Genomic DNA, 288358 nt, shown 5'->3' with positions numbered 1-288358 from the left:
ACATTTGTGAATAAAAAAAATATCCACACATATGTTTTTATGTCACAAACACAATTCTGCCTTGCATTCATTTGTGAATCTCTTCCTGTGCATTTGTGAATCGCTTCCTCTGCATTTGTGGATCGCTTCTTGCACATTTGTAAATCGCAGCACAGCGCGTGGATTTTGAAACATTTCTAGCGTCTACACTCAAACAAATCCACAAATAGGTAGACTCCACCCACCGTCTACTTGAGCCAATCAGATAACGGCCATATTGTGCTGACTAGAGCCATAGAGCTCTCACTAGTTCTAAACATCTCCGCGCAGTCAGTCTGTTTTAATAGGATTTAGCAGGATAGACAGCATTTTCACTGTATTTGCAGCGATTTCTGTCGAATATTAACACAATATGTGCATTGACTTCGATTAGGCTTTACAGTAGCATTTTATTCTGGGGAGAGATAAAGAAAAGACAACGTTAATCTTTTTTTGAGTGATCTGGTCATTTTATTTGGGTCATGACAGTACAACATGATATTACATCGTTGAGTATTGTAGTCAATCACGGGCATTTCTGTTGAAAATAATAACCAATCACAGTGTTTCCCACACATAGACTAACTTTTTTTTAACGCTATTTAAAACGTTCAGCTGCATTTCCTTTCCCTGCTCTCCCTCCGTCTCTCTGTCACTCACGCACGTCTCTCGCTCTCAAATTGCCAAATCTGCTTTTGATATGAAACAAAGTCTAAGCGTTTACATTTTTTTAAGTTTTAAAACGCAATTCAAACAATAAAAAGTGGTGTGGCACTAACGAGTAAAGTCAGAGGCGTTGAAAAACTACCTGCTCTCATCTCCCAGCGGCACGCGCGGTCACGTGGTTCATGGAGCTCTCAGACGCTTTTGACTGAAAGATCTCAGAGAATCTAAAAACTGTTGAAATGACAGATAGCATCTGGATATAGTAGCTGTTGCAGTGGTGCTCACGTTATCTAACTGAAGTCTAACGATATATTATATAACACTAAACATTACCTCTAACGTGCTTCACAAAATACATCATCAAAATTCAACTAATGTCATAAAATCTCAAAATATGCAGTAATTTCATCAGTTTGCCAGGAGTGTGCTTGAGATAACCTACACTGAAATGAATGGGGTTCAGGGTTCAATGCTGGAACTATTATTGGTCACTCCATGACACTCTTTAAGTCTATGGGAGTGGTAACTAACGGCTCTGGACAAAACGTGATTGGTTGGAGCGAGAATGTGCTACGATTGGTCAGCACAATATGGCCGTTATCTGATTGGCTCAAGTAGACGGTGGGTGGAGTCTACCTATTTGTGGATTTGTTTGAGTGTAGACGCTAGAAATGTTTCAAAATCCACGCGCTGTGCTGCGATTTACAAATGTGCAAGAAGCGATCCACAAATGCAGAGGAAGCGATTCACAAATGCACAGGAAGAGATTCACAAATGAATGCAAGGCAGAATTGTGTTTGTGACATAAAAACATATGTGTGGATATTTTTTTTATTCACAAATGTCATTGTATTTATTTGTGAATCTAATTCATTTTTGTGAAACTCCTGCATATATTTGTGGATCTCATTCTATTTATTTGTGAATTTATTTCATTTTTGTGAATCTCTTTACATTTATTTGTGGATAACAATCTATTTGTTTGGAATAATGCAACAAATCTACCCCCATAAGAAACCCCTCTGTGGAAGCCAAGAAACAACGAGACACACTTTGTCAATACTTTGTTTCTCCTGCAGGGAGTGTTTCATGGCAAGAGGATATGGTGTAGTAATTGTATTGCTCATTACAATGTACATTTCTTGTTTGCAGTAAAAAAATTAAATAAAATTCTCACTATATTGGATGGCAGACATGCCTTGTTGAAAAAAATTTAATATATTTTCTTTGAAATCACTGAAATAGTCTTCAGAACATTTATTTCACTGAATAGATACGTTCATCTAATTAATAATTCCCTGAATTAAAAACAAAACAATTCCATTACTTTTTTTTTTTTCAAAAATATATATTTTCTTCAAAAAAAGGAATGTTTTCTTAAGGCACAAGTGCAAACAGCCCTTCAACCTTTATAACAACATTAGAGGTCGATTACAAAGTCTCAAAGTTGAATGGTATTTTTTCTTCCATCACAAAAACAACCACTTGCTAGGAATTACACACCAAGTACTATGTAACTGCACTAGAAAGAACATAAAGTGCTCATTTGAGTAGTGAAGATAAACTCACAGTTTAAACTCAACAAACAGAACAAAAATACTAGTGCTGACATATACTGTCAAATAAAATATTAAGTTTTCACAAATAATTTTCGGGTACTTCCTTACAATTACATTACAGAGGTTTTTTGGTGTTAAACTATTCATGCTCCAAATTAAGCATCCTTACAAAAGAGAGTGGTGGAGGCTGACTTTGTGACTGAGCCTGGTGGTCCACTTGACTTTGAGGGCTCTGCTTTGGCGCCTTGTATGCCTGATATTGCACTGGCACAGGTGTGTAAGGCCTTGTCTGAGATGGTGGCCCCACAAATAGTGGTTGGTACTGACTTACCTGCTCTGCCTCTTGAGCATCATACAACATATTCATTATATTTCTCCTAAGTCTGAGCTGCAGTGCTTTATCTTTAACATTTCTCAGCTCATTTGCTACTTGCTGGCCAAACACTTCCAGACAGTCATTATTTGTAGCAGACAGTGTGGAATGAACCTGTTTTAACAAAGTGAGTTTTGCCATCTCAATATTACTCTCCGATGGCTTTGCCTTGGTTCTGGCCAACCGAGGCCTTTTAGCAGTGTCACCATGCACAGATGCTGAAGTTTCCCCTTCCAATGCTGGGCTGCTTGGAGGCTGGCTGCAAGAGGCGGAAGACAACATTTCAGACCATTGGACATTATCAATGGTGCACACGTCAAGCGTGTGATCATCTGCTTGGCTGTCCTCTGTTGCTCCAATGTCCTCTGAATCAGACTCAAGCTATAGTAAAAAGAACCAGTAGAGACAAAGGGTAAAAAGTGAAGACCTTGCAATTTTGTTTAGTTGAGAAACTTTCGCATTTTAATTCATTTAGATTATGCATTTGTCTAAAGGAAATTACAATGAATTTCACAGAATGATGGATAAAAATGAAGTTACAATGTAATAAGTGCCCTCAGTGTAACAATAAGTATACTGTAAAACCTAACAGTTGTATGTACTAAATAAAAATGAGTTCACTGCACTCAAACATTACCGAATGTTGTGTGGACACAATGACTGAAACAGAACTCAAAATGAATGAGTTATAGAACATTTCTAGTTCCCAGTATGATAATTGGATAATAATTGTATTGTTAAGAGATTAAATAAGTGATAATTGCAAATTGGTGGTGACACCTGATGATGGTAATGAGCAGAATCACTGAAGGAAATAGAAACACAAGAACTACAACTGGCTTCAGCCACAGCTTTAGATGAAATCAACTGAAGGATAAAAGAAGACATTAAATCTCTGAAGATCTCAGCAGAGGAGGATTAAACAACTCCACAAACAGCATTACCAGCTTCACACATTACTAACCAAACTAACTTTATTTCTGTAATTTCTGATATATTGAAAATAATAGTTTTGTTTGAATTCACCATGATGGTGTTCAGTGTTTGCGTTTGTTGGGATCTTGACCCTTGAAAAAACATGTCTTGATATTATCTTTATGTAATGACTGAATCTCTTATCTCATTCAGAGTCTAATGCTCTGGTTATAGAAGTTTTATGTTTTTTTTTTCTGTATTATTCATAAAAGAATCTATGTGATTCTACAGCACAAGAGCCAGGATGGTTGCGGAAATCGAACAAAATGCAAGATATAAATGAATAAAATTAATGCACAGAAGGTTTAAGTCTACAATAGTACTTGGACACACACAGACATCAAGAATCAGCGTATGAATCTCAACAATGGTGACAATCAAAAAATATATTTAGATAAACAGATCAACTTTGAACATCACAACAAACACAGCAAAAGTAAAAGCAAATAGTAAGAATCAAAGAAAATTAGTCACAATTCAGATGCATAATTTATTCATGCCGCAATGCATGCTGGGACCCATGAGGGAGTTTTGATTGGTGGTATCCAGCATGCACTGCAGCATGAAGCTTTTCATTGATTGTCACCATTGTTGAGATTCATACGCAGATTCTTGATATCTGTCTGTGTATGAATAATGCCATAGATTAAAACTGTATTACAACTTTTGAGCACTACATGATTTTAAAGGGGTGGTAAACCACGATTTCACTATTCTAACTTTAGCTAGCGTGTAATGTTGCTGCTTGAGCATAAACAACATCTGCAAAGTTACAACGTTCAAAGTTTAAAGCAAAGGGAGATATTTGCTTTTAAAGAAATCAGTTTCTAAGGACTACAGCAAACGGCCGCTAGGGACTACTACACATTCACCCGGGTTTTGCTGACATCACCAGGCCCAATATTTACATAAACCCCTCCTCCGGGGAATATGAAATAAGGGGGGGTGAGGCCATTTTGTATCGCGGCGCTGTTGTGGTATAGTTAGGCTGGAGTGTTGTTGCCGCGATGCCAAGGAAACGCTGTTATTTTCATCCGGATTGCAGGTCTGGGGTACTTGCTCTGTTCAGCCTTCATTGGGACAGGGGTGCGTTGCAGAGCGTTTAACACACAGCATGTTATATGCACGTGTGTTTGAGTCAGCGGGGAATCAGGCGCGCGCAGGGCTCCCTGCAGAGGAGATCTAACATCTAAGCACATCCACGGAGGAGAACATCCACCGTCTTCGCGATTTCAATGCCAGATTTGCACAACGTCAGCTGCGTGAAAAAAACACTGCCGGTGTGTGGATGCATGACGCGCGTGCTGCACATTTCACGGAGGACAACACAAACTTCCACAAACTTCGCGAGTTCAATACAGGATATGCACAACGGCTTGTCCTGAAAGCTGGATTTACAAACAGAAGCTGTTCACGGGCCACAACCTGTAAGTCTGATTTATTTTTCATCGATGTGTTTTCCTGTAATAGGTTATAGCAAGGAAGTAAACAGATGACAACACTGTTCTACAAACCAGTCTGTTAAATGCTCATTCATACTTAACGTTATCCGACGAACACCTAACTTAAAAACACTAACGTTAAAATCTCAACAGCGAACCTGGCATTAGTGTAAATGATTCTTTGATTAGAGCTTTTATGTATTGTTTATCTACAGGCATGCTAAACATGGTTCTGTGTGTGATTTGGCTAACTTACTAGTTAAAGCCAGTGCTTAGTGTTTGTTTTGGGTTAGTTCTTGTGACAGATATTTGGCTATAATCGTTCTAAAAATACAAAAGTAACAGTGCCATTCAGTAGCAATCATTATAGACCCGCAGTCTTTACTCTTGAGGACTGAACAGGTTCTGCTCGATCATCTTCACTCAAATGTTCTGGGTCTGATTCGGGCTCAGATTGGTGTGGTTTTATTGACGCCGTTGTTTCTAACACTGACCAAAGCACAGCCTCCGATAAAGGTAAGGGGCGTGACGTTTCCGACATACGTGCACTAGGCGGTTAGCGAATCACAACACACTGGGCCAGCTAACCAATCAGAGCCCACTGCGTATTTTTGAGGGACTGGCTTCATACAACCCGGAAAGCATCAGACCGTTTTACAAGGAGGGACAGAGCAGTGTAGAATAAAGGTCAAATATATGAAAAATAAGGCAATTTTTTTTAAAACGAAGCATGAACACATGTTACAGTGCACCCCACAAACACAGTCAAGCCTTCAAAAGAATGTGTTTTACCACCCCTTTAAAATTTTGCATATTCAATTACCACAACAGTGCTGGATCTTGTGCTGCTGAATCACGTAGGCACCATTATGAATAATACAAATATTAATAACACAATACTGCTATAACCAGAGCATAAGACTAAGTGAGATCAGTGACTTAAGCCACCACATGATGATTGTACCAAAATCACGAAACCACATTTTCTCTATGCATTTCTTACCATAACAAATGTTCTTTCTAAACACAAAGTTAAAGCAGCCAGAGGAAAAAGAAATTAAAGTTAAATGTTTAAGGGTCAAGAGCCCAACTAAAGAAAAGACTAATCTCCATCATGGTGACATTAGATTAGATTAGATTCAACTTTATTGTCATTACACAAGTACAAGTACAAGGCAACGAAATGCAGTTTAGGTCTAACCAGAAGTGCAATAGCAGCAAGTGCAGGATATACAATGGATGCGTAAGTGCAGGACATGGATATGTACTGAATATGTATAAATATGTATAAATAGAGAGACGTTATTACTATAAACAGAACTGAATTTACAGGTGAATATGTACAGTGAATAAATATACAGATGGCTATTACTATAAACAGAATTTACAGGTGAATATGTACTATGAATACAATATACAGATGGCTATTACTATAAAAAGAATTTTACAGATAGAGGTATACAATAATATGCTAGGCTAATATGAGGAATAGCAGTGGATTAGGGTAGTGCAATAAATTATGGACAGAGCTATCCGGAAAAAAAAGTGTAAAGTGCAGTGGAAAGTGGTTGCATATTACAGTTAGAAGTACAGTGCAAAATGCAAATGTAAACATTGGTACTATAAATACAGTCGGCAGTGCAAATGAGCATAATCCAGTTAAGATATGGCAGTGCAAGATGCATATGTAAACAGTTGTTACTGTGATAAACAGTCGGTAGTGCAAATAACAAAGTGAAGGAAGATGTGAGGTAGGAGAGTTATCAGTTTATGAGGGAAGTGGATCAACGGGGGTTTGAGTTCAATAAAGAGACAGCTCTGGGGAAAAAACTGTTCTTTAGTCTGCTGGTCCTGGTCCGGTGGATCCTGAAACGCCTGCCGGAGGGCAGGAGAGAAAACAGTCTGTGGGCTGGGTGAGAGGAGTCCTTGAGGATGCTGCGAGCTCGATGCAGACAGCGTTTCCTCTGGATGTGTTCGATGGCAGGCAGTGGAGTCCCTGTGATGCGCTGGGCAGTTTTCACCACCCGCTGCAGTGCCTTGCGCTCCGCAACAGAGCAGCTCCCATACCATACTGCCACACAGTTGGTCAGGATGCTTTCTATTGTGCAGCGATTGAAGTTCACCAGGATAGCCGAGGAGAGCTGATTCTTCCTCAGTGTCCTCAGGAAGAAGAGGCGCTGGTGAGCCTTCTTGACCAGGCTGGAGGTGTTAGTCGTCCACGACATGTCCGCCGAGATGTGGATCCCCAGGAACTTGAAACTGGAGACACGTTCAACAGCCATTCCATTGATGTGGATGGTGTCGTGTGTGCCTCTTGACTCCTTCCTGAAGTCCACGATGAGCTCCTTCGTTTTGGTGGTGTTGAGGAGCAGGTTATTATCAGCGCACCATGTGGCCAGGTGCTGGATCTCCTCCCTATAGGCAGTCTCATCGTTGTTGCTGATGAGCCCAATCACCGTAGTGTCGTCCGCAAACTTGACGATGGAATTAGATCCATACACAGGCTTGCAGTCGGCGGTGAAGAGGGAGTAGAGAAACGGACTTAGCACACAGCCCTGTGGTACACCAGTGTTGAGTGTGATGGATGTGGAGCAGGTGAATCCTGAACGAACATTCTGGGGTCTGTCAGTTAGGAAGTCCAAAATCCAGTTACACATTGAAGTGTTGATGCCCAGGTCTCCAAGTTTGGCTATTAACTTGGATGGGATGACAGTGTTGAATGCTGAGCTGAAGTCAACAAACAGCATGCGTGCATACGTGTTCTTATGGTCCAGATGGGTGAGCACAGAGTGCAGTGCCATGGAAACGGCATCCTCTGTGCTCCTATTGCTGCGGTAGGCAAACTGGTGTGAGTCCAATGTGGATGGTATAGAGTCTTTTAGGTGTTCCAGGACCAGCCGCTCAAAGCACTTCATGACGATGGGTGTGAGTGCTACAGGGCGGTAGTCATTAGGGCACCTCGGGTTAGAGTGTTTCGGCACTGGCACAATGGAAGTGCGTTTAAAGCATGTCGGTACAGCTGCTTGGGCAAGAGACAGGTTGAAAATGTCTGTAAAAACCCCAGCGAGCTGCTCCGCACATGCCCTGAGCACACGTCCAGGGATGTTGTCTGGTCCAGCAGCCTTGTGTGCGCTGATCCGGCTCAGTGCCTTGCAGACATCTGTGGAGGAGAGTGTGATTGGTGGGTGGTCAGCTGAGGGTTTGAGCTTGGTGGCAGTTTCTCTGTTGTCTCTTTCAAAACGAGCATAAAAGTAATTTAGCTCGTTCAGGAAGTTGACATCAGTGGCTGCGGGGGTGGAGTGGGGGGGTTTGTAGTCACTGATGGCCTGGATGCCCTGCCACATGCGTCGAGGGTCAGAGTTGGAAAAGTGACCCTCTATCTTTAGCTTGAAGCAGTGCTTGGCCTTTTTGATGCCCCTCTTCAGGTTAGCTCTGGATGTACTGTAGGCTTGTGCATCACCTGATCTGAAGGCAGTATTGCGTGACTTCAGCAGGAGTCGAACTTCCCTGTTCATCCAAGGCTTCTGATTAGGGTATGTGGTGATCTGTTTCTGGGTTGTAACACTGTCGATGGTGGTATTGATATGATCCAATACAGAGGAAGTGAATGAGTCAATGTCCGTGTGAGCGCCACTGGTGGCTTGAGAAGCAAACATACTCCAGTCTGTGTTTAGAAACCTTTCCTGGAGTGTGGAATCAACCCCCGCAGGCCACACCTTGATGGTCTTTACTGATGGCTTCACACGGTTGATGAGGGGTGAATATTTGGGTGATAGGAACAAAGAGAGGTGGTCTGACTGTCCCAGGTGGGGGAGGGGTGTCGCAACGTAAGCGCCAGCCATGTTTGTGTAAACATGGTCTAAGGTTTTGTTTCCTCTGGTGTGGCAGGAAACATGCTGGTGAAACTTGGGTAGCACTGACTTTAGGTTTGAATGATTAAAGTCACCTGCAACAATAAACGCAGCTTCCGGGTGATCAGTCTGTTGTTTACTGATGGCTGCGTGAAGTTCTTTCATAGCAAGCTTGGCATCAGCATCCGGGGGAATATAGGCTGCAGTGATAATAGTGGAGGTGAACTCCCGCGGTAGATAAAACGGTCTACATTTAACCATGAGAAACTCCAGGTTAGCTGAACAATGACTCCCAACAATAGCAGAGTTTGTGCACCAAGCTTTGTTAATATAAATGCACAATCCACCCCCTCTGCTCTTCCCGGAGCCATCTAGTGCTCTATCCGCCCGGAGTGTGTGGCGTCCCGCTAGCTCAATAGCGGTGTCCGGTATTCCGCTGTTTAACCAGGTTTCAGTGAAGATTAGGACGTTACAGTTCAAAAGTTTCTTACTGTGTGTAATGCTGAGTCGAATCTCCTCCATTTTGTTCACTAGCGATCGTACATTGGCAAGGAAAATGCTGGGTAAAGAGAGCCGGTAAGGAGTTAGCCTTAGCTTAGCTCTTAGACCTCCACGCTTACCCCGCCTTTGTTTACGATCACAGCGCCGCCTTCTAGCACTTCCGCCTGGCCGGGCAGAGCGCATCGCCTCGGGCGTCCTAGCGATCTCAGGAAGGAGTTGAAGATTGTCCATAAAACTGTCGGAAATTCGCAAACCAATATCCAAAAGCTCACAACGGGTGTACGATGTAAAAGCACAACTGTTCTGTACGAACAGACCCGAGATGAACAAGAAAAATACCGCAAAATTGCAGAATCTGGAGAGACGCTGAGCCTCGCGATCTACTCGCGCCGCCATCTTGGTCGACCTTTGAATGAATGAATTAATATGAATTAATTTGAATGAATGAATTACATGATGAATGAATGATCAATTAAACTATTATTTTCATTAAAACAGAAATGACAGAAATAAAGTCAGTCTGGTTAGTAATGTGTGAAGCTGGTAGTGCTGTTTATGGAGTTGTTTAATCCTCCTCTGCTGAGAAATCAGAGATTTAATGTCTTCTTTTATCTTCTGTTATTTCATCTAAAGCTTTGGCTTAAATCAATTGTAGTTCTTGTGTTTCTCTTTCCTTCTGTGATTCTGCTCATTATCATCAGGTGTTCATAATTAATGCTCAATCATCACTTAATGAATCACTTAATTACTCAACTGCAACATATATTAAGAATCATTTAAAAAAAGTCTATTAGTGTACTCAACTGAAATGAGCTTAGAGTACTCATAACTGTTGGTTTTTAAACTCAAATTATTTGAGGTAATAAGTTTCCTCAAATGTAATGAGTTTGCTTAACTCATTGGGTTTGACTTTGTGTGTGCCATTGTGAGCTAGCAGTAACTAGCAAGCTCTCTGAGTTAATTTAAAGTTTGTTATTTCTGTTGTTTTACTCATTATAGTGAAGTTTTAGCTGTAAAAATTATTTGAATGCAGTGTAAAGTTTAATTGGATATTAAGAAATATCCTTGGTTTAGTGGACTCAATTAAAATAAGTTCAGAGTACTCATAACTACAGTTTTTCTTTACTTCAATTAAGTTTGGTAAACTCAATTTAATTGAGGTAATCAGTTTCCTCAAATTAAATGAGTTAGCTTAACTTGTTGGGTTTTACAGTGTACTATTTTGTATGCAATACAAAATCAGAGGATAACAGTGCAGAGTGTACGGCAAGGGATGTATTAGAGATACAAGAGAACAGAACATAACTTAGGCCTGCAGACATTTCATATCACTTACTCTCAGAGTTGATTTGGTGGGTCTGTGCATCACATGGGCCTTTAAAAAATCCAGATGTTGGAGGATCCAGTTTTGCTTGGACTTAAGGGGTTTCTGTCCACTGCCACAAGGTTTAGGCTTTATAAGTTTGCCATATTGGGTTCTTAGCGATGCTACTCTTGTTTGTACCTCATTCACTGCAAAAAAGATGTCACAATAATTACAAGAACATGTACATTTTCACACACACACACAATGATACGCTTTAACTAATCACCTTGTAATGACACAAGGACACAAATATTTTACCATTTATCAGGTAGGTCTATCTATCCAGAATGCAAGTATATGCATATTACAGTCGGCTAACTAAAAAATGAAATAAAAAAATAAAAATAAAAAAAACTTAATGAATTATAATTATAGCCCCAAATCAGAAAAAGTTGGGACAGTATGGAAAACGCAAAAACAGTTATTTCTAAATTTACTTTGACTTGTATTTCATTGCAGACAATATGAACACAAAATATTTCATGTTTTGTCTGGTCAACTTCATGTCATTTGTAAATATGCATCCTTTCCTGTCATTCAGACCTGCAACACATTTAAAAAAAAGTTGGGACAGTAAAGCATTTACCACTTTGTAATGTTGCCATTCCTTTTCACAACACTTAAAAGACATTTAGGGACTGAAGACACCAAGTGATGAAGTGTTTCAGGTGTAATTTTGTCCCATTCTTCCTGCAAACAAGTCTTAAGGTGGGCAACTGTACGGGGTCTTCTTCAAGTACCCGTACCCTCTTCCTCCGCAGCCAGGACTTTGTAATGTGTGCAGAATGTGGTTTTGCATTGTCTTGTTGAAATATGCATGGACGTCCCTGGAAAAGATGTCTTCTTGAAGGCAGCATATTATGCTCCAAAATCTCTATGTACTTTTCAGCATTAATGGTGCCTTCACAGAAGTGCAAGTTACCTTTCCCAAGGGCACTGACACAACCCCATACCATGACAGACCCTGGCTTTTGGACTTGTTGCTGGTAACAGTCTGGATGATCCTTTTCTTCTTTGGTCCGGAGCACACGGCGTCCATTCCTCCCAAAAAATACCTGAAATACTGATTCATCTGACCACAGTACATCACAGTACTTGTGATGGTCCATCCCAGATGCCTCCGAGCCAAGAGAAGTCGACGGCGCTTCTGGACACTGTTAACATAGGGCTTCCTTTTGGCACAGTACAGTTTTAACTGGCATTTGTGGATGTAACTACGTATTGTGGTACTTGACAAAGGTTTGCCAAAGTAGTCCTGAGCCCATGTGGTGATATCGCTTATAGATGAATGACGATTCTTGATGCAGTGCCGCCTGAGGGATCGGAGATCACGGTTGTTCAGCTTAGGCTTGCGCCCTTGTCCTTTACGCACTGAAATTCCTCCATATTCCTTGAATCTTTTAATTATTTTATGCACTGTTGAATGTGAAATATCGAAATCTCTTCCTATCTTTCTTTGAGGAACATTTTTTTTAAACATTTCAATAATTTTCTCATGTATTTGTTGGAAAACTGGCGATCCTCGGCCCATCTTTGCTCCTAAAGGATTAGACCTTTCTTGGATGCTGCTTTTGTACCAAATCATAATTACAATCACCTGTTGACATCACCTGTTTCAAATCGCATCATTATTTAACCATTTTACCTCATTACTAGCCCTAAATTGCTCCTGTCCCAACTTTTTTTGAAATGTGTTGCAGGTCTGAATGACAGGAAAGGATGCATATTTACAAATGACATGAAGTTGACCGGACAAAACATGAAATATTTTGTGTTCATATTGTCTGCAATGAAATACAAGTCAAAGTAAATTTAGAAATCACTTCTTTTTTTTATTTGCGTTTTCCATACTGTCCCAACTTTTTCTGATTTGGGGTTGTAATTAATTTGTATGAATTAAAAATAAATCAACCCAACGCATAATAAATATAGCCTATATTGAAGCTACATTTCAGTTATTTATTCAAAAGCTGTAATTCTTCTATCTATCTTTTGTTCTTTGATTTACACAGACAGCCTGTCACTTTCACGGACACATGCCATTTCTCTTGGACCTGACTGAGTTTATAGCCTATTTTAGGTACATTTGAGTAATTTGGTCATATATGTAATGTTAAATCAAATGTAAACATGTTGGTCTCTGTCTCTGTCTCTCTCTGTCTCTCTCTCTCTGTCTCTCTCTCTCTCTCTCTCTCTCTCTCTCTCTCTCTGAGCGGAAGTTGAGTTAGTGGATGCGAGCGTGGGAGCGTGTTTGTGGCGTGAGTGTTTTTTCTTCTCTTTTTATTCCAACTGTTTTTTTATGTTTAGGAGATTTGTTTATTTTAGTGGTTTAGTTTAAGTGTGGGGCTGGAGACGCTCACACGTCGGCATGCGTTTAAGCTTTGTCAGAGTGTTCTGTGGAGGATTGCGCGTTGGCATTCGGCGGGGTTGTTGGATACGATGGCGTTAAATCCGCGTCTAGAAAGAACAATGGAGTTGTGATATTTGTGGATAGTTTTGATAAAGTTGCAACAATTGTTGAGCAAGGTGTAATGATTCGAGATGTTTTGATTAATGCGGTGCCAGTCGTTAATCCGGCAAAAAAGATAATTTTGTCGCAAGTTCCTCCGTTCATTAGTAATGAAATGTTAGAGCGAGAGCTCTCAAGACACGGACAGCTGATGTCACAGATCAGAACGATCTCTCTCGGCTGTAAATCTCCGCATATGAGACATGTTGTTTCATTTAGAAGGCAAGTTTTTATGATTCTAAAGAACAACAATGAAGAGTTAAATTTAGTTTTCAAGTTCAGAGTGGATGATTATGATTATAACGTTTATGTAACCTCTGAAAAGATGAAATGTTTCGGATGTGGAGTGGAGGGTCACATCATACGAGCCTGTCCAGAAAAATTCAATGCTGAGATTAATAATAAGAATGTAGAGCAGGGTGAGTCAAGTAAAGCTCAGAGACAAAAGCAAAAAGAATCTAATGAATTTCAGGGGCAAAAAACAGACAAAACAAACAGACAAAATGAGATAAATGAAACTCAGGGGCAAAAACAGAGTGAAAATGAATCTCAGGGGCAAAATCTGAGTGAATCAAATGAAACTCAAGAAAAAAGGTTGGATGATTTAAATACATTCCAAATACAAAAACAGAATGGACAAAACGAATTTCAGTTACAAAAACAGAATGAACTGAATGAGTTTCAGGGGAAAAAAACGAACAAATCAAATGGAAAAGAATCGAAACAATCACACAAAGTTCAGAGGCTTGAACAAAAAAAAAAGCTCAATACAGGAAAATAGAGAGTTCTTTCAGGTTCCCTCTCCAGTTGTTCGAAATGATTTTGTTGAGAACAGTCAACAGCTTGTTGTTGAGATTGAGCAGGAGGCCAGTACTAGCACACAGAAGGAATTAGAGGAGGATTGCTCTGTAGATGAAGAAAGCGAGATGCTTGTAGATGACAAATCTGTCAAAGATAATGTTAAGAAAAGGAAAAATAGAGATGTTTTTCAATCCTCTGAAAAAATGAAAAGGTTTCCCCTTCATGATTGTTCTCAGTCTCTTGATAGGGATGTTGATTGATGTTGGTTGACTGATGTAGATTCTTTAGCTTCCTCGCAGTCGCAGTCCTTGCCCCTGGAAGGAAGTGGATACTCTATGTTGAGCATTAAGAAGTTTCTTAGGAGTACTAAAGGAGCTAGGAATGTGAAGATTGAGAGTGTGTTTCCTGATCTGCAACTTTTCATTGATTCGGTTAAGAATTTTCAAAAAAGTTCTGAAAGTGAAGGGGAGAAAGTTTTTACTGACCAAGAGATTTATTGTTTAAAGAAACTTGTTTTGAAGGTTAAAAGGCAGTTAGAAGATGGTGATTATGTTTAGTAATTTTTTTCATTTGTTTTTCTTTGTTTTTTCTTTTGTTTTTCTTTTTTCTTTTGTTTGATGAGTGAGTTAAAAATAGGCAGTTTGAATTTAAATGGAGCTAGAGACGAAAGAAAAAGAGCTTCATGTTTCAAACTATGCTCCCTTAAAAAACTGGACGTTATCTTTGTACAAGAGACACACAGTACAATTGATAATGAAGTTGACTGGAAGAGAGAATGGGAGGGTGACGTTTTCCTAAGTCATAAAATAAGTAATATTCTCTTTTCCAAAAGTTTTAATCCTCAATCTATTGAATGTGAAGAAATTATTAAAGGTTGTTTGTTAAAAGTCAGAGTAATATATGAAAATGTACAAATTGTGTTTATTACTGCATATGCTCCTGCTGTTGGAAAAGAGAGATTGATTTTTTTGGAGAATGTAAATTATGTTATTAGAGATTGTAATGATAAAGAGTTTTTATTTATAGGTGGGGACTGGAATTGCACAGAGAATAGGCTTGATCGAAATCATGTAGAGCCTCATTCTGCCTCTCGTACCCGTCTCATTCAATTGTTAGAGACTCATGAATTGAATGATGTGTGGAGAGAGTTGCATGGCAATCAAAGTCAGTATACCTGGACTCATTGTAAAGATAATTTATTGTCCATGACCAGACTTGATCGTTTTTATTGTTTTAAATATCATGTTAACGTTGTTAAAAACTGTTTTATTAGCCCTGTTGGGTTTTCTGATCACTCACTTGTTGTGATTTGTGTCTTTTTGACATGTGTAAAGCCAAGTAGTGCCTATTGGCACTTTAATACAGCTTTACTAGAAGATAAACATTTTAAAGATATTTTTGTATCTTTTTGGAAAAATCATCAAAGTACAAAAAATGATTTTATATCTTTACAACAGTGGTGTGACTTCGGAAAAGTCCAAACAAAACAGTTGTGTCAGCAATATCATTGTAATGTCACTAAAGTCTTGATGAAGTCAGTGAAAGCTCTGGAGTCTGAAGTGGAAGAACTCCAGATTTTAGCTGAGGCCACAAAGGAACAATGTTATTTTGAAGCTCTTGAGTTTAAAAAGTCTGTGTTAACTAACCTGCTTGGGGTATCCGCACAAGGGGCTCTGATTAGGTCCCGTTTTAAGAATGTGGTAGAAATGGATGTTCCATCACACTTTTTCTTTGGTTTGGAGCGTAAAAATGGTCAAAAGAGACTTATTCATAGTTTAAAGTCTGATTCTGGACATGTGATGTCTGATCATGCTGCTATTCGTAGGCATGCAGTGAGTTTTTACAGTGATTTGTACAAATGTGAGCACCAAGAAGAAGAGGTGATGGTTCAGAGTTTTTATACTGGTCTTCCCCAGGTTAAACAAGAGAGCAATACAGTTTTGGAAACAGATATTTCCCTGGATGAGCTTCATGAAGCTTTGCAGTGTATGCAGAGCAGAAAATCTCCTGGGTTCGATGGCCTCCCTGTTGATTTTTATAATTTTTTTTGGTTTTTAATTGGAGAAGATCTTTTGGCAGTATTGAACGATAGTCTAGCCAATGAACGTCTGCCTTTAAGTTGCTTAAGGGCAGTTCTTACCCTGCTGCCAAAAAAAAGGTGACCTTCAGCTCATAGAAAACTGGAGACCTGTGTCCGTGCTTTGCACGGATTATAAGATACTCTCCAAAGTGTTGGCAAGTAGAGTAAAGTGATGGAACAAGTTGTTTATCCTGATCAGACGTACTGTATCCCTGGAAGGTTGATTTCTGACAATATTGTTCTCACTCGAGACTTGTTAGAAATCTCTAAGCTTTTTTGCCTTGAAATGGGAATAATTTCTATTGATCAGGAAAAAGCTTTCGATCGCGTGGAACACGAATATTTATGGCAAACATTGACTGCTTTTGGTTTTACTATTGGTTTTATCAATAAAATCAAGACTTTGTATTGTGATGTTCAGAGTGTTTTAAAGATTATTGGTGTTTTTAGCGCTCCTTTTCAGGTCCAGCGGGCACAACCCTGTCTGGCATGTTATATTCTCTGGCTTTTGAACCGTTATTACACAAACTTAGATCTGTTTTAAAAGGTGTGATGTTACCAGGGTGTGATATGCCTCTAAAGTTATCTGCGTATGCAGATGATTTAGTCATTATGGTGGATAATCAGAAGCATATTGAAATGCTAACAAAGGTGTTAACTCAATTTGGCATAATGTCCTCAGCCAGAGTAAACTGGGGCAAAAGCGAAGCTCTCAATATAGGGGGAGTAATGAAAAGAAAGTTGCAATTGCCTGTGGGATTGAATTGGAAGACAGAGGGGGGTTTAAAATACCTAGGTGTGTTTCTGGGTGATGAAACCTTTGTCCTTAAGAACTAGGATAATGTTCTTGAGAAGGTTAAAGGTCGTTTTGCAAGATGGAAGTGGATTTTACCAAAAATGTCTTACAGAGGTTGAGTTCTTGTTATTAATAATCTGATTTTATCCACTTTATGGCATCGCAGTTCCAGTTTCCATTCGGTTCCAGTTTGTGCAGAGGTTTCTGTATGGTCCCACAGATCTGGTATGGAGACCGCTGACATGTACTATTTTGAATCAACTTGGTGGACTTGGACTAAATAGAGCGTTGTTTCTGATGGATCTAGCAACTCAACACCAGTAGATTACCAAGTTTTTACCGTGGACTGTTCAAAGCTTGGAATCTGTTTAAGACTGAGAGAGCAGAACATCACAGTTCACTGTATTGGCTTCTCCAAGAGCCAGTTGTGTATGGAACTCGTTTGAGTGCAACCTGTCAAATAGGTCCCAGTTTACTCAGACAGTTTTGTATGTCTAATGTAGTGACTTTGGGACATGTTATTCAGTTTACAGGTGCAAACATGGACAATGCTCCTATCCTTGCCTCTCATCTAAAGGTGCATTCTGTTCGAATCATTGCCTTGTTGCTCAAAAAGTGGAAAGAAACTTTAACAGACTCTGAACTCACACTGTTGCATTTTTATTGTGATGGCTCTGTTCAACCTAGTGTTGATGACATTTTTCCTTTGGTGAAGGTTCTCCCAGATTTTAAGGACTGTTCAGTAGGGGTGCTCCGATTGATCGGCAACCGATCTCGATCGGTCGATAATCGTTTTGGGATGATTGATCGGCGGTCTCCAAAAAGGCAGATCTCATGAACCGATCGCAGCTGACGACACATAAACCCCGCACCTGCCGTGAGAGCTAAAGCATGACATGCAGCGACACCGTCTCATTCTCTTTCCAGCGCGGGTAAAATAATTATAATGCTGAAGGTGAGGTACAATTCATATTTCTATATTAAATAACTTACGCAGTCATTTGAAAACTTTCTGTGGGACATAAGTTCACAAACAGCGCGCGTGAATCACCGCGTGCGCGCGCTCTCTCTTTCCCTTTCAAAATGCTCAAATGGCTTCACATCAGCGCATCGCATGTGCACTAAAATCGCTGCTCAGTTGACAAAGGATTTGCCACTTTGCACAATCCAGGCAGTGTCGCATCGTGATAAAAGTTTATCATTTGCATTTATTTTTAAGTCTTGCCAGTGTTCAAACCGCTCAGCACTCGCGCGCACGGTCTGGAGAGACACACACACACACATACACACACAGGCCATCTCACAAAAAGCTTGCGAGTACAAATTGCGCTGAAATGGTCAGATACACACAAATGTATGTACTAAATTACCGTCTTGACGAGTATGCACGTAAACCCCGTCGTGACTCGCGAGTGAACGTTTGTGCAACTGCATGTAACCTATCCGTGTTCGCTCTTAAAGTGACAGCTGTCGAATAAACGGATGCTGTCTCTGAATTTCTCTTTGTCTTGTTTTGTTTGATGAACCTTTATGACACTCACTGCTCTTGAATGACTAACTTTTGCAACCTTAAGTGTAAGGATTAAACTAATTTAATTTATTCAGGGAAGACCAATATTAATTTACATTTGATTTCTTATTAAGTTTCTTACCTCAATACTAATGTTAGACCTACCTGATTTTTTTTTTTTTAAAAAACAGAAATGCACTGCAAGATCAAATATTTAGGTGAGATAATTATATACATTTATTATATACATTTATTTGGGAAAGATGGCCTACAGTAGCCTTACGTTATCTCATTTTCTAAAATAAACACTTGGTGGTTCTTCAAGATCTTGACTCAGTTAATTTAGAGTTAGTTTCATTTCTACAAATGGTGCAAACTCTGCAAGATTATAGATAAAAGATTGCCATTCCCCTGCCATTCTGTGATCGGCAGTGATCGGCAATCGGCAGATCATGATCTTGGTGATCGGTAATCGGTGATCGGCCCCAAAAATGCTGATCGGAGCATCTCTACTCAGGTTTTCTTTTAGAAACCAATAATTCCATTATGTCGGTACAGGATGTTGACAAGAAATTGTTATACAGATTGATTGTTAAAATTCTGAACAAAGATAAATTAAATGGTAGAATTGACACCCCATGGAGAGCTCGCTTAGGTTTGATTGATAGTGTTGGACCTGAATGGAGAGCGCTGTATAAACATCCATTGGTGAAGAAGGTTTCTGATTTGCAATGGAGGGTTTTACATACAGCCGTGGCTGTTAATGCTTTTATCTCTGTTTTAAACGCTGATGTTAATCATGACAGCCCTTTTTGTACTCTTCGTGAGACAGTTTTTCACTGTTATACGGACTGTTGTCGTCTTTTGCCACTGTTCTCTATGTTGGAAGATCTTTTTAAATTGTTTGATGTAGTTTTTTCCAAACAGTTGTTTATTTTGGGTTACAGGTATTCCCAAAAAAAGAGGGAGCAGTGTCAACTCTTTAATTTCATATTGGGAAGAGCAAAGATGGCTGTGTATATGAGTAGACGAAATAAGGTTGAAGGTTCTGCAGATGATGATGCTGTTTTTGTATTTGTCAAAATGTTGAAAGCACGTTTGAGAATAGATTTTAATTCCAAAAAATCCAAATCCAAATCCAATAAATCCAAAAAAATATTTTGGTCTAAATATAAGTTTTATGTATTTGAATTACATTACAATTTTCCATCCATTTGGACTACATAGTTTTAACATAAACAAACAAATAAACTTAATGTGATTCATATTTGTCAGTCAAACGTAAATGAAATAGGTAAGTTTTATGTAATGGTACACAGAAAAATGCCCATGATAAATTAACACAGCCTAGTGCACACTACTAAGATAAAGTACCATTGAAGCAGTGTTCAAGTTAATGAGATAATTGAGTGATGATTGAGAATTAATGATGAACATCTGATGATAATGAGCAGACTCACTGACGGAAAGAGAAACACAAGAACTACAACTGACTTCAGCCACAGCCTTAGATGAAATCAACTGAAGATAAAATAAGACATTAAATCTCTGAAGATATCAGTAGATGAGGATTAAACAACTTCACAAACAGCATTATCAGCTTCACGCATTACTAACCAGACTGACTTTATTTCTGTAATTTCTGTTTTAATGAAAATAATAGTTTCATAGTATGGAAGTCACCATACTGGAGATCAGTGTCTGCTTTAGTTGGGCTCTTGACCCTTAATTTTTTTTAGCTTTAGTTTTTCTCTGGCTCCTTTAACTGTGTGTTTATAAAGCACATTTGTTATTTCAAGAGAATCCAAGAGAAAATATTATCAGGTGATGTTGGCTATTTGTTTTGGCCTGAATCACTGCTCTAATTTAGAGGCTAATTTGCTGGTTATAGACATAATGTTTTAATAATTGTGTTGTATTCATAGTATTAGCCATGTGATTATGCAGCACAAGATACAGGACGGTTGTGTTAATTGAATAATATCCAGATAAAAAAAAAAAAAAAGTGCACAAAAGGTTTTAATCTACGGCATTACTTAGACACACACAGACATCATGAATCAGCATTTGAATCTCTACAATGGTGACAATCAAAAAAAATTAAGATAAACAGATCAACTATCAAAGAAAATTTGTCAATTCAGATGCATAATTTATTCATGCCGCAATGCATTCTGGGACTCATGGGGGGGGGGGGGGTGATTGGTGGTAACATGCACTGCAGCTTGAAGATTTTAATGGATTGTCACCATTGTTGAGATTCATACATTGATTCTTGATGTCTGTGTATATCTAAGCAATGCCATAGATTTAAATCCTGCATATTATTCGAATACCACAACGGTGCTGTAGAATCAAATGGCAACTATTATGAATAAAACAAAACTATTAACACAGTACCACAATAACCAGAGTATTAGACTCCGAATGAGATCAGTGATTTAGCCACACGATGTCATTAACAATATATAAATAGCCAACATCACCAGATATTCTCTTGGATTCCCTTTCCATAACAAATGTGCTATATAAACACACAGTTAAAGGAGCTAGAGAAAAAAGTTAAAGAGTTAAGAGCCCAACTAAAGCAGACACTGATCTCCAGCATGGTGACTTCAAACAAAACTATAAACAGAAAATTACAGAAATAAAGTCAGTCTGGTTAATAATGCGTGAAGCTGGTAATGCTGTTTGTGGAGTTGTTTAATCCTCTTCTGCCAAGATCTTCAGATTTAATGTCTTCTTTTATCTTCAGTTGATTTCATCTAAGGCTGTGGCTGAAGTCAGTTGTAGTTCTTGTGTTTCTCTTTCCGTCAGTGATTCTGCTCATTATTATCAGGTGTTCATCATTAATTCTCAATCATCACTCAATTATCTCATTAACTTGAACACTGCTTCAATGGTACTTTATCTCAGTAGTGTGCACTAGGCTGTGTTAATTTATCATGGGCATTTTTCTGTGTACCATTACATAAAACTTACCTATTTCATTTACGTTTGACTGACAAATATGAATCACATTAAGTTTATTTGTTTGTTTATGTTAAAACTATGTAGTCCAAATGGATGGAAAATTGTAATGTAATTCAAATACATAAAACTTATATTTAGACCAAAATATTTTTTTGAGTGCACACGCCGTGTCGCCATGGTTTTGTTTCTGTTTTCACGCAGGCGCAGTGAGGGAAAAACGGGCAATCGGTTCGTACCCCTGCTTCAGCTGTGCGATACTCTCACGAGAGGCGACCAAAATTTCTGACATGTCAGAAATTCATCAGACCATCCGATTGCCGATCGGGAGAGGTTTATCGCGTCTCGTTTCCCCCTGTACACTGCATGAACACTTCACGACAAACGACGCACAATAAAGCTGAAAATCGTCCCGACCCAAAAAAGAGTCGCACGAGTCAGAATTCGGCTCGAAATCGGACGAAAATCGCACAGTGTATGCCCAGCTTAAAGCTGTGGCTTAAAGGAACACTTTTTGGGACTTATCTTATTCCCCATATCCCCCAGAGTTAGATAAGTCCATACATACCATTCTCATCTCCGTGTGTGCCATAATTCTGTCTGACGCACCCACCACTAGACTAGCTTTGCACAAAGACTGGAGGTAAATGGCTCCAGCTAGCCTACTGCTCAATAATTGTCAAAATAACTCTAACATTTTCCTATTTACTTGTTGTGATGTTTATAGTTACATTGTGTACTAAGACTGACGGAAAATTAAAAGTTGTGATTTTCTAGACAGATATGACTAGGAACTATACTCCGTACCATGAGTGCAGCGGCGCAATGATATTATGCAGCACCTGAAAATAGGCTAACTTCCATCAACATAACCAACAGGTAACAGACTTCATTGTGATTTATCTTATAATTAGTTTTTTGTGTACATTTTTGACATTTCTGTGTGTTTAAATAGGTTTAAGGTCTGCATTATCAGTCTTAATAAGTAGGGACTTTCATTTTGACGGATGTTGTAGTCTACGGAAAGATAGTGAGAGCTCGCGGTTCATCGGAGTGGTTAGGCAGATTTAAAGTTTGCAATTTGTTAAGCACCCCCGAAAAGGCACAAGGTGTGTATGTTCTTGTTTACTGTCATCTGTAATGAGTATTTTTGTGTATTTCGCTGCAGGGCTGGACTGGGGCTAAAATTCGGCCCTGGCAAATCCAGCCCATCCGGCCCATGAGTTCCTCTTGAATGTTTTAACTGGTGTTAGGGCCTTAAATTCGAGTAAATAAATAAATCTAGGACAGGGACAACTAATGATGGATATTATCGAATTTACTGCAAATGCACTTTTATTGCACTTTTGTCACACAGAAATGCACTTGACAGTAAACCACTGATTTTGAGCTAGGATACATTAGATACAAGTGAATTTACTGCTTTTAAAATCTGTCATCATTTACTCACTCTCATGTCGTTCCAAACCTGTATGACTTTCTCTCTTCCGTGAAACATAAAAGAAGATATTTTGAAGAATGTTGGCAACCAAACCATAGGCTATACCATTGAATAGCCTATTGTATGGACAAAAAAAAGACTCAAATGATTTTCTTTTATGTTACACAGACAGAAATTCATTGAGGTTTGGAATGACATTAGGGTCAATAAATGTTCACATGTTTTGGTTGAACTACACCTTTAAAAACAATAAAAAATGTTAGAGAGTTAACACCTAATTTATGTAACACACTGATATGATATCTATCTTTCATGAGGTTCTCATTGAAATAACATTTTGTTAAATTTCATTAGATCTATTAAAAAGTTCATAAAACATTTACAGAGAAAAAAGCTTTGTCCTTAAAGGGATAGTTCACCCAAAAATGAAAATTGTCATCATTTACTCACCCTCAAGTTGTTCCAAACCTGTATGAGTTTCTTTGTTCTGCTGAACACAAAAGAAGATATTTTGAAGAATGTTTGTAACAAAGCAGATAGCGCAACTATTGACTTCCATAGTATTTTCCTACTATGATAGTCAATAGTTGCTCTATCTGCTTGGTTACAAACACTCTTCAAAATATCTTCTTTTGTGTTCAGCAGAACAAAGAAACTCATACAGGTTTGGAACAACTTGAGGGTGAGTAAATGATGACATCATTTTCATTTTTGGGTGAACTATCCCTTTAATGCATGGGATCCAGGCTTTAAATCTGTTTTGTTGAATTATAATTTAATTACCCTACACTCTAAAAAAAAAAAAAAGGTTCTATATGGCACCAAAAATGGTTCTTGGCTCATAATGATATATATGCTATATAGCACCAATTTTGGTGCTTCAGTGGTTCTTCAGCGGTTCTTCGGAGGTGCTATATAGCACCTTAGTCAAAGAACCGGTGAAGAACTTCTGAAGAACCGCTGAAGAACCACTGAAGCACCAAAATTGGTGCTATATAGCACTAAAAAAGGTTCCCTATGATTACGAGTCAAGAACCATTTTTGGTGCCATATAGAACCTTTTTTTTTAGAGTGTAATGACATTTTAACTGAGTTTAACTGTAGGCAGGGTTTTTCCTGGGTCAAAAATTGTCTTCGGTGGTGGCTGACAGACATGGTCACCCATACACACACACACACACACACACACACGCACAGTAAAAAAGTACCCTACCCACGTGATCTGCAAGCGCAATACTGACAATACATTTTAAATAAATTCAAAGAAAGTTTGTAACTTTTGCTTATCTTATTTTGATCCCACATGAAAAAATACTATAGTATATTATAGTAAAATTACTCTAGTAAATACTATAGTGTTTTTGAACTGTACTATAGTAAATATACTACAGTAAATAAACAAAGTGTAGTAAATACTATAATATACTACAATATACTACAATTTACTGTTGTATCTTTACTATAGTATGGTTCAAAAACACTATAGTAATTTTACTATAATATACTATAATATACTATTGTATTTTTTCATGTGGGATACCTTGATGTTTGTTTTTGTTCCTCATTTTTACACTATTTACTGATAATTGTTTTGGTAAATAATCATATCAATATTAAAAAGTAGTATTTAAAAAATGAACAAATAGCCTAATTTTCTGCCATATACAATTTCATAAAATTATCAGCTAGCTAACAACAACTTTGTTCTGGGTTCACCTTACTCCAGTCTAAACTAAGTGATTTATAGGCTATTTATTTTACTACACATTATGAACATAAATAAGCTGAAAGACTGTGGATAATTAAAACTAACTCTTACACCCACTCTTGCTAAATTGTGTAAGCACACTTGTGTTCTCATTTCAGGTGTTCTGAGTAAATTTAAACTGATTGGTGAGTTCAGTGTTGGACAGATGAGTTGTTCTAACCAGTCGTTAAAATGATTTGGTTAAAAGGAGTCATTAGGTGGCGAATCGGACATTAGCAGACGCGTTGTGTGTGAATCCCGTCTGTTAGAACATCGCGATAGATTTGTCAACACACAGAAAACACTTCATAACTGGACACGATTTGTTTCCCGTTTATTGAAAGAATGGTTTATGTCAGCTGGTCAGAGAATCAGTCAATGTTTTTTGAGCGCATTTCACACCCAGTGGTAATTCAAGGAAAACATCGTCTGATAGCGCCACGTGCAACATGGATTCGGTCTTCCGACCTTTTGATTTTTATTAACGTAATATGTGAAATATTAGAAAGCTAAAAATGCTTATTTTGAAGATAGAGAGTGTGCGAGCGGGGGAGGAGCTCTGATCGTTCTCTCTGTCACTCAGTCACAAGTGCAGCATCTGTTCTACATCATTCATAAATCACAATAACTCATCAAATAAAGCTTTGGTGGGACAAAAATTTGTTTTGGCGGCCGCCAAAAAATGTTCAATGTAGGAAAAACCCTGTGTAGGTCAGTTTCATTTAACTGTATGGGCATGGTAGTCACAGGTAAAATCATGCTCCTCATTACCATAGGTATATGGTTTCGAAAATAAATAAATAAATAACAATAAACTATTGAATTTGGTTGTGCTAGAGTGACAAGTTTGTAGTTGTGTGTATTGCTGTTTTCCAATTTACCTCGTGATGTAACATGGTCGCGGCGGTTTTCAGCTGATTCACCACAGAACCTTTAATGTTCCCATATCACACGATTGTATAAAACAACATTCGGAGTCAAAGTGCCGGTTCATCATTTCATAGAGCAGCAGAAACGCAGCGCACGTTCGTCGGCGACAGCGCTGTTGCGCGGATATTCGCTTTTTGCAGTTTCATGCGCCCACATTTTTAAACAGCGCCTAATATGGACACTGTCTATGGAGGAGGGAAGGTCTCTCTCACTTTGGCCTGTCAATTCAGAAGACAAACCAATGGGACGCTGTCCCTGCATGATGGGCCAGTCCGTGGCACAAAATTAAATAAATAAATAACCTTGTATCGGCCCCAAAGTGCGTCGGCCCACCGGGAAAATGCCCGGTATGCCAGATTACCAGTCCAGCCCTGTTTCTCTGTATGTTAATGATAATGCTATGAAGAGAGAGAGTTTGTGTACGAGGTGTTAATGCGCACTTCTTTGCTTTATTTGTTCAGCTCTTACAGTGATTTTTTGGAGATCAAACGGTTTCAATAAACTCCATGAAAGATCACTAAAGTCTGGCCATCATTCGGACAGGGTCCGCTACACAACGTGACAATTTGCTTGCAGAGAGAGCGCTGGGGACTATTATCAGGTGCTGCATAATATAATTGCGCCGCTGCACTCATGGTACGGCTCAAAGTTTCTTGATCATTACACAGGAATGAGAGTATAGTTCCTAGCCATATCTGCTAGAAAATCGCAACTTTTCATTTTCCATCGGTCTTAGTACAAGATGTAACTATACACATCACAACATGTAAATAGGAAAATGTTGGCGTTATTTTGTCACTTATTGAGCAGTAGGCTAGCTGGAGCCATTTACCTCCAGTCTTTGTGCTAAGCTAGGCTAGCAGTGAGTGTGTCAGACAGAGTTATGTGTTCTGTGATTCTGCTCATTATTATCAGGTGTTCATCACTAATGCTCAATCATCACTTAATTAATCACTTAATTTCTTGATTGCAATGAGGGTCTTATTTTAGTTAACTCAATTGAAATAAGTTCAAAGTACTCATAAACTATTGTTTTGTAAAATTAAAAGAATTAAGGTAATCAGTGTCCTCAAAGTTAATGAGTTAGCTTAACTTACTAGATTTGTCTTTGTGTGCGCTATTGTGAGCTAGCAGTTACTGCAAGCATTCTGAGTTTATTAAAAGTTTGTAATTTCAGCTGTTTTACTCAATATAGGGAAGGTTCAGCTAAATCAAGTATTTGAATGCAGTGTAAAGTTCAATTGTGTATTAAGAAAAATCCTTTTTTAGTGGGCTTGATTCAAATAAGTGCAGAGTACTCATAACTATTGTTTTTTTATAAACCTAATTGGTTTGAGGTAATCGGTGTCCTCAAATGAAATGAGTTAGCTGAACTTGTTGGGTTTTACAGTGTAGGCACAACCCTTTTTGGACCATGCACCTTGCACACAGACAGTTTTTTTCCGTCGTTAAACTAGCAAAATGGGATTCGGACTTGCACCTGCGCCATGGGCTTCAGACCATGTGTTAAGATTAGGGATGCACTGAGTCCAGGATTCGGCCGAATATTGGGCTTTTTGACGGGGTTCGGTTTCTATTGAACCTTAGATTTTTTTTCCACCAAACCGAACCCTAGATTTGCACTACATGTGCTCCGCTGGTCGAACGTAATGATGCCGCCGTTGATTATGGGAACGTGTTTACTAGCTGGACCGTTCGAATGCAGGCTGTGAGAAGGTGAAAATAGAACTCGTGAACAGAAAACGTGTTGTTTTGCAGTACTTTCATTAAAAAGAAGGCAATTCAAGTCGAGCTACATGTTCAATTTGCTATGCCGATTTGTCTCGTGGGGGCAAGGACCCTAAACAATAGCTGCTGTTAAAACATTAGCGTATTAAACATCCGAAAGAATACGAGTTGTGCATGATAAAATCTACAGACAGCAGCCAAAATGCAGCAACTTCAGGTACGGCAAAGGAAGGACAGTCATCCTAGCATAATGTTGCCTATTCTTAATTAAAATTAAATTAAATTAAAAATACACTGCTGTAGGGATGCTCATATCTGTTAATTTTCCCAACGACAACCGCCGCTCATTATCCGATTATTAACAGTTAACTGATAAGATTATAATATTGAATTGGCATTAAATAAAAATATGATTGACGAGTGTCTGTGACCTGTTAAAAAGATTTTTTTTGCGGGTTTATTTTACCATGCAAACAGCAGCATACAGTTCAGATAAAATATAAATAAAAATAATAAAATAAATAGGCCTACACTAAATATTTTTCACTTAAATAATTACAAAATGAAAGGGATAGTTCACCCAAAAATGAAAATTAGCCCATGATTTACACACCCTCAAGTCATCCTAGGTGTATATGACATTCTTCTTTCAGACAAACACAATCAGAGTTATATTACAAAAGTCCAGGCTAATCCAAGCATTAGAATTGCAATAATAGTTGCTCTGTTTTTGAAGTCCATAAAAAATGCACCTGTCCATCGAATAACGTGCTCCACGCGGCTCCGGGGTGTTAATAAAGGCCTTCTGAAGCGAATTGATGCGTTTGTGAATAAAAAATACCCATATTTAAAACTTTAAAATAGGTTCCCTGATGTTTTCCTGAAATAATGCTGGATGGGCTTGACTTGATCAGATTTGGATAAATCTCTTTATATCACACAATTTGAGGAATCATCATTTCTGTGGCACAAACTGATGGAATGAGTAACCCTTTCTGAACATTGAGAAATGTAATAATGATTCTAACTAGTGTTATGAAAATTAAAATTTTGAATGACCAATAACTGTATTATAGCAACATTTAAAGTTGGCAGTGATAAGAAAAACACACTATTGCATTCAGGTGCATTATTTGTTTTCATTTACAAGCCTATTGTAGGTGGAAAAAAATGGAAGCTAGACAGTTTTATTGGTTGAAAATATCAGTGATGGAAGGCATTCACTATAGGAAGCTACAGCCATATTACATATTGATCTCTCTTGTGCAGCGCAGTGGGAGTGCTTAATTAGATTTATATTGTAAACAGAGACTCACAATACATAATTTTACTCAGCAGATAATGTTATCAATCAAAGTAAATAATAATAATATTTTGTTGTGGGAGTGGCTGGTCTGTCACAAGAGAGATTTACTTGTGCTGTTAACAGGGGACTGGCAGAGCGATCTTGTTTTCACAGTGACCAAGCATATACATGAAAATATGGTCCTGAAAGGTTAACTAGAGTTGTAATTTCGACCTAATTAATAGTCAATTAAGCAGAATGCTGCATCACAGTTGACTGTCATCCCATCATTTTGGGAAATTGTTCTATCTTGCTCAATTGATACAAATTATTGAGTTAAATTGATATCTTGTGAGCTTGAGACTAATTTCTTTTAAAGGAATTGTTTAGAAGGAATCAAAGGAATTATGTATGAATCAGACTACTATGCTTTTTGTTGCTGCATGCAACCAGCAAGGACAACACCACAATAATGTGTTGCCTTCTGTTAATCTGCTTTTTATAGCTGAATCAAATTCCTTTTACAATTGATTATATTTGCAACATCAACACTTATTAAATTAAACTGAACAATCATTGAACTGACTTCAACTGAAAATGACACTATTGCTGTGTGTAGAACTAAATAGCTAAATTAAACTTGTTTCATAATTAATGTAATTTTCAGTTTTTATACTGTGTAGTAGAATTACGTTTGTTTCATAACTGATGAACTTTGCCAACACGTTCTCATCATATATAGTCACATATTGACGTCAGGACCCTTTGGTGCCACTATTTAATTATTTTAGCATAAATTTGGTACTCCGTTGATTTCAATGAGAAACCTTTGCCGTCATACACAGAGAATGTTATCGTCATGATGAAATTATGTATTTGGTTATGATTTTGCCATTATGACACGTTGGAGTGTGATTCTCAATTTAATCAGCCATCAAATTTTATTTACATTTATTTTATTTTTCATTTACGCTATTTAGAAACTTTTGAACACATAACCAACCCCACACCTAAACCTACCCATTCATGTATTATATGCTAAAAAACACAGGATACACTAAAACATTTTTTTATGTCTAAACATAAGATTTATGTATTTTAATTGCATATAAATTTTCCATGCATTTGGATTACATAACTTTAACATAAACAAATTAATAAACTTAATGTGATTCATATATGTAAGTCATACATAAATGTAACAGGTAAGATTTATGTAATTGTATTGATAAACTGATGTAATTCATATATACCAGTTATATGTGAATGAAACAGGTAAGATTTATGTAAAAGTGCACAGAAAAATGCCCATGTTAAATTAACAATTCCTAGTGTTCATATGTGTGCTCATTACTGGGTTAAAGTACCATTGAAGCAGTGTTAAAGTTAATGAGAGAATTGAGTGATGATTGAGAATTAATGATGAACACCTGATGATAATGAGCAGAATCACTGAAGGAAAGAGAAACTCAAGAACTACAACTGACTTCAGCCACAGCCTTAGATGAAATCAACTGAAGATAAAAGAAGACATTAAATCTCTGAAGATATCAGTAGATGAGGATTAAACAACTTCACAAACAGCATTATCAGCTTCACGCATTACTAACCAGACTGACTTTATTTCTGTAATTTCTGTTTTAATGAAAATAATAGTTTCGTTGGAAGTCACCGTACTGGAGATCAGTGTCTGCTTTAGTTGGGCTCTTGACCCTTAGTTTTTCTCTGCCTTCTTTAACTGTGTGTTCATAAAGCACATTTGTTATTTCAAAGGAATCCAAGAGAAAATATTATCAGGTGATGTTGGCCATTTGTTTTGGCCGGAATCACCGCTGTAATTTTGAGGCTAATTCGCTGGTTATAGAGGTAATATGTTATTAATTGTGTTGTATTCATAGTATTAGCCATGTGATTCTACAGCACAAGATACAGGACCGTTGTGTTACTTGAATAATATCCAGATAAAAAATAAATGAAAGAGCACAAGAGGTTTTAATCTACGGTGTTACATAGACACACACAGACATCATGGAGCAGCGTATCAATCTCTACAATGGCGACAATCAAAAAAATTCAGATAAACAGATAAACTTTGAACATAAAAAAGCAACTAAAATGCCACAACAAAAACAGCAAAAGTAAAAGCAATTGGTAAGTATCAAAGAAAATTTTTCACAATTCAGATGCATCATTTATTCATGCCGCAATGCATGCTGGGACACGTGGGGGGGGGGGGTGATTGGTGGTACCCAACATGCACTGCAGCTTGAAGCTTTTCATTGATTGTCACCATTGTTGAAATTCATAAATTGATTCTTGATGTCTGTGTATATCTAAACACAGCCATAGATGTAAATCCTGCATATTATTCAATTACCACAACGGTACTGTAACTCGTGCTGTGGAGACACATGGCAACTATTTTGAATAAAACAAAACTATTATCACAGTACCACAATAACCAGAGGATTAGACTCCGAATGAGATCAGTGATTTAGCCACACAATGTCATTAACAATATATATAAAAGCCAACATCATCAGATAAAATATTCTCTTGGATTCCTATGCCATAACAAATGTGCTTTATACACACACAGTTAAAGGAGCCAGAGAAAAACTTAAGTTAAAGAGTTGAGGATCAAGAACCCAACTAAAGCAGACACTGATCTCCAGCATGGTGACTTCAAACAAAACTATAAACAGAAATGACAGAAATAAAGTCAGTCTGGTTAGTAATGCGTGAAGCTGGTAATGCTGTTTGTGGAGTTGTTTAATCCTCATCTGCTGAGATCTTCAGATTTAATGTCTTCTTTTATCTTCAGTTCATTTTATCTAAGGCTGTGGCTGAAGTCAGTTGTAGTTCTTAGGCTTGTTTGAGATGAGCAAAATCTGCGCAGAACCGATCACCAGTGATCAGCGCGAGATGCATGCCGGTTAGAAAAGTGTCCGAGGGCGGTCCACCTTGCTCTGATGTCATGCTGACGTATGTCAAAAAACTCTCGCTAGCGAAAGGCGGATGTGTCGGATTCTGCAGTCGAGCACAGTTGCTCTCCACCGAATGCGCTGATCAAAAGCATGATGGGAAACGACTTGTTGACGACACAGCTTAATGCTTATTGATTTAAACAACCGTGATGTATGGTTCTTTTTTAAAACGTTTGATTTAAAAACTCTGATATCATGTTTTTATGTGTGAATATTCCCAAACTCTCTAACAAAGGTGATCTCTCTGTGGGTTATGTGATTGTTGTCATATTTATACAAAATACATATATAAAAACATGTATGTATGCCTAATTAAAGTAAAAATGATTGATAAACAAGTCTTTCGAATGGAAATAAATAACAAAAACGTTGGGTGTCTTGTTCATAATATTTATTTTCATATAAAAGTAACAGAACTTAAATTACATCCAGTTTATCAGCAACAAAGCGCACGAGTGTGAATCCCGCGATATCCGCCTTTGATCTCGCAGGTGTCTGATCCACTACAAGAAGAGAGAACTGTCCGTCTTGCCTGCACTTTTTTCACTCCTCCCCTCACTACAGCTGCCTAGTCTCGGCTGAATTTCAGGCTAGACGCATCTCTAACAAGCCTATTGTGTTTCTCTTTCCGTCAGTGATTCTGCTCATTATTATCAGGTGTTCATCATTAATGCTCAATCATCACTCAATTATCTCATTAACTTTAACACTGCTTCAATTGTACTTTAACCCCGTAGTGAGTACAAACATGAACACTACGAAGGGTTAATTTAACGGCCGTTTTACTGTGCACTTTTACATAAATCTTACCTGTTTCATTTACGTAAAACTGGCATATATGAATCACATTCAGTTTATCAATACAATTACATAAATCTTACCTGTTACATTTATGTATGACTTACATAAAAGAATCACATTAAATGTATTAATTTGTTTATGTTAAAATTATGTAATCTAAATGCATGGAAAATTTATATGCAATTAAAATACATAAATCTTATGTTTAGACAAGATTCTGCAGGCACAATTTATTAAAACAAGTACAAATATTCCAAGTGTTCCGAGACCAAACGGTTGATTTGTGTGTTAAAATACCCAAAAGCATTCAGCGTCTTCATCTGCTGTAGATCACATTCAAAAATGGCCACCCAAAGAAACATTACTTTAACTTTGATAACGAAATTGCATAGGCTCTCATGACCAATTGCGTCAGTACGTCAGCTTTTATTGTAACGTCATTGGCTCTTGTGTGTCTTGTGAACAATTGCATCTATTGAATGAGATATGACTGCGTGCATTCACGGAGCGGCAGGATCATTTCAGCGAATAAAACATTAAGATCCACTCTGTTCTTCAGATAAAAATATGATATGGCTTCAGAAGACTTGGAATGCAACATGAGTTAATCCTTTTACACTATTTTTTTAATACTGTTTTTTTCTTCTTCTTTCTGTTAAGTGTTTTAGTGGGTAGGTTTAGGGTAGGTTTGGGGTTAGTTGCTCCAAAATATAAAAGTAGCCTATAAATATGTATAAAATCATTTACAAATGCAAATAATTAAATGCGTCTTTACCTGAGTATCCTGCACGTCAAAAAAATTATGCTAAGGAGTTCCCTGTGCGTTAAAAATTGATGCACACTCTCAAAAAAAAAGAGTACAAAATTGTACCTTTTAAGGTACAAGTGGCCGTCACTGGGGTGGTACCCTTTAAGGGTACATTTTTGTACCTCTAAGTCAGGGGTAGGCAAGTTCGGTCCTAGAGAGCTGATGTCCTGCAGAGTTTAGCTCCAACCCTAAGCCACCACAGTATAAAATTAATTGCTCCCAGCATGCATTGCTGCATTATGTATGTTACCCTTGTTGAGATTCATATGCTGATTCTTGATATCTGTGTGCGTCTAAACTTATTTTCTCTCTACCATGTATTTAAAAATCAAAATTCAGAATGCCTGATCTGTGGCAAGAAAGTATTGTTGGTGAATATTATTCATTAATATTTTTGGTCAGTGATGAGTTTAGTCAAACATTTTACTTCATAAAATTTTTTTTTAATGGCTTTTTTAGATTTGAACAGATTATTTGTTTCGTTGACACTGTAAAAAAAAACCACAAACTCACCTAAAAAGCCAAGAGTTAAACTACCGAACTAAAGGACACACTAATCACCATAATGGTGAACAAATATTTTCAATAAAACATCAACATCTAAACCTCTGTTAATTCTCAATAAGAGCTTCTACACTGTTATCCCTGAAATTGTTTTAATTCAAATTATTTAGGTACAATAAAGATAAACTCCAACAGATTTGTTCAATTACTCCATGTTTTTCGTTTGTTTGTACGATTTGCATATTTTTTTTTCATTTTATTTAATTGTTTAAATTAAATGTACTTAACAGAGCCTATTTTAGTCGGTTGTCAATGCAACGCAATACAAGGAAGATGCTGATTGGCTCTTTGAACTGAAGTCAGGCATGGATGAAGCTGCGCACATTTTTATCAACGTTTGCTGGTGAGTAGCATGAAGAATTATTTTCACACATGAATTGGCAGACCTTAAATTCATTGAAAGTCTTTGAGATGTGCTGGAGTAGACTTTACAGAGTACTGGACTCTTGCATTGTCTTGAACTTGACCAAAAATGAATGCACCTCTTGATGGACATTTCCCCCCTTAATTTCTCCATAAGGATTTAAAAACAAGCCAACCAGCTCATATTACTCAGCATTACAAAGACTGATTTGACGCAACAAAGAGAAATAAAGATGTCTATGTAGGCTATATAGATACACTTGCTGTCCCAATTTGCATACTTATGCACCATTTGTTGTTTTTTGTAGTATAAATAGTGTTTGTTAGGGTGACCAAACGTCCTGTTTTCCCAGGACATCTTTGAGTAAACTTCGAGTATCATTTGAGTATCTCATTGCCGGGCCGAGTGTCCTGGTTTTCGGTAATCAAAATATGGTCACCCTAGTGTTTGTAGTATAAATAATTGTGTTCACACTGAAAAATCCACTTATTTAAAAAAAAGAAAGAAAAAAAGTGGAATTTTGGAAACTTCGATGCTTAACTGTTGTAGCTTTCCCAGAAGGGTAGGGACTATCAGACTAAAAATTAGAGGTGTGCGATACCGCTAGATTTGGTATCGATCCGATACCAAGTAAATACAGGGCCAGTATCGCCGATACCGATACCAATATCGATACTTTTTAATAATTAAGGTGGATGCGTCCTCAACCTAAATCTAAATGAATTTTCATGACTTTTAATTTGTTTTTGTGATTTGCATTTTGGGTTATTAATCAGTACTACAAAAGCTTTTGTTCAGAAACAACTTTTGGTTACTTCTGTTTTATTTAAATAAACAAAGTTACAAAATGATTACTTCACAAATATAAAAAATGTAAAAACAAAATCTCTTTTCAAGTAGCATGTGAACAAAAAATGTTTCTCCTCTTTAGTGCACTTCTTTTCAGGATTTTTTTCTTAAATAAACAAAGTCACAAAGTTTTACATACAACGCTCCTCTTTCTCTCTGCTGCCATTCTCCGCCTCTGACTGACTGCTGAAATGCGCGGCTGAGCGGCGCGCGCGCCTGACTGCTGGTGGTAGCGCTAGTGGTGAGTCACGTGACGGTACAACACAGGAGAGGGGGAGGAGAGCAGCGTCGAGCACGAGCAGCACTCTTGAGAGCTTGCTCTGCTCTGCGACAGCAGCAGCATTTTGACAAACACGGCCAGGTCGCAAAACGAGAGAAACTGAAACTTAAGTATCGATATTTTCACGTTGGTATCGATCAATACCGATACCAACGTTGGTATCGATATTATCGATATTCGTATCGATCTGCCCACCTCTACTAAAAATTAATGGGATTTTTACTTCCGGAACCAAACTGTTGCACTCTATAAAGGTTAAGCAAACACTCCCTCAGGGTGACTATAGAGAAACTGTTTTTAAAGAATGTATATATATCTTTGTCTTATTTGTCAATGAAAATCAATGAAAAAAACAAACAAACAAAAAAACACTGTTATTTGATTTGTCTGATCTCACAAATATATGGTAAAGAACATAATTAGAAGTGTGCAGAACACATTCACACCTACCCACACAACATAATTAAAATATGACCTACTTTGCCTCCCTTTGGAGCATGTTGCCTTTTTGGGGAGTGATGTCTTTATTCTTGAATGTAGCATTGCTCTTAGGAAATGATTTATTGATTTTTTTCTGATGGAAATAAATTCAGTGGTTTGAAGTCTAGTATCCTCAAAGATATAGAGTATATTACCAGAATTCAGTCAGCTGATAATTAAATATTCCAGTTATCTACTGGAGATTATCAGACTAATACAAAGTAGCCCCTGCATGCTTCCAAGATCTCATTTCCATCTCCACAACTCCACAGTCAACATAAGTTTATTAATATCCAGTTTGGCAAGGAGCAGGAGAGTGCAAGGGGCACGTCTGAAGTTAATTTAATTGTAGGAAGGGGTATGGAGGACATCAGAGGGACAACAGTGAGGGTCAGGATATTACTTCAATTTTGTTCAACATAAATTGTACACAGTCATACAAGAAACATGAATTTTGAAGCTGCTGTGTTTTGGTTTCAAATGCAATTTGACATGCTTGATTAATCATCCTTACAAAAGTTTAAACTCATAGAAAAACACAGTAGCTTCTAAATTAAAAAAAATATTAATCTCCGTGTTCACAAGGGCATGTGTGTTGTGTTGACGCAAGAGAAGACATTGTTGCGTTAATGCACATTGGAGATTAATATTTTGTAAATATAAAGTGGTATTAGGTTTTTTTACTTCATAAAATTGAAGTTAAAACAATGGAGTCACATGGATTACTTACTTATTATGTCTTTATTACCTTTCTGTGGGCTTGAAAGTGGTAGTTGCAAAGCTCTCAGATTTCATTAAAAAGATCTTCATTTGTGAAGATGAGCGAACGTCTTATGGGTTTGGAATGACATGTGAGTAATTAATGACAGAATTTTCATTTTTGGGTGAACTAACCCTTTAACTTCTTAAATTCATTAAGGTACGTAATTGTGTAATTTATGTTGTAAAACAAAATGTCATAGTCTCACCAAGTGATAACCACAGACATTCTTTTTTAAACCATAAACCAAAAATCTATAAATCAATAGAAAAAATTAAAAGGGAACTCATGAGATGTATAGATGTTTGTGCTTCCATCTTTTCCTGGAGAATGAGGTAATTAAGGACCTGTTTTTGTTGGTTAAAGGGATTTTGCAAAAGACTGACATGAAAGTGAAGTGAACCTGAGCACACAGGAAAAAACTATATAATAATTGCCAATAAAGCCTATATTTCAAAGAAAGCATTTGTAGCTTAGATGAGGAAATTAAGAAACACTTGGAAGTTTTCCTAATAAATTGTCACTTTTTTGTTACCATAGTATATAATTAATTTCACACGTTTCTTGTTCTGTTGATTGTCATCTCAGTGTATATGTTTCCAGCAATGTGTGAAATCCGGCATTGTATAGAATGCCTAGGGAATATATAGAATGGCTGAAGTTTGTAGGCAAAGTATGAAATGGTTTATATTTCACACATTTCCTAGGCATTCTATACAAAGGCCTATGCCAAAGGGCCAGCCGGGAGAGTATAAAATGCTCTCGCTACTCACACTTGGTTCTTTTTTCGGCAGTGGCGTGCTGATAGCGAAACAAGTGAGCTTCCACAAAGGCTGATGGTTGCTGTGTCACGATGTCGGAACAGGAAAGTGTAGTGCCATTAAAAATGCCATTTCCAGCCTTCCTTGCTGCAACCACTGTTATCCCTGAAATTGTTTTAATTCAAATTATTTAGGTACAATAAACATAAACTCCAACAGATTTGTTCAATTACTCCATGTTTTTCGTTTGTTGTACGATTTGCATGATTTTTTTCATTCTATTTAATTGTTTAAATTAAATGTACTTAAAGGGTTAGTTCACCCAAAAATGAAAATTCTGTCATTAATTACTTACCCTCATGTCGTTCGACACCCGTCAGACCTCCATTCATCTTCGGAACAGAAATTAAGATATTTTAGTTGAAATCTGATTGCTCTGAAAGTCCTCCATTGGCACAATAGTACTCTACACTCTCAAGACCCTTAAAAGGTACTAAAGATGTTGTTACAAAGTCCATTTCACTACAGTGGTTCTAAAATAACTTTATCAATAGTTTTTGTGCGCAAAAAAAACCTAAATAATGTCTTACATAGTGATGACGATTTCAAAACAAAGCATCATAAAGCTTCGAGGCGTTATGAATCACTGAGCCGAATGATGATTCGGATCGCGTGTCAAACCGCCAAACTGGTGAAATTTGGCGATTCAAACCGCTGAATCGACTCAGTGATTCATAACGCTTCGAAGCTTCATGATGCTTTGTTTTGAAATCGTCATCACTATGTAAGTCGTTATTTAGGGTTTTTTTGCGCACAAAAACTATTGTCACCGATTCATAAAGTTATTTTAGAACCACTGTTCGACATAAGCATTTGTGGCGTTTGAATGAATGAATAAAGTATTTAAACACTGCTGGTGCTTTAAAAAGGGGGAGGAGAACGAAAGAAACTCTGGGTTTACCAAAGAAAACCTGCTCCTGACCAAGTTAGGTTCACAGAGTAAGTTACCCTGGTAACTGACTCTGAGTATAAGTTACCTCTCTTTCAGAAATGGGCTTGGCTTACCCTGCTTTCTTGGGTTTGACATACCTCCCATTCTGAAACAGAAAACCCAGAGTTTCCCTTATTTCAGGGTTAACCTACTCAGAGTTTTCACTTAACCTCCTTTCTGAAACGGGCCCCTGGTTAAAGAGATAATGTGTAATCAATTTTGTATTTATGTTATGTTATTCAACAGCATGAGATCCAGCACTGTTATGGTAATTAAAAAATATTCAAGATTATAAATCATGTAGTGCTCAAAATTGTGATTAATTCTCTTTTATTCTTACAATTTGCTTTTCCGTGCCATAACAAATGTGCTTTATAAATACACAGTTAAAGCAGTCAGCGAAAAACTATAGTTAAAGAGTCAAAGGGCCAAGAGCCCAACTAAAACGAACACTTATCTACATCATGGTGACCTAAAATTTCAATACCACTGAATTAAAAACTGTAAGTTCAATTAACTAAAAGTTTTTAATTAAATGCTGTTGAAATCTTAAGTACATTAAACTGGAAATGTTTTGTTTTTTCAACAAAACAAAATTAACTTTTTTAGGGCAACGAGTTTCCATACATTTTTTAAGTTCAATCAACCTGTATAGGCTTACAACGCCACTTCTGCTTTTGTGTTTTTCTGGTAAGAATGTCCTTTACTTTATGTCGTAGCTCTTCGTTAACTTTCAAAAACATGTTCAATGCCAATAATGGTGTGTTTTGATACTTTGCCTGGAGTGTACTTGTAATTCTGTATAAGGTAATGTATAGAATGGCTAGGAAAAGTATGCAACATAATCACAAAAACCAGACATTTTATATACGTTGCCTACAAAGTTCAGGCATTTCCTATAGGCATTCTATGCAATACCTGCTTTTCACACATTGCCGGTAACATATACAAGCCCTCAGTTTTCTCAGTTCTTTGTTAATCATTTTTAATGGTAGTTGCGTTGTGTACTTTAAATCACTCCATGTTCTTTAAAATCTCCTCGTTTCTGTCCCTCTGCATCACACATTTTGTTTGGATTTATGCTACTCAACCTTGTGACATTAACTGTGCTAATTGGCTTCTTTTTTAAAGAACAAAAAAAAGCTAAAATATGATTTCTATCAAAATTATTGACCTTTAAAATATGTACATTTAATATTTTATCCAGTATATTAAGACACACATGATGGGGACATTAAATTGTACAGCATAATAGGAATGACCCAGAAAATATCGCAGTAAATAGCATTACTCAAATCCTCCATACACTCAAGCTCTGAAGGATGTTATTACCCAAAATAATATTATATTTCTCATTGTATACTCGGAAATCGGCTCGGGTTATGTCTATAACCCTTGTTCCCTGAGAAAGGGAACGAGCACTGCGTCGGAACGACGAATTTGGGGATGCTCCCTTAGCAACAGTGTGCCCGAAGTATGAATGAAACTATTCCAATCCTGATTGGTGTTGCGTCGTGACGTAGTATGTGACGGCATACCCGGAAGCTACATATGTGGGGCCGTCGCATAGTAATATCAGTTATCGCGATGAAGCATGCGCTCCAGGCGTGACAAGGTGTGGCGACGAGACGCAGTGCTTGTTTCCTTTCTCAGGGAACAAGACATAACCCGAGCCGTTCCCTTTCGAGGGAACTCGCACTGCGTCGGAACGACGAATTTGGGGAACGAGTACCCACTAGGCCACACCGAGGGTCGCACCGGGCATCGTAGTGAGGTGCAAGCTGTAAAATCTAATTAAAGTGTGCCTCGGCGGATGCGGGACCCGATCCACAGGGATCACGAGGCTGGCCGGCCTCATCGAACACGGCCAGCCGCGAGCGAAGCACCCTGAGCGGCAGCTTATCACAATCGCCGCAGGCGGCTCCCTCGAAAGCCGCCCAAGCATGCTGCACGCCCAGGCACTGTACACAAAGCATATGTGTGTCCGTGCCCGACATATAACAGGGACACGGATGCACACAACGCTAGTATTGCTCTCCCTCCTTTTCACTTTTATATATATATATATATATAACATACTACGTCATGACGCAACACTAATCAGGATTGGAATAGTTTCATTCATACTTCAGACATGCTGTTGCTAAGGGAGCAACCCCAAATTCGTCATTCCGACGCAGTGCGAGTTCCCTCGAAAGGGAACACCAGATTATTGAAAGAAAAGTTATGGGTTCGACAGCAGGAGGGACGAATCCGCTTGTATTTCATAATCAGAGATCTTTACCAGGATGTGTTTGTATATCATGTATTTGTGAGAACTTTGAACAATGTACTGTATGCACTGATTGTAGACTCTTTTACATTAAATGTGTCAGTCAATGGAATGTCAAATGAAAACAAATATTGTATATATGAATGCAGCTGTCTCTTGTTTCTGTTGTATTAGCCAGCAGAAATGCTAGAATGGTAAGAGCATGTTTATGCATGCGTGTCTCAGATATAATGGCATGTCCATTCATTTTGAAATCTCTCCTACAAAAAAACGTGGTGGTACCATGGCAAAGTCAAGGTATTGTATGGTAATACCATTTTCCTTTTATATTATGGTATTTACATGTGCTACCTATAAAGGAATAGGAGTGCCACTGAAATAAATACAATTAATGAATCACTGATCAACTTAAAATTGTAAAATTGAAAATTGAACATTGTAATCTTTAAAATAAGGTTATGTTGATTAACAGTAATGCATTAGGTCTCATGAACTAACAATCAACAATACTTTTACAGCATTTATTAATTTAGTTTAATATTAATTTATATACATCCTAATATATTTTAATGCTTCAAATTTTAGAAATTAACATTAGCTTAAAAGGTTAGTTCACCCAAAAATTAAAATTCTGTCATTAAAGGTCCCCTTCTTCGCGATTCCATTGTTCAAACTTTAGTTAGTGTGTAATGTTGCTGTTAGAGCATAAATAATACCTGTAAAATTATAAAGCTCAAAGTTCAATGCCAAGCGAGATATTTTATTTAACAGAAGTTCCCTTTCAAAGCCTACAGCGAACGGCTGGCTTGGACTACATCCTGGTACTTCCTTCTTTAATTACGTCAGTAGAGCAGTAGAACAGACTAACCTCCGCCCACAAAGAAACGCGAAAAAGGGGGCGCGGTCTTGTTGCTGTCCCACGTGGAGAAGCGGACGGTCGCGTGGAGAAAAGGAACTGTTGCGTTGAGTGTGTTTATCGCCATGTCATCGAGACGCTGTTATTTTCATCCAGGAGTCAAATCACCTTTGTTTGGCTTTCCCAGGGACGCTGTAGAGATTATTGAACGCATACATCTCCCCGTTAAGAGGCGTGACCTTTCCAACGTGCGCTAAGCTGCTGTATAATTACAACACAGGAACCGCTTTCACGTGCGCTAAGCTGTGGTCGAATCACAGCACAGGAACCGCTTGCACAATCAGAACTCGTTACGTATTTCTGAAGGAGGGACTTCATAGCACAAGGAAATCACCAGCCGTTTTTAGGACGGTGAGAACAGCGGTATACAGATAAGTAAATTGTGTGAAAAATACTGTGTTTTTTTACACGCGAAACATGAACACGTTATATTTCACACTGTAAACACAATCAAAGCTTCAAAAAAACACGAAGAACGGGACCTTTAATTACTTACCCTCATGTCGTTCGACACCCGTAAGACCTCCGTTCGTCTTCGGAACACAAATGAAGATATTTTAGTTGAAATCTGATGGCTCTGAAAGGCCTCCATTGGCACAATGTACGGTTCAGCGTTATGAATCAGTGAGTCGAATGAGCAGTTTGGATCGCCAAATTTCAGCAGTTTGGCGGTTTGACACGCGATCCGAATCATGATTCGACTTGCTGATTCATAACGCTTCGAAGCTTCATGAGGCCGTGTTTTGAAATCGTCATCACTATATAAGTCGTTATTTAGGGTTTTTTTGCGCACAAAAACTATTCTCGCCGATTCATAAAGTTATTGTAGAACCACTGTAGTGATATGGACTTTGTAACGACGTCTTTAGTACCTTTTAAGGGTCTTGAGAGTGAACCGTGCATTGTGCAATGGAGGCCTTTCAGAGCCATCAGATTTCAACTAAAACATCTTTATTTGTGTTCCGAAGACGAACGGAGGTCTTACGGGTGTCGAACGACATGAGGGTAAGTAATTAATGACAGAATTTTCATTTTTGGGTGAACTAACCCTTTAACAAGAATTAACAATGCATGGGATGTTATAGTGTAAACCTTAAAACCTCAAACTTTTAAAACTACTAACTTTCTATTCAGGATTTCTCAAGCCAGCATTAAAGTTAATATTAACCTAGATTAATAAATTCTGTAAGATAAAAGTTGACTTGATTTAAAGATTGTGTTTGTCAATGTAGTTGAAAATGTAACAATGAAGTAATACATATATAAAGAAACTTTAAAAAGAAACTTTAAATGCAAATACATTTGAATGAAACTAATTTTTTATGAACTAATAATTTTCATTTTGAAAATGTAGTTAAATGAAAAAAATATATAAACGCATGATTTGAAATACACTATATTGCACATGAACATTATTTTTAAATAATGACATCCCATTCTTAATCCGTAGGGTTTAATATGGAGTTGGCCCACCCTTGCAGCTATAACAGCTTCAACTCTTCTGGGAAGGCTTTCCATAAGGTTTAGGAGTGTGTTTTTACATTACCAACTAAGAACAATTATCACAACACTTTCTATGCTGATGCTTCACTGGCAGAGGAACTTAACCATTTCTTTGCCCGCTTTGAGGTTAAGAAACTCATCATATTTCCAGCACTTCCGCCAATCTCACAGCAAAATCCTCAGTGTTAAATGAACACTGCTGGTGTTTATATGAGTCCACACTCACAGTGTTAAAAGGTAACATTGAATCAGTGTTGAAGTTAATGAGATAATTAAGTGATGATTGGGCTTTAGTGATGAACACCTGATGATCATGAGCAGAATCACTGAAGGACAGAGAAACACAAGAACTACAAGTGACTTCAGCCACAGCCTTAGATGAAATCAACAGAAAATAAAAGAAGACTTTACATCTCTGGGGCCCGTTTCAGAAAGGAGGTTGAGTGAAAACTCTGAGTATGTTAACCCTGAAATAAGGGAAACTCTGGGTTTTCAGTTTCAGAATGGGAGGTATGTCAAACCCAAGAAAGCAGGGTAAGTCAAGCCCGTTTCTAAAAGAGAGGTAACTTATACTCAGAGTCAGTTACCAGGGTAACTTACTCTGTGAACCTAACCTGGTCAGGAGCAGGTTTTCTTTGGTAAACCCAGAGTTTCTTTCAGTCACCACCCCTTTTTTAAAGTGCCAGCTGTGTTTAAATAGTTTATTCATTCATTCAAACTGCACAAATGCTTTTTTACTAACTATTTTGGTCGTATTTCACGTACAAATATCAACAAATTATAAATGTAATCTAAATCTAAAGTAAGCAAACTTTACTTAAAATAAATTAAATTATCTGCCACTTGACAAAAATACATAGTGAGAAAAGCATTCTTTGCAGTGGAGGTACATTCATTCATTGCTCATATTTTCATCATGGGGACACTGTCAAACTGACAAAAATGGCATGTCCTTTTATACAGGAAGGATCCTGACGTTCACTTGATTAACCTCTAGAAATAACCTGATAATTAGAATTTCCTTTAGGATTTCCAGTGGTTGGACGCATTGATGACACTCATATTCCCATCATCACACTTTCTGAAAATGGATTACTGTATGGAATGGAAGGATGCTGCCAGATGGTAGTACGAGATATATGGCATAACCACCACAGCTGTTAAATACATTTATTTACAATTTTTATGGTCATCTTTATTTCCTACAAATACTTTATTCTTTTTCCTGTTGGATGTTAATATTCTTCCTCCATCTCCTCTTCATCTGTCAGTGGTGCTGGTGTTTGGCTGGCCTGAGTAGAAGTAAACTGTTTAATGTCATTACCCTAATTAATGAATGTAACAGATGGGATCAAAGAACATTTCATTATGTGAAAAGAGCATAGACCCTTTTCACATTTCTGGGTTTCTCAGAACGGAAGTCGTCATAGGGTTAACTTTTATAGTGGTGAATGAAAGAATAAATTAAATATATATTTTTGTGTCCCCATTTGCTCAAATAGCAAAAGAAAAACTCCACAATAGTGATTTAACAACTTTCAAAACGAGGGAAAAAATAGAGTGAGTTTGATAACGGAGGTGGAAAGAGAAAAATATGTAATTTTTCACAATCACTCCCATAGACACTGTATTAGAAACATTCTCACAGCAGCGGTAACTTGTTTTTTGTAATTTGATACAAAAGTAATATAATACAAAGTATTAGTGTTATAAATGTACAAACACTTAAAAAAAAATACAAAAAACGTTGCAGGATTTACGATATTGATGACCATTAAAACACGTCATCACAGTCTGTGAAAAGGGTCTATGTGGGAAAAGCTGCTGCACATTGGACACTGAATGATATTTAATTAATATGTCAAATGTTTGTAAAGTCATTAAACCAACACCCATGAACATTTTATGCTTAAAGCTTTACCTGATTGAATTATGTTTTTATTTTTCATTTTTAGCTGCTGCCACATTCTTTTTTTGCCTTTTGGATACCATGAAAATGAAACTTAATTAAAATGATTAAGGATTAAACTTACATATTGACCTGGAAGTATGCAAACGTCTTTTTGTTGGGTGCTGTTGCCATGGTGAATCGTAATTTCATAGCTCCATTGATCGTGGCTTTTCATAGTTGGAGTGCATGTGCTTAACTCAGAGTCAGTCTACTCAGAGTTGATTGAACTACCTCAATTCAGCTGTTCTGAAACCCAAAACTCAGAGTTTCCCATCTCAGAGTAAGTCAACTCAGAGTTCAGGTTTAAACTCAGAGTTGGTTGAACCTCCTTATTGAAACGGGCCCCTGAAGATTTCAGCAGAGGAGGATTAAACAACTAGACAAACAGCATTACCAGCTTCACACATTACTAACCAGATTGACTGTTTGTCTGTCAGATGACTGCAGAAGCTCTTATTGAGAATTAATAGTTTGTTTTTGATCAGTGCCCATTTATTTGGGCAGTTTGACGACTTTTTAATGTTAGTGTTTCTCAGACTGTTGTATACGGCAAGAAAAGGAAGAGAAAAAACAGTCAAATACTGTCAGCTGCTAAATGATAAGTATATGATCATTGTGTAGTGGCTGAATTCACAGCTTTTATGATTGAGTATAAGCAATATACTATTAACTTTGTTTCATTGTGATTCTAGAAGAAATCCAGCACAGCTTTAATCAGAAAAGCTGTATACGTTTGAATAAAAATTGTGCACCAAGCACTTTGACCTCCTGAAAGCTTTACTCACACACAGACATAAAGAATAAGCCTATGAATCTCAACAATGGTGGCATGCTTCATGCCGCAAGGCATTCTGGGAGCCATGGATGAGTTTTGCATAATGCACCCAGAATGCATTGCGGCATGAAGCTTGTCACCATTGTTGAGATTCATAGACTGATTCTTGATCTCTGTGTGTGAGTAAAGATAGTGAAAATCACAAATTCTTATTGTTTGATTTGTTATGAAACCAGAGAACCAAACTTAAGAACACATTCTACTAATTATTCAGTTTATCTGATGAAAACACTTTTGGATCTCTGCTGGTTAAGAGTCAATGAGTCTCTGGAAATCAGCAAATAAGGACATTATACGATGATAACAAATATATTATCAAATTGACATCATTAACTTTCTCTTGCTGTTCTCATCATAACAAATAATTACAGCAGCCAGAGAAAATCTAATGTTGAAAAGTCAAGAGCCCAACTAAATCAAACACTTATCACCATAATGGTGACTTCAAACAAATCCATTATTTTCAATAAAACATCAACATCTAAATCTCTGTTGATTCTCAATAAGAGCTTCTGTAGACATCTGACAGAAATAAATTCAATCTGGTTAGTAATGTGGGAAGCTAGTAATGCTGTTTGTGGAGTTGTTTCTATTTCCATCAGTGTTTCTGCTCATTATCATCAGGTGTTCATCACTAATACTCAATCATCACTTAATTATCTCATTAACTTCAACAATGATTCAGTGTTACCTTTTAACACTCTGAGTGTGGACTCATAGTGGACTCATATAAACACCAGCAGTGTTAATTTAACACTGAGGATTTTGCTGTGTGGCTACTGTCATCTTACCGGAACATGAGGTGAGACAGGAACACAGGCCTGTGCCAACCAGCTTGGTGGGGTCTTTACAAAGATATTTAACCTTTCACTGACATTAGCCATCATCCCACCTTGTTTAAAATCTGCTACCATCATCCCTGTTCCTCACGGCACATCAGATCCAGCCTTTCTTCCACCCTGGACCCACACCAGTTTGCATATAGACCAAACCAGTCTACAGATAATGCGATCAACATAGCCCTTCACACTGAACTTAACCATCTTGAGCAGCACGGGACCTGGGCACCTGGATAAAGGACTTCCTCACGAACCACCCACAAACTGTTAAGATTGGCCCTCACCTCTCATTCACGCTCAGTATCGGCTCCCCACAAGGCTGTGTACTGAGCCCTCTACTCTACTCTTTGTTCACATATGACTGTACTTCCATCCATCCTACCAACAAAAGCATCACGTTTGCCTGATGACACTACAGTGATTGGACTCAACTCAGGAGATAATGAAGCCTACAGAGATGAAGTCCAGAAATTAGGGGTGTGGTGCTCAGATAATAACTTGTCTCTGAACACTTCAAAGACAAAAGAGCTAATTTCTGACTTCAGGAGGCGCAGTATTAAACTAGCCCCACTCTATATCAATGGAGGCTGTGTGGAGATGGTCCACACCTTTAAGTTCCTGGGAGTCCAAATATCAAAATATTCCAATTAAATTCTTGGTCTGCTAACACCTCAGAAATATTTAAAAAGGCACAGCAAAGGCTGTATTTCCTTAGAGTGCCCAGGAAACATAATTTAGACTCCAAATTGCTGGTGTCCTGTACTGTATTACAGTGTGGTACTCCAGTTGTACTGCAGCAGACAAGGCAGCCCTCCAAAGTTAATACAGCCCAAAACACTGGCTGTTCACTACTTTCCCTGGAAAGCACTGCTTGCTCCCACTATCTCTCAAAGGCCAACAACATTACCAAGGACATATCACATCCAGGGCACCACCTGTTAAATCTTTTGCCCTCATGCAGATTGTACAGATCCTTAAGATCAAGACCACAAGACTAAAGGACTTCTTTCCAGTGGCAATCCGAACTCTAATCTAAAAAATGCAAGGCAAATGCCAGGGTTAAAATACTATTCCATTCACGTTATTCAACTTTGTCTGGTTATATAGCAGCACTCCTAATTGTGTTGTATGCAAATACAATGACAAAAAATGCTTTCGATTCAATTCAATTTATAAGAATTTTTTACCATTCTTCTATAAGCATATTTGTGAGGTCAGGCACTAAAGTTGAACAAGAAGGCCTGGCTCCCAGTCGCAGCTCTAACTTATCCTAAAGTTGTTCTATTGGGTTGAGGTCAGGGCGATAACTATAAAGATATAGTTCTAAAAATCATTCTCAATATTAAAGAATAGCAGAGTTCACACCAGAGCTATAACGATAATGGCACAGAGAAACAATATCGTTGGAATCACTTTCAGAATGATTTTATCCAGCTGATGAACAATAAAAACATTGAATGCCAACCAGAATCCATCCTGCTGTAACAAGCTTGAGCATTTAAAGTGAAGAACAAACACGAGCTTAGTATAAACAGAACTAAATGGATCGCCCACTGGTGTGGACACTAATAAAGATATCTTAATAATTATCTTTATAGTTATCGTTCTTGGTGTGAATCTTACATAGCTGCCACGGTATAAATCCAAGAAGCATGGTAATACCATGGTACTTTTTGTTATTGCTGTAGAGAGCAACATCTGCACTGAAAATCATGTGTCACTTTACTCTGCTTAACTGAGCTTTTTCCCTTTTACAAGCAAAATATAAAATCAATAAAAAATTGAATTCAAGTATTGCTGTGTTAATGAAACATTCAAGGGGGAATTCACTAAGAATTAATTGTGCCTTTCATAGCGTTGTTTATGTGCACACTCTGTCTGCGTTGTTTTAGCAAGCAATTATGCAAAACATGTAACGCCGCAAAATTTGTGCTGAATTAAATTTGCATGCCGATTCCCCATCTTGCAGGCCAGGTTGTGGAATTTGCAAATGACTACCAGGAAACAATTCTGGGCCTCTACAGAATCACTCCATTGCTGCAATCCAGAAACCGAACTTGTCTCTAATAAATGCATAATGTGTGCTTGTCTACACAGCATTTCTTGATATATGCTTGGTTAACTCTCTTCTACATAAATTACTGCTGCCAGGATCAACATAACAATTACACAGGCATTTCATTTTCAAAATGAAAGAAACAAAAATCATAGGGTACCCTTCATGCTATTTATGCTATAAAAATAACACTGTCTTTTCCGAATTATGTGGAATTTAAAAGAAGCCTAATTTACATAGAAAAATTGTGTTTGTGCTAAAAAGAATGTGAATTAAATTATTATTATTATTATTATTATTATTATTATTATTATTATCACTATTTAATTTAGCTTCTGGTTAAACTGGATTGCAGGTGCTTAGTGAATAAAAAATTAAATAAAATATGTGCTTAAATAAATAAAGATTATGCGCTTTTTAGTGAATTCACCCCTCAGTCTCATTTCCTCCCAAATATAAATCAATTCACATTACGTGCCTCGAAATGTACATATCTCGGTCAAACCTGGTATAGTTCATTTTAAAAAGAGAAAGAAACTGCCAAAAAAAACATCATGATATTACAATTTTGTTTTAGCAACTTGATATTTTCACTTATTTAATTTATTCTTAAAATAGTTCATAATAAAAAAGTATTTCATGTAAATGAATCTAAGACTTTCTGAACTGTCTCTGGAGGTGTCAAGACTTGGAGGTGAGCACTGTGCAAACAAACACTAGCACAAAAATCAATCTCAGAAAAGCCAAATACAAGAGCTTTTCTCCGACTCTTTACAATACAAAAGCTAAAAGTAGTTTCCATGTTTTCTGCAATTAGTCATTTCTTTCCTGTGTGTTTTGTCCGTTTTCTTCCTTAGCAGTGCTGTTTTGGAACCTGTAAAAGTAAAATTGCTACTTGAGTTTGAACTTTATTCAAACTCAACTTTGAACTTTATAAGCCTGCGTTATGGAGCAGAGCATTACCCACATTCTACATCTGTCATTTCCACAATGTTATTCATGTTAAATAAGATTCTCTACAAAGGTACAACATATAAAACTGTTAAATATATAACTCGTAGGCCTTTCAAAATACATATAATGACATATCTCACTCCTGGTAATCAGAAATGACAGTTTTTATGTTCTTTTTTAATATTTTCTGACGATAAGCAATGGGGCACTCTTCCATTTAACCTTCTATGCTCAATGCAAACTGTCCAAAATGTTGCTACTGAAAAATGCTAATTAAATTTGTTGATGTGTTTATGTGTACAGTATCTATATCCTTGTTGTCCTTGGAATACAGTGCTTGGTTCAGTTCAAGGAAATGTCTGTAATGTATTAAAGGTTCTCCTCAGATTGTGATAAATGGGAATGTTCGACTCAGTCGTTTCAATGTTCAACGTCAGTGTTTCCATTTGTAGACCACTGCCACTGCCAAGTCTTTTTATATCTATATCTATCTCTCTCTCTACATTTAGGTTTATATATTTTTGTCTTTGCCGAAATTGTTCCTTTCAAGTCTTTCCCTCAGTCAGCGCTTACATAGTTAATGTTTTACATTTTTTTGTTTGTGTATAATTTTCCTCTTTGGTCTGTAAAAAATGAGCGCCAAAAAACGTACTCCAGCAGAAAGCTGATTCACAGAGCCGTTCACAGTCTCGGATTGGGTCGGAACCGCTGGTGGAGTCCCATAAAGCCTGGTGTCTGGTTCAGTCTCAGACAGGGTAGGTGCCTCATTGTCCATAAGGATCCTAATGTACCACCGTCTGTGAGGCGCTTTGTGAACGTACAGTATGTTCTCCGTGGCACAAAGGGGTGCTGCTCATTTACAAAGCAGAGACGCAGACAGGTAGGCAGAGGCAAGTGTTAAGCCGATGAGACATAGCATGTATCTACAGCAGGTGGGCGAAGCTGCAATAGGCCTCGTCTCGTAGCACTCCAGGAACCCCTCCCACTGTTAGGACACCTAGATCAACCAGAAACACACAGGAAATCAAAATTAATAATGCAATTCCAGGGAAGATATGAAAGGTGGCACATCCAGACATAATCCGATACTTTTAGCGTACTGGCTATGCTACGATGTGGCAGAGCTTCTGCTTGTTCTTAAAATTGTTGTTTTATGCAAGCACTTTTTCTTTGTGCTTTTCAGATGTAAATATTATTTACTTACCCCATGCTGTCTCAGTTGTATATGACTTTCTTTATTCTGTGGAACACAAACAGAATTTTTTAGAAAAAAATAATCCATCTCTGTGAGTCCATATAATGTAAGTTGATAGAACCCTCAAAGTTGACGCTTCATAACCATATATACAAAACAAGCATGACGGCAATCCATATGACCCCAGTTTATGAACCAATGTCTTCTGAAGCAAAACGATAACTGTGTGAGAAAAACACTAATATTTTAAACTTTTTAAACTGTAAACCATAGCTTCGAACAACTGTCATATGCATGTTAATGAGTTCACGCTTGACGTAAACATCAGTACGGTGTGAAGCCTGATGTAAGTGTGTTGTAAAACACAGTGAGAAGTGATACCTTCTGTGCTTCCATATCACTTCTCACATGAGCTTCAGAAAGCGCTCATGCTTCACAATTTGCTGACATAGCATTTCACGACACTCATGCAGTTCATGACAGTTGGTGTGTATATTTTTATCACACACATTATATTGTTTTGCTTCAAAAGACATTGATTCATCGACGAGGGTTGTATGGTTAACTCTGTGTGTTTTTTGAAGCATCAGCTTTGAGGGTTTTATCCACTTGCGTTATATGGACTCACAAAGATAGATTTTTTTTTTTTTATCTTTGTTTGTTCTCCACAGAAGGAAGAAACTCATATATACTTTGTACGTTGTGAGGTTGAGTAAATTAATTAAAACATTTTGAGTGGAGTATCCCTTAAAAATATAATTATTTTTGGAATGTTTGTTAAAAATTAAAAAAAGCTTAATCCAGGTGGTTTAGTTGGTTTCCCAGCCTAACCAAACTAGTGTTTATACTGGCCATCTGGCTGGTCTCTGATCCAGTCTGATCAGATAACAAGTGCCCAACAGAGACCCTTTAACCACGGCTGCGTTCAGCCCCGACAAAACATTGCAAAACGTTTTTTAAACGGAAACAGTGCTGCGTTGAACACCCTGTTCTGTTGACGCAAGAGTTGTAACTATGGCAGCCGAGAAGGCCATTCTTTGTGTTCTTTTTGAGGAATATTCGGAGCCTGATAAAATCGATATAAATACGTGTTTAATACTGCAAAATACATGCAATCACTTCCCTTGCCATCCAAAATAAATGACAACACCCCAATCACATTTATTTACCTTTTTTATCTCCTGGTAATCAATTCTAATTTAAATCATTTTATTTCTAGTTCTTACTTTTTTAATAGCTTGTATTTTCTTTCTCACTTTATGTCAAGCAATTACCATATATGAAATTTGGTATATAAATAAACTTGCCTTGCAATGAAGCTAAATATATAAATAAATACATCATCATCCCAGCCAGCAGAGTCATGTGGGGCCCATATGGGCGTCACCTGGGCTGTCTAACTGGGGCCCAGCCAGTTTTGTCCTCAGTTTCCATGTAGGCCCCACATGGGCTAGCCCAGATGAACTGAACACTGCTCAGTGTGCACACTACAGGCTGTTAAATGTAACTGAATCAGTGTTGGAGTTAATGAGATAATTAAGTGATTAATAGAGTAAAGACTGAATATTACTGAAGACTCCTACAAGCAGAATCACTGAAGGACAGAGAAACACAACAGACTTCAGACACAACTTCACAAAAGCATTATCAGCTTCCCTTTTTACCTATTAGATTGACTTTCTGTTATCTTAGTTTTTATTGATAATTCCCACTGAGCAAAGGTGTACGTTGAAAAGACGTCCACTGAGGAGCCAGAATGAAAGTTTTTATGACGTCTGTTTTTGACGTGTTCTGCACGTCCGATATAGACGTTCATGGAACCTCAAGGTTAAAAACTAGTTCAAATCTGCTCATTGTGGACATATTTTCCATTTGTAATTGCAAAGCAACTCACAGACAGTGTGTGTTTGTCCAGAAATCATGAAAATAAAAGAAACTTAGCTCACACCTTTAGACATTTTAGACAACTTAGCATCTGTAAATCACACATCTTTGGATCGTGAGAGAATCGTGGGATTCAATCCAGGATCTTCTTGCTGTGAGGAGACAGTGTTTCCCATTGAGACACTGGTGCTGCCCTTAATCACAGACATAAGACACACTTTGACTATTTCTGTCAGACGTCTACAGAAGCTCTAACTGAGAATTAACAGAGCTTTAGATGTTGATGTTTATGGTGAATTTGAAGCCACCATTGTGGTGGGAAGCGTTTGCTTTAGTTGGGCTCTTGGTTCCTGTACTTGAGTTAGCTTTTCTTTGGCTGCTGTAACTGTGTGTGTGAAACACAATAGTTATGGCTGAGAAAGCAAAGATAAAGTGACTTAAGGTGTTGTCAGCTTCTTGTTGATGACCAAATCATCAGAAGTCTAGAATCTGATGTTGTGCTTTTGAGTTTTAGGTTCTTGTTCGGCAAATAATAATTTGTTTATATAGCCTACTATAACCTTGTGAATCCACTGTATTGACACCAATAGCAATACACAAATCACTCATTCTGAAAGATGATTAAACAGCAGCTGCACATTGTTTTGAGAAAATATGTCACATAGTCACACGCAGACATCAAGATTTTGCATATGATTCACAACAATGGTGACTATCAAGCATGAGTTTTGTACTTTGAAGCTACCCATCATGGATTGCAGCATGAAGTTTTTTTTTATGATTGTCACCGTTGTTGTGAATCATATGCAAAATCTTGATGTCTACGTGTGACTATGTGAAATATTTTCTCAAAACAATGTGCACATGCAGTTTTATCATCTTTCAGGATAAGTGATTATTTTATTGCTATTAGTCCCGATACAGTGGATTCACAAGTTATAGTATATAAACAAATTATTATTTGCCAAACATGAACACAAAACTCAAAAGCATAACATAAGATTCTAGACTTCTGATGATTTAGTCATCAACAAGGAGCTGACAACACCTGAAGTTACTTTATCTTTGCTTTCTCAGCCATAACTATTGTGTTTCTCACACACAGTTACAGCAGCCAAAGAAAAGCTAACACAAATACGGGGACCAAGAGCCCAACTAAAGCAAACGCTTCCCACCACAATGGTGACTTCAAATGAAACATAAATATCAACATCTAAAGCTCTGTTAATTCTCAGTAAGAGCTTCTGTAGACGTCTGACAGAAATAGTCAAAGTGTGTCTTATGTCTGTGATTAAGGGCAGCACCAGTGTCTCAGTGGGAAACACTGTCTCCTCACAGCAAGAAGATCCTGGATTGAATCCCACGATTCTCTCACGATCCAAAGATGTGTGAATTACAGATTATAAGTTTTCTAAAGTGTCTAAAGGTGTGAGCTAGTTTCTTTTATTTTCATGATTTCTGGACAAACACACACTGTCTGTGAGTTGCTTTGCAATTACAAATGGAAAATATTTCCACAATTTGAACTAGTTTTTAACCCTGAGGTTCCATGAATGTCTATATTGGACGTGCAGAACACGTCAAAAACAGACGTCATAAAAACTTTCATTCTGGCTCCTCAGTGGACGTCTTTTCAACGTACGCCTTTGCTCAGTGGGAATTATCAATAAAAACTAAGATAACAGAAAGTCAATCTAATAGGTAAAAAGGGAATCTGATAATGCTTTTGTGAAGTTGTGTCTGAAGTCTGTTGTGTTTCTCTGTCCTTCAGTGATTCTGCTTGTTATCATCAGGAGTCTTCAGTAATATTCAGTCATTACTCTATTAATCACTTAATTATCTCATTAACTCCAACACTGATTCAGTTACATTTAACAGCCTGTAGTGTGCACACTGAGCAGTGTTAAGTTCATCTGGGCTAGCCCATGTGGGGCCTACATGGAAACTGAGGACAAAACTGACTGGGCCCCAGTTAGACAGCCCAGGTGACACCCATATGGGCCCCACATGACTCTGCTGGCTGGGATGTTGATTATATATATATATATATAGAGAGATTTATATATATATATATATATATAAATCTCTTACGACAATCATGTCTTCTAATATCTTCAATTGTTGTGTATACCGAGCTGCAGCGGACACATTTGTAAACATTACTTGGACCCATTGTGCGAACTGTCTCTTTAATACCGCGTGGTTTATATACATGTTGCTGCTGATTGGACTGACATATTTGACACACCCACCAAACGAGAAAAAACGCATCTCAAACCCGTTGCACACCGTGACACACCGTTTCCAGGAAACATGCCGTTCAACCGGAAACCGTAGCAAAACGTTGCGTACTGGTTTGAGCTTTGAACGTGCCCCAGGTAACCAGCTGGTGTTTTTTCCAAAAAAGAGGGAGGTGACTCTTAAACATTTTAGACAAGACAAGTGTCAATTAATAAAGTTCAATTAATTATAGTCTATGACGAAAGTCAAATATATTACAATCCTGTTGTAATCAAGCTACATTTGAAAACTGTTGCTTTCTTCAGCACGTCATAGAAAATGCTCAGAAATCTCAGCACCATCTGCTAAATGGTCTACTGCCAAGCCGAAAAAAGGCACCAAATGCTGCCAACATGGGCTGCTGCTTAAATTATAATAATGAACTCTTGACGCTTGCATGGGGAGCAGATATTCATGGATTTAGCAGGTGCTGGATAAAACATTACCATGTCTGAATACGGAATAACAGGGATAATCAGGATGAAAATGAACTAAGTGAAGAGATAAAGTGACACAAGAGTGTGGAGGCTAAAGACAAGAGCATGCTATTGCTAATACACTGCAGCAATTAAGACTGAGGCCGCCAATTTCTACTTTACAATCCCATTATGTGCCAGCAAAGCAATTGGCTTAGATGTGAATGTTAGATGTTAAAACGTTAACTAGTGACTTTGCTCTGCAAGGCTTTAGAGCAGGGATGGGCAAACTCGGCCGTGGAGGGCCAGGCCAGTAGTTGGCGATGTGACTTTGTAAAGAAACACAGCGTGCCTATGACTTAACAAGTAATATGCATGCGCATGATGTCACCGTTTTCACAAATTAGCATTTTTGTAGTTTACACAAAGTATCGGTTTCGTTCGATTAACGGTATAATTTTCAAAAACGTGCACTTTTGAAATCCTTGAATTTTCAGGCCGCCAAAACTCAGTTGTCGTGTAAATGAATGGCCAAATCACATAAAAAGCGTTCAATTTTTGTTGTAAGCGGTGTCGTGTAAACGGCCCCTCCGATTTAAAAAAGGAAACAGGAATGGTTTCCCTTTGCATGACAATCAACGGTTCAGATTTAGCTGCTTAGCATAGTCCAAAACTAGCAAATTACAAGAAAATACACTGCATGAAAACACTGAAATCCGGCAATATCCGGGCATGGTATACTCATGTGTAATTTGATGTTTACTGGAAGTATGTGGGAAAAAGCGGATCAGAGTAACACGGAACAGTATATTTCCAGAAAAACCCGGAAACCTCACGTATGCGGATGTATACAGGAATCCGTGAAATTTCACGGACATATACAGCTAAAACACTGCTGGGTGTGCTAGGACTGAAGACTGTTAGGTGTGAAGAAGACCTTTCATATGTTAATGACTGACAAGCTGGCTAGTTCTCAGAGGGAGGGTTGGCAGGGGAGGACTTCAGGATTGAAAATTATCTCTGGTCTACTGTAGGCTACAGCAAACAAGCTTTTTGTACAGAAAAAAGAATTCTTAAGGCCCTGAAACACTAAAGCGAACTAGCAATGACTAAAGCCGACTGTGGGGTTGGTTCACGTTGCCTGGGTCTGGGCCAAACCATCAGAATGGTGTGTCAGGGGCCTTAAAACCACTGCATGAAAAGAGTCTCTTAATCAAATTTTTTTTATAAAAGCAGTACAAAATAAAAACCCTGTCTGAACATATACGTTCACAAAAAAATCTGAATATGTAATGAAATAAACAAAGAAATGTAATGGAATTAACAAAGGATAATTAACCAAACATTTTAGACTATCCCCAAACAATTTTTGCAAAGTTTTACAAATTGTAGGCAATAATAGCATTAAATAAAAAGGAGATGAAATGTGGAATATAAAAAAGTTTGTTTTAAAAACACCAAAAACTGATATGCTCAAAATAAAAATATGAAATACAAAAGAGCAGGGATTCACTTGCTCCAGAAACACAGAAACACAAGCAGATCTTTCAGCTCTGCAACTGTTCACAAGTGTCACTCCAAGATTCTTAACTTTAACACGCTGCAAAAAAGGGGCGTTTTGAGGTTTGAAATCCACCACTCACAATAGATGTAGGTGCAACCAATAAGGTTACCAATAAAAATAAGGCAACCAATAAAAATAATCCTAATTTTACAGAAAAAAACTTCAGTTTTTTACAGTATTTTCTTGTAATTTTTAATTATGTTTAAAATGATGTAAAATTACAAACAATATCTAAATAAACAACTTGACTGTTATTTTAAGGATTATATCATTAATGACAAATTCAGTAATTCTCATTTTTTTATACAGGAACATCACTGTATTATTTTTCTGTTTTCATAAATAACAAATTCATGCAAAATTACAAACAATATCTGTAAATTAACAACTGTAATAAAATATTTAGCTCATTATATTAAAGGTTTAGGTTTATGTCCATACTAACAATTTAACATTATTCTTTGTCATTTTAAAGTAAATCTTATTAGTTTTATATTTACACTGTAAAAATAAAAACCTAAAAAAACGGTCAAATGACTGGCAGCTACAGCTGCAAAACAAAAAACGTAAAATTAAAGTCAAATATCTTAAGTCAAATAAAGTCAAAAAACTTCACAGAAATTTACATTAAACGTTTTAGAGAAAACACTATTAGTTTACAGACTTTTCCTTATTTAAATTAAGATATTTTACTTTCTGTTTTACAGTGAAGGTGTATTTTTACATTCAAACTGGTTTTACATTCAATTCTGGATACAAATATAACAAACTATATAGCAAACTAAATATCAAACAATAATTGTTTTTAAAGAGTACAAATCTGCACTGCTCTCCAGGTTGAAACTTCCAGGCCTCTGCCCACACCACAAAACACCATTTGACCAATTAATTAAATATAACAGCAAATAAAAATAAATATACACATTTTCTAACTGTTGTTTAAAACAAGTTTTTTTTCTATATTTGCAATATTTGCTGTCTTTCTGTGTTCTTTTGAGCGTGATTGGTCAATCTGAACTTCATCCAGAAATCTGGCCAATGACAGTGCGCGCCTTCAGTTTGAATTATACACCCGTTGTCGTTGGAGTGGCTCGCGGGGACGCGGTCGCGGCTTCTAATCTGCAAAAGGACTGCTTCGTCGGTCCATTAATGGCATTGCATAGATAATTTTAAATCTGTTAAAATCTTATTTTGGATGAATTTTGATTGTGGGATGTCGACTGAGAACGAAAAAACATGACTACGAACAGACTAAGTTACCAATGGCGGACAGCAGATGGCAGAAGGTAATGTAAATCACTTTATATTTTTTCTACTGCTCATCAAGATATAACGTTAGTGCATTAAAGTCATATGCTAATCGTGATTAACTTACATATTCTGTTTCTGTGTTTTGTTGTGTTGTAATATTGTTAAGATAGGGCTGGGTGTTATGACGATCTGATACTGACTATTGTTAGCGATTTTGCAGTAAACGTTAACATTACCTTTTTATATCGCGGAATGTGAATATAGCGTATATAACGCAGCACTGACTGTACTAAACGTTTTTGACATTTTGACAAGGAAACATGAATGAATGTAGAATAATGAATGGGACATGCATGTGTTAAAATAAGCCTCTCTCAGCAGCAGGTGATCCCGAAATCAATTATCTTTCTGTAAAATGTACACAATTATCTCAGAAACCTTGTCATGGGAGGTATTCACTTGATTTAAACAGTCAGTTATGTCTACAGTAAAGTCAAACAGTTCAAGTTAACGTGGGGAAACCCGGATGCGTGTCATTCTGTGCATCCGTTCTTAAAGGGGCTGCAGCTTTGTCATAATTTTAATAAAACAAAAGAATAGAGAAGACCTTCTGCTTCTTTAAGAATCAAGTGATATTAATTAATTGAATATCATACAGTGAAGACTTTTAAAGCAGTATTATTCTGTAGCATTTTAATAAAATATCAATCAAAATAAATATATTGTGATATCGTTATTGTAAAATAAAATTTCTCATGTATGTAGAATAATATGGTCATAATGCCCATCCCTACTGTCAGCTAGTTTTAAGATCAAGCTTGTCATAAATGTAAAGGAGCTTTGGAATGAGTAATCTGAGATCATGTTCACTCATTCAGCAGAGAGGACAGGAAAGCACCATCCTTGGACTCTGAAGAATTATAGGCAAACCAGGATTTTGGCTCTACTGTGAAGTTTTTGTATGGGCCTGGTGAGTATGTTTTGCAAGTCCATGTCCATAAGTTGATAATTAATATTAATGTTTTATCAAACAAATTAATATTCATTTGTGTGTGTGCATGTTTCTTCCCCCCCTCATGATCCAGAAGTTTTGGATCCATGATCCTGAAGAACTTTTACAGATGTTGACCCTGAATGTGTAAAAGGTAATCTTAAAAATGTTGTCATTATTTTAAATGGTAAATGGTAAATGGACTGCATTTATATAGCGCTTTTAACAGACCAATGGCCATCCAAAGCGCTTTACACATTGCCTCACATTCACCCATTCACACACCGACGGCGGTGTCAGCCATGCAAGGCGCCATCCAGCTCGTCGGGAGCAGCTGGGGTTAGGTGTCTTGCTCATGGACACCTCGACACTTGGTCAGGTGGAACCGGGGATCGAACCACCAACCTTCCGGTTTGTAGACAACCTACATGAACCACTGAGCCACTGCTGCCCCAGTTAATGTTCTCTGTTTTTTTCTGTAATGTAGACGCATGCATTTTCTGTGAAGTTGCTTTGAAACAATATGTATTGTGAAAAGCGCTATACAAATACATTTTAATTTAATTGTTTTACTTACTTTTATTGGCATTAACTATATATTATTCATGATTTATTTGGCAGGTTGCAAGATGTATTTTATTTTGTGAGACTTTGCTGAGGAAGTATTCTTTGGCTCAGTCTGAAAAGGCCCAGAAAAGAAACGCTATGAAGAACATCACAGAACAGTCAGAGAAAGAGACGAGTAAGTTAAGAAAGTGGTTAAGCAGTTTTCCCCCCAGAATGTTACTATACCACTCTCTGAGTTTTAGTGGTTAATTTACTGTCATGTTTTGCAGTTGCTGGAGACCAGGTCCAGGGTTGCACAAATCAACACAGAACCTGTGGAAGACCGCAACTATAGACCTGATGATGAAGATGATGCTGTTGTTAATGGATGGCCAGTGTGGATGGTTAGGCTAGCTACTACAAACCAGACACGGCTGACCCACGCTACGCATCACATCACCAGCCCATCACGGCAGTTTGAAAAAATTTTCAAAACTGAAACAACATTGTGTTAGAGTTGGTCACAATTCTTTTATAATTATAATTTTAATATTCAATTGTTCCATTTTATATTTTCTTTATTCCTATGTTTATATACTTATACTTTTATTGGTTCCCATATATAGAATATTTACATATGTTTTATATACACTTTTTAATTTATAGATTTCTTTGTCTCGTTTTATATTGTATACTTTGTATGTTTGTTCCTTTTTAGATGTCCATGTTGCTTTTGATCTCCACGTTTTGTATTGTTGTTCCTCTTACGTCGCCTTCCTTTAGATACATTTTGTTCACTTATCTTTTCCCCCATTCATTTTAATGTATGTTTATAATGCTCTTTGTTCTTTTTACTTGGTTATATTGTTTACTTGGAATATTTATGTGTATTTTATATACACTTTTTTTTTGTCTTATAAATTTATTGTTCTCATTTTATATTGTTTAATTTGTATATTTATTCTTTTCCTTTTTATGTACATGTGTATTTTATTCCTTTACATCTCTGTCCTTTAAATGCATTTTGTTCACTTTTTTTCCCTTTTTGTTTCTTTACCCATTCATTTTAACGTATGTTTATGTTCTTTGGACTGTTTATATTTTTACATTTGTTCCTTTACATTTTCATCCCTTTTAAATACATTTAGTTCGACGAGGTAGTCGTTTATGAACAGGTAATTGAATCTTTGATTCAATCTTTTCATTCAAACGCTGAATCATTCGGTAACACACTGTTGCTGTGAGATGCGTTATGGTTCTACTGTGATCTTTGTTTGGAACCATTTTCCCTGCTGAAATAGACTTTTTATAGAAATAGACACTGAAAGTGATTTTTTGTTAATGAATTGTTTATGGAACTGTCAGTGTCATTTGAAATCAGTGACACATTTTCAGTCATGATGGTTTTCAGGAAAACAACACTCTTGGTTGTGTGATGTTTTTAACTGTATTATATGTTATAAATATAAAAATTCCACATTTTGAATCGTTACTGCAGTATGTGACTGAGTTTCTCTGTGTGAGCGGCACTTATTTGTTTCCATTTCTCCTCATGAGGCTGCACGAACGTCAACAGCGCAACCTTACCATCAGTTCATTACAAGTGGACACGTGTTAATGTCGAGCCCTGAAACTGATCAGAAAATGTAACGAAAATGTAACAGAACGTTGTAAAAATGTAGTAGAGTAGAAAGTATAATAATTGCTGCAAAATGTAACAAAGTGAAAATAAAAGTGTGCACTATTGATTCTACTTAAGTAAAGTACAGATACGTGAAACATGTACTTAAAGGGTTAGTTCACCCAAAAATGAAAATTCTGTCATCATTTACTCACCCTCAAGTTGTTCCAAACCTGTATACATTTCTTTGTTCTGCTGAACACAAAGGAAGATATTTGGAAGAATGTTTGTAACCAAGCAGATAGAGCAACCATTAACTACCATACATTGTAAGCCTACAGGTTGATTGAACCTAAAAAAAATATGGAAACTCGTTGCCCTAAAAAAGATAATTTTGTCTTGTTGAAAAAACAACACATTTCCAGTTTAATGTACTTAAGATTTCAACAGCATTTAATTAAAAACTTTTAGTTAATTGAACTAACAGTTTTTAATTCAGTGGTATTGAAATTTTAGGTTACCATGATGGAGATAAGTGTTCGTTTTAGTTGGGCTCTTGGCCCTTAACTCTTTAAGTTAGATTTTCGCTGTCTGCTTTAATTGTGTGTTCATAAAGCCCATTTGTTATGGCAAGGAAAAGCAAATTGTAAGAATAAAAGAGAATTAGTCACAATTCAGATGCATAATTTATTCATGCCGCAATGCATGCTGGGACCCATGGGGGAGTTTTGATTGGTGATACCCAGCATGCACTGCAGCATGAAGCTTTTCATTGTCACCATTGTTGAGATTAATACATTGATTCTTGATTTCTGCATGTGTATAAGTATTGCCGTAGATTTAAACCTTTTGAGCACTACATGATTTTAAAATCTTGAATATGATTCAATTACCATAACAGTGCTGGATCACATGCTGTAGAATAACATAAATAACATCACATAAATACAAAATTGATAACACATTACCTCTATAGCCAGAACATTTGAATCTGAATGAGAGTAGTGATTCATCCACTACATGATGATGACATCATCATCAATAAGCCAAAGTCACCATATCACATTTTCTCTTTGGCTTGTCTTGGCCTAACTAAACTGTATTTCTTAAACACACAGTTAAAGCAGCCAAAGAAAATAAAAACTAATGTTCCCGAGCCAAGGGTCAAGAGTCCAACTAAAACAAACACTTATCTCCATCATGGTGAAACAGAAATGAAGTCAATTTGATTAGTAATGCATGAGTTGTTTAATCCTCCTCTGCTGAGATCTTCAGATATTTAATGTCTTATTTTATCTTCAGTTGATTTATTTAGTTATTTCAAAATGAAAACCTAAAACAAAATAAATTGTTTAAATAAAGTCAACAGTATCGTAAAATAATTTTTTGAGTGTAAACACAGCCTAAACTTACATTTTGTTTTACTGGCTAACTGTTATACATCTAATTTATTAGGGATTAATAATGTATTAGCTGTTTAAGACCAAAATGTAAAGTTACAAGACCTATACTCACCAGCAAACGTTGATAAAAATGCGCACAGCTGCAGCCTGACTTCAGTTCAAAGAGCCAATCAGCATCTTCCTTGTATTGCGTTGCATTGACAACCGACTAAAATAGGCTCTGTTAAGTACATTTAATTTAAACAATTAAATAGAATGAAAAAAATCATGCAAATCGTACAACAAACGAAAAACATGGAGTAATTGAACAAATCTTTTGGAGTTTATGTTTATTGTACCTAAACAATTTGAATTAAAACAATTTCAGGGATAACAGTGTAGTAGGGGGGGGGGGGCACTATGGTAGTCAATGGTTGCTATATCTGCTTTGTTACAAACATTCTTCAAAATATCTTCTTTTGTGTTTTGCAGAGCAAAGAAACTCATACAGGTTTGGAACATCATGAGGGTGAGTAAATGATGACAGAATTTTCATTTTTGGGTGAACTATCCCTTTAAGTAAAGTAACAGAGTTTTTGTACTTCGTTACATTCCACCACTGCAGCTGTTAAATTTAAGTACACAATTAGATAATACCAATTTAGGTCAACCAATTACCAAGCAATGCTTAATTTTGTTCAGCCTGTGGTGTAAAAGGTCACATTAGAAATTAAAGAAAAAATACTTAAGCAAAACATATTTGGGTATAGGAATATGTCAGAGTTTACTTTATTTTGCTATCCTCACTTACATAAATTAACTACAGTATAGTGTCCTGCACCCACTAGTAAAAACAATATCTGGTGTCTGAATAGTTATATATATAAGAATATATATAGAATAGATATATATATATAAACAATACTGAATGTCAATTTTTTTTTTTTTACCCAGCCCTATTTAGAAGCAGTGCCACCTTTATTTAGAGCATCTATTGAGGATTCCACTTGGGTGTCCATATGGTAAACAAGCTCTGAGCTGCATCTGGACCTTATAACTGACATTTACCATCTCTGCATTTGCAAAACTCATACCATTCAAATTTTAGTTTGGTTAAAGTCAGAACAAACAAAACTGCTAAATATTATTCAGACAGATAGTTTAGATGATTGTAAAATGGTAAATATTTGCTGAACCCAGCAGTATCTATCAGAAGTAATAATGTTGATGTAGTGTGAAGGGGTTGAGCTTGCTAAACTCCCTCTGCCAGAATATGTAGCTTTACCCCTTGAGGGGAATTCATGCAGCCACTCAAAACTATAACTGGATTTATCTTAATCATGCTTTTCATGTTGTATTTTCCCAATAAACATCTAGGGAATTGCAGTATCACAGCTCCATATGAAGAAATTAATCACGTAAAATAGCTGAGGGACTGTGTAATAATAATTTCAGCCTGATGCAGTTATCATTTTCACATCCAGTGCCACATTGTTAAAATAGCAAATGCACTCGCGCCCATCTATTTGCCCATGGGTGTGTTCGTCTGAAAGAGAGGTGTGTTCAGGCGCATTATTGACGTATTGTTATTTTGAGGCAACTGAAAACTGTGCCATTGACCAACAAAAATCTGGTCTAAATTCAATAGCACAGTATTTTTGTGTCATTTAAAGGGCGCGTTAGTAATATGTGCCAATAGGCGGGTGCACAACTTGTGTACACTCTGCTTATTACACACACACAGGGACGTGCAGCAGCATACAACATTTTTTAAATATTAAAATAAAAGGAATTCCAAGCGTATCTGGCTTCTAAAGGGAATGAGACTCTGATTGCGTTATGCCCAAAACACACCCATGACTCATTAAGAGACTTTTGAACCATGCGCCTGGCGCGCCGACTGTTTTTTTTCCCATCGCAAAACTAGCAAAAGTGGATTCGGAATTGGAAGTGCACCTGCACCATGTGCTTCAGACCATGTGCTCAGATCGTTAAAATAGGGCCCTTAATCATATTATTAAATTAAAGTCTTAATTTTCTCAGATATCTCTCCTGAGAAAACCCATTTTAATGCCTTATGGTCTATGCTTTTTGGTTTCAGAAGAGATCTCAACAACGTCAAACAAATACTAGGTCAAAAGTCAAAAGTCTCAAACATTTCTCATCAACATACAGAATCTGAACTATTCGCACCATACAAGTTTTAAATCTCCACTCTTACAATATAGCAACAGTACATGTGTAAAACATTTTTTTATATATATTTTTATTTATCTAGATACATTTGAACAAAAATAAAACTTTTCTCTGGAAATATATACTGGCCATGTGATCATTAGGCCCCATGAGGTGACCAGCATCATAAAAAACAAAAAACAAAAACTAAGAGGTAACCTTAATTCTGTATAAATATGATGTTTTCTGTGGTGAAGGCTCAAAATAAGAATAGTAGCATGTAACAAATTACTCAGACTGGTACTTGGAAAAGACTATTTTGGCAGCTGGAAATGGGAGGTTGGCAAAGTAACAAAGAAACCTTGTAAAGGCTGACTGGATTGTCTGGGTGAAATAGCCAGCTTGGGCAGTGATAGATACAGAAGAGTGGCACCAGCACAATACTGAAACTGACTTTTCAGTTAAGTCATTTGACAAAATGCAAAACATTTTTGAAAATTATTTTCCAATTTTGTTGTGCTCTTAACCCTCTGGAGTCTGAGCTCTTTTGGGGCCCTTTAGAAGTTTTGACATGCTCTTACATTTGTGTTTTCTTCAGTTGCTTATAAACACATTAATGGCAAACATGTAATTTCACTGTATTCAGCACAAACTGGGTTACCATAATATATGAGCAACATGTGTGTACATGCTTGTATTTTTGAGAGAAAAATGTTTATGCACGTTTTTTGAAAAAACTAAAAACTTTGTTTTAAAATTAAGGTCTCAAAACACACAATAGATATGTGTTCACAAGACTTTTGACTCCATCTTATATTTCCATAGAATTTTTTCTTTATACTGATGTGAGAATCATTGAGCCTACTTATTCACATAAAACAATACACTGATTTAAAATGTGTAAGTTTCTCTTCACAAAGCCAATATGTGAGGAGGCGTGATATCTAATGAATAATAATGAGATAGCACCTGAGATAACAAAGGACATAATAGCCCGCATTAATGAGCTGCATAATGAATGAGCTTCAGGTAGGCCTATGTGACAGAGAGCAACAGAGCAAAGGAAATATATTTCTTTGTAGTTTATTTTATTTGGAATGTAGTCAACAAATGCCTAGTATATTTTAAATCATCAAAAGATTTGACTACACTGCAAAAAATGCTTAAAAAAATGCTTAATTGTCCTCAAGGGGAAATTCTGCTTGGGCACAGTGCAGAGTTGCTTCATAAAGGTAGACCAGATAACTTAAAACATTATCTGTATTATCTGCCACAACAATTTATTAAACCATAATTTATGATTACACCAATTTATTAAAACACAACAATTAATGAGGTTAAAACCATGTTTTTACGCCAAACTTACTTTATATCACAAGTCAAATGTTATAAATAGCCAAGCCAACATGGTATACATAACACAGATAAGCCATATATTGTCGCGATTGTGTGTTTATTATCTTCAAACATGTCTATCTGCATGTTATAGCGATTTCTGGAAGCTGTTTATGTCAGAGAGAATGTCACATGGTATCTTCTTCATGCGTGCTATATATGGACTACATGTGCACGGAGCGCCCTCCTGCTGCCAGTATGAACTGAAAGCACCACAGATTGAAATAACACTTCTCTGTATAGAAATTTGACACAGACATATGAGAATCTATCAATATTTCTCCTCATCTGCACACTTTTGAACTTAAAGCCCTGAGGGATGTTGTTTTGTCGCAAGACTTCATGACGAACATAGAGGAGGTTTTTATGAATGACATCAGCTGACGCTCATATTACAATCAAAGGTACCGACGTGTTTTTCATATTCATAACTCCTGACACATATTAATCATGAATAAAACAGAGGTCAAAAATGGAAGCTTGATGTATAGTTTGTCAAGTTAATTACTTACATCTGACAGTAATTTTGAGTTAATTTAAACAAAGAAAGCTTCAGTGCGTCCTTGTGCAGGTTTTTGCATTTAATATTCACAGATGCTTAGGTGCTTAAGTAAACTTAGCCTACTTCCCAGCCAGCAGAGTCATGTGGGGCCCATATGGGTGTCACCTGGGCTGTCTAACTGGGGCCCAGCCAGTTTTGTCCTCAGTTTCCATGTAGGCCCCACATGGGCTAGCCCAGATGAACTGAACACTGCTCAGTGTGCACACTACAGGCTGTTAAATGTAACTGAATCAGTGTTGGAGTTAATGAGATAATTAAGTGATTAATAGAGTAAAGACTGAATATTACTGAAGACTCCTGATGATAACAAGCAGAATCACTGAAGGACAGAGAAACACAACAGACTTCAGACACAACTTCACAAAAGCATTATCAGCTTCCCTTTTTACCTATTAGATTGACTTTCTGTTATCTTAGTTTTTATTGATAATTCCCACTGAGCAAAGGTGTACGTTGAAAAGACGTCCACTGAGGAGCCAGAATGAAAGTTTTTATGACGTCTGTTTTTGACGTGTTCTGCACGTCCGATATAGACGTTCATGGAACCTCAAGGTTAAAAACTAGTTCAAATCTGCTCATTGTGGACATATTTTCCATTTGTAATTGCAAAGCAACTCACAGACAGTGTGTGTTTGTCCAGAAATCATGAAAATAAAAGAAACTTAGCTCACACCTTTAGACATTTTAGACAACTTAGCATCTGTAAATCACACATCTTTGGATCGTGAGAGAATCGTGGGATTCAATCCAGGATCTTCTTGCTGTGAGGAGACAGTGTTTCCCATTGAGACACTGGTGCTGCCCTTAATCACAGACATAAGACACACTTTGACTATTTCTGTCAGACGTCTACAGAAGCTCTAACTGAGAATTAACAGAGCTTTAGATGTTGATGTTTATGGTGAATTTGAAGCCACCATTGTGGTGGGAAGCGTTTGCTTTAGTTGGGCTCTTGGTTCCTGTACTTGAGTTAGCTTTTCTTTGGCTGCTGTAACTGTGTGTGTGAAACACAATAGTTATGGCTGAGAAAGCAAAGATAAAGTGACTTAAGGTGTTGTCAGCTTCTTGTTGATGACTAAATCATCAGAAGTCTAGAATCTGATGTTGTGCTTTTGAGTTTTAGGTTCTTGTTCGGCAAATAATAATTTGTTTATATAGCCTACTATAACCTTGTGAATCCACTGTATTGACACCAATAGCAATAAACAAATCACTCATTCTGAAAGATGATTAAACAGCAGCTGCACATTGTTTTGAGAAAATATGTCACATAGTCACACGCAGACATCAAGATTTTGCATATGATTCACAACAATGGTGACTATCAAGCATGAGTTTTGTACTTTGAAGCTACCCATCATGCATTGCAGCATGAAGTTTTTTTTATGATTGTCACCGTTGTTGTGAATCATATGCAAAATCTTGATGTCTACGTGTGACTATGTGAAATATTTTCTCAAAACAATGTGCACATGCAGTTTTATCATCTTTCAGGATAAGTGATTATTTTATTGCTATTAGTCCCGATACAGTGGATTCACAAGTTATAGTATATAAACAAATTATTATTTGCCAAACATGAACACAAAACTCAAAAGCATAACATAAGATTCTAGACTTCTGATGATTTAGTCATCAACAAGGAGCTGACAACACCTGAAGTTAATTTATCTTTGCTTTCTCAGCCATAACTATTGTGTTTCTCACACACAGTTACAGCAGCCAAAGAAAAGCTAACACAAATACGGGGACCAAGAGCCCAACTAAAGCAAACGCTTCCCACCACAATGGTGACTTCAAATGAAACATAAATATCAACATCTAAAGCTCTGTTAATTCTCAGTAAGAGCTTCTGTAGACGTCTGACAGAAATAGTCAAAGTGTGTCTTATGTCTGTGATTAAGGGCAGCACCAGTGTCTCAGTGGGAAACACTGTCTCCTCACAGCAAGAAGATCCTGGATTGAATCCCACGATTCTCTCACGATCCAAAGATGTGTGAATTACAGATTATAAGTTTTCTAAAGTGTCTAAAGGTGTGAGCTAAGTTTCTTTTATTTTCATGATTTCTGGACAAACACACACTGTCTGTGAGTTGCTTTGCAATTACAAATGGAAAATATTTCCACAATTTGAACTAGTTTTTAACCCTGAGGTTCCATGAATGTCTATATTGGACGTGCAGAACACGTCAAAAACAGACGTCATAAAAACTTTCATTCTGGCTCCTCAGTGGACGTCTTTTCAACGTACGCCTTTGCTCAGTGGGAATTATAAAAACTAAGATAACAGAAAGTCAATCTAATAGGTAAAAAGGGAATCTGATAATGCTTTTGTGAAGTTGTGTCTGAAGTCTGTTGTGTTTCTCTGTCCTTCAGTGATTCTGCTTGTTATCATCAGGAGTCTTCAGTAATATTCAGTCATTACTCTATTAATCACTTAATTATCTCATTAACTCCAACACTGATTCAGTTACATTTAACAGCCTGTAGTGTGCACACTGAGCAGTGTTAAGTTCATCTGGGCTAGCCCATGTGGGGCCTACATGGAAACTGAGGACAAAACTGACTGGGCCCCAGTTAGACAGCCCAGGTGACACCCATATGGGCCCCACATGACTCTGCTGGCTGGGTTACACACAGCGGTGGATCGTTTTTTTTCAGAAATGAACAGCTTATCATGGAGAATTATTCCAGGATTATTAAACGCGTCTCAAAACGATGTAGTTGAAGTAGGAATGCAGTACTTGATGTGTTAGTTTGAGATGATGTGTGATGTGATGTGTGGGTGTCGTCTCCGGAGCCTCAGTATTTGAATCTCAATAGAGCGCGCGCTTCATGGGCGTGGTCGCATTAGTGTATAATGAGCCGATCAGGAACGACTAACATCTCTCTGCTTTCAACCAGATTACATAAACACAGAATATTTGTTTTTGATTTGGTTTACAGTGTTTAAAACCTGACATTTCAGCATTTCTTTAGACATATGTCTCATGTTTGTGAGACAAGTATTCACTAAGCTAGAGGTCATTTTCTGAAGACTATCTGAATGAACGTCTTTGACAGAGAGGCTGCAGATCGCACATCATGTTTGATTTCTTTATTTTGCAAAAAGCACAACAATTTGTTTTTATTGTGACTGTACAAAAAAAAATTATTTGTTATTTGAGTCCCTTTGGCACTGATAAGAAGAAAAGCAAGCCAATCACGCTGGCGTGACGGCCGACTCGAGAGGGTTAATGTGGTGTTGAAACATGCCCCAGTCATGAGTAAACAGCGGTCAATGTTTCTCTCTTTGGGAAGGATTCAAAATGGAGGTTCTTGGTCTCCAGTGCTGACTTGGTTCCTTCAGACAAGAGCTGGCAGTGGGCGCTAATAGTTTGCAGAGGTGCTTGCTTGGACGAGCAGCTGTCATCTACATTGTGATGTTGCCCAAGCCTGGGCAAGGATGTGTCCTGTGGTGCCCCGCTGGCGCATTGGGATCAATTACGCAGACCCCAACACCCACAGCAGCAATGCCTTGGCATGTGTCTTCCGTGACCTCCTCATGTTCTCAGCGTATTCACTCTTCTTTTTCGCTTTATAAAAAAAGGTTGAAAATGTAGACAAACACACTTCAACATTTATGGAATAGTTCATCTAAAAATTAGTTGTTAAAAAAGTACTCATCCTCATTTTTTCCTTGCTAAAATTATGAAGAATATTTATGTATCTCTTAGAACAAAAGTTCATGGTGACCAAGTAACAACAGCTCATGGTAACCAAGTCTGTAAAGCTCCAAAAAGGAAATAAAATCAACATAGAAGTATCATGAAAGTAGTCCAACAACATCTTCTCCCACCAAAGCTCTTAAATCAATTGTCATTGGTGTCCTATATAACATCATACAGGGTTTTGAAAGACATGAGGGTGAGTAAAGGATAGAATTTCATTTTTGGTTGAATAATTCTTTTCACTCCCCGTTAACCAACAAATTGACCAATTGGCAGCACTTCAAACCAAGGGACGCCCCTACATTTTGAAAGCCAGGCATCACTGATGAGCAAGCGTTTTCTCTGTTTGCATGTGAAAGATTGGTGATTACTGCAATCAGCAGTTCACTCTCATCTCAAACTCCACTGAAACTAAAGATTTAAGGACCCTTTTCTCTGGTTAAATACTACACAATCAACCTAATAGCTAACAGAATAGTTGATTAAGAGCCCTCTCGTTCTGATGGTATAATCAGAGAATTAAGGAGTAGTGTGGTGTAACCTTACAAAAGAGGAAACATAATGAGTCCAATTAACAGAATCCAGAAAACCTTCCACATTTCAGAGGATAACATTTCATTGTTATGTTGGTTGGAACCATTTTTTTCATAATTTAGTTTCAAGATATGTACATGTCCCCAAGACCAGGATAAATGCAGACACAACTGTTCAGAAATTGCATGAATAAATTGCAATAATTGCATGCCATGTGGGGGCTGAGTACTTTACTACTCAGGAGCGTTAAAGGTAACAGTTGAATCCAATGTTTAACCGTGATTCTTGCAGATTAAACGTTTTTCATTTAGTTTCATTTACTACATTTAATTTGAGTTCTAAAATGTTTTTAAATCAGTACTTTTGAGTTTTAGTTTTTTCAACCCTGGCGTACCTACATTCATCCCCTTTAGAATCTCATGTTGTAAAACTAGTCTACCATCCTGACCCATCTTATTCTTTTCACATATGTCCTCTAATTTAGTAAAGCACAGCTGCATATATTGCTCAGATTAAAAAATGACTGGAAATGACTGAAACAAACTTCATACTAATGTGGGGGCATTTTCTTACTGTCTTTTTGTAACCTTCATTATTCTATAATACTTCCGTTCACTCGTCGCCCTCCTTTGACTAATTTAAATTGTTCCTCTAACTAAACAGTGTGAAATGTCATCAGATAAGGTAAAGCTTGATCAGTGCCTGCATAATGGTGTGGAGTCGCCCGCCGGAGATGACCGACAATGCACAAGAGATGACTACTGCTCGTTAAATCTGTTGTTGAAACTGAGGTGGTGACAATCATATGAATCACTCAGGAGGGAAAGAAAAGAATAAGCAAATCACAAACATGATAGCGGTAATTTATTCTAACAGGATAGGCCTACAGGGACTCTTCGGTTGATTAGTGATCATTCTCATATTGAATTGCAGAAACTCATTTTAGCTCAGCCTACTGGAAAGTATTTGATGAGTTCCTTTGTCTCTTGACAATGGCTGGTCAATTAAAATGGTCAATCAAACACAAAATACATAACAGACTGCCACACCACAGTTTAAGCATGTGACTCGCCAGACCACCTATCCAACACGTTATGTGATGTAAACATATCTGTCCATTTACACAGATGAATTTCTTTTGTTCTATGTATATGTGCAGACTCAATGATTTTACAGCATCTCGCCCATTGAGCACCACAAGAAACTGTATCAAATTTAACAATAGTTAATCTATGAGAAATGTGCCTCAAGACCCCTGTCTTCTGTTCCATTCTTGCTCTCACTTTTTGAATGCAAGAATATGTTTACAAGACCTTACCGAAAGACATCCATGCAGGGGCGTAAATCACGCGGGGGACGGGGGGGACAGGACCCCCCCAATCTGAGGGCTGCCCCCCCCCTAAAAACCATGCTGAGTATTGTAAATAATATAATGATATATACTTAAAATAAATGTGTAAGTAGTAAAACAATACAAAAGCAAACGGGACAAAAAATGCGTTTAAGTTTAGAAACATTTTGAGTCCCCCCTCCCCCTTGCCCCACAGTGGTTTGATCCACCGCGCACCTCAACTAACGTTACCCATTGAACGTAAAAAAAACTACCACCACAAGTTTGGGGAGAGAACAAAGCTCTTCAGACAGCAGTTGTGAAACTCCAGTAAGCTGTCAATACTATTTTATTCACTTTAAACATCAGATGAAGTGACTCTTTTCTCTTTAATACAGATTAGGCAAAACACTGTTAGCGTCACTTGCCCACCGCGGCACCACCCCGGGCCACCGTTGTTTTCATTTTTATAGTAATAAAATAATTTTGTTTAGTTAGAGAACAGACACAACAATTAAAAACTGAACGTGTCTGCTCAATACAGCACGAGCCGAACGAGAGTCAGATTTCATTCATCATTAGAGCAAACAGCTGACAGACAAGATGATCGCGGAAGTTTTGGTTTCAAAGCGAAATGTAAAAGTGCCTATTTAAGGGAGTGTGTCATTGTACTGTTTTCTTGCTGTGTTTTTCATTAAGAATAATAGGCTAATGAACCCATAATTCAAGCAACCCACCCTCAAATTGGCGCTAATTCTAAATCTAAAGTATATGCGCGCGGCGCTCTGTCAGATCTGTGTTGGGTTTTGCTCAATATGATAATAAGTGGCAGATCAGAGGGCTTGCTGCAGTTGAATATCTAAAGATCTGAATATCATAGTATAAAATACTATGTGGAGGATGCAAGATAATTTTAAATAATATGACTGTGTGGTGAACCTACTCATATTCAAACAACTATTGCTTTGTGTTGTTGGTCAGATAAAATGACAGAGAAAAGAAAAACGGACATTAGATAATTATTCAGTGCACCAAAACGCCAAATAAGCACAAATTTTTTTTTTTTTTGTTTTTTTTTTTTTTGTTGTACACATATCCTTACAAGTACGATTTTGGCTATATTATTTGTGTCCCCTTCAAAAATTGCTCTTGAGAAATTTCATGTTTATCGTCCCCCCCTACTGTTAGATAAAATTTACGCCCCTGCATCCATGTGATGTAAAAGAAAATGTTCTCAGGTTACATATGTAACCTATGTTCCCTGAGAACAGGGAACGAGACACTGCGTCCTAAGACGTTTTGGGGAAACGCCTCAGCATGACAGGTGTCTGAAACTACTATCGAATCACGGCAATTCTATTGACCGGTGACAGCCCATGATGTCATCAATGTGCGACCAGGAAGTATATAAGGGCGCCTTGCAACATGACATTCACCTTATCGTCTGAAGGGACTGTTAGGCAGGCAGGCCCCGAGGCATGGCAAAGAGACGCAGTGTCTCGTTCCCTATTCTCAGGAAACATTGGTTACATATGTAACCTGAGAAGATTCCCTTTCGAAGGGAACTTGCATTGCGTCCTAAGACGTTTTGGGGAACGATATACTCACGCCGCCATGCTGAGGGGAGTGCATGCCCACTGGCAGTGACAACTGTCAGAACAAACAAATACAAATGAAATGCCTGAATCACTCTCCCTCAGATCACACTGGCTGTCAGTGACAGCATTCCCTACGGTCATAGCCCAAGCTATAAGCCTCAAGAGGAACCTTTATGCACTTCACATGAGGTCCTACCCAGGCCGCTCAAAGGCCTGGGACCAGCCACTTCAACCGAAGGGGTCCCTTTAAGGAAATGTGGCTAGGGGACCCGAGGGAGCCCCAGCCAAATCACTACCCGGGGAACATATTCACCCGAATGCCACCAGGGAGGCCTGACCTGGTGCCACTTATATTGGACACTTCGGTTTGGCCAACCCTGTCTGTTCCGCAACAGAGCCTCTGAAAACTGGCAGGACCCCTTAGACCGGATATCAGAGACGGGTATCCTGGAGAGCAATACTCAGCGTAGCGCTTTGCAACCCTTGCTAGCGAGGGGAGTCTAACTGCTCGATTCAAGGATCAAAGCAATTTTGTTCAAAGCGCTAAGGAGGCCGGACAGGCCAACGGGGGAGGCCTCACGAGAGGCCTGCGACTGTCTGATCAGACTCAGGTGGCTGCGTGCTCACAAGCGACCCTCAGTGAAGGGAGCACCGAGCCTTACCTTACCTGGCTTACCTGTTGGCTAAATACAATAGGTTCCCTTCTGCAGGGAACCAGTAGCAGAAAGTGCCCAATTTTGGGAACTCGCCTTCAAGGAGGCCTGGTGAGGCCTACTACCTGCTAGCAATACATGCTAACTGTCAAAGTGACTGAGACCCGGAACTCACCTCTAGAGAGGCCTGGTAAGGCCTACTATCTGATAGCAATTCATGCAAACTGTCAGAGTAACCAAAAACCTGGGGACTCACCTTCAGGGAGTGGGACCCCCGCCACCAGTCCCAGATGCCGAACCCTCTTCCCTCAAGAAGAGTGCAGATAAGAGCGGAGCGATCTCAGACTGAAAAACGCTCACAATTCACACAAACAGATCCCTCGAGAACTGACTGTGCATGCTCTTGATACCAGGCAGTAAACAGACAGCTCATGTGCATTAAATAATGAATTTGTATTACCTTAATTCGAAGCACTTCAGACAGAACAGTCCCTGAAGACTAAAAGATGAATGTCATGTTGCAAGGCACCCTTATATACTTCCTGGTCGCACATTGATTACATCATGGGCTGTCACCGGTCAATAGTATAGGTGGGCAGATCGATACTAATATCGATAATATCGATACCAATGTTGGTATCGGTATTGATCGATACCAACGTGAAAATATCGATACTTAAGTTTCAGTTTCTCTCGTTTTGCGACCTGGCCGTGTTTGTCAAAATGCTGCTGCTGTCACAGAGCAGAGGAAGCTCTCAAGAGTGCTGCTCGACACTGCTCTCCTCCCCCTCTCCTGTGTTGTACCATCACGTGACTCACCACTAGCGCTACCACCAGCAGTCAGGCGCGCGCATTTCTAACAGCAGTCAGTCAGAGGCGGAGAATGGCAGCAGAGAGAAAGAGGAGCGTTGTATGTCAAACTTTGTGACTTTGTTTATTTAAGAAAAAAATCCTGAAAAGAAGTGCACTAAAGAGGAGAAACATTTTTTGTTAACATGCTACTTGAAAAGAGATTTTGTTTTTACATTTTTTTATATTTGTGAAGTAATCATTTTGTAACTTTGTTTATTTAAATAAAACAGAAGTAACCAAAAGTTGTTTCTGAACAAAAGCTTTTGTAGTACTGATTAATAACCCAAAATGCAAATCACAAAAACAAATTAAAAGTCATGAAAATTCATTTAGATTTAGGTTGAAGACGCATCCACCTTAATTATTAAAAAGTATCGATATTGGTATCGGTATCGGCGATACTGGCCCTGTATTTACTTGGTATCGGATCGATACCAAATCTAGCGGTATCGCACACCTCTAGTCAATAGGATTGCTGTGATTCTATAGTAGTTTCAGACACCTGTCACACTGAGGCGTTCCCCAAAGGAATAGAGTATAAGGGAGTGGAAATAGTCAATGACGGTGTAACATCAGACTGATCAGAAATCAGAAAAGGGAGACAGATGGTATCAAATATAGCATTTTACATTACAGCCATGTGATACTGAAAACAGATTACCATGGTAGAGACACATTACTTTATGTCATTATGTCACATTACTGTAACTCACCCTTATAAAGCTCAACTACAGTAGATTCAGTCATATGGCACTAAAAGTGGTTCTTTGTCGTAATCATACACAGTAAAACCTAACAGTTGTACGTACTAAATAAAAATATGTTCACTGCACTCAAATATTACAGAATGTTGTGTGGACACAATGACTGAAAACTCAAACTGAATGAGTTATAGAACATTTCTAGTTCCCAGCATGATAATTGGATAATAATTGTATTGTTAAGTGATTAAATAAGTGATAATTGCACATTGGTGGTGACACCTGATGATGGTAATGAGCAGAATCACTGAAGGAAAGAGAAACACAAGAACTACAACTGACTTAAGCCACAGCTTTAGATTAAATAACAGAAGAGAAAATAAGACATTAAATCTCTGAAGATCTCAGCAGAGGAGGATTAAACAACTCCACGAACAGCATTACCAGCCTTTACATTATAAAGACACATTATTAACCAGACTGACTTTATTTCTGTCATTTCTGTTATATTGAAAATAATAGTTTTGTTTGAATATACCATGATGGTGTTCAGTGTTTGCTTTTGTTGGGATCTTGACCCTATGACAAAACATGGGTTGGTCTGGCTGCTTTAACTGTGTTTGCAAAGCAATTTATTCATATTATAGTGATGGAAATTTCGATTCTTTCAAGAGATTTGTTCATTTTCAGTTTGTTCATCAAAATGATTTGTTCAGATTCATTCACTGATTTGTTCAGTGACCATTTTTTTTATATTCCATAAATATCCCAGCAGGTGGCAAAAAGAGTGTCTCATGCGTTATTTCTTAAGTCAATGCATGTATTTACTTACAAAAAAAATTATTTGGCATTATTAAAATGTGTGCATAATCTATCATTAAATAAAATAAGTCTAAATAAGTGGTTCAGAAGACCAAAGCAAAGGTTTTCTCGCATGATTAAAGCTACACTATGTAACTTTTCCATCCACTAGAGGTCGCCTGTTCAAAACAAAGGCGTAGTTTGATGACGGTACGTTTAAGCGCAGAATCTCGGGACATGTGGTCTTCACCTCACAGCCGGTGGGAAACAGGACTCGGGCAGAAATCATGTTCATGGATGCGATTATTAACATTACTGTAGTCTGAAGCAGAGCAGGAGCGAGTGTTGTGGAGCTGAGCAAGGCCGCAGGAGCGATTGAAGAGCGGGACTGTTATTATGGCATAGTCGCTGGCGGGACTTTTATTATGACACGGTTGCCGGAGCCACTTCCAGTTATGAGTTTGAGGTAACGCAACTCTGTTTATCGTATTAGATATATCTGAGTGTGTTGAAAAGGAAGTTATGACGTTCGCTCGGCGGCTGCTGTGACACTTGTTCACACTGCAGTGAAAGTAAAGTGTTTCACTGAATAAAACCGGAGACCGAGGGTGACGCAGATATGACGCAATCGACAGGCGACTCCCTCACACGCATAGCTCACACGTCCCGGTTCCGTGGTTAAAATAGCAAATTTCTCACGATTTACAAATAGTTGAAAACATTTGGGATATTCTAAGTACTCAACTGAACAAAATATATAACACTGGCCTAGTGGTTTCTGGATATTTTACTGCAAAAATCCTACATAGTTCACCTTTAACATTTAATTGTTTGGTCAGACATTTACACATTCATATATCTGGGATTATGGTAAACGAACGTGGAGTTATAAACAATTGTAGCCTAAAACTGCGCTTTGCAGCCATCCGCTCTCTGCTTATTGCTGAACGAGACTGATTCACATGCTAAATGACCGACATCCATTTCCACGAATGAGATGTACCACCAGTTCGTTCACGAACGAGATGTAGCAGCAGTTCGTTCAATTCATTCACGAACGAGATCTCTCTCTCGTTCAGTGATGGGCGTGTTCGTTCAGTATCGTTGGTGGTTCAATTCGTTCATGAACCAGATGTACCAGTTCGTTCGATTCGTGCACGAACGAGATCTCTCGTTCAGACTCAAAAAAGCAACTCGGTCAATGATGGAGGTGTTTGTTACCTCCAATAATATCGCATTTTTTATTTGTTTTACAGTTTTTGGAGAATTGCATGACATGACTCAAACGTAATGAAGTCATTTGTATTAATTTTATAAAACAACAACAATGAAAATAAATTATACAAACACAATACATCAGTCCTTAAGTAATCATTTAACCATCAGCCTGCATTATTACACTGTTTTCATTAAAATGGTAAAGTGTACGTCTTTCTTTGCTGCATACCGTATATGCCTAACTACACAAGCCGAGCTCTACATGTTCGCTATCAGTATCGTTCAATAGCTGGTTCATTTCGTTCACGAACGAAATACAGTTCGTTCACGAACAAGTCAAGAAGGAGATCAGTCTTTGGTTCAGAGTCAGAGGCGGACTCAAAAGCATCTCGGTCAGTAAAAGGCGTATTAGTTCACTGAATTCAACAAATCACATGCTCCGTCACATCTTATACTCGAACGCTATTGACTCGAAGTATTGTCATCGACAGGATGAAACAGCCCACAGAGCTGCGCATGCGCTCGCTCCTCGCTGCTAATAGCGCCATGCTGCTGTGGAGGGAGTAATTTCAGTGGACGAGAAATATGAGTTAATGGACTACTTGAACGAGAATGATTCGTTCACCTAAAATATTTGTTCAAAAAGAATGATTTGGTCATGAACGTAATATCACTATCATATTAGAAACCATGTGATTCTAGAGCACAAAATCAAAGATGGTTGTAGTTAACAATATACAAATTATAAAAGAAAAAAATGAATAATCTACAGCAGTATTTTGACACACACAGGAATCAAGGAATCAGAGTATGAATCTCAACAATGGTGACAATCAAAAAAAAAATCAACTTTAAACATAAAACACGCTACAAAAACATCATAACAAACACAGCAAAAGTAAAAGCAAATAGTAAGAATCAAAGAAAATAAGACAAAACAAATCAGATGCATAATTTATTCATGCCGCAATGCATGCTGGGACCCATGAGGGAGTTTTGATCGGTGGTACCCAGCATGCACTGCAGCATGAAGCTTTTCATTAATTGTCACCATTGTTGAGATTCATACGCAGATTCTTGATTTCTGTGTGTGTCTCAGTAAAGCCATAGAATAAAACAAATGAGCTCTACGTGATTTTAAAATTGAACATGTTATTCATTTACCACAACAGTGCTAGATCTTATGCTGTTGAATCATACAACAGTTAACAATACCGCTATAACCAGAGTGAGAGAGACTCTGAGTGAGAACAGTGATTTAAGCACTACATGATGATTATACCAACATCATTGTATAGCCAACTTCACCTAATCATATTTTCCTGTGTCATTCTTCACCATAACAAATGTACTTACTAACCACACAATTAGAGCAGCCAGAGATAAAACTAAAGTTAAAGTTTAAAGGGTCAAGAGCCCAACTAAAGCAAACACTCATCTCCATCATGGTGACTTCAATTAAACTATTATTTTCATTAAAACAGAAATGACAGAAATAAAGTCAGTCTGGTTAGTATTGTGTGAAGCTGGTAGTACTGTTTGTGGAGTTGTTTAATCCTCCTCTGCTGAGATCTTCAGGGATTTATTGTCTTCTTTTATCTTCTGTTATTTCATCTGAAGCTGTGGCTTGTAGTTCTTGTGTTTCTCTTTCCTTCTGTGATTCTGCTCGTTATCATCAGGTGTTCATTACTAATGCTCAATCATCACTTAATTAATCACTTAATTTATTGCTTGTAATGAGTGTCTTATTTTAGTGAACTCAATTGAAATAAGTTCAAAGTACTCATAAATATTGTTTTCTAAAATTAAAAGAATTAAGGTAATCAGTGTCCTCAAATTTAACGAGTTAGCTTAAATTACTAGAATTGACTTTGTGTGTGCTACACTGTAAAACCTAACAGTTGTATGTACTAAATAAAAATGAGTTCACTGCACTCAAATATTACCGAATGTTGTGTGGACACAATTATTAAACAGAATTCAAAATGAATGAGTTATAGAACATTTCTAGTTCCCAGCATGATAATTGGATAATAATTGTATTGTTAAGTGATTAAATAAGTGATAATTGCAAATTGATGGTGACACCTGATGATGGTTATGAGCAGAATCACTGAAGGAAATAGAAACACAAGAACTACAACAGACTTCAGCCACAGCTTTAGATGAAATCAACTGAAGGATAAAAGAAGACATTAAATCTCTGAAGATCTCAGCAGAGGAGGATTAAACATCTCCACAAACAGCACTACCAGCTTCACACATTACTAACCAGACTAACTTTATTTCTGTCATTTCTGATATATTGAAAATAATAGTTTTGTTTGAATTCACCATGATGGTGTTCAGTGTTTGCGTTTGTTGGGATCTTGACCCTTGACAAAACATGTCTTGTTCTGGCTGCTTTAACGAAGCACATTTGTTATGATAAGAAAAGCCAAGAGGAAATGTGATCAACTGGAGTTGGTTGATTTTGCTGATGATATTATTGTTATGTAATGAATAAATCACTTATCTCATTCAGAGTCTAATGCTCTGGGTTTAGAAGTTTTATGTTTTTTTTTGTTTGTATTATTCATAAAAGAACCTATGTGATTCTACAGCACAAGATCCAGGATGGTTGCATAAATTGAACAATATGCAGGATATAAATGAATAAAATTAATGCACAGAAGGTTTTAATCTACAACAGTACTTGGACACACACAGACATCAAGAATCAGCGTATGAATCTCAACAATGGTGACAATCAAAAAGGGCAAAGAGAAGTTTAATAACTTTATATTTTAAGGATATTTAAATATACATGTACTGAAGATGATGTAGGAGTTGCCTGGACCACATTTGTGTGGCTATTAATGCTTAATATATATGTTTAATGAAAATGAAAAGAGGCAGAGTGGTGTTTTATGACATATTTCTCCTGGAGTGCCTTGAACGCGCGTCAATTTCGCTTCAAACGCTCGATTTCTACGCACGTCCAATTCTCTGCAGACGCGCGAATGCATTCAAAATGTTCACGCGTGAAACTAGACGCGGTAGACGCGATTTTGACGCTCAATTCGCGTTTGGTGTGAACGCAGCATTATAATGACAGTAATTTGTTAATATGTGTCAGGAGCTATGAATATGAAAACCGCGTCGGTACTGTTTGATTGTAATATGAGCCTCAGCTGATCTCATTCATAAAAAAACTCCTCACGAAGACTCGCGACAAATTCACTATTATTAATAATACAAAAATTAATAACACAATACCGCTATAACCAGAGCATAATATTCTGAGTGAGATCAGTGACTTAAGTCACCACATGATTATTGGACCAATATCACCTAATCACATTTTCTCTTGGCATTCCTTACCATAACAAATGTGCGTTCTAAACACACAGTTAAAGCAGTCTGAGAAAAAAAACTAATGTTAAAGATTTAAGGGTCAAGAGCCCAAATAAAGCAAACACTCATCACCATCATGGTGACTTTAATTAAACTATTATTTTCATTAAAACAGAAATGACAGAAATAAAGTCAGTCTGGTTAGTAATGTGTGAAGCTGGTAGTGCTGTTTGTGGCGTTGTTTAATCCTCCTCTGCTGAGATCTTCATATATTTAATGTCTTCTTTTATCTTCTGTTATTTCATCTAAAGCTGTGGCTTAAGTCAGTTGTAGTTCTTGTGTTTCTCTTTCCTTCTATTATTCTGCTCATTATCATCAGGTGTTCATAATTAATGCCCAATCATCACTTAATTACTCATCACTTAATTACTCAACTGCAACATATATTAAGAATAATTTAAAAAAATGTATATTAGTGAACTCAACTGAAATGAGCGTAGAGTACTCATAACTGTTAGTTTTTAAACTCCAATTATTTGAGGTAATAAGTTTCCTCAAATGTAATGAGTTTGCTTAACTCATTAGGTTTGACTTTGTGTGTGCTATTGTGAGCTAGCAGTAACTAGCAAGCTCTCTGAGTTCATTTAAAGTTTGTAATTTCTGTTGTTTTACTCATTATAATGAAGTTTTAGCTGTAAAAATTATTTGAATGCAGTGTAAAGTTTAATTGGATATTAAGAAATATCCTTGGTTTAGTGGACTCAATTAAAATAAGTTCAGAGTACTCATAACTACAGTTTTTCTTTACTTCAATTAAGTTTGTTAAACTCAATTTAATTGAGGTAATCAGTTTCCTCAAATTAAATGAGTTAGCTTAACTTGTTGGGTTTTACAGTGTAGGGGAAAAAACATGTAGATTTAACAGTAAGCCTAATTTGTATATATGCATAATGCCTTAATATATGCATAATGTCATATATATATATATATATATATATATATATATATATATATATATATATATATATATATATATATACACTGTAAAACCTAACAATTGTATGTACTAAATAAAAAGAGTTCACTGCACTCAAATATTACCGAATGTTGTGTGAACACAATGACTGAAACAGGACTCAAACTGAAAGACTTATTGAACATTTCTAGTTCCCAGCATGATAATTGGATAATAATTGTATTGTTAAGTGATTAAATAAGTGATAATTACATATTGGTGGTGACATCTGATGATTGTAATGAGCAGAATCACTGAAGGAAAGAGGAACACAAGAACTACAACTGACTTCAGCCACAGCTTTAGATGAAATAACAGAAGATAAAAGAAGACATTAAAACTCTGAAGATCTCAGCAGAGGAGGATTAAAGAACTCCACAAACAGTATTACCAGCCTCACACATTACAATCCAGACTAACTTTATTTCTGTCATTTCTGTTATATTGAAAATAATAGTTTCGTTTGAATTCACCATGATGGTGTTCAGTGTTTGCTTTTGTTGGGATCTTGACCCTTGACAAAACATGGCTTGCCCTGGCTGCGTTAACTTTGCTTGCAAACCATATTTGCTATAGTGAGAAAAGTCAAGAAAAAATGTGATCAGCCGGTGTTGAATTTTTTTTTGCTGATGATATTATTCAGAGTCTAATGCTCTGGTTATGGAGTTTTAGTGATATAGCTTTTTGTGCATAATTATTAACAGAAACTATGTGATTCTACAGCACAAAATCCAAGATGTTTGAGGTAATCGAATAATAAGCAGGTTTAAATTAATAAAATTAATGCACCAAACTTTATCTGCAAAAGCCATTGGACACACACAGATATTAAGAATCAGAGTATGAATCTCAACAATGGTGACAATAAAAAATACTATTCAGATAAACAGATCAACTTTGAACATAAACACGCTACAAAAACATCATAACAAACACAGCAAAAGTAAAAGCAAATAGTAAGAATCAAAGAAAATAAGTCACAATTCAGATGCATAATTTATTCATGCCGCAATGCATGCTGGGACCCATGAGGGAGTTTTGATCGGTGCTACCCAGCATACACTGCAGCAATGACGCTTTTCATTGATTGTCACCATTGTTGAGATTCATACACAGATTCTTGATCTCAGTAATGCTATAGATTAAAACATTTGAGCACATAATTTTAAAATTTAGCATAACATGATTTTACTATAACAGTGCTGGATCTTGTGCTATTGAATCATGTAGCTACAATTATGAATAATACAACAATTACCAATACAATACCTTTATAACCAGAGCATAAAACTCTGAGTAAGATCAATGATTTAAGCCACTACATGATGTTAATACCAACATCATTATTAGCGGCATCCAATAGCCACATAGAGGTTAGGTAGAGGGCTCGTGACTCATTTGCACTCTGTCATCTTCACATTAAAGAGCACCTATCATGGAATTTTGAAATTTACCTTTCATGTAGTGTGTAACATAGATCTAAGTGAACAAAAACATCCTGTGATAGCTTGAAATATGACAGTGCACCGTATATATAGTTATTTTCTTTCAAAAGTAAGAGTCGACTCGGAGTCATTTTTAAGAATCGTTAGAAGACCGAAGCTTTTTCTCTGACTAGATGACGTCAACTTGTCAAGTTATTTGAATACGATACGCCCACTTATTGCGCTCCAAGACGCCAGTGAAAACTAGAAAACATCATGGCCACGAGACGCTGTGTTCTGAAGTGCGACTCAAAAGCAAACTATTTTCATCTGCCCAAGGATGAGCATTTGAAGACTAAGTGGCTTGAAGACAAACCATACATCGTCGCGATTGAGTGTTTATTATTAGTCGTCAAATGTATGTTTCGCGATCTCAGGAAGCTTTTATTATGGACTTTTATTATGGCACATGGTATCTTCTTCGTCTGTCTGTACCATATATGGATTACATGTGCACAGAGCGCCCTCCGGCTGCCAGTATGAATTGAAAACAACACATAAGAGACTCAATCGCTCATGATTAGGCTATTTCTGCCCATTTTGAGGAAGTATTGAATAAAAAATACTCCTCTGTTTAGAAATTTGACACAGACATATGAGAATCTATGAATATGTCTCCTCATCTGCACACTTTTGAACTAAAAGCCCTGAGGGATGTTGATTTGTCGCGAGTCTTCGTGAGGAGTTTTTTTATGAATGAGATCAGCTGAGGCTCATATTACAATCAAACAGTACCGACGCGGTTTTCATATTCATAGCTCCTGACACATATTAACAAATTACTGTCATTATAATGCTGCGTTCACACCAAACGCGAATTGAGCGTCAAAATCGCGTCTACCGCGTCTAGTTTCACGCGCGAACATTTTGAATGCATTCGCGCGTCTGCAGAGAATTGGACGCGCGTAGAAATCGAGCGTTTGAAGCGAAATTGACGCGCGTTCAAGGCACTCCAGGAGAAATATGTCATAAAACACCACTCTGCCTCTTTTCATTTTCATTAAACATATATATTAAGCATTAATAGCCACACAAATGTGGTCCAGGCAACTCCTACATCATCTTCAGTACATGTATATTTAAATATCCTTAAAATATAAAGTTATTAAACTTCTCTTTGCCCTCAGTCAAAACGATTTGGCAGACAACAAATTATAGATTCATGAGAGCAAAGCTCGGCCGTTAGATCTACACAAAACGAACCACTACAGGACATCAGAGCCAGCGGCAGACGCCAGAAGGACTGGCCGAGGAAAGGCTGCCTTCGCCGGGGTTATGAGCAGTGATTGCCCGGTGATCGCCTGGATCTCACAACTCCAAAAACACAAGATTATTTTTTTTAAATAGGCGCTCTCTTTATAAATAAATCACAGATTTGAGCTTTAAACAACTACATTCCCACCTGAAAACGTTTTAAAACTACATTTTGTGACACAATAGTACTGTTTTTAATTTATGCAGGGTTTCTCATACACGTCACTTTACCACGTGACAGCAGCGAGCAGGCTCCTGATTGGTTAACGCGGCGCGAATTGACGCCAAAGTTCAAATTTTTCAACTCGGGCGTCAGACGCGAATTCGCTTCAAACGCGTGAATGCACAAAAGCACCATTCGCGTGTAACGCGCGTATCGCGCAAGACGCTCAATTCGCGTCCAATTCGCGCCATTCGCGCGAACTGGACGCGCGAATGAAGCGGATTCGCGTCCTTCGCGCCGCGCGTAACGCGCCTTCCGCGCCGCGGGACCTCCAGACGCGCGTCAACGCGCCTTTCCATTGACTTAACATTGAAATCACTCGCGCCTGACGCTCAATTCGCGTTTGGTGTGAACGCAGCATAAGACTTTGATGGGCGTTCCGTTTCCGAGAATATCTGCACAGATTATACCAATCACAACTGACTGGGTCATCTGACCAATCACCGCAGATTAGCGTCACGTAAAGGCGGGGTTTTGAAAAGTGAATCACTAAAGGAATCATTTGAGAATCGCTGTCAAAACAGGTAAAAATAAATGCATATTATAAGAAAACTAAAGTCTTTTTTGTCATTGCATGCATGCAAAACTGTTGTTCTAAAACAATATTTGGAACATTTTAAATGCCATGATAGGTGCTCTTTAAAAGAAGATGATTTAGTTTGCCTTTTGTGGTTTTGTTTTAAGCACATAAAAACATGAGTAGACCAGTACAGATACGGTCAACAGAAAGTTGGCCCTGCTACTAGCCCTTACCAACCATAACAAACAATTCTAAAAAAGGAAATAATAAAAGGAAAACGGAAGTGATCACCTGTGCCCACGTGACTGTGAATAACCAATGAGAAATAACAAAGAATCAACGCACTTACATTCCGGCCCCATGATTATTACAAAAAAAGATAATAATCATCAATTAACAACAACAATAAATACATACGAAAATTGTACAACATATAAATTATTTACAAATATACTTATTATACTTATATATGTATGTGTGTGTATGCAATTTGTCCATGTAAAAGGAATGTCTGCATTTCTTTCTTAGTCAAATTCTTAAGTCATGTCAGTCAAAAAAAAAGTCCAAAAAAGTCTGTCTATAAGTCAATCATCATGTCAGTATGTCAGTATGTCCGTATGTCGTTGAGCGCTCAAAAAAAATCAGTTACAGTCTTCTTCAGATTCAAGAAGCAGACACATCTTGGTGACTGGTCTGTCTAAGCAGTTATACTTTGTTGTAATCCTTACTTGGTGAATCAATCCCCTTTTATCTAATGTAGTCTGAATAATTTTACCCATAATCCATGAGTTTCGAGAGGCAGCATCATTGACAACAAGGACAACATCTCCTACTTGGAAATTTCTTCTCTTTACAAGCCATTTCTGCCGTTCCTGTAGCTGAGGTAGGTATTCCTTAAGCATGTCCTCCAAAACAGGTCGGCCATATACTGTACTTGTCGCCATCTATGACGAACATATATGTCTTCCTTCAGAAATAAACCAGGGGGTAAAGATGGTTGGGTTCTCAGGAGTAGCAGATGATTGGGGGTTAGAGCCTCTAGATCGTTGGGATCCATAGATGATCTGGTTATAGGACGGCCATTGATAATTGACTCCACTTCACACAAAAGCGTATGAAGACCCTCTTCATCTATACTCTGCCCTCTTAAGATAGAATTCATAATCTTCCTCACTGATCGAATCATCCTCTCCCAGACACCTCCATGATGAGATCCTATAGGAGGATTAAATATAAATTTTATACTCTTCTGGATTAGAACGTCATTGATCTTATCATGGTTCCAGTTTTTTATGGCTTCTCTCAATTCTCGTTCGGCTCCAACAAAGATGGTTCCATTATCTGAACGCAACTCTGATACTTGACCACGTTGTGCTATCAACCTTCGCAAAGCGTGAATAAAAGAATCGGTATCTAATGATGCAACCACTTCGATGTGTATGGCTCTTATAGACTAACAGGTAAAAATGACACCATATCGCTTCACAGTACTTTGTCCACGTTTGATCTCAAATGGACCGAAACAATCAACTCCAACTCGAGTAAATGGTGGTTCATCTGGTGAGACTCTACTTGAAGGTAAATTTGCCATCTGCTGGCAACCTGTTGTTCCTTGAAGTCTTTTGCAGATTACACATCTGGAGAGAATTCTCCATATAGCTGAACTTGCTCCTGGTATCCAGTTTCGTTGACGTAGCCTAGCCAACATGTAATTTCATCCACTGTGTCCAACCTCATGGTGAATATGCCTTAAAAGTAACTCAGAAATATGCAGATCCTTTGACAGAATTATTGAATGCTTCGATTCTTCAGGCATGACTGCATTATCCAGATGTCCATACATTCTTATTACACCTGCCTCAAGTACTGGATTGAGACTATACAAAGGACTACTCCGCTTGACTTCTTCACCTCTCTGTAAAGATATCAATTCCTCTGGGAACCTCATCTTTTGAGAAAAGCAGACAATCTCCATTTCACTTTTGTCTAGCTCCTCTACTGATAGATAGGGGCGGCAGTGGCTCAGTGGTTCATGTAGGTTGTCTACAAACCGGAAGGTTGGTGGTTCGATCCCCGGTTCCACCTGACCAAGTGTCGAGGTGTCCATGAGCAAGACACCTAACCCCAGCTGCTCCCGACGAGCTGGATGGCGCCTTGCATGGCTGACACCGCCGTCGGTGTGTGAATGGGTGAATGTGAGGCAAAATGTAAAGCGCTTTGGATGGCCGTAGGTCTGTTAAAAGCGCTATATAAATGCAGTCCATTTACCATAGATGGCCTTCACACATACTGGACCGTAGTTTACGCATGGTTTCATCAATGGTAACCTTCAGTGGTTGATTAGATTCAGTATGATCGAAAGATTCCTTCAGTTGTTTTCTCTTCTTACTTAGAGCTAGAAGGATTCTCTTCAGCCTAAAAATCCAGGCCACACCCTTCTTCAAACGTATCCATGATGAGTAATGATTGATAAGCCGTGCAACAGCATCATCTTTCTCCTCAGTTTGAAGCAGTAGTGTGTTAACCCCAACTTCTCGCTTGATTTCTGGATCTTGTACCAAACTCCTTTCCAAATCAATTGGGTTGTTTGCCCACTCTTCCTGTGATCTAGTAAGAAAGGGAGGGCCAAATGTCCACATCTGCTCCTCCAGTAAAAGGTCCACTTTTAGCCCCCTTGAGGCAAAGTCAGCAGGATTGTTGTCAGAATCTATATATCTCCACTGAGCTGTGCTGGATGCTCTCAGGATCTCTGACACTCTGTTGGCAACAAAACACTTAAATCTGGAAGATTCATTTTGAATATATTTTAAGACAGCAGTGCTGTCAGACCAAAACACTGATTCTTGTAGCTTCATCCTTAAATCCCTTTTTCATAGCCTGTCCATTCGGCTGGCAAGAGCGGCAGCTGTAAGTTCCATGCAGGGAATGGTGGTAGATTTCACTGGTGCTACTCGAGCCTTACCCATCAAAAAAGCAGAATGTACAATGCTTTTACTGTTCTGTAGAAGCAGGTAGGACACAACACCATAGCCTTCTTCACTGGCATCAGAAAAGTGATGCAGCTGAGGCAACGTGACCACTCCAAACTCTACAGGTTTCAAACATCTTTTCGTCTCGAATTTCTCCAAGCCATGAAGATCTTCAAGCCAGTTTCTCCATCTCTGTACATATTTAATGGGTATAACACTATCCCATCCAATCCTTTGGAGGTTCAAAGCCCGTTGTTCTGCAACAATTCTGTTGTTTGGAAAGACCACATCCTTATTCTTAAGCGGCAAACCAATGCTGTAATGACCATCTATTAGTTTTATAGACTGAGACACAAGATCCATGAACTGATTATCTTCTTTAGACATCCTTACCATCTCATCCAGGGCATTTTCCGGGAAATTAGTCTTAAACTGTTGTTTCCAAAGCTCATCCAATTTTGAGACAGAGATCCTGTTTACAGTCACATGAGGTTGATCATTACAGGACGTTTAATTCTTTTCCATTCCTTTAAGCGGTCCATTTACAGTCCATCCAAGTATGGTTTTTACCGCATATGGTCCATTCCTTTGGCTACGAACAACCTGCCATGGCTCCATTGCCTCTGGTACATTTGCTCCAATCAAGAGTTCCACTCCTGATTCAATTGAAGGTAAGTGTAGGTGATTCAAGCAAGGCCATCAAACAAGATCACTCTGCATGGGAATATTAGAATTGGATACTGGCATACTTTTCTGAGTATATACTTCAGAAAGTGAACAATAATGTATCTGGTCCAATCCCACCACTTCTTGTTCCTTAAGAACATAACTGGAAACCAATTTATCCTGATTCATTGTTTTAAGCAGAATATTCACTTTTTTACCGGAAAGGTTAAGTTTATTCATGAGACTTTCCGTACAGAAGGTCGCTGAGCTGCCTGGATCTAAAAAGGCATAAGTTTCCACAATCTTGTTTCCATTTTTAGATTAAACACACACCGGAAGAATGGACAAGGCACAAGCATCTTCACTGGCCCCGGTAAGACTACTAGACTGAACTGAGATCAGAGCACTACCTACAGCTTGCTTTGGTTCCTCTGATTTATCTCGCTGGAGGACATGAAGGATGCTGGGGTGTTTAAAGCCACACAACTTACATGTAATCCGCTTCTTACAATCTCTGCTAATGTGGCCCACACTGTAAAACCCAACAAGTTAAGCTAACTCATTTAATTTGAGGAAACTGATTACCTCAATTAAATTGAGTTTAACAAACTTAATTGAAGTAAAGAAAAACTGTAGTTATGAGTACTCTGAACTTATTTTAATTGAGTCCACAAACCAAGTATATTTCTTAATATCCAATTAAACTTTACACTGCATTCAAATAATTTTTACAGCTAAAACTTCACTATAATGAGTAAAACAACAGAAATAACAAACTTTAAATTAACTCAGAGAGCTTGCTAGTTACTGCTAGCTCACAATAGCACACACAAAGTCAAACCCAATGAGTTAAGCAAACTCATTACATTTGAGGAAACTTATTACCTCAAATAATTTGAGTTTAAAAACCATCAGTTATGAGTACTCTAAGCTCATTTAAGTTGAGTACACTAATAGACATTTTTTAAATGATTCTTAATATATGTTGCAGTTGAGTAATTAAGTGATTAATTAAGTGATGATTGAGCATTAATTATGAACACCTGATGATAATAAGCAGAATCACAGAAGGAAAGAGAAACACAAGAACTACAATTGATTTAAGCCACAGCTTTAGATGAAATAACATAAGATAAAAGAATACATTAAATCTCTGAATATCTCAGCAGAGGAGGATTAAACAACTCCACAAACAGCACTACCAGCTTCACACATTACTAACCAGACTGACTTAATTTCTGTCATTTCTGTTTTAATGAAAATAATAGTTTAATTGATCATTCATTCATCATGTCACCATGATGGAGATGAGTCTTTTCTTTGGTTGGGCTCTTGACCTTTAAACATTTAACTTTGTGTTTAGAAAGCACATTTGTTATGGTAAGAAATGCCTAGAGAAAATGTGATGTTGGCTATACAGTGATGTTGGTACAATCATCATGTGATGGCTTAAGTCACTGATTTCACTCAGATTCTTATGCTCTGGTTATAGTAGTATTGAGTTCTTAATATTTGTATTTTTTCATAATAGTGCCTATATAATTCAGCAGCACAAGATCCACCACTGTCGTGGTAATTGAATAATATGCAAAATTTTTAAATAATGTAGTGCTCAAAAGTTGTAATGCAGTTTTATTCTATTGCATTACTTAAAGACACACACAGATATCAAGAATCTGCGTATGAATCTCAACAATGGTGACAATCAATGAAAAGCTTCATGCTGCAGTGCATGCTGGATACCACCAATCAAAACTCCCTCATGGGTCCCAGCATGCATTGCGGCATGAATAAATTATGCATCTGAATTGTGACAAATTTTCTTTGATTCTTACTATTTGCTTTTACTTTTGCTGTGTTTGTTGTGATGTTTTTGTAGCTTGTTTTATGTTCAAAGTTGATCTGTTTATCTGAATATATTTTTTGATTGTCACCATTGTTGAGATTCATACGCTGATTCTTGATGTCTGTGTGTGTCCAAGTACTGTTGTAGACTAAAACTTTCTTTGCATTAATTTTATTCATTTATATCCTGCATATTGATTGATTTATGCAACCATTCTGCATCTTGTGCTGTAGAATCACATAGGTTCTTATATGAATAATACAAAAAAACAACATAAAACTTCTAAACCCAGAGCATTAGACTCTGAATGAGACAAGTGATTTAGTCATTCGAATTGGACGTGAATTGAGCATCTTGCATGATACGCGTGTTACACGCGAATGGTGCTTTTGTGCATTCACGCGTTTGAAGCGAATTCGCGTCTGACGCCCGAGTTGAAAAATTTGAACTTTGGCGTCAATTCGCGCCGCGTTAACCAATCAGGAGCCTGCTTGCTGCTGTCACGTGGTAAAGTGACGTGTATGAGAAACCCTGCATAAATTAAAAATAGTACTATTGTGTCACAAAATGTAGTTTTAAGACTTTTTCAGGTGGGAATGTAGTTGTTTAAAGCTCAATCTGTGGTTTATTTATAAAGAGAGTGCCTATTGAAAAAAAAAAATCTTGTGTTTTTGGAGTTGTGAGATCCAGGCGATCACCGGGCAATCACCGCTCATAACCCTGGCGAAGGCAGCCTTTCCTCGGCCAGTCCTTCTGCCGTCTGCCGCTGGCTCTGATGTCCTGTAGTGGTTCGTTTTGTGTAGATCTAACGGCCGATCTTTGCTCTCATGAATCTATAATTGGTTGTCTGCCCAATCGTTTTGACTGAGGGCAAAGAGAAGTTTCATAACTTTATATTTTAAGGATATTTAAACATACATGCAGTGAAGATGATGTAGGAGTTGCCTGGACCACATTTGTGTGGCTATTAATGCTTAATATATATTTTTAATGAAAATGAAAAGAGGCAGAGTGGTGTTTTATGACATATTTCTCCTGGAGTGCCTTGAACGCGCGTCAATTTCGCTTCAAACGCTCGATTTCTACGCGCGCGAATGCATTCAAAATGTTCGCGCGTGAAACTAGACGCGGTAGGCGCGATTTTGACGCTCAATTCGCGTTTGGTGTGAACGCAGCATTAGGCTTAGAACGAATCAAGCTTCAAACTCCATCAGGAGGAGCCTCAACAATGTTTCCAAATATGGGATCAGTTGCAATTTTGACTTGCTTTTTAACGAAATTCACAATGTCTTTGAATGTTGCTTGTTCATTATGGCTTTCCTGCAAATCACACGCCACAGGTCTCCATTTGTCTCTGAGCTTAAATGGCAACTTGGAAAGAAAAATTTGCATGTTAGTGACCAAGTTTAACTCTTTCATGTAACGAACGTCCTCCATGGCATTACAGCAAGCTCTAAGACAAAAATGATAATCCTGTAAGGCCTTTGTGTCCTCAGGTCTTATGAACTTCCAAGAGAGCACTTTATCCATATAGGCTGAAGATATTTTAACTTCATTTCCAAAGTGTTCCTTAAGTAAGGCTTTGGCCTTCAAATAACCCTGTGTAGAAGCCATATGTTGACAGCTTCTTACAAGTTCTCTTGGTTGACCTCGAGTATACTGCTCAAGAAAATAGAAACAGTCACCATAATTATTTACCCTTCTTTCCACAATCTCCTCAAACGATCGTATGAAGCTTTGGTATTGCAAAGGATCTCCATCAAATGATACAACATCTCTGTGAGGAAGTAATGAAATATTGCGTTGCTGAACCAACATGGCAGTGATGTAATGTTGTTTTTCCATAAGATGCAATATACTTTGTTGTTCTCCATCAATTAATAATGGTCTTGAAACAGATGCATCACTACTACGGTTACAGGGTAACTGCCCATTCATTGCTGTAGCTGACTGTACTGGTGTTATGTAACTTGTTTGTAGCACATGAGGCTGAGAGCTGCCTTGTAACACAGGAGGCTGAGAGCTGCTTTGTAACACAGGAGGCTGAGAGCTGCCTTGTAACACAGGAGGCTGAGAGCTGCCTTGTAACACAGGATACTGAGAGCTGCTTTGTAGCACAGGAGGCTTAGAGCTGCTTTGTAGCGCAGGAGGCTGAGAGCTGCTTTGTAACACAGGATACTGAGAGCTGCTTTGTAGCGCAGGAGGCTGAGAGCTGCTTTGTAACACAGGATACTGAGAGCTGTTTTGTAACACAGGAGGCTGAGAGCTGCTTTGTAACTGAGAGCTGCTTTGTAACACAGGAGGCTGAGAGCTGCTTTGTAACTGAGAGCTGCTTTGTAACACAGGAGGCTGAGAGCTGCTTTGTAACACAGGATACTGAGAGCTGCTTTGTAGCGCAGGAGGCTGAGAGCTGATTTGTAACACAGGATACTGAGAGCTGCTTTGTAGCGCAGGAGGCTGAGAGCTGCTTTGTAACACAGGATACTGAGAGCTGCTTTGTAGCGCAGGAGGCTGAGAGCTGCTTTGTAACACAGGATACTGAGAGCTGCCTTGTAATACAGGATACTGAGAGCTGCTTTGTAACACTGGATACTGAGAGCTGCTTTGTAGCGCAGGAGGCTGAGAGCTGATTTGTAACACAGGATACTGAGAGCTGCTTTGTAGCGCTGGAGGCTGAGAGCTGCTTTGTAACACAGGATACTGAGAGCTGCTTTGTAACACAGGAGGCTGAGAGCCACCTTGTAATACAGGAGGCTGAGAGCTGCCTTGTAACACAGGATACTGAGAGCTGCTTTGTAACACTGGATACTGAGAGCTGTCTTGTAACACAGGAGGCTGAGAGCTGCTTTGTAGCGCAGGAGGCTGAGAGCTGCTTTGTAACACAGGATACTGAGAGCTGCTTTGTAGCACAGGAGGCTGAGAGCTGCTTTGTAGCGCAGGAGGCTGAGAGCTGCTTTGTAACACAGGATACTGAGAGCTGCTTTGTAACACAGGAGGCTGAGAGCTGCCTTGTAACACAGGAGGCTGAGAGCTGCTTTGTAACACAGGAGGCTGAGAGCTGCCTTGTAACACAGGAGGCTGAGAGCTGCCTTGTAACACAGGATACTGAGAGCTGCTTTGTAGCACAGGAGGCTGAGAGCTGCTTTGTAGCGCAGGAGGCTGAGAGCTGCTTTGTAACACAGGATACTGAGAGCTGCTTTGTAGCGCAGGAGGCTGAGAGCTGCTTTGTAACACAGGATACTGAGAGTTGTTTTGTAACACAGGAGGCTGAGAGCTGCTTTGTAACTGAGAGCTGCTTTGTAACACAGGAGGCTGAGAGCTGCTTTGTAACTGAGAGCTGCTTTGTAACACAGGAGGCTGAGAGCTGCTTTGTAACACAGGATACTGAGAGCTGCTTTGTAGCGCAGGAGGCTGAGAGCTGCCTTGTAACACAGGATACTGAGAGCTGCTTTGTAGCGCAGGAGGCTGAGAGCTGCTTTGTAACACAGGATACTGAGAGCTGCCTTGTAATACAGGAGGCTGAGAGCTGCCTTGTAACACAGGATACTGAGAGCTGCTTTGTAACACTGGATACTGAGAGCTGCTTTGTAGCGCAGGAGGCTGAGAGCTGATTTGTAACACAGGATACTGAGAGCTGCTTTGTAGCGCTGGAGGCTGAGAGCTGCTTTGTAACACAGGATACTGAGAGCTGCTTTGTAACACAGGAGGCTGAGAGCTGCCTTGTAATACAGGAGGCTGAGAGCTGCCTTGTAACACAGGATACTGAGAGCTGCTTTGTAACACTGGATACTGAGAGCTGCTTTGTAGCACAGGAGGCTGAGAGCTGCTTTGTAGCGCAGGAGGCTGAGAGCTGCTTTGTAACACAGGATACTGAGAGCTGCTTTGTAGCGCAGGAGGCTGAGAGCTGCTTTGTAACACAGGAGGCTGAGAGCTGCCTTGTAATACAGGAGGCTGAGAGCTGCCTTGAAACACAGGATACTGAGAGCTGCTTTGTAACACTGGATACTGAGAGCTGCTTTGTAGCACAGGAGGCTGAGAGCTGCTTTGTAGCGCAGGAGGCTGAGAGCTGCTTTGTAACACAGGATACTGAGAGCTGCTTTGTAGCGCAGGAGGCTGAGAGCTGCTTTGTAACACAGGAGGCTGAGAGCTGCCTTGTAATACAGGAGGCTGAGAGCTGCATGCTTTGCTTATTTTTTGCACCTCTTGTCGAATTGTTAACAGGCAGAGACTGTGATTCAACATGTTTGTCAACTTGAACTGATGCAACTGCCATCGAAATTGAAGAAATAATTTCATAATTTTCCTTTCTTTCTTTTCTTGCTTCCAAATGAATACTTTGTTCTGATGCGGCAGACCTGTACACATTAGCTTTAGCCATAGACACAGCTATTTTTGTTTGAAGATCAATTTTTTCCTTCTTTTTCCTTAAACGCTCTTCTTCCTCTTCCACAGCATGCTTCTGTTGCAGCATTTGCTGACTGGCTAATAAAGCCGCCACTTCAGCTTCAGCTTGAAGACGAGCAGATGATGTAGATGATCTACTAGATCGTGAACCAGAAGAGGAGCTGCCTTTATGTGTTTTTTTGCTCTATATCTTTTTTTCAGATGCTATCAGTTGGTTTGATCTCATCCATGAAATGCTCACAGGTCAATGCATTACATTCCTCACCTTGCTCACATTGATTCTGATGGCTTGAATTTGTGGAAATAAGTGGAACTTATTTACACCGGTAGCCCGCTAGCATTGCACGCGTGGTAACTTATTTACACCGGTCACCACTGAAACCGACAATTCGTCATCGCAGCACATCTGCTACAATGACGAATAACTCGGATGTGTGTCTAATGTTACCTTTGAGTGCAGGCGAGGACACGTTCGAGCTGCATTCGGTGCAGTTGGAGTTGGAGTCGTTGGAGAAGCAGATTAGCGATCTACTAGAGAGACGAGCCGTGCTGAGAGAGCGATGATCAGCGCTTGAAACATCACGCGCCGATGCGGTTAGTAACCTCTTGACTCCGACCTCGTCTACTCCGTGTGTTTCTCTGCACAGGACCAAAGCACCCAGGACGCGATCATCATCCCTGGTTTCGTTCACTCCGGCGCCGACACGACCCTGGGTGCTTCCACAGCGGAAGACGCGAGCCAGGACCAGAGCTAGGACCTCTCCGCCCCTCCCGGTCTTCGAGATCTCCACCCGGAACCGCTTCTCCCCTCTTCGCGAGACGGAACGCGACGCTGTGGTTATCGGTACTTCCATCGTCCGACATGTCCACGCTACCTCAGGTAAAGGCAAGGTAATCACTCACTGCTTTCCTGGTGCTCGTGTTCTCGATGTCGCTGCGCAGGTTCCCGAGATCCTGAACGGTGACGAGCGCATCGGAGCTGTCGTGCTGCACGCGGGAACGAACGACACCAGGCTGCGGCAGACGGAGGTTCTGAAGAGGGACTACAGGAGCCTGTTCGAGACGGTGCGCAGAACATCGCCTGAAGCATCGATCATCGTGTCTGGACCTCTTCCCACGTACCGACTAGGACATGAAAAGTTCAGTAGATTATTTTCTCTAAATGAATGGTTAATGTCATGGTGTAATGAACAGAAGCTGCTCTTTGTAAATAATTGGAATCTGTTTTGGGAGCGACCTAGGCTCTTCCGTCCTGATGGCCTTCACCCCAGCAGAATCGGAGCGGCTCTTCTGTCGGACAACATCTCCAGAGCGCTGCACACCACCATATGACTAGTAAGTCAAAGTCCAAATCACAGTCTTTGCTGTCCTAACTTAACTGACATAAGTACCAATGTAGAACATTATATAGAAACTGTGTCTGAACATAACTGTGTAGAACATTATATAGAAACTGTGTCTATTCCTCGTTTAGTGAGGTCAAACATTAAATCTACTGTAAGATCTAGGAAAAATCTAATTGTGATTAAACCAGAAAATCTCAATATTAGTGAACAAAAACAATGCTGTCCAAACTTAATTGACATAAGTACCAATGTAGAACATTATATAGAAACTGTGTCTGAACATAACTGTGTAGAACATTATATAGAAACTGTGTCTGAACATAACTGTGTAGAACATTATATAGAAACTGTGTCTGAACATAACTGTGTAGAACATTATATAGAAACTGTGTCTGAACATAACTGTGTAGAACATTATATAGAAACTGTGTCTATTCCTCGTTTAGTGAGGTCAAACATTAAATCTACTGTAGGATCCAGGAAAAATCTAATTGTGATTAAACCAGAAAATCTCAATATTAGTGAACAAAAACAATTTCTAAAACTAGGTCTTCTAAACATTAGATCGCTCACACCTAAGGCGGTTATTGTAAATGAAATGGTCACAGATAATAGTTTCGATATACTTTGCCTTACTGAAACCTGGCTTAAGCCAAATGATTATTTCGGTCTAAATGAGTCTACTCCGCCAGGATACTGTTATAAGCATGAGCCCCGTCTGATTGGTCGTGGCGGGGGTGTTGCAACAATCTATAGAGATATTCTTAATGTTACTCATAAAACAGGTCACAGGTTTAATTCGTTTGAAGTACTAGTGCTAAATGTTACGCTCTTAAATGTAAGAAAGAAATCCGTATTATCTCTAGCCTTGGCTACTGTGTATAGACCTCCAGGGCCCTATGCTGATTTCTTAAAAGAGTTTGCAGACTTTCTCTCAGATCTATTGGTCAACGTCGATAAAGCATTAATTGTTGGAGATTTTAACATACACGTAGATAACACAAATGATGCATTAGGGGCTGCATTTACAGATCTATTAAACTCCTTTGGGGTCAAGCAAAACGTCACTGGTCCCACTCATCGTCTTAATCACACACTAGATTTAATTATATCACATGGAACCAACCCAACCGACATAGATATTATACCGCAAAGTGATGATGTCACTGACCATTACATGGTAACTTGCATACTGCGTACTGCTGAAATCTGTCATGTTGCGCCACGTTATCGACCAGGCAGAACAATCCTTCCAACCACTATAGATAGATTCTCAAATAGCTTACCGGATCTGGCTCAGCTGCTCAGTGAACCCAAACAAACAGATGAACTAGAGGAAATGGCTAGCAGTATGAGCACGATTTTATCTAGCACATTAGAAATTGTTGCACCAATTAGATTAAAAAAGGTTAGAGAGAAACCTAAAGCACCATGGTACAACAGTGCTACACATGTTATCAAGAGAGAAACTCGTAACTTAGAGCGTAAATGGAAACAAACAAATTTAGAGGTCTTTAGAATCGCGTGGAAAGATAGTATGTCACGTTATAAAAAGGCCCTAAAAGCAGCCAGGGCTGAGCATCTCCGCAAAATAATAGAAAATAATCAAAATAACCCAAGGTTTTTATTTAACACCGTGGCTAGCCTAACAAATAAACAAACATCGCCTGAGCAAAATATTCCGTTACAGTTTAGTAGTAATGATTTTATGAATTTCTTCACTGAGAAAATAGAAAGCATCAGAAACAAAATTGTAAATGTACAATCTTTAATGATGTCTTATGATTCAACCGCAACTATCGCCCGTCAAGAACTACTACACCGCTTTACAACTATAGGACAGGAAGAGCTAAATAAACTTATCATTGCATCTAAACCAACAACATGTTAATTAGATCCAATACCCACTAAACTACTGAAAGAGTTGTTACCTGTAGTGGAAGAGCATCTTCTCAATATTATTAACTCATCTTTATCTTTAGGTCATGTTCCAAGAATATTCAAGTTGGCAGTCATAAAACCTCTCATTAAGAAGCCACAATTAGATCATAATAACCTAGCAAATTACAGACCAATTTCAAATCTTCCATTTATGTCTAAAATACTAGAAAAAGTTGTGTCCGCTCAATTGTGCGCTTTCTTGCAAGAAAATGATATCTATGAAAAATTTCAATCAGGATTCAGGCCGCATCATAGCACAGAAACTGCACTCGTTAAAATCACAAATGATTTACTTCTAGCTTCTGACCAAGGCTGTATCTCAATACTAGTTCTACTCGATCTTAGTGCTGCGTTTGATACCATAGATCATAAACTACTCTTAGATCGACTTCAAAATTATACTGGTGTTCAGGGACAGGCATTAAACTGGTTTAGATCGTACTTATCAGACCGCTACCATTTTGTCTGTCTAAATGGGGAAAAATCAAAGATGACGTCAGTAGACTATGGGGTGCCGCAAGGATCCGTGTTAGGCCCTCTGCTATTCTCTATATATATGCTGCCACTTGGTAATATTATAAGAAAACATGGAATTAATTTCCACTGTTATGCTGATGACACTCAATTATATATTTCATCACGACCGGATGAAAACGCTAAATTATCTAAACTGACAGCGTGTGTTGAAGATATTAAATACTGGATGACGTGTAATTTTCTGCTATTAAATTCAGATAAAACGGAGGTGTTACTTATTGGTCCAAAAAACTGCCCACAAAACCTCTCGGAATACAATTTTACCTTGGAAGGATGTCCTGTCACTTTATCCACTACAGTAAAAGACCTGGGTGTTATATTAGACCGCAACCTGACATTCGAAAATCATATTTCATATGTTACAAGAACGGCATTTTTCCATCTTAGAAACATTGCTAAGCTACGTAACATGCTATCTATTTCTGATGCAGAAAAGTTAGTTCATGCATTCATGACCTCGAGATTAGATTACTGTAATGCTTTATTAGCTGGTTGTCCTGCATCCTCAATAAACAAACTACAGTTAGTCCAAAACGCGGCTGCTAGAGTTCTTACTAGGTCAAGAAAATATGATCATATAACACCAATTTTATCATCTCTACACTGGTTACCTGTGAAGTTCCGTATCAATTACAAACTATTGCTACTAACCTATAAAGCCCTAAATGGTTTAGCTCCAGTGTATCTAACGGATCTTCTATCGCCCTACAATCCATCGCGCTCTTTAAGATCACTAAACTCTAGGCTTCTGGTCATTCCTAGGATATCTAAGTCCACTAAAGGAGGGAGGGCTTTTTCACATTTAGCTCCTAAACTCTGGAATAGTCTTCCTGATATTGTTCGAGGTTCAGACTCGCTGTCCCAGTTTAAAACTAGATTAAAGACGCATCTCTTTAGCCAAGCATTCACATTATAATTATCTTTTTATACTACAGTTAAATCGGATCAAAAGCATTAATATAATATTCTGAACAGCAGCTACGCTAATCATTTCCCATCTGCTTTTCTGTTGTTATCTCGGGACACTAGTAAATAGTTCATCAGCTCCAGTTTGTATCCAGCCTCTCATGGAGACTTCGGATGCCCCGACACCTGTGATGAGACGACTCCACGCCTGTGAAGAGACGACTCAACGCCAGCGTTGTTATGGTCTAAATTAATACACGATTGATTAACTTTTTCGAACATTATTCTTTAACATTGTCTTTCTAACATTTTTACTGTACATCTATGAAATGCACTTTCTGTAAAGCTGCTTTGAAACAATGTGTATTGTGAAAAGCGCTATACAAATAAATTTGAGTTGAATTGAATTGAATTCCTCACCTTGCTCACATTGATTCTGATGGCTTGAATTTGCGTTTGCATTAGAGGTTGCAACAGGCAATGGATCATTTAAAGCAGTTTGCACTTGAGCAGCCATTTTCCTTCATCAAAGAACTCAACGGCACATACGACTTCCAAAGCAATCCGTTCAATCATACGCGAGAATGCACAAATCCCAACACTGCATGTCACGCAAGACATAAACTACGCGCTTTCAGTCCACCGTAGTTTATCCAAACAACAACAGATGCTCCACGTCAAGTACAACCAGCTATAACTCCTCCAACCGACCGGCAGCAACAGCTTAATAATAAACTGATTCACATACCGGTTCAAGTGCAGTGCATCTCGTGTCCGTTCCACTTGCAATCCACAACTGCTTCCCTGTACAGCGCGTGAATGGAATCTCTTTGAAACGAAGCGCCTTTTCTGTTGACTAATATTAGCGGCATCCAATAGCCACATAGAGGTTAGGTAGCGGGCTCGTGACTCGTTCGCACTCAGTCATCTTCACATTAAAGGTGAACTATGTAGGATTTTTGCAGTAAAACATCCAGAAACCACTAGGCCAGTGTTATACATTTTGTTCAGTTGAGTACTTAGAATATCCCAAATGTTTTCAACTATTTGTAAATCGTGAGAAAATTGCTATTTTAACCAAGGAGCCGGGACGTGTGAGCTATGCGTGTGAGGGAGTCGCCTGTCGATTGCGTCATATCTGCGTCACCCTCGGTCTCCGGTTTTATTCAGTGAAACACTTTACTCTCACTGCATTGTGAACAAGTGTCATAGCAGCCGCCGAGCGAACGTCATAACTTCCTTTTCAACACACTCAGATATATCTAATACGATAAACAGAGCTGCGTTACCTCACACTCAGCACTGGAGAAGAGGAAGTGCCGCCGGCAACCGTGTCATAATAAAAGTCCCGCCAGCGACTATGCCATAATAACAGTCCCGCTCTTCAATCGCTCCTGCGGCCTTGCTCAGCTCCACAACACTCGCTCCTGCTCTGCTTCAGACTACAGTAATGTTAATAATCGCATCCATGAACATGATTTCTGCCCGAGTCCTATCCTGACTGTTTCCCACCGGCTGTGAGGTGAAGACCACATGTCCCGAGATTCTGCGCTCAAACGTGGCGTCATCAAACTACGCCTTTGTTTTGAACAGGCGACCTCTAGTGGACGGAAAAGTTACATAGTGTAGCTTTAAAGGAAGACAATTTAGTTTGTCTTTTGTGGTTTTATTTTAAGCACATAAAAACATGAGTAGACCAGTACAGATACGGTCAACAGAAAGTTGGCCCTGCTACTCGCCCCTTCCAACCATAACAAATAATTCCAAAAAAGGAAATAGTAAAAGGAAAACGGAAGTGATCACCTGTGACTGTGAATAACCAACGAGAAATAACTAAGAATCAATGCACTTACAATCATTGTATAACCAACATCATCTAATCTCATTTTCCTTTGCCATTCCTTACCATAACAAATGTGCTAACTAACCACACAGTTAGAGCAGCCAGAGAAAAAAACTAATATTAAAGATTTAAGGGTCAAGAGCCCAACTAAAGCAAACACTCATCTCCATCATGGTGACTTCAATTAAGCTATTATTTCCAATATAACAGAAATGACAGAAATAAAGTCAGGCTGGTTAGTAATGTGTGAGGCTGGTAATGCTGTTTGTGGAGTTGTTTAATCCTCCTCTGCTGAGATCTTCAGAGATTTAATGTCTTCTTGTATCTTCTGTTATTTCATCTAAAGCTGTGTCTTAAGTCAATTGTAGTTCTTGTGTTTCTCTTTCCTTCTGTGATTTTGCTCATTAGCATCAGGTGTTCATCACTAATGCTCAATCATCACTTAATTAATCACTTAATTTCTTGATAGCAATGAGTGTCTTATTTTAGTGAACTAAATTGAAATAAGTTCAAAGTACTCATAACTATTGTTTTGTAAAATTAAAATAATTAAGGTAATCGGTGTCCTCAAATTTAATGAGTTAGCTTAACTTACTAGATTTGACTTTGTGTGTGCTATTGTGAGCTAGCAGTAACTGCAAGCACTCTGATTTCATTTAAAGTTTGTAATTTCAGCTGTTTTACTCAATATAGGGAAGGTTCAGCTATATCAAGTATTTGAATGCAGTGTAAAGTTTAATTGTATATTAAGAAATATCCTTTTTTTAGTGGACTTGATTAAAATAAGTGCAGAGTACTCATAACTATTGCTTTTTATAAACTTAAATGGTTTGAGGTAATCGGTGTCCTCAAATGAAATGAGTTAGCTGAACTTGTTGGGTTTTACAGTGCAGTGTTAAAATATTATATAAAATAATTAAATGCTTATGAATTTTTGGGCTATTTTTAATGTAGTTGAATGCTCTAGGTCTGAAAGTATACCTCTCATTCACATGAAATCTGAGCTGACCCTACACATTTTTCTATAACACAAATATATGTGACCCTGGACCACAAAACCAGTCATATGTCGCACGGTTATATTTGATCATGTTCCATGAAGATATTTTGTAAATTTCCTACCGTAAATATATTTAAAAAAATATTATTATTAGTAATATGCATTGTTAAGGACTTCATTTGGACAACTTTAAAGTCAATTTCCTCAGTATTTTTATGCACCCTCAGATTCCAGATTTTCAAATAGTTGTATATTGGCCAAATATTGTCCTATCCTAACAAACCACACATCAATGTAAAGCTTATTTCATTTTTTATTTAAATTTTAATTGACCCTTATGACTGGTTTTGTGGTCCAGGGTCACATATATTATATATCTAACACAAATATATAGGGTGCTATGTATAATTCCTCTGTACACATTATACAGAAAACAAAATATTATAATGTTTATATTTTACAATTTAGTCTTTATTATGACATTTATATGTATGGCTTTATAATCTTTCATTACAATATAACATGTACCACCTCTCAAGCCACTTGAGAGTTCCACTCTGGAATGAAAGCTAATTTTTCACACCCTATTCCATTCCCAATGGATAACATCAAGTCTTGCTTCATTTTTTCTCTCTCTCATTGAACATCCCATTTCACTCTAAAATATTGTATGCAGTTGCAAACAAAGTTTAATGTCACTTTAAGAACAGTGATGAGAACAATCAAGTCTCACCGTTGTAGTTTTCACTCTGCCGCTGGGCTGTGTACAAGTCCAGCCAGATTTATTTACTAACAGGTCACAGCCTTCATCCTCTAGACAGGGCACCATGTCACACCACTGCTTGGTCTTCACGATACGAGCTGTGGATCAAGACCAGAGAAAAGGTTAAGATGATATGATCAGGAAGTCAAGCACAAACACAACAATAATACGCACCCTCAAACGCTTCTAGACAATGTATGAATGACAAAATATGAAACCTAGTGTAATTTATTTGAAATAAAGACATCACAAGCACATGTTGCATGAAAACATATTTCACAAAACACTGTTTGTTAGGTTGGCAATTATAATAATGAACTATATATACTGTACACTTTCTGCTTGATAAACGATAGTGGAGCATGTCCATCGTTAATGTCAAGTCAAACCAAGGGCTATATCCAATAAAAATCACACAACACCACATACTATAGTACACTATCTGAACATTTTCAGACTGAATGCATCACTTTTGATTCAATTTCTAGTGATTTAGCCACAAGCATGTGTCAAACGATTTCACTTTTCAACCCATCAGAGCTGTCCCTGCCTGTCAAGTATAAAAGAGGTTACTGTAACACTAAACTAGTGTTGGGTATGACATAAAATGAGACATCGCCCTATGGAAGCATCTTATTTATGCTACAGGGACAAATTGTTTAATCCAAAAGGATGGCCATCCGTTTAAAAGAAAGGTTCGTCACAGATTTCGCAAGTAGATGTATTTGAGGTTCGTTATGGATGATCGCTTTTTTTAAAAAGTAGGTCACTTTAACATACCTGCATTAGCATTAGTCACAGTTCCCGTTTCACAGGACAATATAATACAGAGCTGTCTCTTATTTATTTATTTAGACATTACAATCATATCCATTGCTTTAGAAATTTATATTTCAAACTTTACATGCCCTTCAAAATGTATGTTATGTATGCAAATAGGCTTACATAACATAACTGTAACAAAGTAACATATAATTTATATCCAAAAGTAAGCGAAACGTAAGGTTACAGTTTCAGGAAACACATTAATAAAAAGTATATTTATGTAATATGAATAGTCATGCCTGATACTTTTTACATCCTGAAATAATTAATACAAATTCAGTATAATAATTATATCATAATCATATACTGTAATTTCCTTTTTTTGAGTATGGACAAAATATAAGTGTAAATGTGGAAATCTTCACCTTTCGTACACATACTCATTTCTTCCCGTGTATAATACTATATATACACTTCTTTCTTTTCTTTTTCTTTCTTTCTGCAGTGTTAAAAATGTAAGATAATTAGTTTAGTCAAGTTGTTGTCCTCTATACCATTTGATTGACAGTACATCATAAAATTACATCACGTGCTGACAAAAATTTAATTGTTCTCCACTACAGATATCAACATCACTTAAGCTGGGCATACACTGTGCGATTTTCATCCGATTCGAGCCGAATTCTGACTCGTGCGACTCTTTTTTGGGTCGGGCCGATTTTCAGCTTTATCGTGCGTCGTTTGTCGTGAGGTGTTCGTGCAGTGTACAGGGGGAAACGAGAGGTGACAAACCTCTCCCGATCGGCAATCGGATGGTCGGATGAATTTCTGGCATGTCAGAAATTCTGGTCACTCCTCATGAGGTTATTAAACAACTGAAGCAGAGCTACGAACTGATTGCCCTATTTCTCATCACTGCGCCTGCGCGAAAGCAGAAGTTGAACCATTTCATCTTTAATGCAGCAAGAAAGAAAACGAAAAGAGGGAGATCTTTAAGTTCTGAAGGCAGTTATCAAATAGCAGAAATTTAGCAAACTGTTGGTTGCCTCCAGTCCATGTTGTAAAATGGATAATCAAAGATCTTCAAACCACCGTGTTTAGCCTATCAGTAGCCTACCTCTTTTATTCATTTAACTTTGAATATTAATTTACTTGTTTTACTTTCACAAATTATTTTATTTACTATTATTTAATATTTACTTAATTTTATTATCATGGGAAAAATGTGAACCGTTGTTCATTTGACAAAAGAAAAGAATGACAAAATGTCACGGCGCAATATAGATTTTTTTTCTTTTCGTTTTTTATCATGAAGGCGAGTCCGTGGATATCACGCAAAAACGCAATGTGTGCGAAAGTCGGTGAAAGTGAAAGTAAGATCTGACGAGCTTTCGGCGCATATTCTCACAGAGACAAGATTCAACTTCTTTCAAATATGCTGATATGCCTATAACTGTCTTAATTTATATTCTTAATATTTCTCTTGTGGCCCATATTGTGAAACAAATTAGAAGAGATGTAGGCCCATTTCATGTTAAACAAGTTGTTTTTGAAATAAAGCTGCTCTTATTTCTGATAATATTATTGCAGTGTTATGACATATTATAGACTGATAATCATTTTTAATTATAGGCCTATAACTACTTGTTTAATTGGGCAAAATGTATTTAAATAATGAGGAGTAATTAAGCTAATCTATCTATTATTTTATTATGCAGAGTATCGGTTATGCATTGATGCGTTATAAAATTAGTGCGGGGGCAATAAATGTAATATCCATTTAATAATAAAGGCCTACCCTAATAATAATGTTCATTTATATACATAAATTGTAAATGATAAATGCTCTTGATATCAATAGCTGACGCATTTGATAGGCTATCTCTCTATTATAGTTTTTTTCACGCATATTTCACTCGTACAGTGTGAGCAGACAAGTCGCGCTCTCAACGATCGGACTGCACAGTGTGAGCACATAAACCGTGAGCTTTGGCTTTACATCGCATGCGATCTACTCGTACAGTGTGAGTCGGTAACCTTGCTGAAATCGCACAGAAATCGCAGTGTATGCCCAGCTTTATCTTCATACAACTCAAAATGTCGGATCCATTTCCTAATATAAAAAAATCACATTTGTCAAGTCTGAATAAACTGCTACTTTTCTACTGTGTTTTACAATATTTATTCTTATATGGCTCTTGCTTTAATGCATCTCTGAGTGCAATATTTAGAGGCAGGAAGATAATTAGTGTAATCAGAGCACAGGATAATTACCTGCTGATTTGCATGTTTGCCACTGAAGACTCTTTAGCAAATTTCAGATGCCACGAGGAGACAAAAGGGGGCGCAATCAGGCCTAATTGTAGGTTTAATGGAGGAATTCAATGCGGCAGTAATCAAGACAGCTGAGCAGCTAAAAACGTTTACTTCAATGATGCTCAAATCTTGCTACGGATAGCAGAATTATCCTTTTACACATCTGCATTAGCATACATTACGCCAATAGCAACCACACAGTACATTAGACTATAAACCAAAAACAAAAGTATTTTGCATGAGTCATGGTCAATAAACATACAATGATAAAGAAATGCAGCATTAAGCAAAGCGTCCAAAAAAAATTACATTCTGGTATCACACTGTCCCTCATGCCATTTAAAGCATGACTTTCTTTTTCTGAATTTTCATGGGTAACAAAAGAAACTCTGAATAATGTACTGGCCACTCTTTTCCATACAATTACAATACATGGAGACTGGAGCTTTTGGAGTTTACCTGGTGCAATGTGCTCAAGCCTCCATGCCCTGTATGATGAATGAACTGAAACAATCAGCTCTAGGTTTTAATCTTTCTCTTGAGGCATTATTTGATTTGACTATCAAAAGTTGAAAGGTACTAATGTCCCTACAACCAGAGAGTTATCATTGGAATCGATTTTTTTGTGAATTCATAGCTGTATCTTTTATAGCCCTGGGCTATTCAACCATACAATAACAATCAAGAGCTGGATGCTATTTTTCAGCCAATCAGAAGAATTTGAGGTGCTCTTTGCCTGACATTTTGACCGTTTAGAGGGGCTGAGATTTTAGGTATCACTTTGTTTTAACATAACATAATAACAGTAAATTATGCACAATTACAAGCAAACTAACCCTAAACCAAGCCCTAACTCTATAGTAAGTACAAGTTAATTAATATCACATAGTATTTGTGTAGTTACACTGGTGACAACGTCATTCTAAAATAAATAAATAAATAAACAAACTGTATGGTTTTCAGTGGGGGCAAAATACAGATGCAAGAATAAGTTTGTGGCCCCTTTAAAAAATATATAGACTTCTGCACTGATTACTCATAAAATGTAGTCTAATATAAGTCACAATTATAGACCATTTTCTTTCTCCAAACTCCCAACTCACAAATTGTGGTCATCCAAAAGCTAATTGGAGTCAGTCAAGGAGATGAGATGGGAAGTGTGGGCTGCACAGATGCCCTGCCCTTAAGATCAAGGCACACACTAAAAGAAATCTGTTCTTCTTCAAGAAAGACTGGTTAGTGTGAACCATGCCTCAAATCCAAAAGCATTCACAGGACCTTAAAAATATTTCACAAAGCTGACAAAGGCTAAGAATTGCTAAAGACCTGTTAATCAATCCACTGTAAAGCATCTACAAATGTAGACAATTCAGGACTTTTGCTACTCTCCCTAGGAGAAGGCATCCTGCAAAATTTCACTCTAAAAACCTGGATGTTCTGCAACACTCCTGCAAATCTTGTTTGGACCGTTGGGCACTGCATGCACAACAACACCAAAACCTCTTCTCAACTGTGAAGCATGGAAGTATCATCATGATTTAGAACTGCTTTGCTGCTTCAAATATGGCAGGACTATCACTGCCGGCACTAAAAATTGCTTTGTAAATAAACTTCCTCATCAGTTTCTTCTCCTCAGCATCCCAGATAGTTTAGAAGAACTCGATGTTGCAACAGAAACTATTGACTCTCTTTTCCAGCACTTTAGACACAGTTGCTCCCCTGCGCTTAAAGAAGATTAAATAAAATAGTCCAACGCCATGGTACAACGAGCACACTCAGGCCCTTAAAACAGCAGCCAGAAAAATAGAGCGCAGCTGGAAGAAAACAAAACTAGAGGTCTTTCGTAATTTGTGGAAAGAGAGCATGATCGCATACAGAAAGGCCTTATAAACTGCTAGATCTGCTTATTTCTCGACTCTCTTAGAAGACAACAAACACAACCCTAGGTATTTATTCGATACAGTATCTAAATTAACCAAAAATAAAGCTGACCTTATGAACTTCTTTACATGTAAGATTGATACTGAGACTTTTAAAAAAGGACTAAAAATATTTTTTTTAGGAGAACTTATGACTTTTAACTATTCAATCTATTAGTATTTTATCCTTCTTAAATGATCTTAACTGTAGCAGTTATGAGATTTGTTCCAAATGTAAAGTGCAGTACAAATAAAATGTATTATTATTATCATTATGATAATATTAGGAATACAATTTTAACCATGCAGCCGTCTACTACAGTATCACATCAGACAGAGCATTGTAGTGTCACTGAGGAAAAATTACACTCATTCACTGCTATAGGAGAAGAACAATTGGCTAAACTCGTTAAATCATCAAAATCAACAACATGTATGCTCGACCCTATACCGACTAGGCTATTAAAAGAGATGCTACCAGAGGTCATAGATCCTCTTCTTAATATCATTAATTCGTCTTTGTCATTAGGATATGTACCGAAAACTTTCAAGTTGGCTATTATTAAACCACTTATTTAAAAAACGCTACACTGTAAAACCTAACAGTTGTATGTACTAAATAAAAATGAGTTCACTGCACTAAAATATTACAGAATGTTGTGTGGACACAATGACTGAAACAGAACTCAAACTGAATGAGTTCTAGCACATTTCTAGTTCCCAGCATGATAATTGGATAATAATTGTATTTTTAAGTGATTAAATAACTGATAATTGCGTATTGGTGGTGACACCTGATGATGGTAATGAGCAGAATCACTGAAGAAAAGAGAAACACAAGAACTACAACTGACTTCAGCCACAGCTTTAGATGAAATCAACTGAAGGATAAAAGAAGACATTAAATCTCTGTAGATCTCAGCAGAGTCAAGTCAACCTTGTTTATATAGCGCTTTTAACAATGCAGATTGTTTCAAAGCTGCTTTACAGTGTTAAACAGGAAAACAATGCAACATAATTTTATTCAGCCGTATAGCCATTCTGGAGAAAACGGTTATGTCATCAGTTCATTTCAATTATCATACAGTGACAGTGTGGGCTTTAGATCAGTAATTAGATCAGTAATTTAATTTATATGGTTAATTTAGTTTAATAATTAGATTTATTTGGATATTTAGTTGAAAAATTTAGAACAATTTAGTGTCCGCAACTGAGCACGCCAAGCCAGAGGCAACAGTGGCAAGGAAACCAAAACCCCATCAGGTGACCTAATGAAGAAAAATAAACCTTGTGAGAAACCAGGCTCAATCGGGGTGCCAGTTCTCCTCTGGCCAATTAACAAGCAGTGTATGATTATTATTCTGGTAACTTTACAGGTCAGAGGTCATAATAGATCGGAATATTCGAAGGATCGGAGGCAACAAGCCGGGGACGGGTTTATTGAGGATGATGTGTTGATTAAATAATTATTAAAGTGCAATATTCGAAAGATCGGAGGCAACACACTGGAGACGGGTTTATTGAGGATGACATATCGATTTATGAATTATTAAATTGTAATGTTCGAACAATCGGAGTCATCACTCCGGAGACGGGTTTATTGAGGATGCCGTGTCGACGATGCAATTTCAGGGGAGTCTAATTGACACGGTCTCTGCAGACACTTCAGGGTCATGCGTTGGTCTTCTCTGGGCGCAGGTCCACCATCTGATCTGGATATGGCCCGGATCCGGCTGACTGCAGTAAACCTCGGGATAAAACAGAGAAACTATCATTAGCGTAGATGCCATTCTTCTGATGATGTAACGAGTACATCAGGTGTTATTTCCGGTTCCGGCCGACCTAGTTAATGCAGCCTAACAATCATTTAATTGAAAAAGTTTTTTATGTGTAAAAGAGATGCGTTTTTAGTCTAGATTTAAACTGACAGAGTGTGTCTGCTTCCCGTACAATGTTAGGAAGACTGTTCCAGAGGAGGATTAAACAACTCCACAAACAGCATTACCAGCCTCACACATTACTAACCAGACTAACTTTATTTCTGTAATTTCTGTTATATTGAAAATAATAGTTTCGTTTGAATTCACCATGATGGTGTTCAGAGATTGCTTTTGTTGGGATCTTGACCCTTGACAAACCATGTCTTGCTCTGGCTGCTTAAATTGTGTTTACGAAGCACATTTGTTAAGGTAAGACAAGCCAAGAGAAAATCTGATCAGCTGGTTTTGGTTGCTTTTTGCTGATGATATTATTGTCGTGTAGTGGCTGAAGCATGCTCTGATGAGTATAATGCTCTGGTTATAGAGGTTTTGTGTTAATATTTTTTTTTATTTTTCATAATAGAATCTATGTGATCCTACAGCACACAATCAAAGATGGTTGTGTTAATCAAAAAATATGCAGAATTTAAATGAATAAAATTAATGCACTACAGATTTTAAACTACAACAGTACTCGGACCCACACACAAATCAAGAATCAGAGTATGAATCTCAACAATGGTGACAATCAAAAAAATATTCAGATAAAGATCAACTTTGAACATAAAACAAGCTACAAAAACATCAAAACAAACACAGCAAAAGTAAAAGCAAATAGTAAGAATCTTTGTCACAATTAGTCACAATTCAGATGCATAAATTATTCATGCCGCAATGCATGCTGGGACGCATGAGGAAGTTTTGATCGGTGGTACCCAGCATGCACTGCAGCAATGAAGCTTTTCATTGATTGTCACCATTGTTGAGATTCATACACAGCTTCTTGATGTCTGTGTGTGTCTTAGTAATGCCATTGACTGAAACCTTTTGAACACTACATGCACTCTGAAGGTGTAGAAATCGAATATTCAAACTGTTTATTCATTTTTCTACCTCTGAACGAAAAACGATAAATCAAGTCAAAATTTTGTTTTTCTAAAAAAAACAAAAAACACGCGGTTTTCTCATTTTTCAACTTTCAATATTAAATCAAATTCAACTGAACGAATGATACACAGATTCTAATGAATAACGTATTATTTTACATCACTTGGATGGCCGGGTGCGTATGCGTTGCTTACCTGGGGAACACATGAAGCTCAAGAAAGCACATCCATCCATAATAAACCTAGTCCACATGGCTCCGGTGGTTAATAAAGCCCTTCTGAAGCAAAGCGATGGGGTTTTAAAAGAAATATATCATATTTATAACGTTATAAAGTAAAATATCTTGCAAACTCAATGGACCCCGTCACCACCATTATAAAGCTTGGAAGCATCAGGATATTTATTAATATAATTTTCATTTTAAAGTGAACTACTCCTTTTAAGGATCTGCTGCTAACATCTTTGTGCCAGATACCACAGCACACCTTCAGGGGTCTAGTGGAGTCCATGCCTCCACGGTTCAGGGCTGTTTTGCCGGAAAAGGGGGGACACAAAACACAATATTAGGAAGGTGGTCATAATGCTATACCTGATCAGTGTATTACAAACTATGCACTCTGTAGTAAGTATATAGTAGATTGGATCCATGTATGTCAATGCTTTACTAACAACATTGCTTGGGTGGAAACTCCTGCAGAATTGATCATGGAGAACAGTGCAATCAATTTAATTCTGTAATATGCCCTCCTAGGAATTTAGGTGCTGGCAATTTGATTGAGATTACCTGATAGCACCAATTATTAATCCAAATGAACATAAAAGGAAAGGATGCCTGCTCAAACCCAGCCAGACCGCACAGCATTTAAGAAACACTGCATTGCACGGTGAATGTAATCACAGTGCCTATAATCTGATGTCATACATCACTGACATGCTACTGTTACCGGTTAATTTGAGCTATTGCAACATTTTAATCAATTTTTATGCAGGGTCACAACTTCCACAAGGGGCCGTTCAAACTTCCAGACACTTTTCGCCAATGTGTTACCACTCTCCAGGTGTGAGTAGAAGGATTCAAGGACAACTCAACGTTATAAAATAAAAACAACCTGGATGTAATCTGCCTCTGGGATGGGGCTAGACGCACAGTTCATCTGGAGGCGATAAGAGAAGGTATAACATCATTACACCCACACTGGGACACTCATCTTGTTGAAATGCTTTATCACACTCACGTCAACAGCCAGGAACCCTGGGTAATAAATCTTATCTAATTCTGTAGAGAAGCAAGGTCTGGCAGGAGAGAGTAGATAAACAAGAGGGCAAGAGCTCAGCTAGATCTTTGCATTTTAAAATGTGTGGAATCTAGATATAGCCATCTGATCTAAGAGTAGTCAGTAAGAATAATTTGTATTTGTCAGTAGTCCGTTTGTAAATGGATGAGTTTGGAATAGCTGTAATCAGAAAGGACTGATGTTTAGGAAGTTGATTGGCATGATGCTTCAATGCATAGGAAAGAACAATCACACACTGTAAAACCTAACAGTTGTATGTACTAAATAAAAATGAGTTCACTGCACTCAAACATTACAGAATGTTGTGTGGACACAATGACTGAAACAGAACTCAAAATGAATGAGTTATAGAACATTTCTAGTTCCCAGCATGATAATTGGATAATAATTGTATTGTTAAGTGATTAAATAAGTGATAATTGCTAATTGGTGGTGACACCTGATTATGGTAATGAGCAGAAGGAAATAGAAACACAAGAACTACAACTGACTTCAGCCACAGCTTTAGATGAAATCAACTGAAGGATAAAAGAAGACATTAAATCTCTGAAGATCTCAGCAGAGGAGGATTAAACAACTCCACAAACAGCATTACCAGCTTCACACATTACTAACCTAACTAACTTTATTTCTGTCATTTCTGTTATATTGAAAATAATAGTTTTGTTTGAATTCACCATGATGGTGTTCAGTGTTTGCGTTTGTTGGGATCTTGACCCTTGACAAAACATGTCTTGCTCTGGCTGCTTTAACGAAGCACATTTGTTATGATAAGAAAAGCCAAGAGAAAATGTGATCAGCTGGTGTTGGTTGTTTTTTACTGATGATATTATTATACTGACGTATTATTCATAAAAGAACCTATGTGATTCTACTGCACAATAGCCAGGACGGTTGTGGAAATCGAACTATATGCAGGATATATATGTATAAAATTAATGCACAGAGTGCTTTAGTCTATGACAGTTTTTGGACACACACAGAGATGAAGAATCAGCGTATGAATCTCAACAATGGTGACAATCAAAAAATATATTTAGATAAACAGATCAACTTTGAACATAAAACAAGCTACAAAAACATCACAACAAACACAGCAAAAGTAAAAGCAAATAGTAAGAATCAAAGAAAATTAGTCACAATTCAGATGCATAATTTATTCATGCCGCAATGCATGCTGGGACACATGAGGGAGTTTTGATTGGTGGTATCCAGCATGCACTGCAGCGTGAAGCTTTTCATTGATTGTCACCATTGTTGAGATTCATACGCAGATTCTTGATATCTGTGTGTGTCTAAGTAAAAACAAAGATTAAAACTGCATTACAACTTTTGAGCACTACATGATTTTAAAATTTAGCATATTCAATTACCAGACATGGGGACTTGTGACTTGGACTCCAGTCAACTCAAGTCTCTTAGTAGTGGAAAGTTTGGATCATTTTACTGTCTCGGATCTTTGAGTCTCGTTCAGCAAAATGAACGAATCTATTTTCGAGTCATTTTGTTCATTTCAGAAAAATATAATTAAAATGACATGTTAAATAGCCCAACCCATCTAGTAAGCCTACTTATGAAAATGTTGAATACATTTGTACAACTAAATAAAAATAAACTAAAGGGTACTGCAACCAAAGCAAAATGATAAGAAACGTTTAATTAATTGATTAGCTGTTGGGTCAGGCTATTGCAGTCTAACTCTGTTAGTTCACCTCACATCCTGATCCGAGACATTCTTTCTTTTGCAACTTCATATTTATCACGTTTGTTCTCCGCCTCTCGTGTCTTCGAACTCCTCGAGACGTTAGTTGTCGACTCGTCTGTGTCTGACTCTGATCTGGGGCTGGGCCATGTGACACAGGTCCGGGAACAGAATGATTAGTTCATCTTTTGAGTCTCGAGTTCGGGTTTGAGTCTTTCGTTCTTCCTGTCAGTCCCATAGAGTCTATGCTGTCAGTAGCGGAAACAGAAAAGATTCGTTCTTTCGAGTTCGGGTTTGAGTCTTTCGTTCTTCCTGTCAGTCCCATAGAGTCTATGCTGTCAGTAACGGAAACAGAAAAGATTAGTTCTTTCGAGTCTCGAGTTCGGGTTTGAGTCTTTCGTTCTTCCTGTCATATATATATAATTCTCAGTTAATATCAGACATAAACAAATATGGGAAATATATTGACTATTCAAGTCTAACATCACAAATTCAAGTCAATTAGACTATTACTCGTTTTGAATCAACTGTATTTTATTCTTCTCTATTGAGTTATATATATATTTTTTTTGTCCTTGTGTTATTAATGAATAAAAATCAGTTTAAAAATGTTACCTAAACCTTGTAACATAGCTTATAGGCCTATAGCACCTATACAAAAACATATTACACACACACACATATATATCTCTATCTATCTATCTATCTATCTATCTATCTATCTATCTATCTATCTATCTATCTATCTATCTATCTATCTATCTATCTATCTATCTATCTATCTATCTATCTATCTATCTATCTATCTATCTATCTATCTATCTATCTATCTATCTATCTATCTATCTATATGTGTGTGTGTGTGTGTGTGTGTGTGTATGCGTGTGTGTTTGTGCTATATGATTCAAAATGAGTAATAGTCTAATTGACTTGAATTTGTGATGTTAGACTTGAATAGTCAATATATTTCCCATATTTGTTTATGTCTGATATTAACTGAGAATTATATATAAAAAAATAAATAAAAAAAATAACTACGTGCTTGTTAGTAAAAAGGTTGTGAACTAGTGTTCAATACGGTGAGAAGTCACACGTGACTAAAGAACGAATGACTCAAACGTCAAACCCGAAAGACTCGAAAGAACTTATCTTTTCTGTTTCCGTTACTGACAGCATAGACTCTATGGGACTGACAGGAAGAACGAAAGACTCAAACCCGAACTCGAAAGAACGAATCTTTTCTGTTTCCGCTACTGACAGCATAGACTCTATGGGACTGACAGGAAGAACGAAAGACTCAAACCCGAACTCGAGACTTGAGACTCGAAAGATGAACTAATCATTTTTGTTCTTTCCAGTACAGATTCAGCGTAATGCGCATGCGCGGTCAACACAAAATGAACGAATCACTCTCTGAGACAACTCGGTAGTCCCGAGTCATATTAAAGATTCGTTCAAAATGAACGAATCGTTCATGAACGACACATCACTAGAGTCTCTATTTTTATGACTTGTGACTTGACAAAAAATTAAATACTTGAGACTTGACTCGGACTTGGAAGTTAAAGACTCGGGACTTGATTTGACTTGAGACACGATGACTTGAATGACTTGAGTGTTAATCACATCATGTTTTCAGTTTGAATATAAAATATATAAATTATTTTTTAAAATAAAGTTGCCCCAGCTGGAGTGCAGGCTGAGAATAGCGTTGTCATGACTGGATCATGACACTATCATCAGTCAAGCCCTCTCGTACGCACACCACGCCCATTTAGATCAGATATCACATCAACATGTCAGCCGGAGGGGAACCGAGGGTCATCGCTTTCGGCTTCAACAATTATTCGCAAGATGGCAAAAGACGAACAGCGTTGCAAGACATGCAACATAAAAATCACAGACAGCCAGACGACAACCTCCAATTTCGTCCGACATTTGAAGAGCCATTCTGCCCAGTAAGTGCTTGTCAATTTGTTAATGTTATCTGGTTAGTTGGTAGTTAGCTAATGTAATAATAGCTAAAGTAGCCACTATCCCAGGGGTCACCAACATGGTGCCCGCTGGCACCAGGTTGCCCGCAAGGACCACATGAGTTGACCGCGGGTCTGTTCTAAAAATAGCTCACCGTAGCAGCTGCGTTCAGTCGCTTCCGTGTTTATTTAAACGCAGGGCTCCAGACTGAAGCCGAATATATACTAGTGTCTGTAAATATTCAACTGCAAAATGCTCCTGCATGTTCTGCGTCTGTGTGGATGACGGGCGCGCGCACTCGCTCTTGTAGTCTCTGCCGACACGAACGCATAAACCGTCACTTCATGAGAATTTACCGTTTCATTTGAGAAAACTGGGTGCGTCTCATTCAGCTCCTGGTCCAGTAGTCAGGGCACTGATCAGGACACAAGTCAATGGGACTGAACTAGGGAGCTGATTGAGACGTGCACCCACTGTCATATCATGAACACAGACACTCAAAGGTATTCAATTCACGGCAACACGTCAAAATAAAAGTTCGGTTTAACGTGAAGAAATTGACTACAGATTGTAGCCTACAGTAAATTTAGCTACGTCTCTATGTAATAATAATACATATCTACTAATAATAATAATTATGAAATAAATAATACTAATTATATAATTATTAATGGTTGCTTATTTTTCACTTGATCTTTCATTTATAAACAATGTTTACTTTTAAACAGCATACAGCCTTTACATGTTTATGTATTATTTACTTATGATTATCATCATAAATAATAAACATTGATTTAAAAAAAATAGTTAAATAAAATAATTTGCTGTGGTACCAAAATTGGTACAGAGTACCGTCAAATTTTTATGGTATTGGTACCGACTACTGGAACTACTACTACACTCTTTCAGGTGTAAAACAGTTCGGATAGTTGTTAATGTGGGAATTATGATGCATTATTTAAGAGTTTTAAGTATTATATAACATGAGTAGCTCTCTGTGACTAAAAAGTAGCTCTCAAATGAAAAAAGGTTGGAGACCCTTGCTGTTATTTGTTTTATGGACTTAATGTTGAAAATTTTAAACATTTTACATTTAAATTTAAAACACTGTTGGCAGAAGTGAAAAATAAATATTTTTATGAAGTTACAATTTAGTTTGATTCCATGATGTATTTTACTGAATATGAGTATTTACAATGCAAATCCAAATTATTGTAATTTACTGACAGTTACTTATATCTTGTCTTTTCACTTTATTAAGATCAGATTCTGCAGGTAAAATTACAATAAGCTGACTTGACTTGGACTTGACTTGACCTACTACAGGACTTGACTTGACTTGACTTGCCCAAGAAAAAAATACTTGGGACTTGCTTGAGACTTGAAGGTTCAGACTTGAGACTTACTTGAGACTTGCACATGTGTGACCTGGTCCCATCTCTGTCAATTACCACAACAGTGCTGGATCTTGTGCTGCTGAATCACGTAGGCACCATTATGAATAATACAAATATTAAGAACACAATACTGCTATAACCAGAGCATAAGACTGAGTGAGATCAGTGACAGTGACTTAAGCCACCACATGATGATTGTACCAACATCACCTAACCACATTTTCTCTAGGCATTTCTTACCATAACAAATGTGCTTTCTAAACACAAAGTTAAAGCAGCCAGAGGAGAAAAAAAAATGAAATGTTTAAGGGTCAAGAGCCCAACTAAAGAAAAGACTCATCTCCATTATGGTGACATGATGAATGATTGATCAATTAAACTATTTTTTTCATTAAAACAGAAATGACAGAAATAAAGTCAGTCTGGTTAGTAATGTGTGAAGCTGGTTGTGCTGTTTGTGGAGTTGTTTAATCCTCCTCTGCTGAGATATTCAGAGATGTAATGCCTTCTTTTATCTTCTGTTATTTCATCTAAAGCTGTGGCTTAAATCAATTGTAGTTCTTGTGTTTCTCTTTCCTTCTGTGATTCTGCTCATTATCATCAGGTGTTCATAAGTAATGCTCAATCATCACTTAATGAATCACTTAATTACTCAACTGCAACATATATTAAGAATCATTTAAAAAAAAGTCTATTAGTGTACTCAACTGAAATGAGCGTAGAGTACTCATAACTGTTGGTTTTTAAACTCAAATTATTTGAGGTAATAAGTTTCCTCAAATGTAATGAGTTTGCTTAACTCATTGGGTTTGACTTTGTGTGTGCTATTGTGAGCTAGCAGTAACTAGCAAGCTCTCTGAGTTAATTTAAAGTTTGTTATTTCTGTTGTTTTACTCATTATAGTGAAGTTTTAGCTGTAAAAATTATTTGAATGCAGTGTAAAGTTTAATTGGATATTAAGAAATATCCTTGGTTTAGTGGACTCAATTAAAATAAGTTCAGAGTACTCATAACTACAGTTTTTCTTTACTTCAATTAAGTTTGGTAAACTCAATTTAATTGAGGTAATCAGTTTCCTCAAATTAAATGAGTTAGCTTAACTTGTTGGGTTTTACAGTGCACATGCCATTTTATTAATAGCTCAATTGTTCTGATTGAGCAATAACAGCACTGAGAATAAATTAAGACATTTAAGCCCTGTTTACACTTGGTATTAAGATGTGTTTTGCACAAGTAGACGAGGGAGACACATTCCCATTTACAGCTGGTGATTTAATCCATCTCTTTTGTCCACTTTTTCTTACTTCTGTCCAGATTTCTTCAAGGGGAGGGTCAAAGAAGATGTGTGGGTAAATGTATGGGCTTTTTCAGATCTTTCAATCTAATGGACAACATAAGTGCACGCAATTTACATATGACTCATGGAGATGACGGAAAAACATACAGAGAGCAGCAGCTTTTGTTTCTGCTCTGATAGACGCAAGACTGTGCCGAACGCTGAGAGTGTGTGTTAGAAATTAGGAATGAGGAAATAACATTGTGCTTTCTTTTTCATCTTCAAACCAAACTTGGGTCTTCAGCCGACAAAGTTTAAATCCCGTCAGGCTACCACGCTTCCCATAATGAATAATTTATATAGACAATATAGGGCTTTTTTATGTAATTTATGCTAAATGAATTCAAATGTAATTATGACTTTTCTTTTAGTAATGACACTTCAGAGCTCTTTTCTAATTCATAACAAATTTCTGGTTAATAATTAATAACAGTGCGTTAGTCCCTGTATTAGGTTTGTAGTTTTATTCAAAGACACAGTGCCTCCATGCTCCAGTGGTCTGGTCCAGTCTCGAGCCTCTCAGCCTTGCGCATGTTCTCCATGTCCCTGGCCAGTTGCCCATCCTGTCTGCTTTCATGCATTAAGATTCACAGCAGCACCGCTGCGCAGTAATGACAGCTCAAAGACCCTTTTAAGCAAATTTAGTGTGTCTTCATTTTTTGCACAGGCGTTCCAACATGGCGTGCCATTGTCAGTTCACTCTATCCTCTCGTTGTGGGTCATTGCTTTTTTCTTTCCTTTTCTCTTAATCTCTCTTTTCCTTGTCCAAATCTTAGGGTCAACTTTTACTGTTAGCATAGCACAGTTATGGCTAGTATAATATTATACAACACTATTTAGCTGCAAATTGCTTCTTTCTCCATTTTCCCATGGCTCTAGAGTCATTAGTCATATGGCATTTAGGCTCAGGTGACTGGCTTAAAACAACTTGGCAGCAGCCAACACCCATGAGCCGCCATAAGCAAAGACTGTAGATTTCATACATTAGATTAGATTAGATTAGATTCAACTTTATTGTCATTACACAAGTACAAGTACAAGGCAACGAAATGCAGTTTAGGTCTAACCAGAAGTGCAATAGCAGCAAGTGCAGGATATACAATGGATGCGTAAGTGCAGGACATAAAAATGTTCTGAATATATATAAATATGTATAAGTAGAGAGATGGTTATTACTATAAGTAGAACTGAATTTACAGATGAATATATACAGTGAATAAATATACAGATGGCTATTTCTATAAACAGAATTTACAGGTGAATATGTACTAGAATATAATATACAGATGGCTATTACTATAAACCGAATTTACAGGTGAATATGTACTATGAATATAATATACAGATGGCTATTACTATAAACAGAATTTACAGGTGAATATGTACTATGAATATAATATACAGATGGCTATTACTATAAACCGAATTTACAGGTGAATATGTACTATGAATATAATATACAGATGGCTATTACTATAAACAGAATTTACAGGTGACTATGTACTATGAATAAATATACAGACGGTTATTACTTGAACAGAATTTTACAGTTAGAGGTATACAATAATATGTTAGGCTAATATGAGGAATATAGCAGTGGATTAAGTTAGTACAATAAATTATGGACAGAGCTATCCGAAGAAAGTGTAAAAGTGCAGTGAAAAGTGGTTGCATATTCCAGTTAGAAGTACGGTGCAAAATGCAAATGTAAACATTGTTACTGTAAATACAGTCGGCAGTGCAAATGAGCATAATCCAGTTACGGTATGGTGGTGCAGAATGCATAAGTAAACAGTTGTTACTGTAATAAACAGTCGGTAGTGCAAATAACAAAGTGAATGTAGGTGTGAGGTAGGAGAGTTCGCAGTTTATGAGGGAAGTGGATCAACGGGGGTTTGAGTTCAGCAAAGAGACAGCTCTGGGGAAAAAACTGTTCTTTAGTCTGCTGGTCCTGGTCCGGTGAATCCTGAAACGCCTGCCGGAGGGCAGGAGAGAAAACAGTCTGTGGGCTGGGTGAGAGGAGTCCTTGAGGATGCTGCGAGCTCGATGCAGGCAGCGTTTCCTCTGGATGTGTTCGATGGCAGGCAGTGGAGTCCCTGTGATGCGCTGGGCAGTTTTCACCACCCGCTGCAGTGCCTTGCGCTCCGCAACAGAGCAGCTCCCATACCACACTGCCACACAGTTGGTCAGGATGCTCTCTATTGCGCAGCGGTAGAAGTTCACCAGGATAGCCGAGGAGAGCTGATTCTTCCTCAGTGTCCTCAGGAAGAAGAGGCGCTGGTGAGCCTTCTTGACCAGGCTGGAGGTGTTGGTCGTCCACGACATGTCCGCCGAGATGTGGGTCCCCAGGAACTTGAAACTGGAGACACGCTCAACAGCCATTCCATTGATGTGGATGGTGTCGTGTGTGCCTCTTGACTCCTTCCTGAAGTCCACGATGAGCTCCTTCGTTTTGGTGGTGTTGAGGAGCAAGTTATTATCAGCGCACCATGTGGCCAGGTGCTGGATCTCCTCCCTGTAGGCAGTCTCATCGTTGTTGCTGATGAGACCAATCACCGTAGTGTCGTCCGCAAACTTGACGATGGAATTAGTTCCATACACAGGCTTGCAGTCGTAGGTGAAGAGGGAGTAGAGAAACGGACTTAGCACACAGCCCTGTGGTACACCAGTGTTAAGAGTGATGGATGTGGAGCAGGTGGATCCTGAACGAACATTCTGGGGTCTGTCAGTTAGGAAGTCCAAAATCCAGTTGCACATTGAAGTGTTGATGCCCAGGTCTCCAAGTTTGGCAATTAACTTGGATGGGATGACAGTGTTGAATGCTGAGCTGAAGTCAACAAACAGCATGCGTGCATACGTGTTCTTATGGTCCAGATGGGTGAGCACAGAGTGCAGTGCCATGGAAACGGCATCCTCTGTGCTCCTATTGCTGCGGTAGGCAAACTGGTGTGAGTCCAATGTGGATGGTATAGAGTCTTTTAGGTGTTCCAGGACCAGCCGCTCAAAGCACTTCATGACGATGGGTGTGAGTGCTACAGGGCGGTAGTCATTAGGGCACCTCGGGCTGGAGTGTTTCGGCACTGGCACAATGGAAGTGCGTTTAAAGCATGATGGTACAGCTGCTTGGGCGAGAGACAGGTTGAAAATGTCTGTAAAAACCCCAGCGAGCTGCTCCGCACATGCCCTGAGCACACGTCCAGGGATGTTGTCTGGTCCAGCAGCCTTGTGTGCGCTGATCCGGCTCAGTGCCTTGCAGACATCTGTGGAGGAGAGTGTGATTGGTGGGTGGTCAGCTGAGGGTTTGAGCTTGGTGGCAGTTTCTCTGTTGTCTCTTTCAAAACGAGCATAAAAGTAATTTAGCTCATTCAGGAAGTTGACATCAGTGGCTGCGGGGGTGGAGTGGGGGGGTTTGTAGTCACTGATGGCCTGGATGCCCTGCCACATGCGTCGAGGGTCAGAGTTGGAAAAGTGACCCTCTATCTTTAGCTTGTAGCAGTGCTTGGCCTTTTTGATGCCCCTCTTCAGGTTTGCCCTGGATGCGCTGTAGGCTTGTGCATCTCCTGATCTGAAGGCAGTGTTGCGTGACTTCAACAGGAGTCGTACTTCCCTGTTCATCCAAGGCTTCTGATTAGGGTATGTGGTGATCTGTTTCTGGGTTGTAACACTGTCGATGGTGGTATTGATATGATCCAATACTGAGGAAGTGAATGAGTCAATGTCCGTGTGAGCGCCACTGGTGGCTTGAGAAGCAAACATACTCCAGTCTGTGTTAAGAAACCTTTCCTGGAGTGTGGAGTCTGCCCCCGCAGGCCACACCTTGATGGTTTTCATTGATGGCTTCACGCGGTTGATGAGGGGTGAATATTTGGGTCTGAGAAACAAAGAGAGGTGATCTGACTGTCCCAGGTGGGGGAGGGGTGTCGCAACGTAAGCTCCGGCCATGTTTGTATATACATGGTCTAAGGTTTTGTTTCCTCTGGTGTGGCAGGAAACATGCTGGTGAAACTTGGGTAGCACTGACTTTAAGTTTGAGTGATTAAAGTCACCTGCAACAATAAACGCAGCTTCCGGGTGATCAGTCTGTTGTTTACTGATGGCTGCGTGAAGTTCTTTCATAGCAAGCTTGGCATCAGCATCGGGTGGAATATAGGCTGCTGTGATAATGGTGGAGGTGAACTCCCGGGGTAGATAAAACGGTCTACATTTAACCATGAGAAACTCCAGGTTAGCTGAACAATGACTCCCAACAATAGCAGAGTTTGTGCACCAAGCTTTGTTAATATAAATGCACAATCCGCCCCCTCTGCTCTTCCCGGAGCCATCTAATGTTCTGTCCGCCCGGAGTGTGTGGCGTCCCGCTAGCTCGATAGCGGTGTCCGGTATTCCGCTGTTTAACCAGGTTTCCGTGAATATTAGGACGTTACAGTTCAAAAGTTTCTTACTGTGTGTGATGCTGAGTCGAATCTCCTCCATTTTGTTCACTAGCGACCGTACATTGGCAAGGAAAATGCTGGGTAAAGAGAGCCGATGAGGAGTAAGCGTTAGCTTAGCACGCGTTCCTCCACGTCTCCCCCGCCTTTGTTTACGATCACGCCGCCGTCTGCGTGCACTTCCGCCCGGCCGGGTAGAGTGCAGAGTCACCGGTGTCTTAGCGATCTCAGGAAGGAGTTGTAGATTGTCCATAAAACTGTCGGAAATTCGCAAACCAATATCCAAAAGCTCAGCGCGGGTGTACGATGTAAAGGCACAACTGTTCTGTGCGAACAGACCCGAGAAGAACAGGAAAAATACCGCAAAATTGCAGAATCTGGAGAGAACCAGAGCCTCGCGATCTACTCGCGCCGCCATCTTGGATCAAGAGGCATCATTTCCTTGTATATAAAACTCCCTTCCTACATTTTCTCAGTGAATATTCTGTTCACTCGCACAAAGAAAATGTTACATAAAAAAAGAAAAATGGGTTATAAATAATGATCTGATTCATGGTATCACTGTAAACCATAACGCTCAAAATAATTAATTGGTTTGAGTAGGGCAAAATCAAATTAAACAAATTAGTTCAATCAAGTCAACTTTTATTCTAACTTTCTATTTCTGTTGAGTTCACGAAACATATTTTAAGTAATATGAATTGCTTCATTGTTTTGAGTTCTATGAAACTGTTTCTTTTAATTAAGACAAACTTTTATTGTCCGTAAGACCTTCGTTCATCTTGAGAACACAAATGAAGATATTTTTGATGAAATTGGAGAGCTCTCTGACCTCTCCATAGACAGCTATTTAATTAACACTTTCAAGGTCCAGAAAGGTATTAAAAATATTGTTAAAATAGTCCATGTGACTCCAGTGGTTCAACCTTAATTTTATGAAGCATCGAGAAAATTTTTTGTGCTAAAAAACAAACAAACAAAAATAACGACTTTATTCAACAATTTATTCACGTCTGTGTCAGTCTCCTGCGCTAAATACAGTGCTCCGCTTCTGAGTTACGTCAGAGCTACACTGTAAAATCTAAAGTTGTATGCACCAAATAAACATGAGTTCACTGCACTCAAATATTACAGAATGTTATCTGGACAAAATGACTGAAACAGAACTCAAACTGAATGAGTTATAAAACATTTCTAGTTCCCAGCATGATAATTGGATAATAATTGTATTTTTAATTGATTAAATAAGTGATAAGTGTGCATTAGTGATGAACACCTGATGATAACGAGAAGAATAACAAAAGGAAAGAGAAACACAAGAACTACAACTGACTTCAACTACAGCCTTAGATGAAATCAACTGAAGATAAAATAAGACATTATATCTCTAAAGATCTCATCAGAGGAGGATTAAACAACTCCACAAACAGGATTACCAGCTTAATGCATTACTAACCAGACTGACTTTATTTCTGTCATTTCTGTTATATTGAAAATAATAGTTTCGTTTGAAGTCACCATGATGGTGTTCAGTGTTTGCTTTATTTGGGCTCTTGACCCTTGACTCTTTAACACTTGTTTTTCTCTGGCTACTTTAACTGTGTGTTTATGAAGGATATTAGTTATGGTAAGAAAAGTCAAGAGTGATTGTAATTGTTTTTGCTGATTTACTGATCTCATTCAGAATCTAATGCTCTGGTTATAGTGATATTATTTTTTGTATTCATAATAGAAGCCATGTGATTCTATAGCACACGATCCAGGACGGTTGTGGTAATTGAACAATATGCAGGATTTAAATAAATAATATTGGTGAACAAAAGATTTTGATCTGCGGCATTACTTAGACAAACACAGACATCAAGAATCAGCGTTTTTTGAATCTCTACAATGGTGACAATCAAAAAAATATTCAGATAAACAGATCAACTCTGAACATAAAACAAGCTACAAAACATCACAACAAAAACTGCAAAAGTAAAAGCAAATAGTAAGAATCAAAGAAAATTAGTCACAATTCAGATGCAAAATTTATTCATGCTGCAATGCATGCTGGGACCCATGGGGAAGTTTTGATTGGTGGTACCCAGCATGCAGTGCAGCATGAAGCTTTTCATTGATTGTCACCATTGTTGAGATTCATACAAGGATTCTTGATGTCTCTGAGTGTCTAAGTAATGCCATTGATTAAAACCTTTTGACCATTACATGATCTTACATATTAGTCTATTACCACAACAGTGCTGGATCTTGTTAGCCTGACGTCGTCATACTCAATTCTAGTCAGAATATGAGTCTGATACTGCTCCGTTGGGCTGTGATTATGGGGCGTGTTTCAACCGAACCAGGAAAGATCTCAATTGGATAGACCTACAACCAATCAGAGCAACGGAGCGACGCATAACGTTAGTTGTCAAATGTCAACAGAACTCAACTGCACTGTGTTGCCATGTCCGCGGGTTGAAGCGACCCCAATTATGTGATATACAAACCCATGAATGCGATTTTTAGCTGCCAGCCCTGCCAAAATAACACATATTTTACCCCTCAAATGCCTTTTTTTCCCGAAGCCCCCCCTGGAAAGCTATTGGGCTTGTTTTTGGCTAGTTTTGAGGAACGTTAGCAATTGGGTTTTGTTGTAAAAACTTGGCAACCCTGTCTGCACGCACGCTGGAATAAGTAGCCTAACGTTAGAAGAAAAACATGTAAACGATCTTTGCCGGTGTTGTAAAAAAAAAGAATTTAAGGATACACAGAGTACTTACCAACACGATCATCATTTTTGAGAGAAATAGTAAAGGTGAATGCATATACGAACAAGTTCTCCGTTTAGGATTAGAACAAATTCAACCCAAGCGGCTTTTGATGACGTGGATGATTACGTTAATGTTGATAATTTGTCCATCATCGTCTAAAGCCCGCCCTGACAATTTCATTGGTCCGAACAGTTTCTGTTCGGGGATAATTACTTCTCTACCGATCAATTCCAGACCGAACTGCCCGAGTAAAAATGTTGTGGCCTTGCTTGGCAGTTGTCCCCCCATGACCCCCCCTCCCCTTAATTCTAGGGGAGGCTTTATCATGTAAATGAACATGCTGTGAGCTACACAAATGCAAATCAGAGTAGCAGCAGGGGGAGTTTTATCTAGGTTCTGAATTTTTTTAACTAAAACATGTTTAAAGTTTAAGTTAAAATGTTAACTTAAATTTAAGCTAAATGTACTCGTTTTAGTTCACATTACTAAATTTTTAGGGCAACCAGTTTGCTCAAATTTTTTAAGTAGATTCAACTTGTCCGGGCTCACAGTGTAGATTAATTACTCTGTATGTCATTAAAAAAATACAGGACAGCAGTTCATGTCTTCAACCTTTAGAGAGGTTATGTGATGCAACAAGACAATGAACCAAAGCACACAAATAAATCAAGTAAAGCATACAGTTTACATACCAAAATTAATTTTTCCACCCTGCACTGTGAATGATTTTTTAAATGGCTATTAATCATAAATGTGAAAAGTACAAGTTTGTGTGTTTATAGTTAAGTCAGATTGTGTTTTTCTGTAATTGTCATTTAAATTGAGCTCACACCACATTTTATGAATTATCAATGCAGATTTTCAAGAGGTGGTTTCCTGGACAGGGTTTAAATTATGCCAAGAGTAGGCCTAATCTAGTAAATCGCGAGTTAAAAAATTGTTGCCTGGAACAAAGATTAAGCACAGATTACTAACACCTGGACTATGAGTCCTGAACTAAAATAAACTGGATTCATTTACAGTTTTATCTAATTGCTTACACACAATTTCTGAAAATATGGCTCCATTTCTTGTAACTCTACACACAAAACACACAACATGCAAAACATCAGACATCGCTTGCAAAAGCAACACTTTGTGCAAAACTATTTTAACTCTTCCAAAAATGTTGTTTTTGCATATATCTAGCTACACACAAATATGCACAACTGAGGAATTTACAGTTGAACTGAAATCAGCTGAACTGAATCAACACTGAAGTCACTTGAGCTGAATATTGACACTATATTGGCTTGTTAGAGCCGGTTTACAGCAGAATTTGTTTTGAACTTGTTACTGAAGCTGCTATGAAACAATATATTTTGTTGTATGCATATTCTTTCTTTCTCAAACCTTAGTTTTGATTTCTAAGTGATCAATTTATGTATAAGTGTTTTCACACATTATCATTGGCTGTATGGGTCCTCAGTAAATTAATGGCATTTAAATGGCAAAAGTTATTCTTGTCTCTATAACTTATGGCTTCCTAAAGACACGTTTATGGGTAAATAAAATATTAATAATATAAATAAAATGAATATCAAAACATATTTTAAATATAATGAAGTCATTTTATTATAGTACTCATCAGATGTTCCTGGAAACAAAACAGAGACAGAACAGTATAAACAAACTATACAACAAACTAAACACCAAATTACAAAAACATTATTATGTGAAAGTGAATAAAGTTGTGTGTGTGTTTTCAGTTATAAATATGTGCTGTGTAAATTAGCCTATATATACTTTTAGAAAGTATATATAGCCTAACTTTAAAAAACAAACAATAACCCATATAGATAAATTATAATAATTGTATAATATTAAGCATTTACTTAATATACATTGTAACATTAGGCTACTTTACTCTAGCACAGTAGTCAGTTAAGCAATTAATTAATATATTATATTAATATGTATGTAGCCTAGGCTACATCTAAAGGTAAGTCTGCTTTAAAAAAATATATATATTACACTTCGACATGTACAGAATGTGCGCATTAAAGCTACACTGTGTGATATTTTCCCCCATCTAGTGGTGAACTGGTATATGACCATCCAGTGAATTTTAGTTTCTGTTCTGTTCAATTCCGATTTCGTTTTAACTCCTACGGTGGCCGATTTAGTCCAAGATTAATATGGCTTCCAGTTCGACCTCGTCCACATTCGACACGGTGCCTGTGGGATATTCTGTGCGCAGTGGGATGGTTGGAACTCAACTGGCCTAATTATTCGGCTAGAAAGAACTGCAGCTAATCCAGAGTGAACTTTGATGATAGTAATGTTTATTCAGTCATCCAATTGCAAGGCATAAACAGGTTTGCATGGATATGTACATAAATGTGGTTTCTGTGAGAGAACAAATTAGGATGGTAAATATACATGATAATGACATGACAGAATATACACAGTTAAGAACTGTATAACTACACTTATAAGTTACATTTGTATAATGTAACCGTAAACCAGAGCTTATTGTACCATATATTAGGCGCTAAATGCAGCTGCATTAAAAGGAGCGGAGCTGCCGCTGCTAACAAGCGGTGTCCGGTTACAAAAGTGTGTGCGCAGGTTTAGCTCTGTATAACAAGTGTTAATATGCTGATCAGACCTGATACATATTTCCATCAACATACATTACAAGCAAATATTTTCTATAAACGAATAAACATTGTTAATAACTGAATGATTATTCAAATAGGTGAGCATTACGCTATTGTATGTCGACACAAAAATACTTCTGAGGTGACATCAACTGAATTACGCGATGACACACTCTGAAACACGTCTACAATGACAATAACTATTATTACTTACGGAGTTATTAACGCACAGAAATACCACACAAGGAAAAACAGACTTTTGAGGAATAAACAAGCCAGGAAAACTCTGTATAACTCTGTTACTGGAGCTGCTGAGATGAAAACTCTCTGTGCATGCACCAGACAAGTCTGAACAAGTTGACGCGCACAGTGTTAAAACCGGTTAAAACGCGGAAGGCGAAGCTTGAATTTACGGGTATGTCCCTCGTTGGCTAATGTACTTTCAAGATGGAGGAGCAACATGGCGACCACCGTTAGATCCCATTACCTTATGTATTTTCAATGGCATATTATAAACTTACGAGAATACTTTATTACTTGAAAGAAGTAAATATACATTAATGAGCACATATATTTTTGAAAGAACTAAGTGTTTTTAGCTAAGAATAGACTAAAAAAGTTACACAGTGTAGCTTTAAGAAACACGTTCAAATGTGTCTTCTTAACATGTTAAAACTGTGCGTCGACCGTGTGTGTATGCCTGTTACACGACCAGAATGTGCGTGTCTACACATACAAAAGAAACACGTAAAAAATTGCTGCGTTGACACGGAAAACAGTGCGTGTTGAAACAGTCATAAGTCACGCGTTTCGTATAAAGAGATTTGGCCCCGGGCACGTTCCATAGTAGAGCCCTAGTCCAATGACGTGCGAGGTCGAGGTCATGGCCATGACGCGTAGAAGACGAGCTTTAAACTTTTTTTTACATTTCCTATGTTTTTTGCTGCTTTCCTTTTTCGTGATCAACTATGACAGGACGCCGTCTTTAGCTCAATCTCTGCATGGACGCGACCAACTTTTTCGACTAATTTTCAGGAGGCTGTCTTCGTCTTCACAACTCTGAGGCAAACTGCAGGCGCTATGAACCAGAGCACGGGTAATGTAACGTTACGATTTAAAGAATATGCTTTTATTCAGCTGTATAAGGAAATGGATGCGTTAATAGATCCGAGCTTAAAACTGCACATTTTGTTTACACAGACTATCCTCGCCTCATAACGAAGCCGTGACCTCTTATCTGCTTGGAGCGATTTCCGCGAGTCCAGATTTAACCGCTGATCACGACGAAATTGTGTGTAAGTAACTTCTAATGTGTTTCTCATTCCTTGTTTAATTTTACAATACTTGTTTCTGTTTTTATTAATACCAGTCTCATGTAATTGTTTTCCAGCTGCCTGTAAGACGTATTATGAATCGACACGCCGCAGCTTCAGATACAAACAACCTGAACTTACATGGCAGGCGGAAACTGCGAAGTTTAGCTCGGAGTCGATCAAGAAGAAAAAGGGTAAGATTTATTATATTAGATCCGTTTTTTGTCAATGTGAGTATTTTTCAGGTTGCTTATTGTCTTTATGGCTTGTATTACAGTTGCTGGAAGCGAGAGTGTGCTGGATGAGGTGGACATTTGGAAGTCCGCGACCATTGAACTCATATCTGACGAGGAAGACGGCTTTGTTGACGGGGTGTCTGGATGGATTGTGCGGCCACCGCGCTCTCGCAGCCTGGAGCACGCCGAACTTTACATTACATTACGAGACATTACTGCAGGGTTTTTCCTACATTGAAATTATTTTGGCGGCCGCCAAAACAAATTTTTGTCCCGCCAAAGCTTTATTTGATGAGTTATTGTGATTTATGAATGATGTAGAATAGATGCTGCGCTTGTAACCGAGTGACAGAGAGACGATCAGAGCTCCTCCCTCGCTCGCACGCTCTCTGTCTTCAAAATAAGCATTCTTAGTTTCTAATATTTCACATATTACGTTAATCAAACGTTAATCAAAATCAAAAGGTCGGAAGACCGAATCCATGTTGCACGTGGCGCAGACGATGTTTTCCTTTCATTACCGCTGGGTGTGAAATGCGCTCAAAAAACATTGACTGATTCTCTGACCAGTTGACATAAACCATACTTTCAATAAACGGGAAACAAATCGTGTCCAGTTATGAAGTGTTTTCTGTGTGTTGACAAATCTTTCGCGATGTTCTAACAGACGGGATTCACACACAACGCGTCTGCTAATGTCCGATTCGCAACCTAATGACTCCTTTGAACCGAATCATTTTAACGACTGGTTAGAACATCTCATCTGTCCAACACTGAACTCACGAATCAGTTTAATCATTTACTCTGAACACATCTGAAATGAGAACACAAGTGTGCTTACCCACTTTAGCAAGAGTGGGTGTAAGAGTTAGTTTTAATTATCCACAGTCTTTCAGCTTATTTATGTTCATAATGTGTAGTAAAATAAATAGCCTATAAATCACTTAGTTTAGACTGGAGTGAGGTGAACCCAGAACAAAGTTGTTGTTAGCTAGCTGATAATTTTATGAAATTGTATATGACAGAAAATTAGGCTATTTGTTCATTTTTTTAATACTACTTTTTAATATTGATATGATTATAACAACTATCACTAAATAGTGTAAAAATGAGGAACATTTACATTTACATTTTACATTTATGCATTTAGCAGACGCTTTTATCCAAAGCGACTTACAACTTGGGGGTACAATAAGCGATTGGTCGTGAAGAGTCGAGTGAGCGCAACAAGTGCCTGAAATACTTGGTCCGTGTACATTTCTCAGCACAGGCTAGAGTAGGGAGGGAAAGAGGAGGAAAAGAGGAAAGGAAAGTTTTTTTTTTTTTTTTTTTTAGGAGGTTAAGTGCTCACGGAAGAGATGAGTTTTTAGTTGACTTTTGAATGTTGTCAAACAAAATCAAACATCAAGGAACAAAAACAAACATCAAGGTATCCCACATGAAAAAATACAATAGTATATTATAGTATATTATAGTAAAATTTGTGTTTTTGAACCATACTATAGTAAAGATACAACAGTAAATTGTAGTATATTGTAGTATATTATAGTATTTACTACACTTTGTTTATTTACTGTTTAAAAACACTATAGTATTTACTAGAGTAATTTTACTATAATATACTATAGTATTTTTTCATGTGGGATCAAAATAAGATAAGCAAAAGTTACAAACTTTCTTTGAATTTATTTAAGATGTATTGTCAGTATTGCGCTTGCAGATCACGTGGGTAGGGTACTTTTTTACCGTGCGTGTGTGTGTATGGGTGACCATGTCTGTCAGCCACCACCGAAGACCATTTTTGACCCAGGAAAAACCCTGTACTGCTGCACTGTACATAGTTGTGTGTTTAACAATAAAGCTCTTTCTTTGAATAAACAGCTGTGTTTTATAAATGAAGCCCTTTCTTTGAATGAACAGCATATATGCTTATAAATGAAGCTCTTTCTTTGAATAAACGGCACGGTCCGTATAATTTTCCCATATATTCCTTGATGGTATGAATACTTCATAGCACAATAACATTAATATAAAACAAATTATTACAACATAAATTATATATTTATTATTATTATTGTCTCTCAGCGGTCTCTCAGCGGGGGCTCTCCACCTACGTCATGGTTCGTTTACGACAATTTGTGGCACAAACTAACGCGACGTTCGCTGCCTCTAAATTGTCGAAAACTGCCGAAAATTAGGGAGATTTCCGGGAGTGTACAGGCGTTTACGGGGTCGAAAATCCCACTTTTCATGCAGTGTGCTGTTCAATAGTAGTGGGAAGTTCGGATCATTTTACTGACTCGGATCTTTGAGTCTCGTTCAGCAAAATGAACAAATCTTTTTTCGAGTCATTTCGTTAATTTCAGAAAAATATAATTAAAATGACATGTTAAATAGCCCAACCCATCTAGTACTTATGAAAATGTTGAATACATTTGTAAAACTAAATAAAAAAAAACTAAAGGGTACTGCAACCAAAGCCAAATGATAAGAAACTGAAACGTTTAATTAATTGATTAGTTGTTGGGTCAGGCTATTGCAGTCTAACTCTGTTAGTTCACCTCACATCCTGATCCGAGACATTCTTTCTTTTGCAACTTCATATTTATCACGTTTTTTCTCCGCCTCTCGTGTCTTCGAACTCCTCGAGACGTTAGTTGTCGACTCGTCTGTGTCTGACTCTGATCTGGGGCCGGGCCATGTGACACAGGTCCGGGAACAGAATGATTAGTTCATCTTTCGAGTCTCGAGTCTCGAGTTCGGGTTTTAGTCTTTCGTTCTTCCTGTCAGTCCCATAGAGTCTATGCTGTCAGTAGCGGAAACAGAAAAGATTTGTTTTTTCGAGTTCGGGTTTGAGTCTTTCGTTCTTCCTGTCAGTCCCATAGAGTCTAAGCTGTCAGTAGCGGAAACAGAAAAGATTTGTTTTTTCAAGTTCGGGTTTGAGTCTTTCGTTCTTCCTGTCAGTCCCATAGAGTCTATGCTGTCAGAAGCGGAAACAGAAAAGATTAGTTCTTTCGAGTCTCGAGTTCGGGTTTGAGTCTTTCGTCCTTCCTGTCATATATATATAATTCTCAGTTAATATCAGACATAAACAAATATAGGAAATATATTGACTATTCAAGTCTAACATCACAAATTCAAGTCAATTAGACTATTACTCGTTTTGAATCAACTGTATTTTATTTTTCTCTATGGAGTTATATTATTTTTTTTTGTCCTTGTGTTATTAAAGAATAAAAATCAGTTTAAAAATGTTACCTAAACCTTTGTAACATAGCTTATAGGCCTATAGCACCTATACAAAAACATATTACACACACACACACATATATATCTATATCTATCTATCTATCTATCTATCTATCTATCTATCTATCTATCTATCTATCTATCTATCTATCTATCTATCTATCTATCTATCTATCTATCTATCTATCTATCTATCTATCTATCTATCTATCTATCTATCTATCTATCTATCTATCTATCTATATATATATATGCTTGTGCTATATGATTCAAAATGAGTAACAGTCTAATTGACTTGAATTTGTGATGTTAGACTTGAATAGTCAATATGTCAATTTATGTCTGATATTAACTGAGAATTATATATAAAAAAAATAAAAAATAAAATAAAAAAATAACTACGTGCTTGTTAGTAAAAAGGTTGTGACCTAGTGTTCAATACGGTGAGAAGTCACACGTGACTAAAGAACGAATGACTCAAACGTCAAACCCGAAAGACTCGAAAGAACTAATCTTTTCTGTTTCCGTTACTGACAGCATAGACTCTATGGGACTGACAGGAAGAACGAAAGACTCAAACCCGAACTCGAAAGAACAAATCTTTTCTGTTTCCGCTACTGACAGCATAGACTCTATGGGACTGACAGGAAGAACGAAAGACTCAAACCCGAACTCGAGACTCGAGACTCGAAAGATGAACTAATCATTTTTGTTCTTTCCAGTACAGATTCAGCGTAATGCGCATGCGCGGTCAACACAAAATGAACGAATCACTCTCTGAGACAACTCGGTAGTCCCGAGTCATATTAAAGATTCGTTCAAAATGAACGAATCGTTCATGAACGACACATCACTACTGTTCAATCATGTAGCCACCATTATGAATAATACAATATTAGCAACACAATACCGCTATAAGCACACTATAAAAAAATTCCAGGATTTCATAATATGTAACTGTAATATTTCACAGTAAATTACATTTTTACCACTTCACAGACTTTAATTGTGATAATCACAATATAATGCTGTAATCAGAATTTTACTGTGAAAATAAGGCAGACGGGGCCATTACAGAAAACTACTGTGAATTTCAAATAGGCTTTTTCGCGCTGGTCATCTGAGCTTTCTCGTCTCCTCCGTGGTCTCATACGGATTCAGCGGTAAGTGTTTAAATGTCAAACTTTGTCAATTTTTGAATTGAGCTAGTTCAATCAACTCTGAGTAGGCTCACTAGTTATGCACATTCACCCCAACTATGAAAAGCCACGATCAATGGAGCTCCGATATTATGATTCACCATGGCAACAGCACCCAACAAAAAGACGTTCGCATACTTCCTGGTCAATATGTAGGTTTCATTCTTAATTAGTTTAATTAAGTTTAATTTTCATGGTGTCCAAAAGGCAAAAAAAGAATGTGGCAGCAGCTAAAAATGTAAAATAAAAACATAATTAAATCAGGTAAAGCTTTAAGCATAAAAGGTTCATGGGACAAAACATTTGACATATTAAATAAATATCATTCAGTGTCCAATGTGCAGCAGCTTTTCCCACATAGACCCTTTTCACAGACTTTGACCATTTTAACGGTCATCAATATAGTAAATCCTGCAACGTTTTTTATATTAATTTTTTTTTTTATGTATGTACATTTATAACACTAATACTTTGTATTATATTACTTTTGCATCATATTACATAAAACAAGTTACCGCTGCTGTGAGGGTGTTTCTAATACAGCGTCTATGTGAGTAATGGTAAAAATTAACATCTTTCTCTCTTTTCACTTCCGTTATCAATCTCACTCTATTTTTCCCTCTTTTTGAAAGTTGTGAAATTACTATTGTGGAGTTTTTCTTTTGCTATTTGAGCAAATGGGGACACATATTTTTAATGTATACTCTCATTCACTGCTATAAAAGTTAACCCAACTATGACGACTTCCGCTCTGAGAAACCCGGAAATGTGAAAAGGGTCTATGTTCTCTGATCCCACCTGTTACATTTATTAATTAGGGTAATGACATTAACATTTTACTTCTTCTCAGGCCAGCAAAACACCAGCACCACTGACACATGAAGAGGAGATTGGAGGAAGAATATTAAAATCCAGCATGACAAAGAATAAAGCATTTGTAGGAAATAAAGATGACCATTAAAATTGTAAATAAATGTATTTAACAGCTGTGGTAGTGGTTATGGCATTTATCTCGGACTACCATCTGGCATTCTGGCATTCTGCCATTCCACACAATAATCCATTTTCATAAAGTGTGATGATGGGAATATGAGTGTCATCAATGCCTCCAACCACTGGAAATCCTAAAGGAAATTCGAATTATTAGGTTACTTCTAGAGGTTTATCAAGTGAACGTCAGGATCCTGTATAAAAGGACATGCCATTTTTGTCACTTTGACGGTATCCTTATGATGAAATATGAGCAATGAATGAATGTACCTGCACTGCAAAGAATGCCTTTCTTACTTTGTATTTTTGTCAAGTGGCAGATAATTTAACTTTTGTTAAATAAACTTTGCTTACTTTAGATTTAATTTATAATTTGTTGATATTTGTACTTGAAATACGACAAAATACTACAAAAAAAGCATTTGTGCAGTTTGAATGAATGAATAAAGTATTTAAACACTGCTGGTGTTTTAAAAAGGGGGAGGAGACCGAAAGAAACTCTGGGTTTACCAAAGAGAACCTGCTCCAGACCAGGTTAGGTTCAAGTTACCCTGGTAACTGACTCTGAGTATAAGTTACCTGTCTTTTAGAAATGGGCTTGACTTAATCTGCTTTCTCAGGTTTGACATACCTCCCATTCTGAAACATAAAACTCAGATTTTCCCTCATTTCAGGGTTAACATACTCAGAGTTTTCACTTAACCTCCTTTCTGAAACGGGCCCCTGTTGTCATGTGTATGTTTTTGTAGCTGGAGCGAACTCTATTTGGAGCGCACTAATTTGAATGAACAGATGTTGGTTGTAACGTTACGTTAGTGTTAATTGTACCGTTTTAAGTTAGTAACTTTGAGACATTAAGCCCCGGGTATACTTCGGCCGTCCGCGTTCGTGCGCAGCCCAAATTTCGAGACCGCGCGGATGGTCCGCGTGCAACAGCGCATGCGCCAGCAGTACAGGAGAGTCCACTAGGTGGCAATACGCACAGTATTGAGCACAGTGTTCGGCCATCGAAGAAGAGTGTGCAAAGACCGGTTTAAAAACAACACGCTTGGAAAAAAAGAGAGAATTTTTGATTCTTCAGTGTTTCTTCCAAACTATGTTGCAATGGTGGATGCACTACAGTTCTTCTCCGATCATGCCCAGCGAATGTCCCATTGATGACAGGACTCAGTGCTGCCCTCCGATGTCTGGTGGAGCATAGACACTTTTTTACTGCGCATGTGTCGAACGCGATCATCCGCGCGCATCAGTGGTGTAGTATACTTTGAAAGACGCGCGGACAGGGCTGCGCGCGTGACGAGTCCGGGCGCGGAAAGTGAAGTATACCCGGGGCTTTAGCCACCGTCAAAAATTTTACTTTAGCTTTGCTTTATGCTTTTCTTAGTTTAACATTGTTCTCTCTTTCCCCACAGCATTTTTCTGTGGTGACCACTGGGGAATAAAGTTGCAAGGTAAGCTGTGGCCTTAACGTAGGCATTATTTATGCTTTATTATCAACCAGATAAATTATAGTGTTGTGTATTAGGACAAAGGTAGAGTAAATTCATCTGAAATGAGTAACGTTTGCTGGGCTTCTTCGTAATTTTCTCCCCTGCTGTGTCAGTGTACGGTACGGAGCAGCTGCTGCAGGGCTCAGCTGTCAATCAAGACGTGAAACTCCGTTTTTGACTTCCTTTGATGCATGTGTATTGATGAACGCAGAATCACAGAGGATAGAGCAAAACTAAACAAGAACAAGAATTTTTCAAGAGAAATGGTGGAAGATTTCGATATAAGAGAAGAGGGGCTTGAGTTTGTTGCCCAGAACTATCCACGAGAGGCGTCAAAGCTTGCGATTCTCCAAAACATCGCGTCAGGGGTTACTCTTTTAGCGCAAGTTGACTTGCTACTGCTGACCGCCGGAAACTATTTATTTTAGTCTATAAAGTTTAAAAAAAAATAAAAAATTCTTACACTAACGCGCCACTTCCCTTCAGAAGGCTTTTATTAACCCCCCAGAGCCGTGTGGAGTAGTTATATGATGGATAGATGGATAGAATATTAATTCACCGGCATTATAAAGCTTTGAAGAGCCAGGACTTTTGAAATATAACTGATTTTATTAATGAAAGTAATGCAATTAGTAGCCAGTAATTTGCTGTAAAATCACAGCAGAATTTTTACAGCGCAGAGCATTCAACTCTGAAAGAGATCTGGGATTTAGGACTTACATGAGTGGGGGTGTCTGTACTTTTATCTACTTTTGTTTTATAATAAATATTCAATCAACCATCACAAACTATGAATCATTTTAAAGCTAAAACACTCAAGATTCATGTTCTGAACTTGTTTTTGCAATAAATACACCAGAGAGGAAAGGGTTAAATTAAATGCTAAAGGACAGGAAATTTAAACATTAGCATAATAAACGCAGTACTCATCTTTCATCTCCTATCATTCAGATCACATCGGACGAAACCAATAAACAGCAGCATAAATGTCCGTGTAAGGGTCCACTCTTCAAAATGCATCCCACTTTTTAATCCAAAACAAAGAAAAAATAGGGGAAAAAACTAAAAATCATCCTTTGTTTGCATGAGCTTTTTGAGTTAGAGTAATCAATCATGTCCATTTTCAATGAAATATTGATTCTAATCTGTTTCTGGTGATATCCCCTGCAAGCTTAGAATCTTCCAGTATCATTAAGCCCTCCCTTGTCTCTCTCCTTCAATCACAGGCTTTCTGATGAGTCATCATATACAGGAAGCGCATTAATGGCTCGCGAGCTGTCAATCATTTCACCCATGTTTTAGTTGGATAAAGGCAGTCAATGCCTAGCCATAGTGATGGATAGACATAGTAACCAATCAAAAGTCGTCATCTTGCGCAATTTTTTGTCAACAGAAACTGCTGCACAGGCAGATGCCTTCATTCACATTCACAAACTGGCAGGCACTTCTCAGTTTACGCAGACACCGGATAGGAGCACACAGACACCGGATAGGAGCGTGCAGACTCTATGACAGACTGTATTCTATAAATAGTTGCTTTAGTTTTTCAGTAACTGTATATCCATTATAATTAGCAGTTTACTGCACATTTATTTGAATGAAAAACTACTCTTTACAATTACAAATGTTCTGAAATAAATGGCCTTTTTGAAAGGACGCCTAGACTTTTCTTGACTTAAAAGAAAATTAAAATTAAATTCTCATGCATTTTCCCCTAAGTGAATTACAATTTAAAAAAACGTGAGTCACTTACATGTATATTTGACCTTGTTTTATACTCTGTTCCTATACTACTTTGAGTTATTATGACTCTTGGGTAAAAACATTTCAAGTGTCTAGTTTAAAATAAGACCAGATCTATGAATATAGAGCATAGGGTTTAAGAGCTGTAGAGATTTTTATTTGGGTATGTCATTTTCCGAAAATTCTCAAAAATAGGGGCGCCGATTAAGAGGTTATGAAATTAAATTAAAAATTAATTAAATAGCTGTCTATGGAGGGGCCTGAGAGCTCTCGGATTTCATAATTTTTTTTATTTGTGTTCTGGAGATTCTTATGGGTTGGGAACGACATAAGGGTGAGTAATTAATGACATAATTTTCACTTTTTGGTGAACTAACCCTTTAATAAACCTTTCTATTCATATCACAGTCAATTTTGTTTTTGTTGGATAAAATTAGTTATTGTTTACAGACCCTTGTTCTGGACAGAGGAGACAGTGTATTTATCCTCACTGCTGTTTGGTAAATGCCAGGCTGAACCCTAATTGGCAGGTGCATTTGGCACGATGCTATTTGCCGAGACGGTCTGTCTGTTTGGTTCCGCCGTGGGTCCGTGCGGACCGTTGCATGCAGCCCGGCATCTGCAAACCTCACCCTGAGTGATATCATGGACTCACAGATGCGTGCTGACATTTCCCCCCTGCAGCAGGAGTAGCTCCGAGCCAACGGTGGAAATGTCAACCCCTACATGGGCCACGCGGAATTAAATCATTTAAAAGTCTGTCAGTGCAAAGCATAGTATCTGCAAGGAAAGTGACTCCAGAGTGAAGCCACACTGCAAAAAGTTATGTCCTTAATTAGTATTTTTAGTTTGTTTTACAAAAATATCTTAACATCTTCAAAGTCAACATGAAACTGAAGTCACAATAGTCTTTTCTTCCCTATTGTGATGTACTAGCCGAGTGAAATGGCTAGGAATTGAATTCAATTAGGAATTGATTAGATCATTGTTGTTTGTTGAGTGACAAATTGTCCCGCCCATCCACCAGTAAAAACATCATCAGAGAAGAGATGTCAATTTGCACGGATAAAAATTCCATTAAAAATACATTTTGATTTCATGGTGATTTTAAAACAAGATATATTTATTTGAAGAAAAAAAATATTGTTAGATAATAAAGGGATAGTTCACCCAAAAATTTAAATTAGCCCATGATTTACTCAGCCTCAAGATTGGTTTATATGACATTCTTCTTTCAGACGCTTATTCAAGCTTTATAATGGTAGTGAATGGAAGCCTAAAATTTTAAAACCAAAAAAGTGCATCTATCCATTATAAAAGTAATCCACACGGCACCAGAGGGATAATAAAGGCCTTCTGAAGTGAATTGGTGGGTATATATATATATATATATATATATATATATATATATATATATATATATATATATATATATATATATATATATATATATATATATATATATATATATATATATATATATATATATATATATATAATTTTTAAGTAATTTCATGAAGGTTGTAAAATCTTTTAAACAAGAAAAAAATATATATAGGCTACTATTTCTAAAACAAGTCTTAATTTCTTACACAGTTCTTTAGTTTTTAATTTATTTGGTTTTAAGAATGTTTAGGGGAAAAAGTAAAAATATATATATTATTAAATGATTCTTGGTGATTATTTTTTTCTGCAGTGCAGTCTAATGCTTAAAGTCCTCATGAAATCAAAATCGATCTTATTTACTTTGTTAGCCCACATTACAGGCCTTAGGGTGAACAATTAATCTGTGCAAGTTAATACACATAAAAAAATTGTTTGCCGTGGTAATCTTTAATCAAAAATCTGACAAGTAACTTCCGGTCTTGAATGGCGTTCCCTTTCCGATGACGACTATGTGACGGCTTGGGTTTGAATATCCTTGAATAACCATGAGCGTGATATGGAGAGGAGGAGCGCTGAAGTGAAACCCTGCCCTCTATTCAATATTCTGTTTCGCTTGGAAATACGTCACAGCACTGAAATAAAATCAGTTGCAACTTCCGGTTCACTGGGACTTTAAGATGCTGACTACTTTACAGCTATATCCTGGATCAATTTACATGTAGTAATTCAATAGCAGCACCCTGCGGTAATGTTAGAGGAGCTATATGATCCCTGTTATAGGCTTGGTAGAACTGAAATTGTTTTAAAGCAGTCTGTTATTATTAAAGGAAAGTAATAATGTCTAGTTTGCAGAAGTTCCCTGTGGCATAAACAGTTTTTGTGTTATTAAAGTCAGAAAAACAACATATGCACCATTCATTCACCTATGTAGACCGAAATTTTTATACACATCCTATTCATAAGATTGAATTTACTTTTTAACCCTGGTCCAATATTTTTTTTTCCATATAGTTATTTTAAAAATTTTAAAAACAGCATTCAAATTAGGGCTGTCACGATATTAGTTTTTTCACATCACGGTTATTGTGGCCAAAAAAAATCACGATTAGATTAGATTAGATTAGATTAGATTAGATTCAACTTTATTGTCATTACACAAGTACAAGTACAAGGCAACGAAATGCAGTCGATATCGATATATCGCGATATCTATAGAAACCTTGGGGGGAAAAGTTATCAAATTGTTTTTTACTTCGTTTATTTAGTTTTTCTTTTTTACCCAACAAACATAATTGGGTACTAATACTCTGTTACTAATAAATCTTCTTTGAAGCTCCCTATGAAATAACAAGAGAGAACATATTGTCAAGATCAACAGTATGATGAATAAATATTAACATAAATGTTATTGGCCATGACTTGCAAATACAAATACAAGAATAGACATTATGTAAATAGACATTAATTAATTAAAAAAACTGAGATGTGCTGCACTGATGGAAACAACACAAGCCCATGCTACCACGACCGTCAAGACCATCAGACGCAGAGGTGTAGTACTCAAAAATGTTACTCAAGTGAAAGTACAAGTACTGAATTAAATTTTTACTCAATTAAAAGTAAAAGTATCTGGCCAGAATCATACTTGAGTAAAAGTAAAAAAGTACCACATTAAAATTGTACTTGAGTATTAAAAAAGTAAAAGTAGCAGCAAGAATGAAAACTAGAGATTCTTCTTTAAGCTTTTAATCTCTAAAAACATGATGTGAATGTACCACATACAAGGTTTTATCCTGCTTTAGAACTGTTTGAATTTAATGGTATTTAATTATCAAACTACTACCTAATGCCAGTATGCAACATGCTGCTCAAAGTTGTAAAACCCCGGACTTAACTTAAAGGGATAGTTCCCCCAAAAATGGAAATTTGATGTTTATCTGCTTATCTCCAGGGCATCCAAGATGTAGGTGTCTTTGTTTCTTCAATAGAACACAAATGAAGATTTTTAACTCCAACAGTTGCAGTCTGTCAGTCGTATAATGCATGTGAATGGAAACAAAATCTATGAGCTGGTGTGTGGTGGGCATTCTGGCGCAATATGGCTGCTGTCGCATCATCCAGGGGGATGCTGCACATTGGTGTTGGTTGAGGAGATTTCCCCCTTCTATATGTAAAGCGATTTGAGTACCCAAAAAAGCGCTATATAAATGTAACAAATTACTATCATTATTATTATGTACATTGACCACACTCACCGGAAGTGATGGCGCGCTGAACGGGTGTCGGACAGAGATTGTTTTTGAGGTAAAAATATTATACAAATACTGTTCGGCTTCTCGCACAAACCGATCATTTCATGTCTTAGGACATCAATGTGTTGTCACGAGCTGCAGAGTTTAATATGGATTTGTCTGTGCAGGTTTTTTTTCTCTCATAGATGATGCTAGTAGTCATGTACCATTGCATGCATTATATGACTGACTGCAACGGTTGGAGTTAAAAATCTTAATTTGTGTTCTACTGAAGAAACAAAGACACCTACATGTAAGCAGATAAACATCACATTTTCATTTTTGGGTGAACTATCCCTTTAAGCAGAAGCTGATTTTCAAAATTGTGAGTGTCAAGCGTCTTTTGGGGCTGAAAAGCTATTTTGCAGTGCTGAAAAGCCTCTCACTCTAATTTCCAGGGCTGCATTTCCCAAAACCATCGTAATGGTTGAACCAACAATGGCAAAACCAACATTTGCCACCAATGGTCTTTACGATCAACTTAGGCTTACGATGGTTTTGGGAAACGCAGCCCAGGTCAAGGTGCTGCATTGTGGTAATTGATGCGACATGACGTCACTTCCAAAGGACCAATTAACATGTCTGACCAATTTCATGGAATGTGGCAGAATAAATACATTTAAATTAAACTGGGCATCAGCGCAATTCAATTGGTTTGGTAATAGCAAAGGAAAATAGAATGATCTCCAAAAAAGAAGTACTTTTTGACTGTAAATAAAATTGTAAGGAGTAAAAAGCACTTTTTTTTCTTAAAAAAATGTAATTAAGTAAAAGTTAAAGTATTGATTTTTAATTGTACTCAAGTAAAGTAAAAATCCCCAAAAATAATACTTAAGTACAGTAATCAAGTAAAATTACTCAAGTACTTGGCACCTCTGGTCAGACGTGCTCTGCCTGGTGTTTAGAGTCCGCGCCAGCAGCAGCAGCAGCAGCAGCAGCGAGCGTTCCTTCAGCGCAGCTGCAAGAGTTAAGGCCTTTTTACACCTGTTCACTTCATTCACATAACATTGTGAAGGGATCAGGAGTAAATGTCTTCCGAGATTCTTTGGAGGCAGATTTAAATCCGATCACTCAGATCCACCGCTCCGACCACGCGCATCACGCGCTGCGCGTAGGGCACCACAAGAAAATGCATGAAAAACACGCAAACGGCTGCCAGTGAAACTGAAAGTAGCCTAAGTCTGAGATGCTCTTGCAGTGCTTAGGTCGCTCTTTCGCATATTGCGGCATTTGATCTTGAAATGAGCTGATGACAAATAAAATACAGCTCGAATATTTTGCTTTTGTTGACGTGAACTGAATTTGTATTGCCGGCGTGGGCACTGAATATCGGATTTATATTCATTTTGCGGAGAGGTGTAAGCTAAGACACCCTGCATGTTTTTTTATTTTTATTTTGTTTATTAGTTAAGATTGTATAGGCCGTTTCGTTCACAAGTGCCAATGCAAGCTGTGAGCTGCATCTGCCTCAGCTTGTCAAAAATGCGTTTTTACTGTGGTGGTGATAGTAAACATTTAAACTAACATTGTGATATGCTTGAAGTGTTTTATATCTATGGATTTTATTATAGGAAAGACAAGTCAAGAGTTGATTTGAGAGAATAAATTGATCAAAGTGGTTAACTCACTGTCGGCCATTGGCCGCTTGGTCAGCCTACTTTAAAAAACAAAAACTTTAATTTAACAAACAAATATTGCTCCAAACATTTTTTCTAAATTAACTTACTAAATAAACGAAAAAATATATAACTACTTTGACATTAAAAACAAAGCTGAACAATTTGTATGGCTGCAACATGTGTAGTAGGGAGGGAGAAAAAAATCACGGGCTCCAGTCGGACTTAGGACACCGGAGTATTTACGTGTCATGTTATCATATGACTCCTATTCATTTTCAATATTGTGGTTATCGCCAATACCGGTATATTGTGACACCCCTAATTCAAATCAAGCAATGATTAGAGAAAATGAATAAGGTATATATATATATATATATATATATATATATATATATATATATATATATATATATATATATATATATATATATATATATATATATATATATATATATATATAAATACACACACATTCATGTATATATTTAAGAAATATTTGCATCTATATACTGTATATACATTTATATAATATATAATATATATAAATACAGTATAAATGTTTTATATATAAAAATAATATTTTTTTCTTAAATATATACATGCTTGTGTGTGTATTTATATATAAATAATACTTATCAGAGTACACACACATATATTATGTTAACACAAACTTTTATTTTGGATGCGATTAATCAGCCCTAATATATATAATATATATATATATATATATATATATATATATATATATATATATATATATATATATATATATATATAATTGATCAAAGTGGTTAACTCACAGTCACATTAAGTCCGACTGGAGCCCGTGTTTTTTTTCTCCCTCCCTACTACACATGTTGCAGCCATACAAATTGTTCAGCTTTGTTTTTAATGTCAAAGTAGTTATATATTTTTTCGTTTATTTAGTAAGTTAATTTAGAAAAAAATGTTTGGAGCAATATTTGTTTGTTAAATTAAAGTTTTTGTTTTTTAAAGTAGGCTGACCAAGCGGCCAATGGCCGACAGTGAGTTAACCACTCACCGACTCTATACACAATGTGATTGGCCTGACCAGAGTTTATTTTTTCCAGCTCGCAAGCCAACGGAGAGTTGCTAGACTACCCTGGCTGCAAATTAGATTTTCTGCCACTAGGGTGTGTCTAGATTTCTAGGCTATTTATATATATATATATATATATATATATATATATATATATATATATATATATATATATATATATATATATATATATATATATATATATATATATATATATTATTTATATATATATATAGTGATACTCTATGTAAACAGGTATATGATTCCACAAATACAACATGATCCATCAATAAAAAATTGTATGGAGTAAGATTCTTTTTCTAGTCTACATTTTGACTTCCTTTGTTCTCTTTTCTTGCCCCTTGGGCAGACCATTTCTACCCCATGACCCCATGTCCATGCACATTTCACAGCTCAATTCACACATTACTGAGGTGTGAACAGCACACATTCACACGTCTCCTGTATTGCAGGGTGCAGACCTAAAGAACACATTTCCTGTGATTTATTATTACTTCCTGATATGTTTGGAATGAAGGCGCTAAGAGATGAGTTATGTGATTTAAAATTACCTTTACAAAAACATTTAGATCCAATAATTACACATTACCTCTATGTTCATTAACACTTATCTGTGACAAAACCATGTTTAGCAAACTCCCACTGTAACCTATTCTTAAAGAAACTAACTAACCAACCCAATTCTTGTTGTCAACATTATTTAAATGACATTGGGTGTTTTCCCTATAGGAATGTTTACCAGCTTATATTATTCCTACTGTATTTAATAGAAAAAAAATCTCACAGATCTTAGAATAGTTAATAAAATAAATAGGAATTTGAAAATAACCAGTAGTAATCAGATAATTCCATTTCTAAAAAAAACACTGGACTGCAAAAAAAAAAACTGCAAAAGTATGTACATAATGAAACAGTACAGTACAGTACAGTACAGTACAGTGCAGTACAGAACAGTAGAGTATATATGAAGAAATGTTATATTTTTGATTGGGGACCCTAGAAACATCAAAATATGAGCAAACACCAGGGGCCAGTTAACTTGTCAAGGGACAATCATTCTTAGCATCAAATTATACCAAACTACATTTTCATGTATGTGACTTAAAACAGTTATGAAACTTATAAGACTGGTCCCAGGCTAGACTCCCACTGAAAAAAAAAAAGATCTTTATAAATGTCTTTCATTTTGAATAATGCAGTATCTTATTCATATACAGTACATATTAATAAATGGTCCATCAATGTAGCTAATCAACTAAAAACACATTTTCTTATAATATTTTGTACACTGAAAAATTATATTTTGAACCAAAACAAAAAACCCTAATTTGTTACAGCCAAATATCAGTCTTTTTCAAATTATATTAATGGGTTGGTGTAATGATACAGAAGCAGGAACTATTGAATGTTGTTTTTAACAGGATTAGAACCCCGGTCTCCTGGACTCAGAGCTGATGTTCTTCCTGAGTGAGCTAACTCAAGGTTGAGGATTTTGAGACCCAAGTGCAGAGGAATAACAAAAATATCAAGGAGACGAGCGGTATAAACTCAAAGTAGCTTTTACTTTGTAGAATGATAAAGAAACAAAGTACAAACAAAAAAACTAGCATCAAAGCTTTCAATGGTCACAAAAAGGAAAACAAAACAAGCACAATGGCTCACAAAAGACTCACGGAATGCACTGGGATACACAGGTAGGTAGGCTCAAGACTGAACAAAAAACAATGACTGAAGGCAAACTTAAATAGGGCCCAACACAGGTGAGTATCATCAACACTGATCGTTAGGTACAACTGAGAGTCCTTGCCAATGGTTTCCCCCTGGCAACTGGGAGGAGGATTGCAGGCAAAAGACCTCCTGCGCCCCCTTGTGACTGGGAGCCATACCGCTGATCATGGCAGGAGTGTGACCCCTAGCGGTTGGAGGTAGTATTGCTGGGTAAAGTCTTACAGGAGCCCCCTCTTGATGAACGGCTCCTGACGTTCCTCTTAGTGCTGTTTGACTGTTGTCTGTGGAAGTCCCTGATGAGGTCCGGGTCCAGTATGTCTCTAGCTGGTACCCACGAGCGCTCTTCTGGACCATAGCCCTGCCAGTCGACCAAATACTGGACCCCTCCCCGTACTTTGCGCATGTTCAATAATCTTTGCACGGAGTAAACACGTTGCCCCTCCACCATCCGAGGAACTGGAGGTAGTCTACCTACAGGAGACAAAGGAGAGTAGATGACAGGTTTGAGGCATGAGACATGGAATGTGGGGTGTATGCGCATGGACCTGGGCAATAGGAGTCGGTAAGAAACCGGGTTTATTTTCTTGAGAACTTTGAAAGGTCCAATGTATTTAGGACCAAGTTTCCGTGACTCGAGGCGCAATGGCAGATTCCTAGTTGAAAGCCACACCCTCTGTCCAGGACGGAACGATGGACCTATCCGTCTACGTCGATTGGCCTGTTTCTGTTGTTCCTGGGACGACTTTAACAGGGCTGCCCGAGCTCTCCGCCAGATCCCCCGGCACCTCTGGACTAACTGGGCCGCTGCTGGAACCGGTGCTTGTACGTCCTGTTCAGAAAATAGAGAGGGAGGGAACCCAAACTGGCATTCAAATGGGGACATACCCAATGATGAGTGATGGAGAGTGTTATGGGCAAATTCCGCCCAGACCAGCTGGGAACTCCATGTGCTCGGGTTGTGCGAAACAAGACACCTGAGGGTCTTCTCAATCTCCTGGTTCACTCTCTCTGTCTGACCATTGGATTGGGGATGAAACCCTGAGGACAAGCTGATGGTGGAACCGATTAGACGTCCAAAAGCCTTCCAGAATCTTGAAGTAAACTGGGAACCCCGATCAGAGACCATATCCTGAGGAAAACCATGAATTCTAAAGACATGTTGCATGAGAAGTTCTGCTGTCTGGCCTGCTGTAGGAATTTTAGAGGTGGGAATGAGATGACATGCCTTAGAAAATCTGTCGACTACTACAAGAATCACTGTGTTACCTTGAGAGTTGGGTAGGCCATTAACAAAATCCATGGATATGTGGGACCAAGGTCGTCTCGGGATAGGGAGGGGATGTAGTTTACCTTGAGGGAGGGCTCTAGGTTCCTTATTCTGGGCGCAAGTGGAACATGCAGCAACAAATCTCCGGATATCAGTCCCCATGTTGGGCCACCAGAACTTAGATTGGATCCGCTTCAGGGTTCGAAGGACTCCGGGATGTCCAGATGAAGGTGCGGCATGACCCCACTGCAGTACTTTGGACCTGATGGTGTTTGGCACAAAGAGGAGACCCGATGGGCCATTACCTGGGTCAGGTTGGCGATGTTGAGCCTTTCGTACTGCCGTCTCCAAGTCCCACTGGATGCCTGCCAGCACTCTGGACCTTGGTATGATGGGTTCCGACCGGTCCTTTTCTCCCTGTGACTCGAACTGCCTTGACAGAGCATCGGGCTTTATATTCTTGGAACCGGGTCTGTAAGAGAGGACAAAGTCGAAACGGTTAAAGAAAAGGGCCCACCGAGCTTGGCGAGGATTCAACCTTTTGGCTCCCTGGATGTAGGTGAGGTTCTTGTGGTCTGTCCATATCAGAAATGGGTGTTTTGCCCCCTCCAACCAGTGCCTCCATTCCTCCAATGCCATCTTAACAGCCAGCAGCTCCCGATTCCCAATATCATAATTCTTCTCCGCTGCTGTCAGCCGACGTGAAAAGAAGGCACAAGGATGGAGTTTATTATCCCTAGTCACTCTCTGGGATAGAACGGCTCCCACACCAACATCTGATGCGTCCACCTCAACAATAAATGGTAACTCAGGATCTGGTAGAGTCAATGTGGGAGTTGAAGTAAATAGCCGTTTGAGTTGTTCAAATGACTGGTTAGCCTTCTCGGTCCACTGGAAGGGTGTGCCAGACTTCCTGGTGAGAGCTGTGAGAGGTTCTGCAATGGAACTGAAGCCTCGAATAAATCTCCTATAAAAGTTGGCAAAACCCAGGAAGCGTTGGACTTGTTTCAATGAATCAGGGCGAGGCCACTCCAGGACTGCACGAACCTTGCTGGGATCCATCTGCACACTGCCACATGAAAGGATGAAACCCAAGAAAGAGACAGTAGTGACATGAAACTCACTTTTCTCCAGCTTGACAAAGAGGTTGTTCATGAGCAGACGAGATAGAACTTGCCGAACGTGTTGAATGTGGTCTTCGTAACTCTGGGAAAATATTAAGATATCATCGAGATAAACAAACACACATTGGTTCAACATCTCTCTCAGGACATCATTAATAAGGGCTTGGAAGACGGCTGGGGCATTAGCTAGCCCGAAGGGCATTACCTGATACTCGTAATGCCCAGTAGGGGTGTTGAAAGCCGTCTTCCATTCATCCCCCTCCCGGATTCTCACCAGGTGGTACGCATTCCGGAGGTCCAACTTAGTGAAGATGGTAGCGCCCTGGAGGAGTTCGAAAGCTGTGGCCATCAGTGGCAGTGGATATCGATTCTTTACGGTGATGTTGTTTAGGCCACGATAGTCAATGCATGGCCGAAGACCTCCATCCTTTTTACCCACGAAAAAGAAGCCAGCCCCTGCAGGTGACGTGGAAGGCCGAATAAATCCATTCTCTAGTGCCTTCTGAATGTACTCATCCATTGCCGACCTCTCTGGAGCTGACAACGAGAAAAGTCTACCTCTTGGAGGGCAAGTTCCTGGCAGCAACTCAATGGCGCAATCATAGGGTCGGTGAGGAGGAAGAGTATCGGCCCGCGACTTACTAAACACATCCTGGAGATCAACATATTCCTGAGGAACTCGAGATAGGTCAGGAGAAGGAACAACCAGAGCAGGGGGTGTAAGTTTGACCTGAGGAACGGCTAGTACCTTAGTTCTTGGCATATTAGACTCATGCTGGATCCCGAGTTGTCGTTTAGGCCCCAAAATAGAATCAGGAGATGAACGAATTCCAGCCGTTGGACATGCACACCTCCATCTGGTGAAACGGCTAGTTGGCCAGTCAATCTGAGGATTGTGGGAAATTAGCCAAGGGTAACCAAGAATAACTGGGAACTCGGGTGTGTCAATGATAAAAAAAAACAGTGATTCTTGATGAGAGTCTACTTCAACTGAAATGGGAATGGTACGGTGTGTTACCTGGCCGGACCCCAGAGGTCTGTTGTCTAAGGAGGTTATCGTGAGCCGATCCTGGAGAGTTATGAGTGGTACCTTCCAGCTCTTGGCCAGAGTACTGTCCATGAAATTGCCAGCAGCACCTGAGTCGATGAATGCAGAACTCTTGTGCCAACCATTACCCCAGGAGAAGTGCATCACCGTCGAAAAGCCAGCTGAAGATCGGGGGTCAGTTATTTCTCTCGTCTCAGCCCCCCTCTCTCTGGACGAGAAATCTCTTTTCCCACAAGCTCAGGGCAATTTGTTCGAAAATGCCCCAGTTCTCCACAATACAGGCAGCGCCGCTCCCGCATACGTTTGTCCCGTTCAGATTGTGATAAGCGGTTTTTGCCAAGCTGCATGGGTTCCTCTGTGCAAAGAGTTTGGAATGCAGGTTGAACTGGACTGAAGTTGCTTTGGGCTGTGAGTCGGTCTTGTTGTCTTTCAGACCTCCTATCCCTAATTCGGTTATCCACTCGGATGGCAACATCAATGAGAGAATCTAAGTTAGATGCAGGATCTCGGAAGGCCAATTCATCTTTTAACTCCGGTGCAAGGGCCTGATGAAATGCTGCTTGAAGAGCCTGCTCATTCCAGCCACTCTCCGCTGCCAGGGTACGGAACTCAATAGCCATTTCTGCTACACTGCGCGTTCCTTGAGTGAGTTGAAGTAATCGTTGGTCATTTCCGACTCCTCCTCCTGGATGATGGAATACCCTCCTCATCTCTGCTAGGAATTGCTCAGAGTTAGAAGTAAATGGTGAACAACGTTCCAAGAGAGCTGTAGCCCATTCCAACGCTCTTCCAGTCAGTAAGGTGATGATATAAGCCACTCGACTGCTGTCAGTAGGAAAACTACTGGGTTGAAGTTGGAAGGCTAGGGCACACTGAGTGATAAAGCCCCGACAGCCCCTGGTATTTTCATCGTATCTCTCAGGAGGTGGAAGCCTGGGCTCGAGAAGAGGAACTGCCGGAATAGGTTGAGGTTGGGGAAAAATTGGAGGTACCAGAGGTGGCGTGGGTAACTCAGAGACCTCCTGGGATGGAGGATTTTGAGGCAAAGCTAGAAGGTTCAACCGCTGAAGAATCTCTGCGAGCATCTGTTCATGATGCTGAATAGCGGTTGCTTGATTGGTGAGCTCAGATAGTATTCTCTCCACATTTGATGAAGGGCCTTGACTCTCTGCTGGGTCCATCGTTTGGTTCAGTCTTGCTGTAATGATACAGAAGCAGGAACTATTGAATGTTGTTTTTAACAGGATTAGAACCCCGGTCTCCTGGACTCAGAGCTGATGTTCTTCCTGAGTGAGCTAACTCAAGGTTGAGGATTTTGAGACCCAAGTGCAGAGGAATAACAAAAATATCAAGGAGACGAGCGGTATAAACTCAAAGTAGCTTTTACTTTGTAGAATGATAAAGAAACAAAGTACAAACAAAAAAACTAGCATCAAAGCTTTCAATGGTCACAAAAAGGAAAACAAAACAAGCACAATGGCTCACAAAAGACTCACGGAATGCACTGGGATACACAGGTAGGTAGGCTCAAGACTGAACAAAAAACAATGACTGAAGGCAAACTTAAATAGGGCCCAACACAGGTGAGTATCATCAACACTGATTGTTAGGTACAACTGAGAGTCCTTGCCAATGGTTTCCCCCTGGCAACTGGGAGGAGGATTGCAGGCAAAAGACCTCCTGCGCCCCCTTGTGACTGGGAGCCATACCGCTGATCATGGCAGGAGTGTGACCCCTAGCGGTTGGAGGTAGTATTGCTGGGTAAAGTCTTACAGTTGGTTCAAACTCTAAATTTTGATTTAACATTAATAACATTCATTCAAAGTAAAAACTATTATTTATTATGCATATTATACTTGATCAATATTTTCTTAAGACATAAGCCAAAATGTTATAATGTAGATCAATATAATATTTTTTAACCTATGTTTTCTAGCTATAATATGAAATTTGAAATTTCACTCTCAAAGAATTTTTTTAGCCAATATTTAATTTAGATTACTAAATTACAACTTCAAATTACCTTTTTAAAATATGCACCATATAATTTTTGTTATAAACACCAGAACATTTAATAAAACGTCTTGGTTACGTATGTAACACTCGTTCCCTGAAGGAGGGAACGGAGACGTACGTCGGAACTGACTGACAAATTGGGATCTGTTTTCAGAGACCAATCTACTTTGAGTGATTAAAAACGAGCCAATGGACATTGGCATGTGGTTCACGCATTCCACGCACCGCCCCGCAGCGCGGGTATAAATACGGAAGTGGAATACCGCATCATTGCTTTTCAACTGAGGAGCCGAGACAAGTGACTCGGGCCTTCAGCTGAAGCACAGCACCTGGCGACGGGACGTACGTCTCTGTTTCCTCCTTCAGGGAATGAGGGTTACATACGTTCCCTTTCACAAGAAAATGCAAGAAAAACACGCAAACGGCTGCCAGTGAAACGGAAAGTAGCCTAATGCTGCGTTCACACCAAACGCGAATCGAGCGTCTGGCGCGAGTGATTTCAATGTTAAGTCAATGGAAAGGTGCGTTGACGCGCGTCTGGAGGTCCCGCGGCGCGGAAGGCGCGTTTCGCGCGGCGGGAAGGACGCGAATCCGCCTCATTCGTGCGTCCAGTTCGCGCGAATGACGCGAATTGAGCGCCTTGCGCGATATGCACGTTACACGCGAGTGGTGCTTTTGTGCATTCAAGCGTTTGAAGCGAATTCGCGTCTGACGCCCAAGTTAAAAAATGTGAACTTTGGCGTCAATTCGCGCCACGTTAACCAATCAGGAGCCTGCTTGCTGCGGTCACGTGGTAAAGTGACGTGATGAGAAACCCTGCATAAATTAAAAATAGTAATATTGTGTCATAAAATGTAGTTTTAAGACTTTTTCAGGTGAGAATGTGGTTGTTTAAAGCTCAAATCTGTGGTTTATTTTTAAAGAGAGCGCATATTTAAAACAAATAATCTTGTGTTTTTGGAGTTGTGAGATCCAGGCAATCACCGGGCAATCACCGCTCATAACCCCGGCGAGAGCAGCCCTTCCTCGGCTAGTCCTTCTGCCGTTTGCCGCTGGCTATGATGTCTCTGTAGTGGTGCATCTTGTGTAGATCTAACGGGCGATCTTTGGTGTCATGAATCTATACTTTGTCTGCCAAATCGTTTTGACTGAGGGCAAAGAGAAGTTTCATAACTTTATTTTTAAAGGATATTTAAATATACATGCAGTGAAGATAATGTAGGAGTTGACTGGACCACATTTGTGTGGCTATTAATGCTTAATATATATTTTTTATAAAAATGAAAAGACGGACGTGCGAATGCATTCAAAATGTTTGCGCGTTAAACTAGACACAGTAGACGCAATTTTGACGCTCTATTCGCATTTGGTGTGAACGCAGCATTAGTCTTAGATGCTCTTGCAGTGCTTAGGTCGCTCTTTTGCATATTGCAGCATTTGATCTTGAAATGAGCTGATGACAAATAAAATACAGCTTGAATATTTTGCTTTCCTTGGCATGAACTGAATTTGTATAGCCGGCGCGGGCATTGAAGATCGGATTTATATTCATTTTGCAGAGAGGTGTAAGCTAAGACACCCTGCATGTTTTTTTTTATTTTATTTTGTTTATTAGTTTAGATTGTATAGGCCGTTTGAAGCTGTGAGCTGCATCTGCCTCAGCTTGTCAAAAATGCGTTTTTACTGTGGTGGTGATATTAAACATTTAAACTAACATTGTGATATGCTTGACGTGTTTTATATCTCTGGATTGTATTATAGGAAAGACAAGTCAAGAGTTGATTTGAGAGGATAAATTGATCAAAGTGGTTAACTCACTGTCGGCCACTGGCCGCTTGGTCAGCCTACTAAACAAAAACTTTAATTTTACAAACAAATATTGCTCCAAACATTTTTTCTAAATGAACTTAATAAATAAACTAAACGAAATAGAACTTTGACATTAAAAACAAAGCTGAACAATTTTTATGGCTGCAACATGTGTAGTAGGGAGGGAGAAAAAAAACATGGGCTCCAGTCGGACTCAGGACACCGGAGTATTTACGTGTCATGTTATCATATGAGTCCTATTCATTTTCAATATTTGGTTATCGTCAATACCGGTATATTGCCACACCCTAAATTAACACAATGTCGATATTTGGTGCTTTGAATATCACGGTTATCGCCAATACCGGTATATTGCGACACCCCTAATTCAAATCAAGCAATGATTAGAGAAAATGAATAAGGTATATATATATATATATATATATATATATATATATATATATATATATATATATATATATATATATATATATATATATATATATATACATATATATATATACATATATTATATATATTGAATTAGCCTGACCCACATCAAGATGTTGGGTCTGGGAACTCACCATTGACAGGGCTCAATCCGAGGGGCGGGATAAACGGTTGTCTTTCAAATTTCCTCTGCACGCAATAAGATAGCGCTACAACCAACCAGAGCAACGAAGAAGGTGAAGCGGAGCTAGTTGATAGATTAAACTTTTGCTGTATCTGGTCGGCAAAACACATCTTCCTTTCTTAAGAATGACTTCAGTGCCGTTCTTTGTTCTTATCTCAAAGAAAAGCGTAACAACAAGTCTTCCAGAGTTGCAGCCAAAACTGATTTGAAAGACCGCTGTTCGCCAGCTTCTTTGTTTACAAGTAGCATGCGGAACCACGGCAACTCTGCCGTCATTATGTTAAGCCCGACCACCGAATCTATACACGATGTGATTGGCCTGACCAGAGTTTGTTTTTACCAGCTCGCAAGCCAACGGAGAGTTGCTAGACTACCCTGGCTGCAAATTAGATTTTCTGCCACTAGGGTGTGTCTAGATTTTTAGGCTATATAGATATGTCTCGGGCCTTCAGCTGAAGCACAGCACCTGGCGACGGGACGTATGTCTCCATTCCCTCCTTCAGGGAATGAGGGTTACATACATAACCGAGACGTTCCCTTTCAGTCGGTCACGTTCGACGTACGTTGGAACTGACAGACGAATTGTTGGAATCCCTACCAACGAGGATGCGGGAAGATACTGGCTCTACACGGAGACTATGAAATCAAGCGAACATGTTAGGTGTCGCCGCAGCTCTACATATGTCTGTCAGTGAGGCGCCTTGAGCCAGCACCCAGGAGGAAGCTACACTCCTTGTGGAGTGCGCTCGTACCCCGAACGGGGAAGGCATGTCTTGCGACTGGTAAGCCAAGACGATAGCATCCACTATCCAGTGGGTAACCTCTGCTTGGAGACAGCTTTTCCCTTCTGCTGGCCTCCATAACAGACGAAGAGCTGCTGTGAGGTTCTAAAGCTTTGAGTCCGGTCAATGTAAGCGCGAAGAGCGCGGACAGATAGTAGTAGAAGTAGATTGGTCTCTGAAAACAGATCCCAATTCGTCGGTCAGTTCCGACGTACGTCGAACGAGACCGACTGAAAGGGAACCTACAATAACTTTTGCATCCAGTAAAGCTACTCTGCACATTAACACTTTGGTGTCAAGTTAACTATTTAAACACAATTGTTTATTTTAATTTGTTCAATGTTGAATGTAATTTGCTTTAAGTCAAACAAAAAACCCCTCTAATTTTCAATTAGACTGACATAAAAATTCACTTTAAATAAATTTCATTTTTTTTGTTGAAAGAATAATCCTTTAGGTGTCTTGGAATCTTACTGATGTTGCTGCTCAACTTAATTCAAAGATACTAAATTGCATAAATGTGCTGCGGCACAAACAGTCCTCTAAAGATCTCTATTAGACATCATGTGCTGCCTCTGTCCCACCTGCCCTTGAAGTTCTGAAGATGGAGAATGGACTGAATCAGTCTCATAGGCCCCTTTGGTCTTGACCCAGTTAAGATGTTCTGAGACTGATGACCTGGGCTCAGACTCACAGACAAGCTTTATTGAGACAATAAATGAGCAAGGCATGCAGCTGCAGGGGAAGAGAGCATTATTTATGTATTTAGAGTAATGCTTCGCTAAGCCTCTCTGTTGGATCTCAGTTCTATGATATGCCTGCATTTCTGCATCAGGCCACAATCCTTCTTCGTGAAAATGTGCTGAGCTTCTAGATCAGAATATACTCCTTAACTCTGACCCTATTCCCCTGGCTTCCTTTTATCTCCCCATAGGGTTTGGAGGATGTTTCCCTTCTGAAAAGATCAGCCCAAACAACCTAAGGTGGTTTACTAGTCTTGTTTAGCTGTCATCTTGTCAGGCCAGGCTGGTCTCTAGTTGGTCTTTTTGGTCTCCGAGTATGACCAGTTTAAAAAATGCCCAGAATCGTTCTAAAACCATCAAACTAGATCCTCATGTCCAGTGTAAACCATTCTGAGTTGCGATTCCCCAACTACCATTTTACGATGCATCGTGGAAGAAATCAACTAGCTAGTCACGACTGTTTCCCGAAACCATGTTGTTGAAAATATGTCTTTCAACCACATTGGTTAATGTTGTCACAAAGGTGGTGGAGTAATAACTTCAAATATTGAATTAATGCCAGATATTTGCTAACAATTACAGACTTGGCATCTAAAGAATAATCCTATTTTTTTCAGCTATTTGGCTTTAATTTCAGATTCAATCATAGGATACTTCTTACGTACTAGGGCTTGTACACACTCTTTAAATCTCGACAAACTAAAAAAAGCCAATCAGCAGAAAGGGGCATGTCCACTCATGATGGAGGAGGAGAAAGAGCTCAGTGCACAAGACAGACATTAGCAGACTATAGAACTGTAAAACCTAACAGTTGTATGTACTAAATAAAAATGAGTTCACTGCACTCAAATATTACAGAATGATGTGTGGACACAACGACTGAAACAGAACTCAAACTGAATGAGTTCTAGAACATTTCTAGTTCCCAGCATGATAATTGGATAATAATTGTATTGTTAAGTGATTAAAGAAGTGATAATTGCGTATTGGTGGTGGATAAAAGAAGACATTAAATCTCTGTAGATCTCAGCAGAGGAGGATTAAACAACTCCACAAACAGCATTACCAGCCTCACACATTACTAACCAGACTGACTTTATTTCTGTCATTTCTGTTATATTGAAAATAATAGTTTTGTTTGAATTCACCATGATGGTGTTCAGTGTTTGCTTTTGTTGGGATCTTGACCCTTGACAAAACATGTCTTGCTCTGGCTGCTTTAACTGTGTTTATGAAGCATATTTGTTATGGTAAACAAAGCCAAGAGAAAATGTGATCAGCTGGTTTTGGTTGTTTTTTGGCGATGATATTATCATAATGTAGTGATTGAATCACTGATTCACTAAATTACTAGATTTGACTTTGTGTGTGCTATTGTGAGCTAGCAGTAACTACAAGCACTCTGAGTTCATTTAAAGTTTGTAATTTCAGCAGTTTTATTCAATATAGGGAACGCTCAGCTATATCAAGTATTTAAATGCAGTGTAAAGTTCAATTGTATATTAAGAAATATCCTTTTTTAGGGGACTTGATTAAAATAAGTGCAGAGTACTCATAACTATTGTTTTTTATAAACTTAAATGATTTGAGGTAATCTGTGTCCTCAAATAAAATGAGTTAGCTGAACTTGTTGGGTTTTACAGTGATACACTGTAAAAAATTTAACTCACAAACATTTTGACTAATGATAATGTTTTAGTTAACTGGACAATTAAATGCAAAACAAGTTGGCTTAACTGGTCAAAATAAGTTGGTTCAACAATTGTTGGAACAACCTTAATTGTAAATTCGATTTAATGCAAGTTAACACGCATACAAGTTGCAACAAGTTAACAATACATTCTGGGTACATCATGCAAAACTCATCCATGGCTCCCAGAAAGCATTGCGGTATGAAGTATAACAATGTCACCATTGTTGAGATTTATAGGCTGATTCTTGATGTCTGTATGAGAAAATCTCATTGGAGGTCAAAGTGCTTAATGTACAATTGGTTTAAACCTTATTAAAACCCTATTTGATCTTTTCTAGAATCACAATTAAAAAAAGCTAACAGTATATTGCTCATATTAAACTCATTCATAATATTGGTGAATTAAGCCACAACACAATGATTATATTCTTATCATCGAGCAACTGACAGCATTTCATTATCTTTTCCTGCCAAACATTAAAAAGTCATCAAACTATAAAAAATTTAAAATAAATAAAAAACTTAATCAGCTGAAAAAAAGATCTTAAATTGGGAGACATGTGACCTTACTCAGTTAATTGAGTTAAGTGAACTACTTTGTTTAAAATTTGAGTAAACTCAAAAAAGCAGTGCAGCAAGTTGCCTTACAATTTTAAGTTATGTCAACTTTTCTTGTTTTACAGTGATAGAAAGAGAGAGAAGACAGATAAAATACAAAAGAAAAAAGGCCAGGGGAATATACACTGTAAAAAATGTAAGGCCTCTCCAATTCAAAATATTCTAGTGACTGATCACATCTAAATTTTTCAATTGGCCAAATTTAATTTCTGTGAATTGAATTTTATCCATTGTGGCAACAGTCTGTTAACATAGACTCAATTAGATATAATATGCTGAGCCAATGGAAAATTTTAATTTACCAACACTGTAAAAAAATTCAGGCCTCTCCAATTTAAAATGTTCTAGTGACCGGCCACATCAACATTTTTCAGTTGGCCAAATTTAATTTCTGTGAATTGATACAATTTAAATCACATAAATTCAATTTGGCCAACTAAAAAATTTAGATGTGACTAGTCACTTGAAAATTTTAAATTGGAGAAATGTTTTACAGTGAAACTGTGAGGTTGGTCCAATTAAATATTTTAAATTGTGGTAACAATTGTTTATTTCTCACTGTCCCAAAAGACAAAAATGACTAAAAACATAAATATATTAAGCAAAATACAGAACACAGACAACAGGGTTGACATTTTATCACATTACTTTATTAACAAGTCAACTCCAACACAGGATATTTGGTGAAAATACATTATTTTCAATAATGAAAAACTCTGAATACATTCAAGAAGTCTTTTGCATAACAGGATGTCTTAATGTGGTGAAGAAAACGCGGCACTGCATAGGCTAAAAACCTGCACAAAAAAAAAAGAAAACTAACATTAATGACAAAGTTCCCCTGCATCAAATCTAGCAAGTGACAGTACAGAAGTTCTTCATTATATAATGACGATGAAACGAATGAATGGACAAATAAGAAAATCACGAGCTTGACGTGTTTGATATTAAAAGGCAATAACTTAAGCCCTGAGAGAGGCCGATGCATGCAATCTAACAGCACCGTGTTCAAAGGTCACATGGCGCACTCACACAAATGACTTTATTTACTTATTACCTATTATTTTAGACATATAAGACATGAGGAAAATAAAACTATTGGCTACCAATAGATAATTATGTGGTAAACGAGAACACACTCGTGATTATACAAAATGTCTTTTAAACTTCATACCGGGTCATAAAGCAAAACTCTGGTGAATAATTTCAGTGCTCAATACTCACCAACGTCTTGTGACGATGAATATCTCTATTCTCTTGGGAATGTTTGTTTCGGTCTTCAGCACCAGCTGGATGGCTCTGCAGTTTGCTTGCGGTCCCGCGCTCCGCATTTGAAATCTCCACATGAACGTTTTCCTTAAGGGCATTTTGCGCATGCGTATACAGTTTTTCGGACGTAGGACTTGTTCATCCAACATGGATTTTTCACTTTAACTTCATAGATTGACTGAGCACAATTAAATATGTTCGGTGAATATACAATTTTAATTTTGAGTGAAGACCTTAAGCTATGATTAGTACAATGCATCTTTTTGCATGGGGATAATTATTTGTAAGTCATTTATTGGGCCAATATGTAATGATCAATTTTCAAATTTTTTCCCAAATTTTTTTTTTTTTTACAGTGTAACTTTAAAAAGAAGGGTTACGATCAGGCAAGAGGTAAGACCCGTGTTAATATCGGGGAAGCTTTCCAGCGCTGGAAATTCTTGTATTTATATTGCTTTATTTCTTCTTGATATGTTGGTTTTGCTTTGAAACTTTCACAGAACTAAGATTTGCTGTCTTTTGCTTGCTTATACATGTGTGTCATCTTCGCTTGTTTGTTCATTATTATTATTATTATAAGCCTGGAACATCTAAACCACCTCCACCCGTTTCAAGAATTGGCTCCCAAAGTGTGTCCGAAAAAGTGAGATAACATACTCTTATATGTTTTGTCTTTTGGTTCCCCTTTTAGAATTATTAGAATATGCTAGATTCACAAACATCAGCACTGTTTGCCTGACACAATTATCATTGTGCTAATACTGGCCATGGAAAGCTAGTGTTAAACCCACAATGTATTTTTTTTAATTTATTAATAAATAAATACAAATCACTGTTTGAAAAATGTGCCTTCTTTCTGACACTGATATGTCACTTTTTTTTGTACATAGGGCACAACTGCTTCTGGTTCTGTGGCACTAAAACTTTTGCTCTTTTTGGTTGGGCGTCTTGACTGGACCAAAACAGAAAAATTGGATCAACCAATGGTGTGAGTTTGGGACATGTTTATCTGTTATTGGGTGGGCCATCATGAGCTCTGTCATGCACCATCTTGGCATCTTGCTTTCTAAATTGCAAACAACTAATCAATAGCTCATTTGTCAATGGAGTCTAAGGGAAAAGTTTTTCAGAGATTCACTTTTCCAACCAGATGAGGCAATCAATTTGCCTTCCACTGAGACCCCGCTCAGAGAGATGGAAGTTAGATGTGTTTTTCTTTTTCTGTGTTCTGTCTCTCTCTCATTCTGTTGCGCTCTCTGTCTAAGCTTTTGTAATGCTCTCTCCATATGCCAGAGCTATCTCTTTCTCTCTGGAGAGGTATTCTGAAATACTCTGAGGAGAATGGAAGCATTTTCCGGCTCTGTTCCACTCTGATGGCACTTTGTGTTTAAATGGAGAACAGAATGTTCCTGTCAGAGGCCCAACCCTTACCGGGACTGGCAGGTGTATTATACCTCTCGCTACAATGTCCCTGGACAAATTTAAAGGCAACTCAGCCACTTGCACAGCAGGAGCTCCCTAGGTCAACTACCTGCATGTTTATCTTTTCATTCTTTAACGTCGTCCATCCCAAACCCCCTTACACACATGCACTAAAACAAGCTCAGAGATTCAGGACTGATGCTGTTTTTCAAATCTCACAAGCTTTCAATCTCTCAAGTCAAGGTCATAGCGCTCTTCACTGAAAAGTAAAGCCTAAATTACTGAATTTGCAGGGGTTGACATCTTAGTGTTCGAGTAGCTATTTTAAATTTGTAGCCTGCCAAGCTACAAGCAACTCATAATTTAAAGTAGTTTGTAATCAGTTGCTGCAGCATCCACATGTAAATTTTGCACTATTATAATGGATTACATTTGCAATACACACAAGCACCAATAGGGGCACCATAACCCAGTGAACTGTATGTCTGCACTGCAGTGACACAACTCTTATGGAGAAGAAGTTAGATACACTACAAGTTATTCAATGTAATTTCGGGAGGAGTACGCCCATCTAATCTTTCAATTAATAACAAGGTATAAAAACCAGCCTCTTACCACTTCCTGTTGTTAGTTTTTCGGCATCCCTCCTCCTCCCCTTGTCCTCCTTTTGTACAATTTTGCTTGTGTTATAAGGGGGCAATCGGAAATCCTCTCTGAGCCCCTCTATAGCAGACAGCAAGCCAAATCAGATTATATGGGCACATGAACTCATGAAACAAAAATATTAACTACATTAAAGTTCTTTAAGAGGGAAATACATTTTTAAAATATATAAATAATTATAAAAATTATATCAATTAGTATGACTTTGTTTGCTAAAGGCTATTTTCTCAATAACTCCACTATTGCTCAGATATTTGATATTTTTTACAAATAGAATAATACTTATATTATTCTATATTATTATATATATATACAGACGACTCGACGCCTGTGAAGAGACGACTCAACGCCAGCGTTGTTATGGCCTAAAATAATACATGATTGATTAACTTATCCTAACATTTTTTCTTTAACATTCTCTTTTCTAACATTTTTCAATGTACATTTATGAAATGCACTTTCTGTGAAGCTGCTTTGAAACAATGTGTATTGTGAAAAGCGCTATACAAATAAATTTGAATTGAATTGAATTGAATTATATTTCTTCTCGATTCTGTGTGAACAGCATCTGTCATTATTTACACTTATTATCAATAAGATGCTATTTGTTGCTATACTTGGTGCAAATTAAATGTATCACTATTTACACATATTTTAATTTAAAAAATATATATAAAAAAGGTAATTGCAACTTTTTATCTCGCAATTCGGACAATTTTTTCTCAAAATTGCGAGTTCAAATCTCATATTCTGGCTTTATAACATGCAATTGGGAGTTTATATCTCACATTTCTGAGAAAAGAATACAGAACTGCACCAAAAAAGTCAAAATTGTGAGATATAAACACACAATTGTCAGAAAAAAAAGGGTCAGAATAGCGAGTTTATATGCCACAATTCTGACTTTATAACTCTCAATTGTAAGGAAAGAATTAGGAGACAAAAAGTAGCAATTATCCTTTCTTTCTTTTTATCTCATTCTGTGACGGAAACAAGCTTCCATAGTACAGTAAATAACATTTACCCAAAAATAAAAATATATATAAAATAAATCAGAGCACAGAAATTTTGAGCATCTTCCCAGCAGGCACAGTACGTCAATGTGACGTCAGAAAGACAACTAATCCAACGTCAGTCAGATGTCATATTTTGGTTGAAAATGAAAATCGGGTTGATGTCTAAACTCAACGTTTGTTTGACGTCAAGCTCCAACGTCAGACAGATGTTTAATTTTGGTTGGAATAAGCACCACAAAGTAAAAAATAAATAAATTATTTTTTTTTTAAAAAGGGTCAAATGTGTGGCAGCACATTAAATCTCTGAAGATCTCAGCAGAGGAGGATTAAACAACTCCACAAACAGCATTACCAGCTTCACACATTACTAACCAGACTGACTTTTTCTCTGTCAGACGACTACAGAAGCTCTTATTGAGAATTAACAGAGGTTTAGATGTTGATGATTTATTGAAAAGAATAGTTCAGTTTGACATCACCATTATGGTGATCCAATTTTACTTTAGTTGGGTAGTTTGACTTGACTTTTTAATATTAGTTTTTCTCTGGCAGTTAAAGGGTTAGTTCACCCAAAAATGAAAATTCTGTCATTAATTACTCACCCTCATGTCGTTCGACACCCGTAAGACCTCCGTTCATATTCGGAACACAAATGAAGATATTTTAGTTGAAAGCTGATGGCTGAGAAAGGCCTCCATTGGCATTCAGTACATTTATACTCCCAAGACCCATAAAAGGCACTTAAAACGTCGTTACAAAGTCCATCTCACCACAGTGGCTCTACAATAATTTTACGATGCGACGACAATAGTTTTTGTGCGAAAAAAAAAATCAAAATAACACCTTTATCCAGCTTGTTATTGTCTTCCGTGTGTGCCTCCACGACGCATGCGCGAGAATATGACGTAGCGCCAGCGTTCGGGAATCCATGAAATGCACACTTAAGCCCCATTTTGAGAACTACGCTGAGACCTAAAGCACGATCAATGTAGAATCCAAAAGCTTAGACACGCGCGTCTTCCTCTGCTTGTAAACAAATCCCTTCTGGGTCATGTGTCCGAGCGACGGATCTGCATCATATTCTCGCGCATGCGTCATGGAGGCACACACGGAAGACAATAACAAGTTGGATAAAGGTGTTATTTTGATTTTTGACCCTTTAACTGTGTTTTTTTACGGCAAGGAACGCAAGAGAAAATGTGATCAGATTATATTGTCTTATTTGATGATAAAGATATTGTCATCATATAGTGATCTATTTCACTGATGTCATCCAGAATGTAATCATTTTGTATTGTTAATTATAGCACGCCTGTAATTCTACATTGTCCACTAAACATTAAGATCTCCATCATTGAGTTGATTCACTCAGACATCAATAATCTGTATATGAATCTCGACAATGGTGATATGCTTCATGCCACAATGCATTCTGGGAACCATTGACTAGTTTTGTATGAAGCACCCAGAATGCATTGCGGCATGAAGCATGTCACCATTATTGGGATTCATATGCTGATTCTTTAATGTCTGTGTGCATCTCGAAAATGTTTGATGCACAATCCCTCAGATTAGAACACTAATGAACAATCACAGGACTTTTACAATCAATAATGAGAAATTAATAACATGATATCTAAACTAATAATAGACTCTTAATATGATCAGTGAAGCAAACACTATATGATGATCATATCTTTATCATCATCAAATAGCTGACATGATCTGAACACAATTTCTCTGTGTTTGTCTGATTTATGTTGGATTAGTTGGAGTCCAACGTCTTCCTGACGTCACATTGACATACTGTGCCTGCTGGGTTGGTTGCAGCTTCAAACTTGAAATAACGTTATACTGGATGAAATACAACTGCATCGGGAAATTAAAAACATTGATAAACAGCAGTCTCATGGACATCTGGGAACACTGAAAAGTGATGACTGAAATTGGTGAATTGCTGAATGTTATTTTAAACAAACTGACTTGCTGAAACAAATCTAATGTTCTCTCAATTCGATTTGATTATTGTCTTAACTGACTTGGTACAGCTATGAGTGCAATATAAAGAGATAAATATGATAACAGTTAGACGTATACAACATTTTGTCAAGCTACTCTGTTACTGCTAAATGGCTCATTGCTGTGAAAACGACACTGTTCCTGAGCTTTTAAACAATTGTAAAAATGGAAGAAAGTTAAGAATCACTACCTTCAGTTACCTCCAAATGCTGCTGCTGACACAAATATTGCGTGGAATTAGTGTATAGCATCTGGCAAAAATAAGTGGTTTATTAGGAACTGCTGACCTTTTTATTGTAACTTGTACAATCTGAAGTGAAAAAGATCATTAGTGTGGAAATCACTTCAAAATTTCTTCACTAAAGCTGCAGTGACAACTGGCTGCACTCCCCAAAGTCCAATCACCAGACTTACTGTAGCTCTGGGTTGCCTCGGCAACAGAACCATATTTTCTGCAGAGCTGACATGAGCTCTTCTACTAAAAGGACTGCAAACCAAACGCATGCAACAGTCGCTGTATCATGCTCCCCATACATTACAGCGGATTATAAAATAACCTTCAGTAGACCACACAGAGACTGTGTTCACAATGGAGGTGCGTTCCCTCAGGTCCTGCCTTTATGCCTCTATCATATTCACTCTAGCTTGTTATACACTCTTCTGAGTAATATGAAATAGTTTTAGTTTGCTCAGCAGGTTAGTTTGGAATGATATTAAGAGGCTGTGCATTGCCAATGTATTTGCTTTGAAAAAAAAATAAGAGCAATTTACATTATATTCATAAACTCAATTAATCAAACACCTTTGGTGTAATAAACATATTCAACTGTTTATGTCAACTGTGGTTCTGAACTATTTTTGCTTCAGGAATTTGCATTGGATATTAAAGCCCCTATCATTCACCTGGCGCAATCTGGGGCGTGTTTTTTGCTAGTTACAGCCCGATGCATTTATCATTTTTACATCCTGCGCAACATTGTTTAAATAACAAATTTGTGCGCCCATAGGCGTGCTGGTCTGAAAACAAGGTGTGTTCAGACGCATTGTTCCTATTTTAAGGCAACTGAAAATGACTGCACCATTGACCAACTGAAACCTGGTCTAAAGTCAATAGTGCAATCATTTTTGTGTTATTCAAAGAGCATGTTAGTAATCTGCTTATTACACACAGCGAGCAGAAGCACACAAACATTTTTAAATATTACAAATAAAAGGATTCCTCTCTGGGGAAGCGTCCAGTCTTTCCGCTCGCAAATTCCACCATGTAAATAGCGAATCTGCCATGGTGCAAGCACAACTGGCTTTTAACGGGAATGGGAAATGACCTATGACACACACATGACTCATTAAGAGAATAGAGACAACCCTTAGATCGTTAAAATAGGGCCTTAAGTACAAAACCAACACATTATCAAACCTGTGTATGTCTGGTAATTTTTTCTTTTACTTTTCATAGGTTGTAGTTTTCAAGGATGACTTCCATGCGACATGACGTCCATGTTTCCATCTGCCAAATATGGCTAACTTGTATCAAGTCAGAGATTAATTTGTGTCAAAATATTGTACAGTTTGACTAGAAACACAGCCGTCACACTGTAAAAAGTGATCAGTTGACTTAAAAAATTGAGGAAACCCATTGCTTAAAATTATTAAGTACTGTAAATAAACTTTAAAATGTTAAGTTATGTGGAATTGTCAAGTTCACATAACTTAATTTTTTCAATTACGCATTAAGTTTATTACTTAATAATTTTAAGGCAACTGGATTTACTAATTTTTTTAAGTTAAGTCAACTGATACATTTTTACAGTGCAACAACAGCAACAAAATAAAAAAAACAATAAAAATATATATAAACATACATAAAACTTGCATTTTGCATTAGTTTCATCAAAACAGATCTTCGACCCCATGATCTTTGTCCAATAGCTGGCATTCCTGTAAATTATAACTGTAATGCTTACTTGCAAATTTGCAATAATTTTAGAATGAAATGCTTCATAAATTATTTAAGTACTGTGTGCTTAGTTTCCCCCCCCCCCCGCCATTATGCATTAAATAGCTAGAGAAAATTACCAGTAAAATGGGCCGCACTGTACAATTTTTTGGGGGGAAAATATGACTTTCACGGCTGTGACCACGATGCACATTATTATTATCCTGCGACCCTGAAAACAAGCTCATTAATATTAATGATGGTAGTAATTGTTACAGACGACTGGGGATGTTCACTGGCTCCAGACAGCTGGAGCCTTCGGCAGCACGTCACACCATGGCACCGCGGTTCTTGATCTCCGGCAGAGGGACATCTCAGCGTTTATTTTTAGGAGCAGGGAATATCTTGGCTGGATAGAGGCAGAGAGGTATTAAACTAGGGCTAATTACTTGATGCTCGGTCAGCGTGCGGTTTACCGTGACGTGACATTGTGGTGTGACCATGTGTGAGTCTCCATCACTGAAGCAGAAAAAGCGGTCACTTCCTCTTTCACAAAGATTGCCGCAATTTAAAACCGACAAAAAGCTTTGACTGACTATGCGTCTATGGAACCTCGTTCTGGAACGATATGTGGCCGAATAAACCTTATGCTGTGGTTAATTTATTTAGAGAAAAACTTCCTGAGTGGATGTTTTCAGACTAAGTGCTCCATATACGGGTGGATATAGAGGTGGATTACAAGGGCGTTCATCGTCTCTTCCTCAACCCTGTCCACCTCCTCAAGTTCACCTCAAACCTGACACTGACGGAGCACACTATTAAGTTAGCACACTAAGCACTGAGTTTGTTATTATAATGGTCCCCACTTTGAGCATCTAACTTAATGTAAAAAATGGGAGTCTGCCTTCAATATTAATCCAAACCTGATTTATGCCTCCTGCTTGCAGCGAGAGATGTCATTTGTATTCATTTGTGTCTCCTTTTGGAGCATAGATTTGTTTCTTTTGCGCCTCTCATATGCTTGTCACCTTATTGTTGATATCGCCCAGCAATGCTGCACAGCAGAATGTGCTTTTAAATAATTGTCTGGTTAGTTCAAACAATGTATGTTATTCTCAGCTATTGAATGAAGGAATGCCAGTATAGCGATATTTGTTACTCTGGTGCATGGATGCATTTTAATATGCACATGATAACTGATAATTTGCCTTTTATGATTTCTTTGCACTTACTTTTGTCCTGTTTTTCTAGTATCACTTTCAGATGGCACACCCACACTCCATGACCCTGTAAACCATACTTCGTTGCAATTCCAGGTCCAATTTGATACATTTTTCTGATATATTCATATCCCCCTCCATTTTTGAGTTATGTCTATGAAATAATCTGTATTTATTGCTCTAGGACAGAGGGCTATACGCATTTATACTCATTTTTGTTTCCTGTGTAGTTAGTCATGGACTGACACTGCTGTACTTAAAAAGCAGCCCTTAAAAATTAAACAAGCTGTGGTAGATAATTTCACTTTTTGATCAGACAGTCTCTTCCTCAGCAGTCCTTTGTCAGAATAAGTAAACTTGACCAAACTTTAAGCAGATCAAAAAGGTAAATCATTAAACCACTACATAAAGAAAGACACAAATGACTGAAGAAACTCATTATGTCTTGACTTTATTGCACTGTAAAATCCAACAGTTGTTCTTACTAAGACTTTTTTAGTAAACTTTACTTAATGTCCAATCATTTGTTGAACAATTATGTAATCTGAACTATTTGCATGCTATGCCTTCATTACTTAGAAAACTCAAGTAAACATTACTTGACTGGTTTGAGTACCATTTTGCCAAAGCAAAAAAACAAGCAGGCGGGCTGGCGGGAGGGCAAAGTGTTCTTGAGGTGGGGCAATTTTTTATATACTCATCACTCATTTCCTCTACTTCCTCTCATCATAATTGTGATTAGTGTTCCCTTTGGTTGGACACTTGGAACTTCATTCATATTATAGCAATTAACTTCCTAATAATGCAGCAATGCAACAAGAAATCATAGTTGTATGATTTCAAAAGAAGAGAAGTAATATATATATATATATATATATATATATATATATATATATATATATATATATATATATATATATATATATATATATATATATATATATATATATATATATATATATATATATACACACAGGTGCTGGTCATATAATTAGAATATCATCAAAAAGTTGATTTATTTCACTAATTCCATTCAAAAAGTGAAACTTATATATTATATTCATTCATTACACACAGACTGATATATTTCAAATGTTTATTTCTTTAAATTTTGATGATTAAAACTGACAACTAAGGAAAATCCCAAATTCAGTATCTCAGAAAATTTGAATATTGTGAAAAGGTTCAATATTGAAGACACCTGGTGCCACACTCTAATCAGCTAATTAACTCAAAACACCTGCAAAGGCCTTTAAATGGTTTCTCAGTCTAGTTCTGTAGGCTACACAATCATGGGGAAGACTGCTGACTTGACAGTTGTCCAAAAGACGACCATTGGCACCTTGCACAAGGAGGGCAAGACACAAAAGGTCATTGCAAAAGAGGCTGGCTGTTCACAGAGCTCTGTGTCCAAGCACATTAATAGAGAGGTGAAGGGAAGGAAAAGATGTGGTAGAAAAAAGTGTATAAGCAATAGGGATAACCGCACCCTGGAGAGGATTGTGAAACAAAACCCATTCAAAAATGTGGGGGAGATTCACAAAGAGTGGACTGCAGCTGGAGTCAGTGCTTCAAGAACCACTACGCACAGACGTTTGCAAGACATGGGTTTCAGCTGTCGCATTCCTTGTGTCAAGCCACTCTTGAACAACAGACAGCATCAGAAGCGTCTCGCCTGGGCTAAAGACAAAAAGGACTGGACTGCTGCTGAGTGGTCCAAAGTTATGTTCTCTGAAAGTAAATTTTGCATTTCCTTTGGAAATCAGGGTCCCAGAGTCTGGAGGAAGAGAGGAGAGGCACACAATCCACGTTGCTTGAGGTCCAGTGTAAAGTTTCCACAGTCAGTATAACTGCCATACATATTATTTCTGTTATTTAACATGTTTTTGTTATATTTGTTTAATCTATTCATGCATATTGAGTGTTGAGGTTAACAAGGAACTAAAGTACATTTGCGTTGCACACGGACATTTTTTAAGGTGCAACAGGAAAAGTTTACATTTTGTTGATTATAAGAGTTACTTGTGTTTGTAAAGAAGATGTTTTTCATTTTTGTCCTTTGAACCGGGTATTTTCAAGTGATCTCATTCCCTCTTGGTTATATGCAACCAGTGAGGTATGTGTATTACGTTTGTATTTTCCGAGTGTATTTGTATTTACCTCTTTATAGTGTATGTGAACGTGTTTATCTTTTACATTGTCATACTGTAGTTTGACAGTGGATTTCATTGACGGTGAATAAAACGACGGAGAAAGGGATGACAAATGCAATAAATCCATCAGTAGCCAGAACCATGGTGTAGTTTATTTCCTGGAGGGAGTGATAGTCAGTGATGGTTTGGGGTGCCATGTCATCTACTGGTGTTGGTCCACTGTGTTTTCTGAGGTCCAAGGTCAACGCAGCCGTATACCAGGAAGTTTTAGAGCATTTCATGCTTCCTGCTGCTGACCAACATTATGGAGATGCAGATTTCATTTTCCAACAGAACTTGGCACCTGCACACAGTGCCAAAGCAACCAGTACCTGGTTTAAGGACCATGGTATCCCTGTTCATAATTGGCCAGCAAACTCGCCTGACCATAACCGTTTTCTCCAGAATGGCTAGATGGCTGGATAAAATTATGCTGCATTATTTTCCAGTTTAACACTGTAAAGCTGCTTTGAAACAATCTGCATTGTTAAAAGCGCTATATAAATAAATTTGACTTGACTTGACTTGACTTGACTTGACCTTAACCACATAGAAAATCTATGGGGTTTTGTGAAGAGGAAGATGCGATATGCCAGACCCAACAATGCAGAAGAGCTGAAGGCCACTATCAGAGCAACCTGGGCTCTCATAACACCTGAGCAGTGCCACAGACTGATTGACTCCATGCCACGCCGCATTGCTGCAGTAATTCAGGCAAAAGGAGCCCCAACTAAGTATTGAGTGCTGTACATGCTCAAACTTTTAATGTTCATACTTTTCAGTTGACCAAGATTTCTAAAAATCCTTTCTTTGTTTTGGTCTTAAGTAATATTCAAATTTTCTGAGATACTGAATTTGGGATTTTCCTTAGTTGTCAGTTATAATCATCAAAATTAAAAGAAACAAACATTTGAAATATATCAGTCTGTAATGAATGAATATAAAACACAAGTTTCACTTTTTGAATGGAATTAATGAAATAAAACAACTTTTTGATGATATTCTAATTATATGACCAGCACCTGTATATATATAAAGATAATGATAAATAATACAGCTATATTTCGTGTCAAATAATGATCTTTTAAAATTATTTATATTACAATTTATGGCATAACCTTTTAATTGAGTAGATATAATCCCTCTATATTTGTCACAACATCATTTGACCATTCTTGTATGTGTCACACACAGACTTCAACACTCAGCATGCAAAACACAACAATGGTAACAAGGATTTTTTTTATTTTTTTTTATTATTAATACAACCTTTACTATTTTACTTGCTGTCATTATTGGAGTTATACTGACAAAAGACAAATAGTAAAATAAAGCCAAAAATAGAAAAATGAAGCAATTAATTTATTAATGCCACAATGCACTCTGGGAGTACACTTCCTCAGATCCCAGATAGAAGTTGACAAAACTTAAACGGTTTAAGTAAGAACAACTTAATGCAATTAAGTAATGCTTACTTATTTGAATTAAGGTAACGAGTTTGCACAATTGAATTAAGTAAACTGAACTAATTCTTTTTTTCAGTGTGGTCTATACTAAACATTTATAGAAATGTATTGTTCCTGCAGTTAAAGTGTTCACCATCTTTGCCTCATTTATATGAATGACCTCTATTTTTACATAGCAAAGAACAATTATAGTTTTTGGTAACACTTCATAATAACTCAATTAAATTATAACTTTATAGTTAATTCATAATTTACAAAGCGTTGTCCCTACATTAATAAAAATTAGTAAGCAGTTTATAAATACAGCTGTAAATGCTTTATTCTTGATTTATAAGCATATCTATAATGTGTTTAACAAATATATTTTCATACTTTATTAATGATTTATCATTTCTAAATTAAGTATTACATTATTTAAACAACAGTTATTTTGGAGTTGTCAGTGGTTCATAAGATCATTTAGAAAGTGTAGTTTAGTAAAATTAAGTAAATTATTCAGTAAATTAATAAGTAAATTATAAATAAGTAAATACATTAAGAAAATTATTAATAAACTTTTTAAATATACATTTATTCATCTTATTATTTAGTTGTAATAGTTACTCAGTGTGTTAATAAATGCTTTAATAACATGTATTCCTACTGTAATTCATGATTATTTCAGGTAATTATAAAACATTTAGTAGCTGTCAGTTAATTTTTGTGAGCTCATCTAAAGTGAGAAGATTAACTGGTTTGTGTAATACTTAATTTAGAAATTATAAATTGATCATTAATAAAGTATGAAAATACAATTATTAAAAATATTATAGATATGCTTACAAATCAAGAACAAAGCATTAGCTGTATTGATAAACTGCTTACTGATGTCTATTAATGCTTTATAAATGACAAATTGACTATTTACCGTTTAACTAATGATTCATAGCGTGCAGTTATTATAGAGTCTTTTTAAAAGCTCTGTGAAAAGTGTTTAGTAGCACGCCTCTTCAACTTTTTTTTTCTTGTCACATTGAAGCATACTTCTCAGGGCATAATGGTCAGGGCATTACACCACGGAGCATCTCCGCCCATAACATTATTTTTCCTTTTCACATCCATGCCAGTCAAGTCTGCCCATTGCTGGTGACATATGAGATATGAAATGTTTAATACCACCTTGCCAGTGCATCAGAAGCTATACCATTCTCAGGATCATCTTCAACCTCAGACTTCAACCTCAGACTTCAACCTCAGACAACCTGGCTGACATTATTGTAAATTATAACTGTAATTTGTATTTGCAAATTTGCAATAATTTCAGAATGAAATGCTTCATAAATTCTTACTGTGTAGATTTCCCCCCAAGATACATTAAATAGCTAGAGAAAATTTAAAACAGGCTGCCTTGTAAAAAAAAAAGGAAAATACGCGGCTTTCACGGCTGTGACCACGTTGCACATTGTTATTATCTTACGACCCTGAAAACAAGCTCATTGATATTAATGATGGTAGTAATTGTTACAGACGACATGCATAGCATGCAATTAAGTATCTGAAAACATGACATTCAGTTCCCACTTATCTTTTTGCAATTGAGTATCTGAAAACATTACATTCAGTTCGCACTTATCTTACTCTTTTTAAAAGTATATTATAGTGTATTTCTTTTTTTATAAGGGATCTTAAAGCACCAAATGGATAACCATTCTGCTTTTGAAAGACTTGATGTAAGAGTCTCTTTCGGCCGAATGGGCTTCAGATGATTGCATCGTGCACAAGCATTGCTTTCAAATCCACGCTCAGTAGTAAATAACGCACGAGAAGCTGGAGGTACAGAAAATTGCAGATTACATCAAAGGAAAGGACAATTAGAGGCTGTCAGCCAGAAGAAAAACACTGTTGCTGCTTTCACAGCACCAAGTGCAATGAGAAGTCCACTTTTGCCATACTGTAGCTCCACTACCTTCCGCTCTATTAGGACCAGAGTAGTTCCAAACAACCCATGGCCCTTTACTGTAAAGGTTTGCCAGAGACAGGAACTCTCCAGTCCAATTACAGACTCAGTCTTCACATGCACAAATATCAACAGAAGCACGTCAGCAGGACCATCAGCCAAGTGTTTATAGGTGTACATTGGAGGTAGAACAAGTCCCTGCGGGCCAGTGGACTGTCATCATCACTTATCAAAAAGGAGGAAAGTGCAGTGGAAGTACTCTAGAACTCTACGAGAAGATGAAGACCTCTGTAATTCAGTACTTGGACAGAATAAATTCAAAACAGACAGATACAATAGAGGCTCTAAATGGAGTTGAAGAGCAGAACTGCCAGAGGTAATGTACAAAATGTACAAAACATTTTGAGGCAAACATTGGACACAAGGTAAAATAATAATAATAATAATAATAATAATAATAATAATAATAATAATAATAATAATAATAATAATAATAATAATAATAATTAAAGCTGCAAGCAGCATTTATCGGGGTTCAAGCATTTAAGGCCTTTAAGGCACACATGCATACAAAAGTTCAGTTTGATTTAGCAAGCTTATAAACATCTGATCATATATGGAAAATACCATTTACCAGTAATTGCATGGTTTTTAAATCTTTTTAACCGCCACCTATGGTCCGATCTCTATAACAATTTGCATGCTTCTTCAGAGTCATGTGTTGCATGTGCTCACCTATTTTCGTGAAGTTTTGAGTTTTCCTTCAGGATTAATAGGCTTTTGAGTATATCATGCCACACCCATTATTTAAATTACCCTGTTTTTGTGACCCAAAGTTCAAAGTACAACTTTTTAAATAACTATTATGAGGAGAGTCCAGAGAATCATACTGCATTGGTTTTATTCAGATTGACCAAAAATCCTAGGACTAGTGTGCAAAAGTATCTTTTTAACATAATCGGAAATATCTAATGAAGGATTGGATTGACAGCAGTAGTTCTTGAGGCAAAGTTGTTTAGCATGAGGAGATCTATCAAATGATATGCATATTGTGTGGATATGTCAAATACCATGTGATTACAGAGCCGTAAAATTCGTTAGCGCCTTTTTAACTGTTATAGAGGCAAATATTGTCCGATCTGTCTGAAATTTTTCATGCTTGTTTAGAGGCATAGTACACATGTTCTGACTTGTTTTTAAGAATATCTGAGCATTCATTGAATAGATATAGGCATTTGGGTTCACTTGGTCAAGGCCACATCTTGAAATAACACTGTTATAGCCATTCAGATGTAAAAGTTTAACTTTTTTTTAAAATAATTATTGCTCTAAAGAGTCCAGAGAATTGTACTGCACTGGTTTGGTTCTGATCAGGTCGAAAAATCTATGACTAGTTTGCAAAAGTAGGTTTTTAACATAATCTTGAATATTTAATGAACAAATTGATTGACAGTAGTGGTTCTTGAGGCAAAGTTGTTCAGTATGAGGATATCTATCATAATTTATGCATATCACCTGATTACAGAGATGGAAAATACCATTTATAGCCAATACAGGCAATTCACCATAGGGAATACATGGTTTTCAAAGCTTTTTTTAACAGTTATAGCGCCACCTATGGTCCAATCTCCATGAAACTTTGCATGCTTCTTCAACATGTTATGTCACATATACATAAAAATTTTCGTGAAGTTCTGAGTTTTCTTTTAGGATTTATAGGCTTTTGAGTGTATTTTGCTATGCCCCTCTTTTAAATGACCCTGTTATAGCCATCCAAATGCAAAAGTTAAACTTTTTTTCAATAATTATTGATCTAGCCAGTCCAGAGAATTGTCCTAGACTGGTTTGGTTCCGATCGGGCAAAAATCCAGGGACTAGTTTGCAAAAGTAGGTTTAGAATATAATCGTGAATATTTAATGAACGATTTGATTGACAGCAATGCTTCTAGAGGCAAAGTAGTTCAGCATGAGGAGACCTATCATATGATATGTATATTTTGTTTATGTGTGCAACACCACGTGATTACCATAAAACTCATTAGCGCCAACTAGTGGCCGATATCTTTCAAAATTCTTACAGACCTCTAGGGCCATGAGACTTGTCTAATAGGTGCTCAAATTTAATTGGCTGTGGCAGCCATGTTTTTTGAGATACGCCAATGTCCTCATAGACATACTTGGTACCTTGGACCAAGACACTGCATACAAATTTTCAAGTCAATCGGACTAGTGGTCGGGTGGTTAAAGCCATTTTCATGTTTTTTCACGTAATTGCGCCACCAAGTGTTAAATCGTCGCAATTTTTTTATCGTGACCAAAAACTCAGCCTATACACATGTCTACCAAGTTTGGTAAAGATATCTCATTTTGTTCTTGAGTTATAGCTTTTTTAGTAAATAGGCTCCGCCCTGAATGACTATTTTTATGCTCTTTAACAACCGTGAATATAAATTTCAACGTTTTTTTGATAATTATTGATAATCAGACTCCAGAGAACATTTTGACACTGGTTTGGTTCCGATCGGGCAAAAAACCTAGGACTTGTTTGCAAAAGTAGTTTTTTGCCAAAATTCAAAATGGTGGAAGATCTATCATGGCGGAAATGAAATCGGAGATATACGTTTTGTTCGTCATGGACTCACCGTTCCAATGATATAAGACACTTGAGACTACGACATACGGTTTAGGAGTTATGAGCCATTTCGTGCTTTTGATTGCTGTAGCGCCACCTATTGGCCAATCGGGCTCATACTCTGACAACATTAGCCTCGATTTGTGTACTATCATCTGATAAAGTTTCAAGTCTCTAGCATTTACGCTTTGGTCTGCACGATCACAGTTTAAAAATGATTGAACAATATTAGTTTAGAGGATAAGCCAACGAGTGGTCTTCTGCTGCCATCTGGTGGCAATTTTAGTAATACGCCATAATATATTTGAAATAAATAAATTTGACAAAATGTGATTGTAAATATTGTAATAGTGACTTTATAATGTCTAAATAGGAATTATAGAACATGCTAAGTAAATAGTATGACAAAATGACTATTTAAGCCCAGCAGGTGGCAGCAGAGAACCACTCATTGGCTCATTTTAATTTTAAATGTCTGTTTTTCATTTAATGGGCACATTTTCCAAGTTAATGTCTTCAAACGTGCTTAACTCGCATGCACATTTTGTTGGAGATATAGATATTTGAAATAAATGATGGGTAACAAATAGCTTATTCCAGGTTTTCCCCTTTAAAACATATTTTCAGGCATTATTTTAATTGTAATTTAATAATTATTGTAAAAACATCAATCAAATGAACAAATTAATTGATAAACATTGACAAAATGTTGACAACGTGCTTTTGTGCTTTTGATTGCTGTAGCGCCACTTATTGGCCAATCGGGCTCATACTCTGACAACATTAGCCTCGATTTTTGTACTATCATCTGATAAAGTTTCAAGCGTCTAGCATTTACGCTTTGGTCTGCACGATCACAGTTTAAATATGATTGAACAATATTAGTTTAGAGGATAAGCAAATGAGTGGTCTTCTGCTGCTATCTGGTGGCAATTTTAGGTAATACGCCATAATATATTTAAAATAAATTAATTTGACAAAAAGCACTTCGTGCTTGAACCCCTAATAAAAACCCTTACAATTACAATAGGGTTTCAGCACTTCGTGCTTGAACCCCTAATAATAATAATACAAAATAGATGCAGTGGATTCCTAAGTGTATTGGATGGTGGCTCAAATACACAGTATTCTTGAGGGCCAAATTGGAACAAGCTGGCATTTCAATTGCAATTGCCATTATCTTAATTGATTTATTTTGGCAAATTTTAACATACCTCATTCAAATTAAGTACATTTATGATACTTTGTTGTCATATTTGGAGCCTGTCAGTGACTTTTTATGGGGAAAAATAGCTTTGTTATTAAGATCCCATTGTGTTCCACAGAAGAATGAATGTCAGGGGTTTTGGAGCGATATGAGGGTAGATAAATGATGACAATTTTTTAGATTAAACAGATAAATAACAGATAAATCCTGAAATCATACTATATTGTTTCGTGTCTTTATATGAGTAGCTGTAAACATGAAGCACAAGCAAATCCAGACTTGCCTTGACTCATTTTCTCAGAGAATAGCAGAAGAACAAACACTTTCCAGCTCTGACTCTCCTCGTCTATTTCTCTATTAGATTTATGACGCATAATCCCATTTTGAAAACACTCAATTTTTCAACTTCATCATTCAACAGTTCGTGTCTGACAAACTTCAATATTAATGATGTTCATATCCAGATCGCGGAGTTAAATCCTTCTACTAAAAAAAAAAACGTTTATTTTCCTCTCCTCTGCACTTTGCACTTTCAGTGAAATTTTGGCAACCGTAAACTGACACCCCTAATAAAAAATTAAGTCCCTTTTATGATATAAAAATGTATCACTGCTAACTATACATACATCATTTGCAAGACTCCCAACATCCATAGGGAGTTTTATGGACTTTCAAAATAAAAGTTCCTTAGAAGTACAGGTACATAGCTGTGTTAGTTTTATCACTTAAGACATATTTTAACTACTTAATTTTGCTTTAATTTTGGCCAACCCTAGCATGCATACAGAATGAAGGCACTGACAGAATGCAACATACTTAATCAAGAAACCTTTAACCGAAATTTAAGTATAACTGTATCTTATGAAAACATTTTCAACAGTTTCTGATGTGGCTTACACCAAGCATTGTTGAATTAAATGTGGAATAATTCACAATGGACCATTGAATTATTAAAGATTAAGACACCCTGAAATGGCCAATCAACCCAATGCAAAGCGAATCAATTATTCTGATACCACGTGTGTGTGTGTGTGTGTGTGTGTGTGTGTGTGAGAGAGAGTGAAAGAGAGAAAGAGAGAGAGGGAAAGAGAGAATATATGAATATGATATAAATTGTCATTTACCCCCATCTCATCCAAGATGTTCATGTCTTTATTTCTTCAGTCGAAAATAAATTAAGTTTTTTGAGGATAACATTCCATAATTTTTCTCCATATAATGGACTTCAATGGTAACCAAAGGGTTGAAGGTCAAAAACAATGCAGTTTCAAAGCACTTCAAAAGGCTTTTTAACCTCAAATACACAACTTCTGTGTTGTTCTTCTTCATGACGTATGACGTCATCACGTCGGAAAGGTCACGTCCATGACGTACGTGGAAGTACCGACCCAGTGCCGAAAAACTCCATCTCATGTTCTCCTCCAACTTTAAAATTGTCTGACACCGTTGTTTTACCTTTATTTTTGTAAAGGGCGTTTGATTAGTCTTTGCACATTCATTTTAACACTGGGACGGTACTTCCATGTACGTCACGTGTGTGACCTTTCCAACGTGATGATGTCATACATTGTGAAGAAGAACAACACAGAAGTTGCGCATTTAAGGTTAAAAAGTATATACATTTTTATTTTTTTAGAAAATGACAGATGGTTTTGCTAGATTAGACCCACTTCCTTGGCTGGGATCGTGCAGAGCTTCTGAAGCCCTTTGAAACTGCATTGATTTGGACCTTCATCCCGCTGGTTGCCATTGAAATACATTATGTGGAGAAACATCCTGGAATGTTTTCCTCAAAAAATGTAATTTCTTTTCGACTGAAAAAAGAAAGACATGAACATCTTGGATGAGATGGGGATGAGTAAATTTTCAGGAAATGTTGATAATTTAATCATTTAAGTGAGATGCTTATACAGTAGAATTGTAATTACTTCATAGCCATGCCAGTCAACATTAAATTATTTAATAACTTAATTTCTTAACCGGTTAGAATCTAGCATTTTACAATTCCATTAAATAAATGAAACAGATCTATTTCATTTTGGGTGTGGGCTATATAACTATCTTAATTATACTTGATTGGAAAAACAGTATTAAGTCCCTTAGCTCTTTTTATCACATATCACACAATTTCCAACAAATTATTTAATTGTCTTTATAGTTTTTTGCTTCAGTCATCAAAGAACAGGTAAGGTCTAAGCACCATGCTGGCGGTACACTAAAACTACAAGTTGGAAAAAACAGCAGTTAATGATTAATTACAAGAAAGAAACAAAAGAAACGGTACTTAATGGAACATCAATAACAATTGATGTAATCAACAGCTTGGTAGCCTCTGTACACCTGGTAGTACTTTATCATGGGAATGGCCTGGTTTGCTATAATGTGAAGATGAGGGGTTTAGATACTGTGGGGGTAACAGCATTTATTAAAGAGGAAATAATTTGGCCAGTGCTGCCATACATCTATAAGTACCTTCCTTTTTCACACTCATTTGCTAGAAACTGCCCACAACCCCACAGCTCCAGCACATTCAGCTAATTTCTCTACAACACAAGGTGGATTTATTTGCACAAATCTACAAAATACAAAGACAGATTTGAATGTGCTTTTGTAAAATATACATGAATTCCCTAATACAGCAACAAACCTTTAATATTAAAGGTTGGACAGGACTGGGCTGGTATAGTAAAGAGATAATAATGCACTTATAACAAAATAATTCAGAATAATTCTACCTAATTGTACTGTGATATTTTCATCAAAGTTATTGTAATACATAAATTGGGAAAAAAGATCATAGCCCTTGAAATAACTTTTAATAATTAATTTGTGGCAATGCATTCTCTTGTCTCTTGATTTCATGGGGTGCCGAAAAACGTTTTTTTCTCCCACCTTTCAACCACACCACATCTTTTATGTGATATCCACTGCTAATTTTTCATACTTTCGTTAGTCTTTAGAAAATTCCTCACAGGACCATTACAATGTAAAACATTTCCATTATTCAACTACTCACCTTGTCTTAGTTCATAGCCCTGTTAGCCTTTTTTATACAAATATGCATCCATTCGCATCCATCACTCAACACAATCTGACTGCTGAAATTGTATATATTCATGCTAATAAAACCTACTTTTAACAGAAGTGTAAGTGAATGGTAGTGGGTGGCAGGAGTCTTTTAAAATTAATACTTCCATGCAAATCTTGTAATTTGTATGCTAATGTTTGTGCTGCACGTCTGTTTGGAGAGCTGTTCACTGTTCAGTGCATAGTTTCTAAAAAGCCATCCAAAACCACATTACTTACTGATAAGCAATCCTTAAAAAAATAATAGAAAAATAACACTAAAATTAACATTAACAACACTACATTAACATATTCACTCTCCAGAAGAGTTTGTAGAGTTTGAATGCTTAGTGACTAGCGAGGTTTGACAGTTTATTTCCAATTTTCCTATTAAAGATTACAGTCAATGCGGTGCATTCACAATGCAGTGGATTTTATAAATATCCCAGGGCTCTATGCTTTAAAATCTTCAGTAGAACATTAAAAGAAAAAAAGAAAAGAAAAAAAAAAGCTATACTTTTGTTGTGAAACAAAGCTGACAGACAAAATTATACAAACTCAACCCCTTATAAACATCTGGTAACCATCTTTGGCATTAATAAGTGCTTTACTAGGTGACAGTGCATGCACAGGTGTGAGACTAAGGGCCAGATTTACTGAGGCTCATACTGTCAGTCCAAATCCAATGTTTTGTGTATCCGATTGGAATCTTCTGACCTAAAATTATTGACGTTCACACTGTGTATCGCAAATGTTCATATTTGCGATACATGCAGCTCTTCCGTTTTCCGGAATATCTGTATTGGTCTCTATGGCAATAACGTTGCATTAGTAGGCATAAGGCAAAAACAGCAACAACAACCGTAACATAGAGGGGTTTGCAATAAAGATGTTGTCTTGTTTACAACATGACATTGTGCAGCCACCGCGCATTGGACTACTGCGTCTTCTGAGGCAGCGGCAGAACCATAGGGGTCTAGTATGAGTGGTTTTATTCTGTGCTGTCCTTTCTGCCGGTTTCAAAAAATGTATTCGTTAAATTGTCTTTTTCTGCTCGACCCTCACTTTGCAACCACACAACCTTGTTTCTGCAATTGCATTTCATATGATTTTTGGCTGTTTAGACTTGACAAATCTTATCGGATTTCAATCGGAAATGCACAAAAATCGAATTCGGACTGATAGTCTGAACGTAGCCTAACATCTTGCGCCAACTGAAACTCTATTTTGGTATTAAAAAAACTATTGTCAAGATTTATTAAAGACACGCAGTGAGAAATTAGCGGTGAAATGCTGTTATTTTTGCGTCTGACCTTATTGCATATGCATTTGTGAGTTTCCCTTTCAGATGCAAAATTTATGGGAGGAGAGTATTTAAATGAATCTCGCAAATGGGATTTACTAAGGTTTGTGATTGTCAATTTACAGGTTTTTTTGCATCATTAATTACCGCCCAAAAAAAGCATGTCTTAAGCCAGACGCTAATTTGCTTTGCTCTTGGTAGATTGCATTGGTCAGTATGTAAATGCTTCGGCTATGTGTGTGTTCTTTAATTTGCACGTCATCAGTAGATCCTGCACAGAACTTACCCCTCCCATCGGCTCTTTTGTGGAATTGCGCCCTCACGCTAATTTGCCCTGTTTAGTAAATCTGGACCATAGTGAGACAGAGCAAGCGTGGGTTTATGCAGATGTATATGAGGTTATGTTTTACTATTAGCCGTTAACAAATATATATTTTTGACTGATCAGCTTAAGTTCAAAATCACTTCCAGTGCTTACTGCTTATTGTTTTGCACGCAGTGAGGAGCGGAAAGTTTGGCGAGAGTGTATATAGGCCTACATGAGACATTATTCTATTAAAATTGAAGTGCCCAACTAAAGCAAACACTCATCTCCATCATGGTGACTTCAATTAAACTATTATTTTCAATATAACAGAAATGACAGAAATAAAGTCAGGCTGGTTAGTAATGTGTGAGGCTGGTAATGCTGTTTGTGGAGTTGTTTAATCCTCCTCTGTTGAGATCTTCAGAGATTTAATGTCTTCTTTTATCTTCCGTTATTTCATCTAAAGCTGTGTCTTAAGTCAGTTGTTGTTCTTGTGTTTCTCTTTCCTTCTGTGATTCTGCTCATTGTCATCAGGTATTCATCACTAATGCTCAATCATCACTTAATGAATCACTTAATTTCTTGATTGCAATGAGGGTCTTATTTTAGTGAACTCAATTGAAATAAGTTCAAAGTACTCATAACTATTGTTTTCTAAAATTAAAATAATTAAGGTAATCGGTGTCCTCAAATTTAATGAGTTAGCTTAACTTACTAGATTTGACTTTGTGTGTGCTAGTGTGAGCTAGCAGTAACCGCAAGCACTCTGAGTTCATTTAAAGTTTGTAATTTCAGCTGTTTTACTCAATATAGGGAAGGTTCAGCTATATCAAGTATTTGAATGCAGTGTAAAGTTTAATTGTATATTAAGAAATATCCTTTTTTAGTGGACTTGATTAAAATAAGTGCAGAGCACCCATAACTATTGATTTTTATAAACTTAAATGGTTTGAGGTAATCTGTGTCCTCAAATGAAATGAGTTAGCTGAACGTGTTGGGTTTTACAGTGCACAATAATGAAACTATGGGAAATTTCTGAAAAGCGAACCCTTGAGGTATGCACTTTGGATTTACAAATTGGAATTTATGTTTTATGTTCAAAGATGTTGAATTGGACTTTATTTTATTTATAATTTTTAATAAAAATGTTTTGTTGTGCTTGCTGCTGTTCAGTAAGATTTGTGTTATTTACAGCATGTGCCATTTTTGTCAACAGCAAAAAATCTCAGAATGCATTTCTGTTCACCTCCATTCATCAGATGTCTCTGGTTAATTATGTCATCAGCTTTCTAATTGCATGCAATGCATTCAGTGTTTCAGCTTTTATGCGCTCAATCTAGAGAAAGCAACTGTATAATATAGCATTAGCTTCCATTAGTGTTATTGTGATTTCAGAAGCAAATTACTTCATGTCTCCATTCCAACAAACCACAATCAAACAATTCGTATTCCTAGAATCCTCTAGCCTAGAAATCTAGATGCACCCCAGCGGCAGAAAATGTATTTTGCTGCGAGTGTAGTCTAGCAACTTTCGGTAGACCAAACTGGAAAAACCAAACTCTGGTCAGGCCAATCACAGTGTGTGTAGAGTCGGTGGGCGGGCTTAAATTAATGACGGCACGTCATGGCAGAGTTGCGGAGGTTCTGCTTGTTACTCGTAAATAAAGAAGCTGACGAACAGCGGTCTTTTGAATCGGCTTTGGCCGCGACTCTGGAAGACTTGGGGCCCTATCTTGCACCCAGCGCAATTGACTTTGTACACCGACGCATGTGTCATTCCTATTTTGCACCCGCGCAAAGCGCGCTTTTCCCTCCACAGAAGCACGTCGCTAAACTAGTGAATGAACTTGCGCTACCTGGGCGGTTCAGCGCAAAAAAGGAGGCGTGTTCCGGCGCAAACAATCCCTGGTGCTATTTTGCTGTTCCATTAAACATTTGCGCCACTGACCAGAAAAAACCTAGTCTAAAGTCAGTGGCGCGTTGCGCGTTGTTCATTATGCTATTTTAAGGGCGCATGCTTGACTATAATGTATAGCGTGCACAACGCGCATACACTTTGCTCATGTAATCTACACAGATGCAACAGTTATTTTTGCAAATCATAAATTGTTACACTAAAAAATATTAACACATGAGATGACGGAAATCATTGTGGTGTGCCACGAAGATGTGAAAAAATAGGCATAAATCTAGCTTACAAATTATTCAGGCTTATTGTAGTCTAATAATTAAGGAGACCTGTTTGCCCAATAGTGGCAACTTCTGGCAAGACATGTATATAAGGACATCTAACAAATTGGTTTGTCCGTCAAGAACCAGGAAAAAAAATCGGTGAGGGTGGACGCAGCGATGTCCTCTGCTGGCGTCAGGTCCTGAGTAGAGGCAGATCCACCTCCCGTTACACGGCGTGCTTGCGGCACTGGTGCGACGTCCTGGGGATGCCAGCTGATGAAACAATTGTGGCTATTTCCTCCCACGCCTGTTTAACTGACGCTATTTTGGGTGGGTTTCTCCCATCCCCATACAACACAACTTCTCTGTCTTTCACTGCTCTTACAAGAACATCAGTCTCCTCGGCTGTGAACCGCTCCTGGCGGTATAATACGCCATAATAATAGCAATCCATAATGGAACTTGCGCACCTGCTTTTACAGGGAATGTTGGATGACGCTCTGATTGGTTTATTCACGTTACGCCCAAACCACACCTATGAATAATGAAGCTACTTCAGACCAACCCATTTTAGATTTGTGCCGGGCGCAAGAGCCATTTATCCCGCCGGGAAAATAGCAACAGCGCCGAGACCCACCCACAAAGTTACTTGCGCTTCGCGCTTTGACACTTGCGTTTCAGATCGTTAAAATAGGGCCCTTGGAGTTAAGCTTTTCTTTGAGAAAAGAACAAAGAACGGCACTGAAGTCATTCTTAAGAAAAGAAGATATGTTCGAAGTTTTGCCGACCGGATACGGCGAAAGTCTATCAACTAACGTTAGCTCGGCTTCACCTTCTTCTTTGCTCTGGTTGGTTGTGGCGCTCATGGCGCTCATGGCGCTATCCAATTGGGTGCAGAGGGAATTTGAAAGACAAATATTTATCCCGCCCCTCGGATTGAGCCCTGTCAATGGTGAGTTTCCAGACCAAACATCTTGATGTGGGTCTGGCTTGTCAGGCTAAGAATCCTCCACACTAACACAATTCTTGTCTGCACAAATATCTGACACTTCTTTGACAAAAGTTGAATGAGTGATGTTTGATGGAAATATAATTTCATACTGTTCAGGATGACAAAAGCATTTTTCTTTTTCCTTTTCTCCCCATATTAATACAGGTCAATATTTCCAGAATGACACATTGTTCCACATGAAGACGAAGCAGAAGGCGTGAAATTACTGATAACGGTGTCCACATTAATGCAACACGAAAGTCAACAACGGCGACGATGTCCTCTAAATGTATAACCGTCAATTACAAAAAATTGACATGTAATTTGACATGTTTCTTTTTTTTTTTTTTGGATTGCTCACAATGCAACACAAAACAGGGAACAAGGAAACAGCTGTTTAAGCAATATATTACAGTTTTTCTCAGTCGCTTTGGTACATTTCATAACTATCTGTTCAATCTTCACATCCTTGTGTCACTTGTGCACATCAAAAAAGCAGTTTCTCATTTATTTGAACAAGTTGCATCCATGCAAATGATTATGTACAATTCTCTGCTGTTTCCTATATTATCAATTGCATATGTTGATCAAAATGTATTATAATGGGTCTCTGTTGAATAGTCTCACCTCCCACAACATTTAGGCATTAGTTCATAGCATAAGCCTTTACAATATATTCGTTGTGATGTGGATGAGAATGTGTGGCCCAACAGACAAGAAAGCCAGGAGGTGGAGGTGTAGGTGTAGGGGCAGGGGCGGCAGTGGCTCAGTGGTTCATGTAGGTTGTCTACAAACCGGAAGGTTGGTGGTTAAATCCCCGAATCCACCTGACTAAGTGTCGAGGTGTCCATGAGCAAGACACCTAACCCCAGCTGCTCCTGACGAGCTGGATGGTGCCTTGCATGGCTGACACCGCCGCCGTGTATGAATGGGTGAATGTGAGGCAACATGTAAAGCGCTTTGGATGGCCATGGGTCTGTTGAAAGCACTATATAAATGCAGCCCATTTTACCATTTAGGAAGACTGCACTGTAATTCCTATAGCACTACATGTACAGTTTTCCCTAATGAGATTGTCCTATGTTCACGTTTCTACTTTTGTTTTTTTTTGTTTTTTTTCCTTGTGCTATGCAGTGCTGTCCTTTCTGTACCGCTGAAGGAATTGAAAATAATCAAAGATATTCAACAAAGAAATTTGCTTTACTGTTGTCAACCCACATTCCTTATCAGGAGGGCCATCTGGAAGACAATAGAGAGGCCTGTATGCCAAATGGGTGCCACATCTTTACAGTGGGGGAAGTTTGGTATGATTGGTCAGTTTTGGATATCTCACATTTGGTTTGGTCACATGGTCAGGGAAAGGGATAAAAGAAGATTGGAACTGTTGCTCTTTCTCTTTTTCTCTGGCTCTTTGCTCTTTTATTCTCTGGATCTCGAGGTCTTTGGGGCTTCTCTTCCTTGCTCTCTCTCTCTCCCCCACTCTCTCTGTTTCTCCCCCTCTCTCTCTCTCTCTCTCTCTCTCTCTCTCTCTCTCTCTCTCAGGTAACATTCTATTCATGTTGTGTACTATTAATGGTATAAGTTTATCATCTCATACTTCCATTTTGAAACTATTTTAAGAGTAACCATAACCAGATTTTGTCATTAAATCCTTTCTATTACAAATACTGTGCTGACTAGTTTTGATTTGGTATTGACTTTGAAGTGCTCCCTATTGCAATACAATATAGTCACATTATAGCAATGCTCTCCCACATATTTTGCTATTGTAACTGCACTTATTTCCGTCATTGGTATAAGTTGCAGTGGGTGGAAATAAACGAGAAATGCAAAGTTTTTTTCCATCTTTCTGATAACGTTTCTTTAGTCGTTCGGTAACCCTCCAGCCTGAACACCTGGAGGAGTCCACTCTTACATCGCAATGATATGGTCTGTCAACAATTACAGTACAAACAGTTAAAGCGTAAATGTGAATCTTGTCCAGTCTCTTGCAAACAAACTCCAACATACAATAAGGTGTAACTTACAATTTACAATAATTGTCATCAAAACTTTAGCCATAGTTTACATCAGATCATCCCTCCAAAGTACACTGTTATATTGACAACATGACTAAGCAATTTGACTGTCTATTGACATGTAATTCTGATGGCACTGACATGTTAATTGACACAGATATTTACTTTTGAGAGATGAACTAAGGATTTTGAGCAAGAGACTGACTTTAGCAGGTAATCCATGGTGTTTTGCTATTTGTATGAATTGTTTTGAGAAATGCACTTACTGTTTTGCAAATGTTGAGGATGATTCGAGAAATCTACCAAAGCGACTGAGAAAAACTGTAACATGTTTTAAATAGGAGAGAAGGCTAGTAAAATCAATTAAATATAGAAACATGTATTTTTTATGAGATAAATATACATAACTGTTCTGTTTTCATGTTTTATAGGAAATTCGATAGTCAACATGATTTTTATACTGTAAAAACTGTATATTCTATCCCCTTACAATAACCCTACTCCTAAACCTACCCATCACAGAAAACATATCGGTAACGTATGTAACCCTCGTTCCCTTAAGGAGGGAACAGAGACGTTACGTCGACATCACTGATGTACTGGGGGCTCCCTGAAGTGATTCCAATACGTTGGTGACGTCGACGTAACGTCAAACGTGACCGACTGAAAGGGAACTGTATGCATTTTTATTACATAAACATCATAACATCATTTAGTATGATTTATAAGCTGTTTTCCTCATGGGGACCAAAAATGTCCTCATTACCATCTTTGTAGAGACATTTTGTCTCCCTAATGTAGAGTTTACCAGGACTATCCCCTTACACTAACCCTGCCCCTAAACCTACCAATCACAGAAAATGGCTCGGGTTATGTCTATAACCCTTGTTTGGGGATGCTCCCTTAGCAACAGCGTGTCTGAAGTATGAATGAAACTATTCCAATCCTGATTGGTTTTGCGTCATGACGTAGATGTGACGGCATACCCGGAAGATACATAAGGGGGGCCGGCGCATAGTAACGGCAGTTATCGCGAAGAAGCATGCGCTCCAGGCGTGACGAGGTGTGGCAACGAGACGCAGTGCTCGTTCCCTTTCTCAGGGAACAAGTTATAGACATAACCAGAGCCGTTCCCTTTCGAGGGAACTCGCACTGCGTCGGAAGGACGAATTTGGGTAAACGACTACCCACTAGGCCACACCGAGGGTCACGCCTGCCCTAGTGTGAAGCTGGAGACCAGGCACAACTAGGACTGGAGCACCCTAGCGCCGGGCGTCGTAGGGAGGTGTAAGCTGTAAAATCTTATAAAAGTGCGTGGGGTAGCCCACCCAGCCGCCTCGCAGATATCCTGCATCGGGACTCCAAAAAGGCCATGCCCCTTGTGGAATGAGCCCTCACGGCCATCAGTGAAGGCAAATTGCGCCGTGGCTATAGCCTGGACAATCCAGTTGCTGATTGTCTGAGTAGGAGCAGGCAGCCCTTTCTTGGGTGAACCAAAAAACACTAGCAGCTGTTCTGATTTCCTCCACTGCACAGACCTCTCCAAATATATTTTTAGGGCTCTGACCGGGCAGAGCAGGTGAAGTCTCCCTTCTTCCGCCGTCACGTGAGGCGGAGGATGGAAAGCCTGAAGAACCAATGACCTGGCCACACTAGATGGCACCTTGGGCATGTAGCCCAGCTTAGGATGTAAGATGGCCTTAACTCCGCCAGGGGCAAACTCCAGGCGGAGGATGGGAAGCCTGAAGAACCAATGACCTGGCCACACTAGATGGCACCTTGGGCACGTAGCCCAGCTTAGGATGTAAGATGGCCTTAACTCCGCCAGGGGCAAACTCCAGGCAAGTCAGCGTCACCGCCAAGGCCTGAAGGTCCCCCACGCTCCCCAGAGAAGTGATAGCAAGGAGAAAGGCCACCTTAAGGGTCAGGTTCTTTGCCTCAGTCGACTTCAGTGGATCAAAGGGGGCCTCAGCCAACCCTTCATGTACCACCGCCAGATCCCAGGTTGGAACTCTGGAACGAGCCGTAGGCCTCATCCTCCAAGCCCCACGGAGGAACTGTACAACCAGATGGTGCCTACCCAAAGGCCCATCACTCACAGGAGCGTGGAAAGCCCCAATGGCAGCCATGTACACCTTGAATGTGGACGTGGTAAGACCTGTAGTGAAGCGATTTTGGAGGAACTCCAGCCACTGGGCAGTTAACTGGGTCCAGCTCACGCTCCCTGCACCAAGTGGAAAACACATTCCACTTAAGGCTGTACAGTCTCCTGGTGGAAGGAGCCCTGGAGCTGAGCAAGGTCTCGACCACATCTGCTGACAGTCCAGCCTCTAGGTACCGGGCCCCCTCAGGGGCCAGACCCAGAGGTCCCTAAACTCTGGGCAGTGGTGAAATATTGTGCCCCATGCCTCAGACAGCAGATCCCTCCTCAGAGGGACCTGCCACGGGAGACTGTCTAGCAGTGCTACATTGTTTGAGAACCATACCCGGGTCGGCCAGCCGGGTGCTACTAAGAGTAGGCTGATCCCTTCTCAGCTGACCCGCTCCAAGACTCCCGGGAGCAGAGTGATCGGGGAATATGCATACAGGCGCAGCCTCGGCCATGTCTGCATCACTGAGAGAAAAACCACAGTGGACAGCGAACAGATCCATTCCCACTGGGCCGAATCTCTTGCACATGGCCTCCACCACCTCTGGGGGGAGTCGCCAGTCCCCGGGACTCTGCCCTTGCCTCGACAGGACATCTGCTCCCTGGTTTTGATCCCTGGGGACACACAGCACTGGCCCCCGGGACAGGAACCAAGGTCTCTTCCATATGATGAGGGAACGAAGGCATCTGCGCGTTACCCAGATCATACAGAATGGTTTTCCCCTCGAGGGAAACCCCCCTGATTCCCAGCCACCACTGTAGGGGTCTCGTGCAGCAGGCCAAGAGATATTCTGTTGGACGGAGCTGCAATGGGCCCCAACAGTCCTTAAAACTGCTTCACAGTGATGCTGTGGCCTAGCTTCATTTTAGAGACCCGTATGGACTTGATACACACGGGAGACACTTGTGCCCACAACGTATAAAATACCATACGACTCCCAGGAACATGGTTCTCTGAGAAGGCGTCAACACGCTAATGCGTGAAGAGTCTCAACCCCAAGCACTGAGAGCAACCAAGGACGACACCTCAATGCCGAACTGCTGCTACTCGCGACTGGGCCAATATGACCTCAGTTGATGTAGTTCAGCACACGGATGCCCCAGGGACTCAGCTGGAGCCAAAGCTGCATCCATGCACCCGAGAACTTGCGAGGGGAAAGCCAGGCCATATGGCATTGCATCACGCTTGCATTAAGACCCGATTTTGGTACGCTTCGCCCCCGAAAGGAAACCTCAGGAACTTCCTGTGACACAGAAGGATGGATACATGGAAGTATGCGTCCTCTTCAGATCCATCGTGACAGACCAGTCCTCAGACTGGATCTGAATCATGACGGAGGAATTGTAAGCATCTTGAATCTGAATCTCCTCAGAGAATGATCCAAGTACCTCAGATCTAAAGTTGGACACAACTCGCCATCCTTCTTAGGAACTATGAAGAACCGGCTATAGAACCCGGACTCCCTGTCTGGTGGAGGAGCACGTTTTGTGGCTGGCTTCCTCTCGAGGCTGGCTTCGGGTGTCCACTGAGCCTCACTCACGACCCCCTGAAGCGACTGACCGGCAGGGAGCAGTCGAGAATGATTCTCAGTGTGTGGACGCGTTCGCTGCCAGCCGTAGGTCTCTCTAGAGGTCTCTCTATAAAAATATCTAACTCCTCAAAAACTCCTCAATATTCCATTTGAATTCCTCAGAATTAAATGCAGCCATAATCACCAGACGATACTGATTTAATAAGTATTTATACGGTCTCGTAATCTACACGTTGATACAATTGGCTTTTCTCCCTCGAGATGAAAGTCATCAAGTATCACATGCACACCGATCGCGTGTGTGACTTTAATTGCAGACCTGTAACCTGCGCGTTGCCTCAGCAACGTGAGATTGAATCCTGCATTAAGAAGTGGCGAGCTCTCGTTATAATTTCAACTGCCTCAATGCTGAGCACGTCTGATTCCTCAGAATCCAGATACGGGACCCGATCCACGTGCTCACGAGGCTGGCCGGCCTCCTTGAACACGGCCAGCCGCGAGCAAAGCACCCTGGGCCGCAGCTTATCACAATCGCCGCAGGCGGCTTCCTCGCAAGCTGCGTTAGCGTGCTGCACGCCCAGGCACTGTACACAAAGCATATTAGTCCGTGCCCAACATATAACAGGGACACGGGTGCACACAACGCTGGTATTGAGTCGCCATACTTTTCACTTTTATATATATATATATTATTTTTTGTGAAAAACAACACCAAATAGACAGACATTTTTGTACACAGAGCGCTATGCTGAAGAGTGATAACTGCCATTACTATGCGCCGGCCCCCCTTATGTATCTTCCGGGTATGCCGTCACATCTACGTCATGACGCAACACCAATCAGGATTGGAATAGTTTCATTCATACTTCAGGCACGCTGTTGCTAAGGGAGCATCCCCAAATTCGTCGTTCCGACGCAGTGCGAGTTCCCTCGAAAGGGAATTTTCAGCATTTTTACATTTTACAAAAAAACAAAACTCATTCTGTATGATTGATGAGCTTGTTTCCTCATGGGGACCTTAATTTAAGAGCCACGGTGACACGAGTCCCCATGAGTCTGTGTGCATTCAGGTTGAAGACCCCACCGGGATATAAAAAACATGAACACACACACACACACACACAAATGTGAATGCTCATCCCGTGTGATAATTGGACAGGGTTCCCTTTGCACAGAAAGTTGGAGCCAAATACTCACATTATAAACCTTAAGAAATTGTCCCAAATTTCCAACCCTAGGAGTAAAGCATTTTGGGTCTGTGCTCTGTGGATTATCCTGTGGGTGGACTGACCTCCACAGACTGAAGGACACAGCATGTCTCATCACATATGACAATTGTGCTGAGACCTTGAGGACTCCAGCTGATTAATCTGATTGAAATTCCATTTGTCTCGTTTCTACCTCTCTCTTTTCTCTTCTCTCTCCTTTCTCTTTCCCTCTGGTGGACTGTGTCCTGCTTCTGGGCACTTATATCTGGAACAATATCAAACTTGTAAGGCACATACATACTGTACAGCTGCTTCGAAACAATATATAGCACTACAACATTAAAACGCACTTGACTTGGATGCTAGGATCTTCTGTTTTTTTTGTTTCTTTCATTGAAAATCATACAACGTATCTCTTTGAAAAGTGATAGCACGTCTTCTCAACAAGCCACATGTACGGTTTACATAATAAGACTTCTTTAGACCTTATAAAAGGCTTCAGGTCTTTTGTCAGGTCAAAAATATCAGGTGTCAGATCTTCTACAATTAGACATTTGCCGAAACAGCTTCAGACATAAAGAAATCAGACAAAACACCCGCAGACATAAGGCCATCAGATGAAATTGCATCAGACAAAATCTCAAAAATATGTAATTCATAACGAGTTTCATTCAAAAAGATGCTTTTACACAGTTTACAAGAAAAAGGTGCCAAAAAATGCACTGCTATAATCAAGGGCCTTGACCACCATAGATAGGCGCCGTCATCTTCATTTATTAATTTAATTTCATATCATTATGATATATATATATATATTTTTTTTTTTAATGACACATTTTAGGCACTTGTGGTGATTATAGCAGCATACCGTATTTTGCAGAGCCTTTTTGTTGTAAACTCTGTAAAAGCATAATTTCAAATTAAACTTCTTCCATCCATTTCCTAAACTACTTGTCCTATATATGGCCACAGGGAGGCTAGCTTATCCCAGCATTTCCGGTTGCAGGCAGGGAAACACCCAGGGGTGCATTTCCAAAAAGCATTGTTAGCAAACTATGGTTGCAAGTTCCGTCGTTATCAACATAGTTCAACGAGTCTGTGTTTCCCGAAACCATAGTTCGAACATTCGCAAACAGCATCGCAAACTTGAGTGGTTGGAACGACTACTCTCGACCTGTGGTTAGAAGCATACTTTCTTGTTTGCACGACATGTGGACTTAATAAATCCTTATCTTGAGCAAAATAAGCAAGCTGACATTTAGTAATCTATATCTTTTATTTCGAATACATACAAATGTAATTTACATCTTTTAGTTTGTCAAGAGATTTAAAGCACCATTTTTGAAGAGTGTGCATGTGCATACTGCTCTAGTACTGCTCAAACGGATTCATTATAAGAAGATTTTACTCCACCACGTGCATGACATCATTAACCATCGTGGTTGAACGACCAATTTGCGACAATACGTTTCTGGAAACAGTCGTGACTAGCTAGTAGATTTGTTAGTAGACATAGACTATGGTAGTTCAGCAGCGAGTTACGTTGTTGTATGGGAAACGCACCCCTGGACGGGTAATGAATGACACATTTCTTAAGTTTTGTCTGATGCCGTCATCCAATTCTTTTATGTCTAAGGCAGTTTTGTCCACTGCCTTTATATCTGACACTGCATGAAAAGTGGGATTTTCGACCCCGTAAACGCCTGTATACTCCCGGAAATCTCCCTATTTTTGGCAGTTTTCGACAATTTAGAGGCAGCGAACGTCGCGTTCGTCTGTGCCACAAATTGTCGTAAACGAACCATGACGTAGGTGGAGAGCCCCCCGCTGAGACCGCGCGGAGGTGCGACGCCTCTAATTAGCATATGAATAGCAGCGAAACCAGAGAGTCAACGGCCAGACTTGAATTTACTCACTCACTATTGGCTGAAGCCACTACATTTAAAAAAGAAAAATCCCTCGTGATTGGTTGGCAGATCACTGCAAACCAATCATTATTGGTCCCCCTGGCTCATTATAAATGTAAACCCCAATAATAATAATAAATATATAATTTATGTTGTAATAATTTGTTTTATATTAATGTTATTGTGCTATAAAGTATTCATACCATCAAGGAATATATGGGAAAATTATACGGACCGTGCCGTTTATTCAAAGAAAGAGCTTCATTTATAAGCATACAGCCGTTCATTCAAAGAAAGGGCTTCATTTATAAAACACAGCTGTTTATTCAAAGAAAGAGCTTTATTGTTAAACACACAACTATGTACAGTGCAGCAGTAATGTCTCGTAATGTAATGTAAAGTTCGGCGTGCTCCAGGCTGCGAGAGGGCGGTGGCCGCACAATCCATCCAGACACCCCATCAACAAAGCCGTCTTCCTCGTCAGATATGAGTTCAATGGTCGCGGACTTCCAAATGTCCACCTCATCCAGCACACTTTCGCTTCCAGCAACTGTAATACAATCCATAAAGACAATAAGCAACCTGAAAAATACTCACATTGACAAAAAACGGATCTAATATAATAAATCTCACCCTTTTTCTTCTTGATCGACTCCGAGCTAAACTTCGCAGTTTCCGCATGCGATGTAAGTTCAGGTTGTTTGTATCTGAAGCTCCGGCGTGTCGATTCATAATACGTCTTACAGGCAGCTGGAAAACAATTACATGAGACTGGTATTAATAAAAACAGTCACTGTAAAATTAAACAAGGAATGAGAAACACATTAGAAGTTACTTACACACAATTTCGTCGTGATCAGCGGTTAAATCTGGACTCGCGGAAATCGCTCCAAGCAGATAAAAGCTCACGGCTTCGTTATGAGGCGAGGATAGTCTGTGAAAACAAAATGTGCAGTTTTAAGCTCGGATCTATTAACGCATCCATTTCCTTATACAGCTGAATAAAAGCATATTCTTTGAATCGTAACGTTACATTACCCATGCTCTGGTTCATAGCGCCTGCAGTTTGCCTCAGAGTTGTGAAGACGAAGACAGCTGAAAATTAGTCGAAAAAGTTAGCCGCGTCCATGCAGAGGAGTTGAAGGGGAGCTGAAGGCGAAATGGCGTCCTGTCGTTGTTGATCACGAAAAGCAAAGCAGCAAAAACACAAAGCAAAAAGAGTCCAAGGGTCCGTCCACACGGAGACGCGTATCACTGTATACGTATACATTTTTTTATCGTATTGGCATTTCGTCCACACGGATCCGGCGTTTTGCGAGACTGAAACCGCTATTTTTTGAAACCGGGTCCTAAAGTGGATACATCTGAAAACGACACCCTTGCGGTTTCGTGTGTGAAACGATGATGTCATCACACCACGTCCTGCGCAGGGAAGACTTGAAGGGATACAACTACGGGCACTGGGCATGCGCACATCAATACTGCGTTGTTTAATTACTGTATTTGCATTATTATAAGGGTATGTTTAGGGTTGGGATAGGTGTATGTGTTAATAAAACACATCTGGTAAGTAGCAAATTTATTTATTGTTATTTTATTGTGAGATTTTACCTCACCTCCGACTGTTGCCGTACCCCTTCTAGCCACAACTCTTCTTCTCCGTTTTTAGTGTATTTCTGTGGCAGAATTACAGTGCTACATACTGGCCTGGCATGTATACTACATCGTTTTGAGCCGTTTTCATGCTCTCGTGTGTACGCTGATATATCTTGAAACGAGGAAAAAAAAAAGATCGGATAGGGAAAGTTCGGCTTCGCGTGGACATGGCCCAAAACACGTCTGTTTAAACAGGGCCGGATTAACAATTTCCTGTGCCCTGGGCAACAAGACTCAAGGGCCCCCCTGCCCCTGCCCCAAAGCAACAATCGCAAAGTCGCTATCACCAAGAGCATATAGCCTATACTTCTATACTAAAAAATCAGGCTTCTGCAATGCTCAGTGGCGATGTATGTAATAGCCTCAGCATAAAGTGCATTCAAGAGACAGAACACTAATGATGCACTAATGTTTAACATAACTTTTTACAATGAATCTTTCACAGAACTTGGTGGCTGCTACAGAGTAATTATTAAATATTTCAATATAGCCAATCAATTATATTTTGACTGCAACAGTGAAATAAAGCAGACCGCTAGTGAAGCCTTAACTTAAAACCAGAGATTTTTTATTTCTAAAATGCTACAATGTGAAATTGTGGCTATTTTTGTAATATGTTTCACAATGTTGACTAATTTCATTCATTTCTTTAAATTTTCTTTTAGCGCTCCTGTTTAAATTTCAGACAGTGTTGACTGATTGGGTCAACGATTTCAAGCCAAAAAGCTCACTAAAACCCACCCAATTCAAGAAAAAGACGCCAAAAATTTGAACTGCCAAAATAATGTTATATAATTTTATTGCCATGTCAATCAAGGCTGATTAGCACCATTGTATCTCCTTAAAACCAAATAATGTCAAAATAAAATTAAAATAAAAAACATTTCTCAGGAAAATGGATCAAAACAGGGCATTCAAAAACAGTCATGCATGACTAAAATGTCCAAGTGGAAACTGTCAAAATCACGAAATTAACCGATGATTTTAACCCATGGAAAAACACATGCATCATTTAAGTGCGAAAAGTGCCCAATATAATCGGAATAAACAATGTAATTAGCAGGCATTACGCACACTTTACTGTACACACCACAGCCAAAATGTGTCATTCACTGATACTGTACAATAAAAAATTAACAACAATAATGCGTTTACCTTTGTGTTTAACTTCAGAAAGAACTACAGTAAAGTTATGTCTTTCGTGAAGTACAATATTTATAGAACATAACGCAGAACTTAACACAGTCAAAATGGATTAATCGTTTATTCAAACCTCTTTCAGCAGCTGTTGGGACGAGTACAGCGCAGTCTAGACGCTTTAAAAGGTGCAGATGTCCTGATCAGGCCAGTGTGCACACCATGATGGACAGGAGTCATATACTATTTCAATTCAATCATTCAACCGTGCTCTTTGAGTTAGTTATATGTAAGAGTCTTTGAGTCACAGGTGTAATCCACGTTTTGAGAGTTGGGTCACTCTCCCACTCATTACTGTAGATAACTTACATATTTATGCCACTTTGGCATAGGCATCATTTGATATCCAGCTACAATTTCGCGCTGAAAACCTGTCATGAATGAGCGCGAGTCGCGACTCCCTGCTGATCGCTGATTGGCTGAAAGTGCGTGCTCGTCGGCGACGTCAACACCAATGCCAGCTGACCCTACGTCATAGAGAAGGGGGATGTGGGCCGGTGTGTGTCATGATGCACACTTGAGTTTATTATTAACCAATTAGACTATAAAATGTAGATGTTTGAAAACAACCAAACTGACCCCAAACCAGGCCAAATTTTGTCCACCCGCCTCAACAGCTGATTTCAGAGCTTCAAGTCACGTGATTCGGCGTGACAGCTCGTCCTCTCGCTGAGCAGCAGCGCAAGAAGCTACAGACACTGTTTTTGACGTGATTTAACATAATATTTTGATCGAACGGGTCGCAAAAATCTGCATATTATTAGGAAAGTGAGGATTGCGTTTATAACGTGATCTAACATAATATTTGACAGTGCCCAGGGCCCCTTAGATGTCCTGTGCCCCTGGGCAAGTGACCATTTGCCCTAATGGTTAATCCGGCCCTGTGTTTAAAGCTCGTCTTCAAGTTTTGTACGCGTCATGGCCATGACCTGTGTGTGTGTGTGTGTGTGTGTGTGTGTGTGTGTGTGTCTGCCTGCACAGATGTGTGTGTGTGTGTGAGAGAGAGAGATATCAAGAGTCAGGAAATCAGTCCACAGAGGGGCTTAATTTCTCCCTATATTCTTCAACCTCATTGAGGTTTCAGACCACCAAGGAGCTCCAGAAAAACCTATTATATTTATTTTCACTTTATTTAAGTTAATGGGTGTGGCAAAAGTGCTTCAATTACATATAGGCATAACACCGTAACTTTTTATTTTGTGTGTATTTTTTTTTTTTTTACATGGTTATTGCTAATGACATGAGTAATTGAGAATAAATGAGTAATTAATCTACTCTGTTTGCCCGGACAAGTTGAATCTACTTAAAAAAATGGAGCAAACTGGTTGCCCTAAAAAATTTTTTTTAGTAATGTGAACTAAAACGAGTACATTTAACTGAAAAATGTTTTAGTTTAAAAAATTCAGAACCTAGATAAAACTCCCCCTGCTGCTACTCTGATTTGCATTTGTGTAGCTCACAGCATGTTCATTTACATGATAAAGCCTCCCCTAGAATTAAGAGGGGGGGGGGGGGGGGGGGTCATGGGGGGACAACTGCCAAGCAAGGCCCATGTCAATTTCCGTCAATTTACGGCAGTTTTCGGTGTTGCCTGCAAATTGCCGTGCCGTGTCGTAAACCTGAAGTTTCACGGCAATCTACAGTGCCACATACTGACGAAAATCCCACTTTTCATGCAGTGTGAGGCTGTTGCTCTTGGTATTTTACTAGAAACTTATTAGAAACATTCATTACACAATCATCTGATCTTATATAAGATTATAATAAATAAGAGAATATCTGGCAGCAATTATACCATTGTCATCATATATTAGATAAAACTGGTGTCCATGTCTAATCATCGTTATCCAAGAAAATGTTATAACATGCTTTTTCAGTTATATGAAGTAGGTAGAAAATCACAATGCAAGTCCTTGATGGTACAAGAGAGCTACATTGCATCTGTATATAACATACAGCTGATATGATCATTGTTCCTGTTTAGATGCGCAGGTCATCATTTAGCTATAGAAACAGATGGAGTAAAATACCAGTGGCATAGAGAATCTTTAGCTATTGCAAGTTAACTTTGAATACCTCTGTGATAGAAGATGAGAAGCAGTTCCTTGTTCTTTGTATGCGGATCTCGCTCTTGTTGGTGATGTTTGTATTGATGTGTCACATGTTTGTGATTCGTAGTATGCATGGAGATTGACACTGTATATATACCATGGAATGAACAAAATAGCATCTGTCATGCTATTGTGATTCTGTAAAACTGGGCTGAGAGGCCATGTATTCCCGAAATAAACTTGAACTTGAGCTATTAGAGGTTTGACCAAAAAAAAAAAGACTGGTATGTAATAGTTTTAAGGGTAGGACATTGTTTTGACTGATAAATCCCCAAAAATGATCTTACCGTCCACGCAGGCCGGCCTGGCTCTCGTTGTCCCAGCAATCTGTCCTTTCTTACATGCACAGCGGGCCGTCTGTCTGGCAATCGTCCTGCGTGGTTGACTGCTGTCTCTGTCTAAAGTGACAATCTCACAGGTGCCTGCTGCCAGTTGACCTGCAGGACATAACCAGAGATAGAATAGGGGTTCAGAAGGGAACACTGCAAAAAATTACCATAGCAGTCAGCTTTCTGGCATAATCATGTTTATTTTTTAATGGGGTTCTCAGTTATGCTATGTATAGGTATCAACTTTTATACATAATTATCTTGTAATTTCTAAATTGAAAAATAGAGTCAGATGAGACAATTGTAGACATGCAATACGAGTAATGTAATGTGGGCAGCATAGCTCAAATAATTTGAATTTGATGAGAAATATTTGATTTCATATTAAAATATCAAAATGAGAAATTGTTGAAATTTCTTTAGTAACTCTAGAGAAGACAGTTTTTACTTTTTCCTCAGTATGGAACAGTTTGTCTATGAGAAACAATTGATCATTTTTAACCTTAACTCTCTACGTCAGTGTGTGCTAGAGATGAAAATTTGATTGTAGTGCAAAGCAACTTCAGCAACGTAGGTAAACATAAATTAGAAAGATAGACAGATAGACAGACAGACAGACAGACAGAGACACTGTAAAAAAAACTTATGTTTTGTATGAAAAATTCAGCTTTTAAAGTTTATTCAACTATTTAACATGAAAAAAGTTTGTACAACTAATTGACCCTAAGTTGAGAAAACTCAAAAATTTTCTGAAGCTGGTTGCCTTAAACTTTTAAGTTTTCTCAACTTTTTTTTTACAGTGTAGATAGATAGATAGATAGATAGATAGATAGATAGATAGATAGATAGATAGATAGATAGATAGATAGATAGATAGATAGATAGATAGATAGATAGATAGATAGATAGATAGATAGATAGATAGATAGATAGATAGATAGATAGATAGATAGATAGATAGATAGATAGAACTTCAAAGCATTTCCAAGCTTCAGTTAGGGCCCTTTGTCACCTTCTGCCTCTCTGTGCAGCCCTCAGATTAACCTGTCTATATGTGAAGCTGGTCTACAGGGAATCTGCTTCCTGCTCCAGACCTGAGAGTTCTGATTGGCATTGAGTCAGAGCTGTGATTTAAACTGACCCAGAGTCAGCATGCTGAGATAGAACAGGGTTAATTAACTTAACGCACAGGTCACAGTCAGGCTAATGGAGAATCTTAAGATACACAGCCGTACTGCTGCACCAAATGTGTGTGTGTGGTTGGTCAAAGGTTAAACAACATCAAGCTTAACAAGATGTTTGTGTTTTCATGGAATTTATACAACCTTTAGCCTAAAGATTGCAGAGTGTGTGAGTTGGATTATGTAAAAATCCATTTGCCAGTGTGTTTGCTGTCTAGATGAGACTTCTTAAAGGTGACGAGAAAACAACTTCCTGATATTTTATAATTTGGCTGCTCTTCTGTTCATAGAGCCATACATTCTGATAGGTGGGTTACACAACTTTTTAAACTCTTTCCCCGCCATTGACAGAATTTCCCGGCTTTCCGTGTTTTCACTCTTATACGGTGTTAAGGGGCACAATGACACATCACTCTTATACGGTGTTAAGGGGCACTATGACACATCTTCTGAAAGAGTACAGAATCTCCTGATCAAAACGCATACGAGAATATGCATAAACAAGCAATATCACATGTAATCATATGCATATGTAAAATACCACATCATAATACCACATCATAATCATAAACATTAAAGGTGCAGTGTGTAGTATTTATGAGGATATATTAACAGAAATGCAATATAATATACATAACTATGTTTTCAGTGGAGTAAAAAGACCTTAAAAAATGAACCGTTATGTTTTTATTACCTTAGAATGAGCTTTCTACATACACCGCGGGTCCCCTTACATTGAAATGGCATTTTGCGCTATCATGTTTCTACAGGAGCCCTAAACGGACAAACTGCTCTATAGAGTGCTAGCTACTCTCTGCTGTCTCAGATGACATTTTTGCCCTGTATCGGCCACCGTAGCTTCTCTATGTGCTTCGAAATGGAGGGGTGAGTGATTGCAATTCACAAACCTCACCACTAGATGCCGCTAAAATGTACACACTGCACCTTTAAATAGTATAAAACTGCCTAATGTTACTGAATGAAATGTAGACCCAGGACGAGCTATAGGATTTTGCAAACATTAGGGGTGTTGATGGACAAGATCTACTCCATCTATGTTTTGATCATCGTTCTGAATCCGGTCGTAGTCTTTGATAAAAAAAGTTTTCTCAGCTTTTTGCTCCAAATGTAACTTTTTTTTTGACCCAGATTCAAGTGTTCACAAACTTTGTGCATGAAGCTAGAATAAATCTGTTCTTTCTTTTGATACAACCCCAAATCAGAAAAAGTTGGGACAGTATGGAAAACGCAAAACAAAAAAAAAGAAGTGATTTCTAAATTTACTGTGACTTGTATTTCATTGCAGACAATATGAACAAAAATATTTCATGTTTTGTCTGGTCAACTTCATGTCATTTGTAAATATGCATCCTTTTCTGTAATTCAGACCTGCAACACATTTAAAAAAAGTTGGGACAGTAAAGCATTTACCACTTTGTAATGTTGCCATTCCATTTCACAACACTTATAAGACGTTTAGGGACTGAAGACACCAAGTGATGAAGTGTTTCAGGTGTAATTTTGTCCCATTCTTCCTGTAAACAAGTCTTAAGGTGGGCAACAGTACGGGGTCTTCGTTGTCGCATTTTGAACACATTCTCTATTGGAGACAGGTCGGGACTGCAGGCAGGCCAGTCAAGTACCCATACCCTCTTCCTCCGCAGCCAGGCCTTTGTAATGTGTGCAGAATGTGGTTTTGCATTGTCTTGTTGAAATATGCATGGACGTCCCTGGAAAAGATGTCTTCTTGAAGGCAGCATATTATGCTCCAAAATCTCTATGTACTTTTCAGCATTAATGGTGCCTTCACAGAAGTGCAAGTTACCTTTACCAAGGGCACTGACACAACCCCATACCATGACAGACCCTGGCTTTTGGACTTGTTGCTGGTAACACTCTGGATGATCCTTTTCTTCTTTTGGTCCGGAGCACACGGCGTCCATTCCTCCCAAAAAATACCTCAAATACTGATTCATCTGACCACAGTACACATTTCAACTGCGTGATGGTCCATCCCAGATGCCTCCGAGCCCAGAGAAGTCGACGGCGCTTCTGGACACTGTTAACATAGGGCTTCCTTTTGGCACAGTACAGTTTTAACTGACATTTGTGGATGTAACTACGTATTGTGGTACTTGACAAAGGTTTGCCAAAGTAGTCCTGAGCCCATGTGGTGATATCGCTTATAGATGAATGACGATTCTTGATGCAGTGCCACCTGAGGGATCGGAGATCACGGTTGTTCAGCTTAGGCTTGCACCCTTGTCCTTTACGCACTGAAATTCCTCCAGATTCCTTGAATCTTTTAATTATGTTATGCACTGTTGAATGTAAAATATCCAAATCTCTTCCTATCTTTCTTTGAGGAACATTGTTTTTAAACATTTCAATAATTTTCTCACGTGTTTGTTGGCAAACTGGCGATCCTCTGCCCATCTTTGCTCCTAAATGATTAGACCTTTCTTGGATGCTGCTTTTGTACCAAATCATAATTACAATCACCTGTTGACATCACCTGTTTCAAATCACATCATTATTTAAACATTTTACCTCATTACTAGCCCTAAATTGCTCCTGTCCCAACTTTTTTTGAAATGTGTTGCAGGTCTGAATTACAGGAAAGGATGCATATTTACAAATGACATGAAGTTGACCAGACAAAACATGAAATATTTTGTGTTCATATTGTCTGCATTGAAATACAAGTCAAAGTAAATTTAGAAATCACTTCTTTTTTTTTTTTTTTGTGTTTTCCAAACTGTCCCAACTTTTTCTGATTTGGGGTTGTACATTGCATGTTTAGATATGCATAAAACAAAATATTCTGGGGGCCATAAAATTATTGTGAAAATGTTCAAAAACGCTGGCGGGGAAAGAAATTTCTCCCATGTTTTTCCCTTCAGATTGCATTAAAATTCGAAAGGTGTTTACCTTTTCAGTACACATGGAAATTAAAATAAATAGAGCAATTAGAACTCTGAAACTTGTACTTTGAAAAAACATCAATGTTATTTATTTATTTCCTCTTTTAATTGCTTTCTGCAAGCGAGCTGTGTGAAACGCAAATTTGCGGTTGTGTAAGTTTCCTTCCTTCTGCTGATTTCCATTTCCCTCAAACCATAAAAAAACATAAACACTTTGAAACAAAAATCTCTAGAATAAACATGACCTATGTTAAAAAGACAGGAAATGTCCTCTTCTTTCAAGACTGTCTCTCTCTCTATGATAAAAAAGCTATTTCTTTATTCATCTTTGCATCAACTCTCATTTCATTTATATTCTTCCCCTCCTCCACACTTCTGGATGTCGGATAATGATATGTCCTATGTGCGTAGCAGCGGGAAATCCATCTTTCTCTTTAACACTTATTTCTGCAGAGATTGCATTTGTCTGCCAGATCTGAAAATCCCCAACAGGAACTGCAAAAACCCTTCCCCTTACATTGCTATAAGCATAGTAAGACACTAAGAGATGAGATGAAGCCCTTTTGAAAATCTCCTTTTTGTCAGCAATTCCTTTATCAGCATTTATGCACTGAATATTATTCTTCTGCCTTTTGTCCTAGTTTAGATTACATCTTGTTATTCTGTTCTCCACTGGTATTGAATTTATATATTACATTATCATTCTTTTAGAGCTGCTCTCCTATGTATCTTTAAAGGCTGAAATTGTTCTTAATGTTTTTATGAAAGCTTGAGTCATATGGAGACATACTGCAGCTTTCATTAGTATTACTGAAATGTAGCTATAAATGCTTTTTAAACATCTTCTTTTTTGAGTATTATGCAAAGATCAACCAAGCAATAACTGTGGAAAGATGCCATTATTAATGTAATTAGGTTTAGAAGGTATTCATTTTGATTAATGTCAATGCTACATTGCATTTACTGATCTAAGACACGTATAAGGTGTTCAGAACCATGGCTTGCCCAATTACAGGATAGATAATGTTATTTCTAAAGACCAGATGCACAAATGATAAGAATATAGTCAAGAAATGTGGTCAAGACTCAAATATTTTGAAGCTCCTGACTCGGCAGCACCCATTAGACTGCATATCTTTCTGAAGGAATGAGCCTGATGTCCCTTTAAGACTTCTCAGAGGCAGAGAGAAGGTAGAAATGAAAAACTAAATTATGATTGTCTTTGGTGAGAAAAAAAAGAAGAAAAACAACTAACCTAATCAGTAAATTACTAACTAACGTATAGAATATCTGTGTGCAGACCGCATTCCCTCAGTGCAAGAGATGGTGCTTTTCTACACACGCGCACACACACACACACACACACACACACACACACACACACACACACACACACACACACACACACACACACACACACACACACACACACACACACACACACACACACACACACACACACACACACACACACACACACACATAACTGTACAAACTGTACATTCTATCCCCCTACACTACCCATACCCCAAAACTACCCATCAAAGAAAACATTCTGCATTTTTACATTTTTAATAAAACATTGTTTTTATGAGGATATATGAAATGTCATTATAAACCACGTTTACATTGTAATACCAGTGTAATATCCATGTCATTATACAAATTTGTGTCCTCATAAATCACATAAAAAAGCACACACACACACAAACACACACACACACACACACACACACACACACACACACACACACACACACACACACACACACACACACACACACACACACACACACACACACACACACACACACCATATATTCCCTTGTCCTTAATTTATTTGATATTGAGAGATGTCACTTAAACAATGACGCTGAAATAAAAGCATCTTTGCTGTCTTTACTGCAATGCGCATACAGTTATTGATTTAGCTTGAGTTCCTATCAGGGCTTACAGTTATTTCACCTACTAACAAGCATCAGCTCATACCAGGGGTGTCAGTAGCGGGGGAAAGGTGTGACTGAGTATAGGGGGCCCATAGCAATCCCCCTGATGGCCCTCATGATTCATACCAAGGGCCCAATGCTAAAAACTGTACAAGGGAACCAGAAAACTTAGTGACAACACCAGCCAGTGCCAAAGCCACTTTTTCAAAACTCTTCATTCAATCTGCAGATTGTAGCCAGATCCTCTCACCACGAAATCACGATGTGAAATTATATGTCTCAAAATAAGCTTGTTCAACAATGATAATGGCATTTTTTTTTTACTTAGCATACACTACCACCTATAACACACTCAGCTAAACATACTAAGAACAGAGAGCATTACATAATGATGCACTTTTATCTTTGAAGTTTACAGTTAATAAATCAATATGTCCTTAAAAAAATATGAATAACACATTTAATGCATTAGTTAACATGAACTAACCATGAACAAAACCTCTGTTCAGCATTAGCTAATCTTTGTTAACGTTAACTCATACATATGTTAATGCATCTATTCACATTAACAGCACAATTAGTTAATGCATTAGTTACCATGAACAACACCTCTGTTCAGCATTAATCTTAACTCACATATATTAATGCATCTATTCACATTAACAGCACAATTAATTAACAATAGTTAATGCATTAGTTTACATGAACTAACCATGAACAATGCCAGTAGCTTTACTGTTTTTGTAAGGTTATCTTACTGTACATATTTACATTAGTTGTATGAAGCAGTTGACACACTCTAAGGATGAACATTTCTAACTCACCATCTGACTCTAAAGGTAAAAATGCCGTTGTGTACCTTTTCAACATAATTTAATAAGCCATTGATTTTGGGCTGTTGTTAAACAATTCTACAGTGGAAACCATCTGAACCTGTGCACCTGTTAATGGTTACAATTTTACCTACAGAGGGAGCACAAACTCAAATCAACATAAATAATTGTTAAAAAAAATTTTTTTTTAAATAAAGAAATATGTTTTAAGAAAAGTGAAATATAATACTTAAATTAAATTGTATAAACACCACACACAAATAAATGGCTTGTTAATGTGAATAGATGCATTAATATATGTGTAAGTTAACATTAACTAATGCTGAACAGAGGTTTTGTTCATGGTTAGTTCATGTTAAGTAATGCATTAAGTAATTTTAGCTAATACAACCTTATTGTAAAGCGTTACCCTTATGGTCAACAGAATGTCTAAAGGGGTCCATCAAAAACCCAAACCCAAATTGACACAGCCAACTAAACACACTCTTACCCTAACCAAAGAGTTCAACTTCACTGCATAATGAAGCACTGATTTTTGGTAAAGCGTTTATTAAAAGTAAATTCTATAATTAAAACTAGTGTGTTTTCTATTGATTTTACACCATTCAGCTACAGAAACACAAATATACTAATGAAAATACATGTTTATCATGAAGTTCTTCAATTGGGAGTTTTGTTATATAAACTTTGCTATATAAATGCAAACACAAACATGCAGCAAATGTTTACTATTGTATAGTCCTGCAATTACTGAACTTTATTGATAATGCCTCTAATTTACATTCGCCAAAGAATTGCATCACAGAATATATTCTTATCATATATAATGAGAAACAAAAATCAATTAAAAAAATATCTCCATAACCCTTGTTCCCTGAGAAAGGGAACGAGCATTAAGGGATTCTCCCTTAGCAACAGCGTGTCTGAAGTATGAATGAAACTATTCCAATCCTGATTGGTGTTGCGTCATGACGTAGATGTGACGGCATACCCGGAAGATACATAAGGGGGGCCGGCGCATAGTAACGGCAATTATCGCAATGAAGCTTGCGCTCCAGGCGTGACGAGGTGTGGCGACGAGACGCTGTACTCGTTCCCTTTCTCAGGGAACAAGGGTTATAGACTTAACCCGAGCCGTTCCCTTTCGAGGGAACTCGCACTGCGTCGGAATGACGAATTTGGGGAACGAGTACCCAGTAGGCCACACGAGGGTCACGCCTGCCCTAGTGTGAAGCTGGAGACCAGGCACAACTAGGACTGGAGCACCCTAGCGCCGGGCGTTGTAGGGAGGTGTAAGCTGTAAAATCTTATAAAAGTGTGTGGGGTAGCCCACCCAGCCGCCTCGCAGATATCCTGAATCGGGACTCCAGAAAGGAGGGCCACCGAGGAGGCCATGGCCCTGGTGGAATGAGCCCTCACGGCCATCGGTGAAAGGCAAATTGTGCACCTGACAAGCCGTGGCTATAACCTGGACAATCCAGTTGCTAATTGTCTGAGTCGAAGCAGGCAGCGCCTTTCTTGGGTGAACCAAAGCACACTAGCAGCTGTTCTGATTTCCTCCACTGCGCAGACCTCTCCAAATATATTTTTGGGGCTCTGACCGGGAAGAGCAGGTGAAGTCTCCCTTCTTCCGCCGTCACGTGAGGCAGAGGATGGAAAGCCTGAAGAACCAATGACCTGGCCACACTAGATGGGACCTTAGGCACGTGGCCCAGCTTAGGATGTAAGATGGCCTTAACTCCGCCAGGGGCAAACTCCAGGTGAGTCGGCGTCACCGCCAAGGCCTGGAGGTCCCCCACTCTCCTCAGAGAAGTGATAGCAAGGAGAAAGGTCACCTTAAGGGTCATGTTCTTTGCCTCAGCCGACTCCAGTGGCTCAAAGGGGGCCTCAGCCAACCCTTCAAGTACCGCCGCCAGATCCCAGGTTGGAACTCTGGAACAAGCCGTAGGCCTCATCCTCCGAGCCCCACGGAGGAACCGTACAACCAGATGGTGCTTACACAAAGACCCATCACTCACAGGAGCGTGGAAAGCCCCAATGGCAGCCACGTACACCTTGAGTGTGGACGAGGTAAGACCCACAGAGAAGCGATTTTTGAGGAACTCCAGCACTGAAGCCACTAGGCAGTTAAATGGGTCCACCTCACGCTCCCTGCACCAAGTGGAAAACACATTCCACTTAAGGCTGTACAGTCTACTGGTGGAAGGAGCCCTGGAGCTGAGAAAGGTCTCGACCACTGCTGCTGACAGTCCAGCCTCTAGGTACCGGGCCCCCTCAGGGGCCAGACCCAGAGGTCCCTAAGCTCTCAGCAGGGGTGAAATATTGTGCCCCCTGCCTCAGACAGCAGATCCCTCCTCAGAGGGACCTGCCACGGGAGACCGTCTAGCAGTGCTACATTGTCTGAGAACTATACCCGGGTCGGCCAGCAGGGTGCTACTAAGAGTAGGCTGATCCCTTCTTGGCTGACCCGCTCCAAGACTCCTGGGAGCAGAGTGATCGGGGGATATGCATACAGACGCAGCCTCGGCCACATCTGCATCACTGAGAGAAAAACCACAGTGGCCTTGGCAACGTGAGATTGAATCTTGCATTAAGAAGTGGCGAGCTCTCGTTATAACTTTAACTGTCTCGAAGCTGAGCACGTCTAATTCCTCAGAATCAGACCGCTCAAGCATCGGATCCTCCACCCCAGGGGAAGAAGCCGCAGCGCGGGCTTCCACACGGGGAGGGAGAACATCTGAACTGTCAGACGAAGACTGGGTGCATCAGCAGTCCCAAATGTCGCTGACACGTCCATCTGTGAGCCCCATGACCGGCATCGCCGCACCGCCTCGGCAGATGCAGGACCCAATCCACAGGGCTCACGAGGCTGGCCGGCCTCATTGAACACGGCCAGCCGCGAGCGAAGTACTCTGGGCGGCAGCTTATCACAATCGCCGCAGGCGGCTTCCTCGAAAGCCGCCCTAGCGTGCTGTGCGCCCAGGCACCATACACAAAGCATATGTGTGTCCGTGCCCGACATATAACAGGGACACAGGTGCACACAACGTTAGTATTGAGTCACCATACTTTTCACTTATATATATATATATATATATATATATATATATATATATATATATATATATATATATATATATATATATATACTTTTTTTGTGACAAACAACACCAAATAGACAGACAGTTTTTTACACAGAGCGCTATGCTGAAGAGCGATAACTGCCATTACTATGCGCCAGCACATCTACGTCATGACGCAACACCAATCAGGATTGGAATAGTTTCATTCATACTTCAGACACGCTGTTGCTAGGGGAGCATCCCAAAATTTGTTGTTCCAACGCAGTGCGAGTTCCCTCGAAAAGGAACTGTAAATGCATTTTGTGTAAACACAATGAAAAATTATTCACAATTCGTTGCACACAGACTTCTGTTTCGTTGACAATGTGACTTCAGTTTTAATCACTGCATGTCAGCAAAAATCTGTCACTCATACTAGTTACTTAAACATGGCATTACTCTCACTTTTCTTTAAGCTCCATCTCTTTACCCAAGCTTATTAGATCACTTCCTTGTGCATCATCATTAGACAAATATTCAACCGCACTATGGACAGCTGAAGTAAAACTGTAATTGATTTGGGGTTTTTCCAAAGCCTGAAGGCTCTAGTGATTATTGACGGTAAAGGTGTCAGTGTTAATGCATTTACATAGTTCCTTCAGTCCTTGTAATACAGAAACATCTTAAAAGCTAATGTTAATGGCAGACATTTGCTGAATCTGAGCTCTATTTATAACTTGAGTGCTTTAGTGTTTAAAAAAAGTGAAATGCTGAATTGCTGGAAGTCACTTACGCGGATGCCTCTATAATTGCTGAGTCATTTAGACGTAAAAAAAAACACATGTTATCCATCCATTTACTAGAAAAAGGGAGCAGAGAGAAATGGATGAAATGCAAGGATGTGACATTTTAAAATTTCAAGGCTGTTAGGTATGTCTTCAAATTCTTACTGGGAATTGTTTTGCACTACCCAATTAGAACTTTCATTCTAATTGCAACATAAGTCAAGCCAGTGACTGACTAAAGTAAAGTCAAAAATTGTGAAGTCCATGAAATTGGACAGCTTGTATATCTGAGTGGAGAAAAAAGCATTTGAGTCACCCGCAGACCACAAAACTGACTGGAGCAGCTCTGCTGAAAGACAGTGACTGGATCTAAAACTGATTCAAATGATACACATGCAGCTCATATCTGCGTTCTGTAAGATACCATAATCAACTAAATAAAGTAGTTGTGCAGTACAATTCCATTCACACAGCAGGGATACGCTGAAAATATGGTTGTTAGTCCCAGCCAGCATTTGGGTTCAATCAACGCTGTATGGCATAATATATATACACTCACCTAAAGGATTATTAGGAACACCATACTAATACTGTGTTTGACCCCCTTTCGCCTTCAGAACTGCCTTAATTCTATGTGGCATTGATTCAACAAGGTGCTGAAAGCATTCTTTAGAAATGTTGTCCCATATTGATAGGATAGCATCTTGCAGTTGATGGAGATTTGTGGGATGCACACCCAGGGCACAAAGCTCCCGTTCCACCACATCCCAAATATGCTCTATTGGGTTGAGATCTGGTGACTGTGGGGGCCATTTTAGTTCAGTGAACTCATTGTCATGTTCAAGAAACCAATTTGAAATGATTCGAGCTTTGTGGCATGGTGCATTATCCTGCTGGAAGTAGCCATCAGAGGATGGGTACATCGTGGTCATAAAGGGATGGACATGGTCAGAAACAATGCTCAGGTAGGCCATGGCATTTAAACGATGCCCAATTGGCACTAAGGGGCCTAAAGGGTGCCAAGAAAACATCCCCCACACCATTACACAACCACCACCAGCCTGCACAGTGGTAACAAGGCATGATGGATCCATGTTCTCATTCTGTTTACGCCAAATTCTGACTCTACCATCTGAATGTCTCAACAGAAATCAAGACTCATCAGACCAGGCAACATTTTTCCAGTCTTCAACGGTCCAATTTTAGTGAGCTCGTGCAAATTGTAGCCTCTTTTTCCTATTTGTAGTGGAGATGAGTGGGGTCTTCTGCTGTTGTAGCCCATCCGCCTCAAGGTTGTGCGTGTTGTGGCTTCACAAATGCTTTGCTGCATACCTCGGTTGTAATGAGTGGTTATTTCAGTCAAAGTTGCTCTTCTATCAGCTTGAATCAGTCGGCCCATTCTCCTCTGACCTCTAGCATCAACAAGGCATTTTCGCCCACAGGACTGCCGCATACTGGATGTTTTTCCCTTTTCACAACATTCTTTGTAAACCCTAGAAATGTATATATATAGTGAGGAAAATAAGTATTTGAACACCCTGCTATTTTGCAAGTTCTCCCACTTAGAAATCATGGAGGGGTCTGAAATTGTCATCGTAGGTGCATGTCCACTGTGAGAGACATAATCTAAAAAAAAAAAACAGAAATCACAATGTATGATTTTTTAACTATTTATTTGTATGATACAGCTTCAAATAAGTATTTGAACACCTATCTATCAGCTAGAATTCTGACCCTCAAAGACCTGTTAGTCTGCCTTTAAAATGTCCACCTCCACTTCATTTATTATCCTAAATTAGATGCACCTGTTTAAAGATAAAGACACCTGTCCACCCCATACAATCAGTAAGAATCCAACTACTAACATGGCCAAGACCAAAGAGCTGTCCAAAGACACTAGAGACAAAATTGTACACCTCCACAAGGCTGGAAAGGGCTACGGGGAAATTGCCAAGCAGCTTGGTGAAAAAAGGTCCACTCTTGGAGCAATCATTAGAAAATGGAAGAAGCTAAACATGACTGTCAATCTCCCTCGGACTGGGGCTCCATGCAGGTTTCTCACCTCGCCGGGTCTCAATGATCCTAAGAAAGGTGAGAAATCAGCCCAGAACTACACGGGAGGAGCTGGTCAATGACCTGAAAAGAGCTGGGACCACCGTTTCCAAGGTTACTGTTGGTAATACACTAAGACGTCATGGTTTGAAATCATGCATGGCACGGAAGGTTCCCCTGCTTAAACCAGCACATGTCCAGGCCCGTCTTAAGTTTGCCAATGACCATTTGGATGATCCAGAGGAGTCATGGGAGAAAGTCATGTGGTCAGATGAGACCAAAATATAACTTTTTGGTCATAATTCCCCTAAACGTGTTTGGAGGAAGAAGGATGATGAGTACCATCCCAAGAACACCATCCATACTGTGAAGCATGGGGGTGGTAGCATCATGCTTTGGGGGTGTTTTTCTGCACATGGGACAGGGCGACTGAACTGTATTAAGGAGAGGATGACCGGGGCCATGTATTGCGAGATTTTGGGGAACAACCTCCTTCCCTCAGTTAGAGCATTGAAAATGGTTCGAGGCTGGGTCTTCCAACATGACAATGACCCGTAGCACACAGCCAGGATAACCAAGGAGTGGCTCTGTAAGAAGCATATCAAGGTTCTGGCGTGGCCTAGCCAGTCTCCAGACCTAAACCCAATAGAGAATCTTTGGAGGGAGCTCAAACTCTGTGTTTCTCAGCGACAGGCCAGAAACCTGACTGATCTAGAGAAGATCTGTGTGGAGGAGTGGGCCAAAATCCCTCCTGCAGTGTGTGCAAACCTGGTGAAAAACTACAGGAAACGTTTGACCTCTGTAATTGCAAACAAAGGCTACTGTACCAAATATTAATATTGATATTCTCAGGTGTTCAAATACTTATTTGCAGCTGTATCATACAAATAAATAGTTAAAAAAATCATACATTGTGATTTCTGGATTTTTTTTATTTTTATTATGTCTCTCACAGTGGACCTACGATGACAATTTCAGACCCCTCCATGATGTCTAAGTGGGAGAACTTGCAAAATAGCAGGGTGTTCAAATACTTATTTTCCTCACTTGTATATACTCTAGTGCTCTAAACATGAACCAGCAGTGTGTATGCACACATTTCATCACGTCTTCTTCAAATTAAATGTATGCAAAGGACACTCGTACAACCGTACACGACCGTGATGACACAATGGCTTATTCTGCTACATGGAAGACAATGATGTAAGTTAATAAATAGACTGACAATTCAAAGAAGAATGGGCAAAAATGTAACTGCTTTATTCTTTCTGTGTTAAACTGACGTGTGTCATTTGTTCAGAGACTGTAGTGGTCTTAAATGTACTGAAAATATCCTATGTTCTTCCGCGTTTCTCCCTCATTTTGGCAGTTTGGTGTTATATAGGGTTAGATTTTTTTAAATGCTTAAGGTGGCATCAATTTTCTCTCCGTGGTCGTATTTTAATATTCATGTGTCTGTAATGAGTGTGTTGCAGGTCTGTGTTTTATTGTTTGTTGTCTCTCCACAGCATCATTTTGTGGGGCTTTGCAAACCTGTATTAACTCTAGTGTGGAATTTTTCTACAATATTCACTCATCATGACAGTAAAATAGGGCATTCTAGTCAATCTACTGCAGCATTTCCTCTCTCAATTAGTAGAAAATGTGGTTAACACCTGGTCATGCATAGGGGAAAAAAATACAGCAATATATCGTGAAACCGATATAATTTAGAAAAATACTGTGATATAAATGTACATTTAATTTTTATTTTATTTACATCTTCTCAAACCACAATATTAATTGATTCTGGTATAATCTACAACACCCTTTGGTTAGAACATCATCTCCAACAACACCACTGATTGATTATGCATTCATATCCAACAAAACTATTGATTAATTATGACTGATTGGACTATAACATCACCTCTAACAACAGCTATAGTTATGCTATATTATAATATGACTTCAGAATGTGTTGCTAAATATGTTGGTTACACTTTATTTTGATGGTCCACATTCTACTAACTATAAGTTACTTTGCAACTACATATCAACTAACTCTCATTAAAGTATTAGTAGAGTGTTAGGTTAGGATTAGGTGTTTGGGTTTGGTTAAGTAGAATAAGTTGATGTAATTGCAAAGTTAATTATAGTCAGTAGAATGTCTGTTGGGGGACTATCAAAATAAAGTGTTAGCAAATATTAAGCAGACAGTCTACTAATACTCTAAGGAGAGTTTGTTGAGATGTAGTTGCAAAGTTACTTATTGTTAATAGAATGTCTAAGTGGACCATCAAAATAAAGTTAATACTGGTGCTTGAGTTCCAACTTCCTCTGTGTTTTAGTGACATAGATCGTTCGGAACCTTCATGTGAACTAAAATCAATGTAAAGCCACTCAATTAAGCAAGCTGTGATTCCAAATAGCCTTCACAAACTCTACGTGTGACTCTTCGATGGTTGTGTCTTACTTCTAGCCAGCTGGGTAGTTTTAAACGATGCCCTTAACAAGCGGAATCAGTGGTGAGCCCCAGCACAGCGTACCAACACAGCACATCACCTAATTTCAGCAACATCTGACTACTGCCAATCCATTTGTCGACTTCAGTTACACTGTTGGGGATCTTGCTGTAGGAAATGTTGCATCTGCTGCAGAAAGCATGCAGTATATCAATAACAAATGCCACTCAACTTCTGTGTTCTATAGATGGGGGATGGGGGGGTGATATGTGGAAAAAGTATTGTCTGCATTAATGATCAGTGGTTCATTATTGCTCATTACTTTGCCATTGAAGGAAATTTACAGCTCTCACTGTTATACTCTAGGGGGCACTATGACAAATCTCTGAAAGAGTACTAAATCTCCTGATCAAAAGACATGTGAAGAAGAAGCAGAAACATGTGATAGCATAAGTAAGCTAACAGGCTCTATCATACACCTGCCGCAAAGTGGCGCCAGGCGCGGTGCAAGTGTTTCCGCTCATAAATTCCGCCATGTAAATAGCGAATCCGCCATGGCGCAAGCGCAACTGGCTTTTAAAGGTCCCATGGCATGGCATTTTTCTATTATTTTATAGTGTTTCCTGAGGTGTACTTATATTGTTAGTATGATTTTTACATCATAAAATGTCATAATTTAGAAATAAAAGGCATTTTGTCTATACTACTGTTTGCCCTGTGGCTGACTGCCCTGTTTCAAGAGGCGTGTCTGCTGTGAGACTTCAGTAAAAACGCACACTGTTGTGATTGGCTGACATCTTTGCATTTGAAATGAGCGGAGGGGGCGTGGTTTAACGAGGTCTACGACGCACGAGCTGCTGCCAGAGAGATGGATGGACCTGAGTTCACTTTTCATCAGTTCTCTCAGCATGTCTCAGTTCAGGGTGAACTGTTGTAGTTACTAGAATATACTTCAGGTTATTAGTTTATTTCTAGTCGGAGGGGCTGTCACTCATGTCAGAAAGTTAGTAACTTTAGTAAATTATGGATCAGCGCTGACTCGAGACGCGAACCGTTTAGAACCGTTCAGTCCGATTTGGTGAACTGGTTCGGTTCACCTCTGTGGAGCTGCAATGCTCCTGTCTTACGTGAAGAGATTAAAGTCCTACTGGCGAAGGACACGATTTGAACCAGTCCCTCCAGCGGATATGCAGATGGAGTTATACAGCACCTACTTCATTGTGCTCAAGAAAAGCGGTGGGTTATGACCAGTCTTGGACCTTCAAGTCTTGAAATGGGCCCTTCACAAGCTGTCTGATCAGATGTTGACGCAAAAAAACGCATTTTCGAGTGCATTCGTCGCCAAGATTGGTTTGCAGCAATCAACTTGAAGGTCCTTCCCTTCGGGCTGTCCCTGTTGTGCGAACACTGAGACATGGTGCTCAGTCACCTCAGCCTGTTGGGACTTTGGGTCAACTGAGAGAGGAGCAAACTCTGCCCCGTGCAGAGGATCTCTTTTCTAGGTATGGAATTGGATTCGGTCAACCTGACAGCGTGTCTCAGAGAGGAGTGCGTCCATTCGTGTTGAACTGCTTGAATTCGTTCAAACGCAGAACAGCGGTACCACAAAAATATTTTCAGAGGCTCCTGGGGCATATGACATCCGCAGCCGCAGTGACGCCGCTCGGATTCATATGAGGCCGCTTTAACACTGGCTACACGAGCGAGTCCCGAGATGGGCGTGGCAGAGCAGTTAGTTCCGTGTCTCAGTAACACAGAAGTGCCACCAAACCTTAGGCCCATGGGAAGACCCTTCGTTTCTACGGGCAGGAGTTCCCCTAGAACCAGTGTCCAGGCATGCTGTGGTCTCCACGGATGCCTCATCCACCAGCTGGGGGGCCACGTACAACGGGCTTGCAGTTTCGGGTCTGTGGACGGGGCCTCAACTGCAATGGCATTTTAATTGCCTCGAGTTGTTAGCAGTTCGTCTTGCGCTGGGCCGCCTCAAAGGGCCGCTACAGGCAAGCATGTTCTGGTCCGTACGGACAACACTGTGGCCGTTGCGTACATCAAACAGGGTGGTCTACGCTCCCATCACATGTCACAACTCGCCCGCCATCTCCTCCTCTGGAGTCAAAAGCATCTGAGGTCGCTTCGTGCCACCTCAAGTCCACATGGTAAGTCCTTAGGGAAGCACGATCTGAACGTCAGCTTCCTGAGAGGGGCAAGGAGATTAAATCTGCCTTGCCCTCACTCTATACCCTCTTGGGACTTATCTCTGGTGCTAACCGCACTGCAGAGAGCTCCCTTTGAACCTTTGCAGTCAGCAGATGTAAAAATCCTGCATTGGCTTCCATCAAGAGGGTAGGGGATCTGCAGGCATTTTCGGTCGATGAATCCTGCCTGGAATTCGGGGGGGGTAACTCTCATGTAATCCTGAGACCCCGGCCTGGATATGTGCCAAAGGTTCCCACCACTTCCTTCCGGGACCAGGTGGTGAACCTGCAAGCGCTGCCCTCGGAGGAGGCAGACCCAGCCCTGGCTTTTCTCTGTCCCGTTTACGCTCTGCGGACTTACGTGGACAGAACACAAAGCTTCCGGACCTCAGAAAAGCTCTTCATCTGTTACGGAGGCCAGCAGAAGGGAAAGGCTGTCTCCAAGCAGAGGTTGCACGGAGAGGTTGCTCGGGGCACGCTTTCCCAGCATTATCCAATACTCTGCTGAGTGGGTCTTGCGGAACAGCAGTAGTGACTCTCCTGCGTGAGTTCCCGCCCTAAACAGACGGGGGCTTTTGCAGGGCGCTGGAAACGGTAGTAAGTGTGGTGTTTTCCATAGAGATCCCAATTCGTCTGTGACGTCCGACGTACCATCACTGCATGGCCGAGTCACTAGTTCGGCTCCTCAGTGAAAAACAAAGGAGCGCTGCATCTCCCTCCTGTTTATATCCGCGGTGCGGGGCAGAGCGCGAGATGCAGATTTTTTACTGATGAATATTGACATTAAAAAAATAATAAGCTGGCATAAATCAATCAAATCGTATAGAATGTTTTTTTTTTTTGTTGTGCTTTTCACAGTGCTTTTATGCCCAAAGAACCATCACACAACCCGGTCTCAACCCTCAGGGACTTGTGGGGGGTTTGCCTGAGTTTGTGTGGGATCACAGGGGCTATCATCTGTGAGCAGGTTTGAGGTCCATGAGGCTATTCATTGTGCTTCATCAGCATGCAGTGAGGAAGACATTTCGCCTTCAGAGTGTGAATGCCGCCTTGAGATGGTCTGTCTTTAATCTCAGCTGGCGGGGTCTGATGCAGGATAAAGACACCACACATCCTCTCATCCGCCACTTCCTCCAGGTCCTCTCTAGACTTCCCTCTATCTCACTACCTCTTCATTCTCATCGTACCAACTCTGCTGCGTTTGAATCCCTCATGATTCTGGTGGTGACTGGTATGTTTGACTGAGGAGTGTGTAAAAGGGGGTGGGGGGTTGGGGGTTGGGTGAGAAACATTGCGCTAAAAAGCTGGTAAACCAAGCTAGACAAAAGAAAATGAAAGGGCATATAATGCTTAAGTTTTAAGACTACAAAACCTACAAAAATTTGCTTTGAGTGGCTGAAATGCTGTTCATCTATAAATGTTGCCCTATATCTACAAATAAGAATGTCCAAGATGATAATATTTTTTTTTATATTGTAATCACGTGTCATGTTGTTAGAAATTTGATAGCTGCATTCATGCTGTTTTTATGGATATTTCAACAATTATTTTTAACAAAAGTGATTTAATGAATCTAAACATCAGCTGTAGAGGGTAGCTTTATCTCAAATGGTTTGTCCAAATTTAGACACCTCACCTTAAAAATATCTGAATCGTCATGTAGCTCACAAACATTTTATGGGATCATAAGCTCATGGAATCTGACAGAAATTTAATATTTTTTTGTCGTATAATGCAAAGAATTCCACCATTACACAAACACACACCAATATATATATATATATATATATATATATATATATTAGCGCTGGGCAAATTAACATGTTAACGAGGGCGATTAATTTTTTCATTTTAACGCATTAAAAATATTTAACGCAATTAACGCAGCGTTTGTTTTTATATTTTTGCCTAGCATTACATTATATGATTACGCTCTTATTCATGTAAATGCTTTTAAACCATCTAAGGGTGACAAGCCAGAAGAGAACACGCTATATGTCAGTGTCCTGTCTGTGTGCGTGTGTGTGTGTGTGTGTGTGTGTGTGTGTGTGTGTGTGTGTGTGTGTGTGTGTGTGTGTGTGTGTGTGTGTGTGTGTCTGTGTGGGTGTGTCTCCATCACATCCATAGTTGCGCCAGTCTCATGCACACATCGAGTTCTCTTTCGCTCTTGAACAAACAATAACAACAGCACAGAGAATGTTGCGAAAATGCCAGTTTTGTTGAGTATTCTCATAATAGGAGTCTTAAATGAGTTAAATAACGACTCAAATTAGTTTGTGAGATAATGAGATGCGCGTGCGAGCACGTGAGATCCGCGTCATGTTCAGCAGCGGCCGATCTTAAAGTGACAGCAGCACTGATGATATCTGTCATTAATGTTCATCAAAGATCAACGGGAACAGAGAAAAGATGATTAATATATATTTTATTTATTATGCAGTTAAGAAAGGTGTTTGATAACTATTACATTTCTGTATATGTCTAACAGGGAAGGCCACAGGTAAATATAACATTTATAATAATGGATTTATGTTTTAATTAAAATTTTTTGATTTCACTTAAAATTAAAAGTTATTTTTTAAAGCCTAATAAATGTTGAAATTGGCAGCTTTCAGTTAAACTGTAATGTAATGACATTAATGCTTCATAGAGACATTCGTATCAGTGATACTGGCCTTCATTCATAAAAACATGCCATTACAACAAATATTTAAAATATGCTGTCTTTAAATTGTTTCTACATTAATTTGGAGAGTAACTGAAATTAATACAATATCAAAATATAAAAATTCCAAAAATATTAAAAACTCTCAAAATATTAAAAACTTGCGATTAATCGTGATTAATTACAGAAAACAATGCGATTAATTCGTTTTTTTTTTATTGATTCCCAGCACTAATATATATATATATATATATATAATTATTCATTCCAGTGTGTGGTTTGCTTTAAAACACGAGCTCTGTCGTATTCTGCGGTTGTTTCTGAAGAGCGCAATGTTGGTGTCGCACAGTGAGCCCGTGAGAGTCTGTTATATTGATGCACAAACAAACCATGTATGTGCGCGCTCTCGATCACTGATTACACAATGCATTCGATTCATGTACACATATTTCAGTACATTTGCGTTGTTTCCACACACACTCAGGAAGGATAATGTATGATTTGTAATGTGGACGTTAGTGATGTCGAGTTCACGAACGAATCGTTCTTTTGAACCGGTTCTTTTCAGTGAACCGATCGAACCAGTTCACCAAATCGGACTGAACCATTTCAAACAGTTTGCATCTCTAGTAAGCACTAATCCTCAAATATATAGTTATTCACTTTTTGACGTGTCTGACTCTTCCTCTGTCTCGAAATAAACCAACATCCCAGAGTTATTCAGTTACTCCAACAGTACTGACTTAACCTACTGTTAAGAGAGAACTAATGATGATGAAAACGAGCAGAAGAGCAGCTGATATACTGAGCATGCGTGCAGCGTAGTGAGCGACGTTGTTGTGATTAGTAATCGTAGGTTTATGCCGTCAAATCGGTTGAATTAGGAGGTTTTTTTTGCCGTCTCTGTGTGGTCCTGTTCAGTATCGCAGCTTGACTAGTCTACATTTAAATTTACATTTCACATAAAATGAAAACAATCTCGTTGTTATTGCTCTGTACATTGTAAAAAAATGCTGTAAAAAACAGCGAAATTTTGACAGTAAAATGCTGTTTTCCATTAAAACAGTAATATACCGTAGAAAACAATGCATTCTGGGTAATATTTGTAATTTTCGAGAAAATAGCCAACAGGAATATACCGTGAATTAACAGTGCTCAAAGTCGACACTCAGAGGCTGTGCTCCAAATCACACCCTATACCCTCATTCACTATTCCCTACACTAGTTTACTGATAGTGAGCGAAAATAAGTGAGTGAATTCAAACACCTGATGAACACCTGCTGTTATCACTGAAGGAAAGAGATACATGAACAGAAAAAAGTTGCTTTCATCAACTGAAGATAAAAGAAGATATTAAATCTCTGAAGATCTCAGCAGAGGAGGATTAAACAACTCCACCAACAGCATTACCAGCTTCACACATTACTAACCAGACTGACTTTATTTCTGTCAGACGTCTACAGAACTTATTTTAACGTTACCATTATGGTGATTAGTGTTTTCTTTAGTTGGGCTCTTGAACCATGACATTATAACATTAGTTTTTTTCTATAGCTGCTCAGACTGTGTGTTTTAAATACATTTGTTATAGCATGCAAAGCCAAAAGAGAATGTAAACAAAGATGATGTTGACTATTTATTAATGGTCTGATTCACTGAGCTCCTTCATAATCTAATCTATAATGATATAGATGAAGTTTTATTTTATGGTAACCCAATAATTTTACAGCGTAAGTTCTATCAGCGTTGCAACAAATAGATAATTTTAAGGACAGGAAAAAAGCTTGTGGTCAAAACATTTTGGATAGCAGAGTCATTCAGATTCAAATAGACATCTAGCCTGGCGTGGCCATACTCAATTCTAGTCAGAATTTGAGTCTGGTACCGCTCCATTGAGCTTTGATTATGGGGCGTGTTTCAACCGAGCCAGGAAAGACCTCAATTGGATAGACCCACAACCAATCAGAGCAACGGAGCGACGCGTAACGTTAGTTGTCAAATGTCAACAGAACTCAACTGCACTGTTACCAAGTCCGTGTTTTTCTCCATGTCCGCGGGTTGAAGCGACCCCAATTATGTGATTATATAAACCCAGGAATGCGAATTTTAGCAGGCAACCTTGCAAAAATAACATATTTTGCCAACCAAACGTTTTGAGTAGCAATTGTGCGCGACATTGCAAAAACACTTGGAAACCCTGTCTGCACGCACGCATGATTAAGTAACGTTACAAGAAAAACATGAGTGTAAACGATCTTTGGCACAGAGTACTTACCAACACGATCATCGTTTCTGAGAGAAATAAAGGTGAACGCATATACAAACAAGTTCTCCGTTTAGGCTAAGAGCAAATTCAACCCAAGAGCCTTCGATGACGTGGATGATTACGTTACTGTTGATCATCGTCTAAAGCCCGCCCTGACAATTTCATTGGTCCGAACAGTTTCTGTTCGGGCATAAGTCCTCCTCTATGGAGCGAGTCCAGACCGAATTGCCCGAGCAAAATATTTTGTGGGCGGGGCTAAATTCAGCTAGTATCCAGGCTAATAGACATCAAGAATCGGCGTATGAATCTCAACAATGGTAACAATCAAAAGCTTCATTCTGCAATGCATGCTGGGTACAGGCATTGTGAAAAAATCATCCATGACTCCCAGCATGCATTGCGGCATGAATAAATTATGCTGATGAATAGCCTGGTTATTTTCTTTAATTCTTAATATTTACCTTTATTTTTGGTGTTGTTTTTGTGTTGACTTTTGGTAGTGTTTTGTGATGTTCAGAGTTGATCTGTTCATCTTTTTTTTTGACTGTCACCATTGTTGAGATTCATATGTGGATTCTTCATGTCTATGTGAGTCTAAAGGGCACCATAGTACAAACCATTTATGTATTTCACGAGTTTAAAACTCCTTCATAACTATTCCAAATCACTGTTTGATATTTTACAAATTGTCACAGTTTTGGTAATGAAAAATAAGGGTAACATGAGATGTTTATATATTAAAAAAAGGTTTTATTTAGGGAATAGACCATGAATGAGATGAACGAGCCAAGCATTTCATTATGTTTGTCACAATCAATAACAGCTGATCACAAGTGTTTTGCTACAACAAATGTGTCTAAGAAACACTATTGTTACAAAGTCAAGGGTCAAGAGCCCAACTGAAGCAAACACTAATCACCATAATGGTGACCAAACATTTTCAATCACACATCAAAAGTTAATTTGATATGTTAATTTTCAATAAGAGCTTCTGTAGATGTCTGACAGAAATAAAGTAAATCTGGTGAGTAATAAGTGAAGCTTGTAATGCTGTTTGTGGAGTTGTTTAATCATCCTCTGCTTTAATGTCTTCTTTTATTTTCAGTTGAGTTCATCTAAGGCTGTGACTGAAGTCAGTTGTACTTCTCTTTCCTTGAGTGGTTCTGCTTGTTAACAGCAGGTGCTCATCACTAATTCTCAATTATCACTTAATTAATATCTTAATTATCTCATTAACTTCAACAATGCTTCAATTACTCTAACACTCTGTAGTGTGGACACATATAAGTGTTCATTTAAGCAGTTTTAAATAAAAAAACCAGAGCTGCCAGTAGATTACCGTAAAATCAAAGAAAAAACAGTAATATACTGTAAAACGTAACAGTCAGATTTACCAGATGAATCAAGATATTTTCACTGAAATAGTAGTGAAAGTTAATAGAAAAAAGTTGTGCAAAGTCTGTAACTGATAAGGAGAGTAAATATTAAAATGAACTGTTTCTATGTGTTGTTGCACAAGATGATATAGAAGAGATCTTTTAGTTTAATTAATTCGTTTTGTGGGTCACCATTGTGCTGGAGAGTAGAGCCTGTGCTTCAGTCCAGGATGAGCAGAGAAACACTGATGAAATGCTGCTTGATGCTTTATTTAAAGTCAGTGACTGTGTTTGCTAATGCAGTTATGAGCTGTTTGTTGAGTAATTTATCACATACATGTGTGCTATTGCTAGCGATGAACTGTAATGCTGCGTTCACACCAAACGCGAATTGAGCGTCAAAATCGCGTGTACCGCGTCTAGTTTCACGCGCGTACATTTTGAATGCATTCGCGCGTCAGCAGAGAATTGGACGCGCGTAGAAATCGAGCGCTGGAAGCGAAATTGACGCGCGTTCAAGGCACTCCAGGAGAAATATGTCATAAAACACCACTCTGCCTCTTTTCATTTTCATTAAACATATATATTAAGCATTAATAGCCACACAAATGTGGTCCAGGCAACTCCTACATTATCTTCACTGCATGTATGTTTAAATATCCTTAAAATATAAAGTTATGAAACTTCTCTTTGCCCTCAGTCAAAACGATTTGGCAGACAACAAATTATATATTCATGAGAGCAAAGATCGCCCGTTAGATCCACACAAGACGAACCACTACAGGACATCAGAGCCAGCGGCAGACGCCAGAAGGACTGGCCGAGGAAAGGCTGCCTTCGCTGGGGTTATGAGCAGTGATTGCCCGTTGATAGCCTGGATCTCACAACTCCAAAAACACAAGATTATTTTTTTTAAATAGGCGCTCTCTTTATAAATAAACACAGATTTGAGCTTTAAACAACTACATTCCCACCTGAAAACGTCTTAAAACTACATTTTGTGACACAATAGTACTGGTTTTAATTTATGCAAGGTTTCTCATACACATCACTTTACCACGTGACAGCAGCGAGCAGGCTCCTGATTGGTTAACGCGGCGCGAATTGACGCCAAAGTTCAAATTTTTCAACTCGGGCGTCAGACGCGAATTCGCTTCAAACGCGTGAATGCACAAAAGCACCATTCGCGTGTAACGCGCGTATCGCGCAAGACGCTCAATTCGCGTCCAATTCGCGCCATTCGCGCGAACTGGACGCGCGAATGAGGCGGATTCGCGTCCTTCGCGCCGCGCGTAACGCGCCTCCCGCGCCGCGGGACCTCCAGACGCGCGTCAACGCGCCTTTCCATTGACTTAACATTGAAATCACTCGCGCCAGACGCTCAATTCGCGTTTGGTGTGAACGCAGTGTAAAAATTGAAGTTAAAGTCATCGACTTTCACTACAACACATTACGTGTTTGCAGTTTATATTAAGAAATGTTCCTTTTCAGTGGACTCAAATTAAATGTTTACAGTACAAACACCATATGAATGCTAGTTTTAAAATGAGAACTGTTTGAAGCAATCCGTTTTTCAAATGAAAAGAGTTACCTTTCATGGTATTATTACGGTAACATACTTGAAAAAAGGAGAGCTGTAAATAAACAGTAGAGGGCTGTAAATTAACAGTATATTGCTGGCAACCACAGCTGCCAGTAGATTACCGTTATTTTACAGCACAATTTTTTACAGTGACTATACACTGTGAATACACTGTACATATACACTACCCATACAGGCTACTTTCAACAATTGGGCATAAATCGCACCATGGGCTATTCAGACTCTTAGGGGTCTCCATAAATTAAAAGAACTTAAACCAGTCCCTCCAGCGGACTGTTGTTGTCTCCTGTCCACCCATGCCTATTGAATCCCAAACCACAACTGCACCACAAATATTATTCCCCCAGTTACATCAAATATTAGCGGTTCACCCGTCGGATACCCACCTGGATGCAGGACTCTGATTAGGGCCTACTACCGATTTACAACCCCAAATCAGAAAAAGTTGGGACAGTATGGAAAACGCAAAAAAAAAAAAAAATTAAACAAAATTACACCTGAAACACTTCATCACTTGGTGTCTTCAGTCCCTAAACGTCTTTTAAGTGTTGTGAAAAGGAATGGTAACATTACAAAGTGGTAAATGCTTTACTGTCCCAACTTTTTTTTAAATGTGTTGCAGGTCTGAATGACAGGAAAGGATGCATATTTACAAATGAACATGAAAACATGAAATATTTTGTGTTCATATTGTCTGCAATGAAATACAAGTCAAAGTAAATTTAGAAATCACTTCTTTTTTTTATTTGCGTTTTCCATACTGTCCCAACTTTTTCTGATTTGGGGTTGTATCATTAATCCTCATGTTAATAAGTGACTTGTAGTTCAATAATCGCAGGTTCGGTCCCCCTTAAGTAACCTGAGGTTAAGTATCTTGCCCAAAGGCACAAACGGTGATATTCAATGGATCAGTCCGTCAGGGTTTTGTAGTGGTTGTCCCAGTCTTTTAATTACTATGCTACAATAGTTAAAATCCTTTACCTAAACACACATGTATGTGGGACTGGAGAAACAGTGCTTGAAAAAAAGACTTATATGGCGGAAAGCTCTCAAAAAAATGGCTATAATTTGTAAACTCTGTGTTTGGCACAAATCTAACATAGCAACAAACGGACAGATCTAAGAACAGAAAATCCTGGAGGAAAATCACAAGAGCACTGGGACTTGGAAGTCAATTGAATGACAATTTATCTTCAACAGTGACCTGAAATATGCCGCAAAACCCTGAATACAGTGGCTTATAAAACCAACAAAGTACATTTCCTGGAGTGGTCGAGTTACAGCCCAGACCAATTGAGCATCTGCAGAATCACTTTAAAAAAAAAAGGTTCTAATCCAACTTGATGTAGCTTGAGTGATTTTGCCAGAAAGAATGGCTAAAGGTTTTAGATTTACATGGACATTTATACATTTGGCAGATAAATATACTAACAGATGCAACTGTACACAGCAAAATCCCCAGTGTTAAATTAACACTCCTCAGTGTACATATGTGTCCACACTACAGGGTGTTAAAATTAACACTTAAGCAGTGTTAAATTTAATGGGATAATTAAGTGATTAATTAAGTGATGATTGCCCATTAGTGATGAGAAACACAAAAACTTCAACTGACTTCAGCCACAGAATCAACTGAAGATAAAAGAAGACATTAAATCTCTGAAGATCTCAGCAGAGGAGGATTAAACAACTGCACAAACAGCATTACCAGCTTCACACATTACTAACCAGACTGACTTTATTTCTGTTTTAAAAAAATATTATTAAAAAACTATTTCAGTCAAACTGTATTTTAATAGTTACCATGCTGGTGATTAGTGTTTGCTTTAGTTGGGCTCTTGACCCTTTCCTGTATAACTTTAATGTTTTGTCAATTGCTTTCATTGTGTGTTTATAAAACACATTAGTTATGGCAAGAATGACCAAGAAAAACTGTGATCAGGTGATGATCATGACATTGATTTTGGATGTAGTGGTGATCTGTTATTAAATTTTGTTTTATTCATAATAGTGACCATGTGATTCTACAGGATGAACTCAGCACTTATGTGGCAATTTGATAATATGCTGGACTTAAATAGTTCTCTAAAGGTTTTAATCTATGCACAAACTAGACACACACAGACATCAAGAATCAGTGTATGAATCTCAACACTGGTGACAATCAATAAAAAGCTTCATGCTGCAATGCATGCTGGATACCACCAATCAAAACACCCCGATGGGTCCCAGCATGCATTGTGGCATGAATAAATTATGCATCTGAATTGAGAGAAATTTTCTTTGAATCTTACTAATTGCTTTTAGTTTTGTATTTTGTACTTTTTTTTTTTACTTTTTGTGACTTTTAGTAGCTTGTTTTATGTTCAGAGTGGATCTGTTTATCTGATTTTTTTTATTGTCACCAGTGTTGAGTTTCATACACTGATTATTGATATCTGTGTATGTCTAAATGATGCTGAAGATAAATCCCCTTTGAGCTCAAAACTATTCTGAATATCAAATTGCAACAATAATGCTAAGTTTAAACTGTAAAATTGTATGGTCACTATTATGAATGCTATACACTATAACTAGAGCATTAGACTTTAAATAAAATGATTCAGTGATTCAGGCTCTTACATTAATGTCATTATCACCTAATCACAGATTCTCCTGCCATAACAAATGTGTTTTTACACACACACTGTAAGTAGCCAGAAAAACATTAAAGTTCAAAAGAAAAGGGTCAAGAGCCCAACTAAAGCAAACACTGATTACCAGTATGGTAACTATTACAATGCAGTTTGACTGAAAGTGGTTATAAAAATAGTTTTTTAATAATATTTTAATAAAGTCAGTCTGGTAAGTGATGTGTGAAGCTGGTAATGCTGTTTGTGGAGTTGTTTAATCCTCCTCTGCTGAGATCTTCAGAGATTTAATGTCTTCTTTTATCTTCAATTGATTTAATCTAAAGCTGTGGCTGAAGTCAGTTGTAGTTGTTGTGTTTCTCATCACTAATGGTCAATCATCCCTTAATTAATCACTTAATTATCTCATTAACTTTAACACTTCTTAAGTGTTACTTTTAACACCCTGTAGTGTGGACACATATGTACACTGAGGAGTGTTAATTTAACACTGGGGATTTTGCTGTGTATTAAAGCTGATCCTACCATGAAGGGATACTTTCAGATTTTCAGATTCTGTTCAAAAAAAATATTTTTAGTGTGTTCCATGCAGAAATAAAGTAATAGGTTTGGGATGACATGAGGGCGAGTCAATTATTTTTAATGTCAGGGTGAACTATTCCATTAATAAAAAGTATGTGTTCTGTTTTATACAGTCAACACATTTCCTTAACTGAACCCAGCTCCTCTTGGCTACAGAAATCAGTTTCTCAAAGCAGCCCTCATCAACGATGCTGACTGAAATAACAATGAACCGCACACTGAGCTGAAGACACAAGTCATCTCATACTTCAGTAATATCTGCAAACTCTTCCCATCTGTGCAGTCCCATTTTTGTTCCCCCAATCTGTTTATTCAGAGCTCAAACAAACAAAAATGGCTTCCCAGTACTAGTTCAAAACAGTGAAAAGAAAGCTATTTCAAAATTCTCTTTTATGGCGTAATTACTACGTAAGCCAGCCGCCGAAGACCTAATTCTCATATTTCAGCAGAAAAAGAAGTACACTTTAGCATACTTTTTAAAATAATACTTATTACGGAAAGAATATACTTAAAGGTCCCATGGCATGAAATTTTCATTTTATGAGGTTTTTCAACATTAATATGAGTTCCCCTAGCCTGAATATTGTCCCCAAGTGGATAGAAATGTTGATCGGTGTAAAACCGAGTTGTGGCTGTCTTTCTCTGCCTTTGAGAAAATGACAGGCCAGACGAGCCAATCCTGAAGTCTCCTGGTTTGACGTCCAAGCAGGAACGGTTCCCTCCCTTTCCTCCGCCCAGAGAATCTGGCACGCCCATGCAAACGCTCGAGAGTCGAGAGATCATTGCATCATTGCTTGTGAACGAGTGAACGCTGGCAGTTTCTCAGTGTTTGGATGTACAAATGAAAACAGAAGTCTTTTTTCAGTTCCTTCTGATCTGTGATCAGTGATTTCTGGTGTGTAGCTAATTATTTATTATTCGTGCACACAATGCGGCTTCTATCTCTCCAGACAGAACGCTGTTTTCGTGTTTTATATCTTGTGAGTCAGTGTTTTTGTACGTCCTCGTCGCGTCTATCGGTTCTAAAATTTGCATACAGTCATGAGTTTCTGCTCAACATCAGCAGAGATAAACCTCACACACGCCGAAGCTCGGCCTTCAACATCCCCGACCCCCAGTACTGCATCTGGCCCACAGCGGAGGCACCAAACGCGGCGTGAGATTAAGCAGAAGGGGGGTAAGGGTGAGCATATCCGGGCTAGCCAGCCTAGCCCCACAATAAACTGGATTACATCCGATTACTGCTGTTGTGTCTTTGTTTGCGCTGTGTACTCAACGCGCGTCACTGACGCTTTTATTTTATTTTTAAAATAATGCTATTATCAACACTTACTTTTAACTCGTTCATCTCGACAGCTGTAATGGTACTTTGCATGTGTTACAAAGTTGGTAGAATAATGACGAAGAGACGGACTCGGTGTGACTGGGACTCGTGTTTATTCAGAACTCTCAGATACAAACACAATAAACTCGCGCTGACTGACAGCGCTCTCATAACTCAGTAGTTACTATAAATAACTTTGTTAGCAATCGCTGAGCTCAGTCTCTGATACATTAGTGATGTCCGGTTCGCGAACGATCTTTCTTTTGAACCAGTTCTTTTTAGTGAACCGAATCAGTTCACCAAATCGGACTGAATCGTTCTAAACGGTTCGCGTCTCCAGTCAGCGCTGATCCATAATTTACTAAAGTTACTAACTTTCTGACATGAGTGACAGTCCCTCCGACTAGAAATAGACTAATAACCTAAAGTATATGCTGTAACTAAAACAGTTCAGACATGCTGAGAACTGATGTGAAGTGAACTCAGGTCCATCCGTCTCTCTGGCAGACTCGTGCCTGCTCGTGCCTCGTTAAACCACGCCCCCTCCGCTCATATAAAATGCAAAGATGTCAGCCAATCACAACAGGGGGTGTTTTTACTGAAGTCTCACAGCAGACACGCCTCTTGAAGCAGGGCATTCAAGCCAGAGGGCAAACAGCAGTATAGAAAAAATGCCTTTTATTTCTAAATTATGAGATTTTATGATGTAAAAGTCATACTAACAATATAAGTACAGCTCAGGAAACATTATAAAATAATAGAAAAATGCCATGCCATGGGACCTTTAAGCACAAACCAAATGCAATGTTTTTGGACACTTAATTGCTTATTTAGAATAATAATAATAAAAAAGCATTATAGCAATTACATTTATTATGCAATTAGTTAAACAAGAGTGCTTTTTTGACCCCACTTTAATCTCAGACACCACTGCTAAAATTTGAAAAAGATGGTGTTGTGATCATAAAACCTGGACAGTTGGAGCATCAAGATGAACTTCATCATCTGACCTGGTAAGCTTAATCACCTGGCTTGAATAATATTGTTTTGGAGAGAAGAACGAGAAGCAGATTCTCTCCTTCAACATCTTTGAAGCAACTGGCAGATGTTCTCAAGGCTGTAACCATGTCTTAGACTTTGGGGGGACCAAAGTTTTGGGGTGTTTTATTGCGTGGGGAAGAGTGGGGGGTATTGGTTGTATTGCAAGGCCGTAACCATGTTTTAGACATTGGGGGGACCAACATTTTTTTTTTTTTTCATTATAGAATTTAAATTATTAAATGATTAAAAGGGATTTAAGGAAATGGAGAAAAAGAAATAAGAACAGTAAAAGTTTCAGTTCTATGAAGTAAACTATTTTACTATCTTTTTTTTTTACTATAACAAATAATATATATTTTTTAAATATGCACACATTCACTCTTATTTTCTTCTGCCTAATATGTAAAAATGCAAAACGTTTCTTGTCATGTCAAATTCAGTTATGATTAACTTTTTCCCCGCCAAACTGAATCTTCCGTTATTTGGGAGAAAATGCTTCCCTGCCAAACATGGAATTTTCCGTGTTTTCACTGTTATACGCTAGGGGGCGCTATTACACAACTTCTGAATGAGTACAGAATCTCCTGATCAAAACACAGGTGAAGAAGACGAAAAAAAAAAGTGATCATATGTAAGCAGATGCATATGCAAAATAACATGATAATCAGCATTAAACATCATATAACTCGAAACTGCCAAACGTTACTGAATGAAATGTCAAACCAGGATGAACTATAGGACTGTGCAAGCATTAGGGTTGTTGATGGACTCAGTCTGCTCCATCTGTGTTTGATCATCGCTCTGAATCTGATCTGGATGAAGCCTTTGACAAAAACTTAATTTTCTCAGCTTTTTGTTCAAAATTGAGCTTCTTTTTATGAAACTTACGCATATTTAAGTGTTGATAAAAAAGGAATGCATGAAGCTAGAATAAAAAAGCTTTTTTAAAAGCAGAGGGTCTGATCTTTCTTTTGATATATTGCATGCTCAGATATTCATACAACAACATATTCTATGGGCCATTACATTTTTGTGAAAATCGTCAAAAACCCTAGCGGTGGCTGGCAACTTTTTATAAAAACACTGGCGGGTAAACAGTTAACACAAATAATGTCATATTTTCAATTCAAAACTGTAAAATTTCATTAAAAAATGTCAAGCAGTTTGCATCGCTCAATATTACTGTTGGTCGCTGAACGTTTTTATCATAAAACAGTTTTTAACAGTTTAAATTTTTAGCTACTTACATCTTACTTCGGGTTGGAATTTGCAGTATGCAGTAACAGTAAGCCCCGCCTTCTTTGATTTGATTGGCCATCTTACTCATTCTGACAGTGACGAGCGCTGTTAGACCGCTGAGGCAGACCAACCTAAAAATTTAACATTTTACTTTTGCCATCCTAGCAATAAACAGAGTGGTGTTAAATGGAGTACAGCAGATCAGCATCAACAATATCATATATTGGTGGGGGGACAATTAGGCTATTTCCAATTATTTGGGTGAGGTTCCAGACACCTCAATGTCTATGGTGGTTACAGCCCTGGATGTTCAACTTGTTCAACTTGTACGGTGACCCATTGCTGCCACATACATATTATTTTTCCCACTCAATTATGTCGTAATAACGAGATCCTATGTAGTTTTAACAACATCTTTTCTCGTAATAACGAGATGTTATGTCGTTAAAACAACATAATTTTCTTGTTAAAACAACATATATTTTCTACTAATAAGGACGTGTTGTATAGTGATGTGTACAAAATATGCCTGTATCCACATTAGAGAATTTATTTAGCCCAATGCCTTTGTCACACTTGTTTGAAAAGCAGAAGCAAGCTCAGCGTAAAATAGGCTCATCCGCCACCTGTATCAGTGGCAGTGCCCATAGCACGAAATTGTTGTAATTTATTGATGTAGCCTACAGTTCATAACAGCCATGGGTAGCAGGTGCCATGGATCGCTCATTATTAGCCTCAGTGGCGTAACTTTAACCTATGTAACCTACTGTAAAAAACACAACTTGAAAAAAGTTTAAATGACTGACTTTGTTGTGTTGGTTGAGCAAAAATTCACACGCTCACTGTCAAAAAAAAAAGAGTACAAAATCGTACCTTTGAAGGTACAAGTGTCCGTCACTGGGGTGGTACCTCTAAGTCAGGGGTAGGCAAGTTCGGTCCTAGACAGCTGATGTCCTGGAGAGTTTAGCTCCAACCCTACTAAGCCACCACAGTATAAAACTCATGGCTCCCAGCATGCAAGAAAGTATTTTTGGTGAATATTATTTACTTACATTTTTAGTCAGTGATGAGTTTAGTCAAGAATTTTTCTTCATGACAATTTTTGTTAATGGTTTCTTTCAATTTGAACAGATTTTATGTTTTGTTAACACTATAACAAAAGCCACAAACTTGCATACAAATCTAAGAGTCAAACTGCCCAACTAAAGAAAACACTCATCACCACAATGGTGACCAAATATTTTCTATAAAACCAACATCTAAACCTCTGTTAATTCTCAATAAGAGCTTCTATAGATATCTTTCAGGGTTGGAGTCAAACTCTGCAGGACAGCGACTCACTAGGACCAAACTTGCCTGCCAATGGTTTAATTGTACCCTAAGGACCAATTGTGTACCTTTAAAGGTACAGTTATACGTTTTGTTCTTCAAGGAACAAAAATTTACCTCCACTGTACCTTTTTTTCTGAGAGTGCTGTTAAAAACACAAACTGAAAAAAAGTTGAAAAGTTGAAAAGACTGATTTTGTTTTGTTGGTTCAGCAAAAATCCACATTGTAAAAATCTCGTACAACAAAAAAAAATCTTAGTACTAATTTATCATAGCCTTTTCTTGTTGACTCAACTTCTGTAAATAACAGTTATATGAACTGAAAATAAGTTGTCTGTGACAAAAAATAATTTTTTAGTTGACTCAACTTGACATTATTTGTTTTCTGGAGATATGCAACTATTCTGTAACAAATCTTTTGTAGTTGAGCCAATTCAACAATGTGTGTCTATAGGAAACAGAAGTTCTTATTAAGAATAAACAGGTTCAGATGTAGAATTTTTTATTGAAAATGTTTGGTCACCATTTTGGTGATGAGCATTTCCTTTAGTTGGGCAGTTTGACTCTTGGTGTTTTATGTGAGTTTGTGGTTTTTGTAACAGTATGTTGCAAAGAAACCTGTAACCAATGATCAGGTGATCTAGATTACAGCATTATAACGTGGAGTAGTTTACTACTTTACTCATGATAAAAAGTGATTTTTTATTAATTATATTAGCTAACAAAAGTTTTATGCAGAAGATCACTCATTCTGAATTTCAATTCTGATTTTTACATACGTTGCAGGAATTTTTTTTAGACAAAAACACAGACATCAAGAATCAGCATATGACTCTCAACAATGGTGACATGTTTCATGTCAAATGCAAATCATTTTAATACTTTGTTGGCTCCCAGCATGCATTGCAGCATGTCACCATTGTTGAGATTCATAGGCTGATTCTTGATGTCTGTGCGTGGCCAAAAAAAAAAAAATATATATATAAATATTTATTCCTTTTTTTCCTGTAATTTATTTTAATTTCAGAATGTCTGATCTGCTGCAACAAAGTTTTGCTGGTTAAATAATGTTATAAAATATTGGTCAGAATTAAGATTATTGATTGGAGTTTAAGAGGCTTAAAACCTAATCATCTTGGTTTCTTTCTTAGCAACAAATTATGTGTTTTGCTGAAGACTGTTGCAAAGGCCACACACTCAAACAAAGAGGCTAACTCCCCAACCAAAGGAAACACTCGTCACCAAAATGGTAATGATTTTTAATAAAATATTCAACTTCTGTTTCCAATGGACAACCTTTCTTGAATTGGCGCAACTAAAAAAGATTTCTTACAGAATAGTTGCATATCTCCAGAAAACAGATAATGTCAAGTTGACTCAACTAAAAAAAATGTATGTCACAGACAACTTATTTTCAGTTCGTATAACTGTTATTTACAAAAGTTGAGTCAACAAAAAAAAGCTATACAACCTTCAAATTTTGTACAGTGTTAGTAATGACGGACCCCAGTGAAGCCACAAATATCCTACTGTAATTAAGACATATATTCAAGAAATGTATTAAAAACAGAAAGACGCTAGTTTCAGCCTTGTGCTACGTTCACACCGAACGTCTCGGTTACGTATGTAACCCTCGTTCCCTGAGGAGGGAACGGAGACGTAACGTCAGTGACTGATGAATGGGGGTTTCGCCTAGAAGCCAATCATCTTCGAGATCTTAGAAAACGGCCAGTGGCAGTGTCAATGTCATGGGCATGCGGAATTTGCATGCGTAACTCCGCCCCACCATATGGGTATATAAGGAAGTACGCTGGCAACATCGCATTATGTTTACCTGCTGAGGAGCCAAGACTGAACTCCCGGCCGTTCCAGCGGTACAGCGGATGTGGCAGAGGGACGTTACGTCTCTGTTCCCTCTTCAGGGAACGAGGGTTACATACGTAACCGAGACTTTCCCTTTCGTTCAGTCACTCCGAGTAACGTCAGTGAATGACGAATGGGGGTCCCAATAAAACCATGCCGCTCGGCTGTCTTCCAGTGCCCTGCATAAGTGCGAGTACCCTGTCGTAAGACTAGTACATACGAAGGACTCCCACTTATTACAGGAATACCTAGGTACACTGGGAAGCATATTCCAGGTGGAAAATATGCACCAAAATGCCTACCCGTAGGGAGGATTTAGAGAATACACATATGACCCACTAAGGGCTGCATATGGAGAACTCTGGGGAACCAGCCAAAGGTGGATTTTTAACCCCAGGGTGGCAAGGGCTTGCCAAGGGAAAGACACCTGCTCAAGGAGGATTACGGTGGAAATACACGTGTGGGGGTCGCCAGAGGGGAACCATGCACACGGAGGCACCTGGCCTAACATGAGGGTCTGGGCTCAAGAGGGCAGGCTTTCTGGTGTCGGCGTCGACACTGCTGGAGTAGCTCAGGGCTTCCCATGTGACGAAGAGGTTACACTTCAACGCATAGGCGTGTCGAGTAGACTCTGCCCTAGCGGAAGTGATGGTAGCCACCACCGGTGGTGGTAGGGTACTCAAACCTGCCGTGTCCCATCCAGGAGCCACACGTGGAGGTTCCAGAGATCGGGACGCGGGTGCCAGAGGGTGCCCCGTCTCTGAGAAAGGAGGTCCTTCCTCAGAGGAATCGGCCAGGGAGGGGCTGTCGCAAGGAGTACGAGGTCTGAGAACCAGGTCCGGCCGTGCCAGTATGGGGCGACCAAAATGACCTGCTCCTTGTCCTCCCTGATCTTGCACAGAACCGGTGCGAGAAGGCTCAATGGGGGAACGCATACTTGCGTATGCCCCACGGCCAGCTGTGCGCCAGTGCATCCGTGCTGAGCGTGCCCTCGGTCAGGGAATAAAACAGGCGGCAATGGGAAGAGTCGTGGGAGGCAAACAGATCTACCTGCGCGTCGCCTAACTGTTCCCAAATCAGCTGGACCACTGGGGATGGAGTCTACATACTCCAGGAAGTGGCTGAACCCGTGAGAGCTCATCAGCTGCACGGTTCAGTTCTCCCGGGATATGGACAGCACGAAGGGACCTCAGATGCTTCTGACTCCATAAGAAGAGATGGTGGGCGAGTTGAGACATACGGCGGGAGCATAGACCACCCTGGTAGTAGATGTACACTACTGTGGCCGTGTTGTCTGACCAGACTAGTACATGTTGACCCTTCAGCAACGCTCGGAAGCGGTGCAGGGCGAACCGTACTGCCAGCAACTCGAGGCAATTGACATGCAGGTGGCGCTGGGGTCCTGTCCAGGAGCCCGCGGCAGCATGTCCATTGCACATGGCACCCCAGCCCGTGGTGGAGGCATCTGTTGATACAACAACATGCCTGGAAACTCGTTCTAAGGGCACACCTGCCCGTAGAAAGCTGAGGTTCGACCACGGGGTGAGAGTCTGGAGGCAGGCCCGAGTCACTGGGACCCGGAGCGTGCCAGACTGCCATGCCCATCTCGGGACTTGATCGCGAAGCCAGTGCTGAAGCGGTCTCATATGAAGCAATCCGATCTGCGTCACCGCGGCTGCAGATGCCATATGCCCCATGAGCCCTCGGCGGCGGGCAGGCTGAGGCAACTGAGCCGGTGGCTGGGTGCAGCAGCTGGCCGCTGGGGCAGTACGTGTTACAGCCTGGCTGGGATATGGGCGAGTTGAGGAGGCGGGCTCGCTCAGCCTCCCCCACATTACCAGGTAAGGCCAGGTGTCTCTCCTGGACCACAGCTGTGGACATCGCCCGACCCAGGGAGCGTGTGGTCACCTTCATCGCCCAGAGGGCGGGGTCGGTGGTGGCACGCTGCTCATTGAAGAGCCCTGGGTCGGCTCTACCCTCTTGCATGAGCAAGGGGACGGCGGCCTGTCCCGTAGCTCTGGAGGACTTCGCCACCAAAGTAGACGAGCCCACAGGCTTTGGGAGGGCGCTTAGGATAGCCACGCCACGTCGAAGCACTCCATGGACACTGTAGTGCGCAACAGAGCATTCAACAGTGGGGGAGGGGCCCAAACTACCCTTGGCCGCGGCCCCATCGAGGGCAGAGAAGGCAGAGGAGGCCACCAAATGGTTACGGGAAGCCACGGGGACTTCCAGTACTGTGTGAGCTCCTCATGCACCTCGGGAACGAAGAGGCATTGGGGGTGGGGCCCGACAGCTGTCAGGTGCCGCCCCCAAAAAACAATCGCCCAACCGCAAGCGCTCGTGACAGGGCGGAGTTCCACACCAGCCCGAGGCTCGCGGCTGCCTGAGATAACATGGCTGTCAACTCTAGGTCAGATCCGAGCAGTGCTGGCACACCCGAAGGTGGAGCACAGCCAAATAAGATGTGAAAATACATGTGCCCATAAGACAGCAACGGAGATCGATCGCACCCGGAAGTGTGCGGGCGAACCGTCTTGAAAAAGACGTGCCACGCGCAAACTCTTTTTGTGAAAGGAAAGCTCTGCAGAGTGCCGAAGCGCCCAGGGAAAACACACACAGCTGATGCAGATCACTGCACAGATCAGCAGGCAGGCAATGTGAGATCGCTGGAACGCGCCATCACACCAACACCCTGGAGAACTGCTCGTCTCGAAGACTGAAGAGAGGACTTCAGAATTCAGGCTTGCAGGGGTGAAGAGAAGCTCTTGGCTCCGAAGCAGAAACATAATGCAATGTTGCCAGCATACTTCCTTATATACCCACACGGTGGGGCGGAGTTACGCATGCAAATTCCGCATGCCCATGGTATTGGCACTGCCATTGGGCATTTTCTAAGATCTCGAAGATGATTGGCTTCTAGGCGAAACCCCCATTCGTCAGTCACTGACGTTACTCGGTGTGACTGAACGAAAGTGAACGCAAATATCTGCCGTGTCTAGTTGGACACTTTAACTTTTTGAATCCATTCGCGCGTCCACAACAAATTGGACGCGCAAATAAATCGAGCGTTTGAAGTGAAATAGACGCGCGTTCAAGGCACTCCAGGAGAAATATGTCATAAAACACCACTCTGCCTCTTTTCATTTTCATAAAAAAATAGGCTATTAAACATGAATAGCCACACAAATGTGGTCATTATCTCCACTGCATGTATTTAAATATCCTAAAAAATAAAGTTATGAAACTTCTCTTTTCCCTGCAGTCAAAACGATTTGGCAGACAAATTATAGATTCAAAATGTTCAAGCGTCCAACTATACGCGGTAGACGCGATTTTGATGCTCTTTTCGCATTTGGTGTGAACGCAGCATTACTCAAAGGCCATTCCCAGCGTTCTTGTTTGCTTCTTATTTATTAAATATACAGGCAATTAGATGAAACCTTGATCAAAATTAAAATACAATTTATAGAAAACGAAATTCACTTTAAAGAAAGACTTTCTACAAAACAGAACTCAATAAAAATCATGTTTGACCCCACTCCATGCCTCCAGACATATTGTGCATCTTACTCATGCTGCTCATTTTCCATAATCAACATACGAAATTAAAAAAAATAATATAGGCTAATATTTAAACATAGCCTATAACTATGAAACTAAATAGGCTAAGTTTTCTTTAACCCACTGTCCGACAAAAGCGCCAGCATTTTTTCCTTTATGACAATGGAATAATATAACAATACTCATTTTTAGCCAAACAGATAAGTTCAAGACATAATTATAAACTATAAACGGTCTACTTTTATTTGTGTAAATTCACAATAACAACAAATGCTGTGGATTCAGGTCTTCATTTAAAAAAAAAAAATGTTGTTTACTAAACACAACGTTTTTTAATTTCAAAAGCATTTATAAATTCAGTTCATATTTCCAACAAACAAAATTCCAAGCCAAAATAACGAAATGGTAAAAAAAATAACGAAGTGTTTCAGCTGACATAAATAAAAAAATGCGTTGGCGCTTTCGTCAGCATGAGTATGATCTATAAGACGCGCAATATGTCTGGAGACATTGAGTGGGTTCAGACATGATTTTTATTGAGTTTTGGTTTGTAGAAAGTCTTTCTTTAAAGTTAATATCATTTTCTATAAATTGTATTTTAATTTTGATCAAGGTTTCATCTAATTGCCTGTATAGGCCTATTTAATAAATAAGAAGCAAACCGAGAACGCCGGGAATGGATTGACGTGCATAACGGACCTGTTTCCTCTGCCTTTGAGTAAGGCTGAAACTATAGCGTCTTTCTGTTTTTAATACATTTCTTGAATATATGTCTTAATTACAGTAGGATATATGTGGCTGCACCGGGGTCCGTCATTACTAGGTTAAAGTTACGCCACTGAGACTAATCATGAGCGATCCATGGCACCTGCTACCCAAGGCTGTTAAGAACTGAAGGCTACATCAATAAATTACAACAATTTTGTGCTATGGGCAATGCCACTGATACAGGCGGATAGTCCTGAGACCTTTTTTACGCTGAGCTTGCCTCTGCTTTTCGAACAAGTGTGACAAAGGCATTGGGCTAAATAAATTCTCTTATGTGGATATGGGCATATTTTGTACACATCACTATACAACACATGTCCTTATTAGGAGAAAATATATGTCGTTTTAACAAGAAAAATATGTTGTTTTCACGACATAACATCTCGTTATTACGAAAAAATTATTTAGTTTTTACAACATAAGATCTCCTTATTACGAGAAAAGATGTAGTTTTAGCAACATAATATCTCGTTATTATGAGAAAATGTCTTTAAAATGACAAGATCTCGTTATTACGAGAAAAGATGTCGTTAAAACGACATAACATCTTGTTATTACGACCTAATTGAATGAAAAAAAATATATATGTAAGTGGCAGCAATGCGTCACTGTAAACTTGAGACTAATACAACTAAAAGTAGTATTAATCTATTCTAGTAAGGTTGGAAGCTGTATTAAAGGCACATTTTGGTAAAACACATTATTACATAAATATTGCATATTTCCTAGGTGTTCACATTATTTTGTCCAACCCAGTAGATGCACTCTATACTTGCAAATAGTAGCAGATATTATTTGTACCGGGTTAGTCGCATGAAAATGTTAACACCACCCACTTACTCTCTATACCACGCCTACACACGCTCTTGTTGTCTGATGGATTTCTTATGTAATTTTGTCTGACTCAACCAGAAAATTGGTAGGTGGAGTTAGTGTAAATAGTCTCTGCCAAGAAGGTCTAAATAGACATCCCAATTTATTTTAAATGTAATATTAAATTAGTTCAAATTACAATCAAGTACTTTACATGTGCTTTGGTATGTGAGTGAACACATCAAAATTTAAAGCATGGCAAATGGATTATTAAAACACAATGCTTTTGTGTTCAATGGTTAGTGTTTAGGTAACTTGTGGTATAGACATTGATCTATAACACCACATGTTGACATGTTATCTCAAACGATTATTATATAGAAAACAGTAGCAATAGGAAACCTACCCCAAATATTCAGCCATGGACTAAAGTATACTATTCAGCCAAGGACCAAGTGTGCTAAATAGAAGCTATTATACCTTTGTAAGTAGATTTGAATGAAAGTGCCTGCTGAATGAATAAATGTAAAAGCATACAACCACATTAATAAAAGACAGCTCATTCTATACTGATTACATTTTTTGAGAAAAGTGTGACAGCAGTGGGGTGGAGTCATATAAACCATTAGCTACCATATATCTGTATTACTTTGACATGTGATTATATTTCATAATTATGGCTATGCACAGGTTCAGACAGCCATTTGCTCATGAATATTTAGCCATAATCATGAATATGCATTGAGTTGGAGAAGTGGCTCTGTTGATGTAGATTTATGGTTGTGCATGGGACATTAGAATACAAGCTGCCAGAACCATGAAACCATGAAATGTTGTAGACCTCAGGTGACCTCAGACCTCATTGTGTTGTCTACTTTGAAGCAAGTTCCTCAAAAGCATGCTAGCAAATGATGGATTATGGCGATGAACAGTGTCAGTTAATTTATTTATGTCTGAAATGAGTAACTGAACAAGACATGTACAATTATATAATGTTCCTATAAAAGAAAACAGAAGCATTTTAACATCTACCCCAGACTAATGCTGATACAGCATACCATGGTATTTGTACTCCAGGGTACATGGAGTATTAACATTGTGCTGCAAAAACTCATGGGACTGTAACACAATTGTGGTCCTTGTGGGACTTGCTCATAGTTGAACAAATTCCTAACACCGAAAGCCAGAATCACTAAGGGCCGGTTCACACGTACACATTTTTTGCTGTTAAAAACATGAAACAAAGGTCAGTAGGATGAAAAAAAGCACATGATCTATTTTAACAAGGTTCAAGAGGAGCACGTTCAAATGATCTATCCAATCATCATGTCAGGAGGCCCATATATACAACCCCAAATCAGAAAAAGATGGGACAGTATGGAAAACGCAAAAATAAAAAAAAAAGTGATTTCTAAATTTACTTTGACTTGTATTTCATTGCAGACAATATGAACACAAATTATTTCATGTTTTGTCTGGTCAACTTCATGTCATTTGTAAATATGCATCCTTTCCTGTCATTCAGACCTGCAACACATTTCAAAAAAAGTTGGGACAGGAGCAATTTAGGGCTAGTAATGAGGTAAAATGGTTAAATAATGATGTGATTTGAAACAGGTGATGTCAACAGGTGATTGTAATTATGATTTGGTACAAAAGCAGCATCCAAGAAAGGTCTAATCCTTTAGGAGCAAATATGGGCCGAGGATCGACAGTTTGCCAACAAATACGTGAGAAAATTATTGAAATGTTTAAAAACAATGTTCCTCAAAGAAAGATAGGAAGAGATTTGGATATTTCACATTCAACAGTGCATAACATAATTAAAAGATTCAAGGAAGCTGGAGGAATTTCAGTGCGTAAAGGACAAGGGCGCAAGCCTAAGCTGAACAACCGTGATCTCCGAACCCTCAGGCGGCACTGCATCAAGTATCGTTATTCATCTATAAGCGATATCACCACATGGGCTCAGGACTACTTTGGCAAACCTTTGTCAAGTACCACAATTCGTAGTTACATCCACAAATGCCAGTTAAAACTGTACTGTGCCAAAAGGAAGCCCTATGTTAACAGTGTCCAGAAGCGCCGTCGACTTCTCTGGGCTCGGAGGCATCTGGGATGGACCATCACACAGTGGAAACGTGTACTGTGGTCAGATGAATCAGTATTTCAGGTATTTGTTGGGAGGAATGGACGCCGTGTGCTCCGGACCAAAGAAGAAAAGGATCATCCAGACTGTAACCAGCAACAAGTACAAAAGCCAGGGTCTGTCATGGTATGGGGTTGTGTCAGTGCCCTTGGCAAAGGTAACTTGCACTTCTGTGAAGGCACCATTAATGCTGAAAAGTACATAGAGATTTTGGAACATAATATGCTGCCTTCAAGAAGACATATTTTCCAGGGACGTCCATGCATATTTCAACAAGACAATGCAAAACCACATTCTGCACACATTACAAAGTCCTGGCTGCGGAGGAAGAGGGTACGGGTACTTGACTGGCCTGCCTGCAGTCCCGACCTGTCTCCAATAGAGAATGTGTGGCCCAAATTTGAAGCCCAAAATGCGACAACGAAGACCCCGTACTGTTGCCCACCTTAAGACTTGTTTGCAGGAAGAATGGGACAAAATTACACCTGAAACACTTCATCACTTGGTGTCTTCAGTCCCTAAACATCTTTTAAGTGTTGTGAAAAGGAATGGCAACATTACAAAGTAGTAAATGCTTTACTGTCCCAACTTTTTTTTAAATGTGTTGCAGGTCTGAATGACAGGAAAGGATGCATATTTACAAATGACATGAAGTTGACCAGACAAAACATGAAATATTTTGTGTTCATATTGTCTGCAATGAAATACAAGTCAAGGTAAATTTAGAAATCACTTCTTATTTTTTATTTGCGTTTTCCATACTGTCCCAACTTTTTCTGATTTGGGGTTGTACATAGTCAACTCACCTAAGTGCCTCAACAGTTTTTCTGCATCCCTCCACCACCCCGACTCCTCACTATTGGCTGGTTCCTATCCCAGAGAGGCAGGGGTATTACTCTGGGTTCGGGCCACATTCCGAACCCCGAGCCCTCCCCTCGGACAGCACACCTAATATGCATACTCTTTTACTCAATCTGATTATCTGTAAGTGTGAACTCTTGAAAATTTGAAGAACTTTTAACTTGAGTGCTTCGTTTTTAGAATTCCGTGTCATGCACTAATTTTTAAAATTTACCTTATTGCGTTCATAGAGCGATCCTTTCGCTGATGGTTTACAGTTTACTGGAAGCTATTCCCATAATTTTCACAAAGCATCATGGGGTGTAGAAAAAAAGGTGGATAGCAGGGGATTATGAATTTTTGGATTTAACCTTATTTTGCCTTTCTCCCCCTTTTTTTTGCACATGCAATCTGCACTGGTGTAGTGCCCAATTCACAATAAACTGCCGATGTCTTTACCTGGCTACAATTAACACTGCCATGATTGCTATAATGTGCACTCAAATATCTATTTTTATATGTAGTCAATGCTATGTTTATTTCCTGTTTGTATTCATTTGTGATGATGCAGATCGATGCAAATTGTGGCTGGCAATTTTTGTGACAGAAATGTGATCTATAACCAGGGCTGTAACCACCATAGACATTGAGGGGGACGAGTCCTCCAAAATAATTACCAATGGCTAAATTGCCCCCCGATATTTGATATTCTTAATGCTGCTCTGCTGTACTCCATTACACTGCTAGGGTAACAAAAGTAAATTTTTAGGTTGGTCTGCCTCAGCGGTCTAACGACGCTCGTCACTTTCAGAATGAGTGAGATGAAATCCAATCATCACAGTAAGGCGGGGCTTACTGTTAGTGTGAATTCCAACACAACCCTTTAGTTATAGCAGTGAAAGAGTGCGCTGTAAGATGTAAGTAGCTAAAAATTTTGCAATGGATAGTGAGCCATTGGAAGAACCATCATACGTCATGATGACCTACAGCGTCCAATACGAAAATTCAACTGCAGTAGCCACCGTTCAAACTTAAGAGGGCACCACTAGACGGTTTTACACCATTTATTATAGAATTAAAAAACGTTATGCCCAAATGTCAAAATATTTACTCGAATCAATGAACAGCACTAATAAAGCCCCAGTCTTGCAGATACTTAACAAAAAAAAAGTTGGCTTAGGGTTTAGTTACCCTTTCAAATGTTTTATGAAATTTCACCATTTTGAATTGAAAATATGACATTTATGAAACTGAATTTGACGTGACAAGAAACGTTTTGTATTTTTCCATATTAGGCAGATAAAAATAAGAGTGAATGTGTGCATATTTAAAAAAAATATATATATTATTTGCAAATAACTACAATATAACTGGGATTTTTCCCGTTCTTATTTATTTTTCTTTTTTCCCTTAAATCCTTTAAACTTGTAATTCCTTTAAATAAACCAAAAAGACCAATACACCCAATAACCAAATACATGATTACGGCCTTGTCTCTAACAAACCTAATTTACAAGAAGGTTTGTTTGTGTGAAAATTAAAGTCAAATACTTCATCTAAAAATTGAAGACGCATTGCGTCAGCAAAAATGAATGAGTAAGATGTGCGCAAAAGTGGCACAGCTGTGTATTGAATTCCCCCCTAGGTATTACATTTTGGTGTGTAACTTGTCCCACACTGTTTGTGTTACATAGACCAGTGGTTCTCAACCTTTTTTCAGTGATGTACCCCCTGTGAAATATTTTTTCAGCCAAGTACCCCCTAACCAGCGCAAAGCATTTTTGGTTGAAAAAAAAGACTTAAAACAGAGCACTGTGCCATCAGTGTCTGATTTATTAAACTTTGGAACAGATAAACGCATACAAAATTCAAACATTTGAAAAAAAATTACTATTTCGAACATTTTAAATGATAATAATCCATGACTAAATTTATTGCAAATATTTATCATCACTAAAATGTAGTGATTCAAACTAATGTAGTGAAAACAGTGACCATATTTCTGAAATGGAAACCGGGGACATTTCATATTTGAGTGGTCAAAATATCACTTAAATCTCATTTGTTTGATTATTAGGATTTTTGGTCTGGATTTAATACAATAAAAAAACACAAAAAAACAAACAAACAATGAAAACAGTTATTGGTAAGCTAACCATTGTAAATAAGCAGTTCAAAACAATATTGTAACATGACTTAACAAAAACACATAACAAAAATAAAACATAAATATGATAAATAAAACTATTCAACAAATATTGTAACATTTTATAATTTTATTTAAGTTTATAGGCAACTATATAAATTACTTTTTTTACTTCAAAAGTTTTGTTACGTTTATGCTTGAAAATAATTCTTACTGTCCTTAATTGGTCTTGTTATTTAGCTTTTTAGGATTATTTTAAGCAGAAAGTATATGTATTCTGCACATGTTGGTTGCAAGTGTAATTGTTTGGGGTTAGGGTTAAGGTTTTTATATTGAAGTTATAGTTCAGATGTGTGGTAATCACTGCATTGTGACTGCAGATCTTTTGGGGACAAAACAATCCCGCACCTTGTTGAGGCTCTGTTATAAAGCACAATATTGTAACACAATATTACTTTAAATTAAAAACGAATAGTTAGTATGTTACTACCTTGAAAGCGACAACGAGGTTTCTTTTGATATTTGACGATAATGGCGCTCTGTCTGCTCTCGACTCGGTACGTTCTTCATGAAGTTGAAGCGGGCGGAGCGTGCGCTACCAAGTAGAGTCAGCGTAGCAGCTGTATGTTGGTTGGGCGCTTTTTTTCCAATATATCTGCGGGTTGTTTGGAACGAGCTGTAAAACGGGGACATTTCCGGGGACAACTCCAGTCGGGGACAGAACATTAAAAACCCTCACCCTATCACCCTATTGTTGATCCAAGTGATTGACAGGTGATGCCAGGCGGCATATGACAGGTTGGGTCAAACCATCCTGGTATGGGGGAGACTCTGGGTTTTTAGGATAATGAAATCGAATAGCCTACTGAATATAAAATTAATTTTATGAACTTATACTTATATTTTTCTGAGATATTTATTAAAGAATTATTTTTAAAGTATTTTTGCATGGATGCTTCTTTTTAAATATATGTAGGCAATAATTAAAAATCTCACGTACCCCCTGGAATGCCTTCACGTACCCCCAGGGGTACGCGTACCCCCATTTGAGAACCACTGACATAGACGAATGATGTGTCAACTCTTTGCGGCTTGTTGAGAAGAAGTGTGCTATTACTTGGGGGAGACTTAGGGATAGCGTCTTTTGACTTGGGCCAACAAGGAACCACTTAGCAAACCCACAGAACTCCAAACACATAGAAATGCAGTCAGAGCATCTCAGTCACTGGCAACCACTAACAACACCCTAGCATTGTGCCAGTGACTTTTGCACAGGCAAGCACCACTCACATTTTCTAGATAAATAACCAAAGCATAACACATTTTTGAAGTACAATAATCACACACATTTTCACAACCTGAAAATAATAAAGTTGGCTTTTACAAGAAGGCCATTATGTAAATATAATCAAACAGAAAAATAAGAGCATACATGTAAGATCAATAGTTAAGCTTAAACACATTGCTTGTGATTTCAATGCAATTCTTTATGTACTCCAAGGTTAGACAAGGCCTGTCATACTCCTCAAAAACGCATACCGCCTGACATTGTTTTTCTCCTTCAGTTGAGTACAACACTAGCGCTTCAACTTTCTCTACTTCACTGTTGAGGCTTTGTGGAGTTTGACAGCTTGCGAGTTGTTGCCCCCCCCCCCCCCCCCCCTCTATTCTCTTGCCAAAATGTGGCAAATAGACTTTCAAAAAACTGCATCAACACTTTATCACCTGTTTTCTTCGCTATGTGACTGAAACTAACATTTAGAGACTGATTGTTGAGTAGTTGTCTGTGCTGATTCTGCAGGTGAGAAAAAAATACAGATAAATAAAAATAGATGTGTGAATTAGGTTAGTTTTTCAAAACTGTTCTCAGTAACAGCTGAGTGTTCATTCACCTATAGGCTCTTTTGGGGGACATGGGGAAATGTAGGTTCCCTTAAAGGGATAGTTCACCCAAACATTTACTCAGCCTCAAGCCATCCTAGGTGTTTATGTAATTCTTCTTTCAGATGAATACAATATGAGTTATATTGAAAAATGTCCTGGTCCTTCCAAGCTTTATAATGGCAGTAAATTGCAGCCCAAAATTTGAAGACCAAAAAGTGTATCCATCCATTATAAAAGTAATCCACACGGCTCCGGGGGGTTATTTTACTTTATAAAATGTGTTAAATATGGATATTTTTCTTACACAAACCCATCGATTCGCTTCAGAAGGCCTTTATTAACCCCCCGGAGCCGTATGGATTACTTTCATAATGGATGGATACACTTTTTTGGGCTTCAAATTGTGGGCTGCCATTCACTGCCATTATAAAGCTTGGAAGAGCCAGGATATATTTTAATATAACTCTAATTGAATTTGTCTGATATAAGAATGTCATATACACCTAAGATGGCTTGAGGGTGAGTAAATTATGGGGTCATTTAGATTTTTGGGTGAATTATTCCTTTAAAACAACTTTTATCCACTAACAATGGCCGGCAGTGGTTATACATCAAAAGGAGAATTGTCATAATCAAATGTCATTTCTCAAATCATAAATTATGTATTTTGTTTTATTACATTCTGTGGAAATTACATTCTTACTAATACTAATTTCATACTTTGAAGGCAGTATAAATATCCTTCACTGCCTATGATCTTCCACAATTCTGTGCTGTTTTGCGGTTACTGGAAAGAACATTTATGTATGTATGTATGTATTTATCTATCAACTAAGTATTGTTTTTTATCTTGTTTATTAACTAAAGCTTGAATTTTTTTCTAGGTGATCAGACATGATGTTATGGTGTCTTGTAAGTCCTTAGGACATACCTGTATGGAAAAACACTGTCTGTCACTGACTGACCGGGCAGTAATGCGGCAAGGCAGCTGTCTTAGCTTTGAGACATAGCCTTGATCTCAAGCATGCCCTTTACAGACACGGCTGTCCCCTTGGTAAACAAGTACACTTTTAACACTTTATACGGTTCAGCTTTCTTTGCAATAATGAGTTAACATTAGTTAAAAGGGATAGTTCACCCAAAAATTAAAATTTTGTCATCTTTTACTCACCCTCAAATTGTTCCAAACCTTTATGAATTTATTTGTTCAATTTTTATTAGTCCAGGTTCTTTTTAATTTATTTTTCACTTCATTTATGTTTATAATAAATCAATATTTTAAATGTGTAAAATGGGTTGGTAATACTTTGGAATATGTGTTTTTGCAATATGGTTAGTTTTTACAGCATTTTCAATCTAGGTCAATGTTAATATTTTAAATAATAAATATTAAACATGTTTATTTATAATACATTAACACATGTTTGTTTATAATACATTAACACATGTTAATTCATTCAACCTAAAAAGTTAAAACTGTATGTAGAAATTAATATTAACCAGTATTGATAAATGCTGTAAAACAGCTTTTTTTTAACACGACAGGAAGTTTGAATGACTCAATCAGCTAGATCAATATGATGCCATATATATATATATGTGTGTGTGATGTATATACTGTATACTGTATAGCTACCCACAACTACCCACAACTTCATCTCGGCCAGTCCTTCGGGAATTTGCTGGCAAATGTGTAATCGCATGGGCAATCGCATTGGTCTTATTACTTGTTCCAGAGCAAATCGATTTGGCTAAAGGCAAAGTTACGTTTCATAACTTTCTATTTTTATTTAACTTAAATCCTGTACAAACTTTTGTACTTATGACTAAATTGTTTGCTTGTGTTTATTTCCTATTGTACAAACTTCTAATACTTCTTATACCGTATCCCGAGGTTACCGTAGTCAGCCAGATCCGGTCCGTATCCAGATCAGATAGAGGACCTGCCCTGCACATAGACATGACCAAAACACAGCCCTGAATGTCAGCAGAGACCATGTCTACAAGACAAATCCCTTGTGAAGGCCTCATCGCCACAACAGCCATCGGCACAGATCCTCAGCTGAGACCACAAGAACCAGACAGGTCCTCTGCACACACCCTATGGCCAGCTTTGGCTCCATACCGACGTGATAAATCGCTTTTCAAGCGAAAGCAACTGGATGAATATTTGAATGCTACCGATCCTGATCTGAATTCTGACTTGTGATGCAGCCTGAATCATAACCACACCGTGTTCATTCGTTGGCCAGAAGAGAACTGGCTCCCTGACTGAGCCTGGTTTCTCCCAAGGTTTTTTTCTCCATTTTGCCACCTGATGGAGTTTGGGTTCCTTGCCACTGTCGCCTCTTAGTTGGGGACATATTCAACAACATTACTGGCTTGACTGCACTGACACTATTAAATGAGAACTGAACTGAGCTAGATGATGACAATTTTAGATTTTAGCTTTATAGATTAAATTAACTAATTTAATAATTGATGATCTCTACAACGGAACTGACTTCAGCTTAACAACAGCCAAAATGCATAATTTTCCTTTTATCACTGTAAAGCTGATTTGAACAATTCTCACTTTTAACTAGTTGCTTATTAGCTTGCATATTGGCTGTTTATAGAGCTCCAGAGGTCACATTCTGTTTACGACGCCATTTTGGCAGGCAGGAACAGCCGGCACCAGCATGAGTTTCAAGGCAACGGAGTTCAATGCGCACTTTAATTCAAAAGACATAGACGTGTACATAGCAAAACTTAATAGATTAAATATAACAGATCCCTATAATGCCCCCGGGGTACTTTTGTATCGATAAAGGATCGGATAGTTTTCCTGTCAGGACACCTGTTGCACCAGCTGTGCGCAAGTTAGTAGCATAGTTTGGATGTAAATAAGTTACAACTTATGCTCTCCTAAATATTTTAGCGTTGCACCATTAAACTGAGCCTAAATCTACATATAAACTAAATATTTATGGAAGCCTCCGATCAGGAGTAACATTAACAGATAATTCTATCTGTTAATGTTACTCCTGATCGGAGGCTTCCATAAATATTTAGTTTATACGTAGATTTAAGCTTAGTTTAATGGTGCAACAGGCAGACTGAACTGCATCAATACGCTCTTGTTTTACATGACAGACTTCGGGTGTGTCTCAATCAGCTCCCTAGTTCAGTAGTCAGGGCACTGGTCAGGGAGTCAGCCCATTGACTTATGTCCTGATCAGTGCCCTGACTACTGAACCAGGGAGTTGATTGAGACCCACCCTTCAATTCTTTACACGTATATGATAATGCTGATATATACATGCACTTATATTTTAAGAGAGAAAACATGTGAATAAATTAACATTATATGTTAGTGGTTAACACAAACCCGTCCAAAACAGCACACCGCTGTGTGCATCTGTTCCATAGGTCCGTGTTGTGCATGTCATAATCAATAAATGTAATTTCTTATTTTTTTGTTTCAGTATTTATTTATTAATCCTTAATTTAGTTTTAAATAGCCTTTCTTGATGTTATTTATATATAAAAGCACTTATGTTATTCAAGATTAAGTATCGTATTTAATGGAAACTTATTTTTATCATTAGTTACGTGAGGCAAAAGTAGTTAAGAATGCAGAATAAACTGAAATTCACGGCATTACAACAACTTACTATGAAAAAATTATTTCCCATTTGCTTTCCCCCACATGTTCAGGCATCCTGGCGAACATCAGCTGTCCATCATGTTGAAATAGTAAGGTTTAAGCGGTCTGGTTTTAAATTATTTTATAGATATCAATGCTACAGCCGCTCTAGCGCTCCCCTGATTGCCTGCCAAAACGGCGGAGTTTAGGCTGTGTGACGTCAACCTCCGGAGCTCTATTAGTACTTAGAATGCGTGACCATATTCTACACCCCCCAATACCAAAACTTAAACGATACAACAACTACTAACTATTAATAATAGTATATTAGGTCAATTAGGAGCTTGTTGAGGAAAAAGTAGTAGTTAATAGTGATTCATTATTACTGAATAGTGAATATTAGTGAATATAAGTGTTACCTAATATTTTATTTTATATAAATAATATGCCTTATTTGGTATTGAGCAAGGGCTTAGCAATATCGCATTTCTACTTGTGTGATATTGCTCATATATATCCCACCAAAGATCTTTTGTCACATTTTGCATGACTCAAATTCACACTGGTCTGCTACACCCAGATCATGTCTGCTCCATAATTAACAGCCTCTCCATTGTGCCGTGCTCCCAATAGCTTGTCTGTTTGACTAGCATTGCCCCTTAGTAAACAGGAAGACAGTTAATTATTTCGAAACTCACATCCACAAATAACTGACTACTGGTCCCCCGCTGTTAGTAATGACACTGTGCGGTCAGTAATTAAAGACTGTTTTCACATGAAACTACCCAACATTCCCTCTGAGAGCGATGGAGAAACTTGTGAGAAAATCTCAACTTCTTTTTTTTTTTTTTCATTTTCCTTTGTCTAGTCTTAAATCATTCTTTCTCTGTCACTGTATCTCTCTCTCTTTCTGTTGCCCTTTTCACACAGGGTAGAGCATGACCCATGCTCTCCTTCAATTACCTTTTCATGGGTTACTGTCTCCATGGCAACTTCACAAAAAGAAATAGCAGCAATATCTGTCTTTAAAAAAGAGATAAAAAATAAAGAAAAATTATTCAAATTAGTTTTTTTTTTCAATGAAAGGCACTTTTAATGTCCCAGGAGTTGATTAAAACCAAGAAAAAAAAAAACCAATATACAGTGAAACCAAAATTTATTCAGACACCTTCAACATTTTCTCACATCTTAGTTTATTCACTATAGTTGAGAAATTGGTAAATATGACAAGAGTTAACCTGTGTCATCTTGACAATGTCAGATAACTTTGATAGAAAGGAATGTAATGGATTACAATCAACCAATCATCTGTCAGCTGTTACATTTAAGTACACAATTAGATAATACCAATTTAGGTCAACTAATAACCAAGTAGGCATAATGCTTCATTTTGTTCAGTCTGTGGTGTAATTCAAGACACTTAGGCAAAAACTGGTCCGGCCAAAGTGTCTGAATAATTTTGGTCCCAAATTTTTATCAATTTGAATGTTTGGGTATAATATGTCACAGTTTACTTTATTTAGTGTCCTAAACCCACTAGTAAAAAAATATATCTGGTGTCTGAATCATTTTTTGTTTGACTGGATGTATACATAAAATAATGATTATATAAAAAAAGAACAATTTTGCCAAAAGTGCACACAAAAAACAACAACAAAAAACAAGGTTATTGTGTGAGAATAATATTCAATTGTGTTTTTATGATACATAATAGCTACCTATTACATTTTCCTTAGACAAAGAAAAGGTTGCCATTTTATGCGAAACTGATTTCCACCACAGACTATATAAAGCATAAATATTTTGAGATGAGGTGGAAATGGATTCTCCAATGATGCATGTATATCCACTGAAGGATACACAGGGAGTGTGTTTTCTATAAAATGCAACAGTCGAAGACATCTCCAAATATTCTTGTTACGCTTCTAGCTCCAGAGCTCCACTGCACACATACTTAGTGTTGTGTTCATTTTAGCATCAGTTTGTCTGTTAAGCCAGCAGTTATAGTACTGATGAGAGAGTGAAGCTTCTCAATGTATTCAAGCCATGTGTATCCAATGGTGCCAGTTATTTCATTACAGTCTGGACAGCTCGTCACCAGACGCAGCCCTCGCAGTTTTACACGCTACAGCACACAGTGATGGGTTTTTCTTTCATCAATTAGTCACCACAATTAATGTGCCCACTACAAGCTTGTGCTTTGTCCATCTTTCAAAGAACATGTCCGGTTCGTATTTCATCCCTAAATCAAGTAAAAGTTTATTAGTTCTTATTTGTTGATTTTTTACATCATGGCATTATTTTCATGACAATTAAGGACATTTTTCCCCGCATTTTCATTATCGTAATGCAAAAAACTTTCTCCGGGTATCCCCGCCTGCTGTGAAAACTCATTTGTCCAAAATTCCAGTCTTCAAAACTCCATTAAACTTCAAATATATCCTGATTGGTTGTGTCACGTTGCACACACTGTTTTTCCAAGTTCACTGTACATAGTCAAATAGCTTGTCTCTTGTTGCACCTGTAGTTACGGCAAAACAAACAAATAAATAAATATACAAACATTCTTATTCTCATTATCCGTATGTGTCTGGATAATGAGATTCTTAGTATCCCCAATAATGATTCCAATGAGATTCTCATTCATGTATTATGTTACTGTCCGGACGCATAATTTAAATCTATCATTTTAAAAAATGCAGTCATAATGAATAAGTACTACATTGTTTAAATAATACATTATAGTTTTTACATTACAGTAATGAGATTTTTTAATTAAGATGATGAGAGTTCATTGTCAATGTCCCCTTTTTAAAATTTTGGAGTGAAATCTGGAGTGAACCTCAAAATCATGAGAAACAGTCCTGAACCGTCAAGGCATGGACTCCACTAGACCCCTGAAGGTGTGCTGTGGTATCTGGCACCAAGATGTTAGCAGCAGGTTATTTAAGTCCTGTACGTTGCGAGGTTGGGTCTCCATAGATCAGACTTGTTTGTCCAGCACATCCCACAGATGCTTGATTGGATTGAGATCTGGTGAATTTGAAGGCCAAGTCAACACCTCAAACTCGTTGTTGTGCTCCTCAAACTATTCTTGAACCATTTTTGCTTTGTGGCAGGGCGCATTATCCTGCTGAGACACCTGGGAATACCGTTTCCATTAAAGGATGTACATGGTCTGCAACAATGCTTAGATAGGTGGAACGTGTCAAAGTAACATCCACAGGACCCAAGGTTTCCCTGCAGAACATCGCCCAAAGCATCACACTGCCTCCGCCGGCTTGCCTTCTTCCCATAGTGCATCCTGGTGCCATGTGTTTCCCAGGTAAACGACGCAAACGCACCCGGCTCTCCAGGTGATGTAAAAGAAAACGTGATTCATCAGACCAGGCCACCTTCTTCAATTGCTCTGTGATCCAGTTCTGATGCTCATGTGTCCATTGTTGCAGCTTTCGGCAGTGGACAGGGGTCAGCATGGGCACCCTGACTGGACTGCAATGCACTGTGTATTCGGACACCTTTCTTTCAGAACAAGCATTCACTTTTTGAGCAATTTGAGCTACAGTAGCTTGTCTGTTTGATCGGACCACACGGCCCAGCCTTCGCTCCCCACATGCATCAGTGAGCTGAGCCTTGACTGTTCCTTCCTTGGACCACTTTTGATAGATTCTAACCACTGCAGACCTGGAACACTCCACAAGAGCTGCAGTTTTGGAGATGCTCTGACCCAGTCGTCTAGCCATCACAATTTGGCCCTTGTCAAACTTGCTCAAATCCTTAAGCTTGCCCATTTTTTTCTGCTTCTAACACATCAACTTCGAGGACAAATTGTTCACTTGCTGCTTAATGTATCCCACCCAGGTGCCGTGATGAAGAGATAATCAGTGTTATTCACGTCACAATGTCGTAATCATAATGTTATGCCTGATCGATGTATATATTTATATCAATTATATTATATATAAATATAAATATTTTATATTTAAATATAAAACAATTCTTAAATATATACATGTATGTGTGTGTATTCAAATATACATAATAACTATACAAAGTAAAACACAAATATTATGTAAACACAAACTTTTATTTTGGATGCGCTTAATCGCGATTAATTGTTTGACAGCCCTATATATATTTGGACATTATTGTCAGTAACTCATGCCTTTACTAATGTAATCTTTAAATATGGGGTGATAGAGTATCTTACATTTCTTGACAGACCCTTGTGTCATAGTTTGTACAAATGTGCATATGTTTGAGCGAAATAAATGTGTTTGTCAGCATAGTGCAGATAAATGTCTGTAATTTTCCTCTTGGCATCACTGTAGTATCTATCCATCTATGAATGTAAGATGTGGAAACGAACGCTGTTACATAGGAATGCTGAGATACAGGTGTGTGTTTGCAGTTGGTGTGTGTGTGGTGTATTGTATGTTTAAATCAAAGTTTTCTGACAGGACCTCCAAGTACTGTATCTCTCATCCCCAGTGCCTATTCTAATGCAAACATGAGCGATTCAGCTGCGTAAGTCTAGTATTTTCTCACATCTCATTGGCCGTAACATTATCCTTGGGCTTATAAAGCCACCAAAGGAATAATTTATTGTCTGTTCAGCAGGCAAAAATTTGCAAGCCTGGCAAATTCATTTGCTGAATAAATAACATTATTAAATTTTTCCTCTTTCTCTTTTTGCCTGTGATATAACATATTTCTGTGATTCAAATCCCAGTTGTGATAGTGTGGAAAAAAATCATTTAATTATCATTAAAATTCTATGCACTGTGAATAAGTGGACTAAGGGACTGAATAAAATTAAATATAATGTTATTTTAGGAACTTTCTAATGTAGGCCCATGCAAAATAAATGAACACAATATTTTACAAAAATATCTGAAACAGCAGGTGGGCCATAAAAAGCCAAACTCCTAGCCAGCTACATTTTTCACCTCTTTCTAAGTGCACAGGTTCATATGCTATTTTCAGAATCACACATTACCATAGAACAATACTGTTTCTGCACTGACTATATGTGTATGTATTATGTATACAGTATACATGTATATTGATCCTGCAACAACATTCCAATCAACCCATAATGCACAGAAGTATCCCACAATGCAACATGTTTGAATTCACCTTTCATTTCAAGTGTGAAAAAAACTAATTTCAACCACAATTTGAATTAGCTTCTTCATGAATTATTATTTGATCAGACTACCGTAAAAACGATAGGAGTTAACTGGAGGCATCTCAGTTGAATCAACAATTTCATGTAATGAGTTCATGTGACAACAATGCAGCATACTGCTCTTCGAAAAATGTATCATACGATACAGAACTCAGATTATTTAGCATGTTATTGAATATGGCAATACCATATTATGATAGAATATGTTAATGTATTTGGTATTAGCAGACTAGATCTGCTACTGATGTTGATTATTGCTGCTGCAGAGCAAGTATGGATTTGCTACTGCTAATAGATACACAGACATGCTGCTGTGAGCATGTAAAAGGGCGGTCACACTGCACTTTTCGTTCCATTGACTTCCATTCAAACGCATGAGAATGTGCCAGACCGGAAATGCAAGCTCATGCGAAAAGTTTCGCATTTTACTGTGCTCCAAAGTTCAAGCTTGGTGAACTCTGAGCTGCGAATTTGCATCATGTCATGACGTGTGACCAGTAGAAGTGACTCGGAGTGACTGAACGAAAGGGAACGTCTCGGTTACGAATGGGGTCCCAATAAAATCACGCCACTCGGCTGTCTTCCAGTGCCCTGCGTAAGTGCGAGCTCCCTGTCGTAAGTTAGTATGGACGAAGGACTCCCACTTAACACAGCAATACCAAGGTACACTGGGAGGCATATTCCAGGTGGAAGTATGTGCCAAAATGCCTACCTGTAGGGAGGACTTAGAGAGTACACATATGACCCGCTGAGGGCTGCATATGGTGAACTCTGGGGAACCAGCCGAAGGTGGACTTTTAACCCCAGGGTGGCAAGGCTTGCCAAGGGAAAGACACCTGCTCAAGGAGGCTTACGGTGGAAATACACGTGTGGGGGTCACCCAGGGGGGGAACCATGCACACGGGGGCACCTGGCCTGACACGAGGGTCTGGGCTAGAGAGGGCAGACTTACTGGTGTCAGCGTCGACAACGCTGGAAGAACTCAGGGCTTCCGGAAAGCAACCTGAGGAAAAGAATCGCATGTATCCAGTCCGTGGAGTGGAATGGCGAGCAAGCAAAGACACCTGAGCCTAGTCCATTACCGGCCACTAGTAGAGGCGAGTACATAGTCGGACACGGGCTCCACTCGGAGATTGTAAAATCTGGCGAATGTATTCGGTGTCGCCCAGCCTGCAGCTCTGCAGATGTCTTTTAGCGAGGCGCTGAGTGGAGTGTGCCCTGACCCCAAGGGGGCATGGACAACCCTGCTGCTGGTACGCCAAAACAATGGTGTCCACTATCCAGTGAGACAGCCTTTGCTTTGAGAGAGCCTTTCCCTTCAGCTTCTCACCATAACAGACAAAGAGCTGGTCTGAGGTCCTGAAACACTGCGTTCTGTCTACGTAAGCACGGAGGGCGCGTACTGGAAAAAGCAGTGCCAAGGCTGGGTCTGCCCCCTCCAAGGGCAGCGCTTGTGGGTTCACCACCTGGTCTCTGAACGGAGTGGTGGGAACCTTGGGCACATATTCGGCCCGAACTCCAGGCATGCTTCGTCAACCAAAAATGCCTGCAGGTCCCCTAACCTCTTGGTGGAGGCCAAAGCGGTTAGGAGCGCTGTCTTCATTGACAAGAACTTAAGATCGACTGACCGCAAATGCTCAAAGGGAGGCCTCTGCAGAGCATCTAAGACTACTGCGAGGTCCCAAGAGGGCACGAGGGGAGCACGAGGAGGATTCAGTCTCCTCGTTCCCCTCAGGAACCTGATGACCAGGTTGTGCTGACTTACCTTTTTGTTCTCCAAGAGGTCGTGGTGGGCAGATATTGCGGCCACATATACTTTAAGGGTGGAAGGAGACAGCCTTCGTTCCAACCCTTCTTGGAGAAATGAGAGCACGGACCCGATCAGGCATTTCCAGGGGTCTTCTTGACGAGAAGAGCACCAGGTGACGAAGAGGTTCCACTTCAACGCATAGGCGTGTCTGGTAGACACTGCCCTAGCGGAAGTGATGGTAGCCACCACCGGAGGTGGTAGGGTACTCAAACCTGCCACGTCCCATCCAGGAGTCACATGTGGAGGTTCCAGAGATCAGGACGTGGGTGCCAAAGGGTGCCCTGTCTCTGAGAGAGGAGGTCCTTCCTCAGAGGAATAGGCCAGGGAGGGGCTGTCGCAAGGAGTAAGAGTTCGGGGAACCAGGTCCGGCTGTGCCAATACGGGGCGACCAGAAGGACCTGCTCCTTGTCCTCCCTGATCTTGCACAATAGCTGTGCGAGAAGGCTCACTGGGGGAAACGCATACTTGCGTAGGCCCTGTGGCCAGCTGTGCGCAAGTGCATCCGTGCCGAGCATGCCCTCAGTCAGGGAATAAAACAGGCTGCAGTGGGAAGAGTCGTGGGAGGCAAACAGATCTACCTGTGCGTCGCCGAACTGTTCCCAAATCAGCTGGACCATCTGGGGATGGAGTCTCCATTCTCCAGGAAGTGGCTGAAACCGTGAGAGCGTGTCGGCTGCACGGTTCAGTTCTCCCAGGAAATGGACAGCACGAAGGGACCTCAGATGCTTCTGACTCCATAGAACGAGATGGCGGATGGTGGTTGATGTACGCTACAGTGGCTGTGTTGTCTGTCCTGACTAGTCCATGTTGACCCTTCAGCAACTCCTGGAAGCGGTGCAGGGCGAACCATACTGCCAGCAACTCGAGGCAATTGACATGCAGGAGGCGCTGGGGTCCTGTCCAGGAGCCCGCGGCAACATGTCCATTGCACATGGCACCCCAGCCCGTGGCAGAGGTATCTGTTGATATGAGTCTTGACAGATGATGACAGAGTCTTGACCGTAACACCGAGATGGCCATGTTCCCGCAGTGGGAACATGAGTCATCTACAAGCGCTGCCTGAGCGTGCTGAAAGCCCAAACACATCAGACAGTGATTGTGCCCATCGGAAGGCGGAAGAGACCGACCGCACCCAGAAGCACACGGCGAGACATCCTGAAAAAGGACGTGCCACGTGTGAGCTCTTTTTGTGAGAGGAAACCTCGCAGTTGATGCCGAAGCGCCCAGAGAAACGCACACCAGCTGGAAACAGATCACTGCACAGATCAGCAGGCAGGAAGTATGCGATCGCTGGAACGCGCCGTCACACCAACACCGACTGGAAGGCTGCTCGTCTCGAAGAAGCTGACAGAGTCTCAGAAGACTTTGTGGAGTGAAGAGTAGGTACTCTTGGCTCCGAAGCAGAAACATAATGTGACATTGCCAGCGTACTTCCTTATATACCCACACGGTGGGGCGGAGTCCGCTATGCAAATTCCGCATACCCATGGCATTGACACTGCCATTGGGCGTTTTCTAGATCTCGAAGTTGATAGGCTTCTAAGCGAAACCCCATTCGTCAGTCACTGACGTTACTCAGAGTGACTGAACGAAAGGGAACTATACTTCACGGAGTGACCTCTTGGCTGAATTAAAAGAAGGATATTTTTGCAGTAAAGTCGAGTAGATTGTATATTTTTTAACATATTGAATGATTAACTATTTGTTATATGCTGAATTTGTGTTTATAAAAAAGCCGCTTCAAAGAGTTACGTCATGTCACAACCGTTGCTGTGTCCGGCAAAATTTTGCATGCTCAAAGTCTAGTGTGCAGGGGTTAAAGTGAACAGCTGGATCGTCTCATGCACAACGCTGACAAAATCGTTCTGCGCTTCCGCCACTCTATTGAAGTGATAACGAGCGCCAGGAATACATTTATCCATTGGAATACAAGCACAACATCACATGTACAGTAAAGGCTCTGTGACAAAACTAGCTGAACCAGACTGAATAGCTCCGAGTCCAACCATGTAAAGTGAAGTGTTAAAGGTCCCATGGCATGAAATTTTCATTTTATGAGGTTTTTCAACATTAATATGAGTTCCCCTAGCCTGAATATTGTCCCCAAGTGGATAGAAATGTTGATCGGTGTAAACCCGAGTTCTGGCTGTCTCTCTCTGCCTTTGAGAAAATGACAGGCCAGACGAGCCAATCCTGAAGTCTCCTGGTTTGACGTCCAAGCAGGAACGGTTACCTCCCTTTCCTCCGCCCAGAGAATCTGGCACGCCCATGCAAACGCTCGCGAGATCATGGGTTGTGAACGAGTGAATGCTGGCAGTTTCTCAGTGTTTGGATGTACAAATGAAAATAGAAGTCTTTTTTCAGTTCCTTCTGATCTGTGATCAGTGATTTCTGATGTGTAGCTAATTATTTATTATTCGTGCACACAATGCGGCTTCTCTCTCTCCCGACAGAGCGGTGTTTTCGTGTTTTCTATCTTGTGAGTCAGTGTTTTTGTACGTCCTCGTCGCGTCTATCGGTTCTAAAATGTGCATACAGTCATGAGTTTCTGCTCAACATCGGCCTCACACACGCCGAAGCTCGGGCTGCACTGGCCAGTGGCCTTCAACATCCCCGACCCCCAGTACTGCATCTGGCCCACAGCGGAGGCACCAAACGAGGCGTGAGATTAAGCAGAAGAGGGTAAGCGTGAGCGTATCTGGGCTATCTAGGCTAGCCAGCCTAGCCCCACAATAAACTGGATTACATTCGATTACTGCTGTTGTGTCTTTGTTTGCGCTGTGTACTCAACGCGCGTCACTGACGCTTTTATTTTATTTAAAAAATAATGCTATTATCAACACTTACTTTTAACTCGTTCATCTCGACAGCTCTAATGGTACTTTGCATGTGTTACAAAGTTGGTAATAATGATGAAGACGGACTCGGTGTGACTGGGACTCGTGTTTATTCAGAACTCTCAGATACAAACACAATAAACTCGCGCTGACTGACAGCGCTCTCATAACTCAGTAGTTACTATAAATAACTTTGTTAGCAATCGCTGAGCTCCGTCTCTGGTACATTAGTGATGTCCGGTTCGCGAACGATCTTTCTTTTGAACCAGTTCTTTTTAGTGAACCGAATCAGTTCACCAAATCGGACTGAATCGTTCTAAACGGTTCGCGTCTCCAGTCAGCGCTGATCCATAATTTACTAAAGTTACTAACTTTCTGACATGAGTGATAGTCCCTCCGACTAGAAATAGACTAATAACCTGAAGTATATGCTGTAACTACAACAGTTCAGACATGCTGAGAGAACTGATGTGAAGTTAACTCAGGTCCATCCGTCTCTCTGGCAGCAGCTCGTGCCTGCTCGTGCCTCGTAGACCTCGTTAAACCACGCCCCCTCCGCTCATTTAAAATGCAAAGATGTCAGCCAATCACAACAGTGGGCGTTTTTACTGATTTCTCACAGCAGACACGCCTACAGGGCAAACAGCAGTATAGAAAAAATGCCTTTTATTTCTAAATTATGACATTTTATGATGTAAAAGTCATACTAACAATATAAGTACACCTCAGGAAACATTATAAAATAAAAGAAAAATGCCATGCCATGGGACCTTTAAGGTAAACTATAAACTGCCTACAAGACTGTAATGATGGGCGTAGTCAGCTATGAGGTCACCAAGGTCCGGACCTCTGTATTTTTCAGAGGCGTATATAATAAATGTTGTAAAATAATTTCAACCAGATTTGGCATAGAATAACGAATGTGTGTGTACATATTGTGAATTAATTTATTAAAAGTCTTTACCTAGCGATCGTATCCTTCAGTGAATTAACTTCTCTAAGCAAAAACTGAGAGAAAAAGAAAGAGTGATGGAAATGAGAGAGTGATGAAATGAGGAGAGAGCATGTATGACAAGATTATCTACTGACCACTAACATGGTTTTGAAAGCTATGTATTATTATTATTTTTTTTGTCCTTCAAACATCTTAAACTGCACATATGTAGGTCAGATAAATAAACAAATTCTTCGGGGACCATGTTCCCCAAACCCCCCTAAATAGCTATAATTTGGGACTTCACTGGTTTTAAAATTCCTTAAGGCAGTTGCATGCTCAAAAGTTGTTGCTGTTTCTGGAAACCTGTTTGCTTTGACCTCACATCTGGAGTTAATGCATGGCTGGTAATGTGTTGCAGCCTGGAATATTTATATATAGGCCTAATTAATATTAAAATTTAATATTCAGACAATATATACTCATTGTATCTCTGTGCTTTGATGATTTAGTTTTTTTTTTTTAAATACTAATTATTTCTGTGGTAGAAAACATTGTGGCACCAAGATCAGCTACTATGGGGGCCCTTGGGTTTGTCAAGTCAAATCAAGTCACAGTACCAGTCAATAAGGGAGCTATTTTAACTAGATGTGAGAATAGCCACACTATTTGAACCATCATAAATTGTTGTTTCTTATGTCTTATGATGAAGCAAAACTTTTGATTCTGCATTTTGACATTGAGACTGCAATAGGTCTATCTAGGTTGTGATTTATTTCTGTTATAGTTGTGTCTTCAGCCATTTTGGCGTGTTACATTTTCATAATTTTTATACTTCCCACTTTTATGTTTGAATTTCATTGTGAAAAACAAGGTTGTGTCCCATATTATTTTAACATAGTATCATCAACATATCAGTGTAGATGTAGATGTACCAAAATAAAACCATTAAAATATGACGTAATATTAATAAGACTTAATAAGACTTAGTAAGACTTAGTAAGTCTTCATGTCCCAAAAAGTATTGCTATACCACGATACTCAATATGTTGCCCCACGGTGAGTAATTTTTCCCTTTTGCACCTATGCTCCATTTGAGGGTTTCCCCACCTGCCAAATCCCACTTTAACCACTAGTAGTGTGACCACAGCTTAAAGGGTTAGTTCACCCAAAAATGAAAATTATGTCATTAATTACTCACCCTCATGTCGTTCGACCCCCGTAAGACCTCCGTTCATCTTCGGAACACAAATTAAGATATTTTTGTTGAAAGCTGATGGCTGAGAAAGGCTTCAGATAGGCCTCCATTGGCATTCAGTACATTTACACTCCCAAGACCCATAAAAGGCACTTAAAACGTCGTTACATCTCACCAAAGTGTCTCTACAATAATTTTACGATGCAACGACAATAGTTTTTGTGCGAAAAAAAAAACAAAAAAACACATTTATCCAACTTGTTCTTGTCTTCCGTGTGTGCCTCCACGACGCATGCGCGAGAATATTACGCAGATCCGGCGTTCGGACATATGACCCAGAAGCGATTTGTTTACAAGCAGAGGAAGACGCACGTATCTAAGCTGTTGAATTCTACATTGATCGTGCTTTAGGTCTCGGCGTAGTGCTCAAAATGGGACTAAAGTGTGCATTTCATGGATTCCCGAACCCCGGCGCTACGTCATATTCTCGCGCATTCGTCGTGGAGGCACACACGGAAGACAAGAAGAGGTTGAATAAAGTCATTTTTATTTTTTTTGCGCACAAAAACTATTGTCGTCGCTTCGTAAAATTATTGTAGAGCCACTGTGGTGAGATGGACTTTGTAACGACGTTTTAAGTGCCTTTTATGGGTCTTGTGAGTGTAAATGTACTGAATGCCATTGGAAGCCTATCTGAAGCCTTTCTCAGCCATCAGCTTTCAACAAAAATATCTTCATTTGTGTTCCGAAGATGAACGGAGGTCTTACGGGTGTCGAACTACATGAGGGTGAATAATTAATGACAGAATTTTCATTTTTGGGTGAACTAACCCTTTAAGATATGCTGCTGCTGTATAAATAGCCATGTATAAGTCCCGTAGAAGATCTAGACAGGTGGAGCTGGGGGGGTTCAGAGGAACTGCTGCAAGACTAGCTTACAGCAAAAAAAATTAACCAGACTGTTTAAATGATGAGCAAGCAATCTCATTGGCCGCAGGATCAGCAGAGGCCAATCAGCTTGTGCCATGCGTTAATGATGTGGTGATCCAAGACTACAAAACCAGTCATAAGTCACACAGGTTTATTTGTGGCAATAGCCAACAATATATTGTATGGTTCAAAATAATCGATTTTTCTTTTATGCCAAAAATCATTAGGATATTACGCAAATATCATGTTCCATGAAGATATTTAGTAAATATATATAAAAAATATTATTAGTAGGAATATGCATTGCTAAGGACTTAATTTGGACAACTTTAAAGGTGATTTTCTCAATATTTAGATTTTTTTGCACCCTCAGATTCCAGATTTTAAAATAGTTGTATCTCGGCCAAATATTGTCCTATCCTAACAAACCATACATCAATGGAAAACTTATGTATTCAGCTTAAAAAAAAACTGGGTCCAAGGTCATATATATATATATATATATATATATATATATATATATATATATATATATATATATATATATATATATATATATATATATATATATATATATACACACACTTTACTGTGCTGTATGCATTACACTAATATTCCATTCCAAACCCTAAAATCTAAAATTAGCAATAGCACTGCTACATTGTTTGATAGCTGTCTGCTTCTCAATTTAAATAAAGTAACCCCTGACATTTGAGGAATATTCTCAGATATGTTGTAAATAGACATTTATTTTTATTAAATATTCATGAATTTGTTCGCCATTAGTCATCAGCAGTAACATAAAAATATATGTAACTGAATATAAAGGGAGTTGAAGTGTTCCTATAAACGAAAGCTGTTTGAGAGAAAGATTAATTGGCCTTGTGCCATTGGAAAGTCTGTCCTCTTCTTCCTCCAGATTCGGCTATTCCATTGAGGAAGTATACTGCTGTCAAATCACTGAATGCTTGCCAGCGGCAATATAATTTTATGGAGGCTTCACCCACTTATTTCCTGAATGACATTTAGGTAAGGGATAGTTTTATGTTTATCATTTGTTGATGAGCTTGATATATACTGAAGGATGAATTTGCAATAAAAAAGACATTTACTTGTCTTTAGCAGTACATATAGCGGTATTTGTGGTATCTTTGTGGTCTCGGCACTATACTAAGTAGTTCCTACAATTTCTTAGCTATATACTATGCACTACAGAACTCTTAATTAACGCTCAAATTAGTAATTTTTTGCCTAGTTTAATGTGCAGATAAAAGTCCTAAAAGTCTTTCAAACACGAAAATTATAGTTATTTTTATTCATTTATATGCATATATATATATATATATATATATATATATATATATATATATATATATATATATATATATATATATATATATATATATATATATATATATATATATATATATTATTTAAACAGTACCATTTTCTTGAAAAATGACACTTTTTTCAGTTAATCACTTAAACTTAAATTATGTTTGCTACCTCAATTTAAATCCAATCTGAATTGAAAAACTGAACTGGAATTTTAAAGGGAAAGAAAACTTTTCTTCATTACCAGTAACTAGAGAGGCTAAGAGCCTTTAGAGTCAAATGAGATTATGTTGATGTTTTACTGTGCAAGAGTTAATCATGTTCCTTGTAATTTGCTCACTAGAGAACTATCTTGGTCCTCACTTAAGTTTGCTTTTATTTTTTAGAAGGAAACTGATTACAGTCTCATTCGAGTGTTTGATCATGCAATGAAGGTTTATTGCCGTCCTCCATGACTAAGATTTGTAGGACAACAGCATCCAAGACCATCATTATTTGTAATGAAATATAAGGGTAAATGAATACATTCTCCAGAGAAAGCCTTATTGCTTTTCCTCCTTTTTATTCATGGCTGACAAAAATAATATTTTGCCATGGTGTTGTTAGTTGCATGCAATTTATTCAAGGATACAAGGCTAAAGGAATGTGACGTCCTGCATTATAAGGTATTCATTAAACGGCAATGCCTTTAATTCCATTTTCAATTGAAAATAAGAATACCAATCATGGTGCGATGGAAGACAAAGTGGATGTTGTTTTGCTACGAGTCGGGCAATAGTAAAAACTACATGATTGCTTTTCGACACAAACTGCCCACAATAACAATGACTAAGACAGTCGAAGTTACAATGAATAATGCTTCTATTATACTGGGGAAAAAAGCTTTATGGCACTTATGTATGGGACATTTTGCAGAAACATCAGGAAGACAACTAAACGCACATGTACTTTTTTCCTAAATAGTGCACACTTTGGCTTCCCATTCTTATTTTTTTTTTTTTAAGCATTAGAGGCACACATTTCTTGTATTTCCACTGTGAAAATGAAACTATATAAACTGTTATCTAACATAAAATTAACATAGCATGCATAGATATGTAACCAATTAGTACATATATCAAACTGAAACATATCCACCCATCAACCAATGAATCAGTAGGAAGCGCCTCGTCAGATACTGCTTACACAAACAACTTTATGTGTAACAAATATGTTAACTCGGCAGTTGGGGCATGAAGTTATGGATTTTGGATTCTCAAGGGAAGTAATGGCTTCAGCAAGAAAACCAGATAGTCTAACATACAATGAACTGGAGGAACCTCTTTGTAATGTATATTTTAAAGAGATATTATCTTGCTAAAACAGGAAGGATCCTACTTTACAATGGCAAAAAAGCTAATAGACACTTTTCAGAACTTGCATTATCCACATTATTATTTGCATTATTTAATGTCTCCAATTCATTTATGCTGCATGTCTTTGGGGTGCAGAGGAAACCAACATGAAAAAAGGCATGTAAATTCCACACAGAAAGGCCAACCCAATCTCATGGTAACAGTTCTACTGGACCAACTTTATATTAGGTGGCCTTAACTACTATGTACTAACATTTTAATTAATCATTTGATACAATGCACTTATTGTGTACACACATGTTTTTACATTGTACTTACATTTAAAAAAATACCTGCATGTAATTACATCTGTAATTAATTTCTGTAGTTACATTTGTAATTACACAGTTGACACTTCCCTTATACCTAACCCTACCCTTAAACTTACCCATACCACCACACCTGTCCCTAACCCTACCCGTATCCCACCTCAATATCAGCAAAGGTCTTTTGCAATACAATTTGAACACAGTAAGTACATTGTACTTATTTTTTGATGCAAGTACATAGTACTTACGTTTGTAACGCGTAAAGCGTTTATTAATCTTTGTTAATGTTAATTTCAACACTTACTAATACATTATTAAAATCTTGTTAACATTAGTTAATGCAGTGTGAACTAACATGAACAAACCATGAACAGCTGTATTTATATTAACTAACGTTAACAAAGATGAACAAATACAGTAACAAATGTAATGCTCATGGTTAGTTCATGTTAGTTAATACATTAACTAATGTTAACTAATGACCATTATTCTAAAGTGTTACCAGTATAATTAGTACATTCTGGTTCAGATTGGTTACTTCTTTATTTTGTTTCCAACTTGAATGCATGGCAGGTTGTAACCAGTTCCCCGGGTGCATTTGAAGGCAACATGAGGCACAAGTCGCCATGAAGTAGTTCTAGTTCCAGAACAAAATTATTTTCTGAAATTAGTGGTCAGGTTAAAGTGCAGACATAATATATAGGCAATTAAAATTACACCTACGCTAAGGTATATATATTTTTAGAAGTATTGTTCTATTGTTTATTTTCTTATCAAAAGTCAGCTTTTCACATTCCACAATAGTTAAGATTTAGCTATGGGAAAATGGCCAGCTTTATGCAAGTACCGTAATAGGAAGCAGTAGCAGTAGTGGATTGAGAGAGATAATTCCACCACACATTCCCCATGAGCGAGCTGAAGTCATAAATCAAAAGCTATCATGTGTATGTTGGATGCATGAAAGGAGAATACTCATAATTCATGTAAATTATTAGAATGATTTGCAAGATCATGCTCAATTACTAGTGTTGATTAGGGATTTTGTGCATGTGTTGGCTGGCACACAGTCTACAAAAATCTGCTCTGCCAATAAATGCTATTACAGTTTCAACTGAGGGTGTTCTTTCTTTGTTCGAGGGGGACACCAGACCCTTTCTTAGCACCACAAGATCCGGGCTCTACTGCATGCCATTACAGGCCATCAATACTTTCATATTTAGCTGCATATGCTACAGATATTCCCTTCTCATTAAAGTACCTCACCTGATCTTCCATTAATATAGATGTGAGAGGACATAGAACTCACTTGGGAAATGAAAGGGTCGGCCAAGCTCCCATATCCTGTCAGTAAACATGTGAACACATCTCTTTTAAATTCAGCCAAGTGTTTCAGACAAAACATCTTGAAGTTTCAATGCCTTGAACTTCACAAACGTATAAATCCAGTGTTTAGTTGCTCACCTGAAGCATTTATTGCTGCAGCATTGAAACTTTTAAACATGGCTTTGTTTCCTAACAGAGCATTAAAGATCTTGTACACTAGGCAGACCTGGAAAACCTGTAGAATTCAGCCAATCAGATTTCAACATGATAAGACTTTAGCAACACATTCTCACACCCATCATCACATATGGACGTTTGGACATATGGACATACCATACGTCAGGACCCCTTGACGTCAATTTTTAACACACAGGGTACCCCTTTAGAGTCAATTTTCGACATGCAAAGTACTCCATTGCTTTCAAAAGCCGCGTTTCCACCGCAGGAACTTTCCCCAGGAACTAGGAACTTTGGGGTGGTACTCTGTGTGTTTCGACCGCAGGAACCGGGGTCTAAATGAAGTTCTGGGTAGATATTTCCCCCTCCAAACGGCCCTGCTTGCGAGGGCCGTTTCAAAGTTCCGGAACTTTCGGGGGTGGGACTTGAGTGCTGAACATGCATGAGCTCACGCAGCACATTTTTTCAACCAGCATTTTTTGGACATTATTTGACATATATTGCATATGTCACTATGGGAAGAAGACTTGTGTCCGACTTCACGTCTCCTGCACACGGCAACTCTTGCCAATTGGTTACATCCAGCCGCAGCCGATGTCGAACACACCTTATATGACTGTACTTTTATTTGCCTTTTACGTGTTTTATATAATTGAGAAGTGGGTAGGTTTAGGGTGAGAGTGGGGTCAGGTGCTTCAAAATATCTATGAAAGCATAAATATTTCTAAATATTTTTTTTACATTTACAAAGGCATGCAAATAATTAACTGCATCTTAATCTGGCGCATGTGTGTCAAGTGATTTTAGTCAAGTTCTGGCACAGAGAATTGTGGGAAATGCAGTTTTGTCGCATGCTTCTGACTGCCTCATACACTGACTAAATTAGTAGTATTTTTTAAGGTTTATTTGTAGTTTTTACAGTACTGTACAAATTAAACAAGACATGTATAATTGGTGGCGTTTAAGTGCACTAACTTCTTAACTATGATTCTGACAATGAAGGCAGCACTTGTTGGCAAGCCTACTAATGCAAATTTTTATTGAATTAAGGTGTATAGCAAGTGCTAAAAGGACATTTTGGGAGAGCTGGATTTTTGTCCAGCCTACGTTTTAATTAATTATAGCCAGGCATTGGCCATTGAATCAACCAGGTTGTCCCCTTAGTAAATTTGTTAAATCTCTCTTGTTTGACACATTTCTATGGTGCCACTTCTGAGCTATGTTCTGGCAGTCCCTGAGAAAGAGATCCTGCCTCTCAGCTTGTTTGGGGTTTGACAAAAGGGAAGATTTTCACCCCACAATGACGATGATACCATTCATAAGTTCTCACTGCAGGGTATTTCCAGCATGTTAAGTGTTGAGTAGTACTGAAGTGCCACTTCAGACTGACGTGCCACTCCAGGGCCAAATTGCAAAATCTATCAGTTTAAGCACCTTTGGAATAGGCTGCTAGATGAATAAGCCTGCCATCTGCCAGCCAGACAACCGACACTTGCTAATTGCACTACTGTTCACCAGTATGTTGACTAAAATGATGCAATCAGTGCATCATCACAGCAAACAAACACTGGGGGTTCCAGATCACCAAATCCTCTTAAACTGTTGCTTTTGGGGATCCTGCTGCCAGGCTTGGTTTGATAAGCGCGATGTTATCCAGAATTTCAGTTCAGGATTTGAAACATTTAACTGTTCAATTTCTGAAATTTACAATATACCATATAGTGAAGTTATTTTTTTTAAAGGACAGGGCTCAAAACTATTGGAAGACATTGTAGCTGAAATTTTGGTTACCCTTTATTTAATGGTGTCCGTGTTACAGTGTAGTTATGCATTTAAGTACTGTGTAATAATAATGAACTATATGTACTTACTATAGGGTAAGGGTTAGGATTGGGGTTGGTTAGGGTTAGTCGCATGTAATTTATAGTTATTACTACAGTAACTACATGTAACGTATAACAAGGACACTGTCAAATAAAGGGTAACACTTTATTCTACAGTGTCATTGTTACATATGTCACATGTACTTACCATAGTAATAGCAGTAAATTATAAATAATTACATGCAACTAAACCTCAAACCAAACCCGAATCCTACCCTAAACATATAGTAAGTACATTTTGTTAATTAATATTACTCAGAACTTAACTATATAATTACACTGTAACAATAACACCTTAAAATAAAGTGTATCCAAATAAATGTACCAATTTTTTTAGTTAATCACATTGCAATTGCAAGCAAGCAAACATTTATCAAAAATGTTGGTTGCACTTTGTTTTATATTACGTGCTAGGGGTGTGACGAGATTAAAATGTGATGAGATTTCTTGTAGAGTGAAAAGCTGTCTCACGATATCGCCATGATAGGGCGTGAGTGTGAAATTAGCTTAGAAGTAAAAAAAAACATTTAATTCAGTTGGATAACTGTTGCTTAAATTTTAAACTATTTTAAACGTCTGCTCTGCACTGTGTGCGACTGCATCTGAGCTGCAGGAATCACAGTTCACTGATCACGTGACGAGAGTAAGGTGAGATGATTGACAGGACCATGGCGGAAGATTTGTGCGGAACAGACTGTCTTATCTTGTAGAATGCGTGCTCAGCACTGCCGCTCCCTATACACAGAGCGAATCAAAAGCAAAAGTAAACGTGAGCACCCTGATTCGCGCAAATTAGGCGACATACAATAGCCTATCTCCCAATATCAAAGCTATCTTATGTGGCGTTCACACCGGACGCAATTGACGGAAATAAATCGTGCTATTCGCGTGAAGGTGGACGCTTGAACATTTTGAGTTTACTCGCTTCATTCGCGCGTGAAATTCGCTTCATTGTGTGACATTCATTGCACAACTAGGCCTGTCACGATTACAAATTTTGCTGGACGATAAATTGGCCAAGAAATTATTGCGATAAACGTTAATATTGTCGTTCTGAGATCATTTTCATCTAAAATAATGATAATGGCATAATAATGCAGGTACACCTTTTCAAAGATCAATAAACTTTTATTTCTAAAGACTATTTAACACTGAAAACGGAAAGCATTTTAAATATCCACAATAAATGAACAAAACAACCAAAACAAAAAAAGCTATGGACTCTCAGTCTGTTAACAAAAAAATGCCCTTGAGCTGGGAAAACTGCAACGGATGATTGTGTTTTAGATAGTGCTGGGAATCGATTAAAAAAAAGTAACAAATTAATCTGATTTTTTTTTCTATAATTAATCACGATTAATACGTTTTTAATGTTTTGATATTGTAATAATTTAAGTTACTCTCCAAATTAATGTAGAAACAATTTATTGACAGCATATTTTAAATATGTGTTGTATTGTCATGTTTTTATGAATGAAGGCCAGTATCACTGATGTCTCTATGAAACATTAATGACGTTACATTACAGTTTAACTGAAAGCTGCCAATTTCAACATTTATTAGGCTTTAAAAAAACTTTTAATTTAAGTGAACTTAAAACAATCTTTACATAACCCCATTATAATAAATGTTATTTTTACCTGTGCCTTCCCTGTTAGACATATACAGAAATGTAATAGTTATCAAACACCTTTCTTAGCTGCATAAATAATAAATTAAATATAGATTAATTATCATTAAAGCTACAATTTTCTCTGTTCCTGTTATTCTTTGATGAACATTAATGACAGGCATCATCAGTGCTCCTGTCACTTTAAGAACAGCCGTTGCCGAACATGACGCGGATCTGACGCGCTGTCCCGCGCATCTCATTTCCTCACAACTCTTTAAGTTCATTTAAGACGTTATTTAACTAATTTAAGACTCCTAATATAAGAATACTCAAAGTTCTCTGTGTTGTTGTTATTGTTTGTTCATGAGCAATAGAGAACTCGATATGAGCTGACGCAAGTCTGTCTGTGCGTCGAGTGTGTGTTTCAGTGTCAGTGTCAGAGTGTCCCTCGATTAGCTGACGTGAGACGCAGCCACACAGACAGGACACTGACACACACACACACACACACACACAGACAGGACATTGACATACAGCGGGTTCTCTTGTGTCTTGTCGCGCTGAGAAGCATTTACATGTATAAGAGCGTGATTATATAATGTAACGCTCTGCAAAAATAGATATAAAAACGGACGCTGGAAATTATCGTGGCCGGAAAAATTATCGAGCTCATTTTTTTTTATTGTGCGATTAATTGATTTATTGACTATCGTGACAGGCCTATGCACAACAGACGCGAATTCGCCTCATGGGAGGGGCTTCTGCCAGCCGGCTCGTCTCGTTGAGAAATGGCTGACATGGGCTGTGTTTACACGTCTTTTTTTGTTAAAATATACTGTTAATGTATGACAAAACGTAGTTTTAAGACTTCTTCAGTCGATAATGTAGTTGTTTAAAGCTCAAAACTGTGGTTTATTTATATAAAGAGTGCCTATTTGAACATTTTATCTGGTGTTTTCGGAGTTGTGAGCTCCAGCGGATCAGCGGCGCTGAGTGCTCGTCAACGCCGACAAGAACAACCTTTCCTCGGCCAGTCCTTCTGACGTCTGCCGCTGGCTCTGATGTCTCTGTGGTGTGTCTTGAGCTATAATTTGTCTTGTAACGTGCAATCTTTGGTCTCATGGATCTATAATTTGTTCCCTGGCAAATCGTTTAGGCAAAGTGGGCAAAGTGAAGTTTCCTTACTTTTTATTTTTAGGCTATAACTGTACGTTATAGTTGTAGCCTACTAGCACTGACTTTGAATGTTTGACTGAATTGTTTGCTTTATTTCATGTATAGCTTATTATACCTTTTACTTATACTTTTGTATTATTGATCATACATAAACTTGCATTTAACAAAAAGAGACTGGGTTGTGTTTCATGTAATTTAATGTTAACACAGTGATAATCATATTGTCTGAACCAGATATTAATATACAGGTTGTCTCCTCATTGTTGTCACTACTAGAGCAAGCTCCTGATTGGTTATCGCGGCGTGAATATCTGCCAAAGTTCAGATTTTTCAACTTGAGCGATTCGCGCGAATCACACGTTCAAAAAGCTCAATTCACGTCATTCGTGCGAATCGCGCCATCTGCACCGCCTCATTCGCGCGAATCACGCCGCAGAATGCCATTTCGCGTCTCTGCATTGACTTAACATGTAAATCACTCGCGTGAATCGCGTCCGGTGTGAACCATAGACCGTAAAAAAATATGGATGACGCGACTTCATTGACTTCCGCTGACCAGAATTGAAGCTTTCGTAGGCCCACACACGGCGCTGACATCTTGGGACCGAGTCTGCGCAGTAGCGATCTCGGGACCAGAGTTGCGCAGTAGAGAGAAGGAAGTAGAGGCGCGATTATCAAAAGCCCGCTCACACTCTCACAGATGCAGAACAATTCATTATGTTGGTGTGAAATAAACAGTTATAGAAATGTAGAAATTAAACCTAAAGCTCCAATCTCCTCCCCAAAATCCAGAAAAAAGTTTGTTAGTGCCTCAGTAACAACTTCACTCAGAGAAGCCGTCAATCTCAGCTGTCAATCATGACGTCACACCCCCGTTTTTATAGCATCAAATAACTAACTAAAACTAAACTTATTTAAAAAACGAACACTTGAAATGAAATCATCGTAATAAAAACTGCCTAAAATGACAGAAACCGTCTTTAGGAAACAATTATTTGAAGTGTACTTGAATTGTTTAGTGTGTCTCGCGTCCATTCTAATACATGGAGGGGTGGGGTTTAGGAGCTATACTGGGACCGGCCACTGGGGGGCGATCGAGGCGCAGAAGCTTCAGTTTCTGACAGGAGTGCTGCAGGCTTGGTGTGAACGCACCATTAGGCTGGGCTGTGTAGTTGTAACCACCTCTTAGCTCTGGCGGACGGTGTACAATTGCCTGAGGGCGGACATATGCTAATATGGGACATATTGTTCAGAAACATTTAACATGATTATTAAGAGTGTTTAGGCTTTTTGAGGATTAAAAAAAGGAGTGAATGGATTTGTATCATGTAGGGTCCACACACTGCAAAGACACATTTATATGCAAACATCATATAAAAGTGAATTTTTAAATCCGATGACCCCTTTAAAAATCAGCCTGGTCTCATTGCGAAAATGTACCTCTGGCAACGTTTTTGCAAACCCCAAAATACGTACCAATATGTACATATCACTGCAGTTTCAAAGTGATATGTCCACTGGGTGCCGCCAAAAGCTTCGTTTTTTTCCCGGAACAGATGAGCGTCAATCTGACGTTTTGTGACATTGTTTTTTTAACGTACACCTACACTAAACCCTAAACCTAACCGATAGTGTTAACAAAAGAAAATGTGACAAAAATACAATAGTAACCATGTCTTGTTAGCTTCTGTGAACTCATCTTTGAGCTCTTTTATCATGACTTGTCTTTCACAGGATTCGTATCTGAGCTTTCATTATTACAAGTACAAATCTGTACCAGCTGAGCTACTGAGCAAACTTATTATATAAAAAAAGCCGAGCATATGGAGCAGATTAAGTGACGCAAACTCCAAAATTTATTCATTTACATGGAAAAAAAAAAACGATAAAAAGTGCTTGCTGTTTTACTGCCTCTAGTGTTCATTTCACTTTGAAACTGCAGAGATATGTACATATTGGTACGTATTTTGGCGGTTTGCAAAAACGTTGCCAGAGGTACATTTTCACAATGAGACCAGGTTGTTAAAAATACTGTGCAAAAATCTTGTCACGTCTCATTCTCGTGAACCCAATCTCATGTCTTGTCTCGTCACACCCCTTTTACGTGCACTTACATGTACTTACATTGTACTTATCTAAAAGTACTGGGTAATAAAATTAAGGTTAGGTTCTGGTGTAGGTTCAGGGTTAGTACCTTAATATAATAAGCACATAGTGTGTAAATGTGGAACAGGACTGTAAAATAAACTGCTACCAAATTTTTTATTCAAAGCAACTCATTTTGAATATGTGCAAAAGGAGCTAAGTGCTATGCTCATGGACAATGGTTTACGGTTCCTTTTGGGACTTGAATCAGCAACATTCAGATCATCCTCTTTGGTTTAATTATGCGATAATGATGGGCTGACTATGCATTATCCTGCTTATTACCCAGCTACTTACCAAATAAATAAATACATATGTGGACATGAAATATTGTTATTGAAATATAACTTTACATGTATATTATCTCAAAGCTTTCAAGGTGGAAACTGTATTGTTGTGACTGGCTAATCAAAATCAAGTATTGCAGAGAGCACCAGCATGATTACAATAATGATATTGCATAAAATGTATAATAGTGACTATCAAAGTATAGAAATATATGTAATGCAATAATATATATATATTTTATGTCCATATTTCTCATAAGACATACCCATCCTGTCCACCATTGTGATACACAATGCAACATTTATACTGATACTGCTAATGCTCATTTCAAGGGGTTTCTCTACAAATTAAAATTAAAATGGTGCCTTTGAGGACCACTTCAACTTTATTTCCAAGGACTGTCCAATAAATGATTCCCTGTGTTCGTCTGTATTATTTCTGTGGTCAGTGGAGTTTATTCAGTGCCTCTTAGTATAAATTACCTTGCCTTCTAGTCTGAACAATGACCTTGCAGCCAAAGCAAATGCACTCTCACCTCCGTGCCTCATTTACTTCAACAGAGGGTTTTTTTTCCCCACTCAGATCAAAATATGCCCTTGCAATGAATGGACGAGGATGCTCAAATGTAAATGCAGACACATTCTGGTATATTGTATCTCAATGTTAAAACATAATGCACAGGGCCCAGTAATGGTGATTTCTGTTCAACATGTCTTTTTGTTTGTTGATTGAAGGGAAATGAACTGGACATGAAGGTCTGAATGCTTGTCTTGAGTGGTAATCTTAAAGGAATGGTTCACCCACAAATTAAAAAGCTGTCATGTTGTTCTAAATTGATTGATTGAGGAACATAAAAGGAGACTTTTTGAAAAACTTTTATGAAGCTCCATAAGAGGCACTTAAGTTAAATTTAAAAAAAGACTCAAACACTACATTCTAAGTCTTCTAAACGTTTGGGATGAACAGACCTAAATTTTAATCACTATTTACTTTTGTCTTGTGTAGTAATTTTAAAAGAATAAAAGAATAGTTCACCCACAATTTAAAATGTTGTCATTCTTCACTCACTCTCATGTTGTTCTAAATCTTTATAATACAACAGTAACCTAAATTGGTAACACTTTATTTTACAGTGTCCTTGTTACATATATTACATGTACTTGTACATGTATTTTACCATAGAAATATGATACTATGGTAGTCAATGGCTGCCGAGATCTGCTTGGTGACAAACATTCTCCCAAATATCTCAGCAGAACAAAGAAAGGTTTGGAACAACTTGAGGGTGACTAAATGATGACAGAATTTTCCTTTTTGTGTGAACTATCCCTTTAAATATATAATTACACTGTAAAAATTACACCTTAAAACAAAGGGTTACACTTTATTTTAAGGTGTTATTGTTACGGTGTAATTATATATTTAAGTACTGAGTAATATTAATTAACTGCATGTACTTACTATGGTTACTGTAGGATTAGGATTTGGTTGAGGGTTGCATTTAATTATGCATAATTTACTCTATCACTATTGTAAGTAACATATGTAACAAGGACAATACATAAAGTGTTAAAATGAAGTGTTACCAAATAAAGTTTAACCCCTAAATTTAAATCATTATTCACTGATAATCTTACTTTCCATCCAAGCTCTAAAATCTTAAATTGTATCATGTCAGATTTGACATCATTTTTAACAAATTGCCATTTCAAAATCTCATATAAAGTTATATAAGTCTTTTCTTTTTATCTTTTCTATATATTAGGACAGTTACCTTTTGCTTCACCTAAATGTGTTTTTCCTCTCAGGCTGATATTTACATCAGGAATACGGAGGGCAGGTTGAAAACACGCTCCAATCCCCGCAGATAAGCAGAGAAACCAGCTGACCTTCTGTCTCATCTATAAACAAACCGCTCTTGTCTTCCCTTAAGGCACACGCAGAAGCCAGGATAGATGTCTCTTGAAAAGGACATCCTATATCTACTGTGTCAGTGTGGAAAAGGTGAAGCAGCAGTATATCTAGCTGACTTGTCTGTGTGGCTCCCATTTCTCACCTTTCAGCATTCATGTTGACACGTTACCCCTTCAACTCCATGCAGCACAAAGCAGTTTTATTTTAAGCTGGTCTGATTTGTATAGTGCAATCATGTAAGGGTAATACATGACATGTTGTTTAAACCTAGATCTAAATATATGATAGCAGATTGGCAGAGAAAATACTTCAGTTTAACACTTTACTTTAAGTTTCTATATAAAGCACTCTATAAAGCCTGCTTTCATAATGTCTTATATTACATTTTACAGTCAGTTCTTGTGAGTAATTTTAACCACAGTTATAATACTTTAAAACTTTATATAATTAATCATATATTTTGGCTTACTTTATAATACATGTATTATACTATTTACATATTCATTACTAGGTGTATAAAAAGGGAAAATGTGCAGCAGTTACATTAAGCTATTTCAGTCTGTCTGAATGTTAAAAAATACTTTTGTTGGTGCAGCCTAATGTCTAAATAATGCCTAAAGTCCAATTAAATCATGTGACACAATATGTTTTGATGTAAACTGAAATGTCACCACGTCGAGTATAATTTGAGATTCTCTGAGAAAACTTTTTAATACATTGCAACATATAGTTAGCATCCAGTTGCATGTGCTATTGTGTGTTTAAATGTAATATACTCCACAAATATCCACAAATACATACTGCATTATAAAGTTGGTTATAAGTATTTATGACATAGTAATGCATTACTGTGGCATTATAAATACTTTATACAAGCCAAAAAAAATTAATTTAGATGTGTAGAAGATAAATCCCAGATGAACTAGTAGCAGATAATAATCACTTTCTGACCTCAGCTTTACCCTCAAGATAGACTGTAGTGCCATCTATTGAAAAACATAACTATAAATCACTTAACTCATAAAAAAGCACCATCTGATGTGATCCGTATCACATTCTACCACTTTTGAAGATGAGTTCATATAAATCCATCAATCAAATGAGAGAAAAGTCAGTTTTGAATTAATATCATCTGGCAAATAATTACTTTTTTTCCTCCCGTAAACGCATCCTCTATATTCATACGGATATGACTGAGCACTATAACAACAATATACCGAAATTAAATCTACAATAATCCTCTATCAAATCATCAGGCAACAAGCGATCCTACAGGTGCGTTTTACGAGTATAGGTAAATAAAAAATGCGGCATATTATTAATTAACACATATTTACCGTCTCGTAGGAAGCGAGAGTGGATGAGAATGATGAGAAAACAGCAGATCGCCGCTCCCGCTAGAGCCCACGCAACTCTCAGCATCAGCATCCTGACTGCCTTCAGCATCCACACCACATCTCCATTCTATTGCCATACAACAACCAACACCTTTGCTGCGCTTTTCTCTAACAGATTCAGGAGAAAGGAATCCGTTCTTTATCAAGAGATGCCAACTTTAGTAAAATAATATAGTTGATATTTTGGAGCTTTCACCGCCCATTGCAAAAAAAAAAAAAAGTCCTGCTCGTCTGTTGCGTGGATCTAAGTCGAGTAATGCGCGACCATCCTCTCCAACATCTCTGTTTTACGCACTTGGAGAACTGCGCTGATCGCTAGAACTGTCACTCTTCTCTGTGCTGTCGACTGGTCTGTGTATCAGGAGAAACAAGTCCGCGTTAGAACAGCCGTAATTCCCGCATTCATTCGAATGATCATTTAAAAATGTCCCAAACGCGACGCATGTGTGGAGTTGCTGATATGTCGAGTCTGTATCTCCTCTTCCGTCTGTGCAGTTACCGGGGTTTGATTCTTCTCTTAACGAGCGCACTTTCTCTCCGCTCTGACGCATACACTCGCGTTTGAGAAGCGTTAGCCGGTGGATGCGTCACAGCGCATGTTCCTGTAGTCTGACGTCAGAGTTTAAGTCTTAAGTTCATTCTTTGTGAGTGTGTACTTTATGTGCTCAAGCTTTCATAAATGTAGTGAACCGCAGGATTTAAATACACCGTGAAATCAAACTTGAAGTTTCGTGGCTTATAGAGTCTTTTGAGGGCATTGATGTTTAGGCTATGGGTCATTCTGTTGTGGGGTTTTACTGTGTCCACATGACTTTTTAATATTTTATTATTATCAACCTGAGAATCTAGAGTATGTGTCCACATGACTTACTAATATTTAGCAGGATACAGCTTAATCACATTATTGCCATTGTTATAATTGTATTATGTTTAGTATAACCTACACAGGTCTGGCTCTTTTTATTGGTCAATGCAAATTATCTTTTAAGACAATATTTATCATTTTAAAATATATTTTCCATAAATTATATATATATATATATATATATATATATATATATATATATATATATATATATATATATATATATATATATATATATATATATATATATATATATATATATATTACTCACACACATCTCACAGCAAGAATTTGATTTCTAGCTTACTCGAGAGGCTAGAGGCCACTTTTGATAGACACTGACCACTGCAGACCAGAAACACCCCACAAGAGTTGCAGTTTTGGAGATGCTCTGACCCAGTTGTCTAGCCATCACAATTTGGCCCTTGACAAACTCGCTCAAATCCTTATACTTGCCCATTTTTCCCGTTTCTAACATATCAAATTTGAGGACAAAATGTTCACTTGCTGCTTAATGTATCCCACCCACTAACAGGTGCTATGATGAAGAGATAATCAGTGTTTTTCACTTCACCTGTCATAATGTTATGCCTGATCAGTGTATATACAGTATAGAACTAAGCAGAATATTAGATCACTTTTTATTTCCCAAATAATCCCTATGTAGTACATGAATAACATTAACAACATTAATAAATTAACAAGAGCCTTGTAACACTCACAAGTCCACTGCTTGTAGTATAAACAGATCTTTCTCCTTGCTTTTACAATTTCCCAAAGACAAAGGAACATGCATTTTGATTACTGCAGATGAAAAAAAAAAAGTGTTATAAAATGTGTCTCCATCTGTGCATGCATGAATTTACTCAACAATAAGATCAAATGTAGGCCTAACTAATTGCAGTACATTCTTATATTACTGCAAATACAAATGGCAATAATACTTTCACAAAAATATGTGACTGTAGTTTCCAAAAGTAAATAAATAAATCAGCAAGTTTGATTCTGACAGCATGATGCAACAATGCATTTAAATAATAAACATCTATATTCGGGCTTGGAAAAAAGGTCACTATTAACTATAATAACTATTGCTGCATCTCAATTTGCATACTATCCATCCTAAATAGCACTCAAAACTAGAAATAATGTTTCCCAAATGGTATATGTTGAAATGAGTATCCCAAAGCTATCCGGGATGCTTTGGAAATTCCGGTGGATATTTCCGGTATTCCAGATCGGTGCACACTTCAGTGGCTAATATTGCCCACAACCCATTGCGCTTTGGATGGAAATTCAATTCAGAACTACAAACACAAATAAAAAGTGTTAAAAAATGGATGTGAAGACGTTAACTGTGATGAGATGATTGACAGGCCAGTTTAGGCATGTATCAATGCAACATTATGCAAGACGCAATTATGACGTGATAGTATGTACCAAAACTGGCCTATTCTTTTGTTAAACACTCAAATATATGTACATTTTCTTCACAAAAAAATGCATACTTTTAGGACATTGTATAAGTTGGCGAATTGGATCTCAGCATGTCACTTTATGATGATCTCAAGGCCGTCATTTACAACATTAATGGGAAACCAAACTAGAAATATACAGTGAGAAGGATGAAAAAACTGTAGGAAGTTGGTAAATATGCATTACGGGTATTTTATCAAAACACTGATGCATCAAAATCTCAGTGTTGTCAATACTGTTGTCTGCGCACCTAATTTGAAGCCAATTATCAGCATTCGCGAGTGTTTACAATGGGGGCGTCCATTTTTTAATTTCTCTGCAGCACCTGTAACACACTCTCCCATTGTGATCCATCAATCAGCTGGATGGCAATTAAAGGAGATCTGTCCATGAGTGACTGCATGAGGCAACAAGAGCAGGTGCATCACCTTAAGGATGATGATGACACACATTGCCAATGAACAGTCCTTGGTCGCATTACTCAAAGAGCACCTGTCACTTATATTGACACGCTCCTGCTGTTTCAGCACAAGCGTGCCTTTGGGAACTACTTGAGAATGGTCAAAGGGTCTGAGATGACCACAAAGATGAGAGTTGAATTTAAGAGGTTGTTTATTCACAAAGCTGGCACTTTTAAACATCCCTTTCTGGCATGGTGCAATGTGTGCTAGACGCAATTTTTTGCTTTGGAGAACTGCCCTCAGAAAGTTTTATTGATTTTTTGGCCATTAAAGTTATGATACACATTTGTAAGTGAGTAAACTTCTGCAACATACATTTTAAAGTTTTTAGAGTCTGTAAGAGTACATATAATTTGTTTCTACAGTATAAGCAATTGCCTAGAAGCAACACTGTGTGACTGGATTTGAATATGAATTGCATTATTATTATACATTTTTTGTATTATTCATTATTTATAAATGTGTATAAATAATGTTTTACTCGCACTACTCTGGATTCGAACCAGCATTTCAGGAATGGTAGTGTTGCTAGTGTGCCTCTTGAGGCCAGGAGAGTGAGGTTTACCTGCACAGTTCTTACTATCTGGCCTCCTTTACACTCATCCCCTAAACCTTACTCCTATGCGGGTCATGGCACCAATGTAACTAACTCGCACCGCTCCGAGCGGGATTCGAACCAGTGCCACTGGCATGGGAGCCAGGCACGCTAACAAGAACTCAAGCCTCTAGCAACAGTTGCTTGTGCACCTCTTGATCCAAGGGGTGAACATGATTTCACCAACGTCTTGATCCTGGAGCAACATTCCAAATCAACAAATCAGATTTGAGGGACAAGTTTACAGTTCATGTCAAGCTTAAGCTTGCAACCAGGGTTAGGTGCTTCTACATCAGTGTTATTCACCTATAATTTATTGACTGACAGCTCTCCTGTCCTCATGCTGAGAGAAATCGTGATTAAGATTGTGTGCACTGTGTAAATATGATGCTTATTGTAGTTTTAGAATAAATGTGAACAGGTGTTTACTCATCTCACAGATTCAGTATTACTCTGAATTATTAAAAACAGTGAAATGCGATTTCAGAATATTGCGCAAACCTGCAATAATTAAATATATTAAATTACTAGTGCTGGGCAAATTTACGCATTAACGCGGGCGATTATTTAAAAAAAAAAAATTAATGCAATTAACGCAACGACCGTTTTTATATCCATTTTTGCCCAGTGTTACATTATATGATCACGCTCTTATTCATGTAGCCTAAATGCTTTAAAACAATCTAAGCGCGACAAGACACAAGAGAACACGCTGTATGTCAATGTCCTGTCTGTGTGGGTGCATCTCAATCAGATCCCTAGTTCAGTAGTCAGGGCACTAATCAGGGAGATAGAGGGACACCCCTCAAAACCCTAAACGCGTGCCAGTCTCGTGCACACATCGAGTTATCTTTCGCTCTTGAACAAACAATAACAAAACAATTGCCAAAATGCCAGTTTTGTCGAATATTCTCATAATAGGAGTCTTCAATTAGTTAAATAACATGAGAACTGCGTCATGTTCGGCAGCAGATCTTAAAGTGACAGCAGCACTGATGATGTCTGTCATTAATATTCATCAAAGAACAACGGGAACAGAGAAAATTGTAGCTTTAATGATGATTAATCTAGATTTCATTTATTATTTATGCAGTTAAGAAAGGTGTTGATAACTTTATTCAATTTCTGTGTAGACTATGTCTAACAGGGAATAAAAAGTCATGGGTAAATATAACATTTATTATAATGGGTTTATGTAAAGATTGTTTTAAGTTCAATTAAATAAAAAAATTTTATTTTTAAAGCCTAATAATTGTTGAAATTGGTAGCTTTCAGTTATACTGTAATGTAACGTCATTAATGTTTCATAGAGACATCAGTGATACTGGCCTTCATTCATAAAAAGATGCCATTACAACAAATATTAAAAATTTGCTGTCTTTAAATTGTTTCTACATTAATTTGGAGAGTAACGGAAATTAATACAATATCAAAATATAAAAAATTCACCCCCCAAAAAAACGCGATTAATTATAGATTCTTTTTCGTTTAAATTCGTTTTTTAATCGATTCCCAGCACTATAAATTACACAAATATACTTCAAAGTATTTAATCTATTATAATATAATGCAATTACTTTTCAAAGTAACTTTCCCCAACATTGAGTATATTATAATTTATAGCGATATAAAACATCTGTGAATTAATTAGGAATGCACCTAATGTTCGGCAACCGAAATTATTCAGCTGAGAATAGCAACAACAAAAAAAGCACTTTCGGTGTTCGGTCGAATAAGTAAAAATACAGAATAAATTTTGCAGAACAATGACGTTTTTAATGACGCGATCAAATAGCAACCAGTGTAGAGTGAGAGGCGCGTGCTTTATGCAGCAAACATGTCGGCAGTGTGGAAGCATTTTAACGTGTCCGAGAAAGAGGCAAAAACGAGAATAATCGAGAACGTTCTCTCTCTTCTCACCCCCTTTGAGCAGCTAACAAAAGAGATAAGCTCATCTGATGCATCTGTGGCAGATGTTAAACTTTTACTTGCAGCACTAACACGTATTTTAAACAAAGGACTGAAACAGACCACGGAGCGAAAACAACTACAAGTGCGCTCTTAGAGGCCGTCAGCACACGATTTAGTCAGACGCGACTGTACTTGATCCACGATATAAAGATCATTACTTGGATGTGGAGAAAAAGCTGCACACACGAGAAATTATTCAGGCCGAGTTGGATTTGGGAAAGCCGGTTGGTGATGGGGACGCCCAGGGAGTGCACAGCGCAGAGAGAAAACAGGCTCGTACTCCTGATGAGCCACGCACAGCCTCGCTGTGTGACATGTTGGATGAGATCCTCCAAGAGATTAACTCATATGCAAGACAGAGTACCACGTCTAGGACAGTTATTCACTTGTTGTGGGTTAATCCACTTTTCAATGCACTTTTTTCTTTCAACAGTATAGGCCTAATATAGGCTACTCAAGAAGGGGGCTTCAAAGATGGCCAAATAAAAATGCTTTTTATTTGACAAATGTATGTATTTTAAGTTATATTAAGTTACATTGTCCTATGTAATTATGTCTGCTGGAATGTAAATAAAAAATTCAGTGTTAAATAAATATTTTTAAATTGTAGTTTTGTAATTGATTTTTTCTCTGAAAAGCAATACAAAATAGTAAAAAGTAAATTTTCTACTATTTAATTCATGCAATGGTGAAAAAATTTGAAAAATAAATGTAAAAAATGAGGAAAAACCACATTCGGTCTTTGCCCAAGTGGATAACGGAAAGCACACTTAAAGGAGTTGTCCCGGACACCATTATTAAACAGCGTTGCGACATCCAGTGGGAAGCATTTCAATTCAACACACAACTCTCTGTTACAAACCACAAATCACTAGATGAACAGTACTGATAAGGAAAACACTTGGGGTTACTTGACTGTAACCCTGTTCCCTGATGAAGCGGAACGAGATGCTGCATAAGCTTATGCAAATGGGAATGTCTTTGACATAACCAGCTGTGAAAATAGTGTGAAAACACGTCAATGAAATTGACCCGGGAGGTATTTATAGCCTCGGCGGGTGACGTCATAGGCGCACCTGCTGCACGAGGCTATAAATAGATGAGCTTCAGCTGGAGCAAACCAGATCTTCTTTGTTTGAAGACCAGTCCTGAAGCATCATCAGCACGGCCTAGCAATGCAGCTTCTCGTTCCGCTTTATCAGGGAACAGGGTTACAGTCAAGTAACCCCAAGTGTTCCCTTTCAAAAGCTACACTCAATGCTGCATAAGGTTATGCAAATGGGAACGAGAATACCCACGCCGCCGTGCTTGATGGTGCCTGGACCCCTTACGGTTGTGTAGGTGTGCACAAGAACGCAAGAAGCCTCGGGCATTAGCCTGTGATATCGACTCAAGGACATGAGAGCCCGGAGTGGCATGAGCATCCAAGCTATAAAGTCTTATGAATGTGTGCGGAGAGGACCAACCTGCCGCATCACAAACACTTTGTTAGGGAGCACCCCTTGCTAACGCAGTAGAAGAGGCGACTCCCCTGGTGGAGTGAGCCCTTAATCCTATAGGCGAAGCTTGACCGCGCGCCTCATAGGCAAGAGCAGTAGCATCCCTGACCCAATGTGACATTGTTTGGTGGAGACAGAACCTCTGTTACGGCCCCCGTGGCAAACAAACAGTTGCTCTGACTTACGCCACTGGCTAGTGCGGTGGACGTAGGCACTTTCACCAAACCTGGGGCAAAGTCTAAGCAGGATGGTGATATTGACAGAGCCTGCATGTCCCCAATTCTTTTCTGAGAAGTTATAGCCATAAGAAAAACCATCTTTAGAGTCAGAAGTTTGTCAGACGCTGAGAGGTTCAAAGGGGGTCTCAACCAGACCCTCGAGTGCTAAAACTAAGTCCCATGGAGGGATCTTGGTTCTTAATGGAGGCCACAACTGCCTGGCACAACAACGTGAGCAGGCAGAGGATGCCTCCCAAGCGGCACCCCATCCACCAAGGTGTGGCAAGCCAAAAGAGCGGCCACATGAACCCTGAGAGTGGAGGGGTAAGTGCCTGATGACAACTTTTTTTGCAGAAAATCCAGAACTGAAGTAACCTGGCAGTTGACTGAATCTACATTGTGTCGTACACCACCTTTCAAACACACCCCATTTATTAGCATAAACTTTCCGAGTGGAGGAAGCTTAGGATGGTCTCAATAACTGCAGGTGAAAGCCCCATGTCCCTCAGTTGGTGCCCTTCAGGGGCCAAACATGAAGGTTCCACAGGTCGGGCCTGGAATGGAATATCGTGCCCTCTGTCTGAGACAGAAGGTCCCTCCTCGCCGGAATCGCCCAAGGCGAGCCGTTGAGGAGATACACTATCTACGAGAACCAAACCCTGTTTGACCAACGCAGCGCTATTGATAAGAAGCAAGACCCTTGTTGGCGAACCCTGGCTAGAACTCTCAGGAGCAGAGCGACTGGAAGAAGGGCATACAGACGAATTCTGGGCCATGTATGGACCATCACATCCAGACCTAGCGGGGCTGGGTGACAGAGAGAAGCAGGGACATTGCGCTGTCTGAGAAGAGGCGAAGAGGTCCACTCCCACTCTGTAAAATCTGATCCAGATCTGCTTGACTACTTCTGGGTGGAGTTTCCACCCCCCCATCTGTAACTCTGTCTGGACAGTAAATCTGCTCCCACATTCAACCGCCCTTGAATGTACACTGCTCGAGTGACAGGAACTTGTTCTTGTGAGCCCAGAGAAAAATCTGTCTCGCTATTTTGATAGCGTGAGCACAGACCCCCCCCTGGTGATTATATATGAGACTGTACTGTACTGTCAGCTGTACTGTCCACCCGCACTAGGACATGACAGCCCCTCAATTGGGGGAGAAAGTATTTCAGGGCCAGAAATACAGCCATCAATTTGAGGCAGTTGATGTGCCAACTGAGTTGATGACCCTCCCATTCCCGTTGGGCTGGACGACCTCTTAAGGCCGCACCCCAGCCCGTCAGGGAAGCGTCCGTCGTTAGCTACTTGCGACGACAAGGTACGCCTAGAGTGGGACCCAAGGCAAGAACCGGGGTCTGAACCACATATTTAGTGTACGAAGCCACATGGCGCGCCACTTTATTTGCCTGAGGATTGGCCCTAAGTCCTCTGGCTTTGAGCCACAACTGAAACGGTCTTATGTGCAACAACCCCAAAGGGAAACCCGTGGAAGCTGATGCCATTAGATCTAACACTCTTAGGTGTTGATGATCAGTAAGATCTTGGTCTAGCCTGACTTTGCTCAGGGTATACTGAATGGTCTTGATTCGAGCGGGAAACCGTTGTGCCCACCTTGTGAACAAAAACCGAACAAACCCTAGATAAGTCGTTCTCTGGGCAGGAGAAAGAACACTTTTCTTGGTGTTGAGTCTCAACCCTAGAGAAACTAGATGAGC

The 288358-nt window shown here is 38.5% G+C and overlaps 1 protein-coding gene across 1 annotated transcript; it reads right to left on the bottom strand.

The window, feature by feature from the left end:
- Positions 1 to 49140: 49140 nt before the first annotated feature.
- On the bottom strand, positions 49141 to 280103 carry tafa5a (TAFA chemokine like family member 5a). Its single transcript, XM_079817531.1, has 4 exons — positions 279500 to 280103; positions 200572 to 200721; positions 104202 to 104329; positions 49141 to 50516 (listed from the first exon to the last, which is right to left on the bottom strand). Exons 1-4 carry the CDS (start codon positions 279606 to 279608, stop codon positions 50508 to 50510), a joined length of 396 nt encoding a protein of 131 aa, XP_079673657.1. The 5' UTR covers positions 279609 to 280103; the 3' UTR covers positions 49141 to 50507.
- Positions 280104 to 288358: the final 8255 nt, after the last annotated feature.

Source organism: Gobio gobio (assembly GCF_949357685.1).
Source record: "Gobio gobio genome assembly, chromosome: 5".
Classification (NCBI taxonomy): Eukaryota; Metazoa; Chordata; class Actinopteri; order Cypriniformes; family Gobionidae; genus Gobio; species Gobio gobio.
Note: the sequence above shows the minus strand (reverse complement) of the source record. Positions and strands in the feature narration are given on the sequence as shown.

Coding starts and splice junctions, on each gene's coding strand:
- tafa5a (XM_079817531.1), bottom strand. CDS start 279,608: ATGCTGAAGGCAGTCAGGATGCTGATGCTGAGAGTTGCGTGGGCTCTA. Junction 200,722..279,499: donor CTCTCGCTTCCTACGAGACG/GTAAATATGTGT, acceptor TATGTCCTGCAG/GTCAACTGGCAGCAGGCACC. Junction 104,330..200,571: donor CAGGCCGGCCTGCGTGGACG/GTAAGATCATTT, acceptor CTTGATCCACAG/CTCGTATCGTGAAGACCAAG.